General features: G+C 43.1%; 8 protein-coding genes and 1 pseudogene across 18 annotated transcripts; 4 read left to right on the top strand and 5 right to left on the bottom strand.

The window, feature by feature from the left end:
- Positions 1 to 14,145: 14,145 nt before the first annotated feature.
- On the top strand, positions 14,146 to 35,787 carry LOC129869621 (exocyst complex component 1-like). Its single transcript, XM_055944195.1, is given in 20 exon segments — positions 14,146 to 14,309; positions 22,855 to 22,986; positions 23,204 to 23,334; positions 23,526 to 23,685; positions 23,902 to 23,919; positions 24,261 to 24,450; positions 24,452 to 24,551; positions 24,638 to 24,880; positions 27,376 to 27,525; positions 27,741 to 27,852; positions 32,619 to 32,663; positions 33,336 to 33,499; positions 33,657 to 33,688; positions 33,690 to 33,756; positions 33,843 to 33,925; positions 34,123 to 34,351; positions 34,457 to 34,640; positions 34,769 to 34,968; positions 35,199 to 35,393; positions 35,525 to 35,787. Coding segments are annotated over 19 exon segments (2,580 nt in total). The 5' UTR covers positions 14,146 to 14,309; positions 22,855 to 22,862; the 3' UTR covers positions 35,678 to 35,787.
- Positions 35,788 to 55,239: 19,452 nt separating this feature from the next.
- On the top strand, positions 55,240 to 101,039 carry LOC129869616 (capping protein inhibiting regulator of actin dynamics-like). Of its 2 annotated transcripts, none has more exons than XM_055944186.1 (10): positions 55,240 to 55,510; positions 70,650 to 70,784; positions 94,094 to 94,259; positions 94,835 to 94,967; positions 95,244 to 95,399; positions 95,529 to 95,771; positions 95,913 to 98,445; positions 98,615 to 98,808; positions 98,946 to 99,105; positions 99,315 to 101,039. In XM_055944186.1, the coding sequence occupies exons 2-10, from the start codon at positions 70,724 to 70,726 to the stop codon at positions 99,473 to 99,475; spliced, it is 3,807 nt and encodes a 1,268-aa protein (XP_055800161.1). In that variant the 5' UTR covers positions 55,240 to 55,510; positions 70,650 to 70,723; the 3' UTR covers positions 99,476 to 101,039. The 2 variants fall into 2 exon arrangements, with proteins under 2 accessions (XP_055800161.1, XP_055800160.1); XM_055944185.1 differs by having other exon boundaries at positions 70,644 to 70,784.
- Positions 101,040 to 101,067: 28 nt separating this feature from the next.
- Positions 101,068 to 104,091, bottom strand: LOC129811150 (beta-alanine-activating enzyme-like; annotated as a pseudogene).
- A 4,483-nt stretch (positions 104,092 to 108,574) lies between these two features.
- On the top strand, positions 108,575 to 116,548 carry LOC129869618 (uncharacterized). 3 transcript variants are annotated; one of them, XM_055944189.1, is made up of 10 exons: positions 108,575 to 108,874; positions 109,342 to 109,399; positions 109,663 to 109,721; positions 109,843 to 109,951; positions 110,093 to 110,139; positions 111,454 to 111,565; positions 112,880 to 114,552; positions 114,652 to 114,688; positions 114,794 to 114,839; positions 114,950 to 116,548. In XM_055944189.1, the coding sequence occupies exons 1-10, from the start codon at positions 108,737 to 108,739 to the stop codon at positions 114,978 to 114,980; spliced, it is 2,310 nt and encodes a 769-aa protein (XP_055800164.1). In that variant the 5' UTR covers positions 108,575 to 108,736; the 3' UTR covers positions 114,981 to 116,548. The 3 variants fall into 3 exon arrangements, with proteins under 3 accessions (XP_055800164.1, XP_055800165.1, XP_055800166.1); XM_055944190.1 differs by having other exon boundaries at positions 108,576 to 108,874; positions 109,843 to 109,903; XM_055944191.1 differs by having other exon boundaries at positions 108,578 to 108,874; positions 109,843 to 109,876.
- Positions 116,545 to 127,148, bottom strand: LOC129869619 (amidophosphoribosyltransferase-like). Of its 2 annotated transcripts, none has more exons than XM_055944192.1 (11): positions 127,018 to 127,148; positions 122,728 to 122,794; positions 122,148 to 122,354; positions 121,930 to 122,042; positions 121,685 to 121,830; positions 119,782 to 119,854; positions 119,541 to 119,692; positions 119,255 to 119,382; positions 118,920 to 119,141; positions 118,539 to 118,659; positions 116,545 to 118,446 (listed from the first exon to the last, which is right to left on the bottom strand). In XM_055944192.1, the coding sequence occupies exons 1-11, from the start codon at positions 127,146 to 127,148 to the stop codon at positions 118,274 to 118,276; spliced, it is 1,533 nt and encodes a 510-aa protein (XP_055800167.1). In that variant the 3' UTR covers positions 116,545 to 118,273. The 2 variants fall into 2 exon arrangements, with proteins under 2 accessions (XP_055800167.1, XP_055800168.1); XM_055944193.1 differs by lacking the exon at positions 127,018 to 127,148 and adding an exon at positions 126,711 to 126,777.
- Positions 123,190 to 132,530, top strand: LOC129869617 (multifunctional protein ADE2-like). Of its 2 annotated transcripts, XM_055944187.1 has the most exons (15): positions 123,190 to 123,626; positions 123,956 to 124,447; positions 124,561 to 124,614; positions 124,729 to 125,253; positions 125,929 to 126,000; positions 126,458 to 126,606; positions 127,785 to 127,821; positions 128,002 to 128,199; positions 128,863 to 129,041; positions 129,271 to 129,450; positions 129,585 to 129,698; positions 129,848 to 129,931; positions 130,879 to 131,059; positions 131,921 to 132,079; positions 132,193 to 132,530. In XM_055944187.1, exons 1-15 carry the CDS (start codon positions 123,215 to 123,217, stop codon positions 132,357 to 132,359), a joined length of 3,003 nt encoding a protein of 1,000 aa, XP_055800162.1. In that variant the 5' UTR covers positions 123,190 to 123,214; the 3' UTR covers positions 132,360 to 132,530. The 2 variants fall into 2 exon arrangements, with proteins under 2 accessions (XP_055800162.1, XP_055800163.1); XM_055944188.1 differs by lacking the exons at positions 123,190 to 123,626; positions 123,956 to 124,447; positions 124,561 to 124,614; ... (1 more) ...; positions 125,929 to 126,000; positions 126,458 to 126,606 and adding an exon at positions 127,507 to 127,688.
- Positions 132,531 to 143,307: 10,777 nt separating this feature from the next.
- Positions 143,308 to 151,328, bottom strand: LOC129869615 (GTP-binding protein REM 2-like). Of its 4 annotated transcripts, XM_055944180.1 has the most exons (6): positions 151,150 to 151,328; positions 150,979 to 151,032; positions 149,891 to 150,203; positions 149,632 to 149,705; positions 145,782 to 145,959; positions 143,308 to 144,022 (listed from the first exon to the last, which is right to left on the bottom strand). In XM_055944180.1, exons 2-6 carry the CDS (start codon positions 151,030 to 151,032, stop codon positions 143,730 to 143,732), a joined length of 912 nt encoding a protein of 303 aa, XP_055800155.1. In that variant the 5' UTR covers positions 151,150 to 151,328; the 3' UTR covers positions 143,308 to 143,729. The 4 variants fall into 4 exon arrangements, with proteins under 4 accessions (XP_055800155.1, XP_055800157.1, XP_055800156.1 ...); XM_055944182.1 differs by lacking the exon at positions 150,979 to 151,032; XM_055944181.1 differs by lacking the exon at positions 150,979 to 151,032 and having other exon boundaries at positions 151,072 to 151,161.
- A 1,296-nt stretch (positions 151,329 to 152,624) lies between these two features.
- LOC129869614 (transcription factor MafA-like) lies at positions 152,625 to 162,825 on the bottom strand. Its single transcript, XM_055944179.1, has 5 exons — positions 158,805 to 162,825; positions 156,171 to 156,981; positions 155,708 to 155,986; positions 154,460 to 154,678; positions 152,625 to 154,367 (listed from the first exon to the last, which is right to left on the bottom strand). The coding sequence occupies exons 2-5, from the start codon at positions 156,765 to 156,767 to the stop codon at positions 154,221 to 154,223; spliced, it is 1,242 nt and encodes a 413-aa protein (XP_055800154.1). The 5' UTR covers positions 156,768 to 156,981; positions 158,805 to 162,825; the 3' UTR covers positions 152,625 to 154,220.
- Positions 162,826 to 171,936: 9,111 nt separating this feature from the next.
- Positions 171,937 to 213,237, bottom strand: LOC129869613 (capping protein, Arp2/3 and myosin-I linker protein 3-like). Of its 3 annotated transcripts, XM_055944176.1 has the most exons (41): positions 212,956 to 213,237; positions 210,410 to 210,504; positions 207,659 to 207,709; positions 207,501 to 207,560; positions 207,041 to 207,162; positions 206,818 to 206,912; positions 205,458 to 205,528; positions 205,260 to 205,333; positions 205,023 to 205,098; positions 204,834 to 204,922; positions 204,604 to 204,698; positions 204,421 to 204,507; positions 203,680 to 203,789; positions 203,469 to 203,546; positions 203,226 to 203,302; positions 202,589 to 202,693; positions 202,321 to 202,390; positions 201,971 to 202,052; positions 201,733 to 201,829; positions 201,507 to 201,561; positions 199,407 to 199,579; positions 198,962 to 199,030; positions 198,320 to 198,413; positions 197,977 to 198,075; positions 197,714 to 197,833; positions 197,179 to 197,292; positions 196,870 to 197,045; positions 196,597 to 196,684; positions 196,207 to 196,335; positions 196,018 to 196,084; positions 193,953 to 194,149; positions 193,465 to 193,545; positions 182,700 to 182,770; positions 181,596 to 181,769; positions 175,759 to 175,954; positions 174,325 to 175,078; positions 174,118 to 174,218; positions 173,875 to 173,998; positions 173,717 to 173,788; positions 172,975 to 173,082; positions 171,937 to 172,705 (listed from the first exon to the last, which is right to left on the bottom strand). In XM_055944176.1, exons 1-41 carry the CDS (start codon positions 213,011 to 213,013, stop codon positions 172,665 to 172,667), a joined length of 4,695 nt encoding a protein of 1,564 aa, XP_055800151.1. In that variant the 5' UTR covers positions 213,014 to 213,237; the 3' UTR covers positions 171,937 to 172,664. The 3 variants fall into 3 exon arrangements, with proteins under 3 accessions (XP_055800151.1, XP_055800152.1, XP_055800153.1); XM_055944177.1 differs by lacking the exons at positions 207,041 to 207,162; positions 207,501 to 207,560; positions 207,659 to 207,709; XM_055944178.1 differs by lacking the exons at positions 207,041 to 207,162; positions 207,659 to 207,709; positions 210,410 to 210,504; positions 212,956 to 213,237.
- Positions 213,238 to 214,046: the final 809 nt, after the last annotated feature.

The following is a 214,046-nucleotide window of genomic DNA, read 5'->3' as shown; positions in this document are numbered from 1 at the left end:
AAAGGGTGTCTTTCTGGTATGTGGAAGATCCTCGAGTGAGGCAGCACTAGTCCGGAAAGGGTATTATGGAGGCAGGAAATTGCATAATCAGGCGAGTGCCTTTATGTCAAGAGGTCCTATGAAACACCACGACTGCCTGGTATGTGACTGCTGTTTTTCCACCCCACTCATATGGAAGGAAGGGAAATTTTACAGTCTTAATGTCTCAATGTAGTCTGGAATAGAAGATTTGAGGCCCCCAGCCTGCACAGCGGGTCAGCGAATCGAACTTTACCCTAAAATAGAACAATAAGAAGGCAGGCAGTAGAATATCAAACTTGATGTGGATAAACTAATACACATTAGCTCTCACGCACCACCACCCAAGGGTCACCAGGACAGAGTCATGTATTGTAGACTACTGTGAGAAGTTATGGTTGACCTGTATAAGACAACTTTATACAAACAAAAGCCTTATGAGAGATCCTTATGACATAATCAGGCAATGGATAGTATAGAAACAAAGCACACATTGCTTCATACCAAGGTCAGGTTGACATTGTCATCTGAGACTTTTTAATTTATGTCCAGAGCAAGTGTAACTGTTATGTGTAGCCTGTTTCAGAATAAAAATACTGTTGTTCAGTAAACCCATTAGAAAGATTAAACATCTGTTAAACTTCACTATTTATCAAAGTTGTACATAACAAATTAACACCATCACAGATTGGTTCAGCAACCACACAAATGCTGAGCCAGTCAACCATTTTATTCAACTCGTCAGTTCTCTGTTTCCATCTTCTCAAATATACTATTTAAGGAGCATTAGTGTGACCCCAGTTCTCTCAAAGCCAGCCTTTTCTCAGTAAGTTCACACAATTAGACTACGGCAATGTGCATCTGTGTTCTTCAATTGACATCAATAAAACTGTAATCAAGTTTGTCATTACTATCTGTACTAAATGGTCAAAGGTCCATCATGTCAACATCAGTTAACCCATATTCTATGCCTGGTGTGTTGAATATGGCTTCAGCTGAATAGTATACTACACTGTTAAAATGAAGTGCTTTGTAACACTAAATCTAGTGGCAGCTCAGTTGCCATCACCTTAAAGGAGCCAAAACCTTAACTTGGCTGGAGTATTGAAACATGGTTGTGAGGGTATTGGGACAGATTTAAGGTGTACTGAAAAATTCATCCGGAGGTGTTCTGAAACATGACATGGTGTGTTGTAACATCACATAGTCAAGAGTTGTGCAACTCTTGGAAACACTATTATGGTGTTAGAGTCCTGTCTAGTGCAGAATTAGAGCCCTTCTCTTTTGGTGTCGTTTCCTCTCTAAAGCTTCTAAACACTATGATGGCTTTTCAAATCGTGTCTAGTGCAGAATTAGATCCCTTCTTCAGGAGTTTTCAAATACTGTAAATGGGAGTCCCTCCTCTTGTTGTATAATATTCCCTGCTCTTATATGGTGTGTTTATAAACTCATCAATTTGATCATATTACTCCAGTGCTAGCCTCTCTACACTGGTTTCCTGTTAAGGCAAGGGATGATTTCAAGGTTTTACTGCTAACCTACAAAGCATTACATGGGCCCGCTCCTACCTATCTTTCCGATTTGGTCCTGCCGTACATACCTACACGTACGCTACGGTCACAAGACGCAGGCCTCCTAATTGTCCCTAGAATTTCTAAGCAAACAGCTGGAGGCAGGGCTTTCTCCTATAGAGCTCCATTTTTATGGAATGGTCTGCCTATCCATGTGAGAGACGCAGACTCGGTCTCAACCTTTAAGTCTTTATTGAAGACTCATCTCTTCAGTAGGTCCTATGATTGAGTGTAGTCTGACCCAGGAGTGTGAAGGTGAACGGAAAGGCACTGGAACAATGAACCGCCCTTGCTGTCTCGGCCTGGCCGGCTCCCCTCTCTTCACTGGGATTTTCTGCCTCAAACCCTATTACAGGGGCTGAGTCACTGGCTTACTGGTGCTCTTCCATGCCATCCCAAGGAGGGGTGCGTCACTTGAGTGGGTTGAGTAACTGACGTGATCTTCCTGTCCTGGTTGGCACCCCCCCTTGGGTTGTACCGTGGGGGAGATCTTCGTGGGCTATACTCGGCCTTGTCTCAGGATGTTAAGTTGGTGGCTGGAGATATCCCTCTAGTGGTGTGGGAGTTGTGCCTTGGCAAAGTGGGTGGGGTTATATCCTGCCTGTTTGGCCCTGTCCGGGGGTATCGTATGTCACCAGAATAAGACCCTCAATATTTATTGGAAAGGAGCAACAAGCGCATCACCTTGCACTTTCACCACCCTGTGAAGTTCATCATAACTTATTTCATCTGTAGCCTAACGTTGTGTGGAAAGACCACACAACGTGTCATCGCGTGACTCCAAGTTTACTTTGATAGGATGGTTATTATATCAGTGGCGCAGTGGTCTAAGGCACTGCATCGCACTACAGGCTGGCGTTCGATCCCAGGCTGTGTCACAACCAGCCGTGACCCAATTGGGTTAGGGAAGGCTTCCCTTGGCTCATCATGCTCTAGCGACTCCTTGTGGCGGGCCAGCACCTGCAAACTGACTTCGATTGTCAGTGAAATGTGTTTACTCTGGCACATTGGTGCTTCCGGGTTAAGCGAAGCAGCGCAGCTTGGCAGGTCATGTTTCTGAAGACATGTCTTGACCTTCGCCTCACCTGAGCCCGTTGAGGAGTTGAAATGATGAGAAAATATCATAACTAGCAATTGGATATGATGAAATTGAGGAGAAAAATGGGGCAATATTTTTTTATAAATGTGTTTCCACTGACATTTCTCACAATTCATTTTACTGACACAAAAAGATCCCACCTTGTCTTGCGCATTTTGTTTTGTGTTGACATTTGGAAAGTTTACCAATAAATGTTCTGTTTCCATCAGGCCTGTCATGACATTTTTTATCTGACATGTACTTTACTGGAAACCTGGTTATTGAGTGAATTCCTTTTCTGTTTCCTTCTTCAACCTGGTCTCAGAGCATTCCGTATTCTGTATGCAAATCCAAGACACTCCATTCGATATATGTTACGTTTCATATGGTATGTATTCATTTGTGGATGTCCATCACCCATTTCATATGATATGTTACGAATTACAATTTGTATTTTATGTTATAAATTTTCTAAACGTACAATATGTTACGAATTTGCAAAACATATGACATGTTACGAGTTACAGTAGTAGGATCTCTTCTGGATGTTGGGGTCATAGTAGGCTAGAGAAACCTAATGCATATGCGTGTCATATGTAAAGCTAAACCACAACTCATCAATGCTATCCACATTAGCTCTATTGCATAAACATCTCAGGTGACTAATACAAAAATGTGTTGGATGATTCTCTAACCTTTATGTGTGTGTTTTCACTGTTTCACTCCAGTTATACAGTAACTGATGCACATGTGGGAACAATATCTGATACACACAATATGTTCAGCGCCATGGGGAAATATACTTCAAATATCAAATGAATGAATAAATATGAGAAGATCCCTTACAAGAGGGTTATTGCTTGAGCTGTAATTGGTCACATTGATGATATAGTTGTTTAAAGGGAATACAGATTTGCATTTATAACTGATGAGGAAGAGGATAGAGATATTGAGGAAGTTGAATAAGAGGCAGTTAAAGAAAATCAAGGACAAATATGATTAGGATTTATTTATTTATTTTCAACCAATGACTCTTAAAGATCTACCTTCCCCACTGGCATGTAGAAGCACTCAAAACAAAATAGAATTATGCAATCATTCAGCGCTCAAGCCCAGAATTCATATCTATAGAATGTGAATCAAAATGATAGCAATGGCCCTTCTGAGTGTATTACACTGTAATACTTGGATATGCCATTAGATTGTTATAGCATCCATCCAAAAATGTCTCCTCTTTTTGGGTCCAGCTGTTCCATTATCTTTTACCATATTAACCTGAGACCGACCCTTAGCTCAAAGGCGTGGAGGAGTGCAGTAATGAACCACTACTATTTCCTGTCAGTGTTTACACTTGACTCATCCACACCCTTCTGCACTTCCTACGCTAATCTGTAACTGTCTCTCTCTAACTCAAACTCCCTCCTCCTTGCTTGATTACTGTAAGATGGGTTCATCTGTGGAGGTCATTGTGATTGTCATTTTCCTGATAAGTATTACTACCAAATAGTAGCTCATGAAATGCGAAACACAATGGCTGTATCTGAAGACAGTACTAGTTCCAGGGGAGGAGCTTTTGATCCTCTTGTCCAATGCGCTTTGAAAGGGGGTGAGGAATTGGAGGAAACAAGTATAGGAGGAAGCAAGGATTTGATGACTAGATGCAGCTTTTGTGACTCATTAGTACTCGGGGAGATCTCACTTCTCAAGAGTCTTAACTACATTCCCCAATAAACATACAGTACCACTCAGCGGCACAAATTGGGTACGATGAGCATAGCCTTCTTTACACTGTATGTGGTTGTGATATGTACAGTTTTTGTTTCCTTCCAAACCTGACTGCTAAAACCTCTTGTTCATCAATGAAACAGATGCCTTTGGCTGAAATGTGGTGAAATGTCACAACCTTTTGCGAGTTCTAGATCACGCTGCAGTCTGAGTTTGGAGATGGGTAGGAGGTCTAGATTGGCATTTGTATGCACAGCTCTAATTGGCTTGTTTGAGACGGGACCAGAGGTATTGTGAGAAGGTTGCTTTCTCTGTGACATATCACTGGAGTAATTACATTTAGCCATGCTCACCTCAACTTCTCTGATCATAACACTGTTTACCTCAGTACTGTTGAGCCTGTAGAGAAAGTGTCATGGGGTGAATCAATATATTTCCTATCCAGACATGTTGCTTATGTAAGCCTAGCATACATCATGTCTATAAAGGTGATTTTCAATTCAAAGAAAAAACATCCTCTATGATTTTATTTATTTAGGATGATTTTGGATGGAGATTGTTCCATTCTCAAATAATATTTCCTGCCCTATTGTTTACAAACTGCCCAGAAAAATCACTCACAGACATGTGTTGTCTTCCTGTAAATAAATATGATTAACCTTATCAATATGGCAAGTCACTGACAATATTGCAATTATTGGAGAAATCAATGATTAGAAAACAGCTGTACACAGCTCATATACCAGTGTCCTGTGAGTGTCTACAATTATCCTGTGTTTTTCCATCTTTAGTGAGCTGTGGAAAAGCCCCTCTGGAAGCAGTAAATACTGATGTGCAACAATGATAATATAGCGCTCGTTGTGTCTCTGAGAGGAGAAGGCTGTTATCAAGATCCATTTGTCTGGTGAGGAATCTCAATAGAGCGAAGCGAAGACCGGTTGACACTATCATAGAATATGACTGAATATTGTCACTCTAATATGACATCCACACTAGTTCATGTCATATAAATGAAATCACACATTCTAGTTCTGTGGTTTATCCTTTACCCACTGATCTCAATTTGCTAGTTCATCCTACTAACAAGAATGTATACTATAACCTAAATATTATTTTAGCTGTAAGGTTTTCCATCTAGGTAATTCGTGACTCCATGATAGAGAAATCCATGCGCTTGAAATCATGGTCAGACTAATATACTTTACCTTGGTCTCACCTTACATAATGAGTAATTATATTATTATAACAATAATGGTCGGCAGAGCAGCAAAAGTAGCATGCATGTTTTTCAACCCTTAGTCAGGTCAAAAACTGACCACACGAATGTAATTCTGAACATTGAACAGAGGGTTTTGGACCACAAACAAACCCTTACAGAACATTTTGTTTGAGAAGCAACAGTTTCTATATAAACGAGGAGAGGAGTTAAAAGTCCTCTATTATATCTGCCAGAGCACACTACAGAATGTGAAGTGGAGATTAATATAATCAACAAAATCTTAAATCACCTGCTAAGGCCACAGGCACCAATGGTAATTACACTTGCTTTCATATTGTGTAATTATTTTTTAAATCAGATTCCATGCTCAACTAATTGCTTATCATCATCTTTTTGTATTCATTTAAAAAATGTCACACACATACACACCCTACCCCCTCCCTACCACCACCACCACCACCTCAAACTGTTTCTGCTTTGTACCATTTCTCCAAATATTTAAATAACGATTTATTATTATTTCTATTTTTATGGGCAGGTGGGACTGTAGCGTCCCACCTGGCCAACATCCGGTGAAATTGCAGAGTGCGAAATTCAAAAATACCAAATTCAAATATTTAACATTCTTGAAAATATATGTGTTACACATCAACATAAAGCTTAACTTCTTGTTAATCCAGCCGCTGTGTCAGATTTCAAAAAGGCTTTATGGCGAAAGCAATCCATGCGATTATCTGAGGACAGCGCCCTGCATACAAATATGAAAATATTTCAACCAGGCAAGTGCGCCACAAAAGTCAGAAATAGCGATATAATTCATGCCTTACCTTTGAAGATCTTCTTCTGTTGGGACTCCAAAATGTCCCAGAAACATCACAAATGGTCCTTTTGTTTGATAATGTCCTTCTTTATGTCCCCAAAATGTCAATTTATTTGATTCAGAAATACACCGGTTTCAACTCGCCCAACATGCCTACAAAGTATCTAATAAGTTACCTGTAAACTTGGTCCAAACATTTCAAACAACGTTCCTAATCCTACCCTAAAATGTAAATAATCGATACAATTTAAGATGGAATAAACTGTTTCCAATACCGGATAAAAACAACATGAAGCATGTTCCAGTTCATGCGCATCAAAACAAGTGACACTTACTGGAGTGACACTTACCATGAATAGCACTACTTCTTAATTTCTCAAAAGAAAAACATAGAACAATTTCTAAAGACTATTGATATCTAGTGGAAGCCATAGAACTGCAACTAGGTTCCTAATAATAAGGGTATCCCATAGAAAACAAATGGAAAATCCTATGACCTCAAAAGAAATTCCCTGGATGGTTTGTCCTCTGGGTTTCGCCTGCCATATCAGTGCTGTTATACTCATAGACATTATTTTAACAGTTTTAGAAACTTTCGAGTGTTTTCTACCCAAATCTACCAATTATATGCATAGCCTAGCTTCTGGGCCTGAGTAACAGGCAGTTTACTTTGGGCACGCTTTCATCCGGAGGTGAAAATACTGCCCCCTACCCATCCTTGTGCAAGATGCCGAGTTACATGATTAAATATAACACAATCTCACACACCACCTATCATCACAACCGTTGAGCTATACTCATCCAGGACCTCTATATCAGGTGAGGTGAAAGGAAGGTCCGGAAAATCGTTAAAAACTCCAGCCACTCGCCTCCCGAGTGGCGCAGCGGTCTAGGGCACTGCGTCGCAGTGCTTGAGGCATCACTACTGACCCGGGTTCGATCCCAGGCTGTGTGAGGTGACCCGTGAGGTAGCGTACAATTGGCCCAGTGTTGTCCGAGTTAGGGGAAGATTTGGCCGGTCGGGATGTTCTTGTCCCATCACGCTCTAGCGACTCCTTGTGGCGGGCCAGGCGCCTGAAAGCTGACTTTGTTTGCAAGTTGTACGGTATTTCCTCCAAAACAATGGTGTGGCTGGCTTTCGGGTTAAGTGAGCAGTGTGTCAAGAAGCAGTGCGACTTGACAGGGCCGTGTTTCAGAGGACGCATGGCTCTCGACCTTCGCCTCTCCTGAGTCCACATAGTTGCAGCCATAGACTGTTCTCTCTGCTTCCACACTGCAAGTGGTACCGGTGCATCAAATATGGCACCAACAGACTCCTGAACAGCTTCTATCCGCAAGCCATAAGACTGCTAAATGGCTAACAAAATGGCTACAAGGACTATCTGAGTTGATCCATGTATTTTATTTTATAAAAAATGTTGCACTGTCTCTATGCATACTCACAGGGCCCTACACACTCACGCACACTGGCACTCCATAACACACACACAAACACTCACTCCATTATTTGCTCACACTCATATAATATGCACATACATTTATAATGACTCTACACACACGCACACCCACTCACATACGAATCATCATATACACTGCTGCTACTCTGTTTATATCCTAATGCCTAGTAACCTTACCCCTATCATTCCAGTGTCCCTGCACATTGTAAATATGGTACTGGAAATGACTGACTCTGTATATATACTGAACAAAAATATAAACACAACATACAACAATTTCAATGATTTTACTACGTTACAGTTCACATAAAGAAATGACTCAATTGAAATACATTTATTAGGCCCTAATCTTTGGATTTCACATGACTGGGCAGGGGCACAGCCATGGGTGGGTCTAGGAGAGCATAGGCGCAGCCAATCAGAATGAGTTTTTCCCACAAAAGGGCTTTATTACAGACAGAAATACTCCTCAGTTTCATCCGGGTGGCTGGTCTCAGACAATCCCGCAGGTGAAGAAGCCGGATGTGGAGGACCTGGGATGGTGTGGTTACACGTGGTCTACGGTTGTGAGGCTGGTTGGATGTAATTCAAAATTCTCTAAAATTCTCTAAAATGACATTGCCTTTTATTGTCCCCAGCACAAGGTGCACTGTGTAATGTCATGCTGTTTAATCAGCTTCTTGATATGTCACACCTGTCAGGTGAATGGATTATCTTGGCAAAGTAGCAATGCTCACTAACAGGGATGTAAACAAATTTGTACACAAAATTTGAGAGAAATAAGCTTTTTGTGTGTATGGAACATTTCTGGGATCTTTTATTTCAGCTCATGAAACATGTTATGTTTATATTTTGGTTTCAAAATAGCATGCTTAGTTACTTTCTCGTGTTGTTATTTCTTTTTTTTTTCTCTTGTGTTTTTGTTCTACCTTATGTTATTTTTAGTATTACATTGTAACTTATTACTTCATTGTTGGGTTTAGAGCTTGCAAGAAAGACATAGTTGTGCATGTGACATTCAAACTTAACTTGAAACTTGAAAGAGACTACTGCTTAGTAAAATTGCCACAGCTTTTGAGCATACTGTACTTCAGTTGGGAAGACCACCAATATCTTTATGTTTAAGTGCATTTGCTAATGACGACGAGGACTATCCACATAAGATGAGGTTACAAAGTTGGGTATGCAGTCAACAAACCAGTTTCCTGTTGAGATTATGTGAGCCCTAGTGAGCCCTGTTCATGAGAGCTTGGACATAGGGCTCAGTATTACAGGGGAGGCAGATGACACTACTCTGCCACACTGGTTTAGATGACATGTGTGGAGAGGAAGGTCACAACAACAACACAGCAGTAATACACACTTCAACGGTGCAGCGGATACCAACACAAGGTCAATAATATTGGAGGACCCTTGAAAGAAAATAGGGTGCAGGATACTCATACATTTCCTACACAAAAAGTACATGTTTTCAACAACTTTCACATACCAAATTAATATTTTGCTGCTCGCCTTGAACAATTGTATACAATCTTCTTTTAGGTTTGCAGTATAGTAGCCAAGAGTACTCATATTATTCAGTACTATTATCATGAATCATTAATATAATTTGGTTAACTACCCTCTATGTTATTCCTGGCAATAGAACAAGACATGGATGAAACACAGATATGACGATTTGAACATGCTAATACAGAGCCACACAAAATGTTCACCTGATATCAACTCATCATAAAATGCTTATTTAGAGACCTTTCTGATTATTAATCAGAGATAGAAAGGCTGTCAATGTTTTCATCACCAGTGTGAATGTACACACAGATTCCATCAGTCTCCCTCGACGCTGCAGTTCAGGTGTGAAAAGCCCTTTTGTTTGCAGGTCACATCTGCATGTTATTTGCTGTGCATGTCGTAAGGGGTTCCCACAGCACTGTAGTAGGCTACACTCCTGCCAGGTTAATTTACAAGAGACACCTCTTGCATCTAGAGGCGTGGTGGTCGAGCTTAGAAGATGGGAAAAGTGGAGTGACCGGGCAGGTTTTAACACGTCCTAAATTGCATTCACACCTTGCCAAAGGGCTTGCTGGTCATATGCAGTGATTGCAATCAAAGCCGCCTGAGGTTATTGTTTTGTGTCAACACTTCTATCGACAGAATGTCTACGTGGGCACTGACATCTTACTTTGACATTTTCAAAATATATAAATATGTGGACAGTGAGATCAAGCACCAAAATAGCAGGACCAGCGTGTGAATCACGACCACGGCAAGCAGAGCTTGTGGCATAAAATAAATGTGTGGTGGTAAAAGCTAATGGCTGTGTATGTGTGTGGGCTGTCAGAACCACAGGATACACATTAAACATGTTCGGCTAAAACAGGCTCCTTTTCCTCTAATGCACTGAACCAAGCACACGCATCAGCATGTCACATTGAACTACTCAGGACTATTGTGAGAAGCTTTCTGGGAGAAGTCAATGTAAAGTGTCACCACCAAATGAAGAGTTTATTCCAAAACGCTATATATAATTTTACTGAAATGTTGGTAAATTTGAATTTCATTGTTTAAAGAACTTATGAAAGATATTGGTGTGCTTTGTCACCATCTAATCATGGAATGGGGTTCAGTGACAGACATGTATTTGTTTGAAATCTATCACTTAATGGTTTCATTTCAGAGAGACAAATAATCATGTTTTGTTATAAAACGCTATATATCCTCCTCACTCTCAGAGAAATAAGTAGTACGGCTAGGTTTTACACAGTCAAATGTAACAAATAACCATTTTTTAAATGAAGAACTGTACGAATGATGCATTATTTTTAAATGAATCACTACAGTTATACGAGATCTGTATATAAAATATTTACATTTGACATTTTAGTCATCTAGCAGATTCTCTTGATTAAAGAGCATGATCATTACACCTTGTGCTGGGGACAATAAAAGACCACTCTAAAATGTGCAGTTTTGTCACACAACAAACACAATGTCACAGATGACTCAAGTTTTGAGGGAGCGTGCAATTAGCATGCTGACTGCAGGAATGTCCACCAGAGCTGCTGCCAGATAATTGAATGTTAATTTCTCTACCATAAGCCACCTCCAACATTGTTTTTGAGAATTTGGCAGTACGTCCAACCGACCTCACAATCACAGACCACGTGTATGACGTCGTGTGGGCAAGCTGATTGCTGATGTCAACGTTGTGTACAGAGTGCCCCATGGTGGGGGTGGGGTTATGGAATGGGCAGGCATAAACTGCGGACAACAAGCACAATTGCATTGTATGAATGGCAATTTTAATGCACAGAGATAACGTGACAAGATCCTGAAACCCATTGTGAGGCCCATTTTTTTAAGGTATCTGTGACCAACAGATGCATATCTGTATTCCAAGCACAGGAGGTTGGTGACACATTAATTGGGGAGAACGGGCTAGCGGTATTGGCTGGAGTGGAATGGTATCAAATACATGTGTTTGATGCCATTTCATTTGCTCTGTTTCAGCCATTATTATGAGCCGTCCTCCCCTCAGCAGCCTCCACTGATTCCCAGTCATGGGAAATTCATAGATTAGGGTCTAATACATTTATTTAAATTGACTGATTTCCTTATATGAACTGTAATATTTGAAATTGTTGCATGTTGCATTTCTATTTCGTTCAGTATAGCTTCAATGACTGTAATTTTCATCCATATTAAAGGGATCGTTCAAGATTTTGAAAAGGAAGCCTTTTATCTACTTCCCCAGAGTCGGATGAACCGGAACAGCTAGCTTGCTAATTGTTCCTGTAAACTTCCAGTCATTGCGCTAGTTAGCATTGGCTCGTGAAACTACCTCTAACTTCATATTGGACGCAGAGACATGAAATTAGTATCCACAATGGTATTATGTTGTAGCCAGCGATATTCATTAAATAATTTGAAAAAATCCACATTTTTATTTTTTCAGATTGTATATTTTTTTTAATCACAGACCCTTGCAGTACCTCTGAGAACCCCTAGGGAGCCACGGACCCTAGTTTGAAAACCCCTGATTTAAGACACTCCTATTCAGCTCCTCATTTGACGCATTCACAATTCCTTTATGGAATTATTGGCATCTCTTCGACCTTATTAGGAGATTAATTTGGACAATAAATTGTTGTGTACCAGTATTTTATTTAATGTGTCAAATGATAATGCATATAGGCTACTGTATGAACACTGCTCTACTTCACATCTCTAAAAACAAAATGTAATATCACACTAAACATTTATTTTCATATTAAAGCAATAACTGTGTTCAAAGTCTTGATGTGGGATGTGAGAAGCTCAGTACGTCTTAGTGCACTCCTATAATCAGATATCCAACACCGCCAACTCCAACATCCACATCTCAAAGAGCCATGCTTGGCCAGTAGTTCCCCATCATTCTTAAGACTCTAGGAGAGCCATTGGTACCCTTGGGCCCAAACCATGCCAGAGAGCTGAAAATGACTTGGCGAGAGAAACACACAGGCACTAACAACTGCTGCTTAAAGTGTGGTGTACCCTTTAAAACCCCTTACCCCAGAGTCTTGACCTCTTTCACACACTTCTGAATTACTCACCTCATTGAATCTGCTTCAGACCTCTGGGACTATAATCTTGTTATCTCCTATTTCATATTAGTCTCCTATTATCTCCTATTTCATATTAGTCATATTAAACATATCCTTCTGGGTCAACATGTGAGAACTGCAAATAATTAGATCACAGTCAGGGGCTATAAGGACACACATCTATGTTTTGGTTAGGACATGTTCAATTAACCTTTAAAACAATTACTGCGGAAGAGCAAAAAGACACACTAATATCAGCATTACAGCTAATTTCAAAATGATTCCCCCCCCCCCCAAAAAAACTAAATGAACACATTAAACCACCTCGGTTATTGTGAATATTGATAATGGGAACCAATGATACAATTGTAATGATGTGCACTGAGAGTTGGGATGCAAGTTCAGGGAGTGAGTGTTTTAATAAATAACCACAAGTCAAACTAAGAAACACAGACAACGCACAGCCATGACAGAAACAGAAACAGTAATGCCTGGGGAAGGAACCAAAGGGAGTGACATATATAGGGCAGGTAATCAGGGAAGTGATGGAGTCCAGGTGAGTGATGATGCGCAGGTGCGCGTAACGATGGTGACCGGAGTGCGCCATCATGAGCAGCCTGGTGACCTAGAGACCAGAGAGGGAGCACATGTGACAACAATGACAGAGACAAGATACAAATGTGTATTTGTAGAAAACAAAACATAATTGTGGAACCCAACCTCTTTGGACTGCCTCACTATATTATACTATCTCTTATCTGACCAACCCACACAATTGATTGAATCACGAGATGTCTCTGAGGGACTTGTACAGTATGTGGATGGGGTTTACAGATCCTCCCAAAAGTAAAGATGATCTAGAGCACCCACTTAATTTGGTATATTGATGCTCATCTAGTGTATCCAGGATACTGAGACAAAATAATGTGTTTTTGAAAAATTTCAGTATTCTTATCCAGCTATTTGAAATTATAGATAATTAATAAGACAATTGTTATCATAAATAGTTATCTATATGTTACATAAGTAAACAGATGAATGTTGCCACCTGATGTTCTTTGATTGAATTGGGTCCTGGTGTGAGTCTCACCAGAGGTGTAGGCAGAGAGGAGAGAGCGATGTGTTGTGTCATGTTATGTCCACAGGGACTAGCTAGGCTGTAAAAGTGAGAAGTTGTGTCCATTTGGTCCTGAAAAGGTCATTCTAACACTTTCAGCAGAAATCAAACAAGCCAGCACATTGTCCAAGCCAGTCAACAAAATAGAGTCAGGAACAGTCACACACAACCATACTCAGTAAAGGCACACACATGTTGTGCTTTCACTGAGTGACATCAGGGCTACATGTTTGAGTTTGTGCCAATTTAATGTGATTCTTCACTAATAACTTGGAAAAGTAGACAAATCCCACTTATTTACATAAATGAATTACAGTAGGCCTCAATTCGCAATCGGATTAGATATTCTGAGGATTGAGTCTCGCCTTGGTGTCTGTAAACTACATAGGCCTGTGTGTTCAACCTACAGAAAACGTACAGCCTATACACAACAATAACATGTTGACATTTATTCAAAAACTAGCTACGTTTCTTCATGAATGATGGAAAAGTCTTCACCAAGGACCAGACTGAAAGTGGCAGGTTGTGATGTGACTTCAGTAGTTCGTCACGTGACTGGTCCAGCCCATCCCGGAAACAGAAAACAGCAGGGCAGTGGCCGAAGACTGTTTACTATTTTCCTTTAATAGCGATAGGAAAAATAACACATTTAAATGAAAATAAACAGTGATTAAATGCAGAGTCTTGTGCATGACTCTCTATTCACATCCCATTTGAGGTAAGTGTATTAGACTTGGGACGGCAGGTTTTTATTTTATCTTTATTTAACTCGGCAAGCCAGTTAAGAGCAAATTCTTATTTTCAATGACGGCCTATCGGGGAACAGTGGGTTAACTATCTTATTCAGGGGCAGAACGACAGATATTTACTTTGTCAACTCGGGGATTTGAGCTTGCAACCTTTCGGTTACTAGTCCAACTACCTGCCGCCCCGAGGTAGCCTAATGGTTAGGTCGGTTACCGACAACGTAAAAATCTGTCGTTCTGCCCCTGAACAAGGCAGTTAACCCACTGTTCCCCGGTAGGCCGTCATTGTAAATAAGAATTTCTTCTTAACTGACTTGCCTAGTTAAATAATAAGACACCAAGCTAGCGTGGAGCTTGGTGTTCATATGTTTCTAGACAGCTAACGTTATCTGCCTGAAGAAGTGCACTGTCTTCACTTTACAGAACGACATATGTAACTAACATAATTGCACTTGTGTACAAAATCTGTCTGGCCTCGCATCGTGATATGACGCATGTTTAGTAGCTAGACACGCCCAGAACCATGTTAGCTCGCTTTAGAAAACTGTCAAGCTTGCTCATCATCTCCTTTTCTCTATGGTTCTTGAATTGCAGCAGCTCTTTGGCGCGTTTAATGGCTACCACTGACTTTATATTTGAAAAATTCCCATCTACTTCCATGACCCAAGTCTTTTCTTGCAAAAATATCTTTAGCTAATCATTTGATGTTTTCAATGAGAGCAGTATCTTTAAGAAGTGTATTGTTTAATTTCCAATATCCTCGAGTACCTTTTGATTTTTTAGTAGCTTGTAAATTCAGGGAAATCAAGTGATGATCAGAAAAGGGAGCCAACTGATGATCTACATCTATAACAAATTGTAACAAAAAAGGGGAAATTAGGAATAAATCTATTCTAGATTTACGTGACAGTTTTGTTGGTCCAGGTATAACCCTTAGCATCCGGATTGAAATAACGCAAGGCATCCTCAACACAGAGATCCTTGCATAATGTAATGATAATGTTACCATTTTGAGGGTTTTGACTCGTTCTAGGAGGAAAACGATCAGCAGATGCATCAGGTGTTTCATTAAAATCCTCTGAAATAATTAGAAAAGCCTCTGAGTATTTGTTACTTAAATCCTGTACTTTCCTGGTAAATTGGGTAAAAGGGGTCTTATTAGGAGCATGTGAGTTATGTCCGTATACATTACAGATGATGAAAATAGCATTGTCAAGTTTAACAGTTACTATGACCCATCTGCCATCTTGTGAAGATGTGGATTCTAGAATGTCACCTTTAAACTTGTGAATAAGTGTCAAAACACCAGCAGAATGATTTGATCCATGACTGAAATAGGCCATATCTCCCCATTGTGCTTTCCAAAATTTAAAATCCCTTTCACCCGAATGAGTTTCCTGAAGAAGGACAAAATCTGCGTTACTGCGTTTACAGTATAAAAATAAAGCTTTCCTTTTTGTAGGATTTCTCAAACCCCTAGCATTCAGACTAACGACATTGAGTGAATTGAAAACGAACTCCTGCATTAAAAAAGAAAGTACAAATTAGATAACAAGTATTAATGTGAACAATAAAACAAACAGTGAACCTTGAGAGGATTACTCGAAGGAAAACTACGCTCAGCTGAGGTAGCGGTGGTTAACAGAATAACAAATCTATTTACTTCCTTTTCTTTGGCAAGTGTTCATCAGTTGTAGTTCGAACGGTACATTTATTATTGGCAGTACATTAACTGTACTCATGGTAGTACTCACAGTTCCAATTTGGTTAATGTCAACAGAGTTCCCCAGTAATCATTCTTCCTTCGATAAACGTGTGTGGGCCCTTGAACCCCGCCTTCTTTCCCTCTTGAACCCCGCCTTCTGTATAAGCGGCCACAGTTTCTCTCTGGCAGCCTGATCCTGCGGTATCAGAGCTTCTTTGATGCAGAGTTTCTTCTCGTCCAGAAACTTGTTCCCCTTGGCCATTTTCCATATGATGTCCCTGTAATGGCGCATAGTTAAGTGCAAGATGATATTGCGAGGGGGTCCATCAGATCTTTGTTTCCCAAGTCAATGTACCACATCAATCCCGTCTCTTAGCCTGTCTTTGATGCATGGTGCCACTTTTCCCAGGATATTAATGACTACTTCTCTAATATCCTCTCCCTCTACCTCTTTTACACCTTGGATTTTCAGATTCCACCTGCCAGAGTACCGGTGAAGTTCAGTTACATTCTCACACAGCTCATTATTTTTGGATTGCATTTTCTTCAACTCATTCTCTAGGAACGTTATCTTTTCCTTGTTCACACTCACAATTTTGTGTAGTTGATTGACAGTTTGTGTCACGTTCCTGACCTGTTTTCTGTTGTTTTGTATGTGTGTGATGGTCAGGGCGTGAGTTTTGGGTGGGCAGTCTATGTTTTCTGTTTCTATGTTGGTTTTGGGTTGCCTGGTATGGCTCTTAATTAGAGGCAGGTGTTTTGCGTTTTCCTCTAATTGAGAGTCATATTAAGGTAGGTTGTTCTCACTGTTTGTTTGTGGGTGATTGTCGCTGTGTCTGTGTATTTTCCACCACACGGTACTGTCTCGTCTCGTTCGTTCGGTCGTTCCTGTTTATGTGTTCCTCGTTTCATGTAAGTTCATAGTTTAGGTCTGTCTAGTTCGTTTTGTTATTTTGTATATTTAGTCAAGTGTATTTCGTGTCTGTCTTCGTCTTACAATAAAGTATTATGTATTCATCACCCGCTGCGCCTTGGTCTACTAACTGTCCGAAAGACGACCGTTACAGTTTGACAAATTATCGATCTTCTTTGATGTTTCTTCTGTAGCCCGCTCTATGATGGACACTTTGGAGAGCGTGGCGTCTTGTTTAGTAGACAGGGACTGGATTGCAGAGAAAATTTCCGACATGGAAATGTCTTTTACTTTTTTCACCGGTGGATTTTTACTTGGGGTCTGAGGTAAAGAGGTTGCAAGGATTTCATCCTGGTCAGTTTTGTTCTTTCTCTTGCTTGAGTTCGCGGCTTCTTGTGTATCCATGCTGCTCTGGTTCTCGTTGTGGCTAGCTAGCATGTCAGCCGTCTTCTGTGAGACTTGGACATTTCGTCTACTTTTGTCTTTCTGTCGTGTTCTTCCCATTCAAATTGACAAAAACTAACTAAACTTATCCTATGTCCATAAAAAAATGTTAGTTAGTTTCTTTCAATATTAATAGCCAATATTTGACTGTTAACCACCTGTCGTGTCTTTGCTATCATTAAATTGAAGACTTATAGTTTACATCAAAGATTCCTGTAATTAGTTATTACGCGATCAACTGATTAATAACGTAACTAATTAACTATGAATTCGAGGGCACCAGGGAAAGTAGTCAGATTACAAAGTTATAATTTCCCAATATAACCTTTCAGATATTTTCATATCTGATCAATAGTCTTCTGATTAATGATTTATTTATTTTACCTCACGTTAGTCTCATTCCAAACGTCGTAAATTGTTGGTTATCTGCACGAACCCAGTCTTCACTGAGTCATCCATACATCAATTGTCTTAAATCATTTATTTATTACTAACTAAGTAATTCACAGAAATGCATAAACAAACCAACTTAAAATGGTTACATGAAATGATGGGAGAAATATGCCCTAGTGGGCTGAACCGGCATGGCGGCTTGTTAGACAAAGGGAAAATTGGCGTTCGACCAAGAAGTCACTACAGAGTTCATAATTATAACAATTGACATGCTAATCCTTTACACATGAACGCTCACTAATTCGGGAACAATTGCAATCAATATATATATATTTACCCTCAATGTGTCGTCTTGATCGCTGGAGGAAAGTTAGTTTTTGTTGGAGTTTTTTTAAGGATGGATGTTTCGGCGGTTGTCTTTCTTCGCGTTCAATGATACCGAATTCCTAGCTGCAGACTAGTAGTCAATATCAAAGACTTGTTCTTATTCGTCTAAGAGTTTAACCACGTGGTATGGTTAAAGATTCAGCAATGGTACTTAACCTTCATTCTCCTCCTATGGAGAAAAACATGGTCTATTGATAATTTCTCAGAGTAGGGCTTTTATTCGGATAGCAGAAAGGGGCTGTCCCAGGATGTCTGACCCTAACTGGGCTCAGGGGCGGTCCTTGGATTTAGTTCAAATCAAAAGGGATTTGTATTTTTCTTCATTAAACAGTACAAAATCATATTACACAATTATACAAACAGTATCATACTCACTCATTCATTTTATACAACAAACAGATGTAAACCTCATATCTGAGGTTATTATATAAACAGCGGTATGGTAATGTAGCCACCCCGTCTCCCATGAGTTTCCCACATTGGGACAAACGGACATGTTAATAGCTGGACTCTTCACCGATCTTTTATACTTTTTCCGGAACATGAAATCTGTTCGTACCTCAAGTTCTGTGAGGTGGAAGAAACCTCTTTGTCCTGAAAGTTTACCCTCTCTCTAATACTGTTTGGCCATGAGGAGATTCTCAGGAATTTACGACGTCTCTCTGTGATCACAGCATGGGTTGAAGGAGGAAAGGGGGAGGCAGGGAATGGCAGGGAGAGGGGAATGGGCTTTATGTACCTAAACAGGCAACGTCATGACACCTAACCCTCAATATTGCTTTGAAGAGCGAGAAAACACTCCCTCTCACAGCGACGCAAGCTTGACAGTTTTCTAAAGAAAGATAATCTATCTGAAGAAGAGGAGTCTGTGTTCAGGTCTTTACAACTAGAATTAGAACAGACTTACACGGATTTGTAAGGTCAAGAGCAAAATGAATTAAAGAGGGGGAAAGAAACACTAGTTACTTTTTTGCACTTGAAAAGAAAAACTACAAAAGAAAATCTATAACTGCACTCAAAATTAGCAATGTTTTATGCAAAGATCCCATTACAATATCATCATTTGTCAATTCCTTTTATGAAAACCTTTACAGCTCTCAATTTCAGGAAGATGGTTGTGAAAGCTACATTTGCCACATTCAGAATTATGTCCCTGTAATTGAGGATGATTTCCACTCAGTTTGCGATTCACCTGTGTCAATTGGAGAAATTAGAGAGGCTCTAAATTCAATGAAAAAAGGGAAATCACCTGACCCTGATAGCCTGTCAGTTGAATTCTATAGACAGTTTTGGGAGTTGCTAGAAGACCCGATTTTCAATATGTTTCAAGATTGCATTAAAAATGGGGAAATGGTCTCCACTATGAAACAGGGCCTTATTTCATTGATTCCGAACCCTGATAAAGACCCTTCTCTTATTGACAATTAGAGACCAATTATTTTATTAAATGTTGATTACAAATTGATTGCTCTGGTTTATGCCAAAAGATTAAAGAAAGGAATAGATACCATTATAAATGAGACTCAAACAGGATTTATGAAAGGCCGTCACATAAGCTCTAACATTCGTTTAGTCTTGGAACTTATAGATTATTCAGATGCAATTGACTCAGATGCGGTTGTCCCATTTCTGGACTTCTGTAAAGCCTTTGACACAATTGAACATTAATTTCTCTTTAGGTCTCTTTAAACTTTTTGAATTTGTTGAAAATTTTATTAAAGTAATTTGCGTGTTTTACAAAGATATAAATAGTTCTGTGCTACTAAACCTAATACTGCCAAAAGATTTAGTATCAACAGAAGTGTACGACAGGGATGCCCAATTTCGCCGTTTTTATTCATTTTGGTTGTGGAACTTCTATCTCTAGATATTCTGAATAATGCAAATTTGTATGGTTTAACCATTTTTAACAGAGAAATCAATTTCCCAACTGGCTGATGATACTACTCTTTTCTTAAGAGACAAAGACCAGGTCGCACATGCCCTTAATGCTATAACTGCATTTTCTATTGCATCAGGATTAATGCTGAATGTTTCTAAATGTGAAATCTTATGTTTATTTGACTCTGATAAAGACATTTAGAATATTCCTGTAAAAGACTGTGTTAAATATTTAGGAATACATCTGTCAAAAAAAAATCACTTAGTCAGACGACATTTGAATTTCTCTCCTAAAATTAAGAACTAAAAATATATTTAATAATTGGCTACAAAGAGATCTTTCTATACTTGGGAGAGTACTTCTGTCCAAGGCAGAGGGACTGTCTCGATTTGTGTACCCCTCATTATCGTTGTGTGTAAATCCAGCTACTTGTAAAGAGATCAATAAGACCTTTCTTGACTTCATCTGGAAAAATAAGTCTCACAAACTAAAAAAAATCAGTCCTTTCTAACAAAAGAGCTGAAGGCGGTCTAGAAGTGTTGGATTTTGTTGACATAAATAACACTTTCAAGATAAACTGGTTGAAAAAATGTTTGATCGATACTGATTCAATATGGTATTTCATTCCAAATAATGTGTTTAATACATTGGGAGGTCTTCAATTTTTACTGAAATGTAATTATATTCCTGAAAGATTACCTGCTAAATTGGTGTAACGATTCTCCTCTTCGTCTGAGGAGTAGGAGGAAATATCGGACCAATGTGCAGCGTGGTAAGTGTCCATAATTCAATTTTTAATAAATCAACTGAACACAAACAAACAACCAAAACAGTTCTGTATGGTGAGACACAGAAAATAACTACCCACAACCCGTAGTGAGAAAACCGGCTACCTAAGTATGATTCTCAATCAGAGACAACGATCGACAGCTGCCTCTGATTGAGAACCATACCAGGCCACACACAGAAATACAAACATAGAAAAAACAACATAGAATGCCCCCCCCCCCAGCTCACGCCCTGACCAAACACATAGAAATCGACAACCTAGACATAAAACATAGAAACATACAAAGCAAACTATGGTCAGAACGTGACAATTGGCTAGGTTTCACCAACAAGCTTTAATGGCCTGGAAAATATGTTTCCTGCACAATTTTTCCCCTCATAAAGCTCCTTTGTGGAATAATTCAGACATAACTGTAAGGAATAAGTCATTGTTCTACCCCAGCTGGCATGAGAGGAATATTGACTTTGTTCTTGATATTTTCGACAACAAGGGTAATATTCTCACATATGATATTAGCTGATGTACGAAGGGCTATATATATAAAAAATAAACTTGATTGATAAACTTGATTGATGAACAATTTATAACATTGAAAGAGTTTCCAATACCTTTCAGAGAGTTTATTTCTGTGATCAAAGCCGTTCCCAGTGGTCTAACTACACTTAAGAAAAGTCATCTTTATTTTGGGAATGATCACAAAGTTTATCCAGAACTCAGATTGGAAGGCGTGGGCTTACTTGAGAGATCTTGTTGTAATAAATATATAAGACAAATTCTTCATTCACAAAACCAACTTACACCGAGAGGAAAGTTTTTCTGGAACATGCTTATTCCTGACATTGTCTGGAAAAATGCATGGTTAAGGCCTTACAAATACTGTGTACCACACAAAGTTAAGGAAGTGCACTTCAAAATTTTACATAAGATATATCCATGTAATTCTATGATTTCCAAATTTGTGGCTATTGATGATATCTGCGTTTTCTGTGAAAAAGAAGGTGAGAATCTGTCTCACTTGTTCTTTGAATGTAAATTTGTGTCATAATTTACTTATTTACCATTATGAACACTGCCTATATTTTTAACATAAAATATATAATATGTTACTATTGCAATGATAACAAAATCACTGAAATGATTGTTAATTTTTTTATTCTTGTTGCCAAATACTTTATACACAAACAAAGATTCCAAAATTCTATACCAAAATTACCAATTTTTCTGATTGAATTTAATCATCTTATTAAAACATTAACCCTAGTGAATAACAACAAGAATAACATCTTCATGATTCATTATAATAAGGTATTTTCAGAGTGAATATAATTGCACTTAAATTGTTTATTTTTTGTATTTTATTTTTATTGATATTTTTTGTATGTTTGAGTATTGTTAATACCTGTGTTTGGTTTGCTAGACATGTTTGATGTAGCAATGTAAGTTGATTTTTGTATTATGAATTTAAAAAATAATAATAAAATAAAAACATGTTAGCTCCCTTAATAGCTACATGCTAGCCAACCTTTGTTGCTTTAGTTGACTGCACCTGTTGACTGCACCTGTGACGTCAATGGTGCAGACGGTCTTGATAATATATATTTTAGGAATGTCGGAAAATGTTATGGTACAAATCTTGAATATGGTACTTAGCTAGTTGCACTTGTAAATTATAGTGTTATAGGCTGTGCCCCACTGGGAGGAGTACAATGGTATTTTCCTGCAGCAAAAATGTATTATGTTTAACGTTAGTTGCTTTCACATAAAGGTTATGATTGCAGTAATGGTGCGACAATTGGGAACTCAAGGGTAAAAAACGAGGTCAAATCATGACGTCTGTGATCTTCAGGTCGGAACTCTAAAAATAGGCCCGAGTTCCCGACTTGATATTCCATTTTTTACCGAGTTCCCAGTTGCCTTGAACACACTGAAGTCGGAAGTCTGAGATTTCCCAGTTCCCAGCTGTTTTGAAAGCAGCATAAATCTGTTTGATTTATATTTTACAGTCACCACAATGACAGCCATCAAGCACGCCCTCCAGAGGGACATCTTTACGCCAAACGATGAGCGTCTCCTCAGCATTGTCAACGTCTGCAAGGCGGGGAAGAAGAAGAAGAACTGCTTCCTGTGTGCCACAGGTAGAGCATAAATGCTTTTAAAGTCTAACATAAATCAGCTAATTTCACCATATCAGTGTGAAATAATGTACACATTCAAAACATGAAAACCACTATCAGAGATTTAACATCAGAATCAAATGTCTCTGAACAGTGATTTTACTGAAAATACTACTTATAAATGGATCTACAGCTCACTCACACCCCAGTATTATAACTGTTTGATGTGTCTACCCAGTCACCACAGAGAGGCCTGTGCAGGTGAGGGTGGTGAAGGTGAAGAAGTCAGACAAAGGGGATTTCTACAAGCGACAGATGGCCTGGGAACTGAGCGATCTGGCTGAAGTGGATGCAAAAGATGCCAGCAAGGTCAGGGAAAGACTACTTTTTCTCATCTTCCTCTCACTGCCTGAATGTAATTTCTCATAACTTTGTCTTTCTCTCCTCCTCTTCCACTCCCTATGGCCAATGTTATTTGTCTTCCTTTCCTCTTATGCTTTGTCTTCCTGCTAATTTGTTTGATATTGACATTTGGCATCTCTGCTGTTCTTGTCATTCAGGAGAACCCAGAGTTTGACCTCCATTTTGAGAAGGTGTATCGATGGGTGGCCAGCAGCACAGCTGAGAAGAATTCCTTCATCTCCTGCATCTGGAAGCTGAATCAGCGTTACCTGCGGAAGAAGGTGGAGTTTGTGAATGTCAGTTCCCAGCTGCTGGAAGGTATGACGGCTCTCTAACTATGGGGGAGGATGAAAAAGCTTGTGTGTTTTCTAGTGACCCTCGCTGTCCCCTGTGCCTTGCATCGATGAGACTCTTCTTTCTTGCCTGTTCCCAATCTCATGAACTCAACCTGAAGTGTCTATGTAAGATATGAGTTGACCTTGGTGTGGCTTAACACGTCTTTATTCTTACTCTTCTCAAACTCTCGCTGGCCAGAGCTTCCTAAAGCGGAAGGTTGGTAGCACTTAACTTATTTTCCCATTTCCATTGTGATTTCACTGTGATGAGTAACCATTCTCATAGTCGACTCACACATCTTTGAAAGCTGTTGCGATTGTTTGCCGCCTTTGGCTATTAAGTGAGTGGCTGTTGAATGGGTGCTACTGTATGAATAATAATTGTCTGTTCTGCTTTTTGTTTAGTTTGTTGTATTATATAGTGTATATGTGTTTTGATGATATAGTTGAACGAATAGCAGGGGGATGTTTTTTTGCTTGTTTGTTCATGTGTGTGTAATGTGTGTGTACTATGTTAAACCATCCTCTCCAAGAATGAAAACACTAATTTAGGTTTAGAGTCAGTCCCCAGTGGTGAGAGTCAAAGTGTTGCCGGGGGTGATGAGGATGCTCTGGATGACTACCAGGAGCTGAATGCCCGTGAGGAGCAAGATATCGAGGGCATGATGGAGGTGTGCGAGTACGCAATCTCTAACGCTGAGGCCTTCGCTGAGAAACTCTCCAAAGAGCTACAGGTTCTGGATGGGGTGAGTAGACAGCCATGGAGCCCAGATCTCCCAGAGCAACCGCCTCATCCAGATCAGCAACACCAACAACGGCAAGCTCCTGGACGAGATCCAGTTCCTGGTGGTGAGGATGGGGTTGAGGAGGGGTTTCATGTTTCAGTTGGTTTGGTTTTTTGAGATGACGTTGAATGATGAATGCCTGTCTCTCAGAACTACATGGACCTGTCAAAGGGACACATCAGGGCCCTGCGGGAAGGAGACCTTTCCTCCTCCAAAGGCATTGAGGCCTGTATCAATGCCTCTGAGGCTCTACTGCAGTGCATGAACGTGGCACTCAGACCAGGTCATGAGAAACTGATGGCTGTGAAGCAGCAGCAGCACCTGTTCACTGAGCTCAGAGATACCTTTGCCCGGCGCCTCACCAACCACCTCAACAATGTGTTCGTCCACCAGGTAATCTACACACCACGGTAACACTTTGCAATGGTCTCAAGATTTTTATTCTGATTTAAATTAAAAACACAGACACCTGAACAGCATTCATGACTAGATACCAGGCATAACAGTGCACTATATATGTGTTTCTTGTTACAGTATTTTAGTCTTTCCTCGTTTTGGCAGGCAGCTCTTTCTGTCCTCCTCATCCACTTACTGGTTAAGTTCTAACTCCTCTGATCCTCTCTTCCTGTCTCTGTCCTCTTTTCTTCCAGTACTGCTCTGGTCCTCCTATTCTTCACTCTCTGCCTGACTCTAAACCACCCCACTTTGATCTCTCTGCTCTCTGTCCCTGTACTTGTCAGTTCAACCACTTCAGTCACTTCAAAATGACCATCCCTCAGTTCTATAGGTCCTCCTGTATGTCGCTTCCAGTGAGTAGTACCTTCACAGCACCCCCCTTGACCCTCCACTCTAAACTATGGCCTTTCTTACTTATCTACACACATGTGTTTTTTTGTTGCAAAAACGCATTAATGACCGTATGGGTTGTGCTGTTCATGACTACATTGCTAACCTTCCTCTTTTATCTCAATGGGTCTAAAAGCCTCGAAGTGCCTCAGACTTTCTTCCTTCATTGAAGGCCTTGGTTCTTCTTGTACTGACTATCAGTGTGCTGTGCTGGGGTGCTAAGTCATTATACCTCTGCCTGTCTGCTCTGCCTGCATGCTTGGTTGCAGCACCAATAGCAAGTAAATAGACTGAGAATGGTAGAATATGAGGAAACCCACTGATATGGGAATTTTAGCAGCAAATGAAACACGTGTTATTGGCAATGAAGTTATTTGATTTTGAATGCTAAGGTGTGGGATATGGACTTAAGAGTAAACTCAGGACCCTGTTTTTCAAAGATAATTTGTAAAAATCCAAATAACTTCACCGATCTTCATTGTAAAGGGTTTAAACACTGTTTCCCATGCTTGTTCAATGAACCATAAATAATTAATGAGCATGCACCTGTGGAACGGTCGTTAAGACGGTGGGCAATTAAGGTCACAGTTATGAAAACTTAGTACACTAAAGAGGGCCTTTCTACTGACTCGGAAAAACACCCAAAAAAAAGATGCCCAGGGTCCCTGCTCATCTGCGTGAACGTGCCTTAGGCATGCTGCAAGGAGGCATGAGGACTGCAGATGTGGCCAGGGCAATAAATTGCAATGTCCGTACTGTGAGACGCCTAAGACAGCACTACAGGGAGACAGGATGGACAGCTGATCGTCCTCGCAGTGGCAGACCATGTGTAACAACACCTGCACAGGATTGGGTACATCCGAACATCACACCTGCGGGACAGGTACAGGATGGCAACAACAACTGCCTGAGTTACACCAGGAACACACAATCCCTCCATCAGTGCTCAGACTGTCCGCAATAGGCTGAGAGAGGCTGGACTGAGGGCTTGTAGGCCTGTTGTAAGGCATGTCTTCACCAGACATCACCGGCAACAAGGTCGCCTATGGGCACAAACCCACCGTCGCTGGACCAGACAGGACTGGCAAAAAGAGCTTTTCACAGACGAGTCGCGGTTTTGTCTCGCCAGGGGTGATGGTCGGATTCGTGTTTATCGTCAAAGGAATGCGTGTTACACCGAGACCTGTACTCTGGAGCGGGATCGATTTGGAGGTGGAGGGTCCGTCATGGTCTGGGGCGGTGTGTCACAGCATCATCGGACTGAGCTTGTTGTCATTGCAGGCAATCTCAACTCTGTGCGTTACAGGGAAGACATCCTCCTCCCTCATGTGATACCCTTCCTGCAGGCTCATCCTGACATGACCCTCCAGCATGACAATGCCACCAGCCATTCTGCTCGTTCTGTGCGTGATGTCCTGCAAGACAGGAATGTCAGTGTTCTGCCATGGCCAGCGACGAGCCCGGATCTCAATCCCATTGAGCATGTCTGGGACCTGTTGGATCGGCGGGTGAGGGCTAGGGCCATTCCCCCCAGAATTGTCCAGGAACTTGCAGTTGCCTTGGTGGAAGATTGGGGTAACATCTCACAGCAAGAACTGGCAAATCTGGTGCAGTCCATGAAGAGGAGATGCACTGCGGTACTTAATGCAGCTAGTGGCCACACCAGATACTGACTGTTACTTTTGATTTTGACCCCCCCTTTATTTAAGGACACATTATTCAATTTCTGTTAGTCACATGTCTGTGGAACTTGTTCAGTTTATGTCTCAGTTGTTGAATCTTGATATGTTCATACAAATATTTACACATGTTAAGTTTGCTGAAAATTAATGCATTTGACAGTGAGAGGATGTTTATTTTTTTGCTGAGTTTATATTAAATGGTTAATCTTCTACTAACACCAGTCCCCAAGATTGCAGGGGATGTCCCTAAATGGTCCAAGAGGGTCAAAATCAGTCTCTCTCTGCCTGTGTGTGAAACTGAGAGTTTGTGTTTCTCTATTTGTCAAGCCCTTGTTAATTCCCTGTGCTGCCTATGTCCAGGGCCATGACCAAAGCTCTGTGCTGTCCCAGCACATGGCAGAGCTGACCCTGCCTAAACACAGCCCCCTACACAGGGACCTGCTACGTTACGCCAAGCTCATGGAGTGGCTGAAGAACACCCAGAGAGAGAAGTACGAAGGCCTGTCCAGGGTGAGTGGCTTTGTCATCATTATTACCACTATCTGGTATCATCAGTGTCTCTATCAGGTATCATCAGTACCACTATCAGCTATCATCATTATTATGATCAGCACCACTATTACATCTCTATTTATATCATCATCATCACCAGCAGCACAACGATAACGTCTTATTGCATTTCATGACAATTAAACAATATATTTGAATTTTCTCTCCATTTTTAGACTTATGTTGATTACATGACCAGATTATATGAACGAGAAATCAAAGATTTCTTTGAGGTGGCGAAGATCAAAATGGCGGGCACAGCCAAGGAGGGGAAGGGAAATAAGTTTGGTAAGACCATGAGTGTTTTTTTTAAATGTGGGATGTGTGTGTGTGATTGTTTGTCTTTTCTTTTCTCTGTGTAGCCTTGTAGTTTTCTGTGTGGTTTGTTTGAGGTGTTTAGCCAATTAGTTGTTGTTTTTCCCTTGGGTTGTTGCGTATGGTTTGTATTTGTGGTGTGTGTACCGTATGTGGTTTGACTTTCAGGTAAGTGTGTGTGTAATTTTCTTCAATATTTGACCAGCATTTTCTGCATGGTTCATTTCAGCAAACATGTACTTACCTGGTCATACTGCCTCCTGTTTCGTAGCCTTTCACTGCCTAGGAAATGCTCCTGTGTCATGTCATTGTCCTGCTCAGTGTTGCTAGCTGGTGTTTTGCTCAATGTTATTTCCCTATTTGGCTGCTTACTGTATGAAGCCATGACATAAACCAAAGCCTGATATTATCCGTACTACTTATTCTGACTTCAGAGTATGACTTCACTATTTGAGTGTTTTAAGACCAACTGGAGATCCTAAACATTACAAGAAGAATGAAAACATTAATTTATGTTTTCCTGTAAAGTAAACTGATATGCAGTATATTAAAGTAAGGGCTCGAGTCAATCCCTAGCGTGGAAGATCTGCGATGTAGCACGGTTGAAATTTCTATGTAATTTCTGTTTGAGCCGACATATGCAGCGTTTGCCGTGAATGCAGTCTCCACGAACGCGGAAACATTGCCTTTAAATGTCAATCACGCTATAACACAAATGTTTTGCAATACGAATTGAATCTGCACTCAATCAATTTACAGTGCCTTGCAAAAGTATTCAGCCCCCTTGGCGTTTGTCCTATTTTGTTGCATTACAACCTGTAATTTAAATTGATATTTATTTGGAATTCATGTAATGTACATAAACAAAATAGTCCAAATTTGGTGAAGTGAAACAAAAAAAATTACTTGTTTCAAAAAATTCTAAAATATAAAAAACGTAAAAGTGGTGCGTGCGTATGTATTCACCCCCTTTGCTATGAAGCCCCTAAATAAGATCTGGTACAACCAATTACCTTCAGAAGTCACATAATTTGTTAAATAAAGTCCACCTGTGTGCAATCTGTGTCACATGATCTGTCACGTGTATATACAGTGGGGAGAACAAGTATTTGATACACTGCCGATTTGCAGGTTTTCCTACTTACAAAGCATGTAAAGGTCTAATTGTTTATCATAGGGACAGTGTAGTGTATCATAGTGTATCAAATACTTATTCTCCCCACTGTATACAGTCGTGGCCAAAAGTTTTGAGAATGACACAACTATTAATTTCAACAAAGTTTGCTGCTTCAGTGTCTTTAGATATTTTTGTCAGATGTTACTATGGAATATTGAAGTATAATTACAAGCATTTCATAAGTGTCAAAGGCTTTGATTGACAATTACATGAAGTTAATGCAAAGAGTCAATATTTGCAGTGTTGACCCTTTTTCAAGACCTTTGCAATCCGCCCTGGCATGCTGTCAATTAACTTCTGGGCCACATCCTGACTGATGGCAGCCCATTCTTGCATAATCAATGCTTGGAGTTTGTCAGAATTTGTGGGTTTTTGTTTGTCCACCTGCCTCTTGAGGATTGACCACAAGTTCTCAATGGGATTAAGGTCTGGGGAGTTTCCTGGCCATGGACCCAAAATATCAACGTTTTGTTCCCCGAGCCACTTAGTTATCACTTTTGCCTTATGGCAAGGTGCTCCATCATGCTGTAAAAGGCATTGTTCGTCACCAAACTGTTCCTGGATGGTTGGGAGAAGTTGCTCTCGGAGGATGTGTTGGTACCATTCTTTATTCATGGCTGTGTTCTTAGGCAAAATTGTGAGTAAACCCACTCCCTTGGCTGAGAAGCAACCCCACACATGAATGGTCTCAGGATGCTTTACTGTTGGCATGACACAGGACTGATGGTAGCGCTCACCTTGTCTTCTCCGGACAAGCTTTTTTCTGGATGCCCCAAACAATCTGAAAGGGGATTCATCAGAGAAAATTACTTTACCCCAGTCCTCAGCAGTCCAATCTCTGTTCCTTTTGCAGAATATCAGTCTGTCCCTGATGTTTTTCCTGGAGAGAAGTGGCTTCTTTGCTGCCCTTCTTGACACCAGGCCATCCTCCAAAAGCAGCTGAATCAACTTTAGGAGACGGTCCTGGCGCTTGCTGGACTTTCTTGGGCGCCCTGAAGCCTTCTTCACAACAATTGAACCGCTCTCCTTGAAGTTTTTGATGATCCGATAAATGGTTGATTTAGGTGCAATCTTACTGGCAGCAATATCCTTGCCTGTGAAGCCCTTTTTGTGCAAAGCAATGATGATGGCACGTGTTTCCTTGCAGGTAACCATGGTTGACAGAGGAAGAACAATGATTCCAAGCACCACCCTCCTTTTTGAAGCTTCCAGTCTGTTCGAACTCAATCAGCATGACAGAGTGATCTCCAGCCTTGTCCTCGTCAACACTCACACCTGTGTTAACGAGAGAATCACTGACATGATGTCAGCTGGTATTTTTGTAGCAGGGCTGAAATGCAGTGGAAATGTTTTTGGTGGATTCAGTTCATTTGCATGGCAAAGAGGGACTTTGCAATTCATCTGATCACTCTTCATAACATTCTGGAGTATATGCAAATTGCCATCATACAAACTGAGGCAGCAGACTTTGTGAAAATTCATATTTGTGCCATTCTCAAAACATTTGGCCACGACTGTACACCTGTTCTGAAAGACCCTAGATTTTTATTTTTTTTATTTTTACCATTATTTTACCAGGTAAGTTGACTGAGAACACATTCTCATTTGCAGCAACGACCTGGGGAATAGTTACAGGGGAGAGGAGGGGGATGAATGAGCCAATTGTAAACTGGGGATTATTAGGTGACCATGATGGTTTGAGGGCCAGATTGGGAATTTAGCCAGGACACCAGGGTTAACACCCCTACTCTTACGATAAGTGCATGGGATCTTTAATGACCTCAGAGAGTCAGGACACCCGTTTAACGTCCCATCCGAAAGACGGCACCCTACACAGGGCAGTGTCCCCAATCACTGCCCTGGGGCATTGGAATATTTTTTTCTTTTAGACCAGAGGAAAGAGTGCCTCCTACTGGCCCTCCAACACCACTTCCAGCAGCATCTGGTCTCCCATCCAGGGACTGACCAGGACCAACCCTGCTTAGCTTCAGAAGCAAGCCAGCAGTGGTATGCAGGGTGGTATGCTGCTGGATTCTGCAACACCACTAAGCAAGGGGCACCACCAAGCAAGCAGCACCATGAAGATCAAGGAGCTCTCCAAACAGGTCAGGGACAAAGTTGTGGAGAAGTAAAGATCAGAGTTGGGTTATAAAAAATATCTGAAACTTTGAACATCCCACAGAGCACCATTTTATATCCATTATTAAAAAATGGAAAGAAATGGCACCACAACAAACCTGCCAAGAGAGGGCTGCCCACCAAAACTCACAGACCAGGAAAGGAAGGCATTAATCAGAGGCAACAAAGAGACCAAAGATAACCCTGAAGGAGCTGCAAAGCTCCGCAGCGGAGATTGGTGTATCTTTCCATAGGACCACTTTAAGCCGCACACTCAGAGCTGGGCTTTACGGAAGTGTCCAGAAAAAAGGCTATTGCTAAAAGAAAAAAATATCGCCAAAGGCATGTGGGCGACTCCCCAAACATATGGAAGAAGGTACTCTGGTCAGATGAGACTAAAATGTAGCTTTTTGGCCATCAAGGAAAACGCTATGTCTGGTGCAAACCCTACACCTCTCATCACCCCGAGAACACCATTCCCACAGTGAAGCATGGCGGTGGCAGCATCATGCTGTGGGGATGTTTTTCATTGGCAAGGACTGGTAAACTGGTCAGAATTGAAGGAAAGATGGGTGGCGCTAAATACAGGGAAATTCTTGAGGGAAACCTGTTTCAGTCTTCCAGAGATCTGCGACTGGGACGGAGGTTCACCTTCCAGCAGGACAATGACCCCTAAACATACTGCTAAAGCTACACTTGAGTGATTTAAAGGGAAATATTTAAATATCTTGGAATGGCATAGTCAAAGCCCAGATGTCAATCCAAATGAGAATCTGTGGTATGACTTAAAGATTGCTGCACAACAGCGGAACCCATCCAACTTGAAGGAGCTGGAGCAGTTTTGCCTTGAAGAATGGGCAGAAATCCCAGTGGATAGATTTGCCAAGCTTATAGAGACATACCCCAAGAGACTTGCAGCTGTAATTGCTGAAAAAGGTGACTCTACAAAGTACTGACTTTGGGGGGTGAATAGTTATGCACGCTCAAGTTCAGTTTTTTTGTCTTATTTCTTGTTTGTTTCACACCAAAAAATATTTTGCATCTTCAAAGTGGTAGAGATGTTGTGTAAATCAAATGATACAAACCCCCAACAAAATCCATTTTAATCCAGGTTGTAAGGCAACAAAATAGGAAATATGCCAAGGGGGTGAATACTTTCGCAAGCCACTGTATTCATATTTCAACGCTCTGAAAAACAACCTTTTCATTTAGAGAGCTTTGGTTTGGTAGGAGTACAAGGCTCTGCTTTCCAAATTCAGAATTTCAGTTTTTTCTTCTACAGAACAAAATGAACAAAATGTTTGTTTTCCAAAAGGATGTCTTCAGGGCAATTACAGATTTTGTAGCGCATGTCAGTCTGTTACCTTTGACCTCTTAACGTGCTGCATGTCATGAGCCTAACATGTCTCTGTCTCTGATGCCTGCCGTTCTAACCGTTTGCCAGCCACGCTTCCGCGGAAAGAGAGTGCTCTCAAACAGGAAACGGAAAGTAAGTATCCCATGTGGGTCACGCAGTCCCACATCTGTAACCTGCCCACACCACTACCCACCTGCTCCCCACTACTATGTCCCTGAAACTGCAGCACAGCCAGAACCCCCTTCCCCCTGCTTAGAACCCTCCTCCCCTACAGACTTCTTCTGCCTAGAGTACACCCAACCTTCCATTTATAGAGCACATAAATTAACATCTATCAGACATACAATAAGCATGCACATTCTGTATTTGTGGCATAGGATACTACTCATTCCCAATACAAAAGGATACATTGGGGTCAACATATCCAGCAAGTTTCTCTGACAATGAATGTCCAACATCCATAATAAGATGAATTTGAACTCTTACAAATGGTCTTTATTACCAAGCACACATTTGAATGTTTCATATTTTCTTCTCTCTCAATTGTCTTCAGCTGTTCATGTTATGTGTAATTACTGCTAAACAAACATGTTTTAAAGATGCATATTCACATGTGCTTTGTGGCACACTTTTTCAGATGCCACAAAGTTATTTATTTTCAACAGCACAGTTGCTCTGCTTTGAAAATAAGTCAATGTGAATGCAGCTTTGGTCTCAGGGGCAATAGATAGGGCAGTGTTCCAGAGACTAGTATTTATCCTGTGGTTTGAACATGTTTCAACTGTTACCTTTCTCGTGCCCCAGGCCTGCATGGCAGCTCCGGGAAGCTTACAGGCTCCACCTCCAGTCTGAATAAGCTGGCAGTGCAGGGCTCCAGCAGCAGGCGCTCCCAGTCCTCCTCACTGCTGGACATGGGAAACATGTCTGCCTCAGACCTGGATGTGGCCGACAGGAACAAGTTTGACAAGGTGATAGTCACTGAGAGGACCATAGCCACCATACTACAGTCTTTATCGTGCAGATACTACCTGTGGGTTTTTGTTCATCTCTTTCTAGATAAGTAATTTGTTTTGTGTGTTTTTTATTTATATTGATCAATTGATTTAGGTGTCTCTCTCTTTGTAGATCTTTGAGCAGGTTCTTAGTGAGCTGGAGCCTCTGTCTAGCAGAACAAGACTTCATCAGCAAGTTCTTCAAGCTACAGCAGCACCCCACCCTGGCTCAGGTAAATTACATGCTAATCTGACTGGCTGAGTGTTTGCAAGTGAGATTATGAACAACTTTCAATTAACCACAGTTTTTTTCTATCAGGGAGAAGTGGAGGAATCGGATGGGGGGGTGCCCTCCAGACAGCCACCTCCAGGGGAGTACAGACACTTCATATCATCGACTGAGTGAGTAGCTAGCTTCTCATTTCTTACTGACATTTACTGTATGCTCTTAATGTCCATCAATAGTACTAGGGGCACTAAACATGCAACAAATATGACAAATCCATATGTCATCTTTCATGGTCCACCTCTCTGCTATCGTCTTCACTTTTCCCATATTCTCTTTCTTTCTGTCTTATCACTTATCTGGGCCTCCTCAGGAAGGACATGGTGCGGTTGATGATGAACAAGGTCTTCCAGAGCATTGAGACAGAACTTAACAGCCTCATCGCGCTGGGAGACAAGATTGACAGCTTCCACTCCCTGTACATGTTGGTGAAGATGAGTCATCATGTGTGGACGGCAGAGAATGTGGACCCCGCCTCCTACCTCAGCACCACCCTCGGCAACGTGCTGGTCACCGTCAAAAGGAACTTTGACAAGTGCATTGTGAGTAGCGCTCACGTCAACAGTTGTTAAAGGAATCTGTTGATCTGTGTATCTAGTGCTGTTAGACTATTAGCTGTGTGTGAACCAGTTCTTTTTCCGTCTCAGTCGGGTCAGATCAGACAGATGGAGGAGGTTAAGATCTCTAAGAAGAGCAAGGTGGGCATCCTGCCCTTTGTCGCTGGGTTTGAGGAGTTTGCTGAGCTGGCTGAAACCATCTTCCGTAATGCAGAGCGCAGAGGAGATCTGGACAAGGCATATGTCAAACTCATCAGAGCTGTCTTCATGAATGGTGGGCCTAATATTTGCTCATGATTTGGTGGACAAGTTAAATAGAGTCATGTGGTTGGCTTCTAATCTGTGTGATGGTTGGGAAGCAGTGCTCTGATTGGTGTTGGTCTTGCTGTGGGGTGTTTCCAGTGGAGAAAGTGGCCAATGAGAGTCAGAAGACGCCCTGTGACGTGGTGATGATGGAGAACTTCCACCACATCTTCTCCACACTGTCCCACCTTAAGATCTCCTGCCTGGAGACAGAGAGGCGAGAGGCCAAACACAAATACACAGACCACCTGCAGTCCTATGTCATCAACTCCCTGGGACAGCCCCTAGAGAAACTCAATGTGAGAGAGAGGGTTTATACTTGGCAATGTTAAAGTGTTTTGAGGGAGTGCGGCATGGGTGTAGAAACTGAATTGAATTTGTTTCATGTTTGTATTTAATCTATACATTGTATGATAAATATAACTCATTAGAACTATCAGATATTTCAGACATACTCAAGACGTATGTGAAACATAAAGAATCAAACAATACACACAGCTAATCAGTTATGCCCCTCTATGCTTTGCAGCACTTCTTTGAGGGAGTGGAGGCACGTGTGGCCCAGGGCGTACGTGAGGATGAGGTGAGCTACCAGCTGGCGTTCAACAAACAGGAGCTGCGCAAAGTAATCAAGGAGTACCCCGGCAAGGAGGTAAAGAAGGGACTGGACAACCTGTACAAGAAGGTGGACAAGCATCTATGTGAGGAGGAGAGCCTGCTACAGGTGACAGACAATCTAGCAGTTTATAATACAAATATTCTGTTCAGTTTAACAGCTGGAATGTAAATGTGTTGTAATGGTTGATCCAAGTTCTTTGTACAACAGTTGAATGAATTCCCCATTTTCTCCACTAGGTGGTGTGGCATTCCATGCAGGATGAGTTCATCTGTCAGTACAAGCACTTTGAAGGCTTGATTGGCCGTTGCTACCCTGGGTCTGGAATTACCATGGAGTTTACCATTGGAGACATGTTGGAGTACTTCTCAAGCATTGCACAATCACATTAATTGTGTGTGTGTGTACTGAACAAAAATATAAATGCAACAATTTCAAAGACTTTACTGAGTTAGTTCATATTAGGAAATCATTCAATTTAAATAAATAAATTAGGCCCTAATCTATGGATTCCATATGACTGGGAATACAAATATGCATCTGTTGGTTAGATACCTTTAATAAAAAAAAGTAGGGGCGTAGACCAGAAAACCAGTCTGGTGTGACAACCATGTGTCTCATGCAGCGCGACACACCTCCTGTGCATAGAGTTGATCAGGTTGTTGATTGTGGCCTGTGGAAGGTTGTCCAACTCCTCTTCAATTGCTGTGCGAAGTTGCTGGAACACGCTGTCGTAGACGTTGATCCAGAGCATCCCAAACATGCTCAATGGGTGACATGTCTGGTGAGTATTCAGGCCATGGAAGAACTGGGACATTTTCAGCTTCCAGGAATTCTGTACAGAGGGGCAACATGGGGCTGTGCATTATCATGCTGAAACATGATGTGATGGCGGCGGATGAATGGCACGGCCATGCGCCTCAGGATCTTGTCACGATATCTCTGCATTGATATTGCCATCGATAAAATGCAATTGTGTTCGTTGTACGCAGCTTATGCCTACCCATACCATAAACCCACCGCCACCATGGGGCACTCTGTTCACAACGTTGACATCAGCAAACTGCTCGTCCACACCGCTGCCATCTGCCCGGTAGTTGAAACCGGGATTAATCTGGAGAGCACACTTCTCCAGCGTGCCAATGGCCATCAAAGGTGAGCATTTGCCCACTGAAGTTGGTTACAACACCTAACTATAGTCAGGTTAAGACCCTGGTGAGGACAACGAGCATGCAGATGGTACCACAGGTGAAGAAGCCGGATGTGGAGGTCCTGGGCTGGTGTGGTTACACGTGGTTTGGGAAGCCAGTTGAACGTACTGCAAAATGCTTTAAAACAATGTTGGAGGTGGCTTATGGTAGAAAAATTAACATTCAATTTCTTGCAACAGCTCTAGTGGACAGTCCTGCAGTCAGCATGCAAATTGCACACTCCCTCAAAACTTGAGACATCTGTGGCATTGTGTTGTGTGACAAAACTGCACATTTAAAAGTGGCCTTATTGTCCTCAAGCACAAGGTATGTAATGATCATTCTGTTTAAACAGCTTCTTGATATGCTACACCTGTCAGCTGGATGGATTATCTTGGCAAAGGAGAAATGCTCACTAACGGGGATGTAAACAAATGTGTGCACTTTAGAGAAGTAAGCTTTTTATGCATATGGAACATTTCTGGGATCTTTTATTTCAGCTCATGAAACATAGGAACAGCCCTTTACATGTTGCATTTATGTTTGTCCGGTATAACATTACACATGCTCTTTATTGCGTCATAGCGCCTCACACAAAATAAATATTATTTACTGGAATCAATCCGGCATTGCTGTGTGTGTGGCCAATATAAAGTAGATTGAATGAAACTGATTTAACCGCACTTGAAATTGTCAGGAAGGGAATGAATGAATGAACACTTGTTAAAAGGTAGTGTGTGTGTGCACGTCTGTCAGGTAGCCTAGTGGCTAAGAGCATTGGGCCAGTAACTGAAAGGTTGCTGGTTCAAATCCCAGAGCCAACTAGGAGAAAAAACTGCCGATGTCCCTTGAGCAAGGCACTTTAATTGTGCCTGTAAGTCGCTCTGGATAAGTGTTTACTAAATGACTAAAGTGTCTGTGTGTGTTCATATTTGCACATACAATAATGTTACTGATTTCTCATTAAATTGTAATTGTGTGATTTTTCTTCCTTTTGTTATAACACTAATCACCTATACACAACAAACTCTTCAAAATTAATAGGTTAAAATGTTGGCTTGTAGAGTTGTAGAGAACTTGTAGAACTTTGTAGAGAGTCACAGAATATCAGTCATCTACTGGAATCTTCATCCCAAATGTGACTTAACAGAATGCCATATTGCCTAAAACATTTATTTTTTATGTCCATTTTTTTAACTTTTATTTTATACTTGATGATACTACTACAGCCTATGAATAATATAGACAGTCACAGTTGTCCTTGTCTTGTTTTGCACGCTTTGTACAAAATAATAAAATGCAGCACTACAGGATATTTCTTAACGTAGCTCTTTATTAGCTAGCTATAACTGGCATGTTCACGTATCGCCAACCAGGATCAAACTGACCTTGACCTAACCATTTGGGTGGTCTTAACCAATCAGAGCACAGTATGATATGGTGGTAAAATGCATACAATTACAATTCAGTATGTTTACACATATGAATATTACATCCCCCTTCTTTTAAAACAAAAGAAAAATGTTTACATATTCTAAGCGTTTCATTTGAATACGTGCTCTGTAGTTTGAACTCAAGGTAAGTAACCATTTATATTGCATACTATACCAACTGACTCAACATAGACTCTGAAACAATAATCCAACATACTGTTACTTTTCAAACAAGGGATTCTCAGCAACTCAGCTTTCACTGTAGAAATAACATCTTAACATTTCAAACAAATACAATACCAAAGCATTTCAAGTGAACTTTCAATAACAAGTTTACAGTCTGGAACTTTTTTAGGGCAGCGATCCGCCTACACCCTTTGACATTTCACAGGTCTAGAACAGCTCTGGGCTTGACCTCTCTTCCTGACCTTGTGCGATATGATGCTGAGCATGCTTCTGTGTCAGTCAACAGTTCTTGTGGTGTTGCAGGTAAGTATGGTGTATGTTGTGCTGTGTGTGTTTAGTCCATCACGTTCTCTTTCAGGGGAACAGTTCATCTGGCCCTCCCCCCTTTCGGAAAAGCTGAACACGACTCCATTTTGTTGATTCCAGCCTACAAACAGAAATTAAAACAACAAGCTCCCGCACTCAGGTCTGTTCAACGCTGGTCCGACCAATCTGATTCCACGCTTCAAGACTGCTTCGATCACGCGGATTGGAATATGTTCCGCATTGCGTCCAACAACAACATTGAAGAATATGCTGATTCGGTGAGCGAGTTCATTAGGAAGTGCATTGACGATGTCGTACCCACAGCAACGATTAAAACATTCCCAAACCAGAAACCGTGGATTGACGGCAGCATTCGCGTGAAACTGAAAGCGCGAACCACTGCTTTTAACCAGGGCAAGGTGACCGGAAACATGACCGAATACACACAGTGTAGCTATTCTCTCCGCAAGGCTATCAAACAGGCAAAGTCCCAGTACAGAGACAAAATAGAATCGCAATTCAACAGCTCAGACACAAGAGGTATGTGGCAGGGTCTACAGTCTATCACGGATTACAAAAAGAAAACCAGCCCCGTCGCGGACCAGGATGTCTTGCTCCCAGACAGGCTAAATATCTTTTTTGCCCGCTTTGAGGACAATACAGTGCCACTGACACGGCCCGCTACCAAAACCTGCGGGCTCTCCTTCACTGCAGCCGAGGTGAGTAAAACATTTAAACGTGTTAACCCTCGCAAGGCTGCAAGCCCAGACGGCATTCCCAGCCGCGTCCTCAGAGCATGCGCAGACCAGCTGGCTGGTGTGTTTACGGACATATTCAATCAATCCTTATCCCAGTCTGCTGTTCCCACATGCTTCAAGAGGGCCACCATTGTTCCTGTTCCCAAGAAAGCTAAGGTAACTGAGCTAAACGACTACCGCCCCGTAGCACTCACTTCCGTCATCATGAAGTGCTTTGAGAGACTAGTCAAGGACCATATCACCTCCACCCTACCGGACACCCTAGACCCACTCCAATTTGCTTACCGACCCAATAGGTCCACAGACGACGCAATCGCAACCACACTGCACACTGCCCTAACCCATCTGGACAAGAGGAATACCTATGTGAGAATGCTGTTCATCGACTACAGCTCAGCATTTAACACCATAGTACCCTCCAAACTCGTCATCAAGCTCAAGACCCTGGGTCTCGACCCCGCCCTGTGCAACTGGGTCCTGGACTTCCTGACGGGCCGCCCCCAGGTGGTGAGGGTAGGTAACAACATCTCCACCCCGCTGATCCTCAACACTGGGGCCCCACAAGGGTGCGTTCTGAGCCCTCTCCTGTACTCCCTGTTCACCCACGACTGCGTGGCCATGCACGCCTCCAACTCAATCATCAAGTTTGCGGACGACACTACAGTGGTAGGCTTGATTACCAACAACGACGAGACGGCCTACAGGGAGGAGGTGAGGGCCCTCGGAGTGTGGTGTCAGGAAAATAACCTCACACTCAACGTCAACAAAACAAAGGAGATGATTGTGGACTTCAGGAAACAGCAGAGGGAGCACCCCCCTATCCACATCGACGGGTCAGTAGTGGAGAAGGTGGAAAGTTTTAAGTTCCTCGGTGTACACATCACGGACAAACTAAATTGGTCCACCCACACAGACAGCGTTGTGAAGAAGGCGCAGCAGCGCCTCTTCAACCTCAGGAGGCTGAAGAAATTTGGCTTGTCACCAAAAGCACTCACAAACTTCTACAGATGCACAATCGAGAGCATCCTGTCGGGCTGTATCACCGCCTGGTACGGCAACTGCTCCGCCCACAACCGTAAGGCTCTCCAGAGGGTAGTGAGGTCTGCAGAACGCATCACCCGGGGCAAACTACCTGCCCTCCAGGACACCTACACCACCCGATGTCACAGGAAGGCCATAAAGATCATCAAGGACAACAACCACCCAAGCCACTGCCTGTTCACCCCGCTATCATCCAGAAGGCAGGTGCATCAATGCAGGGACCGAGAGACTGAAAAACAGCTTCTATCTCAAGGCCATCAGACTGTTAAACAGCCACCACTAACATTTAGCGGCCGCTGCCAACATACTGACTCAACTCCAGCCACTTTAAAAATGGGAATTGATGGAAATTATGTAAAAACGTACCACCAGCCACTTTAAACAATGCCACCTAATATAATGTTTACATACCCTACATTACACATCTCTTATGTATATGTATATACTGTACTCTATATCATCTACTGCATCTTGCCATCTTATGTAATACATGGACCACTAGCCACTTTATACTATGCCACTTTATGTTTACATACCCTACAGTACTCATCTCATAGGTATATACCGTACTCTATACCATGTACTGCATCTTGCCTATGCCGTTCTGTACCATCACTCATTCATATATCTTTATGTACATATTCTTTATCCCTTTACACTTGCGTGTATAAGGTAGTAGTTGTGGAATTGTTAGGTTAGATTACTTGTTGTTATTACTGCATTGTCGGAACTAGAAGCACAAGCATTTCGCTACACTCGCATTAACATCTGCTAACCATGTGTATGTGACTAATAAAATTTGATTTGATTTGACCAGTTCATCTCATCAGTGTGTTGTTCTTTTGTGTTCAGTAGGTGACGGCGATTGCGGCGGTACACCGCTCCTTCTGCGGTGCGGACGTGATATGAACGTTCAGTGTCAGCTGGCTGGATGACGACTGCTGGCTTCCAGAGGCCATGCTCTTGGATTCTAACTGACTCTCCGTCGATCAGTGGTCTAGCTGACCTGTCGTAGTATCGCTTTTGTTGTTGTCTCTGTGCACGTTTTCCATGCATTTCCTTGTAGCTGACGACCTCAGGTTGCAGCTGCTGGTTGGTGTTGGGAAGGATTGAGCGAAGTCTGCGGCTCATCAACAGCTGGGCTGGTGATTTGAAGTTGTCAACTGGATTGTTGCGGTATTCAAGGAGACTGAGGTAGGGGTCTCTCTTGTCTGCTTTTGTTTTATCCATGAGTGATTTAGCAATCTGCACTGATTTTCCAGCAATGCCATTATTTTGAGGGTAATGCGGACTTGTGGTGACATGTGTGACCTGCCAGGGTCGGTCTGGAATACAGTGAGGTAACATTGGCTCTTTGGTGTTTGAGGGGCGTCGTTCAAGACAGGTGGCGCATTTACCAACAATGTCCTCCATTTGTTTGCACATTCCGGGCCAAAACAAAATGTCCCGACCTCTCTGTTTGCACTTTTCCATGCCCATGTGTCCACCATGGATCTTTGTCAAAATCTCTTCTCTGAGACTGGTAGGAATAATGATTTTCTCTCCTTTGAAAATTATTCCGTTGATCTGTGATAGTTCATCACGATGGTTCCAGAATTCTGAGACGCTCTGAGGGCATTTTCTCCTCTCCTCAGGCCATCCATCCTGTATGACTTTCCTCAGCTGTGCGAGTTGTGAGTCCTTTTCTGTTTCTGCTTGGATCTCCTTCAGTTTTGTGTCACTAACTGGTAAGTTGCTGTACACAGTGTGCACTTGCATGGCCATGCCTTCAATGAGGCTGCTGTCCTTATAGGTAAGAAACTTCCTGGAGAGTGTGTCTGCGACAGGGATGTTGTGCAAAGTATAGCTTGTGTTGAGAAGTTGTTATAACAAGTTTCCAGTATCTATTACAATTTCTTACACCATCTCATCCTTGTTTGCATAATCACAGTCTTTCACAAGCAGACGCAGTTCTGTCACAAACTGTTCAAAAGACTCGCTAGCTCCCTGTACTTTCTCAATGGAATTTGTACCTAGCGAAAATCGTATTGGTCTTTGGCACAACATATGCTTCAAAACGATCGTAGTATGTTTTCAGTACCTTTTGATTCAGCCTCGGTAAGTGTCCATGTGTTGTAAATCTCTCCCTTTTTCACCGATCCAGAGGAGCAAGTAGCTGCATTTTCCCTCTTCTCCTTTGTTCTTCAGAGGACCTGTGAACATTAGCTCAACATGCTGTTTGTACTTACGCCATGCATCGGGTAAGTTTGTAGACTCCCAGTCCATTCGAGGTGAAGGAACTCCAGAAAAATCCATCTTTTAAGACCTTTTACTCTGACACCATGTCTTGTTTTGTACGCTTTGTACAAAATAATAACATGCAGTACTACGGGATATTTCTTAACGTAGCTCTTTATTAGCTAGCTATAACTGGCATGTTCACGTATCGCCAACCAGGATCAAACTGACCATGACCTAACCATTTGGGTGGTCTTAACCAATCATAGCACAGTATGATATGGCAGTAAAATGCATCCAATTACAATTCAGTATGTTTACACATATGAATATTACAGTCCTCTTTTGTAAAAGAGGATAAGGACAGATTAGATTTGGCATTAGCCCTGAGCTCATTCACGTTCTAAAATAAGAGTTCACAATTTGTTGGAGCTTTTCACTTGCGCAAGTTCGGGGGTCCGTGCTATCCGGGATCTTTACCTTGGTCCTTGGGACAAAGATTTGTATAACTAAACCATTATTGTTCGATCTGTACTTGGGACGTCCCTAACCCATTGAAGTTAACATAATGGTAAAATGTCGTGTTAGTGTTAAGGCAGGGACGTCCCAATGATACTATGAAGTACTGACCAATGTTCACGTGGCTCGTTTCCATGGATAAAGTAAAGAGAAGTGGGCTGTGTGTGCTTCGGCGCCATTTTCAAACTACTTTACCGTGGACAAAGTCAAACAAAAAGCTATTTCAGGTCAGAACGAGTCGAATGAGATCTTTGCATTCATGATAAAATCCATGTACTGACCACAAAAGAGACCACCATCGCAAACCCCTTAAAGGCATTCCACATACGCGAAAGAGTCTCAGTCTTGTGCAATCTATTCAGCCTTGTTGGTTCGACAACTTTCTATAGCTACAGAAGTCATGTCAAGAATCACAGGCTGACGAGCTAACGCTAGCTATCTAACAGTAGCTAACCGTGCTGTGGATTTCAGACTACAGTAAAACTTACTAGTTAAAGTTTACTGGCAAGAATATATAGCTATTCTGATGTTATATAGCTAGACTGTGTCAGTGAAATCCTGTTTTCCCTGTTGCCTCAACTTTACCTGGCCTGAACAAGCTAACTTATCTAGCCATGCTACAGTAGCTAGCACCAGCTTGACAGGTTGTAACTACTTGCTCTGGTCCAATAGTAGGCCATTTCATTGACTGTCAGTGCATTAACAGCCCATATTGGGCTAAACCAATAGTATTGGGTGTTTATTGCAGGCTAGCTATCTAGTCAATAAACAATAGTCAGCTAACAAACTAGTTATAACCACAGATATATATATACAGTACCAGTCAAAGTTGACACATCTGCTCATTCATTATAGAATAATAGTGAAGACATCAAAACTATGAAAAAACACATATGGAATCATGTAACGTAAACTCGTACATCGCCTTGGTCCGTACAATTGCCCTTATTTTAGCGCCCCAAAAACGTAATACTTCCAGATAAGCTGTAATGTCAACACCATTGTAAAGCACAATTTCTCCCCTTTCCAACAGAATCAATTACATGACCTAAACGCTGCCCGTTTCGGCATAATTCAAGCAGGCAATGAGCCCCGTCGGGTCTTTTTAAAAATGGCGGGTGGGGAAGCGAAACTAATGCGTTATAGTGAGAAGGGATGTTGTGTGGGGAAAAAAAAAAAAATCACTTGATCTGTCCAACTTATCACCTTATCGCCTCTAAAATGTAAATAAAACACTATAAAGAGTTTATATAATGTGTCATTACATACATATTTGAATCGGGTTTTTAGGGCGGTGCTAAAGTGATCTTAGAAGTAAACAGCGGCTTTGAGAATGATGATCGCATGCAATGATGACGCAAAAAAATGACTAGGTATGCCCCCTTACCCCTGTCACTGTCCATTTCTTGTTTTTAAACGATGAGAGAAGTGCTTCACCTGGTGGAGAGAGATTGTAAGACAGAAATAGTTGCTTTATGCGTGCTGTACTTTGCGACATTACACGTCACGATGTAACGGAGGGTCCGTTTTATCAACTTTTCTCCAATACAATAGAGCCATTACCATGTCGATCAACGCTTGAATAGAAACCTAGTTCACACCCCCGATTTTGAAGGCAACACAGTCGCTACAGTCCCATTAGTTTTCTTTGTAGCCTCGTTTGAATGTTGCGGTTGCGCATATTTGTACAGAATGGGGTGAGTTTACGTTAGTAACAAAAGTGTTAAACAAATCAAAATAGATTTTATATTGAGATTCTTCAAAATAGCCACCCTTTGCCTTGATGACAGCCACCCTTTCTTTCAACCAGCTTCATGAGGTAGTCACCTGGAATGCATTTCAATTAACAGGTGTGCTTTGTTAAAAGTTGGAATTTCTTTCCTTTTTAATGCGTTTGAGCCATTCAGTTGTGTTGTGACATGGTAGGGGTGGTATACAGAATGTAGTCCTATTTGGTAAAAGACCAAGTCCATATTATGGCAAGAACAGCTCAAATATACAAAGAGAAATGACAGTCCATCATTACTTTAAGACATGAAGGGCAGTCAATCCGTAAAATCTCAAGAACTTTGAAAGTTTCTTCAAGTGCAGTCGCAAAAACCATCAAGTGCTATGATGAAACTGGCTCTTCTGAGGACCGCCACAGGAAAGGAAGACCCAGAGTTACCTCTGCTGCAGAGGATAAGTTCATTAGAGTTACCATCCTCAGAAATTGCAGCCCAAATAAATGCTTCACAGAGTTCAAGTAACAGACACATCTCAACTTCAACTGTTCAGAGGAGACTGCGCGAATCAGGCCTTCATGGCCAAATTGCTGCAAAGAAACCACTACTGTACTAAAGGACAAAAATAAGAAGAGACTTGTGCTTGGGCCGTCATTAGACCGGTGGAAATCTGTCCTTTGGTCTGGAGTCCAAATCTGAGATTTTTGGTTCCAACCACGTGTCACTGTGAGACGCAGAGTAGGTGAACGGATGAACTCCGCATGTGTGGTTCCCACCGAGAAGCACGGAGGAAGAGGTGTGGGGGTGTTTTGCTGGTGACACTGGGTGATTTATTTAGAATACAAGGCACATTTAACTAGCATGGCTACCACAGCATTCTGCAGTGATACGCCATTCCATCTGGTTTGTGCTTAGTGGGACTATCATTTGTTTTTCAACAGAACAATGACCCAACACACCTCCAGGTTGTGTAAGGGCTATTTGACCAAGAAGGAGAGTGATGGAATGCTGCATCAGACGACCTGGCCTCCATAATCACAGGACCTCAACCCAATTGAGATGGTTTGGGATGAGTTGGACTGCAGCTTGAAGGAAAAGCAGCCAACAAGTGCTCAGCATATGTTGGAACTCCTTCAAGACTGTTAGTTTAGCTGGTTGAGAGAATGCCAAGAGTGTGCAAAGCTGTCATCAATGCAAAGAGTTGCTACTTTGAAGAATCTCAAATATAAAATATATTTTGATTTGTTTAACATTTTTTGGTTACTACATGATTCCATGTGTTATTTCATAGTTCTGGTGTCTTCACTACTATTCTACAATGTAGAAAAGAGTAAATTAAAAATTAAATTAAAAACCCTTAAATGAGTAGGTGTGTCCAAACCTTTGACTGTTACACATACATGCATACATATATATATATATATATATATATACACTACCGTTCAAAGGTTTAGGGTCACTTAGACATGTCCTTGTTTTTGAAAGAAAAAGCAAAAAAATTTTACCATTCAAATAATATCAAATTGATCAGAAATACAGTGTAGACATTGTTAATGTCGTAAATGACTATTGTAGCTGGAAACGTCTCATTTTTAATGGAATATCTACATAGGCGTACAGAGGCCCATTATCAGAAACCATCACTCCTATGTTGCAATGGCACTGTTGCAATGTATAAGCTAATCCATGTTGATCACTTTAAAAGGCTAATTGATCATTAGAAAACCCTTTTGATATTATGTTAGCACAGCTGAAAACTGTGGCACTGATTAAAGAAGCAATAAAACTGTCCTTCTTTAGGTATCTGGAGCATGCCCTGTTTTTCTTACATGTATACATCGAGCCTGTATACTGTATAACCACATACCAACATGTCTTAGTGCTGTTTGTTGCAGTTGACTAGGTTAACATTCCCATGAATATTCCATTATGATTTGACAGGAGGGAAAAAGCACAGCATTACTTTCAGACGTCAGCTAATGCAGATTGATGAGCTCATCCCTCCCTCCTCTGGCCCCACTCAAACTGTGGTGCAGCCTGATGACCCGTACATCACAGATCTTCTAACTGATACATTTTACCCTAGGATCCAGGAGCTGCAGCAGGACATAACAAAACTGAAATTAGACCTTGAAAGAGCTCAGGGCGGTATCAAACACCTGAACATACATGTTGAAGAGCGAGACAAAGAGATTGAGCATCTTATTCGAGCACTTGACGGAGGACGTCCTCATGATGTCATCTCCCTAGAGGCTCAGACCATCAGCAATGAAAAACTGATTTTCTACCTTAACCTGCAGGAAAGAACCAAACCCTGACCCATTCAAGCAATGGGCGTTACCCCACCCATTGAAATTATCTCTATAACCTACCCCTTTTAAACTGAAACTGACCACACTTGACTTACTGACGACACCAGCAACTATAAACCTAAAGTTAGGCTCACCAGAGTCCTTTGTGCACTGACACATTGACCTCTGAGTATTGTGTTCCCAGGTAGAGTACCTGCAGGAGACTAACAGTACTCTGGAGCAGAATGCTCAGGGGCTGCAGCAGAGGAAGCAGGATGCCCCCACCGAGGTGGCGGACCTCCGTGCCAAGAACCAGGAGCTGTGTCAGGAGCTCACCCAATTAGACCACCTGGCCAAGCATCTGGAGAAGGACAAGGACCTGGTGCTGGAGACTGATAATCTGTAACTACAGGAGGCCAAGGTGAGGAGAGGGAGGGAGATGATAAATGAGAACTGGAGGAATACTGTATACAGACAGGCAGAGAGAGGGTTCTATATGAGGTAAATGTTTTTGATAAGATATCTGTGGCCTGTTTTTCTCGTCAGAAAAGAATCCAAAGGCAACACTGAGCCTTGGAGGACTTGGAATATGTAATCATAAAGTTAAGGGTATGACTTATTGTGCGTATCATGGCTTACAGCCTACACTTTCCTGTTGTAAAAACATAATGTCTAAACAACTAGAGAATGTCATCATCTGTCACCACATTCTTGTCTTACCAGTTAGTTGTTAAAGAGCAACTGAATCTGTGCAGCATTTTACTGACTATTTCATAGCTGTATCTGACTCCTCTGAATGGGTGTTTTAGGACCAGGCTGAGGGAGACCATGAGAAGAACCATCTGAGGGACCAGCTGGGGAAGCTCAGGGAGCAGAATGAGAAGATGGAGACACTGATAAACATCCTGGAGGAAGAGAAGAGAAGAGGAGACTGGGGACAAACTAGAGAAAATGACTGATGCTGGTGAGTAGCAGTTTCTCTCCTGACCCACTAAATTTTGGACTCAATAGCCAGTCTCTCATTGATTATAGTTTGCGCAAGCACCACTGACTCCCTGGTTGCTGTCCTTAGATAAAGAGCTGGTTCTGGACTTAGAGAGCATGAGGTCTAAACATGGTGTATGTGGGAAGGACCACTCCCCATCTCGCCTGGATGTGTTTTTCAGGAGCCTGGAATAGGAGAGGGACTATTACCGACAGGAAGCTGAGCGCTACCACAGGGCCAAGAGACCAGGGGACATGGACCACGGCCCCACCTGCAGCAGCCAAGGCAGGAGCCCCAGGGGGAGAGCAGGCTGGCATGGCACGGTGGGAGAGCCAGCCAGTCCACAAATGCAAAGAATACATAGTTATGTTCTCATTTACTGTGTATACATACATAAACGTACTGTATAAGTCTTATGTTCATTATATTCGTTAGCATGTGCCCCTGTGACAACAATTTTAGACCCCCTTGTGGCCCTCCTAAATGTGGAGTATGAAATAATTTTCACATAACTTTTGCTCTTGTTCTTTTTTTACATCCGTTATTAGACGGAAAATGCAAATAAATAGTTGAATGATTATGAACATGGTCTTTTGCCTGCTAATGCCTGCAATCAAGTGAAGAAAACGATATGACAACAATAACGTTTAACTGGCCCCTCTAACAGTACAACTGGCCCCAGCTTGGCCCCCCCAGTTGAAATGGTCTAGAACCGCCACTGCATGTATGGTAAAGGATTTATTTTTTGTGTGCTGTTTAGGGGGGCCGTGTAGATTTAGAGCTCTCCTGGACAGTGAAGGAGAGGGATGAGCTCCAGGCTGCACTGCTGGGCTTTGAAAGACACATAGAAGACATCCAGACCAGTGTGAAGGCCCTGACTCCTGAGAGACCAGCTCAGTGAACAATGCCAATAGCTTGGGGGGCGCTAGAGAGCGTGCTATGGAGTATACGGGTTTTGCTAGAGCTCCACTCAATTTTGAAACAAATGAATATTTATCTTAACCTCTCACAACCTATAACTTCAAACATTGTCTGGCAATATGTCAAATGGAAAAGGCACCAAAAAAGGGGGAGCTAAACAAGATAATTTGAATGAGACAACAAACCAATTCGAACATCGCCGACCCACGAAGATTTAACTGAAGATGCTAGCTCCCAAGAGTTCCCCACAGAACCTACTCAAAGTGACCTCCTGGCAGCCATAAACTCATTAAGCAAGAAGGTGGACACAAGGTTGTCTGATATCTCAAAGAGTATTGGGACTTTGACTGAAACTGTGAAGGCATCAAAGGTAGGGTGACCAGACGTCCCTGTTTTCCGGGGACAGTCCCCGTTTTTGGTGGCCTGTCCCTGGCTGGAGCTGTCCCCGGAAATGTCCCCGTTTTTAACTGTGTCCCCGTTTAACTGTTCATTCACTCTTCTTCTAACTACTTGCTCGCGCTAGTTTTAGAGAAAACTGCTGTGGAAAACTCATAAGAAAACTCAGGCCAGAAGCTAGCAAGTGTCAAGTGAATCCACAACATCACCACAAACAAACAAAGTTACACTTGTTTGAGATACTAGCTAATGATGTTATAATGTCACAATTTATTATATAGAAAGATGCTCTGCTTTATAAGGTTTTAAATAGCTAATGTTAGCTAGCATAACCTATGTCGACTAAGTTATCTAGCTAGGTTAGCCAGCTACTGTCATGGTAGCTAGGTTGAAAAACGTTCACATGTAAACAAGCAGTGGACCGGCTATTTTGAAAATATGATTAATTGAAATTAATGCACAAGTAATTATGAGAATATTTATTCGTAGATTACAATGTTAATGGTTTGGCATTATAAGTAGTGTGAAAATATATTTAGACATTTTCATGGATAACATTAGCATAATGTTTTCTGTTAGTGTCACATTCGTCGTATGGAGGAAGAGAGAAGGACCAAGGCGCAGCGTGATAGTAATACATTCTTCTATTTATTTACCGAAACGAAAAGTGCAGACACAGGCAACTTACACATAGGCAATAACCCACGAAATCCCTAAAGAATATGGCTGCCTAAATATGGTTCCCAATCAGAGAGAATGATAAACAGCTGCCTCTAATTGAGAACCAATCTAGGCAACCATAGACATACAAACACCTAGACTAGAAAACACCCCATAAACATGCAAAACCCCTAGACAAGACAAAAACACATAAATCCCCCATGTCACACCCTGACCTAACCTAAATAATAAAGAAAACAAAGATAACTAAGGCCAGGGCGTGACAGTTAGAGAGTGGAGAAGAGGAAGACTGGATAGGAAGAAGAGTGAGAGAGGAGGAAAGGTAAAGATATGATTACAGAGACTGCCAATTTATTATTCCAAACCATTTTTTTTAGATAAAATATAAAAATGAGGCAAGCAATGGGAATCTGTTAACCAAAGTATTTTATCTAATAGTGTGCTATTTATTATTAAAGATTGGAGGAGAAGGAAAAATTAAGGGAGTAAAAAGAGTGTGGAAGAGTGAGGTGGAAAGGTAAAGAGAAGGAAAGGAAGAAAGAGCAGGAAGACGAGTGGAGAAAGATTGGAGGAGAAGAAAAAGTTAAGACAGTAAGAAGAGTGACACAAGGAGAGTGAAGAAGAGCAGACAGAGGAGGTACAATGGCTCTTTCCAAGAAACGGAAATGCCATTTTAATGTCAACATGAGAGAATTTCCATTTATACGCTCAGGTCAAGACGATAGAATGGTTAACTGCACCCTTTGTAATTACTCTTTTTCAATTGGCTCGCTTTGCTCGCTTTGAGGACAACACAGTGCCACTAACACGGCCCGCCACCAAAACCTGTGGGCCGACACCAGTGGTGAGGGTTGGAAACAACATCTCCTCCCCGCTGATCCTCAACACTGGGGCCCCACAAGGGTGCGTTCTCAGCCTTCTCCTGTACTCCCTGTTCACCCATGACTGCGTGGCCATGCACGCCTACAAGTCAATCATCAAGTTTGCAGACGACACTACAGTAGTAGGCTTGATTACCAACAACGACGAGACGGCCTACAGGGAGGAGGTGAGGGCTCTCGGAGTGTGGTGTCAGGAAAATAACCTCACACTCAACGTCAACAAAACAAAGGAGATGATTGTGGACTTCAGGAAACAGCAGAGGGAGCAGCCCCCTATCCACATCGACGGGACAGTAGTGGAGAAGGTGGAAAGTTAAGTTCCTCTGCGTACACATCACAGATAAACTGAAATGGTCCACCCACACAGACAGCGTGGTGAAGAAGGTGCAGCAGCGCCTCTTCAACCTCAGGAGGCTGAAGAAATTTGGCTTGTTGTCACCAAAAACACTCACAAACTTTTACAGATGCACAATCGAGAGCTTCCTGTCGGGCTGTATCACCGCCTGGTACGCCAACTGCTCCGCCCACAACCGTAAGGCTCTCCAGAGGGTAGTGAGGTGAGGTGCACAACGCATCACCTGGGGCAAACTACCTGCCCTCCAGGACACCTACACCACCCGATGTCACAAGGCCAAAATGATCATCAAGGACAACAACCACCCGAACCACTGCCTGTTCACCCCGCTATCATCCAGAAGGCGAGGTCAGTACAGGTGCATCAAAGCTGGGACTGAGAAACTGAAAAACAGCAAGACACCCCCAATAGCAAGACACCCCCAATAAAGGAATGGTTCTGCAGGTGGTGACCACAGACCACTTCTCAGTTCCTATGCTTCCTGGCTGATGTTTTGGTCACTTTTGAATGCTGGCGGTGCTTTCACTCTAGTGGTAGCATGAGACGGAGTCTACAACCCACACTAGTGGCTCAGGTAGTGCAGCTCATCCAGGATGGCACATCAATGCGAGCTGTGGCAAGAAGGTTTGCTGTGTCTGTCAGCGTAGTGTCCAGAGCATGGAGGCGCTACCAGGAGACAGGCCAGTACATCAGGAGATGTGGAGGAGGTCATAGGAGGGCAACAACCCAGCAGCAGGACCGCTACTTCCGCCTTTGTGCAAAGAGGAGCAGGAGGAGCACTGCCAGAGCCCTGCAAAATGACCTCCAGCAGGCCACAAATGTGCATGTGTCTGCTCAAACGGTCAGAAACAGACTCCATGAGGGTGGTATGAGGGCCCGACGTCCACAGGTGGGGGTTGTGCTTACAGCCCAACACCGTGCAGGACGTTTGGCATTTGCCAGAGAACACCAAGATTGGCAAATTCGCCACTGGCGACCTGTGCTCTTCACAGATGAAAGCAGGTTCACACTGAGCACGTGACCGACGTGACAGAGTCTGGAGACGCCGTGGAGAACGTTCTGCTGCCTGCAACATCCTCCAGCATGACCGGTTTGGCAGTGGGTCAGTCATGGTGTGGGGTGGCATTTCTTTGGGTGGCCGCACAGCCCTCCATGTGCTCGCCAGAGGTAGCCTGACTGCCATTAGGTACCGAGATGAGATCCTCAGACCCCTTGTGAGACCATATGCTGGTGCGGTTGGCCCTGGGTTCCTCCTAATGCAAGACAATGTTAGACCTCATGTGGCTGGAGTGTGTCAGCAGTTCCTGCAATAGGAAGGCATTGATGCTATGGACTGGCCCGCCCGTTCCCCAGACCTGAATCCAATTGAGCACATCTGGGACATCATGTCTCGCTCCATCCACCAACGCCACGTTGCAACACAGACTATCCAGGAGTTGGCGGATGCTTTAGTCAAGGTCTGGGAGGAGATCCCTCAGGAGACCATCCGCCACCTCATCAGGAGCATGCCCAGGCGTTGTAGGGAGGTCATACAGGCACGTGGAGGCCACACACACTACTGAGCCTTATTTTGACTTGTTGGATCAGCCTGTAGTGTGGATCAGCCTGTAGTGTGGTTTTCCACATTGATTTTGAGTGTGACTCCAAATCCAGACCTCCATGGGTTGATACATTTGATTTCCATTGATAATTTGTTTGTGATTCTGTTGTCAGCACATTCAACTATGTAAAGAAAAAAGTATTTAATAAGAATATTTCATTCATTCAGATCTAGGATGTGTTATTTTAGTGTTCCCTTTATTTTTTTGAGCAGTGTATATTTCGGCAGGGATGCTCTTTCAAATAGTTGTTGGCTCAATGGCTGGAAGTATATGGGAACAGCTAGCATGTCAATTCACGGACACTGGAAGCAATGCCCCCCCCCCCCCCCTTACCCCTGCCACCACTGCTGAAAAATATACTAGGGGAACCACTGAGTGACCTTTCGGGTACTGGCTCAACTCTCTTAACCACTAGAATGGTCCACACACACCAACACAACAGTCATGAAGAGGGCTTGACAATGCATCTTTCCCCTCAGGAGGCTGAAAAGATTTAGCATGGGCCCTCAGATCCTAAAAAGTTACACAGCTGCACCATTGAGAGCATCTTGACTGGTTGCATCACCACTTGGTATGGCAACTGCATCTGACCACAAAGCACTACAGAAGGTAGTGCGTACGACCTAGTACATCACTGGAGCCAAGCTCCCTGCCATCCAGGACCTCTATACCAGGCAGTGTCAGAGGAGGGCCCTAAAAATTGTAGAAGACTACAGCCACCCAAGTCATAGAATGTTCTCTCTGCTACCCCCAAGCCATAAGACTGCTAAATAGTTAGTCCGGGTAGCTATTGGTTAACTATTTAACTATCTGCATTGACCCTTTTTTGCACTAACTCTTTTGACTTATCACATACGCTGCTGTTGCTGCTTATTATCTCTCCTGTTGCCTAGTCACTTTATCCCTACCTATACAGTATGTACATATCTACCTCAATTACCTCGTACCCCTGCAAATCGACTCAGTACTGGTACTCCGTGTATATAGCCAAGTTATTGTTACTCATTTTGTATTTATTCCTCATGTTATTTTTTAAAATTATTTATCTTTTTTTCCTCTGCATTGTTGGGAAGGGCAGAAAGTAAACATTTCACTGTTAGTCTACTCCTGTTTACAAAGCATGTGACGAAAACAATTTGATTTGATTTAGATTAGTTTATTAGTCACATGCACAGCGTACGCAGATGTAATCCCAGGGTACAAAAATAGAGAAGTCAATGAGAAAATAATTTACAAAAATAATAATATACACATTTACAACTGTAGCAATAATAAATGTCCATTGGGGGGTGGGGGCAGAGGAAGTGTCTGTTGGGGAGGGGTGTAGAATGCCCATAGGGGGAGCAGCCTGGGGGAGAAGTGTGAAGTCAATGAGACAATAATGCAAATTATAATAATATACACATTTACAACTGTAACAATGTCCATTGGGGGGTGTGGGCAGGGTAAATGTTTGTTGAGGGGTAGGAAGTCCCGGGGGCAGGAGGGAGACAGGGGTAGCAGATAGCTGCCTAGTGGCTATTCAGCAGCTTGATGGCCTGGGGATAGAAGCTATTGGCCAGTCTGACAGATTTTGCCATGATACTCCTGTACGGCCCAGGTCTGAGTGATGGAAGCAGGGAGAACAGGCCGTGGCTACCTGCCACCGAGGGAGGGCCCTCTGACCTTCTCATCCAATGGGTTTTGAGAAGAAGGCGAGGAGAGAGGACATGAGGAATCAAGGAAAATTATTGATATTCTCACTGAGTCTGGGAGCTGACAGAGGAAGTGAAGGACTTGTGTATATATAAATTATTGATCCTATACTGACTCCTACTGGAAGACCAGCCTACCTACAGCTGCAAGCAGCTATTTTCAGTTTCTGACTGCATTAGTTTATGAATGCCTTTCCAGCAGCATTTTTGCACATTGATTGATCTGATGAAAGGTTGCCTACATTTTTGTTCTTGACTTTAAGCCTAGAACTATCAGGGTGGTGTTAAATCACTGAAATGGTACCAAACTATGGAGGCCTTTATGCTTTGGGAATTATTAAAGCACCCACTCCCATTGCAAGTAAAAATGGTAATTCATCTGGTTCCTTTTGCCAGGGTTGGCTCAAGATGCACAGTACAAAGAAGTCAGTCATGCCAGTCTTGATCAGAGAACAATAACGGTGTGAATACGTTATGCCTCATGAATTAATTGAGAAAGCGCACATTCTTCACATATCATTTTTTTCCTAATATTTTGAGATCCAATGCAGGGCGGCTGACGGAAGTGAAATTTTGATTAGTGTAATACTAATTATACAAGACAGAAATATGATAGCCACTTCACCGTGACAGACTGAGAAGACTGTCAATGACAAACAAGCGCCTCCACTCCGAATAAAATACTAGGCCTATCCATACATTAGGCCTATACAAGATCAATAGCCAAAGCTATTTGTGTGAATATATGCTATATACAGGCAACCATTTTCGACCAACAGATGAGCGGCATCGCAGCGGAGATCGGTTGTGGACTTTGGGTGATGTTTGTGCCAAGCACATCCTCCGCCAGCCACACCCTCCCGCCTCATGTGCTTGCAGGACTCGGTTTCTGTGCGGTTGTCTGTGCACTTTGCCGTGCGTGCGTGTCGGTGCGAGCACCCGCAGCATCAGTAACACAAAGAGGGTCGAAGAGCTGTGGATGGGAGATACAAGGCGCGGTGGGCAACTTCAAGACCGATTTGCGGGCAAACAAGATCACTTATAAGGTGGTGGGAGCTTGTCCTTTACTCTTGCATATTTTCTTAGTCATAAATTGTGTCTTTATTTTCAATAAGCTGCTGACCTTGTCACAGCCTTTCATTTTCATTGACCTGCTGACGATTGCTCCATCGTTCAGAGATGTGTGTGCACTGGAAAAGGACAGTGTCGTTTCATTTGATTATAAACGCGTAAATATATTTGGCATGGCTCGAATTGTGGAGATAATTGGCTATTTGGCATTTTCATTATATTATTGCATTTGGAACACGTTCACCCTACAGCTTTCGTTTATGTTGGCTGTCTCAATTTACAGAAGGCATATTTGTGATAAAATATGAAATAAACGATATATGCTTTGTTCTCCATATGCTTAAGTCAGCCTTTTATATCAATGTATAACCAGGATTGCAGCTCCTACGTTATATTATAAACCCTTATTATGATTTATCCTTGCATCTCTTTGTAGGCTACCTGTGCTGTGCCATATCCTATTGTGTCATGGACCAGAGAGATGGCATTATGCTTTTCACGCAATATTGTTTCGACCCCTATCCCCAGATGTCAGGTGGAATGTCTAAAAACAGAAATCATTGTCTCAAACGTTGTAACACGGAAGGCGCGTAAAAGCGGGTTTGTTGAGTTTCAGCCAATGGTTTTGGCCTAGTTTTCTTCAATGCAGCATGTACCGTTATAAATTGCAATGTTCATTTGACCTTAATATAGAGAACATGAATAATTGAATTTAGCCAGAAATTGACATTCAGAGCTGTTATCTGCAGTAAATACACTGTATCTCGGTTGTGTTCATATCAGTTATAGTTGGCTTCTTTTGAGTATCTCATTAGCTTACACATTGCAGAGTAAGCAATATGATGATCCAGTAAGGCCCCATACCTTTATGTGTGATGTAGCCTGTAGAAAAACATAATTTTAAATGGCCAGCCATGTTTATGTCTCCAAGCCAGGAAGGGGAACATTGTTGACATTAGGCCTCTGAGAGAGTTTCATATCTTATAGCACACATACTACCGTTCAAAAGTTTGGGGTCACTTAGAAATGTCCTTGTTTTTGAAAGAAAAGCACATTTTTTGTCCATTAAAATAACATAAAATTGATCAGAAATGCAGTGTAGACATTGTTAATGTTAATGTTGTAAATTACTATTGTAGCTGGAAACGGCTGTTTTTTTATGGAATGTCTACATACAGTTGAAGTCGGAGGTTTACATACACTTAGGTTGGAGTCATTAAAACACGTTTCTCAACCACTCCACAAAGTTCTTGTTAACAAACTATCGTTTTGGCAAGTCGGTTAGGACATCTACTTTGTGCATGACACAAGTCATTTTTCCAACAATTATTTACAGACAGATTATTTCACTTATAACTCACTGTATCACAATTCCAGTTCCACAGAAGTTTACATACACTAAGTTGACTGTGCCTTTAAACAGCTTGGAAAATCCCAGAAAATTATGTAATGGCTTTAGGAGCTTCTGATAGGCCAACTGACATAATTTGAGTCAATTGGAGGTGTATCTGTGGATGTATTTCAAGGCCTACCTTCAAACTCAGTGCCTCTGCTTGACATCATGGGAAAATCAAAAGAAATCACCCAAGTCCTCAGAAAAAAAATTGTAGACCTCCACAAGTCTGGTTCATCCTTGCGAGCAATTTCCAGACGCCTGAAGGTACCACGTTCATCTGTACAAACAATAGTACGCAAGTATAAACACCATGGTGTAACGCCCGGGGTGTAGTGGGGAAGAAGTCAGGCGCAGGAAGCAGAGAATTCAGGGTAGCGTACTTTTATTCCACCACAATAGTGAACAGACGCTGACCAAAACAAATGCCCCAAACACGGTGGGACTTAAAACAGTCCAGCAAAATACAAGGACAACAGTGACAAACAGCCGTGTACAACATGTACATCGAAAATAATCCCGCACAACCAGCAGGCGGGCCGGCTGGTAAATAAAGCCCAACCAATCAACCTAAATTACACACAGGTGAAACCAATAAACATACAAGGGGAAAAAGGGATCAGTGGCAGGTAGAAGAATAGACTGCCTAGAAGGCCAGCATCCCGGAGTCGCGGCTTCACTGTTGACGTTGAGACTGGTGTTTTGCGGGTACTATTTAATGAAGCTGCCAGTTGAGGACTTGTGAGGCATCTGTTTCTCAAACTAGACATTCTAATTTACTTGTCCTCTTGCTCAGCTGTGCACCGGGGCCTCCCACTCCTCTTTCTATTCTGGTTAGAGACAGTTTGCTCTGTTCTGTGAAGGGAGTAGTGCACAGCGTTGTACAAGATCTTCAGTTTCTTAGCAATTTCTTGCATGGAATAGCCATAATTTCTCAGAACAAGAATAGACTGACGAGTTTCAGAAGAAAGTTATTTGTTTCTGGCCATTTTGAGCCTGTAATCGAACCCACAAATGCTGATGCTCCAGATACTCAACTAGTCTAAAGGCCAGTTGTATTGCTTCTTTAATCAGAACAACAGTTTTCAGATGTGCTAACATAATTGTAAAAGGATTTTCTAATGATCAATTAGCCTTTTAAAATGATAAACTTGGATTAGCTAACACAATGTGCCATTGGAACACAGGAGTGATGGTTGCTGATAATGGGCCTCTGTACGCCTATGTAGATATTCCATTAAAAATAGTCATTTACAACATTAACATTGTTTACACTGTATTTTTTTATCAATTTAATGTTATTTTAATGGACAAAAAATGTGCTTTTCTTTCAAAAACAAGGGCATTTCTAAGTGACCCCAAACTTTTGAACGGTAGTGTACATCGAACCCTAAATGAGCTTAGGACCATGTCTTAAATAAGACCAAAGTGCTTTGGCGAGAATAATTATATCCCTGCTAGGATGGATGGTTGGGTAGGTAGTTGATAAATTGTGTTTGTATTTATTATGGATCCCCAGCAGCTACTCTTTCTGTGGTCCAGCAAAATTAAGGCAGTTTATACAATTTTAAAACATTATAATAGATTCACAGATTTCACAACACACTATGTGCCCTCAGGCCCATACTCCACCACTACCACATATCTACAGTGCTAAATTCATGTGTATGTATAGTGCGTATGTTATCGTGTGTGTGTGTGTGTGGTGTGTGTGTGTGTGTGTGTGTGTGTGTGTGTGTGTGTGTGTGTGTGTGTGTGTGTGTGTGTGTGTGTGTGTGTGTGTGTGTGTGTGCCAATGTCAAATTTTACTGCTTGTGTCAGTTACTTGATGTGGAATAGAGTTCCATGTTGTCATGGCTCTATGTAGTACTGTGTGCCTCCCATAGTCTGTTCTGGACTTGGGGACTGTGAAGAGACCTCTGGTGGCACGTACAGGTATTGTGGGGTATGCATGGGTGTCCGAGCTGTGTGCCAATAGTTTAGACAGACAGCTCGGTGCATTCAACAAGTCAAACAATACCTCTCATAAATAAAAGTAGTGATGAAGTCATTCTCTTCTCCACTTTGAGCCAGGAGAGATTGACATGCATATTATTAATATTAGCTCTTTGTGTACATCCAAGGGCCAGCCGTGCTGCCCTGTTCTGAGCCAATTGCAATTTTCCTAAGTCCTTTTTTGTGGCACCTGACCACACGACAGTAGTCAAGGTGCGACAAAACTAGGGCCTGTAGGACCTGCCTCGTTGATAGTGTTGTTAAGAAGGCAGAGCATTGCTTTATTATAGACAGACTTCTCCCCAGCTTAGCTACTACTGCATCAATATGTTTTGACCATGACAGTTTACAATCTAGAGTTACTCCAAGCAGTTTAGTAATCTCAATTTGCTCAATTTCCACATTATTTATTACAAGATTTAGTTGAAGTTTAGGGTTTAGTGAGTGTTTTGTTCCAAATACAATTAGTTAGCTTTTAGTTTTAGAAATATTTAGGGCTAACTTATTCCTTGCCACCCACTCTGAAACTAACTGCAGATCTTTGTTGAGTGTTGCAGTCATTTCAGTCGCTGTAGTAGCTGACGTGTATAGTGTTGAGTCATCCCCATAGATAGACACTCTGGCTTTACTCAAAGTCAGTGGCATGTAAGTTAGTAAAAATTGAATAAAGCAAGGGGCCTAAGCTACCCTGGGGAATTCCTGATTCTAACTGGATTATATTTGATAGGCTTCCATTAAAGAACACACTCTGACAAGTATCTCTTTATCCACATTATAGCAGGGGGTGTAAAGCTATAACACATAAGTTTTTCCAGCAGCAGACAATGATCAATAATGTCAAAAGCTGCACTGAAGTCTAAAAAGACAGCCTCCACAATAATTTTATCATCAATTTCTCTCAGCCAATCATCAGTCATTTGTGTAAGTGCTGTGATTTTTGAGTGTCCTTCCCTATAAGCATGCTGAAAATCTGTTTTCAATTTGTTTACTGTAAAATAGCATTGTATCTGGTCAAACACATTTTTTCCCCAGAAGTTTACTAAGGGTTGGTAACAGGCTGATTGGTCGGCTAGTTGAGCCAGTAAAGGGGTCTTTACTATTCTTGGGTAGCGGAATGACTTTAGCTTCCCTCCAGGCCTGAGGGCACACACTCTCTAGTAGGCTTAAATTGAAGATGTGGCAAATAGGTTTGGCAATACTGTTTACTATTATCCTCAGTAATTTTCCATCTAGATTGTCATTGTTGATAGACAACAATAATTGTTTCACCTCTTCCACACTGACTTTACGGAATTCAAAAGTACAATTCTTGTCTTCATAATTTGGTCCGATATACTTGGATGTGTAGTGTCAGCGTTTGTTGCTGGCATGTCATCCCTAAGTTTGCTTATCTGGCCAATGAAAAAGTAATTAAAGTATTTGGCAATATCATTGGGCTTTGTGATGAATGAGCCATCTGATTCAATAAATGAAGGAGCCGAGTTGGCCCCAAAGCTTTTTACTATCATTCTTTGTATAATTTATCTTTGTTTCATAGTGTAGTTTATTTTTATTTAGTTTAGTCACATGATTTCTTAATTTGCAGTACGTTTGCCAAGTTGAGCTGCCAGACTTATTTGCCATTACTTTTGCCTCATCCCTCTCAACCATACACTTTTTCAATTCCTCATCAATCCAAGGGGATTTAACAGTTTTTACAGTAATTTTCTTAATGGGTGCATGCTTATTAGTAACTGGAATAAGTAGTTTCATAAATGCGTCAAGTGCAGCGTCTGGTTGCTCCTCATTACACACCAAAGACCAGCAAATATTCTTTACATCATCAACATATGAATCACTACAAACTTCTTGTATGACCTCTTACACACTATATTAGGCCCAGTCTTTGGAACTTTGGTTTTCCTAGATTTGGCTATTATATTGTGATCACTACATCCTATGGATTTGGCTCCTGCTTTAAAGCAAATATCTAGGAAAACCAAAGTTCCAGTAACTACCTTGCGAAGGTGTAAGGTCCTCAGCCTTTGACCAAAGTGCTTGTTGTTTCTCAGATTGTACAGTCAAGTCGTCTCTTGCTAGACAGAAACATAATTTGTCAAAGACACAGTATTGCTATGTTGTTTGTTTATACATTTGGGTCTGTAACCCTTGGCATCTATGGTGAGGCAGGCTACATGTAGCAAATAGTGTTAAATAGTGTTATTGATATACTGTAAGAAAATACAAATGGAAATGAGCTCGGTATATTTAAAATAGCATATTGAGGGTATGTCAGAAAACGATATCTCTGTTATTTGTTATTTGTTCATAACTGACTTGCCTAGTTAAATAAAAGTATAATATTACGTTTTGACCAATTTGGTTCAACCTAAAATAGCAGTCATAGAGAATTCTCTGAATAAATGGAATGAATTGACATGCATCCTATTTTCCCAGCATTGCCTACAAACTACTCTATGGAGTTTTTTACATTTTTATATATACATTCAGTACTGGCTCCCTCTTCCATAAGTGGATCTGAGCCCTTCCTATGATAGATTTTATTTGTTTTTTTCACTCAAGTTTGATCCATGAGCCTCTTGCAATGGCATCTGATCCAATCACACTATTCAAACACGACAAAATTCCTGTAGTACCATAGACTTAAATCCATCAGGACATTCCTGAATTGGACCAGCTTATCATAACGCATCATCTGACAGGCCAATCATACTGGAGGAATTCCAATAATTACACATTTGCATTCAAATTAAAAGCCACACTTATGATCCCTGAATGAATTAATGCCTTACGATATAAGAAAAAAAGTCTGCAACTGTATGACTGAGAATCACCGCTACAGGCTGTTGATCTTGGCCTGTAAACCTCCCAGCTCATGTAATGTTGAATGATTTAGACTTATTCCCCTCTCATTCCCCTTCTGTGTTTTGTGGGAGTTTCTATGAATTAAGCCAGTCAGAGAACAGTGAGTCTATGATGTGTTGTTATGCTGCTGTAATGTCAGCCAGGCTCCAGGCTGGTAAAGCCCCATCATTACTACTGTACTGTATATCCCTATGAGGCTGTAGTGTGATACTACTGCCAATTCCCTCCTGTAACACGACACTGTTCCAACCCCATTATGATGCTGGAGGAAACCGTTACAACTGTGAAATGATTATGGGTGACTTGTAGTCTGCTAGCTAAATAAGATGATTTGTTATCTGTTGAGGTTACTGTAAATTACCTCAGATTACAACAAAACATATTACTCGATGGAACTCGTGTAGCTTTACCCTATAATGGCATTTGGTGTTAAGTCCAATAAAGCATCGTCAGTCTATGATCATCCTGTGACATCTCTTTAGATCTAATGAGTTCTAACCCACTCAGAATTTTATAATCCTATGAAATATCATGTTACTGTTAGAACCCTTTGACAACATGATTCCACCAGCATATTCTCAGTGAAGGAGTCCACAAAGGCTCTGAATTCCTCAAGACTGCAAGGCAGGTCTCTTGACATTAGAGAAGTTCTATGAGAGACTGCAATAACATTATGAGACCCACTGTAGCATGCCGACTATAATGAGCACAGATACAGTTACACACACATTTACAGTTAATTCACAATGATTGGCTGTGTGTGCGTGCGCGTCAGCCAGTTGAAATTATGAATGCCACTTTGTTCTCACCCTGCACTGGCTGATCTGGCTAAGAAACAAAGTATCACTTTGTGCCTCCTCAGCAACAGACACAGCAGAACACCCGGCTTCTAGCCTATCACAGGCCAAAAGACCACCCCCCCCTCTCCTCAGAGACACTTTCTCCTGCCCACTAACACATTTACAGTACCTTCAGAAAGTATTCACACCCCTTAACCTATTCCACATTTTGTTGTGTTGCAACCTGAATTCAACATGGATTAAATCATTTTTTTCTCTCACATGTCTACACCCAACACCCCATAATGACAAAGTGAAAACATGTTTTTAGAAATGTTAGCAAATTTATTGAAAATTAAACACAGAAATATCTAATTTACATAAGTATTCAAACCCCTGAGTCAGTACTTTGTAGATGCAGCTTTGAACGCGATTACAGCTTTGAGTCGTCTTGGGTATGACTGTATCAGATTTGCACATCTGGATTTGGGGATTTTCTCCCATTCTTCCTTGCAGATATTCTCAAGCAGCTGTTAAGTTAGATGGGGAGCTGCAGTGAGCAGCAATCTTCAAGTCTTTCAACAGATTTTCAATGGGATTCAAGTCTGGGCTTTGGCTGTGCCACTCAAGGACTTTCACATTCTTGTTCTGAAGTCATTCCAGCATTGCTTTGGCAGTATGCTCTGGGGTCATTTTACTGTTCGAACGTAAATCTTCACCCTAGTCTAAGTTTTTTTGCACTCTGAAGCTGGTTTTCATCAAGGATTTGCCTGTATTTGGCCCCATTCATTGTTCCCTCTATCCTTACCTGTCTCCCAGTCCCTGCCGCTGAAAAGCATACCCATAGCCTGATGCTGCCACCACCATGCTCCATGGTAGGGATGGTGTTACTGTGACACAGCAGGAGGGTGGAACAGCCACACTTACACACCACTCACATAGAGATATCTTTGCACACAGATACGACAGCAGCAAGGTAAGACTGCATTCTTATACACAGAAACTAACATTATTGCTCTTTAAACATCATTCAAGATCAAATCTAACATTGATGTATGCACAGTACACAATGATAGAAGCACTGTTAGCTTGCTCTTGACTCTAATCAACAAATAGCAGGATCGTATAATGCTCTCAACACAAAAACATTCAATCATATTTTAACAAAACTGCATTTTACATTTATTCCTGGTAAATAGATAATGTAATACTCTATTCTCCAAGTTCATAGGATGAAAATAATTTACCAGATAAATTGACAGAGAACACATTCTCATTTACAGCAACGACCTGGGGAATAGTTACAGGGGATGAATGAAACAATTAGAAGCTGGGGATGATTAGGTGGCCATGATGGTATGACAGCCAGCTGGGGAATTTAGCCAGAACACCGGGTTTAACACTCCTACTCTTACGATATGTGCCATGGGATCTTTAGTGACCACAGAGAATCAGAACACCCGTTTAATGTCCCATCCGAAAGACAGCACCCGACACAGGGCAACATCTCCAATCACTGCCCTGGGGCATTGGGATATTTTTTAGACCAGAGCAAAGAGTGCCTACTACTGGTCGTCCAACACCACGTTCAGCATCATCTGGTGTCCCATCCAGGGACCAACCGGCCTTAACTCCAGAGGCAAGCCAGCAGTAGATTGCAGGGTGGTATGCTGCAGTAGGTAACATGAAAAACGGTTTGCACATGAAGTGTCAGCCTCACATCACTGTGCCATTGTGAGATGTCCAGTGAGAGAAAAAAGCCTATTTGTTTGTTTTCGTTGTCATAGCATGGCACACGATGGAAGCCTATTACCTCACTAGTGGTCAGTAGGGTAACTATAACCCTGCTGGTCATGTGACTGCTGTGTTGTGTGTCTCACGCTCTGTCCCACCATCTCTCTTCTGCTACTCTTCACATCTAGACTTCAACTTCATGTTATTTTTTCATCCCTTCTATCTTTCTTTCTCTAGCCTATCCTTTCATCTTTTTCACTCCAACTGTTATATTAAAGCTGATGTTGTCGCTCTCGGTTTTATAGATCATATATACTTGCACATGGTAAGACTTGCAGTATGGTGACAGACAGCATCATTTGGCCATCATACTTCTGTGTATGTACACTACCGTTCAAAAGTTTGGGGTCACTTAGAAATGTCCTTGTTTTTGAAAGAAAAGCACATTTTTTGTCCATTTAAATAACATCAAATTGATCAGAAATACAGTGTAGACATTGTTAATGTTGTAAATGACTATTGTAGTTGGAAACGGCTGGTTTTTAATGGAATATCTACATAGGCGTACAGAGGCCCATTATCAGAAACCATCACTCCTGTGTTCCAATGGCACGTTGTGTTAGCTAATCCAAGTTTATAATTTTAAAAGGCTAATTGATCTTTAGAAAACCCTTTTACAATTATGTTAGCACAGCTGACAACTGTTGTTCTGATTATCATTATCATTAGTCCATCCAAGACGGCGTAGCAGTGTAGACGTCTTTGTCCTGTCGTGTCCCGTGTCCCTTGTATATATCTTTTTACATCTTTTTCTTCGCATATCTTTTAAAAATACTTTCTTAAACCTCAACTTCTAAATACTCAACTGCAACCCGCCTCACCCAATGTGGCGTGGATCTGCTTTTTTCTAAAGTATTTCTATTTACTTCTGATCTGGAATCCATCTACTGAAGATAGCCAGCTAACTGCCTACCAGCTATCAGTTAGCAAACCATTGCTAGCGGTCATCAGCTAACCTTTAGCTCGGAAAGCTCTCGCTAGTTCGAACAACGTGACTAAAACCAGAGCATAACGGACCTATTTCTCTCCATATCCCCGGATTCCTACTGCAAACTCTGAACATTTTCATCTGGATCTTCGCAACTAGCTAACCACAATCCCGGATGACCACTCCTGGCTAGCGTCTCCATCCCGGAGCAGCCTGAAGCTAATTAGCCTGAAGCTAGGGCTCCTGTGCTACCACTGAAGCCCACTCCTGGGCTACAAGACCCGGACCCATTTACTGCCGGTACGGAGCACGGAACCCCGCCTATCCTCTACGACTGGAATACCGACATAATCTGCCCGGGGACTCCAACAGGCCCCTCAGGCGTGACGCCTGCTGAAGGCCCATTCTGCTAACCTACTAGGCCTGTTAGCTGCCTAGAGCTACCTGGAACCCTACTAATTCCACGACTGGTCTATCGACGTCACCGCACGAAGAGGCAAAAACAGACTTCCCCCCCATCGCGACGTCCCCCAAAGGCTAACTTGCCTGCCCCGGTCTGCTAACTGCTAGCTTATCTTGCAGCTAGCGCAGCCAGGAAGCTAGCACCAGTTAGCAAACACAATTCTACAATTCACAACCTCTCTTTCGCCATCGCTATCCGGCCTGGATTCTCTGTCGACACGACCACGTCTGGTTTGCAGACGGCCCTCAACCGGCCTCCGTCTGAGCAGACCCCCTCCGTCTGAGCAGACCACCCCCCCGGGCTACTAACTTTAAACGCGTGCTAGCTTAGTGGAGGCCTCACTACTCCATCTACGGCTGCCCCCTGGACACTATGATCACTTGGCTACATAGCTGATGCCTGCTTGACTGTCCATTAATTCACGGTACTCCATTCTGTTTATTTGTGTTTTATCTGTCGGCTCTGTGCCTTAACTCAGGATCTGTGTGTAGTTAATCCGACCCTCTCTGCCCAGTCGTCGCCATTTTTACCTTCTGTTGCTGTGTTAGCTGACTAGCTGCTGTTATTTCACCTGCTGTTTTAGTTAGCTCCCCCAATCATGACCTGCAATCACTTTATGCCTTATTGTATGTCTCTCTCTAATATCAATATGCCTTACATACTGTTGTTCAGGCTAGTTATCATTGTTTTGGTTTGCAATGGACCCCGTAGTTCCACTCTCCGTACCTCTGATACCTCCTTTGTCCCACCCCCCACACATGCGGTGACCTCACCCATTGAGACCAGCATGTCCAGAGATACAACCTCTCTTATCATCACCCAGTGCCTGGGCTTGCCTCCGCTGTACCCGTGCCCCACCATACCCTGGTCTGCACATTATGCCCAGAATCTATTCTACCACGCCCATAAATCTGCTCCTTTTATTCCTTGTCCCCAACGCTCTAGGCGACCAGTTTTGATAGCCTTTAGCCGCACCCTCATCCTACTACTCCTCTGTTCCTCGGGTGATGTGGAGGTAAACCCAGGCCCTGCATGTCCCCAGTCACCCTCATTTGTTGACTTCTGTGATCGAAAAAGCCTTGGCCTCATGCATGTCAACATCAGAAGCCTCCTCCCCAAGTTTGCCTTACTCACCGCTTTAGCACACTCTGCCAACCCTGATGTCCTTGCCGTGTCTGAATCCTGGCTTAGGAAGGCCACCAAAAACTCTGAGATTTCCATACCCAACTATAACACTTTCCGTCAAGATAGAACTGCCAAAGGGGGAGGAGTTGCAATCTACTGCAGAGATAGCCTGCAAAGTTCTGTCATAGTTTCCAAGTCTATGCCCAAACAGTTCGAACTTCTAATTTTAAAAATTAATCTCTCCAGAAATAAGTCTCTCACTGTTGCCGCCTGCTACCGACCCCCCTCAGCTCACAGCTGTGCCCTGGACACCATCTGTGAATTGATCGCTCCCCATCTAGCTTCAGAGTTTGTTCTGTTAGGTGACCTAAACTGGGATATGCTTAACACCCCGGCAGTCCTACAATCTAAGCTTGATGCCCTCAATCTCACACAAATCATCAAGGAACCCACCAGGTACAACCCTAAATCCGTAAACATGGGCACCCTAATAGACATTATCCTGACCAACTTGCCCTCCAAATACACCTCTGCTGTCTTCAATCAAGATCTCAGCGATCACTGCCTCATTGCCTGTATCCGCCACGGGTCCACGGTCAAACGACCACCCCTCATCACTGTCAAACGCTCCCTGAAACACTTCTGCGAGCAGGCCTTTCTAATCGACCTGGCCCGGGTACCCTGGAAGGATATTGACCTCATCCCGTCAGTTGAGGATGCCTGGTCATTCTTTAAAAGTTACTTCCTCACCATATTAGACAAGCACGCTCTGTTCAAAAAACGCAGAACCAAGAACAGATATAGCCCTTGGTTCACTCCAGACCTGACTGCCCTCGACCAGCACAAAAACATCCTGTGGCGAACTGCAATAGCATCGAAGAGCCCCCGTGATATGCAACTGTTCAGGGAAGTCAGGAACCAATACACGCAGTCAGTCAGGAAAGCAAAGGCCAGCTTTTTCAAGCAGAAATTTGCATCCTGTAGCTCTAACTCCAAAAAGTTCTGGGATACTGTAAAGTCCATGGAAAACAAGAGCACCTCCTCCCAGCTGCCCACTGCACTGAGGCTAGATAACACGGTCACCACTGATAAGTCCGTGATAATCGAAAACTTCAACAAACATTTCTCAATGGCTGGCCATGCCTTCCACCTGGCGACTCCAACCTTGGCCAACAGCCCCGCCCCCCCCCGCTGCTACTTGCCCAAGCCTCCCCAGCTTCTCCTTTACCCATATCCAGATAGCAGATGTTCTGAAAGAGCTGGAAAACCTGGACCCATACAAATCAGCTGGGCTTGACAATCTGGGCCCCCTATTTCTGAAACTGTCCGCTGCCATTGTCGCACCCCCTATTACCAGCCTGTTCAACCTCTCCTTCGTATCATCTGAGATCCCCAAGGATTGGAAAGCTGCCGCTGTCATCCCCCTCTTCAAAGGGGGAGACACCCTGGACCCAAACTGTTACAGACCTATATCCATCCTGCCCTGCCTAGCTAAGGTCTTCGAAAGCCAAGTCAACAAACAGATCACTGACCATCTCGAATCCCACCGTACCTTCTCCGCTGTGCAATCCGGTTTCCGAGCCGGTCACGGGTGCACCTCAGCCACGCTCAAGGTACTAAACGATATCATAACCGCCATCGATAAAAGACATTACTGTGCAGCCGTCTTCATCGACCTGGCCAAGGCTTTCGACTCTGTCAATCACCATATTCTTATCGGCAGACTCAATAGCCTCGGTTTTTCTAATGACTGCCTTGCCTGGTTCACCAACTACTTTGCAGACAGAGTTCAATGTGTCAAATCGGAGGGCATGTTGTCCGGTCCTCTGGCAGTCTCTATGGGGGTACCACAGGGTTCAATTCTCGGGCCGACTCTTTTCTCTGTATACATCAATGATGTTGCTCTTGCTGCGGGCGATTCCCTGATCCACCTCTACGCAGACGACACCATTCTGTATACTTCCGGCCCTTCCCTGGACACTGTGCTCTCTAACCTCCAAACGAGCTTCAATGCCATACAACACTCCTTCCGTGGCCTCCAACTGCTCTTAAACGCTAGTAAAACCAAATGCATGCTTTTCAACCGTTCGCTGCCTGCACCCGCACGCCCGACTAGCATCACCACCCTGGACGGTTCCGACCTAGAATATGTGGACATCTATAAGTACCTAGGTGTCTGGCTAGACTGCAAACTCTCCTTCCAGACTCATATCAAACATCTCCAATCCAAAATCAAATCTAGAGTCGGCTTTCTATTCCGGAACAAAGCCTCCTTCACTCACGCCGCCAAACTTACCCTAGTAAAACTGACTATCCTACCGATCCTCGACTTCGGAGATGTCATCTACAAAATAGCTTCCAATACTCTACTCAGCAAACTGGATGCAGTTTATCACAGTGCCATCCGTTTTGTTACTAAAGCACCTTATACGACCCACCACTGCGACCTGTATGCCCTAGTCGGCTGGCCCTCGCTACATGTTCGTCGTCAGACCCACTGGCTCCAGGTCATCTACAAGGCTATGCTAGGCAAAGTGCCGCATTATCTCAGTTCACTGGTCACGATGGCTACACCCACCCGTAGCACGCGCTCCAGCAGGTGTATCTCACTGATCATCCCTAAAGCCAAAACCTCATTTGGACGCCTTTCCTTCCAGTTCTCTGCTGCCTGCGACTGGAACGAATTGCAAAAATCTCTGAAGTTGGAGACTTTTATCTCCCTCAACAACTTTAAAAATCTGCTATCCGAGCAGCTAACCGATCGCTGCAGCTGTACATAGTCCATCTGTAAACTACCCACCCAATTTACCTACCTCACCCCCATACTGCTTTTATTTATTTACTTTTCTGCTCTTTTGCACACCAGTATCTCTTCTTGCACATGATCGTCTGATGATTTATCACTCCAGTGTTAATCTGCTAAATTGTAATTATTCGATTTATTGCCTACCTCATGCCTTTTGCACACATTGTATATAGATTCTCTTTTTTCTACCATGTTATTGACTTGTCTATTGTTTACTCCATGTGTAACTCTGTGTTGTTGTCTGTTCACACTGCTATGCTTTATCTTGGCCAGGTCGCAGTTGCAAATGAGAACTTGTTCTCAACTAGCCTACCTGGTTAAATAAAGGTGAAATAAATAAAAAAAATAAAAAAATTAAAGAAGCAATAAAACTGGTCTTCTTTAGACTAGTTGAGTATCTGGAGCATCAGCATTTGTGGGTTCGATTACAAGCTCAAAATGGCGAGGAACAAAGAACTTTCTTCTGAAACTCGTCTGGACAAGCCTCTTGATCTCTTTGGTGTCTCTTTCGTTAATGATTTGCCAAGAAGCTTTTGCCATGGGAACCGGAGGTTGCTAAACTTCAGATATTTTTTATCAGTGTATGGATAAAAGAGAGGGGTAAATGTTACACTAACAACCCTGTTATAATGTATTGTGAAGCATAGCAGACATTATTGGCACTTTAGTCAATAACAACTGATATTCTGTAACCAAGAAGAGGCCCTTACCTGAATCTATGGATTCTATGTCCCTCTTGTCCTCCGCTCCCACCATGCTACAGTACATGTAGTACTACTGACTAGGACTTCTTCCTCATCCATACCTTCAATTACTTTAGTTGCCTTGATGTCATACCTTATCTCCATCCTATATCCCTAACTCTCAATAGAGCGCCTTAAGCAACCCTAATAACTTTAATAACAACCCCAAAGCTGCTGTTTACCTTTCTGTTTGTATTTCCCTTTGTTTCTCCCAAAGCCCCAGAGAGAGGAGGCAACAGCAGCGCCGCTGGTCTGGTCTGGGTAAAAGAGACAGACATTGTGCAGAAGGCCAGATCGATGTTCCCTAAGATTTTACTGCAGTGGTGCGCAGCCCTGTCGAGTTGTGCCGTTGAAATAGGTAAAAGGTTACACTGCTGCATCGCATCCATGCTCTTCGACAATGACAACAAGCTGTTTACGCTGAAAAGCTATACGGCACTTTAGCCAACACATTGCGCTATCATGGCACTGAGTTATGCTATTGAGCTATGGCAGTTAGCTGTTAGCTGTCCCACTATGCTTATGGCTATAACCAGTGCTATGAAGCCATGGTGCAGGGCTGTGTCACAGAGGAGGGATGTGGAGCTGTTGGCTGGCTACACAGCAGCACTGCAATACAGCAGTGTGATGCTATGCCATTCCCACTCTGTGTTGCAGCTGTACCCTTGTCAAAGGCATCTCTCTCTCTCTCTGCTTCTGCAGAGCACATAGCCGCTCCTCGTGCTTCTCTCATCTTATCTGCAGTTCTGCTATCAAGTCTGTCTACTGCGTGCCAACTCACGCACACACGCACACACAGACACACACACACACAGACACACACACGCATGCACACACTCACATACACGCACACACACACAGACACACACACACAGACAAATGCACGCATACACACACACAGACACACACACACACACGCAGACAAACACACACACACACACACACACGCATGCACATACTCACATACACGCACACACACACAGACACACACACGCAGACAAACGCACGCACACACAGAGACACACACGCACTCACAGACACACACACTGTCTCATTGCCATGCAGACACCTGCTCAACATACACTCTCATGTGGTCAGTTCAGCTAAAGCTATTGTACTCACACACCACATATATGTCCATATCCACACACATACTGTACACACACATACTGTACACAAACATACTGAACACACACATACTGAACACACACATACTGAACACACACATACTGAACACAAACATAATGTACACACACATACTGTACACACACATACTGAACACAAACATACTGAACACACACATACTGAACACAATCATACTGTACACACACATACTGTACACACACATACTGAACACACACATACTGTACACAAACATACTGAACACACACATACTGTACACACGCATACTGTACACAAACATACTGAACACACACATACTGTACACACTCATACTGAACACACATACACGCTTTCACACCATTCCCATATACAGTATACAGTACAGTAACACACTTCCTCTCAAGTCTGTCTACTGCGTGCGCACGCACGCACACAGACACACACGCGCATGCACACACTCACATACACGCACACACACACACACGCAGACAAACGCACGCACACACACACACACACACACACAGAAACACACGCACGCGCACTCACTCACTCACACACACACACACACACACACACACACACACACACACACACACACACACACACACACACACACACACACACACACACACCTGCTCAACATACACTCTCATGTGGTCAGTTCAGCTAAAGCTATTGTACTCACACACCACATATACGTCCATATCCACACACATACTGTACACACACATACTGTACACACATATACTGTACACACACATACTGAACACACATACACCCTTTCACACCATTCACATACATATACAATACACTAACACACTTCCTTACAATCAATAACACAATCTCTCTCACACACATCAATACACACAGTATACTCCAACACATTCCCTCTCTTACATCTCCACATACATCTCCTTGTTCTGTGCTAACTAGAGTCAGTCAGGACAAAGAGCCATTCTGGGTGAGACATTTCTGAGAGGCTCTGTCACCCTCAGGAAGGAGAAGAATTGAGCAGAGGGAGTACAGCACGCTGCTGATCCCTCTGGGGACGGGATCATTTTCTCTGTCTATCTCTCTCTCTCCTTCTCTATGTCTCTATCCCTCTCTTTACCTCTCTCTATCCCTCTCTCTCTCTCTCTCTCTCTCTCTCCCTCTACCATCCCCTCTCTCTGTCTTCCCCTCTACCCCCCTCGCTCTCTGTCTCTCCCTCTACCCCCTCTCTTTCTGTCTTCCCCTCTACCCCTCTCTCTCTGTCTTCCCCTCTACCCCCCTCTCTCACTGTCTTCCCCTCTACCCCCCCTCTCTCTGTCTCTCCCTCTACCCCCCCTCTCTGTCTCTCCCTCTACCCCCCCTCTCTCTGTCTTCCCCTCTACCCCCTCTCTCTGTCTTCCCCTCTACCCCCCTCTCTCTCTGTCTTTCCCTCTACCCCCCCCCTCTCTCTATCTCTGTCTCCCCCCCTCTCTCTATCTCTGTCTCCCCCCCTCTCTCTTTCTCAATACTGTCTCACACATGCCAGGCTTCCGGCCCAAGTGATTGGGATTTACACACCATGTGTTTCCACTGTACATGTGAAAGCCGGTGGCTCAAAAAAGTGCAGAGACTGATAAGAGGTGTTGCAGCCAACAAAGTGCAGAGACTGATGAGAGGTGTTGCAGCCAACAAAGTGCAGAGACTGATAAGAGGTGTTGCAGCCAACAAAGTGCAGAGACTGATAAGAGGTGTTGCAGCCAACAAAGTGCAGAGACTGATAAGAGGTGTTGCAGCCAACAAAGTGCAGAGACTGATAAGAGGTGTTGCAGCCAACAAAGTGCAGAGACTGATGAGAGGTGTTGCAGCCAACAAAGTGCAGAGACTGATAAGAGGTGTTGCAGCCAACAAAGTGCAGAGACTGATGAGAGGTGTTGCAGCCAACAAAGTGCAGAGACTGATGAGAGGTGTTGCAGCCAACAAAGTGCAGAGACTGATAAGAGGTGTTGCAGCCAACAAAGTGCAGAGAATAATAAGAGGTGTTGCAGCCAACAAAGTGCAGAGACTGATAAGAGGAGTTGCAGCCAACAAAGTGCAGAGACTGATAAGAGGTGTTGCAGCCAACAAAGTGCAGAGACTGATAAGAGGTGTTGCAGCCAACAAAGTGCAGAGACTGATAAGAGGTGTTGCAGCCAACAAAGTGCAGAGACTAATAAGAGGTGTTGCATCCAACAAAGTGCAGAGACTGATAAGAGGTGTTGCAGCCAACAAAGTGCAGAGACTGATGAGAGGTGTTGCAGCCAACAAAGTGCAGAGACTGATAAGAGGTGTTGCAGCCAACAAAGTGCAGAGACTAATAAGAGGTGTTGCAGCCAACAAAGTGCAGAGACTGATGAGAGGTGTTGCAGCCAACAAAGTGCAGAGACTGATAAGAGGTGTTGCAGCCAACAAAGTGCAGAGACTGATGAGAGGTGTTGCAGCCAACAAAGTGCAGAGACTGATGAGAGGTGTTGCAGCCAGAGAGCTGTGTGTGTGATTGAGGTGTTGATACAATAGTTTGGTGAGATAAAAACAGCATCTTTCATTTGAATCTATTTTTTGCAATATTATGTTTTTTAAATTGCCTCTGTTAGAAGTGGTGAACCATGTGGTTTTGTTCAGAAGTTGCACTGCAGTCATGTGTGATGGGTGTTATTCACGTTGTGATTAGGTGGAGGATCTCTAATCGAATGCAGGTCTGGAGGAACAAAGGACTTCCCTGCTGGGCTAACATGTTATCCACAGCTGCAGTGAGAGAAGGAGATAGTTGAGAGAGGGAAGTAGAGAGAGCACTGTGAGTGTCCTGTGATTTGCTCAGTTAGGATTATCTTGATTTGAAAGATGTGTAATTCTCATTAACACTTTAATTTAATTGCAACCCTTTTCTGAGCTATGTAAGGTGTTTGTTTGGCTATCTAAGCAATAATTTTGTACACAAACTGTGTGTAGAACAGTGGCCTCAGAGGAGTTATGTATATATATTATTTTTTGTTACCTTTATTTAACTAGACAAGTCAGTTAAGAACAAATTCTTATTTACAATGACAGCCAAACCCGGACAATGCTGGGCCAATTGTGCGCCGCCCTATGGGACTCCCAATCACAACCGGATGTGATACAGCCTGAAATCGAACCAGGGCCTATAGTGACGCCTCGTGCACTGAGATGCCGTTCCTTAGACCGCTGCACCACTCGGGAGCCCTATACCATTAACAAGCTAGTCACCAAGGGACCCTTGGAGAGAGGGGAGAGAAGGTCATTGCCAGGTAGATGATAAGAGGGCTAGGGAGAGAGAGGAGGGCAAGGGACCCTTGGAGAGAGGGGAGAGAAGGTCATTGCCAGGTAGATGATAAGAGGGCTAGGGAGAGAGAGGAGGGCAAGGGACCCTTGGAGAGAGGGGAGAGAAGGCCATTGCCAGGTAGATGATAAGAGGGCTAGGGAGAGAGAGGAGGGCAAGGGACCCTTGGAGAGAGGGGAGAGAAGGTCATTGCCAGGTAGATAAGAAGGCTAGGGAGAGAGAGGAGGGCAAGGGACCCTTGGAGAGAGGGGAGAGAAGGTCATTGCCAGGTAGATGATAAGAGAATACAAGGAGGCCTTTGTTGGCTTATATTTATACCTCTTTTTAACTGTCTCTTTAAGAAATGCATGGTGTGGTGATGCAGTGATGGGTTGTACAGTAACTGATATCAAAAGCTTACAGGGCTTATTTTAGACTTGTGTGATGGTATAAGGCCTCTGTGTGACCCTGTGTGTGATTTCTGCACTCTGTACCTACTTTTATCACCTATTGATATCTACTTTCCTATGGGGAATTAATACATTCAGAAAGGATGTAATTGAAAGGACAGAAACTAAAGGAAATAAAACAACGTATCAGGACAGCGAGCAGTGTAGATTATTGATTATCCAAGCTACAGTAAATAACTGAAATTGATCAGTGGAATAGTTTTAGTTGACAACTCTGAATATGGACCTACATAAATCAATACACAGCCTGAGCCCATAACTCTTCACTCTAGGCTTAGGCTTGAAGCATTTCCTTTCTGCATTTACAGACAGCCCGATGTGATGTTAGGCTATAGTTCAAAATATAGGTTTGTGTTGATAGTAGAAAGTAATAGTAGCTTTACTATGTAGTCGATTATGTTTCATGCTGACCATTCAGACTTAACCCTAAAGTAGATGTGTGGAATGCTACTGGGTGTTCTACTCTGCTGAAAACATGTCCTTTCTGGTTGTAACGGTCCTGACCTGTTTTATGTTGTTTTTGTATGTGTTTATGGTCAGGGCGTGTGTTTTGGGTGGGCAGTCTAGGTTTTGTATTTCTAGGTTGGTTTTTGTGTTCGGCCTGGTATGATTCTCAATTAGAGACAGGTGTGTATCGTTTGTCTCTAATTGAGAGTCATACTAAGGCAGCCAGGGTTTCACTGGGGTTTTGTGGGTGTTTGTTCCTGTGTCCACACAGGACGGTTGAAGGTTAGTCACATTTGTTGTTTTGTAGTTTTGTAGTGTCTTGTTTGCTGTTGTCATTAAAAGATGGCTTATTTCCCTCAATCCGCATCTTGGTCCTATCCATGCTCCTCCTCGTCTGAGGGGGAGAACAACAATGACTACCTTTACAGAAACACCCACCATAACAGGACCAAGCGGATTGAGGAGAGAGAAAAGGAACTAAAGCACTGGACACAGGAGGAATGGTCTTGGGAGATCATGGACGGAAAGGGACCCTGGGGAAGGGTTGGAGAGAATCGCCACTCTCGGGAGGAGAGGAAGGCAGCCACAGCCCAGGAGCGCTGGTATGAGGAGGCAGCACATAGGAGAGGCTGGAAGCCCGAGAGGCTCACCCAAAAATTTCTTAGGGGGGGGCTAAAGGGGAGTGTGGCGAAGCCGGGTTGGATACCTGAGCCAACTCCCCGGGCTTGCCGTGGAGTAAGAGGGCGTCGTACTGGTCAGACACCGTGTTATGCGGTAAAGCGCACGGTGTCCCCAGTACGCGTGCTTAGCCCAGTGCGGGCTATTCCACCTTGCCGCACTGGGAGGGCTAGGTTGGGCATCGAGCCGAGTGCCATGAAGCCGGCCCAACGTATCTGGTCTCCAGTACGTCTCCTCGGGCCGGCGTACATGGCACCAGCCTTACAGGTGGTGTCCCCGGTTCGCCTGCATAGCCCAGTGTGGGCTATTCCACCTCGCCGCACTGGCAGGGCTACGGGGACCATTCAACCTGGTAAGGTTGGGGAGGCTCGGTGCTCAAGAGCACGTGTCCTCCTTCACGGTCCGGTATATCCGGCGCCACCTTCCCACCCCAGCTCAGTACCACCAGTGCCTACACCACGCACCAGGCTTCCAGTGCATCTCCAGAGCCCTGTTCCTCTTCCACGCACTCTCCCTATGGTGCGTGTCTCCAGCCCGGTACCTCCAGTTCCGGTACCACGCACCAGGCCTAGAGTGCGCCACGAGAGTCCAGTGTGCCCAGTTCCTGTTCCCCGCACTCGCCCTGAGGTGCGTGCCCTCAGCCCGGTACCTCCAGTTCCGGTACCACGCACCAGGCCTATAGTGCGTCTCAGTCAGCCAGAGCCGTCCTGCCATGACCAGCCAGAGCCGTCCTGCCATGACCAGCCGGAGCCGTCCTGCCATGACCAGCCGGAGCCGTCCTGCCATGACCAGCCGGAGCCGTCCTGCCATGACCAGCCGGAGCCGTCCTGCCATGACCAGCCGGAGCCGTCCTGCCAGGACCTGCCGGAGCCGTCCAGCCAGGACCTGCCGGAGCCGTCCAGCCAGGACCTGCCGGAGTCCCTCAGCCCGGACCTGCCGGAGTCCCTCAGCCCGGACCTGCCGGAGTCCCTCAGCCCGGACCTGCCGGAGTCCCTCAGCCCGGACCTGCCGGAGTCCCTCAGCCCGGACCTGCCGGAGTCCCTCAGCCCGGACCTGCCGGAGTCCCTCAGCCCGGACCTGCCGGAGTCCCTCAGCCCGGACCTGCCGGAGTCCCTCAGCCCGGACCTGCCGGAGTCCCTCAGCCCGGACCTGCCGGAGTCCCTCAGCCCGGACCTGCCGGAGTCCCTCAGCCCGGACCTGCCGGAGTCCCTCAGCCCGGACCTGCCGGAGTCCCTCAGCCCGGACCTGCCGGAGTCCCTCAGCCCGGACCTGCCGGAGTCCCTCAGCCAGGACCTGCCGGAGTCCCTCAGCCAGGACCTGCCGGAGTCCCTCAGCCAGGACCTGCCGGAGTCCCTCAGCCAGGACCTGCCGGAGTCCCTCAGCCAGGACCTGCCGGAGTCCCTCAGCCAGGACCTGCCGGAGTCCCTCAGCCAGGACCTGCCGGAGTCCCTCAGCCAGGACCTGCCGGAGTCCCTCAGCCAGGACCTGCCGGAGTCCCTCAGCCAGGACCTGCCGGAGTCCCTCAGCCAGGACCTGCCGGAGTCCCTCAGCCAGGACCTGCCGGAGTCCCTCAGCCAGGACCTGCCGGAGTCCCTCAGCCAGGACCTGCCGGAGTCCCTCAGCCAGGACCTGCCGGAGTCCCTCAGCCAGGACCTGCCGGAGTCCCTCAGCCAGGACCTGCCGGAGTCCCTCAGCCAGGACCTGCCGCCCCTTATCCCGGTGCCGCCCCTTATCCCGGTGCCGCCCCTTATCCCGGTGCCGCCCCTTATCCCGGTGCTGCCCCTTCATTTAGGTGGTGTTAGTGGGAGGGTGGTCATTGGGAGGGGGATAAAGAAGCGGGGATTGATTATGGTGGGGTGGGGACCTCGCCCTCAGCCTGAGCCACCACCGTGGTCAACTGCCCACCCAGACCCTCCCCTGGACTTTGTGCTGGTGCGCCCGGCGTTCGCACCTTGGGGGGGGGGTTCTGTAACGGTCCTGACCTGTTTTATGTTGTTTTTGTATGTGTTTATGGTCAGGGCGTGTGTTTTGGGTGGGCAGTCTAGGTTTTGTATTTCTAGGTTGGTTTTTGTGTTCGGCCTGGTATGATTCTCAATTAGAGACAGGTGTGTATCGTTTGTCTCTAATTGAGAGTCATACTAAGGCAGCCAGGGTTTCACTGGGGTTTTGTGGGTGTTTGTTCCTGTGTCCACACAGGACGGTTGAAGGTTAGTCACATTTGTTGTTTTGTAGTTTTGTAGTGTCTTGTTTGCTGTTGTCATTAAAAGATGGCTTATTTCCCTCAATCCGCATCTTGGTCCTATCCATGCTCCTCCTCGTCTGAGGGGGAGAACAACAATGACTACCTTTACACTGGTTTCATTTTTTAACCTTTATTTAACTAGGCAAGTCAGTTAAGAACACATTCTTAATTACAATGACAGCCTAGGAACAGTGGGTTAACTGCCTTGTTCAGGGGCAGAACAACAGATTTTTACCTTTTCAGCTTGGGGATTCGATCTAGCAACCTTTTGGTTACAGGCCCAACGCTCTAACCACTAGTCTATGTGCTGCCCCATGCATGAGTGTGTGAGCACGCCAGGGGCAGTGAGTGCAGTATTGGCTGGCCAGCGAAACAGAGTAGAAGCAGTGCAGGACAGGCCCTAATGCTGGTAAAAATAGGACATCATCCACAGTACAACGCTCAGTACTTCCCCAGAAGGAGAAACAGTCTGACAGACAGAGAGAAATAGGCTGGAGCAGCTCATCAGTTTGCTCAATAACACACTAAGATACAGAGGCTGAACCCAGTAGTCTCTCAGAGTTGGCTCAGTCAGCAGTCTGGGTCAACAGACTGGCACACTGTTGACACCCTGTTGGTAAACTGCCGGTACACTGTTCTGTTGAAGCCTTTGTTTCTCTAAATTGCACCATTGTTAATAAATGATTAGGTAACACACATGATTGAATTATACCACAGATGATATGGTAGTTTGGATGAGTACAGATTATGATTTGGCTGAGGTCTTGGTAGATGGGATTGATGGCTATTGAACATTTAATATGATTTACATGGTCAGGAGTTAGTCGACCTACAGGATAGTATTTTAATCACGAAGGTTAGATGGATTCAGATGCAACTTTTTAACACTACTGACTCAAACTCACACAGCTCAGAGAGATTGTGTTTGTGACCAGAGAGTAGAAATGAGTTTGTTGTATAATTTTCCACAATGCCCCTGTGCAGCAACACACACAGAGTGAAATCATACACTGGTTGCTACTTATAGCCCTGAAAGGGATACCCAGAGAAAGCAGAAAACATCTGTCTTCACAGTGGTGCAGAGTAGCCTGGTAACCTCTCCCACTTCAGTTCATCCACAGGATCTCCCACTAACTTTGCTCCTATGGCCTATTTATTGCCTACCTCCTCATGCCTTTTGCACACATTGTATATAGATTCTCTTTTTTTCCCCTAGTATGTTATTGACTTGTTTATTGTTTACTCCATGTGTAACTCTGTTGTCTGTTCACACTGCTATACTTTATCTTGGCCAGGTTGCAGTTGCAAATGAGAACTTGTTCTCAACTAGCCTACCTGGTTAAATAAAGGTGAAATAAAAAAACATTCAGACACACACAAACACTGACATAGATATATTTCAAACATCTGATCATACAGATACTCATATGAACATATAAAGTAATCCTGGAAAACACTGACTTAGAGCACATACAGTGCATTCGGAAAGTATTCAGACTCCTTGACTTTTTCCACATTTTGTTACGTAAAAATTTACAATTTACATACAATACCCCATAATGACAAAGCAAAAACTGTTTTTTAGAACTTTTTGCAAATGTATTAAAAATAAAAAACAGATACCTTATTTACATAATTATTCAGACCCTTTGCTGTGAGGCTCGAAATTAAGCTCAGGTGCATTCTGTTTCCATTGATCATCCTTGAGATGTTTATACAACTTAATTGGAGTCCACCTGTGGTAAATTCAATTGATTAGATATGATTTGGAAAGGCACACACCTGTCTATATAAGGTTCCACAGTTGACAGTGCATGTCAGAGCAAAAACCAAGCCATGAGGTTGCAGGAATTGTCTGTAGGGCTCTGAGACAGGATTGTGTTGAGGCACAGATCTGGGGAAGGGTGACAAAACATTTCTACAACATTGAAGGTCCCCAAGAACACAGTGGCCTCCATCACTCTTAAATGGAAGAAGTAGGGAACCACCAAGACTCTTCCTAGAGCCGACTGCCCGGCCAAACTGAGCAATTGGGGGAAGGGCCTTGGTCAGGGAGGTGAACAAGACCCAATGGTCACTCTGACAGAGCTCCAGAGTTCCTCTGTGGAGATGGAAGAACATTCCAGAAGGACAACCATCTCTGCAGCACTCCACCAATCAAGCCTTTATAGTAGAGTGGCCAGACAGAAGCCACTCCTCAGTAAAAGGAACATGACAGCCCGCTTGGAGTTTGCCAAAAGGAACCTAAAGACTCTCAGACCATGGGAAACAAGATGTTCTGGTCTGATGAAACCAAGATTGAACTCTTTGGCCTGAATGCCAAGATTCACATCTGGAGGAAATTTGGCACCATCCCTACGGTGAAGCATGGTGATGGCAGCATCATGCTGTGGGAAAGTTTTTAGCCGCAGGGACTGGGAGACTAGTCAGGATCGAAGGAAAGATGAACAGAGCAAAGTACAGAGAGATCCTTGATGAAAACCTGCTCCAGAGCACTCAGGACTTCAGACTGGGGTGAAGGTTCACCTTCAAACAGGACAACGACCCTAAGCACACAGCCAAGACAACGCAGGAGTGGCTTTGGGACAAGTCTCTAAATGTTCTTGAGTGGCTCAGCCAGAGCCCTGACTTGGACCCAATCGAAGAACTCTGGAGAGACCTGAAAAAAGCTGTGAAGTGACACTCCTTGTCCAACCTGACAGAGCTTGAGAGGATCTGCAGAGAAGAATGGGAAAACTCCCCAAATACAGGTGTGCCAAGCTTGTAGCATCATACTTTATATTTATATTTATTATGGATCCCCATTAGCTGGGGTCCAGCAACATTAAGGAAGTTTATACAATTTTTTTTTTTCAATTTAAAGTTTTATTAAGTTTTCAATCAACCAACCAAACACATTCCACATTCACAGATGTGACTTAAAAAAAATATATATAATAATAATAATAATAAAAAATTGTTTTATATATGTATGTATATATATATATATATACACACATATGTATATATATATATATATATATATATACATACACACACACACACACACACAAATAATAATTATAACAAAATTTAAATTATAGAACTTGCAGCAGTACTATCAAGGTTCTTATTAGCTATTTCCAGCCTTAGCTGAGATGACGAGCCAATAATTAGTTTTTAGATTTTACAGCACCTTACACAACACGCATCTGCTCATCTCCCTGATTCCCCCATTCACTCCGTCCAATTTGAAATATAGTTGAGTAGTGGAGACCAGAGTCTATCAAACTTGGGCTGTCTCTTGTGGAGGTCATAAGTGAGCTTTTCAAGAGGGAGAAAGTCAACAATCTGGTCAATCCACATTTTAAATGTAGGAGAAGTATTAGAGGCCCACAATAGAATAATACATTTCTTAGCAAAGTATGTAATGGTCATGAGCAAATTTTCTCTGTCAGGATCAAGAACAAAGTCCTGCTGGGCATTAAGAAGATAGAGACACGGGGTCATATCAAACTGTACATCTAGTATTTTCTGTGCAGCAGTATGTATAGATTGCCAAAATCTGGCAATCTCTCTACAGCTCCAAAATACATGCATATAGGTTCCACTTTCAGAGGTACATCTATTACAGTTAGGAGAAATGTCTGTTTTCATTTTATGGAGTCTCGGGGGAGTGTAATAAAATTTGTACAAAAATTTGTAATTAGATTCTTTCATTTTTACATTAGTAGAGGAGCAGTATACCCTGTCGCAAACCTCCGCCCATAACTCATCACTGATAGTCAGACCAAGGTCCTTTTCCCATAATTATTTTCAAAGGAGTAAAGGAGGATCCTCCTTTCTCAGAAAGGAGTCTATAGATATAGGATATTTTGCCTTTAAGGGATTGTGCTGTGACAAGAAGGGTTTCAACTTTATTCAACTGAGTTCTAAACCTCCTCTTGGAAGTAAATGAGGAGATGACATGTCTAATTTGTAGATATTTTAAAAAATGGGATCTTGGCACATTGAATTTATTGCAGAGCTCTTGAAAGGATTTCAGTGTAGTGGTCTTCTGATGAAATAGGTCTGAAAAGGTCCTGATTCCTAGAGTATGTTAAAGATTAAAGTTGGCATCTCTCAGGGCTTTTGGCAAGTCTGGGTTGCCTACTATAGGCGAGTGAGAACATATTTGGGAGGAGATGCCCAGGTATTTCTTACAGTCCCTCCACGCTCGTAGGGTACTGTAAATCACAAATGTTTTGGCTATGTTGCCCACTCCACTAAAGTTATCAATGAATATAGTTGAGCTTAGTGGCAATGAACCACAAGATTGGGCTTCTATCTGGCTCCACGTTGACTCTTGTCTGTTTGTGATCCATGTTAGCATGTTGCGGATTTGGGCAGACCAGTAGTACAATTGAAGGGAGGGAAGGGCAAGACCACCCTTAGATTCAGGTTTCGATAGAGTGGAAAGCTTGATCCTAGGTTTTTTATTGCCCCATATAAATTTGGTGATGTTTTGGTTAATTGTTTTGAAAAAGGAAGCTGGGAGATCGCATGGGAGCATCTGAAATAAATAGTTCAGTCTAGGGAGGATGTTCATACGGATTACATTAATTCTTCCTACTAAGCTAATTGGGAGGGAGATCCAGGTTTGGAGGTTGTTCTTGATTTGATCCAGGAGTGGAAGATAATTCTCTTTGAAAAGCCTATTCAGATCTGGTGTTATGAATATCCCAAGGTATTGAAACCCCTGTGTCTTCCATTGGAATGGGCATAGTGTCTTCATAGAACTGGTGAGTGTAATATTGAGAGGGCAGACAGTGGATTTGTTAAAATTAATCTTATAACCTGAAAACGTGCCATACTGAGCAATTGTATCTAAAATGGGAGGAAGGGATTTCTCAGGGTTGGATATGTAGAGCAAGACATCATCCGCGTAAAGCGAAATCTTGTGCTGCAGGCCGCCTGCAGGAACACCCATAATACTTGGATTGCTCCTTATCAACTCTGCCAGAGGCTCCGCCCCCAACAAGTAGAGCAGGGGGGACAGCGAGCACCCTTGTCTTGTGCCCCGTCCCAAAGGGAATCTGTCAGAGTTCAATCCGTTAGTAGTCACCATGGCATTTGGATGAGAGTATAGTGATTTGATCCATTTAATAAAGTTTGGGCCCATGTTGAACTTCTCTAAGACTGAGAACAGAAAGCTCCACTCCATCCTGTCGAACGCCTTCTCAGCATCCAGTGAAGCCAGCAGGACAGGGGTCTTCTGTGCGTTTACTTGATCAATAATATCAAAAAGACGGCGAATGTTATCAGAAGAGTATCTGTCTCTAATAAATCCCGTCTGGTCCGCTTTTATTATTTTGGGAAGAAGAGTGTTTAGTCTTTTGGCGAGCAATTTGGTAATTATTTTGTAGTCGAAATCCAACAAGCTTATGGGCCGGAAGGAGGAGCAGGATAGGGGGTCCTTGTCTTTTTTGAGCAACACTGTAATGCGAGCTGTGTGCATTGAGTCTGGGAGAACTCCGTTTTTGCAAAAATCCTCCAGCATTGGCATGAAAATAGGGCTAAGCTGGGGCCAAAAAGCTTTGTAGAACTCTCTGGGGAATCCATCTGGGCCTGGGGACTTGTTAGGTGGCATGGAGGTAATTGCCTCCAGGATCTCCTCAGGAGTGAAGGGGGAGTTGAGATCTTCTTGGTCGGTCTCTGATAGTTTAGGTAGCGAGATTCCCTCTAGGAAGGAGTGGAGTTCTGCCTCCGTGTGTTTTCTCTCAGAGGTATATAGTTTGCAGTAAAAATCATGAAAAGTTAAATTGATCTTTTTTGGATCATATGTGACCTCATCCTCTGCTGTTCGGATAGCCATAATTGTACGCTCTGACTGCTCTTTTTTCAATTGATAAGCAAGCAATCTACTAGGCCTATTGCTATACTCATGGTATTTCTGTTTAGTAAAGAAAACTTTTTTTTTATCTCCCGAGTATAGTCCAAATTCAGTTTGGCTTTGGCTGCTTTAAGTTGACTCCAGGAGGTGCTGTCTGGGGATTGTTTATGTACTTTTTCACAGCGTTCCAGCTCCCTCTCCAGATCTAGCCTGTGTGCTTCCATTGCTTTTTTCTTAGAGGAAGCATATGCAATTAGATGACCTCTTAGTGTGGCTTTAGCAGCGTCCCACATTGTGGCCGGAGAAACAGGATAATCTTTGTTGTCTTGTGTGTAGTTGTCTATCCATGTAGTTACCAATGTATGGAATGCTTCGTTTGATAGCATGGAGGTGTTGAATTTCCAGCTCTTTGATCTCGGGATGTTTTTGCAGAGGTCAAAGCGGAGGTGGACAAAGGCGTGATCCGAAAGCGCTATGGGTCCGATTGTACACGTGGCTGAATTTATGAAACTCTTTGGGATAAAAATGTAATCTATACGGGAGTAGGTGTTATGGACATTAGAGTAGTATGTATAGTCCATAGCTGAGCTATTAGTCTCTCTCCAGATATCTATCAGTCCCATCTCTTTAGTAAGAGAGTTCAACATCTTTGCAGATCTAGGATTTGTGGTGGTGGCTTGAGATGATTTGTCTAGGGTTGGGTTCAGGGTACAATTAAAATCTCCGGCCAACACTCCAAAGGAAACACAATGCTCATTGAACAGAGTTATCATTTTCGACATAAAAGCAGGAGTATCTGTGTTAGGGGCGTATATGTTTAAGATAGTAATTGGTTGCCCATACAGTGACCCAGTTATCAAAATAAATCTCCCCTCCGGATCAGATATGTTTTTGTCAATTATGAATGGAACATTCTTATGGATAAGTATTGCTGTACCTCTACTGTTGGATTTGAAAGATGAGAAATACACCTGTCCCACCCAAGCTCTGCGGAGTTTGGCATGTTCAGCATCACAGAGGTGTGTCTCTTGCAATAGCGCGATGTCTGCTTTTTCTTTTTTTAGAGCACATAGTATCTTTTTCCGTTTTATTGCATGGCCTAGACCGTGGCAGTTCCATGTCAATAGATTTAAGGTACTAGTCATCGTCATCGAACAGTAATCGAACTTTAGTGCAAGTCATCTCTGGGTAAAGGTGGATAGTAGTTACAGCTGCGTTCACATAAAAGGAAAATAAATAGTTTACATAAAATAACAATCTCTGAACACCCCAGCCGAGTTCCCAAACAACTCGACATATCCCGTTGGATCTATTACCTCCCCGCTCAGTCACAATTCTGTGTTCCAACAAAAAAAAAGAACGGGAACAGTTAGCAACGCACAACGTCTCCCCCTCCCCACCAAAGAAATGCCTCATCCTCTCCGCCCGCATTGAGTAACTGCCAACGTAGCCCCGTCCAGACCACATTAAAAAAGGGAGAAAATAAAATCAATAGCCCAGCCTACATACAGTAGGCCTAGGTTATAATATGGGGCCTATCCCTCTCAGCTAAAGGAACATAAATATAGATTGGACGGCTATAATGAAATTTAGCAGGGCGGTGGGTCTTTGGATATCGGCTATATGTTGTCTTACCTCCTTTAGTAATAACAGTAATCGCATTTAGTCAATGGTCCATTTCTCATTGACCGGGGTTGTCTTTCAAAAAACGTTTTGCCTCTTCGGGAGTTTTGAAATGTCGCAGGGCTCCTTGGTGAAGAATCCTGAGCTCGTTTGGGTATTTGAATCCCCTAAAGATGCCTCGGTCAATGGAGCATTTCTTCACCTCGTCAAACTCTCGGCGCTTTCGGCGTATTCCAGCTGACAGGTCCTGGAGTAAGATGAGTTTGGCGTTTCCCACTGTAATGGTGTTGGTTTTCACCGCCTGTAGGACTCGTTCCTTGTCGGTGAATCTCAGGAAACGTATGGTGATTGGGCGCGGTGGTTGTCTGGCTGCTGGTGGGGGCCTCAGTGCTCGGTGAGCTCTCTCGAGTTCTATGGGCCTGTCGGTGGACAGGTGGAGCCACTCGGGAAGTTTGTCTTGCAGGTAGCGGATCAGTGGCATGTTTCCCTCTTCTTTTTCGCCCAGATTTAATAGAACACAATTATTCCTTCGCCCCCTGTTTTCCAGGTCCTCTGTTTTCTCTTCCAGCTGCTCTATTTTTTTTTTAGCATATGCTATTGTTTCCATGGCATCTGTCAATAAGTTTTCCGTGGATAGGATTCGCCCCTCTGCCTCGTCCAGGCGCCCCGCGTTTATGGTTATCTTGTTGTTTATGTCAGGCAAAGCATTTTCCAGGATTGTCACCTTGCCCCCTATCGCACTGAGCTGAGCGTTAATGGCATCTAGTTTAGTGTTGAGTTCTGTACGTTGGGATCTCAGCTCAGAAAAGATGTCTTCGACAGAGTGCGAGGTTGGTATTCGTTGGGCCTCGGGGGGGGACGGGTCCTCTTTCTCCTGGCTAATGGCGCTAGCTTTTTCTGAAGCTAGCTGCTTCTTGGAGGCTTTTTCCGTTGCTAGTACTCGAGTCCGGGTAAAAATGTCACCTGTAGTGTTGCCTTTTGAAGCTGCCATGACTTTTTGACTAAAGCTAAATGAGTTTAAACTTGAAGTGGAGGTAAGATTAGGAATTGGAAACTACTTGTGCGGAGCTCCTAGTTCATGCGGCCATCTCGTTCAAGGGTCACGTCAGTTTATACAATTTTAAAAACATTGCAATACATTCACAGATTTCACAGCACACTGTGTGCCCTCAGGCCCCTACTCCACCACTACCACATATCTACAGTATTAAATCCATGTGTGTGTGTGTGTGTGTGTGTGTGTGTGTGTGTATGATTTGTCTGTGTCTATGTATGTGTTGCTTCACAGTCCCCGCTGCTTGATAAGTTATTTTTTAAATCTCACTTTACTGCTTGTGTCAGTTACTTGATGTGGAATAGAGTTCCATGTTGTCATAGTTCTATGTAGTACTGTGTGCCTCCCATAGTCTGTTCTGAACTTGGGGACTGTGAAAGACCTCTGGTGGTATGTATTATGGGGTGTGCATGGGTGTCCGAGCTGTGTGCCAGTAGTTTAGACAGACAGCTCGGTGCATTCAACATGTCAATACCTCTCATAAATACAAGTAGTAAAGAAGTGAATCTCTTCTCCATTTTGAGCCAGGAGAGATTCACATACATATTATTAATATTAGCTCTCTGTGTACATCCAAGGGCCAGCCGTGCTGCCCTGTTCTGAGCCAATTGCAATTTTCCTAAGTCCTTTTTTGTGGCACCTGACCACACGACTGAACAGTAGTCAAGGTGCGACAAAACTAGGGCCTGTAGGACCTGCCTTGTTGATAGTGTTGTGAAGAAGGCAGAGCATCGCTTTATTATGGACAGACTTCTCCCCATCTTAGCTACTACTGTATCAATATGTTTTGACCATGACAGTTCACAATCTAGTTACTCCAAGCAGTTTAGTAATCTCAATTTGCTCAATTTCCACATTATTTATTACAAGATTTTGTTGAGGTTAAGTGAATGTTTTGTCCCAAATACAATGCTTTTAGTTTTAGAAATATTTAGGGCTAACTTATTCCTTGCCATCCACTCTGAAACTAACTGCAGATCTTTGTTGAGTGTTGCAGTCATTTCAGTCGTTGTAGTAGCTGACGTGTATAGTGTTGAGTCATCCGCATAGATAGACACTCTGGCTTTACTCAAAGTCAGTGGTATGTCGTTAGTAAAAGTGGAATAAAGCAAGGGGCCTAAACAGCTACCCTGGGGAATTCCTGATTCTACCTGGGTTATGTTTGAAAGGTGTCTATTAAAGAACACCCTCTGTTCTGTTAGACAAGTAACTCTTTATCCACGTTGTAGCAGAGGGTGTAAAGCTATAACACATACGTTTTTCCAGCAGCAGACTATGATCGATAATGTCAAAAGCTGCACTGAAGTCTAACAAGACAGCCCTCACAATCATTTTATCATCAATTTCTCTCAGCCAATCATCAGTCATTTGTGTAAGTGCTGTGCTTGTTGAGTGTCCTTTCCTATAAGCATGCTGAAAATCTGTTGTCACTTTGTTTATTGTAAAATAGCATTGTATCTGGTCGAACACAATTTTTTCCAGAAGTTTACTAAGGGTTGGTAACAGGCTGATTGGTCGGCTATTTGAGGCAGTATATGGGGCTTTACTATTCTTGGGTAGCGGAATGACTTTAGATTCCCTCCAGGCCTGATGGCACACACTCTCTAGTAGGCTTAAATTGAAGATTTATGTAATGTTCCATCCAGATTGTCAGACCCCGGTGGCTTGTCATTACTGATAGACAACAATTATTTTTTCACCTCTTCCATACCGACTTTACGGAATTCAGAAGTACAATTCGTGTCTTTCAAAATTTGGTCCGATATACTTGGATGTGTAAGACTCAAGACTGTAATCGCTGCCAAAGGTGCTACAACAAAGTACTGAGTAAAGTGTCTGAAGACTTATGTAAACGTCATTTTATTTTTTTGTTATAAATTTGCAAACAAATCTAAACCTGTTTTTGCTTTGTCATTATGGGGTATTGTGTGTAGATTGATGAAGTGGGAAAAACAATTTAATCAATTTTAGAGTAAGGCTGTAACGTAACAAAATGTGGAAAAAGTCAAGGGTTCTGAATACTTTCCGAATGCACTGTACATGTATTGAGCACGTGTTGAAACACACCTCTCATACTGGCAGGCAAAGGTATGCAATTACCGGTATGCACTAGTCTAGTGTAAAATAACTTTTGATTGAATTTTCTTAATTTACCTTGGCATGTCAAATAGTTTAACCAGGACAATCAGTGAGGATAGAAAAGCATTTTAGTGGGAGAAGTGATAAACTCCTTCCCAGTTCTTGATTTGGATGGAAATAAGGGCCGGTACTCATTTTGGGTACCGGTACTGCTTATATTTAGGTGCAGAAGCTCCACAATACTTTTGAGCCAATATTCCAAAAGAGGAACAGGAGGTCAAGCAGTAGAACATTTGAGGTGTACTCAGCACCAGTGAGCTCCTGCCCAAGTCAAGCACTGCTCCTTCCACTCTTGAGATACAGTAACAATATAATATCTATGGATAGCATATCTACACTGATTTCCCCATCATGTCAACAGCAGTCAGGAGATCCCTGAGAGACAACTGTCAGACGTTTTATTTTTGACACGGATATGTGTATCTAATATGACTGGGAGTGTATAACTGACTGGCAAGGAAAGCTAATGAGGAAATAAAGATAGGAAGCAAAGGTCCTCTTATCTTCAGTTCAGCTCTGTGTCATGGAAACTGCTTGGTTATCAAGACTCAATCACTGCCAACTGAAATCATGCCCTGTCAGTGTCTGCTAGTGAAGGGGGCCAGGGTTGCATCGGCCAGGGTTGTGTAGCAGGTAGCTATGACTTATGTTTTTGACAGTAATTTACTGATACAATATTTCACACCTGGTTATTGGTCAATAAATCACATAGCCAATACTAACAGAATTATATTTTGCTCTTGTAATGTAATCGTTATGTTATAGTAGCAGTAAGAAACCACCTTGTAGATAAACTAACAGCAAGCTTCCTTCATAAGAGCTGTAACTGAAATAGCAGTAAGATTTGTGCAATATAAGGTTAATATCTCTGAGAGTGTGGTTTTTAAATTAATTTGTAGAGAATAGAAACTATATGGACTGATGTGTCCTTGTGCACATTGTCATTGTCATTTCCAGAGATAAACTTCTTTACTCAGGGAACCGCATCTTATACTCTAATAAACAGGAAAATAATCTTAATATAATTTCCTGTGTGGTAGAGCTTCACTCTATATTATTACAGGGGATTCTGTAGATATATTGGTTTGTTTTGTTTGTGGGCTACCTGGTGTGCTAGCATTCTACATGGCAGCTCTGAAATGCTCTGTGAACCAAGGTTATTATAGTAAACGAAAACAAATCATGAAAAGTAAATGAAAATAAACTAAAACTATACTGACAATATTATATTTGACTCCAAAACAAACTAAAATAATAACCATAATGAATTATGTTCAGTTTGAGTTTTTTTTCTAAACTTTGGGCAAAAATCTAATGGGGTTTCAAGCTACTGAATCTGGAGGGTAAATGCTGCTAGTATATAGCCATGTTTTAAATAGTCCTAGCGTGTGCATCACTATCACGGAAAAATGTGTAGTTATGTAACAGTATAACTTTAAACCGTCCCCTCGCCCCGACACGGGCGCGAACCAGGGACCCTCTGCACACAACAACTGACACCCACGAAGCGTCGTTACCCATCGCTCCACAAAAGCCACGGCCCTTGCAGAGAAAGGGGCAACACTACATCTAGGTTTCAGAGCAAGTGACATCACTGATTGAAACGCTAGTAGCGCGTACCCGCTAACTAGCTAGCCATTTCACATCCGTTACACTCACCCCCTTTTCAACCTCCTCCTTTTCCGCAGCAACCAGTGATCCGGGTCAACAGCATCAATGTAACAGTATAAAATTTACGGCGTCCCCTCGCCCCGACACGGGCGCGAACCAGGGACCCTCTGCACACATCAACAACGGTCGCCCACGAAGCATCGTTACCCATCGCTCCACAAAGTCCACGGCCCTTGCAGAGCAAGGGGCAACACTACATCTAGGTTTCAGAGCAAGTGACATCACTGATTGAAACGCTAGTAGCGCGTACCCGCTAACTAGCTAGCCATTTCACATCCGTTACAGTTAGTTAAGTAGTACATGTAAGAAGAATCAAGTTAAGTAAAAAAAAAAATCCTTCCACCATATTGGCGCGCGATTTCTATTAAATCCAAGTCACAGATAATGACTTAAAGATTTGAATCTAACCTTAGCCCTTGAGAACCAAACTTACGCAAGGCCACACAGCCATATGGTTCTCATTTGAACTGACCACAGCGGGGCCAATGTGTACAACTGTCACGGTCGTCGTAAGAAGTGGACCAAAGCGCAGCGTGGTTTGAATACATTCTTCTAAGTTTAATGAAGAACACTTACACAAAAACAACCAAATGAATAAGACGAACGTGACCGCTAAATAAACACTGTGCAAACATGCAACATAACATAGACAATAACCCACAATACAAAACAGGCTACCTAAATATGGTTCCCAATCAGAGACAATGCAAAACACCCGTCTCTGATTGAGAACCATATCAGGCCAAACACATAGAAATATACAAACCAGACATACAACATATTATGCCCACACAGATCACACCCTGACCAACCAAAACATAAAACATACAAAGCAAACTCTGGTCAGGGCGTGACAACAACAGTCCCGACACTCAGTCTAACCGATAATCACTGCGTGCAATACAGTTTTAGAAAACTCAGAAATTCTTTCATATCACCAAAATTATTTTACAAATACAAAGATACACTTACTGTGCACCGTTTTAACACAGATGTGTTTTGTGTTGCACTTCCTGAGCTAATGGAAACTCGGGAGGGAACAAAAAAACCTGTCGAGTCAAAACTGTGTTACACAAAACAAAAAAACAAAAAATCTGTAGTAAAACAGCAAGTGTATCTTTTGTATTTGTAAAGTTATTTTGAATTATAATTAAGTTGAGTGTTCAAGGTTTCCAAAACCGTATAGTAATCAAGGATCAATTGTTTCTAGATAGAGCGTTTCACACTTGACAAAATCACCTCAGCTAATCAAATGGGACGTGGAATTCTCCAATATAGCATTGGAGTCATGAGAAGGGCTAACCTAACCTATGACTTGACCCATCACCTTATCAAAGATGGTGGATAAATAAGATAGTTTACTCAGTCCATTTACCATTTAAATGTTTTTTCAAGGTTCCGTCTGTGTAAGTGGGCGTTCCCTCTCTCGCGTGAGCATGCTTTCCCGCATGAGCTCATGATATCATGACACAAGGCGAGACCCAGATGCAGACACAGGAGGCAGATGGTTGGGGTCTTACAATATTAACTAATCCAATACGATAAGGCATGAGAATGGTCGTGGACAGGCAAAAGAGTCAAAACCAGTTCAGAGTCAGGCAGGGGTCAAAACCGGGAAGACTATCAAAAAGAGAACAGGAAAAACACGCTGGTTTACTTGACTAATGTACAAGACGAACTGGCACAGAGAGACAGGAAACACAGGGATAAATACACTGGGGAGAATAAGCGACACCTGGAGGGGGTGGAGACAATCAGGTGAAACAGATCAGAGCATGACACACAGTTCCTCCATAATATCGGGCATGCTCACAGGAGAGAGGGAACAGCTGGCGCTGGTCTACTTTGTGTCCTCTCCCTGGTTGCCATACCTGCCCGACCAGAAAATAATGTGCCGGTGAGATGTCTTGCTTTCTCTTCTGTCTTTGACCTTATGTGCAGTTGCATAAAGTAACAACCCAAAAACAAACAAAAAACAATATAACCCAAATGCCTCCTAGGCTCCCACGCATGCTTTCTGTCCCTAACACTAAACCTAAAACTGAAACTAAATAATATAAAAACGAAGTTAAACTAAATAAAAACTAGCAAATCAGAACTGAAAACTCACTGAAACTAAACTGATTTGAAAACAAAAACAAAAAAACGAATGGAAATAAAAACACAAAAATAGAATAACCTTACTGTTGACATTAGGAGCTCCCCACACTTTAATAAGAGATCTGTTGGTCAGCTAAGTTGCTGCTCAGATGAAACACCATCTGACAAGGTCATGGAGACAGGACGAGGAGGCAGTCATGATAAGCAGGCAATCATGATGAGCTTCACCGCCATTGTTTCATGCATTTGTAGTAAACTTCTGGTTATGCGATTACATAGCTGGGATTTTCAAGGTTGATTTGGAAGGAGTAATTGTGGTGGTGAATACTCAGCTCCATACCACCCAGCTGTTGGTATAGTGAAGTTTGTATAATAACTATCCCTGGGGACAATTTATGAATCAATTTGGCACATGCTACGATAGAAGAGTATTTATGTGATGAAGGAGCATGTGCAAACGTCAGTGATAAATCACATCTATGTGGAATTAGACTACCTGGAACCTCAAAGGTCCACAGCACACCATGCTGTGTTGATAAAATGAACAGTATTGAACTGTCTAAAGTTGCTTTGGATAAGAGTATCTGTGTAGCCTTGAGTATCTGTTCAAGTGAAACAAATGTATGTTTGCATATGAGAAAGAGAGACAGTCGTTCAATGAGTGATTGATTTCCTGAATGACTCCCAATGGTCCAGTCAGGTCAGAATGATTCAGCCTTTTTATGATTCGAATTTTGGTTTTCCTCCATGTCCTTCTGACTATTCCTACTTTATTTAGCACATTCTGTTATTCAAGGTAAGTATTATCAACCGATCCAAGGTTTTCTCTTCACCTCATCTGCTGTGGAGTTCTTTTGTATACATTCACACACACTCACACTACGGGCCACTCATTTAGATGTAATTATACAGTCCACGGATGTGAAAATAAAGAGCGATAAGGTGATAGTGTGTGGCTTTGGTTATCATTTCTCTTTCTGCCTGCAGAGAGGCGACGACAGGGCAAATTCCAGCCGTTCAGACGCCTGTTTGGGAAGAGGAAGAAGAAGGCAGAAGAGCGGGACTTCGATACAGCAGAGCTGAAAACTAGCTTCACCACAGGGGAAGTGTCTAACGGAGTCATCTCAGATGATGAGACCAATCAACATCTGAGGTAAACAGGACATCTATGCATTCTGTTTGATATCATGAGAAATACTCCAGTAGTCCAGGTTGCATTTATACACTGTTCATAATGTTGTCATGAGGTCATGCAATGCAGTTGAGTTGGCTCTACATTGCCGTTTTCCCCCTATTGCTTGTACATGTCCCACCTCAAAATGAAACAAGCTCTGAACACAGGTCTTATCTTATCAATAACTTAGACTGCATGGACTTGAGCCACACCCATACCACAGAGAAAGCCTATAATACTATTTCCACTAAGACCCAACGTGGATCCCACATATATTATCATGTGGTTTCTCGTTTGGCATGCAATGTTATCTATTTTTGAGTCGGCAGATTCGACTAAATCTGTCTGGTGAGAAAGGGGTGCAGTTTAGTTGAAATGTGGTCTATAAACTGCTTGACTGACTTTTAGATTTTAATTGGTGAAGTTTAGAGTGTGTGAAATGGTTTCTGTTTGTGCAAATTAATTTGCTCAGGGATACTACATCTTGTCAGGAATTAATGAGTGACTGACTGTAATAGCATGCTATAACTGTAGCTCCCATTATGTCTTTGCAGGGAGCTGAACCCCATTGGGTCTCAAGCCCTCTCCCACAACAGTGTGTTTATCCCAGAGGAAGCAGTACAGGAGCTCAGCCCAGAACAAACCATGTCCCAGGAAAACGTCTCCGATAAAGTCAGGAACTTGCAGGTGGGCCTTAAACACACGGGCACACATTCAGATGTATGTTCACAGTCTTGGTTGATGACTCAAATTACCATGTCCTCGTAAGTCAGCTGTTGCTCCCAGATAACAGACACTTTAACGTTACTGCTGTCTTCAATATCTAACACCAAACCCAAAGTGTGTGTGTGTGTGTGTGTGTGTGTGTGTGTGTGTGTGTGTGTGTGTGTGTGTGTGTGTGTGTGTGTGTGTGTGTGTGTGTGTGTGTGTGTGTGTGTGTGTGTGTGTGTGTGGAAAATGCAGCGGCAGATAGCACAGAATATCAAGTTTGGCCAGAAGCCCCCCTCTCTGAGGAAGAGTGAGGGAGATGAGGGCAGCTCGGATGAAGAGGAGGTGCCCAGTAGCCCTCTGAGGGTCTTAGCCCAGGTGGAAGCTGAGCCAGTGGACATAGAGCCAAAGGTAATAGCGGATCAATAATTGCATAATCTTTGGTTCACTGTTAGCTTATAATGATACAGTATTAACTCAAAGTATTTGTGTTGGAAATATAGGAAGAGAATGAAAATGTTATGTTTCTATGACAACCAGGGGGCCAGTCGGGACCAAGAGGCCAGTGAGAGCCATGGAGCTCCCCAGGCTGAAGCCCCCAGCACTCCAGTGAAATCTCCCATGTCCAAACAAGTTCTTCCAGCCATCGGCACCATTGAGTCCATCGACCTGGATGGAGTCACACAGTCTGTCCCTCGCCTGGACAACACCGCTGCCAAGCATAAGCTGTCTGTCAAACCCAAAAACCAGAGGATCTCCCGCAAGCACCACCGGTATACACAGGTGAGAGGGGGTCATGGTCCTTACAGTTGGTGGTCTTTCTTTGGTTTGAATGTGCATACATAGAATTGTCATGTAGACTGAAAATAGTGAGATAAAGCTCAACAATAGAAAATCTAAATCAAAATACATAATTTTTTTCAGGATCTGCAAGAGGTGGATATCCCTGGCGTACAGCAGGAGGAGAAAGATGCAGCAGACAGCCAACACAGGAACGCTGAGGAGGAGACACCCCCAGAGAAAACCAAGAAGCAGAAACTGCAGGAGGAGGAGAGATGGGAGTCCAGGAGAAAGAGAGAACTGGCGGAACAGAGGCACAGAGAGGAAGAGGAAGATAGGAAGAAGAAAGCAGAGGAGTGGCGGCTGTGTGAGTTAGAGGAGGAGCGATGTTGCAAACAAGAGGGACGTATACTTAAAAAGGAGGAGGAAAGGAGGCAGAGAGAGGAGATGGAGAGGAGGATGAAAGAAGAAGAGGAGAGGAGGCAGAGAGAGGAGATGGAGAGGAGGATGAAAGAAGAAGAGGAGAGGAGGCAGAGAGAGGAGATGGAGAGGATGAAAGAAGAAGAGGAGAGGAGGCAGAGAGAGGAGATGGAGAGGAGGATGAAAGAAGAAGAGGAGAGGAGGCAGAGAGAGGAGATGGAGAGGAGGATGAAAGAAGAAGAGGAGAGGAGGCAGAGAGAGGAGATGGAGAGGAGGATGAAAGAAGAAGAGGAGAGGATAGAGAAAGAAGAAGAAAGAAGGATGAGAGAAGATTTGGAGCTTATGCAACGAGAGGAGAAGGAGAGGACACTGGAGGAAGAGGAAAAGAAGAAAGAGGAAGAGGAAAGAAGTAGGAAAGAAGAAGAGAAGAGGAAGCAGTGTGAACTGGAGGCAGAGCGTCTTCGTGTAGATGAGGAAAAGAGACTAAAAGAGGCAGAAGAGGAGGAAGAGAGAATGAAAAAGCAGTTGAAGAAAAAGAGAAAACTGCTTACAGAGGAGGAGAGGAAGAAAAATGAGGAGGAGGAGGAGGAGGAGGAGAAGAGGCTGTGTGCAGAAGCGGCTGCGAGCAGCTCTGACCCTGAGAGGAAGAGGAGGGCAGAGGAGGTGCGCTGGAGAGAGATGGAGAAGAGACAGAGGCCGTTCACTGTCAAAGGGTCCTCTGGGGAGAAGCAGATCCTGTTCCAGAAGGTCAACCTAACGCCTGTTATACCGGCCTCCAGTCAGCAGGGGAGCGCTGTGACTGAACACAGAGAGAGAGCCAAGGCCTCATTGCTTGGAGGAGCTGACTCGCCCACCCTCCTGTCCTCTCAGTATGTCTGCCACACAGCCATCCTGGTGACAGGTGCCCAGCTTTGTGGGACTGCTGTCAACCTGGACCATATCAAAGAAATCGCTCGTAAGTCTCTCCTGGGTCTGACAGATGAAAAGAAAGCTACCATGGAAACCCCACCACCAACCAAGAGCAATACCCCACCAGTACGCAAGTCTGGAAAAACCAAATCCCTCAGTGAGTCCACAGACCAGTCCAGTGCAGCCGTTCTTGCAGAGTGGGCCAGTATCCGCTGCAAGATATTTAAGGGGGCGGAGGAGGGGAAGTATGAGGAATACCCAGACCCCCATAGCCAAAGCCGACCCAGCAGTGAGGACCAGAGTCCGTTTCCCCATACCAACCTCAGGAAGACCATGTCCGCCAGCGCCAAGTTCTCTATCACTCCGGCCAGGAAGAAGTTTGCCGACTCCAGCAGGAACTCTGAGGTGTTGAATCCGGAAGAGAAGGAAGGAGGAAGCCCAGCCTCTGCTCTCTCCAACATCTCCCCCAGCACCGCTGTTCCCCCTGCAGCCTCACCAGCCCCAGGCAGCAAAGCCCAGAGCAGTTGTGGTAAGACCGTCCGGATCGCAGCCAGAAAAGGGGAGTGCATGTTTGCCAAAGACCTCCCATCGTTCATAGTCCCCAGGTCTTCCCAGTGGTCCCCCAGACCTGAGGGGTCAGTGACAGACGCTGTGAGCCTGGGAGGAGAATCAGAGGACTCTGACGGCCGGGAGGAAGGGAGGGAGCAGGGCCAGCCCTCTCCTTTTGGGATCAAGCTGAGGAGGACCAACTACTCCCTCCGCTTTCACAGTGATCAGTCGACAGACAAGAGGAAGAAGAGGTACAGTGCCGGTGACAGCTTCAATGGTGTCCCCCCACCTCTGACCCCCATTGACCTTGACTCTGACACCTCAGTGTTCTCTGATAGATCCAGCCCTGCGTCTCCACTCAGAGAGAGCATTCCTGGGGAAAATCCTGGACATATGGTTGTATGTCTTCCAAAGCCCCGTGTCCAAGCAGGCAAGTCTCCCACCCCTTCCATGCACAGCAAGGAGGAGAAGCCATCCAAGCCCTCACTCTACCAAAGACCGAGCACATCCCCTAAACCTGCCACCCCTCCCCCCTCTCCACTCCCCAAGGTGGGCAGAGGGAGTTCAAGCGATGCAGTGGTCCAGAGGACGAGGGTGGGGGCTGATTCAGCTGGCCATGAGGGGCGAGATGAGAGGAGGGAAAAAACCTCAGCTGTGGCCCAGCTCCACAGGAACGGCCAGGGACAGGGCCAGGGGGGTCAGGGGGAGGAGGAGCCCAAGGAGAAGAGGTCCTTCTTCCCCTCCATCAGTATGCCCTGGAGGGAGAAGGCTGACAGGAAAACGGAGCTCATCAGGAAAGGTTAGTGTCACCTTGGAAAGCGCATGTGCTGCTAGTGCTCCAATCTCCATGACAGAGATTTTATGGATTTTTTAAGCGAGTAGGGATGTCACACCTGCATTTTAATTACTTGAGTGATTTGGTGTGTATGATGTTAAGTATGATGGTTGTCTCATCTCACCACTTACAGAAGGGAAGCCATCGCTGCAGAGCAGGCACTCGTTAGACAGCGTACGGGTCCAGGACAAGGAGGCGGGGCCTCCGTGGATCACGCTGGCGCTGCAGAAACAGAAGGGCTTCAAGGAACACCAGCAGAGCCAAGACGAGCGCCACAGCAATAGAGAGGCCAAACTGCCTGATAAACAGGCCAAAGACAAAGACAGCGTATGTTACTGCACTTTAACACACATTACTGTCCTTACCTTCATACCATTATGATTATGCTTATGCAGAGAGAGAAATGCATTCAGGGCAGTAGGATAGACTGGGACAGTCTGCTAAAAGGTACATGTGTTTCACAGTGTGTGTTGGTTAGTCCTTCAGAGGGTAAGGGGAGTGGAAACACCAGCCCTCCCAAATCACAGACAGCGGAGGAAGCCAAGAGACCAGACACCCTCCTGGGCTGCTTTGAGCTCCGGGACCACCTGAAGAAAGCCAACACTCTGCCCAGCACAGTCACAGGTAAGAGCTTTCATATTCACAACTGTTTATCATCACACTTTCCCAAGATCACATCAAACATTTAGGATATCTCACATATGAAACATGATTCTATTACATCTGGATCATCATAATCAAACAAATCTGTTATCAAACTTGTGTGGATTATACACTTTTATGGTGTCCTCAGCATGCATTATAACCCTGTCTCTCTGGGTCTTGTGTTACAGTTGATATTGCAGACTCCACACCATCGCCCCCTGCAGTGAAGGAGGTGACCAAGCGCTTCCCGTCCACTGACTCTCCCCAGGTGTCCACTGAGCCGGCCTGGTTAGCTCTGGCCAAGCGCAAGGCCAAGGCCTGGAGTGACTGCCCTCAGATTATCAAATAACCTCCTCTCTAACCTCTACACTGCATCAGTACTGTACACACACTGCCCATGAACTTTGACCCCTGTCCCAAACCATCCCGACCTCTCCTCTCTGCCCCTGATCTGCCCCTGCACTCTAACCTCAACCCAAGCCTCCCCCCATAACCATGTACTTGTATGATTAAAAGTGTGTTTCACATTCATAATATAAACACAGTCACACATTTACAAACACGAACACTCCGTACAAGCATGCACTTATACAAACACCTGAAAACACAAACTTTAAGATTACCTGGCTGTATGTTATCAACTATATGATATCTTCCAACAAGTCAAAAGATCCTACAGTAGCCAATCATGGCCACTGCTGGCCATTGCAATAGCCAATCCCAACCCTTACTTCCCAACAGTAGCCAATCAAAGCACCACGGCTGTAAATAGATCATGCACTTAACATAATACAAGAAAAAAAAGCTTATGTATTGAAAAGATCAATCCCACAGGTCTGAAAAAGGATATAGATTCTTCATTCAAGGGTACTTTGGGAACAGTGTTTTAAGGGCTACCAGTAACCAATAAACCAACATGACAGATGTTGTATCACCCAGTTGTATCACCCTTAGAACAACAATATTTCTGTTACCTTTTCTCGTGGGTATTATTTCAAGCACTGATTTTAACAGTGATGAAACAATATATTTGTAATCTCTGAGCCTTGTCTGTGATGTACAAAAGCTTATTTTTTTAAACTTGTATTCAAAAGCAGTACTTAGTATAACTATTCTCACTGTGCCCGTGATGACTGTGACAGCTGTCTAAGATACTATATTGCAAAAAAAAACTAAAAAAAATCCCTTAACAAAGTTGTTTGAAAATCACCGCAGTTTGTAAAATAACACTAAAATCTGTCATAATCAAATGTCGACTGCACTGAAACACAGCACTAAAGACCAAGGTTCAGGTGGTTGTGAATTGCACAGTATTCTCAGCATTCTAATGTGTCATGGATTTTGCTTTGCTATGGAAAGAGACTACCTGCCTGCTGTAACATCCCATGTGCTCAAGTCACCACTAGTGTGATGATCCATAAGGCCTTTACAATGTCCTCCAGCATTTGGAAAGTCACATTCTCTGAATCCCATCATTAGACAAGTTAAACTATATCACATCCTCTTAATTTACCTCAATGTGATCTGAACCAATCAGCCCTGCTGTGAGAACCTCTGCTGGGCTGTCTGTTGGTGACTGACAGCAAATGGATATTTCTTCCATCATTATCTTCCTCTCACTACTCAATGTAATGATCTGTATGTATGGATGTAAGTATGGATGTATGTTAGAGGCGGTTTTACCAGGACATTGGTCAGAAAGAAGCCCGTAAGGCTCAGTCAGTCACTTTGTCATTTATTCACCTATTTTTTACCTTTGGTCGTATGCAATAGTGTAGTGTACACAGTGTTGTATGAAAAAGAAATTGGGGTAATAATTGCACTTTTTTGTCCCACTTAAAAAAGGTATTCATGAAAACATCTTTAAAGTGATGCAAATGTTATGAATTATAAATGAAATACTGATGTCTGAACTCAAAGCCTCAAGTCATATTCCTCCAACAAATTAGTATCAATACTTTGCATTTGTTTCCTATATTATTCTTTAATATTATAACATAGTACAAAAATACATGATGTCATACATGTCATCTCAGGAAACTATTTGAGCTCATCTGTCGGCTCCACACAGTACACAAAGTCATTGCGTCATTCGACCACCAGGAGCGCTGCCACACCACAGGAGAGGAGCTCCCTGGGCAAAGAGAGGCTCTCAGAGTTCCATTCTCTCCATCCAGAACACACAGGGTCCCATCTGTGGAGGCCAGGCCCACCAATGTACCTTCCATACCTCAGGGTGACCCCTCAAACACACAGGGTCCCATCTGTGGAGGCCAGGCCCACCAATGTACCTTCCATACCTCAGGGTGACCCCTCAAACACACAGGGTCCCATCTGTGGAGGCCAGGCCCACCAATGTACCTTCCATACCTCAGGGTGACCCCTCAAACACACAGGGTCCCATCTGTGGAGGCCAGGCCCACCAATGTACCTTCCATACCTCAGGGTGACCCCTCAAACACACAGGGTCCCATCTGTGGAGGCCAGGCCCACCAATGTACCTTCCATACCTCAGGGTGACCCCTCAAACACACAGGGTCCCATCTGTGGAGGCCAGGCCCACCAATGTACCTTCCATACCTCAGGGTGACCCTTCAAACACACAGGGTCCCATCTGTGGAGGCCAGGCCCACCAATGTACCTTCCATACCTCAGGGTGACCCCTCAAACACACAGGGGCTGGAGTACACCCTCTGGTAACGCCACATCAATGAGCCGTCAGCACAGTTCAGACAGTACACACACCCGTCATGTGACCCACACACAATGCTCTGCTTGTCTGGTATGATGTATAGCGATGAGAAGATGAGAAGACTGCCCTTGGTCACATACTGCCACAGCTGCAGAAAACACAGTATTAAAGATGAAACACATAAGTGAACAATATCAATAGTTACTTGGTGAAAATGAAGATGTTAAAGAGAAAGACTAAAGATTGACATTATCTTGGTGCCAGTTCTTCCTCTCACCATTTTCCCTGTGTGGGTGAGGCAGCAGATGTTTCCATCCACAGAGCCGATGATTAGGTTTCCAATGAAGCAGCTTGGGATGGAGAAAAATGTAGTCTTCCTGGAATACATCTACAGGACAATACCAGTGTCCTGAAACAGAAAAAGAGTTTGAATCTTTTTTCCTTCACACACAAGCATCTGTGATTTTTGCAGGCAAGAAGGCATGGACACTCACAGGATGGAGACAGAGGAAGTTTCCACCAAGGGTGGCGACACACTGCTGTCAGAGAGGGATCGAGACAGGGTGAGGAGAACACATCTCCACTCCCACAGTGGTGCGTCCACACACACAAAAACACAATTATACAGTACTGAGCATGTGATGCAAGATTTACACTTGAAAGAAAGGTATGCGCGCACACACACACACACACACACACACACACACACACACACACACACACGCACACACACACACACACACACACACACACACACACACACACACACACACACACACACACACACACACACACACACACACACACCTGTGGGTCAAGGGCATAGACGTGGCCATCCTGCGACCCCACCATCACCAAGCCTGCGAGGGGGTCCACAGTAGGACAGCTCTTCACAGCATCTCCAGTCTCAAACAGCCACTGTCTCCCCAGACTCCACACACAGTTAACACACACAACCATCATAGCACCCTGAGATTAAACACAGATAACACACAGCATAGACCCTCAATATACACTGTAGAATAGACATAGAATAGAAGACTAAATTAAACATAACCAAAAAAACAGATGCTTTATGTGGATGCTCACCAACCACGATGAGTCTTCCACATCGGGACACAGCAGCAGAGGACTCGATCCTGTCCTGAGACCCTCTATAACACAACAGCCCACCAGTGACAGGTCCAGGGCCTGCATCCTGTGGGAATGGGAACCAATGAACACTGTGGCCCTGGGGCCTCCTCTCTGGACCAGCAGGACTGGAGAGGCATCCACACACCTCTCTGTCTGACTGCAAGCTCACCCTCATAGGAATGGTTGTGTTCTGTCCTCTTATTGGACCCAAATGTCTGGGAGTGGCTGGATTCTGTGCTCTCTTTTTTCCTGTGTGAGTGTATTTCTTGTTCTTATGATTGGTCCCTCTGAGTCTGAGTTTACATTGGTCCTCAAAGGGTCTGAATGACCCATCTCTACAACCTCCTCTGGTCTCCTTACCACAGTACATCTTAAAGCCCTCTTCACAGAATAAATGACAACTCCCAGTGGCGTCTCTGCAGGGTCTGTATGCGGTCTCTTGGGCTGTGCTGAGGAGACAGGGTCTGCTGGATCTTTCTTTTCCACAGGATGGGACGTCCAGCTGTGCTCTAACTGGAGAGTCAGTGTTTCTGTGGCAACATGGTACAGGACGTCTGAGAAGGATCCGTCCAGTATAACCTCCAGAAGCCCAGATGAAGTCACTCCTATGGTGGTGGTGATGTCATCACAGAGATGCAGTGCTTGCAGTGAGTCGCCTCCACTAAACAGGAAGTTGGAGTCCTCCTGGATGGTTTCATCCTTCAGCCTGACCTAAAGTCTCCTGACATACACAAATATGCATGTACAAATATGTAAACTCTTGATGTAAAAGGGATACTGACTTGTATGTGACAATAATACAACCTAATGACTTGTACCCTCTACAGAGACTGGAGTCTTTCTCTCAGTGCAGATCTCTTAGGGCTCCCGAGTGGTGCAGCGGTCTGAGGCACTACATCTCAGCGCTTGAGGCGTCACTACAGACACCCTGGTTTGAATCCAGGCTATAACACATCCGGATGTGTTTGGGAGGCCCAGGGCAGCACACAATTGACCCAGTTTGGCCGGTGTAGGCCGTCATTGTGAATTTGATCTTAACTGACTTGCCTAGGTAAATAAAGGTTAAAAATGAAAACATGTGCACTATGGGACACTGAACCTGCTCTTTGCCTCTGGTAGATCTTCATAAATTCCCCCATAGACACTTTCCCTGAAGAAACACACTTCATTTACACCAGAAAAATAGCCACCCACTGGAAAAAAATATATATATATTTTTTTAAATGCTACTTTTTTTCATGGAACTCAGACAGGCCTTCAACTTACAATTGAAAGTTGTAATAGTGAAATGCACAAGATGAAACTTCGAAATTGGGTAGTGCAGCACCAGTTTTCCTTGTCATGTTAGTTATTGCATACCTTAGAGCTATTTATAACTTGCCAGAAATGTCCAGATCAACTAGCCCATGTCAGCTAACGTTTTATAGCTATTTTTGCCCATTTATAAGTAATGTTTGAGTCACTTAAATATCACCTGAATACATATTATAAACTCAGCAAAAAAATAAACGTCCTCTCACTGTCAACTGCGTTTATTTCAGCAAACCTAACATTTGTAAATATTTGTATTAACATAAGATTCAACAACTGAGACATAAACTGAACAAGTTCCACAGACATGTGACTAACAGAAATTGAATAATGTGTCCCTAAACAAAGGCGGGGTCAAAATCAAAAGTAACAGTCAGTATCTGGTGTGGCCACCAGCTGCATTAAGTACTGCAGCGCATCTCTTCCTCGTGGACTGCACCAGATTTGCCAGTTCTTGCTGTGAGATGTTATCAAACTCTTCCACCAAGGCACCTGCAAGTTCCCGGACATTTCTGGGGGGAATAGCCCTAGCCCTCACCATCCAATCCAACAGGTCCCAGACGTGCTCAATGGGATTGAGATCCGGGCATTTCGCTGGCCATGGCAGAACACTGACATTCCTGTCTTGCAGGAAATCACGCACAGAACGAGCTGTATGGCTGGTGGCATTGTCATGCTGGAGGGTCATGTCAGGATGAGCCTGCAGGAAGGGTACCACATGAGGGAAGAGGATGTCTTCCCTGTAACGCACAGTGTTGAGATTGACTGCAATGACAACAAGCTCAGTCCGATGATGCTGTGACACCGCCCCAGACCATGACGGACCCTTCACCTCCAAATCGATCCCGCTCCAGAGTACAGGCCTCGGTGTAACGCTCATTCCTTCGACGATAAACGCAAATCCGACCATCACCCCTGGTGAGACAAAACCGCGACTCGTCATGAAGAGCACTTTTTGCCAGTCCTGTCTGGTCCAGCGACGGTGGGTTTGTGCCTATAGGCGACCTTGTTACCGGTGATGTCTGGTGAAGACCTGCCTTACAACAGGCCTACAAGCCCTCAGTCCCACCTCCCTCGGCCTATAGTTGACAGTTTGAGCACTGATCGAGGGATTGTGCATTCCTGGTGTAACTCAGGCAGGTGTTGTTGCCATCCTATACCTGTCCCGCAGGTGTGATGTTCGGATGTACCGATCCTGTGCAGGTGTTGTTACACGTGGTCTGCCACTGCGAGGACGATCAGCTGTCCGTCCTGTCTCCCTGTAGCACTGTCTTGGGCGTCTCACAGTACGCACATTGCAATTTATTGCCCTGGCCACATCTGCAGTCCTCATGCCTCCTTGCAGCATGCCTAAGGCACATTCACGCAGATGAGCAGGGACCCTGGGCATCTTTATTTTGGTGTTTTTCAGAGTCAGTAGAAAGGCCTCTTTAGTGTCCTTCCTTTTCATAACTGTGACCTTAATTGCCTACCGTCTGTAAGCTGTTAGTGTCTTAATGACCGTTCCACAGGTGCATGCTCATTAATTGCTTATGGTTCATTGAACAAGCATGGGAAACCGTGTTTAAACACTTTACAATGAAGATCTGTGAAGCTATTTGGATTTTTACGAATTATCTGTGAAAGACAGGGTCCTGAAAAAGGGACGTTTCTTTTTTTGCTGAGTTTACATGGCAAATTGTATAGAATTGCAAAAACAGAATGCTATAAAACTGCTACATGTGCTCTGCACCCCATGACAAAATGTGTAGAATTGCAGGAGATAAGCTTTAAACCTAAAAATATATCTCCTCCAACAAGACGGGAGTGAACAGTGCTTGTGCCCATATAAATAGACATGGGTTAGGAGATGTTCCCCAGCGCTAGAAGGGAGCCAGGAGTCAAAAAGTTTGGGAACCCCTGGTCTAGAAGATACACCCTATCCATCCCACCTATAAACACCTGTTCTTCCTCCTGAGTAACAACAGCCATCCTCATCTCTTACTTCAACTGTGGTCTCCATCAGAGGAGGACCAAGCTGCGCAGAGCATTCAGTCCTGTGAGGCGAGCACAAGAACTACATTATGCAAGAACAATTGGATAAATTGAGTAAAAGGTACCTCTGTACTCATATCACTGAAACAGAAGAGCTAGTGCTATAACTACATGATCAGGGTTCAGGGCTGACTTACATCAGTAGACTGCAGGAGGCTCTCTGGGAAGTGCTAGCAGCAGGCCCAGCAGAACACCTCAGTGATGCCATAGATGTTGTGAGTCCATTTCCCATGCTGCCTCCAGCTACGGAACAGGGCTGGGGAGGGACAGGCCTCGCCCCCAGGGCTAACACACACAGAGAAAAGCCAGCAGAGAGGATCTCTTCCTGCAGGACAAGCCTGACAAAACATCCAAGCAGGGTGGGAGTCACCAGAGACAAGACACAAAATTACCACATGCAACAACAAAAAGCAACAAAAGGCTTGATAAGTTACTCTCATCCCACTGTCATATTTACCTATTTTTTCACCTTTATTTAACCAGGTAGGCAAGTTGAGAACAAGTTCTTATTTACAATTGCGACCTGGCCAAGATAAAGCAAAGCAGTTCGACACATACAACAACACAGAGTTACACATGGAGTAAAACAAACATACAGTCAATAATACAGTAGAAAAATAAGTCTATATACAATGTGAGCAAATGAGGTGAGATAAGGGAGGTAAAGGCAAAAAAAAGGCCATGGTGGCAAAGTAAATACAATATAGCAAGTAAAACACTGGAATGGTAGATTTGCAGTGGAAGAATGTGCAAAGTATAGATAGAAATAATGGGGTGCAAAGGAGCAAAATAAATAAATACAGTAGGGGGAGAGGTAGTTGATTGGGCTAAATTATAGATGGGCTATGTACAGGTGCAGTAATCTGTGAGCTGCTCTGACAGCTGGTGCTTAAAGCTAGTGAGGGAGATAAGTGTTCCCAGTTTCAAAGATTTTTGTAGTTCGTTCCAGTCATTGGCAGCAGAGAACTGGAAGGAGAGGCAGCCAAAGGGAGAATTGGTTTTGGGGATGACCAGAGAGATATACCTGCTGGAGCGCGTGCTACAGGTGGGTGCTGCTATGGTGACCAGCGAGCTGAGATAAGGGGGGACTTTACCTAGCAGGGTCTTGTAGATGACCTGGAGCCAGTGGGTTTGGCGACGAGTATGAAGCGAGGGCCAGCCAACGAGAGCGTACAAGTCGCAGTGGTGGGTAGTATATGGGGCTTTGGTGACAAAACGGATGGCACTGTGATAGACTGCCTCCAATTTATTGAGTAGGGTATTGGAGGCTATTTTGTAAATGACATCGTCAAAGTCGAGGATCGGTAGGATGGTCAGTTTTACAAGGGTATGTTTGGCAGCATGAGTGAAGGATGCTTTGTTGCGAAATAGGAAGCCAATTCTAGATTTAACTTTGGAGACCGTTGTCTTGTGTTTCTTAAATAGCACAAGCCACTCAGTTGGGAATTTTCTTAATTACCGTGGGGCACTGGTGGAAAAAGTACTACATTTTCATACCTGAGTAAAAGTAAAGATACCTTAATAGAAAATGACTCAAGTAAAAGTGAAAGTCACCCAGTAAAATACTACTTGAGTAAAAGTCTAAAAGTACTTGGTTTAAAATATACTTAAGTATCAAAAGTAAATGTAGTTGCTAAAATATACTTAAGTATCAAAAGTAAAAGTACAAATGATTTAAAATTCCATATATTAAACAAACAAGACCACAATATTATTATTTTTTACCGTTAACCAGGGTCACACTCCAACACTAGTGAGTCCGCCAGATCAGAGGCAGTAGGGATGACCATGGATGTTCTCTTGATAAGTATATACATTTGAGCATTTTCTGTCCTGCTAAGTATTCAAATTTAACAAGTTTTGGGTGTCAGAGAAAATTTATGGAGTAAAGAGTATGTACTTTTCTTTAGGAATATAGTGAAGTAAAAGTAAAAGTTGTCAAAAATATAAATAGTAAAGTACAGATACCCCAAAAAACAACTTAAGTAGTATTTTAAAGTATTTTGGGGCGTTCCTATAAGACTTAGAGTCGCAAGCTAGCGCGAGGTCGCGCTCTTTGAAAGGAGGGAGTAGGAGGGAGTAGTGTAACGACCCTGGGTGTATAAGCGCGTATATCGACTATTCCGCTTGAGCATGCTCTTGGGGAAAAATCGATAGCGCGCTGGACTTCGGGCTAGAAGGTCGAGGGTTGAGACGCGCACCCTGCCTGCTTCATTACAGTACGTTTTGTCGCGTGAAGATGACAGCGTGTAGAAAATATTGCGTCACATCGTGAAGTATCCAATCATAATTGAGTATTTTATTGCGGCAAATTTGAACTTTTTTCACGTTGCAGTCGACGTCCGTTAATCTCGAAAACTCGACCCTTGTTACCTACGTCGGGTTTTCGAGACTAACGTAAGACGTCCGTCGGCTTTGGACCCGAAGAGAACCAAACGAATGAGGGGGAAAAAGTGCTTGAATTGTAATGTTAAATTGATAAAAACGTTGTCTGACGACATGGATGACGTGGTCAAAAATAAGCTTAAGAGCAATGCCAAGATTTACAGTAACACTTTGGAGCGAATAGTTCAAAAGGTATGTGGAACATGTGCCGATAGTTACCTAAATAATTAACGTTAACCGTGGTAGCCAGATGCCTGCTAGCATTGTAGTTAGCTAGCTAGTGTTCTTCTGACGATGTGGTTAGATAATCAAACATATTAGCAAAGACACCCTATTGATGTTCTCTAACCCAGCTAGCGTTAGCCAACAAGTAGTAGTAGCACAGAGCAGGGGCACATTTTTGAAATCGTATTATTGTAACTAGCTAGTAACTAGTCTCTCTCACCAACTAGCCTTCTTTTACTGTCCCCCTTGAGGCCAAGGGACGAAATGCACAAGCAATGCACCCTCTCATCAAATGTTATTTGTCACATACATGTGTTTAGTAGATCTTAGTGCGGGTGTAGCGAAATGCTTGTAAGCAATGTCACTGTACTACTAGGCCTGTAACAGATGAAACATCAGAATGTGCCAGTATTTACACTTTTCCTTGACAACAGTATTCAAAGCTGCATGACAATGGGACTGAGGTGAACCTGGAGGACATAACAGCCCAAGGTAAACAACAGTCTGTTTATGGTTACACTAGTTAGCTAAGAATACTTAAACTCCAGTGTCCATGTTATGTCCATGGACACGAGTTAATTATCCTTATCTATGGTTACACACATGATCTGCTTCTCAGTACTTGAATAATTGTTTAGCCTTGTCAACAACGATATACAGTAGCTAGTTTTATATTAATGGGTACAAATTCTGCACTCAACCGAATTGGCTCAATGTTCTGATGTTTTCATGTGTCTTGTCATTGGATGGAGAAGAGGTGATAGTATGCATGGTCAAGTCAGAGTTGGAGCTATCAAAGCTGGGATTGTCAAAGGTTTGTAAGATATGACATTATGTACTGTAGCTAATTATTTTAGACCCACTTGGTACTTTTTCTGAGGAATCTCTTACGTTTCTGGATCACACTCACACTTCTTACTCCACCTCCTCTTTAGAGTGAAGTTGACCTGGCAGAGCTGTCACTCGGAGGTGGGAACTACAACACGTTGTTTCTCTGTGAGATTTGCACTGAAGCGTTACAGATTCTGCAATATAAATGTAAAGGTACTTTCCGCTAAAGTGGGAACATTGCCTTTACATTTCAATCACACTGTAAAGCTGAGCTTCCGCGATGTGGATTGAATATAGCCCTTAATTGTTAAATTGATCTGAAGGTATATTTGTCATATATTTTTGTTATTTCAGACATTTCTGAAATACACAGGCCACAGAACACCATTGGAGACTTCCAGGTACATATGGCGACAACTGATTGTGGGCAGAACAGATCTGTCTTTTTGGAGACTTGTCTAACCAGATGTTAACACCCCACAATACTATAGCCATGGTTGGGGAGTAACGGATTACATGCATTACATGTTTTTTTAGTTTTTTTTTTGGTAACTGTAATCCATTACATTACCAGCAAAACTATTGTAATCAGATTACAGATACTTTTGAAAAACTAGATGATTACTTCGAGGATTACTTTTAAATTTAGAAAGGATGTTTGGGGGAAAAAAAATATTTTGCCACTTCTCAATGACATTCAAATCAGCATTAAAAAAAGGTGCAAGTTTTAAGTTTGTTCCACCTGAGCAAGTCTGACCACAAGTCAGAGACCACTATGATGACACACCAAATGTGTTTGATGGATCACAGGAAAAGAGCAGGAAAAGGCTTTTGTAGGCTACAGTCCAAGCCATGTCTTCCAATGGCGCGACTGCTTTTGGCATCCAAAAATTATCCAACTTGAATAAATGCTTGGAGGTAAGGATGATAGCAGTGGTGTAGTCTACGGCGATACGGATTTCACTTATTATTGATATCTACATAGCGCATTGATGTAAATTGCACGGCTACTCTCTGATTTAGCTATTTGCGCCTTACAGATTGTGGTTGTTATGGATGGCTGTTCACAAATCTAAATGTGTATTTGAACCCAATAATGGTTGAATTCAAGAAGTTTAAGCTGCCTATCAATCATTGTTTAAGAAGCCAGGGTAAAATGCACTCTTGCAACAGCTGCATAGTGCGGATCCCAGCCTATGGAATAAAAATTGGGCTTTTATCGTTCAGTCTAATTCATGCTGATTAAAAAAAGTAAATCCATAGGCGTAATGGACACACGCTCAAACTCGCACACTTTTTATAGACTTAAAGGAGCAATCTGTAGTTGCTACATCCATTTTTGGACTTATAAATCATATATTAATATAAACATATAATTTAATGTAGTAGAAAGCGATGGGTTAGATTGAAGAAGCCTACATAACCAACCCATAAAGTAAAATTGAGCATCCATATATGGCCAGCTATGTAAACTTTAACATTGATTTATCCTGCAATAGATGTCATTCAATTAGAAACACATATTTTTGTCTTCTTCTAATGCCTCTTAAGGGGAAAGTAATCTAAAAGTAACTGAATGTAATCAGCTTATGTTACTGAGTTTGTAATCCAAACATTACCGATTACAATTTTGGACAGGCAACTGTAACGGATTACATTTGGAAAGTAACATCCCCAACTCTGACTGTAGCTTATGTACTTATGTTTTTCAACAGGTGGACATCTCATACCACCAGGATGATCACAACAATGATTGTGTAGATGAGGGTGCTGTCACTGTCAACAGTAATGATTCTGTTATGCAGCAGGCTGCAGAGAACAGCCACTGTAAGTAAATGATTTGAGCATTAACCATAGTGACTTATGTACACTACCGTTCAAAAGTTTGGGGTCACTTAGAAATGTCCTTGTTTTTGAAAGAAAAGCAACATTGTTGTCCATTAAAATAACATCAAATTGATCAGAAATACAGTGTAGACATTGTTAATGTTGTAAATGACTATTGTAGCTGGAAACGGCTCATTTTTAATGGAATATCTACATAGGTGTACAGGGGCCCATTAACAGCAACCATCACTCCTGTGTCCCAATGGCATGTTGTGTTAGCTAATCCAAGTTTATCATTTTAAAAGGATAATTGGTCATAAGAAAACCCTTTTGCAATTATGTTAGCACATCTGAAAACTGTTCTGATTTTAAAGAAGCAATAAAACTTGCTTTCTTTTAACCAGAATAGAAAGAGTGGGAGGCCCCTGTGCACAATTGAGCAACAGGACAAGCCTAGGAGGCCAGCATCCCGGAGTCGTCTCCACTGTTGACGTTGAGACTGGATGTTTCGCGGGTACTATTTAATGAAGCTGCCAGTTGAGGACTTGTGAAGCGTCTGTTTCTCAAACTAGACACTAATGTACTTGTCCTCTTGCTCAGTTGTGCAACGGGGCCTCCCACTCTTTCTATTCTGGTTAGAGCCAGTTTGCGCTGTTCTGTGAAGGAAGTAGTACACAGCATTGTACGAGATCTTCAGTCTCTTAGCAATTTCTCGCATGGAATAGCCTTCATTTCTCAGAACAAGAATAGAATGGCGAGTTTCAGAAGAAAGATTGTTTCTGGTCTTTGTTTCTGGTCATTTTGAGCCTGTAATCGAACCCACAAATGCTGATGCTCCAGATACTCAATTAGTCTAAAGATGGCCAGTTTTATTGCTTCTTTAAATCAGGACAACAGTTTTCAGCTATGCTAAGATAATTGCAAAAGGGTTTTCTTATGATCAATTAGCCTTTTAAAATTATAAACTTGGATTAGCTAACACAATGTGCCATTGGGACACAGGAGTGATGGTTGCTGATAATGGGCCTATGTAGATAATCCATAAAAAATCTGCCGTTTCCAGCTACAAAAGTCATTTACAACATTAACAATGTCTACACTGTATTTCTGATCAATTTGATGTTATTTTAATGGACAAAAAACTTGCTTTTCTTTCAAAAACAAGGACATTTCTAAGTGACCCCAAACTTTTGAACGATAGCGTATGAATTGAGCATGTCAAAGTAAACATATAAAATACAGTTACAACAGCATTTTTCATGTTCATTTACACATTTCTGATTTAATAAAATGTCTTTATATTGCCTCCATCAGTGGTGGATAATTCCAAACTGAATGGGACTAGGAGTAGCCTGTGGGGCGCGCCAGAGGAGCTGGAGCGCTCTCTGAGCAGTCAACGTAGCACTCTACTGGACCTGTATCCCAGCATGGTCAGCCAGGTAGGAGAGGCCTGGCGGCGCCAACATATGTCCGACGTGGCTGTAGGGGTTTTGAGGAGGTACCACAGGCTCAGGTGGTTCTCTAACAGAAACCTCAATAACCGCAACTTCAACATCAGACCTGCTCACAGAAAGACTACCCTCAACATTGGCCAATCCTTTCTCCAAACATCTCAGAACACCATACTGAATGTGAGTAACCCCAAGAGTCCAAAGTTGAACCTCAAAATGACAACCCACACCCATCCTCCTCCACAGACCAAGGTCAACCTCCAGGAATGGCCAGCAGAGAGGCTGTCCCACAGGAAGGGTACAGGTTCAGGGAACGGACAACCGCCCCACCCTGTTCTAGTGATGGACTTCTCCTCTCGCCCCTCTGCAGCCCCTTCCCTTCTCTCTGCTCCCTCCTCTGCAGACTCCTCTCCTCCCTCCTCTGCAGCCTCCCTTCCCTCTTCTCTCTCCTCTGCAGACTCCTCCCTACAGGAGAGCCCTGAGCCAGAGGAGCCCCCCTTAAACCAAACCTTCATGGTGTCCATGCCCTCTTCCCCATCCTCCAGGGTTAGACACACTACCCTGGTCTTCAGTCCTGCCAGATCTGAAGACACCTTCACAGCAGGAGGGTTGAGCAGTCCATCTCTAAGGAAGTGTGCCCTCCCCACACTTCCCCATCAGAGGTTTTTCACAGCGGTATGCCCTGTGGTCAGTATGGAGATGTCTTCAGACTACCGCTCCCAAGTAGCACCGAGTCCCTACAGAGCCAGACTGCTGATCTGGGACGGCCAGCGTGCAGCATCTAACGCCCACCATAGAAGCCCCAAGTCGGGCTTTGCTGGATATCATCAAAGAAACACTGTGGAGCCCAGCTCTTCCCCTTCGTCTTCACCCTCCTCTCTTCATAGGCCTCTGATGTCACACAGGAAGCCCCACCACCTGGACTCCTGCAGTCCCTCCCAGCTGAAACTCCAATCGTCTAGATCATCATCTGATCATGAGTCTAGGGCAGGCCAGCCAAGGCTCCGGCGACACTATTCCCTGGATTCCTTCTCCCCATCTGTCAGTCTCTTACAAAACTCTGCTAAGCAGATTGACAAGGACTTCCAGAAGCTCTACCACAAGCTTGTCTGTCAGGGCAAATCCTCCTCCTGCCGTATGTGTGAGAGGAGAGCAGAGACCACCAGAGGAACCTCCTCTGCTCTGGCCGCCCTGGCCCTGTCTCCTCACCACTCTATCATGAGGAAGCGTCGCAGGGAGCTGGTCCAAGAACAGTCCCCAGAGTCCAAACGTTTCAGGGATAGCTCCTTTGTGTACTCCCCGGGATCTCTCCGCCAGAGGGTAGAAATGTTCAGGTGCCAGAACCGCTCAGACAGCCATTTGTCCTCCAACCAGTGGGACATCTCCTGTGACTCCCACAACTGGAGCCCCCGCAAGGCCAGTCTGGCTCATACACACCACAGCCCCCATCACCAACATCACTCATCAGATGCAGCAGTCAGGAAAGCTGAAGGCTCCTGGTCTGGCCTGCATGTTGATCAGCACTCTCCTGCTTGGGTAAGGGTCTTCCAGAGAAACAATGTACATGCAGTCCAAGAAAAATTATAATGTATGTCTTATTTTCTAACATTGCTTTCGTCTCTGTCTGCTGTCTAGAGAGAGAAATACAGACGATTTGTTGGAATTCATCAAGGTTTGTTTCTGCTTTGTTTAGTCTCAGGGAAAAAATCTACTTGTCTAATCTTTGATTGACCACTTTGGATTCAGTTCTGATGATAATTTATTCCTCCCATCTCAGGAAAGTCAATTGTCAAGGCAGAGTGCCAATGTGGCTGTTCGCCAAGGTAACCATGACCTTATTCAGAAAGTAGTATGTTCTGCATTGTTGTTTAAATCTTTAATAGATGCATTTCATTGTTTGTCATGTTAACCAGCCTCCCTTCTTTCTTCCCAGTTTCTCTAAGAGACAGCTTCTGTATAAATGATGTCAACCCACAGAAAGGCTGTCCTGTCCTGCACCTCTACCTGAGTTTTTTATATGCCAGAGTTGAAAACATCTCTGCTGTTTATCTGCATTTGAAAACATACTTAGGATGTCCCAATAACCATGAACTAATTTGTTATAATGGAATGTTTATGCAATGTATTTTTATATACAGTACAAGTCAAAAGTTTGGACACACCCACTCATTCAAGGTTTTTATTTTTTACTATTTTCTACATTGTAGAATAATAGTGAAGACATCAAAACTATGAAATAACACATACAGTACCAGTCAACGGTTTGGACAAACCTACTCATTCAGTGGTTTTTCTGTATTTTTACATTGTAGAATAATAGTGGAGATTTTTCAAAACTAAGAAATAACACATGGAATCATGTAGTAACCAAAAAAGTTAAATAAATCAAAATATATTTTAGATTCTTCAAAGTAGCCACCCTTTGCCTTGACAGCTTTGTGCACTCTTGGCATTCTCTCAACCAGCTTCACCTGGAATGCTTTTCCAACCGTCTTGGAGTTCCCACATGTACTGAGAGCTTCTTGACTGGTTTTCCTTCACTCTGCGGTTCAACTCATCCCAAACCATCTCAATTGGGTTGAGGTTGGGTGATTGTGGAGGCCAGGTCATCTGATGTAGCACTCCATCACTCTCCTTCTTGGTCAAATAGCCCTTACACACCCTGGAGGTGTGTTGGGTCATTGTCCTGTTGAAAAACAAATGATAGTCCCACTAAGCGCAAACCAGATTGGTGTCTTATTGTTGTCCATTAGTAGTGGTTACTTTGCAGCAATTTGACCATGAAGGCCTGATTCACGCAGTCTACTCTGAACAGTTGAGATGTCTGTTACTTGAACTCTGAAGCATTTATTTGGGCTGCAATTTCTGAGGCTGATAACTAATGAACTTATCCTCTGCAGAGGTAACTCTGGTTCTTCCTTTCCTGTGGGGGTCCTCAGGAGAGACAGTTTCATCATAGCGCTGGATAGTTTTTGCGACTGCACTTGAAGAAACTTTCAAAGTTCTTAATTTTTTCTATATTGACTGACCATGTCTTAAAGTAATGATGGAATGTTGTTTCTCTGCTTATTTGAGCTGTTCTTGCCATAATATGGACTTGGTATTTTATCAAATAGGGCTATTTTCTGTATACCACCCTTCTCACAACACAACTGACTGGCTCAAACACATTAAGGAAAGGAATTACACTAATTAAGTTAAGGCACACCTGTTAATTGAAATGCATTCCAGGTGACTACCTCATGAGGCTGGTTGAGAGAATGCAAAGCTGTCATCAAGGCAAAGTGTGGCTACTTTAATATAAAATATTTTTATTTAACACTTTTGGTTAATACATGATTCGAAATGTGTTATTTCATAGTTTGGATGTCTTCACTATTCTCCAATTGTAGAAAATAGTAAAAAAATAAAACCCAGGAATGAGTGGTGTCCAAACGTTTGGTACTGTATATATATTGAATTTCCTATAGATGCTATTACTACCATGGGGGTGTTTCATAACTGAGTGCATAATAAATACTGAATGACTCAATTGTATTTTTTATTTATACAAGGTTTTCAGAAAAGTATTTTATATTAATTCATTGCTTTTTTTCTTACATGTTTATCACGATGGGGAAAATGAAAGCACAATGAACTAATTAAATGTTCAAAGTCTTTCAGTCTACATGGAACAAAAATATAAATGCAACATGTAAAGTGTTGTTCCCATGTTTTATGAGGTGAAATAAAAGATCCCAAAAATTGAATGTTAATTTCTCTACCGTAAGCTGCCTCCAGCGGTTTAGAGCATTTGGCAGTAAGGCCAACTGCAGACCACGTGTAACCATGCCAGCCCAGGACCTCCACATCTGGCTTCTTCACCTGCAGGATGGTCTGCGATGAGCCACCAGGACAGCTGATGTAACTGGGTTTGCACAACTGAAAAACTTCCTCACAAACGGTCAGAAACCATTTCAGGGAAGCTCATCTGCATGCGCGTCCTGACCAGGGTCTTGACGTGACTGCAGTTCGGCATCGTAACTGGCTTCCGTGGGAAATCCTCACTTTCAATGGCCACTGGTATGCTGGAGAAGTGTGCTCTTCACGGATGAATCCTGGTTTCAAATGTACCGGGCAGATGGGCGAACGGTTTGCGGATGTCAACGTTGTGAACAAAGTTCCCCATGGTTGGGGTTATGGTATGGGTAGGCATAAGCTACTGGAAACGAAAATGATTGCATTTTATCGATGGCAATTTGAATGAGATCCCGATGCCCATTGTGCCATTCATCCGCTGCCATTAACCCATGTTTCAGCATGATAATGCACAGTCCAATGTCGCAAGGATCTGTACACAACCAGACAAGTCACCCATTGAGCATGTTTGGGATACTCTGGATCGACGTGTACGACGGCGTGTTCCCGTCAATTTCCATCAACTTTGCAGTCATTAATGTGGGACAACATTCCCCAGGCATCAAAAAACAGCCTGATCACCTCTATGCAAAGGATAGGTATCTGTGACCAACAGTTTCATATCTGTATTCCCAGTCATGTGAAATCCATAGATTAGGGCCTAATGATTTTATTCCAATTGAGGATTTCCTTATGAACTCTAACTCAGTAAAATATTTGAAATTGTTGCATTTATATTTGTTCAGTGTAGTATGCACTTTAAGGGAGGGACAGTAATTAGTCTGAAAGTAGGGAAACAGGATTCAACCACATTGTATACAGGATATAAGCAAAATACAGTTGCAGGTCTATTTAGTAGAGGATTTAGGCTAAATTAAATGGAAGCAAGTTGTTTTCACATAAAAATTTTGGTTTTAAGTTGTGCATCTTACAGCTGGATAAGGCCACTTGTAACTAATCTCTCCAATGAGAGAAAGGGGTCAGAATGCTAGTTTTTAATAACAATGGAATATTATGTGGAATGAAAAGGCTGGGTTGAAACGTAATACATTGACGTGCATAAGGTTATTGTGTTGCCAGAGTGGAAGCATCAAGGCCCAAAGGTTTCAGACCAAAGCAGGCCAGGCACCACTCAAACAGTAACAGCTTTCAGGAACAATTTAGTAGCTACAGCAATTCTGTGTTTACTTGTCAAGGTGAGGCCATGCCCCAGGCACCCATACTGTGACCAAGTAGGCTCCAAGAGGCACTTCCTTGGTTAGAGTAGGGTTAAGGTTCACACTTTAGACATTAGGTTAAGTACAATAACAGCAGTAGTGTGGTCAAGATAGTGGTTGTGGTTTGAGGTTGGGGTCAGCGGTCACCACTCCAGTTCCACAGGGTATTTGCCTGTGAGGCAGGCGGTGCAGTGGCCCACTATCCTGCTGGCCTTGGTGTTGGTGCTGATCCGCTCATCCTTCTGGAGGGTGGGGATTCCCCCCTGCACCGCTGACACCAGGCCCTCCACTGACAGATACTGCACGCTGGTGGCACCTACATTACAGAACAACATCACCGTTTTAAAATCTGGACCACACACACATCGAATAATAAGTACATCGAATAATAAGTATCCCAAATCTCACCAATATAGCCAGCAATGTCCTTAAACTCTGGCCTGTTAGCAATGAGCTCCTCTTTTGTGGGGATGTTGATGCCCATGTAGCAGGGGAACCTGATGGGTGGGGAGGCAACGCGGATGTGGACCTATGGGAGGGGAGGTCAGCAACCAAAATGAGTGGTCATTACAGACAATGTGAGACCCGATGTAGTCTTTCATTGTCGAGAAGGAACCTGCAAGTAAGCATTTCATTGGACGATGTATACCATGCGTATCACATACATGCGACTTATAAAACTTTACTGAAACTTGAGTAATCAACCATTATAAACAGGAGAGAGACTAACATGCAGTGTAATTGATATTAAGCGGAGGACTGATAATAATACAGCTCTGGGCCACTCACCTCTGTGGCTCCTGCTTCCTTCAACAGCTTGATTATGGGGGCGATGGTGTTGCCCCTGACGATGGAATCATCAACAAGCACCACCCGCTTGCCTGCAAAGTTGTCTGTCAGCGCACCAAACTTCTTGGCCACCCCCAACTGCCTGAGACGTGTGTTTGGTTGAATAAATGTCCTCCCAACATAGCGATTCTTACACAGAACCTCTACGTACGGCAGTCCCGACTGTAGAGATGGAACAGAAGAGTACAAACTGAAGCCTAGAATATTGTATGAATATGCACGAGTCAGAATATGCACCCTATTGCTATCAACATTCAATAGGTGCCACGACTCACCTGTTCCGCGTATCCCAGTGCAGCAGGAGTAGCAGACTCAGGCACAGTGCTGACCACGTCTGCCTCTGTAGGGGCCTCAATGGCTAGTTGCCGTCCACAGCGCTGCCTGACTGTGTACACCATCTGACCTGCAACACCAGGTGGAAACACTGAGGAAACTATAGCTACTCTGGCATCAGCTAAAAAGCAAGTAATGTGCTGTAACCTCCCAGCCAAACTATTTACTACTCTCACAACTTAAAACGTTTTTGTGTTATTAGCCAGGACAACTACTATCTATGCCTACCTTCAAATATGGAGTCTGGTCTGGCAAAGTAAACATATTCAAAGATGCAAAAGGCAGGGAGGTCTCCCTCGGGGCGAGGGACGATGCTTAGGGACTTCACACCGTGTTTGGAGATCTGGACTATCTCTCCAGGCATCACCTCTCTGTAGTATCTAAGGAACAGACAGAGAGAAGCTTGTGAGCCACAGGACCACATGTTGCCATGGCAATAAGAGGTTGGTCACTGGTGATGAGAGCTCACTTGGCACCGATTGACTGGAAGCTGCAGGACTCTGATGACACCACCCAGCCCTCTGTGTCTCCCTCGCCAGCACCTGACAGAGGACACAATATGGCCTTGTCAATCATCCATCCTCTCAATTATATATACAGTACCAGCCAAAAGTTTGGACACACCTACCCATTCAAGGGTTTTTCTTTATTTGTATTATATTCTATATTGTGGAATATTAGTGAAGACATCAAAACTACGAAATAACACATATAGAAGAATCATGTAGTAACCAAAAAAAAGTGTTAAACAAATAAAAACATTTCACATGAGATTCTTCAAAGTAGCCACCCTTTGCCTTGATGACAGCTTTGCACACTCTTGGCATTCTATCAACCAGCTTCAAGAGGTTGGAATGCATTTCAATTAACATTGGTTTTTCCAGCAGGAAAATGCTTCCAGCAGGACAATGCTCCAAGCCACACAGCCAGGTCAGTCAAGGTGTGGATGGAGGACCACCAGATCAAGACTCTATCATGGCCAGCCCAACCTCCAGACCTGAACCCCATTGAAAACCTCTGGAATGTGATCAAGAGGAAGATGGATGGTCACAAGCCATCAAAGCTGAGCTGCTTGAATTTTTGCGCCAGGCGTGGCATAAAGTCACCAAACATCAATGTGAAAGACTGTTGGAGGGCATGCTAAGACGCATGAAAGCTGTGATTGAAAATCAGGGTTATGGGGCCTCCCGGGTGTCTGGGTTTGAGCCCAGGCTCTGTCGCAGTCGGCCGCGACCGGGAGGCCCATGGGGCGGCGCACAATTGGCCAATTAGCGTCGTCCGGGTTAGGGAGGGTTTGGCCGGCAGGGATATCCTTGTCTCATCGCGCACTAGCGACTCCTGCACGCTGACCCGGTCGCTAGGTGTACGGTGTTTCCTCTGACACATTGGTGCGGCTGGCTTCCGGGTTGGATGCGCGCTGTGTTAAAAAGCAGTGCGGCTTGGTTGGGTTGTGTTTCGGAGGACGCATGGCTCTCGACCTTCGCCTCTCCCGAGTCCGTGCGGGAGTTGTAGCGATGAGACCTGACAGTAACTACTAACAATTGGATACCATGAAAATTGGGGAGAAAAAGGGGGTTAAAAAAATATCAGGGTTATTCCACCAAATGTTGATTTCTGAACTCTTCCTAAGTTAAAACATTAGTATATTGTTGTTTAAAAATGAATATGAACTAATTTTCTTTGCATTATTCGAGGTCTGACAACACTACATATTTTTTGTTATTCTGACCAGTTGTCATTTTCTGCAAATGAATGCTCTAAATTACAATATTTTTATTTGGGAGAAATGTTGTCCGTAGTTTATAGAATAAAACAAAAATGTTAATTTTACCCAAACACATACCTATAAATAGTAAAACCAGAGAAACTGATAATTTTGCAGTGGTCTATTCATTTTTTCCAGAGCTGTATATAGTTGCGGTCAAATATATTGGCAGACTTGCACGACTCACTATTTCTTCTAAAATAATATGACTTATTTATATATTTTTTGACTTTGTGTTCACAGAAGTATTTGTTTGATTTACAAATTGCACAGGACCAAAAAATACAATTTAGAATTTTCACTTTAGTCAAAAAAATGCCTGAATAATAATTTGGTTGGAGGCAAGTGATTCTAATTTATGTGTAATTTATCTTACCTGTGGTAAGTTGCAAGTCCCTACTGGGTAAAAATAGCCATTCAACCAGTTTAGAAAAGAGAAAAACAGATCATTCTGCACCATTGCACTCCATTATAAAGTGCAAGTATGCCAATATATTTGACTAATTTTACATTGATTAGTAACTCTGAGCGTAGATTAGTTAAATCGAAAATACACATGACAAAGATACACAAATACCATGCAGCGCTAAGGAAGGACCAAAAACACCTGCAGTGTGGAGTTTGGAAATGGGGACGAGGCGTCCGATGCTGAGCGGTCTGTTTCCGTACGGGTCACGGATAGCATAGATCACATCTGTGTACATCACCAGCAGTGAGTAGGAAGTAGGGGTCTCATGCATCAGGTTCTTTATCCTGCAATAGAGAATAAACAATCAATCAAGATGATGATCTTCACAGGGGGTAAAAGAAATGGGATATTATTGGAATGGATTAGAAGGCCATAGAATGGACCTGGCCACCCAGTCAGGGGCATCCAGTTCCTCCATGGGCGGAGTCAGAGCCAGCAGCTGGGTGATGAGCTCACTGTCTGAGCTGGTGGAGAGACCCACGCCGTGACGCATCACCTGCCATACACACACAGTTATGTATGCTTATACACAAATACACAATAATCAACTACAATATAAACAAATGCACACACAGTCATTGCATATGACAGCATGGCCCACCTTCTTACGCAGTGCGGCTGCATTGACCAGCTCCCCGTTGTGTGCCACAGCGATCTTGCCGTGCAGTGTGTCCACCACAAAGGGCTGGCAGTTCTGCAGCTCAGAGATGCCCGTGGTGGAGTAGCGTGTGTGCCCGATGCCCAGGTTACCATAGCGCAGCTTCAGAAGGTCCTCAGGTGGAAAGGCATTGTTCACTAACCCCATCCCCTGTGAAGGGAAGCGGCATACCAAATCAGAACAATAACACATGCAGACATCTTGGACACACATACTGAACATTGACTCCTAAGATCTTGTGCATTCATAAAAATAAATACAAATTGTAGCCAAAATGTGATTAGTAAAGCTTTAACGTGATGACATAACTGTTGTCTTATTTCTGTACAGCAGGTCCCCTCCCCGTCTGAGACTTTAGTTGACGTGTTAATGTGTTTTGGGGGAAAGGTGGTGGTATTGTGCTTAGTTTGAGGACACTGAAAGGATGTTGAGTAGTCATCATTATCTGGAATGAGTGTGATTATAGCCATGTTTCTCGTTCATGTTTTCGTACTGAATGGTTCTGTATGTCACACATTTGTACCTTGAGGGTGTTGTACGTTGGTGGGTTGACTCCATTACTTGTGACGATTCCAGCACTTTCCTGACCCCTAAATAAACAAAGACAAATAAATTGCTTGAATAACATTTAGGTTCTAGTCTTCAGACAATTTGCTTGATGCAACATGTTTGAGGCTAGCTTTCTGTATGTATACTGTCTTAGGGCAGACTTAACCGGTTTGGTAAAGGAGAAGTGTTTTGGAACAGGGAAAATGATGGGCTATGTGTATCTGCAGTGGAGTTGCCTTATATGGAGTGGCCTTGCACTGCAGCCTCAGCCAATTTGCCAAGCTGCTTCTCGGATTACAGTCCATCCGTCCCTCCCCCACACCACACAGCTTAAGCCAGTAGTGAGGCTGCTTTGATTCGGTGGGCGTTCCTCTCGGCTTAACCGCCTGGTTGCCTTGGGAACCAGGCACCAGAGGAAGGGGGGCTGGGAGAGAAATAAGCATTTCCAGGTCAGCTCAAACATGGAGAAAGGAGCAGGGAGACAAAGAGCAGGTGAAGAGGAGGAGATTCTAGAGGTGGAAGAGACAGGTGCAGCAGGGCAGTGGAGGGAAGCGGAGGTGCTGGCTCTTCTGTCAGTGTGGGGGGAGCTGGGAGCAGCTCAGCATTCAGGTGTATGCAGTAGAGCCACATTTGAATGCATCTCAGTGCAGCTGAAAGGGCTGAGCGTGCTGCGTGGCTGGAGGGAGTGCCAGGCCCAGTGCAGGAGGCTGGGACTGCAGGACAGGAAGGCTGAACAGCCAGGCACATCCACCAACTACAGCCAGGGGGAAGCAGCCGTGACGGACACCCAAATGAACCAAAGTGACTGGGAGGAAAAGGAGGATCTGACCAGTGAGAAAGAGGCTCACTCTTCCCCAGTCATAATACAGGAAGGTAACTGGAACAGTGTACTGGCTCAGAAAAAATATTATAATGCTGACACACTGGACTTTTATAGACTAATTTACAATAGAATAAAATCGGAAGATGTTTAGTATACACAGCAGTAGTCTAATTAGCATAATCTTTGAGGTATCCCTCATTTAGATTAGAGGCCGCTTCATGACAAAAATGTTGACTCAGACATAACTGGAGTCACATACCATTAGCCTAGAAAAGGGTTACACTGAATCTAAATAAACCAGAGTATCAGTAACAGACAATATCAAAAATGGATCCCCCGATTGACATTCCTTTAAAAATGTATGTGTGTGTTTGTTTAGGAGGCCTGTGTCAGATTCTTCACGAGGCTCTCCCTTATGCCCAATACGTGGGCCCTGAGGGGGGTCGCCATTGGACAGATGAGGAGGTGCGAGCTCTGCTTTGTGTCTGGTCTGACCGCCACATCCGCCAACGCCTCAAAGGAACACTACGCAACAAGGCCATCTTCCAGGAGATGGCCCGCTGCATGCAGAGGGGCTTCGGAGTGGTGCGCAACTGGAAACAATGCCGCACTAAATACAAGAACCTCAAGTATGAGTACAAGACAGCCAAGAGCGCCCATGACGCTGCAGGCAGCAGTGGAAGTGGCCCAGGAAGGTACATGAAGTTCTTTGATGAGGTAGAGGCCATAGTGCTGGACAGGGGATTTGATGGGGACCAGGATATGCAGAGAGGACCTGAAGGGGACCAGGGAGCTGGGAGGCTGGGCCCTCTGGAAGGCAAGACACAGTCTAAAGAACCTGAAGGAGACCTGGTTATTGAAATAGACGATGGTGAGATTTTAACAAAAAAAATAATACTCCAAGTTTACAGATGGTGATGAGATACTGAATGAATACATTGCTTAGACCTACTTTTAACATTTCTAGAACAATGCATCTTTCAGATGACAACAGTGACGATTATGAGCAAGACACAGACCAAAACCAAAGGGAATCAGGTATGTGTAATCAAATAACCTATAGCAGAGAAGCCTTCTGAAATGCTGTGCAGTACATGGGCTTGGCATAATTGCTTATGCTCACTCTATTCTGAATTCTGTCTCCCATCCTAGGAGGCCATCTATCACCATTGGATCAATCTAGCTCCGAGCAGTTCCACGTGGTAACGGTGTCTGACACAGGCCGGAACTGGAGTGACCAGGAGGTGCGTGCTCTGATCCAGGTGTGGTCTGAGGAGGGTGTGTGCAGGCAGCTGGAGAGCTCCACCAGGAAGAGGGATATCTTTGTGCAGATCTCCTGCCGGCTACTGCAGCAGGGGGTGGAGCGCGACTGGAAGCAGTGTCACACCAAATACAAGAACCTCAAGTACCTGTATCGCTCCCTACAGAGAGGCAGGGCTGACAGCACAGACCCACGCCGTCTCATGAGGTTCTATGACGAGGTGGATGCCATTTTGACCAGGTCGGATAGTGGACCTGCCATGGGATATGAGGAACAAGCGGAGGCTGGCGCCATTTTGGCTGGGGCCATGGTGGGGTATGAGAATGACACAGATGCCATGACTTCTCCAGTTAACTCTTACACAGCTCAAAGCTATGAGGTTATCCCAAAGAATGAGGACAAACAAACACACACAGGTAAGAAAGTGACTCCTTTGTAGATCAACCTAAGAACACAACACAATCATTTAGTGGTGACAATATAAAAGTCACCACTAAATGCATTTGTCCACAGGCTAGAATGCAAACAAACAGCTATGATTAGTGAGTGTTCTGTCTGTAACTGACCACATTGGGTATCCAGGTCATGTTGCATTCCTGTATTTTGACCTTGAAATCACAGTAGTCCATTATTAAACACTCCCTGTTCAGAAATGACTCTATATCACAACAATTTAAAAAGAAATGGGGGTAACTACATCCAATGTGTCCCTCATGATGTAAGCTAAACCGTGGAAATGAATTCCTTGTGACTCGGAACATGCTTCTATTAATCAAACAGAACGTGACCCAACACAGCACCCTTTCATCTAAGACAATGGCTTCCCTGATTGACTGATAATTGGCTTCCTTCATAGCTGTAGTTTTGTGGTGACTATATTAAAAAAATAGCAGACACTCCAACGCAAGCCATCACATCTTCAGACATATCCCACATATTTTGTTACCTATAACAACCTAAACTATAACATTAAAAAATAAACCCCATCGGCCCCAATGCTGGTAGTTGGAGCCAGTAGAACCTGGTTGAGGAAAATAAGTTATGAAATTGTGCATTAACAGTGATGTTGCATGCCTCTGTGTTCCTTCCAGACAATTCTGATACCGATAAAAGACAGGATCTGACTGCAAAAAGAGGACTGAAAAGGAAAGCGTTGATTCAAGGTTTGAAATTGTACCTCCTCCATCCACAATTATGTCTCATCTCATTTTAAAATCCACTCGAGACCAAAGGCTCAGTAACAGACTAATGATGGACGGTGTGACTGTGTGAGTCAGTCCTGTGACTTACCAATAAGACTCCTAATCTAATCATGGGAGAGTGGGCTGGTGAGAGGAGACCGAAAACTGCTGAGAATGTGCAAAAACACTAGCCTTCTTTCCAAAACTGCAATTTGAATTCTGTGTATCCATGTGCTCAAAACGCAGAACAATAAGATTGCAATCTGCACATTCCTTAGTATATATTTTGAAATGTTTTCTCAGCACAATCAACTTGAGAGGACCAAGGTCAAGAATCAGACTTCTACACAAAAGTGATTGATGAATCAATGATGAAGGCATTTCACCCCTCAACTCAATCTCTGATGTATTAGCCCTCTTGAATCCTTGTTTTCTTTAGATACCTGTAGAATTGTGAAGAAAAATGATACTGGGAGCAGCTGTGCTGAGAGTATTGCTTTCCAGTGCAAATTGGAGGAGGACCAATACATTCCCATTATAGAGATCAACTCAGTCTACTCAATGGCAGCCTCTGTCCGACAAAAACAGGTAGGCCTAATCACGTCCGAATGTTACAAATGATGTTAACATCATTGTAACCAGTTGACTGTTGTATACAATAGGAGTCGTCTGAAAGTTGTGGCACACAATACCTTTCCCGAAAGATATTGAGTGAAGTCTGCATTGGAAAAATTTAGCAGTCTGGACTCCAAGGAAGTCCAGAGATCGCCATACTTTAACGGAAAACAATGTAACACAATGTACAAAGTTGCAAAGCAATGTGGGACGTTGACGTCACACCACGTTGTTTTGAGACATTGCCCACTACAATGCATTTTTTAAAGTGATGAAAGTTGTAACCATTATAGCAGTGTGGCTAATCAATTATGGGCAAGATAGTGGGAATTTGTAATTAGCGGATGGCTATACAAAAGTGCTCGCTAGAAAACATCAACTCACCTATGTTGTAGCGCTACAAGTCCCAAAGTTAACACTTGGGCAACTTCTAGTTGTGTTGGCCATTCTCCTGCTGCAACACAGCCGAAAACGCCGCACTCTTCTCCGATGCCAGATTCTTCGAACTCACTCATTCTTAAATTCCTGCGCCTCCGGAGCTTGTCTACTTCACACAGCGTGTATCTCCACGCTCAAACACTGGACACGTGTTGACAACAGAGCTACGGCTACACGAACGGGCTCAACCTACAGGGATACAAAATGGGGAACTTCATTGACATTCCCTGACAACAGACGGAGTACTCCGTGTCAAATTGCGAAAGTAATTTTGACTGAGACTGAGAACCGATATAACTTTGACTGAGAACCGATATGCAGTCATTCACCCTGTGTTTTTTTGGTGATAAAGTTATTAGATTTATTTGAAAGTATTCAATAGATACTAAGTAAAAATTCAAAGACACTTATTTTACAACTATGTCAGTGTTTGGGATGATCTGATATGTTGGGGTGAGCAGCGGAAAAAAAGTTTTCCCCACGTGGTGAGGCCTACATTACTATAATTGGTTATTCCCGAATCGATACTAAATTGTAATTGGCTTTTCTGGATTCAGAAAATCAGTCGTGACTCCTGCAGCACATTTCTCTTTCTGCGCTGAAGCCACGAGTTGCAGGTAAAGTGGCGAGAATTATAGATGAAAGTAAGATATTTTTGGTGTACATTTCCCACACTGTTGATTTAATTTAACTTTACTTGCTTTATTTTTCAGGTTTCCAGATTATCTACCAACATGGCACCTGCATCAGGTATGGTTTCATGTAAAATAAAACTTGTACAACATATTTTTCTTCAGTTGCAAACAGCATCAAGTCAGATTGATAGTCGGAGTGACAATATAATTGGATGTCCACTGTAAACCCGTGTTTCCCGTAAATAAGTTGTTCAGCGTCGATTTCGTACTGATGTTTTTCTGCTTTCTGTTAAAGTGCTGAAACTTGGACAGAAACTAAATGAGGGAAAGACCAAGCAGATATTCGAGCTCGTGGATGAGCCAGGCCATGTTCTGGTCCAGTCCAAGGACCAAATCACGGCCGGGAATGCGGTGAGGAAGGACCAGATGGAGGGCAAGGCCGCGATAGCAAACAGAACCACGAGCTGTGTTTTCAAGCTACTGCAGGAAGCGGGTGAGTCTTCAGGCTACAGTGTTTTCCATTACCATTCATGATTGTAGTTCGTTAATGCTAATGATTAGTTTGGTTATGTGTCGGTGAGTGTGATAACTAGTTTAGATGTGCCCTCCATATATTCATAACACTCTGTAATCAATTTTAAAGCTTTATGGTAATGTGAGAAAAATATATTGTCTGGGTCAGTAAAGTGTGCCAACGTTCAAGAATGCATTTGTCCACAGGCTAGAATGCAAACAAACAGCTATGATTAGTGAGTGTTCTGTCTGTAACTGACCACATTGGGCAGCTAGCTGTCCTGGGTATCCAGGTCATGTTGCATTCCTGTATTTTGACCTTGAGATCACAGTAGTCCATTATTAAACACTCCCTGTTCAGAAATTACTCTCTATATCACAACAATTTTTAAAGAAATGGGGGTAATTGCATTCAATGTGTCCCTCATGATGTAAGCTAAAGTATGGAAATGAATTCCTTGATTCGGAACATGCGTCTTTTAATCAAACAGAACGTGACACACCCCAGCCCCCTTTCCTCCCCTTCATCGAAGACAATGGCTTCCCTGATTGACTGATAATTGGCTTCCTTCACAGCTGTAGTGGTGCTGTTTATTCACCAATGGCTGAAATAAGTCCTCATGGTGTTCTTTTTATACCTCAGGCATCAAGACAGCCTTTGTAAGGCAGCAGTCGGAGACTGCGTTTGTGGCGGCCCACTGTGAGATGATCCCCATCGAGTGGGTCTGTCGGCGGGTGGCTACTGGATCCTTCCTGAAGAGGAACCCAGGCGTCAAGGAGGGCTACAGGTTCTCGCCTCTGAAAATGGAGATGTTCTTCAAGGTGTTTGTGTGTATTTGTATCTGTCCAATCATGCCCAGCAGAGAAATGATCAGAGAAAGTCTCTCTGCCAATCCAATCTCCCTGCTTAATTTGCACACATTCATTTTCCGCTCAAGTGAAAACATTTCAAGTTAGGTGCTTCGTCCATCATCAGCCTTCATACAAATATTGCCGTGTTCTACAGTTTACATCATTATCTGAAATCTTGGTCACTATTTGTTTGTCTTAGGATGATGCCAACAATGACCCTCAGTGGTCGGAGGAGCAGCTGCTGGAGACTAAGTTCTCTCTGGCTGGGCTCAACATCGGCCGCTGTGAGGTGGACATCATGAACCGCAGCACTGTTGCCATCTTTGAGGTTCTGGAGAGGGCCTGGGCCACCCAGAACTGCACACTGGTGGACATGAAGGTATGTGGCTCAGCACCACCCTCAGATGGTATGGGGAGGTAATGAAGTGCACCATTGTTTTGCTCTTAGTTAGTTCTGGAAGTTTTGAATTGAATGTCTTCCCGTTAACATGCATTTCTCTGACTGTTTGACAGATTGAGTTTGGTGTGAATGTGCGCACCAAAGAGATTGTGCTTGCTGACGTGATTGACAATGATTCCTGGAGGCTGTGGCCTGCGGGAGATCGGAGTCAGCAGAAAGACAAACAGGTGAGATGGTCTGCTGCATAGCTCTGTCCAATGCTGCTATCCTGCCTTCCCTTTATGGAAAAATGCTAATGTTGCCATAATTTAACCACCTCAGATTTTGAGTTACACCATGTTAGCTGTAGTATAAACCTGTGTCCTCTTCTCTGCAGGTGTACCGGGACCTGAAGGAGGTGACTCCTGAGGCTATGCAGATGGTGAAGAAAAACTTTGAGTGGGTCTCTGAAAGAGTGAAGGTAGGCTAGCTTTGTGTATCCCACTAGTCCGGTGCCCTTTAGCCTAAAATAACAGGAGCTGACTAGCTGTATCTCTTATCAGGACAACAGCCACTAGTTTGTTTTGAATCAACATACCATAATGATAGAGGATCAGGGCCCAGATTTACAAAACACTTCTTACGCAAAATCTTTAAGGTTCTTAAGAAGAAGAAGAAGAAAAAATAAGAACTTCGTAAGTGCAATTCCTCAACAATATTTTAAGAATCAATGATTTTCATACAAACTTCTTAAATGTCTTAAAGATGTGTGTTGCTATGCAACTATTTTAGCTAGCAATGGCAATCATGTTATTTTATTTCTTACTGAGATTACTGTTCTGAAACATGTTCTTGGGTTTAAAATAATCAATACTGAAACTTTCAAATTCAGTTTGTGAATTAAACAATTGCTTTCATGAGCTTTTTATCTCACTGCCCTGAGTTTAAGACGAGGGTTTAGGAATTAACAACATTTCCAATAACTGTATTTTCAATACTCTAATTTCTTAAGGTGACATGTAAATACATAAGAACCTTTTTGAAGAATAGTAACTTAAATCTATAGTTAAGGAAAAAATGGCGGGTAAGAAATTTCTTCTTAAGAAGGTTTTGTGAATCTGGGCCCAGATAGTTTAACATTAACTTGTCTGTTTAATTGAGGTCCATTCCAGTGTTATAACCTAGACATTATGGGATTCTCACGTGAATCCCAGCACTTAAAATAGCTCAACCTTTTTGTGACCAGTCTTTGATCAACCCGAGTAATCTCAGATTTGCATACTCCCTCACAACCTCTTGTCAATTTAACCCAGTTTGTTTTAATCTGTCACATGATGCACACAGAGACATGATACAAGTACAGCCCATAGTGAAATAGTTTAGGTCTGGCATTCAGTAGAGACTGATGGGGTGTCTGTGTGTCCCTAGCTTCTGCTGGAGCCCAAGGCCTGTGGCAGAGTGGTGGTTCTGATGGGCTCCACCTCTGACCTAGCCCACTGTGAGAAGATCAGGAAGGCCTGTGGCTCCTACGGAATCCACTGTGTTCTCCGAGTCACCTCTGCACACAAAGGACCAGACGAAACTCTTCGCATCAAAGCTGAATACGAAGGTGGGCTGAGCTCAGCATTATAGCCCTAACCTTACTGGCAACCCCTAACATGCTGACCATACCACTTGTGTTGCATGTGCGAGCGTTGCAAAATAAATGTAAACATACATGATATTCAATCATTGCACACACACTGCTTGCGCGCGCCAACAAGCATTTGCATTGCCAGGCGCTAAAATAGAAGTTAGTTCTATTTGTGACGCTCAATGTGCTCCAAGTCATGCTTCTCCCATCTCCTCATTGGATTTTAGTAGCATAGACACGTGGGTGATTGAAAGATTAACTGAGGTCGGTTGTGGTAATGCACCTTATTAAAGTTGGTTGCCAATCGCCATATAAAGTCCAAAGAAGAAAAAGAAGCCTGAAGTAAGGAGGGGAGATGATGAGAAATTAATTCAATTGACCATTTTATCTGTGGATTAATTGTCAGAGTAGAGAACCTTGTGCATTTCAGGTCAAATAACAATATCCCAGGACAAATTAGCTAGTTTATCTAAATAGGACAAATTAGCTAGCAACCGCAGCTAGCTAAATTGCCGTAAATGTTTAATGCCTTTTGACCTGTCCCCAAATGAATATAATTGGTTCTGAGTTGGTTTTGATATTTCAACCTGCGTGTCCTGATTGCATTTGGTGTGGGTGGACAAAAAAAGAACATAGCTACCCCTCTACATAGATTGTACAAGCCGTTGCCTGCTTATGGTTATTGAAAGTGGAAGATTGTGGTACATACATTTTGAATAATGGCTCGGTATGTGGAGTAACTGTGCAGTATACTGGCTAAAATAATGCCTATTTAAAATAAAACATTATACATTTTACTCTTCTGTATGGATGGGCTAATGTGCAGTATTTTCCCAGGAGACGGAGTACCGACTGTGTTTGTGGCTGTGGCGGGCAGAAGCAATGGCCTTGGTCCAGTGATGTCAGGAAACACCGCCTACCCAGTCATCAATTGCCCTCCTATCACCCCTGACTGGGGGGCACAGGACATCTGGTCATCCCTTCGCATGCCCAGCGGTGAGTATATCCCTCCGTGTGGTCTGTCTTGCTGTGTGTGTACAGTAATGTATGGTTATTCTCCTGGAAATGAATCTGTGTTTACCCTAACCCTGACTGCTTCTCTCCCAAAGGTCTTGGCTGCTCCACAGTCCTCTCCCCTGACGCTGCAGCTCAGTTTGCAGCTCAGATCTTTGGGCTCAGTGACCACCTGGTGTGGTCCAAACTGCGGGCCTCCATGCTCAACACCTGGGTGTCTCTGAAGCAGGCTGACAAGAAGCTGCAGGCCTGCAGCCTGTAAGGAGCCCCCTGTACTGTACCATTCCAAACCCTGCCAGAGCTCTCTAAGATGGGAATTGTGAAGCTTGGCTGTGTGTCATGTCTAATGAAATGTTTACCATGTAAAATCAGCCCTACAACACATTTCTCTAATCATTCCCTAAATAAAGTGATTCATATGTATAAACATCTATTTTAGATTACTATGTTTTTCTATTTCATATACAGTATACACTACATGACCAAAAGTATGTGGACACCTGCTCGTCGAACATCTCATTCCAAAATCATGGGCATTGGTTCATGGAGTTGGTTCCCCCCCTTTCTGCTATAACAGCCTCCATTCTTCTGGGAATGCTTTCCACTAGATGTTGGAACATTGCTGCAGGGACTTGCTTCCACTCAGCCGAAAGAGCATTAGTGAGGCTGGTCACTGATGTTGGCCGGTTAGGCCTGGCTTGCAGTTGGTGTTCCAATTCATCACAAAGGTGTTCGATTGCGTTGAGGTCAGGGCTCTGCAGGCCAGTCAAGTTCTTCTACACCAATCTCGACAAACCACTTCTGTGTGGACCTCGCTTTGTGCACGGGGCATTGACATGCTTAAACAGGAAAGGGCCTTCCCCAAACTTTTGCCACTATGTTGGAAGCACATTATCGTCTAGAATTTCACAGCCACAGACTATTTGTCCTCCACCAAACTTTACAGTTGGCACTATGCACTGTGGCAGGTAGTGTTCTCCTGTAATCTGCCAAACCCAGATTTGTCCATCGGACTGCCAGATGCTGAAGAGTGATTCATCACTCCAGAGAACGCATTTTGTCCAATGTCGGAGAGCTTTACACCACTCCAGCTGACGCTTGGCGACCTTAGGCTTGTGGGGCTGCTTGGCCATGGAAACCCAATTCATGAATCTCCAGACTAACATTTATTTTGCTCACGTTGCTTCCAGAGGCAGTTTGGATCTCGGTAGTGAGTGTTGCAACTGAGGATGGATGATTTTTTTACTCTCTTCAGCAGTCCCATTCTGAGCTTGTGTGGCCTACCACTTCGTGGCTGAGCTGTTGCTCCAAGACGTTTCCACTTCACAATAAAATTAGTTAGTTGACCTGGGCAGCTCTAGCAGGACAGAAATTTGATGAACTGACTTGTTGGAAAGGTGGCATCCTATGGCGGTGCCATGTTGAAAGTCACTGAGCTCTTCAGTAAAGCCAGTCTACTGCCAATGTTTGTCTATGGGGATTGCATCGCTGTGTGCTCAATTTTACTATACCTGTCAGCAACGGGTGTGGCTGGTATAGCCGACTCCAATCATTTGAAGGGCTGTCCACATGCGTTTGTGTGTGTATATATGGTAAGTATTTTGAAAATGTAATGTTTAGCAATATATTTTCTGTTGTGTTACTCATAATGTCCAATCTAAGTTTTTTTTTGAATGGCACAGTAATGTTTCCTTATATATATATAAAAAAAACACTTATTAGCCAGAATTTCAAGCAGTGATATCAGACTATCAAGAATGCATGATCATCTTGATAGTGTTAAGCATATATTGTCCCAAATTACACAGGCTACTGAAAAATATATTTCCCAAATGTTTAAGAATTTAGGCCTTGGGGCAAATCTGGCTTGGATTCCAGAATATATATTATTGTAGTGACCCGCACAGACAGCTGTGTGTTGTGTTAGGCTGGTAGGTGGTTGTGTTGTACTTACCGGTACCCAGTGTTCGCGGGGTCCGACATGCCAGTCAACCTGCTATCTGCCAATCACGGGAATGCCTGGAATGTTCTGATGCCGGGCATCCTGGCGGTTGGCGGAGTGGCGTGGAGGGGTGTTGGGCAGGGGGATGGAGCATTGGAAGTTAAGACCAGGTTTAGCTTTTGTTCTCTCTCTTACGTCTGGCCTTCACAAGAGAAGGTCACGGATGGCGTGTGGTTATCTTTCATTTATTTGGCGTGGGCTACGGCCAAACAGTAGCCTGTGTAAAGTTGGGTTAATAAACCGTCAATTCGTAAACTCAATCCCCTGTCTGGACAATTGTTCCTTTATGATCTAGTCAGGTCATTACATTATGTTAGTGTAACGGATGTGAAATGGCTAGCTAGTTAGCGGGTACGCGCTAGTAGCATTTCAATCAGTTACGTCACTTGCTCTGAGACTTAAGTAGTGTTGCCCCTTGCTTTGCAAGGGCCGTGGCTTTTGTGGAGCGATGGGTAACGCTGCTTCGTGGGTGACTGTTGTCGATGTGTGCAGAGGGTCCCTGGTTCGCGCCCGTGTCGGGGCGAGGGGACGGTTTAAAGTTATACTGTTACATTGATGCTGTTGACCCGGATCACTGGTTGCTGCGGAAAAGGAGGAGGTTGAAAGGGGGGTGAGTGTAACGGATGTGAAATGGCTAGCTAGTTAGCGGGTACGCGCTAGTAGCATTTCAATCAGTTACGTCACTTGCTCTGAGACTTAAGTAGTGTTGCCCCTTGCTTTGCAAGGGCCGTGGCTTTTGTGGAGCGATGGGTAACGCTGCTTCGTGGGTGACTGTTGTCGATGTGTGCAGAGGGTCCCTGGTTCGCGCCCGTGTCGGGGCGAGGGGACGGTTTAAAGTTATACTGTTACATTAGGATTACCTTAAAGTAGTATTTATTCAGATTACATTTTGTTAATTTTATTTACAAGAATCGTTAAGGGTGCCAATAATTTTGACATCTTTTGGAGATATTTTTTTTAAACTTGTTAAATAAAATATTTTTCTCTGAGCAATTGTTTAACTATAAAATAATAGAAAGCCCCCCAAAAAATAAAATCTATACAAAAGGCTTAAAGCTCAGTATTTTTTGCTCATCTTCATCAAGGGTGCCAATAATTTCAGATGTGACTACATGCTGCAGATATGCATGCTGCTACCTCCATTGTGTTCAATCTTGATGTAGTTTATCATGTGTGCTTTTATTACTAATGCTAAGTGTTACACCCCCTATTGTGTCGTACACCAGAGTGTAGGCTGGACCTCACTAAACCAGAAGAATGTTACAGCACTGGTATCTGGCCATTTGTCAGAAGCTTCCACCATACCACCCTTCTTATGAAATTTAGCAGCTCGTTCATGATTGGTTACTTATTAAAATCTCATATCCATGCACAGACATTCGAAAAACCAGTGTTTTGATTTTACGGGCTGTGGTTCTGGAATAACCTACAGGATTAGTTGAGACTGGACAGTATGAATTCAGGGCCTTGATTCAGACCATGGTCACTGAGTTTCTAAACTCAGAGATGCAACATCGCAAGACTTCCGGGAACGCTAGCGGAGCAGACTTAGCAGATCAGGCAGGCCGGGGTTTGAGAAGTCAATAAGAGAAGTGAAAAATTCTTTAGTTAATTTTCTCGAAATCTAAAGGTACAACCTAGATTCGAGCTAATGTCTTAAGAACTGAAGAGGTGGTTCGGAGTGTGGTCAGGAGCAATATCTACCTAGACACATCACTAGGTTTATAGAGATCACATTCTACCTCCTTAACTCTTTCTATCAGTTTCTTGAAAAATAAGTCCTGATAAGGATTAAATGGTCTGTTCTTCATTATCATTTGACTCTGTGATGAAAAACAAGTTTCCAAAGTTTCAGAACTTGATTGCTGTACATTAGGGTTACATATTCAATCTAACTCGGTTGTTTCCTACGTGGGGTGGTCCATTTGAGATAAAAAATACATTTGGAAGTGGAAATCACTTAAATTATAAGATGTGAGTGAAATTTGACATTTATCTGAGTTGACCAAGGTTTATGACAACTGAGCAGTTATTTTAGGTTATGTGGGCAGTAACTTTTTTTGTCAAGTGACTGCATTTCTTGCTTGAAGACTTGGTTAGACAATGGAGAAACTAAAAGTCCAACTTATTTTTGTTATTTTTTTTTGTGGGGGGGGGGGGGGGGGTCTTGGTTCTCATATTAAATTAGGTAGAGGGGAGATTGAGCAACACTTGGACAATGGAATTAAATCAAAAATCGTATTGCCAAAAGTAGAACCAACGCAGCATTGACCCTTCCCCAGTATTACATTGAGAAAATGTGTACAAGACACCTTCCAACCCATAATTAACTATGGCAATGTACTGTACAGAACTCCAAAATGATTGGCACCCTTGATAAAGATCAGCAACAAAATACTGTATCAAATAGTTAATACTAACTAACTTCCGCGACGCATATAAGGCCCTCCCCCGCCCTCCTTTCGGAAAAGCTGACCACGACTCAATTTTGTTGCTTCCAGCCTACAAACAGAAACTAAAACAAGAAGCTCCAGCGCTCAGGTCTGTTCATCGCTGGTCCGACCAATCTGATTCCACGCTTCAAGACTGCTTCGATCACGTGGATTGGGATATGTTCCGCATTGCGTCCAACAACAACATTGACGAATTCGCTGATTCAGTGAGCGAGTTCATTAGAAAGTGCATCGGCGACGTAATACCCACAGCAACAATTAAAACATTCCCAAACCAGAAACCGTGGATTGATGGCAGCATTCGCGCAAAACTGAAAGCGTGAACCACTGCTTTTAATCAGGGCAAGGTGACCGGAAACATGACCGAATACAAACAGTATAGCTATTCCCTCCGCAAGGCAATCAAACAAGCTAAGTGCCAGTATAGAGACAAAGTAGAGTCGCAATTCAACAGCTCAGACACAAGAGGTATGTGGCAGGGTCTACAGTCAATCACGGATTACAAAATAAAACCAGCCCCGTCGCGGACCAGGATGTCTTGCTCCCAGACAGACTAAATAACTTTTTTGCTCGCTTTGAGGACAATACAGTGCCACTGACACGGCCTGCTACCAAAACCTGCGGGCTCTCCTTCACTGCAGCCGAGGTGAGTAAAACATTTAAACGTGTTAACCCTCGCAAGGCTGCAAGCCCAGACGGCATTCGCAGCCGCGTCCTCAGAGCATGCGCAGAACAGCTGGCTGGTGTGTTTACGGACATATTCAATCAATCCTTATCCCAGTCTACTGTTCCCACATGCTTCAAGAGGGCCACCATTGTTCCTGTTCCCAAGAAAGCTAAGGTAACTGAGCTAAACGACTACCGCCCCGTAGCACTCACTTCCGTCATCATGAAGTGCTTTGAGAGACTAGTCAAGGACCATATCACCTCCACCCTACCTGACACCCTAGACCCATTCCAATTTGCTTACCGACCCAATAGGTCCACAGACGACGCAATCTCAATCACACTGCCCTAACCCATCTGGACAAGAGGAATACCTATGTGAGAATGCTGTTCATCGACTACAGCTCAGCATTTAACACCATAGTACCATCCAAACTCGTCATCAAGCTCGAGACCCTGGGTCTCGACCCCGCCCTGTGCAACTGGGTACTGGACTTCCTGATGGGCCGCCCCCAGGTGGTGAGGGTAGGTAACAACATCTCCACCCCGCTGATCCTCAACACTGGGGCCCCACAAGGGTGCGTTCTGAGCCCTCTCCTGTACTCCCTGTTCACCCACGACTGCGTGGCCATGTACGCCTCCAACTCAATCATCAAGTTTGCGGAGGACACTACAGTGGTAGGCTTGATTACCAACAACGACGAGACGGCCTACAGGGAGGAGGTGAGGGCCCTCGGAGTGTGGTGTCAGGAAAATAACCTCACACTCAACGTCAACAAAACAAAGGAGATGATTGTGGACTTCAGGAAACAGCAGAGGGAGCACCCCCCTATCCACATCGACGGGACAGTAGTGGAGAGGGTAGTAAGTTTTAAGTTCCTCGGTATACACATCACGGACAAACTGAATTGGTCCACCCACACAGACAGCGTTGTGAAGAAGGCGCAGCAGCGCCTCTTCAACCTCAGGAGGCTGAAGAAATTCGGCTTGTCACCAAAAGCACTCACAAACTTCTACAGATGCACAATCGAGAGCATCCTGTTGGGCTGTATCACCGCCTGGTACGGCAACTGCTCTGCCCACAACCGTAAGGCTCTCCAGAGGGTAGTGGGTCTGCACAACGCATCACCAGGGGCAAACTACGTGCCCTCCAGGACACCTACACCACCCGATGTCACAGGAAGGCCATAAAGATCATCAAGGACAACAACCACCCGAGCCACTGCCTGTTTACCCCGCTATCATCCAGAAGGCGAGGTCAGTACAGGTGCATCAAAGCAGGGACCGAGAGACTGAAAAACAGCTTCTATCTCAAGGCCATCAGACTGTTAAACAGCCACCACTAACATTTAGTGGTCGCTGCCAACATACTGACTCAACTCCAGCCACTTTAATAATGGGAATTGATGGAAATGTATGTAAAAATGTATCACTAGACACTTTAAACAATGCCACTTAATATGTTTACATACCCTACATTACTCATGTATATGTATATACTGTACTCTATATCATCTACTGCATCTTGCCATCTTTATGTAATACATGTATCACTAGCCACTTTAAACTATGACACTTTATGTTTATATACCCTACATTACTCATCTCATATGTATATACTGTACTCTATACCATCTACTGCATCTTGCCTATGCCGTTCTGTACCATCCTTCATTCATATATCTTTATGTACATATTCTTTATCCCTTTACACTTGTGTATAACGTAGTAGTTGTGGAATTGTTAGGTTAGATTACTTGTTGGTTATTACTGCATTGTCGGAACTAGAAGCACAAGCATTTCGCTACACTCGCATTAACATCTGCTAACCATGTGTATGTGACAAATACATTTGATTTGATTTTGATTTGATTTGAATACAAATACTGATCTATACACAGACACACTTGGTTCACCACTGTTCACCAAGTTCACCACTGTTCCAGTGGTTTTAATTGTTGCCATAATAGTGTGTAATTGGCATTTTTGTCTCTTAATTTTCTGAGTTCTTTGCCATTCCCCATGGTGATGGATGACAAATGGATTTGACATGTGTTACCTCATTTTTATACCTCAGTGAAACAGAAAGCCATGAAAGGCCACAATACAGTTCCTTAAACTGAGATTAATTTTTAAAAGTAGAATGTTAATGCAGAGTACATTTTTGTTAATTGTTTTTATAAGAAACGTTAGGGTTGACAAATCATTTTGACACCTATCTGTTTTTTTGGCTTGTTAAATAAAGCTTTTCTCTGAGCAATTGTTACACTATAAAATAATAGAATTTCCCCACAACAAAATTGCATTCAAAACGACTATAGCTCAGTTTTTTTTTGCTCATCTTTATCATGGGTGCCAATAATATCCGATGTGACTGTATGTATGCATGCTGCTACCTCCACATTATGTGTTCAATCTTGACGTAGTTTATCATGTGCTCTTTTATTGCTAATGCTAAGTGTCTCACCCACCATTGTGTCAAACACCAGAGTATAGGCTGGACCTCACTAAACCAGAAGAAGTTTACAGCACTGGTATCTGGCAATTCATCAGAAACTTCCACCATACCGCCCTTCCTTATAAAATTTAGTATCTCGTTCACGGAATTGGCTACTTTCAAAATCTCGTATCCATGCACAGACATTGGAAAACCAGTGTTTTGTTTTTACGGGCTATGGTCCTGGTGTTTGAGAAGTGAAGTATTCTTTAGTTGTTTATTCTCTTGAATTCTAAAGGTACAACTTAGATTCGAGCCAATGTCTTCAGAACTGAAGAGGTGGTTTGGAAGTGTGGCTCAGGAGCAATACCTACCTAGACACATCACTTGGTTTATATAGAACAATGGCGCCGGAGTAGATGGCTACCGTTTTATGGCCTCCTAACCAATTGTGCTATTGTGTGTTTTTTTCGCATTATTTGTAACTTATTTTGAACATAATGTTTCTGCCACTGTCTCTTATGACCGTAAAGGACAGCGATTACTCACCTCGTAATGGACCAATTTTTTTTTTTGACGGCATCAAGCTTAGATTGTAGGATGGCTGGGGTGTTAAGCATGTTCCAGTTACTTCAGACACCCGACAAGGCCCAAATCCCCGTCATTCGCATGAGAAAGAGACAGAGATATCGGCGACGTAGGTCGGGGTGCCTTGTAAGGATCCGACGGCGAATGGGTAATCTGCCTCTACCATCAGTCCTATTAGCCAATGTACAATCATTGGATAATGAAATAGACTAGCTACGATCACAAATATCCTACCAACGGGACATAAAAAACTGTAGTATGTTATGTTTCACCGAGTCGTGGCTGAACGACGACATGGATAATATACAACTGGCGATGTTTACGCTGCATCGGCAAGATAGAACAGCTGCCTCCAGTAAGACAAGGATTTGCGGTCTTTGTATATTTGTAAACAACAGCTGGTGCACAAAATCTAATATAAAGGAAGTATCTCATGATAAGCTGTAGACCACACTATTTACCTAGATAGTTTTCATCTATATTTTTTGTAGCTGTCTATTTACCCCCACAAACCGATGCTGTCACTAAGACTGCACTCAATGAGCTGTATAAGGCCATAAGCAAACAAGAAAACGCTCATCCAGAGGCGGCGCTCCAAGTGCCCAGGGACTTAAATGCAGGGAAACTTAAATCTGTTTTACCTAATTTCTACCAGCATGTTAAATGTGCAACCAGAAGAAAAAAACTCCAGACCACCTTTACTCCACACACAGAGAAGCGTACAAAGCTCTCCCTTGCCCTCCATTTGGCAAATCTGACCATAATTCTATTCTCCTGATTCCTGCTTACAAGCAAAAACTAAAACAGGAAGCACCAGTGACTCGTCAACAAATAAGTGGACAGATGACACAGATGCTAAGCTCCAGGACTGGTTTGCTAGCACAGACTGGAATATGTTCCGGGATTCTTCGGATGGCATTGAGGAGTACACCACATCAGTCACTGGCTTCATCAATATGTGCATCGATGACGTTGTCCCCACAGTGACCGTACGTACATACCCCAACCAGAAGCCATGGATTACAGGCAACATCTACACTGAGCTAAAGGGTAGAGCTGCCGCTTTCAAGGAACGGGACGCTAACCCGGACCCTTATAAGAAATCCCGCAATGCCCTCAGACAAACCACCAAAACAAGCAAAAGATCAATACAGGACTAAGATTGAATTGTACTATACCGGCTCCGACGCTCGTAGGATGTGGCAGGGCTTGCAAACTATTACAGACTAGAAAGAGAAGCACAGCCATGAGCTACCCAGTGACACGAGCCAACCAGACGAGCTAAATTACTTCTATGCCTGCTACGAGGCAAGCAACACTGAAACATGCATGAGAGCATCAGCTGTGCTGGACGACTGTGTGATCACGCTCTCCATAGCCAATTAAACAGGTCAACATTCACAAGGCCGCAGGCCAGACGGATTACCAGGATGTGTACTCTGAGCATGCGCTGACCAACTGGCAAGTGACTTTACTGACATTTTCGACCTGTCTCTGACTGAGTATGGAATACCAACAGGTTTCAAGCAGACCACCATAGTCCCTGTGCCCAAGAACACTAAGGTAATCTGCCTAAATGACGACCAACCCGTAGCGCTCATGTCTGTAGCCATGAAGTGCTTTGAAAGGCTGGTCATGGCTCACATCAACACCATCATCCCAGAAACGCTAGACCCACTCCAATTTGCATTCCGCCCCAACAGATCCACGGATGATGCAATCTCTATTGCACTCCACACTGCCTTTTCCCACTTGGACAAAAGGAACACCTACATGAGAATGCTATTCATTGACTACAGCTCAGCCGACGTTGCAGGCGGCTGCTGACTGACTGATCTACAAATCACCTTGCATCAACTACTCATTATTTGTCGATCCGTCAGTGAGTCACAATTTACCCATGATATATTACGGTTTTGATGCTCTCAAACACGACCATTAAGTGTGACACCCCTCTCGCTCACTTTTTTCTAATCAGGGAGGGGACACTCTGGACTACTTATTGTCAAAAAAAATCAATGGTAAATGGCAGATTAAGGTTAGGAAAAGGGTTAAGGTTAGCTGAAATGCAAAAAAGTAATTAGTTAATTTGACAACAGCTGGATCCCCATCGTTATCCACCATCTTTGCTTTTGTTTGCCCTTAAAATTGGATGTGGGAACTCCGCTCAGGCATTTATTTTACACCTGCTTAGTCTTGAGTAGAAAAGCTATTCTAAGACAAGACAGTATGCTGGTTCAGTGTGCTATCTAACCACAGGGGGGAGCCTGTTGCCTGTTTCAGGTATCCAGTATCTAGTATCCACCCCCATTGCTCCCAGCCAGGGGTTTGGAGCCAAGGGAATGAGTCACAAAGAAAATATGATTTCATGGCACCATTTAAAGGTGGTGATTTTTCCAACTCTGTTTCTTCCTGATTACAGAAGTGTTCTCCCATTCTCTTTGATGAAGTCCATGACAATGATATGAAGACCCATGATGATATACTCTATTTCTATGCTTGCTCTTCAATAGTGTGGGTGTGAGTGGGATTGAATGAAGAGTGGAACTAAGGGTAGTAGTGTGATGCTGTGTGATACTGATATCTGACAAAGTGCCATCTGGCACTCCTCCTCCCCAAAATAAACACATTCTGAAATCGAATTAATTCCCCCCAAAGTGTACCCTAATTTTGTAAGGGAAATGTTGAACACAAAATTCATATGGCACAAAGATTCTTTGTCTCCTTGACAACAGTAACCTGGCAATGATCACTCTACATACAATAAATCCTGGCTCCATTCTCCATCGCCTCAATCCTTCTATCTTATGCCTTTTCTAAGTTTAGTCTCTGTCTCTCTCTCTGGCCCTTTCTCTACCCCCTCTCTGTATCCCCATGGATACAAGATTGTCTGGATACTAAAAAAAGCAAGTGAATCGTCAAAATCTGAATCACTGTGAAAACCATGTTATACCAGGGCTGCTACTGTGATTGCTCTCTTGCACTTGCAAAAAGCATGCAATTAAGTTTCTGGGCTTTGAAGTATCACAACACAGAGACACATAACCAGATAAAAAAGAGTCACTTTCCTTTCTCATGACTTCTCAGAGTATTTTATTTGGCCCTCAATGAAATCACATGGGAATGGAGATGGAGAATCAGTCAAACTACTGCAGTATGATGCTTAGGATTGTATTTACAGGGGTTCAACAGCTAATTCACTCTTCTCTATGGTTCTCTACAACAACATTTCTACCTGAATCAACCCAGATACGTCCATCATTTCTTTAATGCCATTCTCTCTTCCTGGTCTTCTCTGCTTCATTCATGTGTCATCCCCATTACTGTATCCTCCACTCATCACTCACTTTTCTCTTCACCATAATTTACCTCTTTGAATCCCTCTCTATTTTGCAATTGCTTACATGCTATTTCCCTCTTGCTCGCTCTCTAGCCACCCCTCTCTCTTTCTATACATCCCTCATTCTATCCTTCCCTCATCCCTGATCACAGGGCTCCCAGGTCATGGCAGGAGCGGGACTTCTGTCTGAAGAACTTGCCCCCGTCTCGTTCCCTCTCACGGGGGTAGCGTGGGACCAGGCTAGTGAGGAAACGCTTGGCCCGGTGGGTGATGCTCTCCAGGCCGCCAGCCATGTCGTGCCCATAGGCCCCTGGGGGCACTGGACTGAGGCCTCTGGCTAACCTCACAGTAGACTCCAGGAGCTCCACTGTGCGGTGGTCCAGAGAGGTTGACATTTCCACATACAGACAGTCAAACAGAGTAGCACTGGTGAAGGCCTCTGAGAGAGAGAGAGCGAGAGAGAATAAGCACAGTTGTCAGTGGTAAACGCATTACCCATTTAGGATGAGGGCATTTCGGATGAGATTGGGTACACGGTGATGTGCTGTTGTCACAGGTTCATCCATATTAGTTACATGTTGAAGCACCTCTTATTATCTTATTGTGCTGTGACTCAGCCCAGCTCCCCTCTGGTTGACCTCAGAAACACTACAATATAAACATCCCTGCCTCTCTGGATTTTTTGTGTCATTACAGACTACTATCCCTAGGACAAATACAAACACACACACATAATTGAACGCATTTATTCAAAAGATGGAAAAAGCACATATTAAAGATAGAGTGCAACACAGAAATCACAGGGAATGAGAAGCCAGATGATGAAAGATGATGAGAAGCAATTGCCCAAATTAGTCTTAATTAAAATCGTATTTATTAATTAGAGAGATAAAATCATCCCTGACAGCAGAGGAAGAGAGAACCAATATAGTTAATGTTTTTTCTTCTGTGCACGCTCGTTCAGCTATATTATAAAGCGAGAAGGAAGGCAGTTTTCACCCAGTTCCTGTGAAAGTAATTATGCAGAAAGCCTTGCTCTGCTCTCTGCCTCATAATAAGTCAAAGGCCACATGGTTCTGAGGTTACACAACACTCATAACATGATCCCAAAAACAGCCAGGTCTGAGGAGCTGCAGTCTGAAGCAACACACATCACATAGACAGGTGGGGGTGAAAGAGAGTTTTGTGTTCATGTGTGTTATAGGTTGTGGTGACCATACAGCCAAGCTCAGGTACGTCTTCTTAACACACCACACAGCCATATCCTCAGTTGATATGTACATCTAGATGAAAAGATTAATGCGTATTTTTATTTATTTTAATTTTATATCACCTTTATTTAACCAGGTAGGCCAGTTGAGAACAAGTTCTCATTAACAACTGCGACCTGGCCAAGATAAAGCAAAGCAGTGCGACAAAAACAACAACACAGAGTTACACATGGGATAAACAAACGTACAGTCAATAACACAATATAAAAATATGTATACAGTGTGTGCAAAATGAAGTAAGGAGGTAAGGCAATAAAAGACCAATAGTGAAGAAGTAATTACAATTTACACTGGAGTGATATATGTGCAGCGATCGGTAAGCTGCCCTGACAGCTAAAAGCTTAAAGTTAGTGAAGAAGATATAAGTCTCCAACTTCAGTGATTTTTGCAATTCGTTCCAGTCATTGGCAGCAGAGAACTGGAAGGAAAGGCGTCCAAAGGAGGTGTTGGCTTTGGGGATGACCAGTGAAATATACCTGCTGGAGCGTGTGCTACGGGTGGGTGTTGTTATGGTGACCAGTGAGCTGAGATAAGGCGGAGCTTTACCTAGCAAAGATTTATAGATGATCTGGATCCAGTGGGTATGTTCTTAGTATCTCATGCACAGTTCTCAGCATGCACAGTCCCTTCCTCCCATACTCCCACACTGCACTGCAGCTGAAATGCTGTGCCACTTTCTGTCTATATTCCTATATTTCTCCCTTCACCGCAGTACCCTGCAGAGATACAGCATAAAACTCAACCTGTCGACACACTGGGTGGAGATGGCAGGCAGAGACAAGGCAATGAGAAAAGAGAGCATCTATAGGAATAGATAATCTGTAGGAAAAGGTATACACTATGGAATACTGCAGGTTGAGGTTGCAGCGACAAAGGGCGACCACTCTACCACTGTGCTGTAACAAAGAGAGGGTCAATCTGCCTCACCTTGAGTGCTGACCTCGCGCGAACGGACCAGGTCACTCTTGTTGCCCACGAGGATGATGGGAGTTTGTGGCTGCGTCTCCCTGAGGAGGAGGCGAAGTTGGGCGGTGCGGTGGAAACTACGCCTGTCCGTGACAGAGAACACCAGGACACACACCTCACACTGCAGAGCAGACAGGTCCTGAGAGAGAGAGGGAGGGAGAGAGATCACCACAACCATACCGCTTTATCTTTCATTTAGTCATAGGAATTTTAATGAGAATAAACTTCTATGTATCATATGCCTAATTTATAGCTGGCTCTAACATGGGTCCTGTGTCCTGATCTTGTCCACATTCTGATTGTGCCCACATTTTCAGAAATGTGTATTCTCATGGTATTAAAACGTGTCTCTTATCCGTCCACTGTGTCTGCATTGTGACCAGATTTCCCTTTAAGAAAATGATTTCACTGCTATATTTTCCAAACAATCTTTAATTATTTATTTGAAGACACATATTGATGGCATATGTAAAAAGTTCCGCCTGTCAATGATTTTAGAGGGTGGGATAATGATGATTTAAATGGTTTCACTGTCCAGATCGGTCTACACTTGTACATCCAGACACAATGCGTGTCTGACTACCTCAAGAGGTGGTCAAGAAGATCTGATCACAATCAGATCACAGTGCCTGTTTAATTGTCTACACCTATCAAAAAACGTGGGCACAATCAGAATATGGACAAGATCATGCCAAAGGACGCATGTTCAAACCAGGTAGAAACTCAGGCTGGGAATTGCCAGGGACCTCATGATACAAAATTATCACGATACTTAGGTGCCGATACGATACATATTGCTATTCTCACGATTCTATAAGTATTGCGATTCGATACTGTGATTTTATTCCGATTCGATGTTCCAAACATATTGCTCACCATATGTCCACTGCAGAGGGACAAAAGAGAGCCATGAGAAAATTAGTTTTGATCAAGGAAATTAAAGTGCTGAACAGAAATTGGCTCCCTATGTAAAAAGAAGATGAGAACAACTTATGAAGGAAAAATTCTGGAATTTTAGTGCAGGTACAGCCAACTAGCGCAATAATAATATTGAGATATTGTCAAAACAATATATCGTCAAAAAGAATATCCCGATACGTAAATGGATCGACCCCCCCCCCCATTACAATGGGTCTACATAAGTCACCAAGTGAAGAGGTAGAGGGAGGCAGCTCTTCCCTCCCTAAAAATCTTTCTTTATGTGGTTTGTGTCCACATTTTCCGACTGCTGTGCTGAGAGCCTTGTAAATGACAGTCAGTAAGAACATGTAATTATAACTCTGGCATGATGAGTGCTCTATGACAGACAGAGTCATATCAAAGAGTGTGTGTACTTGTGTTTTTCAACATTTCAAACGAATGATTGTTCTAGTGGTATACAGTGAAAGCCTGCTGCCTGCACCAGTCAAGAGTGAAAGCAAAGCCCTGTGCTCTTTCATTCTATGATTCCCTGCTGCCTAGAGACAAATTACCATACCACACCAACTGGGAACCACGTCAATTACTGATGACACACACAGAGAATACAATGAGACACACACACAAACACACACACTGGAAGCCCTTTGAGTGAATCCTTCATAAGTCACTGAAAACGCTTCAGGGACACTGTGTGAGCAAAGCTACATTTGATTTCTAAAATCGGAATTTAAGATTTCCCTCTTGAGACTGCATCAAAAGGTTAACTCAAACTCTTCTGAACAGATGAGACAGCGCAGCATCACCAAGATCAGTATCTCCTAAAAGACAACCAAAGAACGTCAGTGATCCACTTACAGATGTAGGATCTACTGTTTTTTTCAATCACTGCACATTGTATATTTCCAAAGCTCTTAAGTAAAAAACTCTAAACGGATAGCACTTGTAATCCCCCTATCTTATAGGACCTTAGATATAGGACACATCTTTCACCCCTGAGTCATTCATGGAAAATCTACGTTTTCCGTGAAATACCATGAGAACATTTTGCTTAGTCACCCATACTGTACATCAGATAATGATAGGCTCCATTTAGTCATTTTAACTACCATTTAATCCAATAGCAAGAAAGAATATTAGCGGGTAAATATAATTTTCCATACAGTATTTGACTAAAACTTGACATGCACAATTATTTTATCATTTGTATCCAATGGCAGGTTGTGAGAATGTTGAGAAATATGTCAGTCAAACTATATATGTTAACTAGGCACTACATGGTTAAGTGATAGATAATTGTATTGTTAAAAAATTCAGGAAAATCATACAAAAGTAAAGTGAATATTGAAAAGCAGATACTTAGATTGAAAATGCATCTGAATTGAAAGAGAGATTTGGTGCAGTGAACAAGTGAACAAGTGACTGTGAATTTATTTGTTGTACTCAGTAAATTGAAATGTGCTTAGAGTTTTGAAACATGAGCCATTTTGATGATCTGTTTTGATGTTCATGCTTAGAGTTATGAAAATGTACCACATACTTGTGAAAATTGCACCAAAGTGATAAAAAACACTGTAATTTGATCACCCTGTGGTTGCAGGAACTCCGAACTTGTAGTGTAATCAAGGTTGAAAAAGGCTTCTAAAGTTTGTAATCATTTGCCCTAACAAAAAATGTATCAACCCCTTCAAAAATGTCCATTAATTATAATCCACACAATAATTCACATTTTGCTGATTAAGGTAAACGAAAAGGAAAAATACAACTTCACAAGCTCTTGTGATTCCAGACTGGAGACCTCCTACAGAGAGATAATTTTGCAATACCCAACCTCCAGCTGAGTCAGAACAAGCAGAAGGATAAAAATGTCCCCAGTACGTCTGCTCAGTGAGCAGTTCCCTCCCTCACCAGTGGTGGAAAAAGTACCCAATTGTCATGCTTGAGTAAAAGTAAAGATACCTTAACAGGAAATTACTCAAGTAAAAGTGAAAGTCACTCAGTAAAATACTACTTGAGTAAAATTCTAAAAGTATTTGGTTTTAAATATACATAAGTAACAAAAGTAAATGTCATTGCAAAAATGTACTTAAGTATCAAAAGTACAATTAAAGTATAAATAATTTAAAATTCCTTATATTAAGCAAACCAGATGGCACAATTGTTTGTGTTTTTTTACATTTATGGATAGCCATAGGCATATCCAACACTCAGACATCATTCAGAAACAAAGCATTTGTGTTAAGTGAGTCAGTCAGATCAGAGGCAGTAGAGATTACCAGGGATGTGCTCTTGATAAGTGCCTGAATTGGACAATTTCTGTCCTGCTAAGCATTCAAAATGTAACAAGTACTTTTGGGTGTCTGGGAAAATGTAAGGAGTAAAAAGTACATCATTTTCTTTTGGAATGTAGTGAAGTAAAGGTAAAATTTTTCCAAAATATAAATATTTGTAAGTCGCTCTGGATAAGAGCGTCTGCTAAATGACTTAAATGTAAATGTAATAAATAGTAAAGTACAGATACCCCCAAAAAACTACTTAAGTAGTACTTTAAAGTATTTTTACTTAAATACTTTACACCACTGTCCCTCACACATCCATGAACGCATGTGTTTGAAGCACGCTCAGGATAAACAGAGGTAATCCTGTGGGAAATAACCTGATAATAGGCTTCCTATCCAGCCAATCACAGACTCCCACATGGGAATGTCATATTTCCACTGCTTGATCAAAGACAGGGAGATCGGGCAACACTTCATGACTAAACATCGAGAAAAACTACACCAAAACCCCCACATTAAAAGTTAACCCATGAGATAAGACAGGCGAGGAGTGGAAAGGAGTGGAAAGAGAAGGCTGGGGTAGAGTGGGGCCACAGAGATGTAGTATGGCTCACCTGCCTCCAGTTGTCATAGATAAGGATGGTGCAGTCCTCGTTGTCCACGGTAACAGTACGTATATAGCCCTCTCCTGAGGGAGAGACACAGCAGGCAAGTCTCAGGTGGGAGATGAGGGGAAGAAGGGTTTTAGCTTATGTTTATTTACAAGACATACACATTGCTGGGATGTTATTCATTGCACACGCTCTACCTGTTAGCATCATAGGCATATTTTTGTTGAAACACTGTCCAACATCCAAACACCAATCAATGTACCTTCAGAATCCACAGAAGCAGTTCTATCCAAATCCCCAGCCAAGGCGATAGCAAGGCTTGACTTGCCCACCCCATTTTGCCCCAGCAGGGCAATTCGAAAGGGCCCTTCAGAGGGGGGTCTCCCCTCTGCCGCTGAGGCGATGGTCTCATCCTTCGCCGGGCTGAAACTGATTGGAGGAGAAGGTCCAGCCAACCCTGATGTCCAATCACAATCATCATGGACTGCTTCCTCTCGTCTGAGCTGGTGTTTGATTGGCACAGGGGTACTTCCTCTGCGTAAAGGTGGGGCACTGGACAGAGTCATACTGTCACACTAAAAGAGAGACAAATAAATAAATATACACATTACATTCACATACAACATGGACCAACAAGATTCTGACTTTGTGTTCACATTTCCATCAACATTCCACACTCTGTAGCAGTTTTCCACACACACAGAAATGGTCAATTGTCTAGAAAGCAGGGAAGGTTATGTGGCGTCAGCAGGGAAGGTTATGTGGCGTCCTGTGCTTCCTAATGAACTACCTTAACCTCATCTGTCTCCAGGAAGACGTGACACCAATTGGACTGTTATAGGGAGTGGGCTAGTCACTCTGTACCTGACATGTTATCACTTTCTGTGTGATCCTGAAATAGAACGCTCTTACATTACTGTATCCCGCTTTGTATCTATGACCCTCATTAACACCTGCACTGTCTCTGCCTGCCTCCCCCTCTCTATCTTGCCAGCTCCCTTTGTATTTTAACCTCTCTATTTCTGTCTGTCTCAAGCTTCACACACACACACACACACACACACACACACACACACACACACACACATTAAGAGATGCAGAGAACCACTCAAGAACTAAATGGTCTCATGCCCATGACAAATTTGATGTTAGTGAAATCTAAAGCTCAAAAATAAACAAATAATCAAAACCCTTCTATTATGTCACCAGCACCTTCCACGTCGTGTCACTCACAGATGGCAGATGTCTTGTGAGGCAACCGTTAGGCAAACTATGACATATTTGCATCGATATAAACAGTTAAAAAGCTATGTGCTGCCCGGCACATTGTGTTTAAACATCCCCGCCTACCTTAGCCAGTGTTTCCTCGATATTGATAATGTCTATGAGCGCATCTGTCTGCATCTGCAATGTGAAATACACCGGTCAGAAATCGACTTTTACCTACTCCCGAGCGTTTTCCCGCCCTCCCACTCTTCTCACTCCCGCGCGCTCTACCTCAAAGCCACAGGATGATCTCACCTGGCACAAGACTCGCAGCACCAACAAAGTAAAAACGGTTCTCTCTCTCTTTTCCACTTTCTCTCTCTCTCTCTCTCTATTTCATGCGCGCTCAGAAACAAACATCACACGCACAGACTCAGAGGCTACATAGACAACACACTTCTCTCTCCCCCACAGCGTGCTTTCGTACAGTAAATTCGGTCCTCCTGCAGTGTCTCTTCTGCATCATGACTCACTTACATGACGTGTAAATAAATGATCGTTGCCAGCTTTTTATTTTCTTAGTCAAAATTGATTTAGGCTATTGAATGTAAAGCTGCGTCGACTGGATTTTCCCTGTAGAGAAAATGTCATGTGGAGTCCATCTCTATAAAATGTTTGAATGCAGGAGCTACATGGGTCAGATAAAGCATAAATCATCATCTGCTGATAAGATGCTCATTTCACTCCACTCTAATTTCTTTTTTGGATGCTGCAGATACTTGGAATAATAGGTGTACTTTCGGCACTAGGGCGCAGCAGAGTACAGTTTTGTCTTCCAGCACCTCTACCATGTATTGCCCTTTTGAGTGTGTGTGTGTGTGTGTGTGTGTGTGTGTGTGTGTGTGTGTGTGTGTGTGTGTGTGTGTGTGTGTGTGTGTGTGTGTGTGTGTGTGTGTGTGTGTGTGTGTGTGTGACATGTCTGTGTCTTTGGGCATTCAAAGTACTGTACATGTGTTCATACACGTGTGCGTTTCTGCGGTCACTTTATCCCCTGGGAAGTAACCTCTAACATACTCTCTGTCGTTCGCTCTCTCTCTTTCTCTCTCGCTCTCTGTCTGCCTTTCTCCTATCATATTAGGCCTTCTTAGGCTATCTAAATCTTAGCATTGGTTTCCTGTTGTTGGTGTTTCTTGTCTCTCTCTATCACGCTCTCTGTAAATATTATTTTACACTGGGGGGGAAAAGGGTGCAATTTTTCACCTCTGATATTTTCAAGCTGAGATTGTATGAATGTAAATTCATTTAAGCATCACTGTAAAGTATGTGTATTTCAACATATGTCGTGTTGTAAGTGAATGTAAGTGTGAGTGGCTGTGTGTAACAGCGTGAGTAGGGTGAGTGTTCATGTTACTCTGTGTACGTCCTCTGCACACAATGCTACAATGGACTCCGGCAGTGAGCAGTCAGGGCGCTATTATAGCCCTAATCCTGTCCCTATTATGCAGGCCAGAGAGAGCGAGAGACACAGAGAGGGAGGCAGGGCCGAGGGTGAGGTCATCCCAAACAGCGCTCTGCCAGGGTCACTGCCTCTCTATAGAGGGACACAGAATGACAGAGAGATGGAGGGAGAGAGAAATGGAAGAGGTTTGGTAAAGAGAACAGGTCTACAGGAGATTGGAAAAGTGGGAGGGACAGAGAAGGGATAGAGAGCGATTACTAGGTGTTTAAAGTACATGTGACAAAGAGAGAAATTCAGAAAAAGATTGGAACATTTACAAAACTGCCAAGGATGATAAAAATATTGTCTTTATTTCATAGGAAACCACACTACAGTAGGAGCATCAACCATGATGGCAATAATGATTGTAGTCATACTATTGAAAATAATCAAAAAGATAATTAAAATATTGATTCATCCTGCTTGAAAATAAAAGTACACACTAAGCTTGTAGATTAAATTGTAAACCAGTAAAATAATAATAATTGGTACATAAATAAACAATGAATAAATACTGTGAATAAATAAGTGAATAAATAAAACAGATAAATCAATTAATTAACCTACACCTAGCCAAAACAATTAGCTCTAATGTAGCTACCCTGGTAACATTTCATGAGCTGGTTTTAAGAGAGGTGTCTTGGAATGTCCACATTTTCTTGCATTTCACCCCACTTTTTAAGAATCCACAGTGTCCAGCTCTGTGGTGCTTGTTGCATTATGGTTGTCGCTCTCTTACAAAAGTGTTTTCAGCACAACCTAGATTGTATTATAAAAGCTTGAAGACAAAACACAGCAACCCAGTCCATTTAGCACTCTGTTGCCTTTGGGGGGGGATGTTCTTTGTACAGACCTATTTGACTACAACAACTGCAGCAACCACAGTTTCTTGTTTCACATGTTAGAGTCAACTGATTGATTGTGGAAATCCTACAGTACAGGATGACAGAAGAAGTCTCTTGGAGGTTTGTTCACGAATCACAGATAGCACACTGCAATTATTCTTCATAGTCATTATGACAAAAAGTGAAGTTATTTTCAACAAGCAAAGTATGGATTTGTTTTAATTTTTCTTTTTTTATGTATCTACTTTATACATGAGTGTTTATGTCAATTTTTCATTTAGCACAACCACAGGAATTCTATCAGAAAAAGGATCCTTGTACATTATTTTTTTATGATTATTCATCTTAAAAATGTGATAGTGGGTAACAAATCTTGGTGAGCAAAAACACCTTGGTAGGCAACTGTGAAATATTCGCTGGTGAGTACAACTGCATGCCATGGACACTTGAAGATCATACACCACCACACATCCAATACCACAGCACTACTCAGACCAGTCAACCTACACCATCACAGTGTGCATGTCAGGGGCTGGATTCAACCCAACCATTGTTTGGATATCAGTTCATCTTTTAATTTGTTCTGCTTGAAATAAATGTGCATAGATAGGTTGATAGTGTTAAGGTTGATGAATGATACGATGGTGTTTGTTCAGTTTGAGGATGACCTGTGACCTTCCATGCCCTGATTTCACCAGTGCAGGATGCATGCTGAAGATGTTTCATTGAGTCTTTGTGCTACTATGAACGTCACTGTGATATCAAAACTAAAATCTTCACCATTAGTCCTGTTTATGAAGGCTCGATTCGAACCCTAAGTTAACAGTGAAGTGCCAGCTCAGCGGGTTGATTTCACAGTCATGTATGGCCTAGTCCTAACCCCACTACTCGCCTGACAACCTCCACAACCTCCACACACGAACACACACCCCCAACCCTTCCTCCAAAAGTCTGATTCCCCTGTGCTGGCCTTATTTAGGCTGACCTGCTCTTTCACCCCACTCTCATCCCTCACTTTTTATGTCCTCTCCTCTGGTATGTCCTCAGAGGAAGTAGTTAGGGGGTGGTGAGGGGGGGTTGTTGGCGTGGGTAGGTGGAGCCTCGTTTGTACTGACAAGCTTTTCGTAGCGAGCCTTGTAGGCGTCCCTCTCCCTCAGGACCCGAGATAGCTCACACTGCAACTGTTCCAACTGAGGAGAGAGACGGACAGGAGAGAGTTATTAGAGCTTTTATTTTGTAGTTGTTGGCAGTGGTGTGTTTTTGCTGTGTGTGTGTGTCCTACCTGTTGTGTGAGGACGTGTTTCTCGGACTCCAGTGCGTGGCGGTGCTGCAAGCGTTTGTAGCGACAGGACTGGGCATAGCCTCGATTCTTTAGCGTACGACGTTTCTGCTTGAGACGCACCACCTCATCCTTACTGACGCCACGCAGGTGTCTGTTCAGCTCCCGCACCGATAGGCTCACCAGCTGTTCGTCTGAGAAACGCTCATCCACCCCACCACACTGCACACAGACACAGGGAGAGGTGGTTACTTCCAAACGTTGACATGAATTACGGTTATACAGAATAGATAGGACTTAAAACATTTTGACTGACTTTCAATATATTTAGTAGGAAATATGATGGAGCTAGTGTATAGTGGACTAGTTATAAGTAGGCCTACAATACTGACACGAGACTTCAATCTGTTATTCTATCTCAAAATGATACTGTGATCATGTGTGTGTGTGTGTGTGTCTGAGTTGTGCATGTGTGGTTCTGTGCGTGATGTGAGAGTGTGCCTAGCTGTGTGTGTCAGGGGGCACATGTTGGTATCACGTCCATAATCTGTCAGATAATCTGACTGATTGTGAGTGACAGTAATCAGGGTTATACACCTCAATAATAGCAGATATTATCATAAGCTCACACTCTGCTCCACATACTGTACAGAGATTCTCTCAGACACCTGGTTGGAGAATGCAGCTATAGAACAGTACTGAACATTCCACACAATAGCATTACCAGCCCCACACATTGCTCCTTCAACTCTAGAACAGCTAGAGGAAAATCAAAATCAAATCAATTCAGAACCCTGGAGTTATTGATGTGGCCTAGTAAGTATTAGCTTTAACACAGTTAATATATCAATGTTGATGTAGTACAATTACTTGTATCTATTAAAAGGAGAATTATTGCAACCTTTATTACATTTAATCCAATATTCTGTACTTGCCTGCAGGACAAACAATGCATTTTAGAACAAGGAATGTCTACAGATAAACTCATTGTCATCTCAGAGTAGAGGCATGTTTTCTATACTTATGGCAGGTACACGGCAAGCACACTTAATCATGTTCTAATGTTCTAATCCCAATCCTTTACAGCATGATCCCTCTATCACATCTCCCTCCCCTCTCCCATATGCTCCTGCTCCATCCAGTAATGGCGCTGTTGTTGCTAGCCTGTTACTAGCCTTCTCGTTTCGCTTATCTCAGTTATTCTACTATATTTTGTTTCATACTGTCGTGCCCCCTGACCCCATTAATTACTTGGAGGTGATGATGATGATGATGATGATGGCCATGGATGGGGTGGTGCGGGTGGTGATGATGATGATGATGTGGATGGTGAAGTCGGTCAGAGGGGCTCTGGGGTTGTGGGTAGGATGCTGAAGAGGGGTTGGTGTTGGGGAGCAATTGAGGGCCAGAGGAGAGGTAGAGGAGTGGGCGATGACACATATCTGTCCCATTGGCGCAAGAAATGTCACCTCCACTGTCACTACCCGAATCCCCCAGGTTACTGCTGGAACTCTGGGAAAGCACTGGGAACTGAGAGCGAGAATACACAGTGGATGATTGGAAAGAGGGAGAGAAAGGGAGAGAAAGAGGGAGAGAAAAAGAGAAATACAAACATTGATTATAGTCTATCTATGTCATTACGAGCCCACTATCAAAAGTGAATAACAACATATCATTTACAGACATCACAGACAATATAGACAGTGTTACATACCTGTGAGTTTACAGCTGCTGCAGCTGAGTTCAGTAGAGCCTCCACAGCGTCCTCACAGCCCAGGAAGCTGCCGACCGACCCTCTTTCTCTGTCTCCCCGCTCTGGCCCGCCTCCCAGCAGGGACGCAGGTCCCCCCGCCTCCCCTCCAAACTGCTGCTGCAGCGCTGCGAGCCAGATCAGGTCCTCCAAAGAGGCAGGGTTAGGACCCTGGGCACCCCCATGGAAGGGGCTACCCTCCATGTTCCCCTGAGATCCAGAACTGATGCCAGAGGTGTAGCTGTTTGAGATGGACAGAGGGAAGGAGATGGAGGAGGAGGAGGAAGGGGAGAGGGAGGAAGAGGCTGAGGGAGGTGGGTGGGCATCGCTCAGCGTTGGAGAAGGGGGCAGGGAGTTGTATGGGCTGGAGCTGAGGCTGGTGTAGGGACCAGGGGAACTGGAGGGGTCGTGGGGTAGGCTAGACTTGGGGAATGTGCAGGGGGGAGGGAGAGGAGGAGTGTCAGGCTTCACCTCAAACTTAAGGAGGTCAAAGTCATTGAGGTACTCCATGGCCAGTGGACTGGGGGGGAGGGAGGGCATGGGGAGAGAAGGAGATGACATGGCCACGGCTTTGGGAGCAGACTGAGTTTGTCCGTGTGTCAGGGTTGTGTGTTAATCCACCTCTCTGTCTTAGTGCAGCAGCAGTCCATACACAACAACAGGCTTGATGCCTCCAGACTCTCAGACAGCCCTGGTGTCCAATAATGGACTGACTGGCGACTGTCCTCTGTGGAAAAAACAGTCTTCCTGTGTCCGTGTGTGTTTCTTCTTGGTCCTGTCAGAGGGAGAGAAAATGGCATAGGTGATTGTTCTCAAAGCTGATGTAAAGTCATTAAAACAACATCTCTATGTGTTAGGTAGACAGGAACTGAGGTCAAGATAACATCTCTAATGAAGACAGAGAAGAGGAGAGAGAAGAGGACAGGATGTGGGAAACAACACAAGAACAACAATCTGGCCATAGACGGAAGAAGCTCTTTACCAGACCTCTCTCTCTATGGCTTACAATTTGTCTGAGTATGTACAAGTAATGAACTAGATCCAAAACAATTACTGCAACTTTCTAGAAAGTAGAGAAATCAGGACTCTCACCCTGTGCACCCAATCAAGTGAATTTACACTTGTGAGGTAGTGTTCTTCTCCATTGTGAGTATGTGTCCAACTGTCTGTTAGTATGTTGAAGTATTAAGTGACTAATCCTCATTAGATCCCCATTGCCCCCCACAAACACACACATTTACACACATGTACACACACACAAATAAACATGATTTGGATATTCCTACATCGACCTCAACCCACTAATAGCAATTATATTTGTATAGACATTTGTCAGCTTGCATTCTTGTTGTACTATATAACTTAGACTGCTGTTATAAACCGGTAGTAAACATGCTGTTATGCAGCAAAGACTAATGTCTGATGTGGCATAATCAAACAAGAGAGATATGTATACCCATATTATACACCTAATACTTTCGTCAACTTTTTTGACACAATCTGTGACATCATATGACTGGAATGGTGTGATGTTGATATAATTGACTATGGGGTGAATTTGGTCATCATCAAGTCCAACTAAACTTTTTTGCTGTCTAAAATTTCAAAGCTATCTGAATTTCAGGGACAAATCAGTAAGCAATGCAATAGGATAGAACTTCTACCCATCTCATAGCTTCAGTATTTTCTTAATGGAATGACATTCATTCATTTGATAACATAACAGGTCAAAGCACATTTCAGTAATTCGAAAAGCATTCACTTTTCATAATCTCCATAACAGAAGAGACTTCCAAGCCCAAATTTCAAAAACTATTTCAAAGCTAAGGTTGTGACTGAATGAAGACCTATAACTTTTCTCTGCTGTTTTATTCCTCAAGGGTCATTTAATGAAGAAACACTTGTACAGAGAAGATAATCTAACTGAATATTTTATAAATAGATATTAATGACAGAAAAACATAGACTTCAAATACATTCTCCAACATGCACTGAACATGTCAAAAGATATTAAATTCAAAGAAAATTCTCAGTCTTTCTAGTATTCTTGTTTTATGTTAGAACACTTTGAAACTTAAACTTTGGGCTAATTACCACACAAGAATTACATAAACAAACTGAAAATCTGTCTGATCATGTACAAGAGCACATTTCGAAATATAGTACTATAGTTCTTCTTGAAAATAAAACATTTGAAATCGGAACAACAACCTCAAAATTGGTAGTACAACATCCCAAACTATTTCTACAACGAATACTTAATCAGTATCAGCACTTACTATACTGATGATAATCATCATATTTACTTGTAAAAATAATAATAATGACAACCCATGTCAGACAGATGGTTCTACACATTAATTGTAGCCCCTGATGTCCACTATGGCCCATGACAGAGAGGGAAAACTGTGGGGCGCCACAGAGGCCTCAACCTGGCTTCAGCCCAGAGTAGGTGGAGAGAGAACCAACAGAAAGACAGAGAGACATGGGGAAAGAGAGAGAAAAAAGTAGAATGACACTAGGAGAGATAAAGGCCTGAAAGAGAGAGGAATGAGAGGGAAGGAGAAGAGGAGGTGTAGTTGAAAAAAAAGTTCTTACCGTAGGTCATAGATAGGATGATTGATTTGGATGTCCTCTCACCATTTCCCCCCCCAAAAGTGACTATACTGACTGACGGATTTACCGACACATGTTCACAGAGAGAGACAAAAAAGAGAGGGTGTGTGCACATGTGAGTGCATATGACACTCTGTCACTGAGTGTCACTGCCCCCTCTCTTTCTCTCCTCTCTGTTGCAAATCCCTGTCTCCCTCTTCATCACACTCCCCTCTTCTCTCTCACCCCAATATCCCTCTCTAGAGCCACGGCTCTCTGTAATCATGGTTCAAATCTCTCTCTCTCTCTCTGTCTCTCTCTCTCTCTCTCTCTCTCTCTCTCTCTCTCATTCTGTCCCCCCGACTCCACTAGCCCCCACATTTTTGTCATTGCCAAAAATACCATTAACTCTGTTTAAAATGTCATATTTTTTGCATCAACATACACCCATGCACTTACAGCCATCCCCCAAACAAACTCTCCACACACACATGCAAACCCATCAGTAGTCACATGTCAGATCATATTATAAACCATGTTAAGCGTGTGGTGGTAACACCACAAGGAGCGTGCTCATCCGGGCATGTCATGATGTCACCTTATCAATGCTTCATGACATATACTTGCTTCCCATTTGCTGCTACAGTGAACTGCGACTGCTACACACATGTTTATGAAGATAGCCATGTTGACAGCTTATCAAAAGTGATCTTGTAATAGAAAGACTAAGAGAGACTTCTTAGTGCTTTTACAAAGGTTGTATTGAAACTTGATTGATGGGCTCTCTACCTCCACACAGTGGACACTGATTCAGAGGCATTGGGTTTAATGCAGAAGACCAATTTCGGTTGAATGTATCCAGTTGGGCAACTGACTACAGTGCCTTCAGGAAATATTCACACCCCTGGAGTTTTTTCACATTTTGTTGTGTTAAAGCCTGAATTTAAAATTAGATTTTTTTGTCACTAGCCTGGACTCAATACCCCCATAATGTCAAAGTGGAATCATGCTTTTAGACTTTTTTACAAATTAATACAAAATGAAAAGCTGAAATGTCTTGAGTCAATAATTATTCAACTCCTTTGTTATGGCAAGCCTTAATAAGGTAAGGAGTAAACATAATAAGTCACATAATAAGACTCACTCTGTGTGAAATAATAGTGTTTAACATGATTTTTGAATGACTATCTCATCTCTGTATCACACACATACAATTATCTGTAAGGTTCCTCAGTCGATCATTGAATTTCAAACACAGATTCAACCACAAAGACCAGGGAGGTTTTCCAATGCCTCGCAAAGAAGGGCACCTATGGTTGATGGGTAAAATAAAAAGCAGACATTGAATATCCTTTTGAGTATGGTGAAGTTATTAATTACACTTTGGATGGTGCATCAATTCACCCAGCCACTACAAAGATACAGGTGTTCTTCCTAACTCAGTTGCCTGATAGGGAGGAAACCGCTCAGGGATTTCACCATGGGGCCAATGTTGACTTTAAAACAGTTACAGAGTTTAGTGGCTGTGATAGGAGAAAACTGAGGATGGATCAACAACATTGTAATTACTCATAAATGACAGAGTGAAAAGAAGGAAGCCTGTACAAAAAATATTCCAAAACATGCATCCTGTTTGCAACAAGGCACTAAAGTAAAACTGCAAAAAATGTGGCAAAGAAATTAACTTTGTCCTGAAAACAAAGCGTGATGTTTGGGGCAAATCCAACAACACATCACTGAGTATCACTCTTCATATTTTCAAGCATGGTGGTGGCTGCATCATGTTATGGGAATGCTTGTCATCGGCATGGACTAGGGAGTTTTTTAGGATTAAAAGAAACGGATGGAGCTAAGCATAGGCAAAATCCTAGAGGAAAACCTGGTTCAGTTTACTTTCCTACAGACACTGGGGGACATATTCAACTTTCAGCAGGAGAATAACCTAAAACAGAAGGCCAACTATACACTGGAGTTGCTTACTAAGATGACATTGAATGTTCCTGAACAGCCTATTTACAGTTTTGATGTAAATCGACTTGAAAATCTCTGTCTAGCAATGATCAACAACCAACTTGACAGAGCTTGAAGAATTTTTTTATGAATAATGTACAAATATTGTACAATCCAGGCATGCAACGCTCTTAGACACTAATCCAGAAATACTCACAGCTGTAATCACTTTCAAATGGGATTCTAACATGTATTGACTCAGGGGTGTGAATATGTAAAATAGATATTTCTGTATTTCATTTTCAATACATTTGCAAAAATTTCTAACATGTTTTCACTTTGTCATTATGAGGTATTGTGGGTAGATGGGTGAGGTAAAAAAATATATTTAATAGATTTTGAAATCAGATTGTAACACAACAAAATGTGGAATAAGTCAAGGGGTATGAATACCTTCTGAAGGCACTGTAGGTATCCCGCTCTCCCCTTTCCCACTTACCGCTACTGAAACACTATGATGACCTATAAAAAAGAAATGCGTAATAATGATGTAATGACAGAAATCAAGACGATAAATACATGATAATGTTTTGAAGCGCTACAGTGTCATTTAAGTGAGTCATTCTCATTCAAAATGTAACATTCTTATTTTGTATCTGATATCTGGGGAAGGGACTAGAAAGCTATTTTGTGGAGCAAATGAATCAAGCGAAATAAAGCCAATTCACTTCAAATCATTATTTGACTTTCCACATTAAATAATAAACTCAAAATTGCCACAGGCACTGGCAAGAGATATTAAAATATCTGGCCATGGTCCATGTCTCTGTTCTTCGCCTGTCCCCCCAAAATACCAGACCCCATGTCCCCTCACACCATGTTGTCTCTTGGAGTTAGCCTTTAGAAACAGTATAATCTCTGTTTTTTCACCCCTTTGAAATTCATCAAGCTGAGAGAAGCATAACAAGCACTTTTTAATGATCCTCAAAAGCTAAACTTGTTAATCCGGAGTCTCTTTGTGTCTTAATAACGTCTCGTTAAGGAATCAGTGAGTTAATATTGTCTGCCCAAATCTGATCTGGAGGGTAAACAAAACCAATAACATACCGAGACAGGCACACACACACAGACAACCACACATACAAAAAAAAAGACGCACAGAGATTTTTTAAAATCTAGGCCATGTTATTTAACTCTGTCCATCACAAAACATTTAATTATGTTGTCGATTTATCAATCAGATATTCAGCCTTGGGGTGTAAGAACAACACAGTCAAGCAGACAGAGGTACAGCCACCAGAGACCATCCTACTGTTTCTAGAACTGCAAAAACAATTACCCCCCTTTCCTCTACCTCTATCTCTCCATCACTATCTCCTGTCATGTTTCCGGGGGAAAGCTTAACGTTTAAACCAACTGGGCCTACCGTGAGTCTGAGGGACAAAGAAAGAGAGGGAGATATAGAGGAACTTACCTCATACTTCATGCCAAATGCATTACCACCCCTAGCGCACACAACAGCTCCAACATTCCTCCTCACCTCACCTCTCATCATTCAGGAGCCACATCTCAAACACTATTTTCATATAATCATCAACATAACTCAGACACCTCACATACTGTATGATACCACAAATCACAATCCCCAAAGCTCACTCTGTTTCAGTCCATATCCAACCTACATGTATCTTTCTCTCCTTTGTAATATCCCTTGTTCTGAGCACTTGCTCCTGAACAGTAATACTTGCATCACCTCTCTGAAATAATACGAGCAGCATTTGTTTTAGGGACTACTGTGGCATTAAACAATGGATCAGTCTGTCTTCCTAGCTGTTATCCACACGTGTTACTGTAATAATCACTCTATTTGGCATATGCATTTTTGATTAGTGTAATATGTGTAGTAACAGTTTCACAGCTCCTTGTGTCATGGAGTTGAGCAGAGGGCTTTGGCCTAGGGCAATGGTTAGCCACGGAGCCAGTGACACCCAACCCCTCAGCACAGCGCTGACCCCACAGTCACCCCGGTTTGTTTACCCTAATACCTTAAAACAGCTCCTGTCCTGGGTCAAAGTGTCAAAAGGATAGTAGAGAAAGAGGAGAATGGAGGAGAGGGACCTGAGCAATGTCCCTCTAAGCTGCGCGGGTGTGCGGCCACGCACCGCCTCCAAGAATGCCGCACAAAAGAAATGTCAGGCCACACAGAGACGCAAGAGATTGAACTTCACTGAGTTCGCCCTATTACTTTGCACTATACAGATCAACACTTTTTCTGTGATCGAATGAACATTATATCAGGCTCTTTTCAATGCAACAAACCAAAACAAATCTAACTTGCAAGATTGAGTCTGTGATTTTGTTGTAGGCAGAGCCAGAGAGCAATGATGTAGAATTCTATTGGTTAGGGTAGCCCATGAGCCCCGAGTGAATGCGCTTTTCAGATCAGTTCAGCATGTGCACATTTGTTGATATTCTTTGCTAGTTAGCGAGTTATTAGCCCTGTTATAGATAAGTATAGGTCAACAATGGGGAGTTACTGCTTCCTACAAGAGCACAAAATGTGTAAACCACATTTATTTGAAAAGCCAGTCAGGTAAAAAGCTTATGTTAAGAGGTAGTGTTGTATTTTGAGACAGGCTTGAATATGCAAACAAGCCAATAGGCAGAGGGGTAGCCAACCTTGTCTAATTCTCAATATGGTAATAATGATTTACTTTTATTTAGTAAATTGGTTTCTTGCATCATAAAACAAAGTACAATGCAATTTACAGTCACCTATTAGGCCAATAATGTTACAGACCAAGTTGAAATAAATAATAATTAATCTCAAGTACTTCATAATGTAAAAAAAAACGTTTTAAAAGTCTCATGCGATGTGGGCCACCATTGAACACCACATATAGGCTACTGTGGGCTATAGCATAGAAATCAAAAGCTATACTATATATACAAAAGTATGTGTTGCTGACAAAAATGTAGCACACCGCCATGCAATCTCCAAAGACAAACATTGGCAGTAGAATGGCCTTACTGAAGAGCTCAGTGACTTTCAACGTGGCACCGTCATAGGATGCCACCTTTCCAACAAGTCAGTTTGTGAAATTTCTGCCCTGCTAGAGTTGCCGGTCAATTGTAAGTGCTGTTATTGTGAAGTGTAAACGAGACCGCCGAGTGCTGAAGCACATAGCACGTAAAAATTGTCTGTTCCCTGTTGCAACACTCACTACCGAGTTCCACACGGCCTCTGGAAGAAACATCAGCACAAGAACTGTCAGCACAAGAACTGTTCGTCGGGAGCTTCATGAAATGGGTTTCCATGGCCGAGCAGCTGCACACAAGCCTAAGATCACCATGCGCAATGAACCCTGACCTCAACCTCACCGAACACCTTTGGGATGAATTGGAACGCCGACTGCAAACCAGGCCTAATCGCCCAACATCAGTGCCCAACCTCACTAATGCTTTTGTGGCTGAATGGAAGCAAGTCCCCACAGCAATGTTCCAACATCTAGCGGAAAGCCTTCCCAGAAGAGTGGAGGCTGTTATAGCAGCAAAGGGGGGACCAACTCCATATTAATACCCATGAATTTGGAATGAGATGTTCGCAGGTGTCCACATACTTTTGGTCATGTAGTGAATTTCAATGTGAAAATGTTATGGGATTTGGTCCATTGGTTTTGTTGGTAGTCCTGCATTATGCTCAAATAGCCACAATAGCCTATTGGCTTCTGTCTAAAACTGTAAGGCTATTCTCACAAATTCTCACAACTTTCAAATTTCCACTCACAAGACCTAAAATTTGCTCAGTGCCCCAAAATATTAGAGGGAACATTGGACATGAGGGATTAAAAGTGCAACATGGCCTGTTTTCTGACTGAGACAGATGGTGTGAGGCTGTGGTCTGGAGGTTCCCTCTAACTCCCTCTGATCCCACAGATACATGTCCTTATCCTGGCTAACTCTGTTACAAGCAGCAGGCTTACACATCTCACCTCATAAGGGGGCCCCCTCCCTCGCAGGATCTGTCTCCTTCACTCTCTATCTCACCTCCCATGCACCCAGTAAAGCCTGCCGTGCCCGTATTCTTCTGCTTTAGACATGAAATTACTGATTTTGTCCAAGCCTCTCCTACTATATATCCTGTGCCTATAACAATATCAAATAAAACATTGTACTGTAAAAAACACACAAGAAACACAAGTAACCGTCAGGTAAAGAGTCAGATAATGTTCTACTACAAATAATTCATGGTTTCACCCTTTAGTTGTTGCAATTTGTTCTCCTCTTATAGTTATTTATTTCCCCAAATCAATCTCCGTTATTCACTGTTGCAACAGTTGTTTATCGTCTATCTCCCTCCCTCCCTCCACCCTCCCTCCCTCCACCCTCCCTCCCTCCACCCTCCTTCCATCCCCTGTGTGTCTGTGTCTGTCAATCTCCTTATTATTGTAAAAGGGATCTAATCCACCACTTCAACTGTTAAACCCTACTGTATCTAGCCCATTTAAGTCTCCCTCCTTCACTCCCCACCCCTCCCTCCCCTTTCCTCACAGACATGGTGCATGTTTTCATATCATCTGTCAAAAACAGTAGTTCTTTGGCATGAATTTATAAAACTACTGTATTACAATATTACTGGTAGATTCCACATTTGATTAATCGATTTCACCCCACTTCATGGCCATGAGAGTTACCAATGAAAAGAAAACTAGTACTAGTTATAGTACTATGACTGAGCTGTCTGGCATCGGTTTGTATAGTATGTATGTTGTTTGTCTTTGTGTGTGTCTGTGTATGTGTGTCCACTTGTTGAGTATTGTTGTGAGTGGGATTATCAGGCTAGTCAAGGGATTAGAGAGCTGATTCTGCTTCTGTAACTGGTGTCAGATTAACAGATACCCGCACTTTAATAAACCATCTGTAATGTAGACAAAAGCTGTCAATAGTCCGCCCCCCCCCCCCCCCCCCCCACCCCCCCGAAGTGTCTATACCCCACACAGATCAATGGTACTAAGTTATTTACCACAATCGAATGTTAATCACGATCACGGTACATGTTTTAATACGTGTTTCTATTAGATGTGTAGGCGCTTAACTTCAGTCATCTTGATTCTATAACTTCCCTACAATTATTTCCCAAATATCCGTACCTGTTCCATGTCGGGTATTCCTCACAGACTGTGATACTATGTGCTGCAACTCACCTTTGCCACTTTTTGCCATAGCAACGACTCTTCATTTTAATTTGGATACTTGCAGATAACAGCTGTACCACTAAATCACCATTAGATCCACCTGAATAGATGGAAAAAAACAGACACACAAAGAAAAGACGGAAAGACAGACACACAGACAGACAGACAGACAGACAGACAGACAGACAGACAGACAGACAGACAGACAGACAGGAAAACATGGAGTAGACAGAGATGAGGAGGAAGAAAAGGATGAAGGGATTAAGGTGGTCGATAAATTGGATCCTGTCCCAGACTGAGAGATGACACTAAATCTGTTAATTCTCTCTCCTCACTATTCCTCCTCCCTCCCTCCTCGATCTCTCCACCCTTCCCTTCATCGTTCATCTATCCCTCCCATCACTCTTCTACTGGTCTATATTCATGCTACTCTGTAGTCTTTCAACATTCAAAATCTAATTTAATACCAACATTATGGTCTTGTAATGCAATGCTAGGGAGATAGTTTTGTTAATTCTGTATAGCTATATTTCAATCTTTAAAATACCTTTAAGACAATCACATAATACTGTACAACACTCAACGCACAGTTTTGACAAATCGATTGAGAAAAAGTTTTAAAAGATAGAAAAGGTCATCTTAAATGCTTGGCACTACATGTGGGGTTGAAGGTAATACTGTATATACACAGAGGGACAGGAGCTCAATAGTAACTGCAGAGAATTGTAATAGCAGTATTTAAAGCCTGATAATGATTGTGATTACCGGTAGTCTTTTCAGCTGAGAGGGCGTCAGGTCTGTGTGGAGTGAGACAACACATGTGCGACCTGTCAGACTCCGACAGCGGGGGCACGGGCGGCACTCAGACACACACTATAATGTCTACTGTAAATTATTGATCACAATTAATCACATACATCCGTCACAGGCTGCCATTTCTCTTTACTATGGGTGTATAGAGCCCTATTATGAAAAAAACACACAGGTACAAAGATAGAATTGGGGAGGGTTTTTCAAACCCAAGTCTTCTCTGCCAAACTGTCTGTCATTGTTTGGATGTAATACCCAGCTACACTACCACCAAACACAAGGAATCCCTGAGGCCCTCATGGAGTAACAACACAGTGGAAGTTACAGTAAGCCGTGGACAGATCTAAAAGAGGCTGCTGTTTGGGCTCTGATGTAGCCCTGAAGGCAGTCATGCCTGTCATTAGGGTGACAGTTCCTATGACAACGGGGTGAACAGCTCACTCCTGACCTTTAGCAGACATGGTTATAATTACATTAAACTACATCTTGTCATATAATCCCTGAGCTTTCATAAACTGTTAGCCAGGGAACCAATTCAAACCTTTTCATTGTCATGTTTCTTATTATTGACTACCACTTAGCGGTGACAGACACTGTACTGTCAGAAAGTATGAGTGAGGAACTTGAACCTGAACTAGGTTGCCTTTTTGTTCAAACCCAAAGCTCTCTAAAAACAAGCCAAGTGCCAACACTGCAAAAAGTGAAATCTAAGCATACCTAAATATCTTATATTGAGTGATAATTCTTTTAAACAGTTTTTTCTACTTTTTTTACCACAATAAATTGTCTAACGTCTTTGCCAGATCATTTAGCTTATTTTATCCTTAAAAAAAGATTCATACAAGTGAATGAAGGCACAGATCAAAATTAAATGAAGTGTCTGTCAGGACCCGGTGCGAGAAACAGTCACTAATAAAATCAGCAGAACCCAGAAGATGAGGCAGACACAGCAGTACTAAAGATGGTGGTTTAATAAAAGAACAAGGTCTTCAGGCAAAGAATATAAATCCACAATGTCCAAAATAAAGCCAAGAGGCAAAAATGGATATCTTCAAAAATACAAAGAAAATCCACAAAGTGGTAAGAACAGCAAGGGAAAAAACAAACCTCAAAAGACTAATCCAAAAAACACAAGAACAAAACCAGAGAACCTCTGGAAAATCCAACAAGAGAAAATATATGTTCACAACAAGGCTTGGGCTGGGGCTGGGTGCTAACATACAAACACTGAGCAAAGAACTGAGGAACACACAGGGTTTAAATACTAACAAGGGAACGACATACAGGTGCAAACAATAATTAGAGCAAGAAAAAAAACAAAAGGTTCAAAACAAGTGCAATGGGGACATCTACTGACCAAAACCAGAACAGTCCTGGCCAAAACCTGACAGTGTCTCAACAGCACTGAGTTCATCTTCAGAGTCAGATAATTGAATTCCATCTTTCTATGGGCTGTCAAACAAACTCCAAAGTAGAGCACAAAAACAGAAGTTATTTATGAAACCAGTCCAGAAAGACTGTGTCATACTGCGAGTGCCTGGAATTTCAGAAAACAACACCCACCACCACGGTCGGCCTGTTTACTAGGCTGGATTATGAGCGGGCGTTTTCTGAGCTAAACTGACCAAGACGCACCTCCAACAACAACACATAAAACCTCACATAATTCTGCCCCACAGCAATGACAATTTCTCTCAACCAGTGGAATATGGGGTTTTTAGGTACGCGATGATGCCGCCCTTTGATAAGCAGTTCCCACTTTATCAAAGGCAGGGGCGCAAAAAAATATTTGTTTTTGTCCATTCCCAGCGCGCCTTTGCAGCGCTCCACTAACGTTCTGTCCCCCCCCCCAAAAAAATCGGACATAAATCATGTAGCAGATATAGGATATGGTAGAAAGAGTATGTGTCCTTTTCTGTAGTCTACAGAATGGAGATAACATGTATGACAATGTAATGAGAAGGACATTTTTTCCATCATTCAGGTTTCTCCGATCAAATAGTCTAACCTAAATTGTGCTCAATCAAATAAAATATCGCTGCTATGTTAACAAACAGCATATCCTAAAATCAGGACAGGTCAAAGTAAAATGGACAATACGGAATAGACAATCACAACTGTTGTCCAGGAGTTTCACCCCATTGTCATGATCAGTGGTTTCAAGTTTGTATCCTTAATTTTTTGACAAGCTGATCAATGCGAAAAATCAAATCTTCTGCCTTTCCCGCTGTGTAAACACATTGCAAATAGCCTCGCGATAACTACTGATACATTTGGGTAACTGATATTCAGAGCGTAAATAGCCAAATTGATTAGTCACTGGAATCAGGACTAATAAAGTCAATGTAATGGCCTGTTTTACAAACGGTGAGCCTACAACATGGATTGGCATTCATACATTTCCATCGCGGGTCTACATGGTAGGCTACACTCCAGCAAGCACGAGCCGACGTCTTTTGGACATCGTTTTTCGGTGTTTTACAAATGGAACGCTTACCACATAGATGAGCATTCATAAAATGTAATTTCAGGCAACACTGAAGGCTACACCTCAGTAAGCACTTACCGAAGGCGACGCCTTTTGGAAATCTTTTTTTGGTGCAGTTCCAGACTGGCCTTGATTTCCACATCCACAGACATTGGTTTTTGGTCTGGTCCAGACCAAATCTGAACAAATTATAGACATCTATGTTTGAACCTCACCAAATTTGAACTAATGATAAATGTCTATGTTAGGTTCAGATTTGGTGAGGTCCAGACCGGCCTTGATTTCAACGTCCACGGACATAGATTTTTGGCCCAGTCCAGACCAAATCTGAACCAATCATAGATGTCTATGTACGGTTCAGATTTTGTCCGGTCTGGACCAGCCTTGATTTGGCCCAAACATAAACATTTAAGGACTCCTGAGTGGCGCAGCAGTCTAAGGCACTGCGTCTCAGTGCTAGAGGCGCCATTACAGACACCCTGGTTCGAATCCAGGCTGTATCACAACCGGTTGTGATTGGGAGTCCCGTAGGGCAGTGCTCAATTGGCCTAGCATCTCGGTTTGGCCGGTGTAGGCTGTCATTGAATTTGTTCTTAACTGACTTGCCAAGTTAAATAAAGGTTACACTTTAAAAAATCTATGAATGACTTATTTTCAACTTTCATTCAGAACCAAACATTTGCCTGATTTCAACATCTGGGAAATTACATATTTTGAATATCCAGAAAATGAGTGTTTTCAACTTTAATTCAGAGCCGAAAATGAATTTGATTTAAACTTCTGGATAATTCGTATTTTCCAACGTCCTGAAAAGATGCCTTTTCAACGTCCTGGAAAATATGTATTTTAAACAAATGTAAAATATATTTTCACCTTTCATTCAAAACCTAAATTGAACTTAACTTCAATGTCTGGAAAATACGTATTTCAACGTTATTTTGCTAACTGGGACTGTTCTAGTTTTGCAGGGGGTGCATTTTTTTGTTTCGCCTATGGCGGCAGAACGACAAGGACCTGCCCTGCCCACCACAATATATGATTTGATGGTATACTCCTAGAACTATGGGAGAGCCTGAACCATTTAGAACATTCTAGCCCTACCTAGTCACTTTTTGTCTATGGTTATGTGTGTACAGTAGAGGTACAGATAAAATGTACTGTATGTACTGTATATTATTCCCCTGCATATGTCAGTGTTTCTGAATACATATCTCTGTTTTGGTGTCTATCAAATTTCTACAACATTCTTTGTGTTGTCTGTGTCTCTCATAAACTTGGTGTAATATACAGTACAGAATCCATTACCCTAATGTGTCTGTGGGTCTGTCCCTTTGTCTATCCTGTTTATTCACACAGATCCCTCCTCAAGCTATACAGTACAGGGGCGAAAATGGGTTAAAGATGTTTAGATGCTGCACAGTGTGCACATTGCTCTGCTTTCATCGCTTTTATTTCCATGCTTCTCCCTTTGCTCTACCTACACATGCTCTCTCCCTTTCCCAGTACTCTGTATGATATGTGATTATGTTGCTTAATAACGGTAAAGTAATAATTCTGGGTAGGATTGATACAGGCTTCTCCTGTTATGGATGATGTGTCTTCCCAACAACTGGAAGAGGGAAGCACAAACACACAACAGATACTCTCGAATACATTCTTCATCATCCTGACTCAACATGATCAAGTTATTGTTGGTACCAAACCTGTCCTGATAACCTGCCTTACACTGGCTGTATTTAATTTGGAACTACAACGTTTTTTGGTATAAGCTGTTAGTAATAAAAATGAAGGTAAATGTAGCCTAATACAATACTTCCCTTCATATTGAGAGATGGTTGAACAGTGAGCCCAGACAGTCAAATTAAGTCAATATGTCCAAAACAGGATATTAAAGTAAGTGTTAATGTCTCTAATCACGATGATTAACTGCCAAGTGCATGAAAGCCAATGATAAAAGAGATCAATTTAAGATCCAGTGTCTTTTCTCAGTCGGCTCCCCGCCCACCCATTCATTCCAACCTCAATATAAGAAGTTAGGCAGGGTGGGAGATTTATGAGAAGCATCTTTCAAGTTTTAGTTACAGTTTATAGAAGCAGCTTATTAATTTCCATATGCATAGATCGTTAGTATGTCTCATGGCATCACAGCGTACTTAGCACACCAGCCAGCCAAAGCCAATATTTGACTCATTCCACCATCTTTAGAAATAAGGCCATGACATGGTTGCTAATGGCAACCAGCAAGACTTCTCAGCAGCTCATGTGTTTGGTGTTCAATAGGCTGCATTTTCACAGGCAGCTCAATTCTGATATTTTTTCCACTTATTGGTCTTTTGACCAATCACATCAGATCGTTTCACATCCGATCTTTTTCAGAGCTGTTCTGATTGGTCAAAAGACCAACTAGTGAAAAAAAGATCAGAATTGGGCTGCCTATGTGAACACAGCCTATGAGTCTTTCTGTCACTGTGTGGTCCTCCTCTCATTCGTTGGGGTTGGTCGCCACCTGCTGTTAGAGAGAATTACAGGAGACTTACTGTAGATGCCACTCTGCTGGTTGAGATAATATAACCCAGTGTGGTATTACTGTGGTTAAGGCATAATGCATGCAGCTTGGAAGGTAGAATTCATTTACCTGTTCATTATCCTATTACGAACCAAACCATAAAAAATATAACATTTTCAATGTGTCTTCCAGTACAGCATTTTTATTAATTCATACAGTATACTCACACATAATTTTTCAATTGAATTGTTCTATAAAATATATTACCTTTCAGTCCGTGACAGCAGAACTAAATAGAAATAATCAGGTTTCATTTAATAATAAGCAACAACTAATTTTTAAGTTTCAAACATGGCAATCAATGTTCACAGCAGTCAAAATGCATAACATTCCAATAAAGTCAAATGCCTTTCTTTAGTCCAGCTTAGCCACATAGCTTAGTTCATATGAATAATACAAAATAAAGTGCAACTCTGAATGATGAGAATAACAACGTTCCAAAGTTTGGCCCCTTCGCATTATAGCAGTTTTGGCAATTCTTTAAGTGCAGACAACAATGAATTTGATGTTCAAAAGTAGTAACTACCATTTCGAATAGCTGCAAAACAGTTCCGCAGGTTTCCATTGAGATGACAGGAAAACAGACAGTGAAGGCAAGGTACAGACAGAGACAGACTAGTAATAGGCCGTGTGTGTTCCAATAATAATGCAGTAGGTAAGTGATGGTTGGCGATGTCCTTATCATTTAGCACTCTCAGCCATTTATCTTTCCCTCCCCCTCTATCTGGGTCCCCTCTCTCTCTAGTCTAGATTTTCCCTCCTGTCTCTCTCCTCTTCACATTGGACAAAATGCTGCCCAGTTGTCATGACAACCCTCTGGTTGGTCAGTCGGAAGCAGCTGAATTCCATCGCCATCACAACAGCTTGCTGTTACCAGACGCTAAGTTGACACTGTCTGGAATAGAACCGAACGAGAGACATTCCTGATTAATCTCATAAAACACGATTTGTTAAGATAATTAACAACAACGAAGTCATGTTTGAATTCTATTCCGACTGAAGGTGATTGAAAGCGTTGCTTAGTTTTAGTCTGAAACAAAAACGCATGCACACACACACACGCACACACAAACTTAGCTGTATCCCAAGAAATGTAGCTGTTTTTATGCATAATGTATGAGAGGAAACACATACTCACACACACATAAAGAGAGAATGACATACCAGGATAGTCCAAGGATTTGTTTCTGTTCTGGGGTAGTCTAGGTTTTTTCACAGGGGGTTTGCGATTTAGGGGCTTCTCAAGATTATTAGGGCTATCCCTGTCAGTGCCTGGGGTAAATGAAAACAGGAAATACAAGGTAACAGTCATACAGGGTGTGATCATGAGACACATTAATCCACACACACACACACACACACACACACACACAGTCAGTGTATAGTCAGTGTATATACATAGCTCTTCTGCTTTACATCTCCCCTTCGCTACTCATCTCTCTCTCTGTCTCTTCCTCTATCTTTCTACATTGACTTCCCTCTTTCTTTAGCGTTCTCTCTGTCTAAGATTGGTTGAACAGATAACCATGGGATGCTCACACACACACACACACACACACACACACACACACACACACGTCTCCTGTAGTAATCTGTGTGATTCTCCAGATGGAAGCTGTCTGTCTCCTGTAGCAACATCCTGGTCAGCTCCCACATTCTGTTTACACATACACACACACAAACACACACACACACACACACACACACACACACACACACACACACACACACACACACACACACACACACACACACACACACACACACACACACACACACACACACACACACACACACACACACACACACACACACACACACACACACACACACACACACACACACACACACACACACACACACACACTATTGGACAATAGACAGACAGGCTGATAGACAGGTGTACCTGTGTCACAAGACATAGCCTTTCTGTTCCTCTGGGGTTTCACGGGGGCTTGAGGCCTCACTGCTTCCTCACCTGCACACCATAGACCACAGTCAATTGTACACTGTCATACTCTTTGACTATAATGACAAAATTATATTGGCTTAATTTGTTAATACCTTGGCTGACAGCCCTGTAGGCCAATCCCAGCAATGGCTTTCTGAATGCAGATGGTGCAGAAGGCAGGATCGGCCTTTCATTGGCATACTCGTTTGGAGAAGACACATAGGATGATGTCTTTGGCTGAAAATAAATGGGGCACAAAACCAATAAAATGATAAATTCAAATCTACACATATCCACCAGTATACTAATGTATTCACATAAACAAGACAGCCAGATGAATATGAAAAGACAGACACCTTTTCAGGAATGGGAGGAGGCTGTCCCTCTGCATCTCTGTCTCTCTCTCTCTCTTTCCTTTCCATTCTTCCACAATCCCTCTCTCCGCCTGCTTCCTCCTCTGCACCAGCAGATAAAGATGGAGCAATAATATCACATTCTACAATATTATAAATAATGAAACAGATACATTAAATCAACACGTGTGTAAGAGAAGGGTGCAGTACCAGAGCTCTCCTGTAGATGTCTCTGTCTCAGTTTGGACAGGTTGGGTTTGCTGCTCTGGGAAGGAGGGTCTGGTTTAGATGCACTCGTAGAAACCCGTCCAGGGGGAACCCCTCCTCCATCCCTCCACCCTTCCACCTGTCCTACAGCAGTGTCTGAGCGCAGGTGCCTGTCCGTCTGTGTGTCAGAGTACTTCTGTCTGTCCATGTTTTTCTGAGAGTCAGTCTCACTTTTAGGTGATGGAGTCCTGTCTGATGGGTAAGGGGGCAGAGGTCTCTGAGCCAGATGTTGTCCCTGGGCTTGTCTGTCATTCTGTCTGCCTGACTGCCTGCTGTCTATCCACTGTCTGTCTATCTGTATGTCTTTCGGTCGACCCTCTGCCCACGTTCTGTCTGTCTGTTGTCTGCTCACCGTCCACTGTCTATCTCGATCAAACTGTCTGTCGATCTGTCTCGGTGTGTGTCTGTCAACTGTCCACTGTCTTTCCATGTGTCTATCTGTATGCCTGCTCTCCGTCCAATATCTGTCCATCTGTCTTTCTGCCGTTCTTCCCTCTGTCCATGTTTTGTCTGACAGTCTGTCCTCTGGCCAGTGCCGTTCAGCCTGTCTGTCAGCCGGTCTTATTAATGTTCTCTCTCTGTCTGTGTGATTCCCCTCTGTCCACTGTCTGTCCACCCATCTGTCTTCTGTCCACTGTCTGTCCACCTGTCTGTCTGTATCTGCAGGTTGCTCGTGCTTTGTTTCTAGCTCTGATTGCTGTAAAAAAACACAGAGGAAAGATGGGAAGAGATATTATAATCATGAATTCATCAACCAGTACGAGTTCAAGTTTTAATGCCACATGCACAAGTACAGTGAAATGCCTTTCTTGCAAACTCAAAACCCAACAATGCAATAATCAATAACACTGTAACAATGAAAAAAAACATGAGAAATAAGAATAGGAAATACACAATAAAATAAGTAAGTAAGTAAGCAAGCATACATGTGCAGGGATACTGGAGTGATGGAAGTAGATATGTATTTTGGGGGAGTGGGGGGGTAAGGGGACCAGGCAAACAGAGTAGCAGCAGCTTATATGTGAGTGTGTGTGCGGGTGTGTAGAGTCAGTATAAATGTATGTGCATATTGTGTGAGAGAGAAAACGATGGAGTGAGTGTGTGTTGGATTGACAGTGTATATGGGTGTGTAGGGCGCTGTGAGTGTGCATAGAGGCAGTGCAAAAATTTAGATAAAAAGTCAATAAAGATACAAGGTTAACTCAGATAGTCCGTGTAGCTATTTTGTTATCTATTTATCAGTCGTATTGGTTGGGGATAGAAGCTGTTCAAGAGCCTGTTGGTGTCAGACCTGATGCACCGGTACCTCTTGCCGTGCAGGAGCAGAGAAAATAGGGGGAGTGTTTTGTACCACAAGTGATACAGCATATACTGTACCTGGCTGAGTGAGTAGAAGGGGTGTCTTCTACCTGGCATGCCAGGCTGTGGTGGTATGCTCTGCACTGGCTGCAGGCTCAGGCCCACTGGCTCCTCCAACCTCTGGTCCTCCACATCACCCCCCTCACCAGGAGAGCCTGCCCTGGCAGCAGAGAGAGGGGGCTGCAGCAGTGTGTAGACATTCTCAGTGGCTGTCCTGAGAGAGAAGAGGACAGTCAGAGAAACAATGACAGAGTCAACCAAGAATTTGCTCTGTGGCCCCTGGATTGTATTTGATTAAGTCTGGACAACTCATACTTGAGTAAACCAAAGATACCTTAATTTAATAGAAAATTAAAGTAAAGTAAAAGTGAAAGTCACCCAGTAAAATCCTACTTGAGTAAAAGTAAAAAAAGTATTTGGTTTTAAATATACTTAAGTATCAAATGTAAATGCTAAAATATACTTAAGTATCAAAAGTAAAAGTATAAATAATTTCTAATTCCTTATATTAAGCAAACCAGACATCACGATTGTCTTGTTAAAAAAAAAATACAGATAGCCAGGTGCACACTACAACACTCAGACATAATTTACAAACAAAGAATTTGTTTAGTGAGTCCGCCAGATCAGATACAGTAGGGATGTCCAGGGATTCTCTTTAAAAGACGTGAATTTTACCATTTTCCTGTGCTGCTATGCATTCAAAATGTAACAAGAACTTTTGGGTGTCAGGGAAAATGTATGGAGTAGAAAGTACATTATTTTCTTAAAAGTAAAAGTAAAAGTTTCCAAAAATATAAATGTATGGAGTAGAAAGTACATTATTTTCTTAACCGTAAAAGTAAAAGTTTCCAAAAATATAAATAGTAAAGTACAGATTCCCCAAAACACTACTTAAGTAGTACTTTAAAGTATTTTTACCTAAGTACTTTACACCACTGAATATTGGGATAGAACACACACAAAAGGACAGCAGATGACACCAGTGTGTGTACACAGATGAAGATGACAGCTGTTGCCCTTCTATCACTCAGATTATGAGATGCAACAGAATGGTGATGGCGATATATCAATACATACACACAAAATATCTAGGTCAAATAGGGGAGAGGAGTTGTGCCATGAGATATTGCTTTATCTGTTTTTTGAAACCAGGTCTGCTGTTTATTTGACCAATATGAGATGAGGAGTTCCACGCAATAATGGCTCGATATAATAGTGTATGATTTCTTACATTTGTTCTGGACCTGGGGACTATGCTGGGGTAAGTGTGTGTGGCAGAGCTGTGTGAAAGTTGACTATGCAAACAATTTGGAATTTTCAACACATTGTTTCTTATAAAAAGAAGAAGTGATGCAGTCAGTCTCTCCTCAACTCATAGCCAAGAAAGACTGGCATGCATAGTATTTATATTAGCCCTCTGATTACAATGAAGGGCAAGACATGCTGCTCTGTTCTGGGTCAGCTGCAGCTTAACTAGGTCTTTCTTAGCCGCACTTGACCACATGGCTGGACAGTAATCAAGATATGACAAGACTAGAGCCAGCAGGACTTGCTTTGTGGAGTGTGGTGTCAAAAAAGCAGAACATACAATGAGAAGAAAAAGTATGTGAACCCTTTAGAATTACCTGGATTTATGCATACATTGGTCATAACATTTTATCTGATCTTCATCTAAGTCACAACAATAGACAACATAGTCTGCTTAAACTAATAACACACAAACAATTATAATTTTCCATGTCTTTATTGAACACACTGTGTAAACATTCACAGTGCAGGTTGGGAAAAGTTTGTGAACCCTTGGATTTAATAACAGGTTGACCCTCCTTTGGCAGCAATAACCTCAACCAAACATTTTCTGTAGTTGCAGATCAGACCTGCACAACGTTCAGGAAGAATTTGGGACCATTGCTCTTTACAAAACTGTTTCAGTTCCACAATATTCTTGGGATGTCTGGTGTGAACCGCTCTCGAGGTCATGCCACAGCATCTCAATTTGGTTGAGGTCAGGACTGACTGTGCAACTCCAGAAGGTGTATTTTCTTCTGTTCAAGCCATTCTGTTGTTGATTTACTTCTGTCTTTTGTGTTGTTGTCCTGTTGCGTCACCTAACTTCTGTTGAGCTTCAAATTGGCAGACAGATAGCCTTATATTCTCCTGCAAAATGTCTTGATAAACTTGGGAATTCCTTTTTCCGGCAATGATAGCAAGCTGTCCAGGCCCTGAGGCAGCCCCAAACCATAATGCTCCTTCCACCATACTTTACAGTTGGGATGAGGTTTTGATGTTGGTGTGCTGTGCCTTTTTTTCTCCACACATAGTGTTGTGTTCTCCTTCCAAACAACACAACTTGAGTTTCATCTGTCCACAGAATATTTTGCCAGTAGCGCTGTGTAAGAACATCCAGGTGCTCTTTTGCGATCTTCAGACACGCAGCAATGTTTTTTTGTGGACAGCAGTGGCTTCTTCCATGGTGTCCTCCCATGAACACCATTCTTGTTTAGTGTTTTACGCATTGTAGACTCGTCAACATAGATATTAGCATCTTCCAGAGATTTCTTTAAGTCTTTAGCTGACACTGGGATTATTCTTAACCTCATTCAGCATTCTTCTCTGTGCTCTTGCAGTCATCTTGGCAGGACGGCCACTCCTAGGGAGAGTAGCAACAGTGCTGAAATTTCTCCATTCATAGACAATTTGTCGTACCGTGGACTGACTTTTAGAGATACCTTTGTAACCATTTCCAGCTTTATGCAAAGAAACAATTCTTAATCTTAGGTCTTCTGAGATCTCTTTTGCTCAAGGCATGGTTCACATCAGGCAATGCTTCTTGTGAAAAGCAAACTCGAATTTTGTGAGTGTTTTTTTTAATGGGGCAGGGCAGCTCTAACCAAAATCTCCAATCTCGTCTCATTGATTCGACTCCAGGTTAGTTGACTCCTGACTCCAAATAGCTTTTGGAGAAGTCATTAGCCTAGGGGTTCACATACTTTTTTCAACCTACACTGTGAATGTTAAATTATGTATTCAATATAGACAAGAAAAATACAATAATTTGTGTGTTATTAGTTTAAGCAAACTGTTTGTCTATTGTTGTGACTTAGATGAAGATCAGATCAAATTTTATGTTAAATGTATGCAGAAATCCAGGTAATTCCAAACGGTTCACATACTTTTTCTTGCCACTGTATATTACGGACAGACCTCTCCCCATCTTCACAAGCATTGCATCTATATGTTTTGACCATGACAGTTTACAATCTAAGGTAAAACCAAGTCTCCTCAACTCTCTTCAACAGCCACACCATTTATTACCAGATTCAGCTGACGTCTAGAGCTTAGGGAGTGATTTGTACCAAATACAATGCTCTTACTTTTAGAGATGTTCAAGACAAGTTTATTACTGGCCACCCATTCCAAAACTGACCGTAAGTCCTTGTTAAGTGTTTGTTACCTCATTTGCTGTGGTTGCTGACACTTATATAGTTGAGTCATCAGCATACATGGCCACAAAGGCTTTGTTAAATGCCACTGGCATGTCATTGGTAAAAATAGAAAAAGGTAGAGGGCCTAGAGAACTGCCCTGCAGTACACCACACCCTACATGTGAAAATGGGTGTAGTGTATCAAAAACACGTGTTTTGACTTTAAATTTCCTGTGAAATCATGTGATTTTCTACATGTAAAATCATGTGTTTTTTCTGTAAGGGTGTGCTCTCCGGCAGCATGCCCATTCCTCATGTCAACACAGAGCTGCATCCCAGCACTGATTTAGACTAGTAGCACACAGGGCCCACAGAGCATGCACTTAATGCCCATCATACGAGCAGATGGACAGAGAGAGAAAGAGAGAGTGAATGAGATATATACATTCATAAAGTGGTGGGTGATATGTAATAAAGTGACTGAAGATGCAGCAACACTGACATATACAGTTGAAGTCGGAAGTTTACATACACCTTAACCAAATACATTTAAACTCAGTTTTTCACAATTCCTGACATTAAATCATAGTAATAATTCCCTGTCTTAGGTTAGTTAGGATCACCACTTTATTTTAAGAAGGTGAAATGTCAGAATAATAGTAGAAAGAATTATTTATTTCAGCTTTTATTTCTTTCATCACATTCCCAGTGGGTCAGAAGTTTACATACACTCAATTAGTATTTGGTAGCATTGCCTTTAAATTGTTTAACTTGGGTCAAACGTTTCGGGTAGCCTTCCACAAGCTTCTCACAATAAGTTGGGTGAATTTTGGCCCATTCCTCCTGACAGAGCTGGTGTAACTGAGTCAGGTTTGTAGGCCTCTTTGCTCGCACACACCTTTTCAGTTCTGCCCACAAATTGTCGATAGGATTGAGGTCAGGGCTTTGTGATGGCCACTCCAATACCTTGACTTTGTTGTCCTTAAAACATTTTGCCACAACTTTGGAAGTATGCTTGGGTCATTGTCCATTTGCGACCAAGTTTTAACTTCCTGACTGATGTCTTGAGATGTTGCTTCAATATATCCACATAGTGTCACGTTCCTGACCTGTTTTCTGTTGTTTTGTATGTGTTTAGTTGGTCAGGACGTGAGCTGGGTGGGAATTCTATGTTGTGTGTCTAGTTTGTCTGTTTCTATGTCAGCCTAGTGTAGGTTCTCAATCAGAGGCAGATGGTAATCGTTGTCTCTGATTGAGAATCATATATAGGAGGCTTGTTTTGTGTTGGGAGTTTGTGGGTGTTTGTTTCCTGTCTCTGTGATTGTCTGCACCAGATAGGTCTGTGTCGGGTTTTGCACATTTGTTATTTTGTATTGTTGTTTGTAGTGTTTTACTTGTTCTTAATTAAACATGTTTAACACTAGCCGCGCTGCACTTTGGTCCTCTCCTTCACCCCTGGAAGAAAACCGTTACACATAGTTGTCCTCCCTCATGATGCCATCTATTTTGTGAAGTGCACCAGTCCCTCCTGCAGCAAAGCACCCCCACAACATGATGCTGCCACCCCCGTGCTTCACTGTTGGGATGGTGTTCTTCGGCTTGCAAGCTTCCCCCTTTTTCCTCCAAACATAACAATGGTCATTATGGCCAAACAGTTCTATTTTTGTTTCATCAGACCAGAGGACATTTCTCCAAAAAGTGTGATCTTTGTCCCCATGTGCAGTTGCAAACCGTAGTTTGGCTTTTTTATGCTGGTTTTGGAGCAGTGGCTTCTTCCTTGCTGAGCGGCCTTTCAGGTTATGTCGATATAGGACTCGTTTTGCTGTAGATACTTTTGTACCTGTTTCCTCCAGCATCTTCACAAGGTCCTTTGCTGTTGTTCTGGGATTGATTTGCACTTTTTGCACCAAAGTACATTCATCTCTAGGAGACAGAACACGTCTCCTTCCTGAGCGGTATGACGGCTGCGTGGTCCCATGGTGTTTATACTTGATTACTATTGTTTGTACAGATGAACGTGGTACCTTCAGGCGTTTGGACATTGCTCCCAAGGATGAACCAGACTTGTGGAGCTCTAAAAAACGTTTTCTGAGGTCTTGGCTGATTTCTTTTGATTTTCCCATGATGTCAAGCAAGGAGGCACTGAGTTTGAAGGTAGGCCTTGAAATACATCCACAGGTACACCTCCAATTGGCTAAAATTATGTCAACTAGCCTATCAGAAAATTCTAAAGCCATGACATAATTTTCTGGAATATAGTTTGTTAACAAGACATTTGTGGAATGGTTGAAAAATGAGTTTTAATGACTCCAACCTAAGTGTATGTAAACTTCCGACTTCAACTGTATATCATACTGTGCAGATTGCAGCTGCATATATCATACTACATGGGAGAGTGTGTATGTATGATAATGAGGATTCACAAACCCTGTGGGTGCCATGGTGACAGTGCGACACTCTTCCCCACATCCGTCTCCGCCAGAATCTGGCCCCTGATTGGAGAGCGTTGAGTTGCGGTTCCTACGGAAACCAAAGATGGCCAGCATATTGCGTCTCTTCTTTCGTCTGAGGGAGTGGGCTTTATGGAGAGAGGACAACTGACTGGTGTAGGGAAATAGAGATGGAGAGGGTAAAGAGAGATGAGGGGAGCGAAACAGGAAAAAGAGAAAGGGTAAAGACAAAAAGCAGATGTTATGAGAGACAAACTGACCATAGCTATGCTGTAAAAATACAGTTTGTCTATCATTTTTAAGATACATATCTGTTCAGTTTGTCCCTAGTCAGCACCTGCACTTTTTATTATTCTCTCTATCATCAGACCCCCAAACACTCTTAGAAAAAAGGTGCCATCTAGAATCTAAAAGGGTTCTTCAGCTGTCCCCATAGGATAAACATTTGAAGAAGCCTTTTTGGTTCCAGGTAGAACCCTTTTGGTTCCAGGTAGAAAGCTTTTGGATTCCATGTAGAGCACTTTCTACATATGGTTCAACATGAAACCCAAAAGGGTTCTGCCTGGAACCAAAAAGGTTTATGGGGACAGCCAAAAAAGAGTGCATGTTTCTCTGGGCTGCTGCCTCACTGAAACTTAATAACACTTCCCAGCAGCAAGGGATGTTGCTAGGATACCACTCCTGGCACACAATGCTTTATCCAGAGTGCATTACTTTAGAAATATGTTTAACAGTAAATGTAATAATACTAAAAGCATAAACTTAACAAGATGATCTGTTGTGTGGGTGTACTTTAGCATGGACCAGCATTACTCTGCCAGCCTGTGACAGGCGGAGAGGATACTCTCTAAAACTATTACTAAAGGCAGAGCTCACCTACTGTAAAGTCCTTCTCCTGAAAGCAGTCAATGGACTGATGGAAAGTAGAGCCTATGCTAAATGACTTAGGTTGTAGTTTCTTTGGGGGATTCATGTAATTTAGATCATGCATATGGTGTGCTATTCACTCCAATTGCCTTTAGTCATTGAGAGAGAGAGGTGTGTAGGAGAAAGAGAGAGAAAGTGAGAGGGGGAGATCTACCTATCAGGGAGCACTCTCTTGGTGTAGAAATCTGGGAGTCCATGATCAATAGGGGTGACAGCTCCATTTTGCTGGGGACAGAGAAAAACACCCATATTTTAGATTGACCATACAGATAGATGTAGGATCTTAATTTCACCAGTTTCTCACAGCAGACAGTTTTCTTGCAGCAACATGAAATGTTAATTATTAGGTGGATTATAATTAATGGACATTTTTGTAGGGGTTGATACATTTTATGTAAGGGAAAATCAAGTCTGAAATTGAAAAGTGGACATTAAACTTCAGGAGCCTTTTTAAACATCAAAGTACTTTTTTTGGGGGGGGGTACAGTTTAATTTTTAAAGTGTTCTGTTGGTAATAATACAAATGGATTATACTACAGAGCTTTGGAGAGATGACTTAACCCAATTGGAGTAATTCACTTAGTATAGACAACCCTGGACACAATCCAAATCATCCTGAAAATAGAGCAGCATGCTGCCACTGCCGGGAGCTGGGAGGGCCCAGTATTTGGGAATATGCTATACGGTGGGACTTAAGCATGAGTCATAAATTCATTCAATTAAAAGTTTTTGTATTATCATTATGTTAATTACAGGAATAATTGCTCTAATGCAGGTATTCCCAAACTGGGGTACATTTTGTTGAACAATTTTTTCTTCACATTTTCAAACAGTCCATTTATATTTTCCAACGAGGCTAAACATTTGGGAGAGTTTTTTTCTCTCTCGCCTGAGTAGCCTCGTTTCACTGCCAAAAATTAAATTAAACCATCTAGTGTTCAGCGAAATAACAACACAATGTCATATACAGGTAGGCTAGTCAAATAATTAACATCCAATCACATTAACCATTACTCTCTCGTGGGAATTCCACTAACGGTCCGTATGTAGCCAAAAGTAGCTGCTGCTCATGTTGGTATCTGTACTGATGGCGCAAAAGCCATGACAGAGACATAGTGGAGTGGTAATGCGCGTCCAAGCAGTTGCTCCCGACACCACTTGGGTACACTGCAGCATCCACCGGGAGGCTCTTGATGCCAAGGGAATGCCTGACAGTTTGAAAGACGTTTTGGACACTACAGTGAAAATGGTTAACTTTGTTAAAGCAAGGCCCCTGAACTCTCGTGTATTTTCTCCATCATTGTATGATTTTTTGTGTGCAAATTAACTCAAGCTTACGGACAATGTCAAATGTGATATAGCGAAGCACCTGAGTGAGTTGGGTGCGCAATTACGCAGGTACTTTCCCAAAACGGATTACACAAACAACTGGATTCGTTATCCCTTTCATGCCCTGCCTCCAGTCTACTTACCAATATCTGAACAAGAGAGCCTCATCAAAATTGCAACAAGCAGTTATGTGAAAATTTAATTTAAAATCAGAAGCCACTGTCAGATTTCTGGATAGGGCTGCACTCAGCGTATCCTGCCGTAGAAAATCAAGGTGTTAAGACACTGATGCCCTTTGCAACCACGCACCTATGTGAGAGTGGATTCTCAGCCCTCAGTCGCATGAAAACTTAATACAGGCACAGACTGTGTGTGGAAAATTGTTTAAGACTGAGACTCTCTCCAATACAACCTAACATTGCAGAGTTACAGTGGAGCAAAAAAGTATTTAGTCAGCCACCAATTGTGCAAGTTCTCCCACTTAAAAAGATGAGAGAGGCCTGTAATTTTCATCATAGGTACACTTCAACTATGACAGACAAAATGAGAAAAAAAAATCCAGAAAATCACATTGTAGGATTTTTTATGAATTTATTTGCAAATTATGGTGGAAAATAAATATTTGGTCAATAACAAAAGTTTATCTCAATACTTTGTTATATACCCTTTGTTGGCAATGACAGAGGTCAAACGTTTTCTGTAAGTCTTCACAAGGTTTTCACACACTGTTGCTGGTATTTTGGCCCATTCCTCCATGCAGATCTCCTCTAGAGCAGTGATGTTTTGGGGCTGTTGCTGGGCAACACGGACTCAACTCCCTCCAAAGATTGTCTATGGGGTTGAGATCTGGAGACTGGCTAGGCCACCCCAGGACCTTGAAATGCTTCTTACGAAGCAACTCCTTCGTTGCCCGGGCGGTGTGTTTGGGAGCATTGTCATGTTGAAAGACCCAGCCATGTTTCATCTTCAATGCCCTTGCTGATGGAAGGAGGTTTTCACTCAAAATCTCACGATACATGACCCCATTCATTCTTTCCTTTACACGGATCAGTCGTCCTGGTCCCTTTGCAGAAAAACAGCCCCAAAGCATGATGTTTCCACCCCCATGCTTCACAGTAGGTATGGTGTTCTTTGGATGCATTCTTTGTCCTCCAAACACGACGAGTTGAGTTTTTACAAAAAAGTTATATTTTGGTTTCATCTGACTATATGACATTCTCCCAATCTTCTTCTGGATCATCCAAATGCTCTCTAGCAAACTTCAGATGGGCCTGGACATGTACTGGCTTAAGCAGGGGGACACGTCTGGCACTGCAGGATTTGAGTCCCTGGCGGCGTAGTGTGTTACTGATGGTAGGCTTTGCTACTTTGGTCCCAGCTCTCTGCAGGTCATTCACTAGGTCCCTCCGTGTGGTTCTGGGATTTTTGCTCACCGTTCTTGTGATCATTTTGACCCCACGGGGTGAGATCTTGCGTGGAGCCCCAGATCGAGGGAGATTATCAGTGGTCTTGTATGTCTTCCATTTCCTAATAATTGCTCCCACAGTTGATTTCTTCAAACCAAGCTGCTTACCTATTGCAGATTCAGTCTTCCCAGCCTGGTGCAGGTCTACAATTTTGTTTCTGGTGTCCTTTGACAGCTCTTTGGTCTTGGCCATAGTGGACTTTGGAGTGTGACTGTTTGAGGTTGTGGACAGGTGTCTTTTATACTGATAACAAGTTCAAACAGGTGCCATTATTACAGGTAACGAGTGGAGGACAGAGGAGCCTCTTAAAGAAGAAGTTACAGGTCTGTGAGAGCCAGAAATCTTGCTTGTTTGTAGGTGACCAAATACTTATTTTCCACCATAATGTACAAATAAATTCATTAAAAATCCTACAATGTGATTTTCTGGATTTTTTTTCTAATTTTGTCTGTCATAGTTGAAGTGTACCTATGATGAAAATTACAGGCCTCTCTCATCTTTTTAAGTGGGAGAACTTGCACAATTGGTGGCTGACTAAATACTTTTTTCCCCCACTATGTGCATCCTTTCAAACACACCCTTCTCATTAACCTGTGGTGAGTTAGTCACCATTTTCAATTAACAAATAAGGTTTTATATGTACATTTACATTTAAGTCATTTAGCAGACGCTCTTATCCAGAGCGACTTACAAATTGGTGCATTCACCTTATGACATCCATATGTAAGATGGTTAAATAAAGAACCAAAATAATGATTATTTTTTATATTATTATTTGTGCCCTGTGTCGTGAAAAATTGCGAGATTATGTTATAGTGCTTGTAAGATTATATTATAATCTTTGTATTGCATTTGAATGGTTGTTTTATTCGACAGAATAGAATCTGTCGACTATTGTGTGTTCAGTGTTCCACTGAGGATGGGCCTCTATAAGATAGCACTGACAGAGGAGATTTACGATGTCTTTGGCCAATAAAGCCTAAAGAGCATTCCAGATAGTGAGGTAATGTTTTTGTACTATGAAGTACCAGGAACGAGATTAGAACCTCGTTTTAGAGACCAAACTGAGCGATAATTTATAGTGAATGCAATCTGGCTAAGGGATACTCCTTTCTCAAGTAAAAGGCCCTTTGTGAAGAGTTCCTATTATCTGTGGTTTGTCATGTCGACTAGGGTGGTGTATCTTGGCTATAAAATATCTTGGTATTCTTTTATAGGGACTCTCAGAATTCATTATAGACACTGAATTGATCTGAGAGTCAAAGGGCTATAGTAAAGCTCACACATTATTAAAGATGAAGTTTGTAACTCTCCTCATTTGGTAATACAGGAATTTTTTTTTTTTTTTTTTTTTTTTTTTTTTTTTTTTTTTTTTTTTTTTTTTTTTTTTTGATTGTTGTTCAAATATTTTTATTGAACACACACAGGAATGGTGTATAGGTATGAAAGGCAGGTATACAATTTTTAACTAAACATAAAAGAGCAGACAGAAATAAAAAGATCCAGAGTTCTGGGTACAAAACAATTATTACAAAACAAGACATACAAAACAAGGACAGGTAGAAAGAAAGAGGGTGGGTGTCACCCCCCCTTATTCCCCCCCTTTACCCCCCCCCCCCCTTATCCCTTCCCCTTATACCCCTCCCCGCTGCTCGGGTGGCGGTGCCAGCACGTGCTGCCCAGAGGTGGATTAAAATATTACAATGGAGAGTGCGTTAAAAAGTACAAATTCACAGCGCCGAATGGTCCAAGTAAGAGAGGAAAGGCTGCCAGATCTGATCAAATGTTAATAATTTATTGTTCAGAATATATCTAATCCTTTCTAAGTGTACAGTGTTTGCCAATTCGCTGAGCCATAATTTGGTAGTGGGCGCTTCCCTCTTTTTCCAGAACAACAAGATTAGTTTTTTTGCCGAAATGAGACTGTAAGAGATGAGTTGTTTTTGGGGGTTGGTTAGTCCGATTAGGGAATCAGACACTCCCAGGATTATCAGAAGCGGGTCTGGGTCAATTGAAGTCTCCAGAACTTCAGAGAGGATCCTAAAAATTCCACACCAGTAACCATGCAAGCTAGAGCATAGGGCAAAGCAGTGGAGAAGTGTACCCTGTGCAGCCTGACATTTATCACACAAAGGGGATGTATCAGGAAATATCCTATGCAGTTTGGTTTTGGAATAGTGTAATCTGTGTAATACCTTGAATTGTATGAGCCGATGTCTGGAGTTAATGGAGCAGGTGTGGATATACTCCAAGCTATCTTCCCAGTCTGCCATCGAAATGTCAGTCCCTAGTTCTTCCTCCCATTTTGCCTTAATGGCCTCTGTAGAGGGTGTGCTAACCGATTGAAAAGAGTCATATAAACGAGATATCAGTTTGTCTGAGGTGGGGGATGTTTTTATGCATCCGTCAAACATGGAAGGCTTAGCGTTCCCAAATGTTGGGAGGTGTTTCCTAACATAGTCTCTGATTTGTAGGTATCTGAAAAAGTTATTTCTGGGAAGATTATAAGTTTCCCTCAGCAACTCAAAGGAAGCAAAGGTCCCTTCTATATATAAATCCCCTATGGTACTTATCCCCAACTCTCCCCATTGCTCAAAGGTGTTATCAAGGTTGGAGGGGGCAAAGGAGGGGTTCCTGGCAACAGGGAGCATGAATGACATTGGTCTAAGCTCAAAGTGGGTTTTAATTTGCTTCCAGATTCGGACTGTGCTATGTATAATAGGATTGTTACGATAAAGTGACCTCTCCAGATTGACAGGCGACAAAATCACAGCACCAATAGAGAAGGGGTGACACTCCTCACGCTCCATACTAAGCCAGGTGGGTGACGGACGTGCGTCATCCAGCAAAAACGTAACCGCACGGAGGTTAGCGGCCCAATAATAAAATATAAAATTTGGGAGAGACAGTCCTCCTTCCATCTTGGATTTGCAGAGGTGTTTTTTACCTATCCTGTGTGTTTTATAATCCCAGATGAAAGGATTGATAATTGAGTCCAGTTGTTTATGAAAGGATTTAGGTATGAATACTGGGATGTTCTGGTATAGGTAGAGCAGTTGTGGGAGGAAGACCATTTTAATGGCATTAATTCTTCCGAGCAGAGAAATTGGGAGAGTTCTCCAAAATTGTATGTTTGTTTTTAGTTTTTGCATCAGCGAGGGGAAATTCTCTTTAAATAGTAAGGAATATTGTTTGGTAACTACAATTCCTAGATAGGTAAATTTTTCTGAAGATAACTTAAGTGGAAGATGTTCTAGCCAGGAGGTGTTTTGTAACCGTATGGGCATTAATTCACTCTTGTTCCAATTTATTCTGTATCCCGAGAAGGTACCAAACAAATTAATCACATCAAGAATAGCTGGAATACTAGCTTGGGGTTCTGTTACATAGAGGAGAATGTCATCTGCGTATAGGGAAATCTTATTTAGAGTATCTTTAGTATTATAGCCGTGTATTGCTGCATCAGATCTAATCGTCTGAGCGAGAGGTTCAATGATTAGGGCGAAGAGCATCGGCGACAGCGCACAACCCTGCCTTGTCCCTCTGTAGAGGTTAAATCGGGGCGACAATGATTGGTTAGTGAGTATTCTCGCACAGGGGTTCCTATATAAAAGCTGGATCCAATTTATGAACCCATCTCCAATATTAAATTTATGTAGGACTTTGAATAGATAGGACCACTCAACTTGGTCAAAAGCCTTCTCGGCGTCAAGAGATATAACGGCAAGGTCCATGTTTGGTAACCTCTGAGAATACATAATGTTGAAGAGGCGCCTGAGATTGAAGAATGAGTTTCTGTTCGGGATAAAGCCGGTCTGGTCCGAATGGACCAGTTTGCCAATTAAAGTGCTAAGCCTGTTAGCCAGGGTTTTTGCTAAAATCTTTTGGTCTGTATTGAGGAGGGATATTGGTCTGTATGACCCTACCTCTTCCGGATCTTTACCCTTCTTATGTATAACTGTAATGAATGCTTCCTCCAAAGTAGATGGAAGAGCTCCATCCTCTCTGGACTGAACCAACATTTTGTGCAGGTAGGGAGAGAGCATGTTGCTGAATGTTTTATAGAATTCACCCGGGTATCCATCTGGGCCCGGGGTCTTGCCACTCTTTAGAGTTTTGATTGTTTCTCGAATTTCTTCAAGAGATATTTCCTTATTCAGGAAGTTAGAATCTTCCTGGCTCAGGGCAGGAAGATTACAGTCATCCAAAAAGTTTTGCATAATTAAGGGGTTAGAATCGGCTTTAGATGTATATAGAGTCTCATAAAACTGACGGAATCTGTCATTGATGTCTTTGGGGGAAGAGAGTAATTCCCCAGATGCAGACTTAACTTTGTGAATCATTCGGTCACTCACAATTTTTCGAAGTTGTCTGGCGAGTAATTTGTGTGGTTTGTCACCAAACTCAAAATATTTTTGCTTGGCGTAGAGAAAAGATTTAGCAATTTTAGCTGAGAGAGTCTGATTATATTCAAATTTTAAAGAGGTAATTTTTTTATGTTTCTCCATAGATGGATGTCTAGCATTCTCCCTATCCAGTAAGTGAATTTGTCCCTCCAGTACTACCAATTTTCCCTTGTTTTGCCTACTCCTGGCAGTCTGATAGGAGATGATACAGCCTCTCAAATAAACCTTAAGTGTTTCCCACAGTAATGCTGGGGAAGTCTCTGTGTTGTCGTTGGTATCAAAGAAAAATGTTATTTGGTCTTTAAGATGTTCACAGAATGTTGGTTCTGTGAGGAGCTGAGGATTTAACCTCCAGACCCTCTCGTTTGGTACCATGTCACCCAATCTCAGGGAGAAGGTGAGTGGACTGTGGTCCGAGATTATAATATCATGATACTTCACATTACAGGTATAGGGGAGTAGTTTAGCATCAACCAAAAAGTAGTCAATTCGAGTATAAACATTGTGAACATGAGAGTGAAAGGAGTATTCCCTGCCCGTAGGGTTAGTGATCCTCCATATATCAAATAAGTTAGAATTCTTTATGTAGGTATTCAAGAATTCACTTGAATAGGAGGTGGGGGTTCGCCGGGTAGAGGATCTGTCCAAATATTGGTCTAGCACGCAGTTAAGGTCCCCTCCAATGATCAGGTTAGTATGGGAGATATCTGGAATCAGGGCAAGGACTCTTTTGAAAAAAGAGGGGTTATCAATGTTTGGCCCATAGATATTTAGTAGAGTTACAGAAGTAGAGTGGATCTCTCCTATTACGATCACATAACGACCCTCTTTATCCACAATAGTGGTTTTATGTAGAAAGGGAATTCCTTTCCGTACCAGAATCGCTGTGCCTCTCGTTTTGGCAGAGAAGTTAGAGTGATACACTTGCCCCACCCACCTACATTTAAGTCTGCTGTGAGCATTATTTTTCAGATGGGTTTCTTGCAAAAATATAATATCAGACGAGAGTGCTTTCAAGTGGGCTAGGACCTTGCCTCTCTTAATTGGTTCGTTTAAGCCCCTGACATTCCAGGAAGTGAATGTGAGCCCCGCCCCCCTCTCATTTGTAGTTCCTATGGTGGCCTGCATAACTTGTAACTCAATAAAAAGGTAAGAAAGCGCACCAAACCATCACGATCAGCATATGTAGCAGCTACACCCGAGCAGTATCCAACCAGCCCCTCCCCCCCTGCAAGCCCCTTTACTTCCCACCCTGTTCCCCTACTTTCCCCACTATTTACCCCCCCGCCCAACCCACCTTTAACAGGCATACACAAATAGGAGAGAAAATAAAATAAAAATAAAAATAATAAACACATTGTCTGGCCGATGCCAAAAAAGCACGGCGCGACCTCGAACAAGAGGTGAAACAGAAATAAAATCCCAACTGTACGTTCACCTCTCACTATCCTAGAACTTCTACTAACATATGAACTGAGGAGGCTCCCGCGAATAAAGTGTCCAATTAGCATCTAATAAACCTAAAGAGAATAAGTTTCAACCTAAACATATTGCGCACTTAAGCGTCATCTTGGGTCTATCTATCCCTGAGATAAGCAAGATATAGCATCACAAGATTATTTTGCTAAGCACTGCCGGTCTAAACATGAACCATCAGCAACCAACTTAGACAGCCGTACATTTACATATTGTGGGTTAGATCGGAAACAAGAATTTTTCTAAATTAAACGTATCCCCCAGTCAGAAAATAAATAAATAAAAAGGTTATATATATACATGTATACATACACACACATACACATACTTACCCATATACATATATATATAAATATACATATACATACATACATACATATACACACATATATATACATACATACACATACACACATACAAACACATACACACACACATCCCCAAAAAATACATATAAAGGTATATATTTAAAAATATACATATACACACACACACCCATACATATCTACATATGCGCATATACACATACATACCCATACATACAGAAACATTCATGCCCCAGAGTAATAATCTACACTAATTTAAAATATACACATACATAATAGTAACATGCTAAGAGAAAATAATTATAAAGTACAAATAATAATTATATGTACGCACACCTACCTAGACACTACAGAGGGCTGGTAGGGATCTAATCGGGAGAGCGGCCCTCGGCTATATCAAAGGCAGAACGGCACAAAACATCCACCTGCTATCCAGGTGTCTGTGTCTGCCCCTTCCCCACCATCACCCCCAGTCCCCTGCAAGCTTTAAATAAATGGTATTGTAATAACAATAAATGTAAGAATTAAAAAATAAATAACGAAACAAAAAAAAATGGGGGTAATAAGTATATTCATCCGAAAGTGACAATGATCAAACCTGGAAGGCATCCTAAATAGGCATCGCTCTGAACACAGCCAGAATGAAAGTGACTTTAAATGAGAGCCAAGACCGCCCTCCACAGCATCTTGCATGTTCGGTAGCCCTTGTTGAGACCGTTCAATACGGTTTCACCCGTTATGGTTTAGTATGGATTCGATTCCATGAGCAGACCCTAACACACAATGACAAGGCACTCTAACCTGTACGGGGGATTGGCGTATGTTCCCGGATAAACTTCTCTGCGTCCAAAACCGAGGAGAGCCACATCTTCTCACCAGAGGGCGGGGTAATTCTTAGTCTTGCAGGGAAGAGCAAGGCTGGGCGAAGATGGAGTTTGTAGAGTTTGGCCATGACATCTCTGTAGCCGCCACGGTCCTTTGCCACATCGGGCGCATAATCATCATAGACACGGAAGGGGTGCCCTTTATGTAACAGGTTGCCCCTCATTCGGGCCTCGCGCAGGATAAGATCCTTGGTCTTGAAACTGTGACAACAGATGATTACTGGGCGAGGGCGTTGACCCGGTCCAGGCACTGGGACAGGGGCGCGATGTGCACGGTCCAGCTGGGGGTCCGAACCCAAAACGTCCGATCCCATTGCATCCTTCAATAGCTTGGCGAAGAAGTCGGTGGGGCGAGAGCCCGCCTCTACCCCCTCTGCCAGACCAACAACGCGAAGGTTATTACGTCTGGAACGGCCCTCCAGGTCGACCACTTTCACAGAAAGCCTCTGCACAGTACCCTGTAGTGACGAGCACAGCTTCTCTAACTCGTCGATCCTACCAGCGCTGAATTCAGAAGCCCTCTCAAGGTCCACAATACTCTGGCCCTGCGAAGCGACCGCTCGAATGGTGCCCTCGATTTTGGTGTCCAGTTCAGCAATAGTAGCCTTAAGATCCTCAGCTAAAGCAACACGTAGTTCTCCCAAAGCCTGGGTAAGTTCTTTAAGTGTCACGTTGTTGCCTGTGCCTTCCGCCATGTCTGTCTCGTTGTTTGGTGTGGAGTAGGCCTCCGATGTGGATTTATTGTCCTTTGGTCGCTTATTACTCGGCATTTTTACACAGAAAGTTACGATGTTGTATTAGAAAGAAACGTTTGTTGTAAAAAGTATCATAAAGTAGGGTAAGTTAGATTATTTCGCAAAAAAGTTGCAGGAGCCTCTCACACGCAGCCGTTCACTCCAACATGCTAGCTCCGCCGTGTAATACAGGAAATTGCCACGACACCTGGTTCTATAAGAGCTCTTTGTCAGTTCCCACGAGCCGGGTTGTGACAAAAACTCACACTCATTCTTATGTTTAATAAAATGTGCTGACCCTGGTGCTAGAGGGGGTACGCAGCTGGAGGTTGGATGTTTGAAGGGGTACGGGACTATAAGCAGTTTGGGAACCACTGCTCTAATGGAATAGAATATGCGCATGAGCACACACACACACACACACACACACACACACACACACACACACACACATATGAACAGCAGAGAGTTAGAAACCTGTATCAATATTCATATCTGGTTTATTTAATAAGCAAATTAATATGGCCACAAGTTATAAATGATGCATGTATCATAATGGAATATTATCTTTTTAGTTGTCATTATCTATGCTAATAACATCTGTATCCTGTGTTATTAATATGCAAGTATCTCTATGTTACTCAGAGTTTTTAAAGTTCACATATAAGTTATTATAGATCCTGTATTTCCATATTCACAGGCAAGTATTACAAACATTCTGAGCAGTTCAGTAGCAACATTATATACTCCATATGGGGTGAGATGCTGAGGTCAGCTTCCTCTTACTGTGTCAGAGGGGGCATGTCCTGCTCGGTGCCTCCGTGGGGGCCTCGGCCTAACCCGCGTCACATGATGGAGAGGTGCACCTTGGGTAGGGAGCTCAGACAGCCCCTCCCAGGACGTAGAGCGAGAGAAGGCCGAGAAAGAAGAGAAAGAAGAGGATGCAGAGGGGGGTGGGGAGGAGCTGGAGTCATCACACTGACCTGAAAGAGAGAGAAAAAAGATGAAAAGAGGACGAGATAAATGGAGAAGGAAGTGGCGAGGGGCTAGAAGTTCCCATAGGAGTCATGTGGCGCTGTCAACGGTGCTTCAAAGACATACTGTTTAAAAACTACAACAATTAGCAGCTGCACTCAAATTCAGTGTATTTGGAAAGTATTCAGACCAGTTCACTTTTTCCACATTTTGTTATGTTGCAGCCTTACTCTAAATGGATTTTAAAAAATTAAAAATCCTCAATCTACATCCAATACCCCATAATGACAAAGTGAAAACAGGTTTTTAGAATGTTTGCAAATGTATTAAAAATAAAAAATACAGAAATACCTTATTTTACACCCTTTGCTTTGATACTCAGAATAGAGCTCAGGTGCATCCTGTTTCCATTGATCATCCTTGAGATGTTTCTACAATTTGGAGTCCACCTGTGGTAATTTAAATTGATTGGACATGATTTGGAAAGGCACACACCTGTCTATATAAGATCCCACAGTTGACAGTGCATATCAGAGCAAAAACCAAACCATGAAGTTGAAGGAATTGTCTGTATAGCTCAGAGACAGGATTGTGTTGAGGCACAGATCTGGGAAAGGTAACAGAGCATTTCTGCAGCATTGAAGGTCTCCAAGAACACAGTGGCCTCCATCATTCTTAAATGGAAGAAGTTTGGAACCACCAAGACTCTTCCTAGAGCTGGCTGCCTGGCCAAACTGAGCAATCGGGAGAAAAGGGCCTTGGTCAGGGAGTTGACTAAGAACCCGGTAGTCACTCTGACAGAGCTCCAGAGTTCCTCTGTGGAGATGGGAGAACCTTCCAGAAGGACAACCATCTCTGCAGCACTCCACCAATCAGGCCTTTATGGTAGTGGCCAGACGGAGGCCACTCCTGAGTTAACGGCACATGACAGCCTGCTTGGAGTTTGCCAAAAGGCACCTAAAAGAGTCTCAGATCTTGAAAAACATGATTCTTTGGTCTGATGAAAGCAAGATTGAACTCTTTGGCCTGAATGCCAAGCATCATGTCTGGAGGAAACCTGGCACCATCCCTACGGTGAAGCATGGTGGTGGCTGCATCATGCTGTGGGGATGTTTTTCCATCGGCAGGGACTGGGAGATTAGTCAGGATCGAGGGAAAGATGAACGAAAGTATGAGATCCTTGATGAAAACCTGCTCTAGAGCGCTCAGGACCTCAGACTGGGGCAAAGGTTCACCTTCCAACAGGACAAGCACACAGCAAAGACAACGCAGAAGCGGATTCGGGACAAGTCTCTGAATGTCCTTGAGTGGCCCAGCCAGAGCCCGGACTTGAACCCGATCGAACATCTCTGGAGAGACCTGAAAATAGCTGTGCAGCGACGCTCCCCATCCAACCTGACAGAGATTGAGAGGATCTTTTTATACATTTCAATACAATTGCCAAAATTTCTAAAAACCTGTTTTCACTTTGTCATTACGGGATATTGTATGTAGATTGAGGGAAAGCATTTTTAAATCAATTTTAGAATAAGACTGTAACGTAAAACAATGTGGAATAAGTCAAGGCATCTGAATACTCTCTGAATGCACTGTATGTTGATGCAGGAATGGGCTTAGGCTGGCATGCACATCAGCCATAAATGGCTCTCTCAGAGAGAGAGAGGAAAGGAGAAAGGGAAGGAGAGGAAAGGAGAGAGAGGGAGAGGAAAGGAGAGAGAGGGAGAGGAAAGGAGAGAGAGGGAGAGGAAAGGAGAGAGAGGGAGAGGAAAGGAGAAAGGGAGAGCGGGAGAGGAAAACAGACAGTCACTAATGACGTCTAAAAGAGAGCAGGTAGGAAGAGAAGGATAGAGAGATAGTGGTACGGAGACATACTCACTCAGCCTGGTAGAGACAGGTCGAATACGTCTAGTTCTAGAGCTATGCTTCTTAATGGCAATTGTGTCCTAGAGAAGGCAGAGAAAGACGTAGAAGCAAAAACAAACAAACACATCCCAAACAGACAATCACAAAACACATACGCTCACACATACCATACACACACCCTAAGCAGACAATCCCAACACACAATGCTCACTATACTGGTGCCCATCTCATCATCTGTGAGGTCCAGAGAGTCTCTGTGTCTGTGTGACCTCAGACCTGTTCCTCCGTCACATGTTACCTCCCAGCGCTTCACCTGGGACACACGACGCGTCTGGGACAGGGATCAGACAATACACTTCAATAAATGTACTATGAAGTTTGTTATGAATAATACTGCAACACTCATAAATGTGTTCTGACTGGTTTAATAAAGGTGTTATGAATGTTTCTATGAATGATACTGCAAAAGTGTTATGGTGTTATGAATGCCTGTATACCCCTTTCAAGTAAATCTTTACCAATAATTGTAAGCAAAAGGTGACAAGCCCATATAGATAGACAGAGACACAGACAGATGGCAGCGTGTCTATACCAGAGTCTTGTGAGTGGCGTAGAGCTCCTGCAAGATCTGATCCACGATGGAGTTGGTGAGATAGGTGACCACTGAGAGCTTCACCTCCCTGAGAGAGGGGGAGAGAGACAAAAAGTGTGGGGAGGAAAGGGAGAGGGAGGACAGGGCAGAGAGGAGGGAGAAGAGAGTATGGTAGAATAAGTTCACAGATACCCACACTGATTCAATTGAACAAAGAAGGCTGCATTGCTTATCTTCCTCCCTCAGCTCCCCCTCTCTCTCCCTCCCCCTTACTCCAGCGCTCGGTGAATGTCCTGTGATGCTCTCTCCATCAAGGCTGTGCGGATGGCGGCGCGAGGGATGGAGACGCGCTCCGAGACAGACGAGAGCGGAGGACTTAATCTCTCCGCTGCAGAGGACGACAGCGGGCACAACTCACGACAGAGAGACACCATGGAATCAACAATCACCTGTCAATCAGTGAATCAAACAACCAATTAAACAAACAAATAAACAACTATGTCTATGTTTGATTAAGAAATGGTGAAGGAGTAAGTAAACAGATGATGTTGAATGAGTGATGTACAGTATTGAGCAGTATACCTGTAGTTCCTTGTCAGCTGCTTTGGTCAGTTCCCCTGCCAGTTGGTCCAGTCTCTGTCTGACTGGCCCGTCTACTGACAGCACATGAGCTAGCTCACAGAGAGAGGGGTACAGCTGAGAGAGAAAAAAAAATACATAAAAAGGGCGAGAGATAAACCAGTGAAGAACAAACACCATTGTAAATACAACCTATATTTAATTTCCCTTTTGTACTTTAACTATTTGCACATCATTACAACATTGTACATAGACATAATATGTCTTTTGAAATGTCTTTATTCTCATGGAACTTTTGTGTAATGTTTATTGTTCATTTCTTATAGTTTATTTCAATTTTGTTATTATCTATTTCACTTGCTTTGGCAATGTAAACATATGTTTCCCATACCAATAAAGCCCTTAAATTGAAATTGAATTTGAATTGAGAGAGACGTTTGGGGGGTAATATGAATAAACAAAGACATACAATTAACACTTTAAACTCACCTACACTCCAGATGTTAGAGAAATGATTCAGGCATGTACACACACTCACCGCACGGGAGTTTCTGGCCTCCTTCAGCACCTGTTTAGCAGCTTGAATCTCCTCCATCTCCCCTACTCCACGCAGCACACACACCTGCTGCTGCACACACACACTCAGACGCTCCATCACCTGGGAAACAGAGAACAGACAAGCAGGAGGAACGTCAGTAAAAGACATACAGGTTTACAATACACACATATTGCTCTCGTGATGGCTCAACTCACTCTCTCTCAATCACACACACATGAATAATATACATATGCTGTATGTACCTGTTCAGCAGTGCTGGTGACCAGGCCCTGGTGCAGCCGTAGAGCCTGTCTCTGAGAGAAGCGCTGAGTCTGGTTGTTCCGCAGCAGAGCACGCTGGATCTGATGACCACAGATAAAAACCATTCACTCACACTGGCAATATGGTCATGTGTGGTAATCTCAATGAAGCAGTGTAATTTGAAATGGAAAAAGCAGGAAAGGGTTGGTGATGCTAGATCCCCTGTAGAGAAAAGAAGCAGGGGAGGAAAGGACAAAGCAGATTAGATGAGAGGATGGTTAACATAGGAATGGAGGGAGGAATTGAGATGGGTGCAGATGAACTCGGGTAGCATCAGAAGCCCACCTTGGTCAGTGCCTGCTCTGTCCTCTCCGAGGTACTACGGTACGCCTGGCTGATGTCACTGAGGGGGAGGGGCATGTACTGCAAGGTGAAGTTACTGAGAGAAAACCCACCGGCAGAGTTAAAAGAAAGAGAAGAGGTTTGAGTTAGAGGAGACAGAGGTTTGAGTTAGAGGAGACAGAAAGGAAGGAAATAGAAAAAGAGCGGCAGAAAAACAGTTAGAGACCCAAGCCTTAATATCCCCAGTGGACAGAACTCCCAGAATTCCCCCACATTATGCTGGACTATGGCACTGTGATAGGATGAGTAATGCTTTGATTATTGCAGCCTGATTAAGGGGAAGTCAAAGCTCTCTGGCTGACCCTCACAAGTACGTGTTTAGTCCTGTGTGTGCAAAGTAAGCTAGGTTTGGTTCCTGTGTACCTGAGTTTATATATTAGCCAGCTAATTCAGAAAATACTCAGAACAACAGTGAATGTAAATTAGACAGAACTTCAGGTACCCCAATGTCTCCCGGATCCTATTTAAATCAAATGTCTTGCTTAGAAGTCTGTGTGGGTGTGTGTGTGTCTGTGTCTGTGTGTGTGTGTGTGTGTGTGTGTGTGTGTGTGTGTGTGTGTGTGTTTGAAGCACAAACAGTCTCACTGTTCAAGGGCTCGAGCCACATCCAGGAATCCTGTAGCTGAGGTGTTGTTACGATCCCACGTCACACTCCTGTCAGGACAGGGGAGAACCAGTGTCAAACACAACCACAACCATCCAACCAAGTCACTCCTGTCAGGACAGGGGAGAACCAGTGTCAAACACAACCACAACCATCCAACCAAGTCACTCCTGTCAGGACAGGGGAGAACCAGTGTCAAACACAACCACAACCATCCAACCAAGTCACTCCTGTCAGGACAGGGGAGAACCAGTGTCAAACACAACCACAACCATCCAACCAAGTCACTCCTGTCAGGACAGGGGAGAACCAGTGTCAAACACAACCACAACCATCCAACCAAGTCACTCCTGTCAGGACAGGGAGAACCAGTGTCAAACACCACCATACCTTCTATCTCTTTCCCTCCCTGTCTCTGTCTCTTGCCTGAGTGTGGTGTTGATCTGTAGGGCTTTGCTCAGCATCTTGGCTCCAATGTCCTCCAGGCTGTTCCCACTCAGGTCCACCTTTCGCAGACAGGTGTTGCTGCCCAGAGCGTTTACCAGCACTGTGCCCCGAGAACGCAGCCGCGAGTCAGCCAGGGAGAGGGACTGGAGGGCCTGGGGAGGGACAGGGAAGAGGGGAGCGAGAGGGTGAGGATGGAGGGAGATGGGATAGGTTGGAGAGCAGTAGAGAGGTAAAGCAGAAGAAAAGGGTAGGACAGAACAGATGACAGGAAAATAAAGGAGAAGGAGATGACAGTGGAGAGAGATGGTTAAATACGGCTAGGAACAGGTGGCAGCAGTGCTGAGGAGGAACTGAGGAATGTAGCATTTGTAATAGAGTGATGTGTCAGTTTTGTACAGAAAGGAAATAATTCAGAGGGCACAATATGTTACAGCCCACAGTAAGAGGTCCATGGAGTGATATACAAATTAATAAAAATAAAAAAACTGAAATTCCTTATTTACATAAGTTTTCAGACCCTTTGCTATGAGACTCGAAATTAAGCTCAGGTACATCCTTTTTCCATTGATCATCCTTGAGATGTTTCTACAACTTGATTGGAGTCCACCTGTGGTAAATCCAATTGATTAGACATGATTTGGAAAGGCACACACCTGTCTATATAAGGTTCCACAGTTGACAGTGCATGTCAGAGCAAAAACCAAGCCATGAGGTCAAAGGAATTGTCCATAGAGCTTCGAGACAGGATTACGTCAAACACATAATCTGGGAAGAGTATAAAAAAATGTCTGCAGCATTGAAGGTCCCCAAGAACACAGTGGCCTTCATCATTCTTAAATGGAAGAAGTTTAGAACCACCAAGACTCTTCATAGAGCTGGCTGCCCAGCCAAACTGAGCAATCGGGGGAGAAGGGCCTTGGTCAGGGAGGTAACTAAGAACACGGTGGTCACTCTGACAGAGCTCCAGAGTTCCTCTGTAGAGATGGGAGAACCTTCCAGAAGGACAACCATCTCTGCAGCACTCCACCAATCAGGCCATTATGGTATTGAGAGGCCAGACAGAAGCCACTCCTCAGTAAAAGTCACATGACAGTCCGCTTGGAGTTTGCCAAAAGGCACCTAAAGACTCTCAGACCATGAGAAACAAGATTCTCTGGTCTGATGAAACCAAGATTGAACTCTTTGCTCGCCTGAATGCCAAGCATCACGTCTGGAGGTAACCTGGCACCATCCCTACAGTGAAGCATGGTGGTGGCAGCATCATACTGTGGGGCTGTTTTTAGGCGGCAGGGACTGGGAGACTAGTCAGGATCGAGGCAAAGATGAACAGAGCAAAGTACAGAGAGATCCTTGCTGAAAATCTGCTCCAGAGCGCTCAGAACCTCGGAAGGTGAAACTTCGCCAGAGTCTAACAGGTCAGCGACCTGAAGCACACAGTCAAGACAAAGCAGGAGTGGCTTCGGGACAAGTCTCTGAATGTTCTTGAGTGGCCCAGCCAGACCCCGGACTTGAACCCGATCCAACAGCTCTGAAGAGACCTGAAAATAGCTGTGACTCTCCCCATCCAACCTGACAGAGCTTGAGACGATCTACAGAGAAGAATGGGAGAACTCAGGTGTGCTAAGCTTGTAGCTTCATACCCAAGAAGCCTCACGGCTGTAATCGCTGCCAAAGATGCTTCAACAGAGAACTGAGTAAAGGGTCTGAATACTTACGTAAATGTGATATTTCTCCCTCCCCCACAAAAATAAATTAACTTAGAAAAATAATTCAAAAAAACTGTTTTGCTTTGTCATTATGGGGTAATGTGTGTAGATTGATGAGGAATAAAAAAAAAAACATGTTTAGACTAAGGATGTATCCTAACCAAAGGTGGAAAAAGTCAAAGGGTCTGAATACAAGGTACTCGAAGGGAAACACTATACTGTAGAAAATAAAGAGTATATACGTATGAGAGAATATCATGTACATGTGTGTGGAGAATATCAGTATTTCACAATGTGTTTCCGTACAATCAGTGAATATTCAATTGTGTGTAATGTGTGAATGATGTGTGAATTGTGACGCATTCTCACTCACACACTCCTCCTCCTGTATGAGTTGGACCAGCTTGTGTAGGATTTCATCCAGCACCCTGTACATAGATCCATGGGGAGAGAGGCAGTTCAGGCTACACTCAGCAGGAGCTCTGGCACTAGTCATTTCCTGCTGCTATCGTAATCATCCTAGTCTGCCTGAGGAAAATCAAGCTCTGATGCAAACTGACACACACACACACACACAGAGTGCCTCTGTAGTACTGTACCTGCTCTTGATGTTGAAGTTCTTGCCCAGATACAGGTGCTTTAGGGAGGTGTGTCTGGAGAGAGCTGGTAGAACTGAGAGAAGGTCTGCATCCAGCCCTGTAAACACAACTACATCAAGCACACACCCTCCCCTCATACAAAACAAGCTCAAACAGACAACCCCCTCACACAAACTAGCTTGAGTGGTGCAGAGTATCACAACTGTGCCATAGTGGTGCAGTCTGTCATTCTGCTCACCGTTGTCCGAGATGTCCAGAGTGGCGATGGAGGAGAGCCTAGGGAACAGCTCCTGGATCACAGAAGCTCCTGCAGATTTCAGCTGAGACCAGACCAGACAAGACAAGACCAGACCAGACAAGACCAGACAAGACAAGACAAGACCAGACAGACAGGACAGAGAGCATGTGTGAGAGGAGGAGGACATTCAAAGCACAATAACAGGAGACCTTGACATAGTTTTCATCTATAGCTACTGCTCAGTAAGTCCTTATTGGAAACATAAGCAATGAATGCCAGAGAGATAGACATGGTCAATTATATAAAGGCCAGCAGGAATTGAATGTTGTGTACGAGTGACAGACTTGTACCTCACAGCCACTAATGTCCAGGTGTAGGTCATTGATGTGAGGGTTTGTGGTCAGACCGATGAAGAGAGACCTAAAGAAAGAGAGAGGGACAAATAAACATAAGGGGAAAAGGTGTTTACAACAAAGACCTTTTAGCTTCTTTCTCTTTCTGGAAATTCACACCCTTTAACGTAGTGTCATTTGTCATGGTGACCAGCTAGCCTGGCCCCAGTCACTCCAGTGAGATGCAGGTGTGAGAGAGAGACCAGGGGAGAATAGGGGAACTGACCTCAGGGCCTCAGGGGGCAGCTTCATAGAGGCCAGGCTGACATGGGTGAGACTGAAGGCCGAGCTGAAGAACTGACGGAACAACGGCAGGGTCTCCTTCACTTTCCTGGGAGAGGAGCGAGGTCAGAGTGAGATGAATGAGAGAGGAGAGGAAGAAGTAGAGATGGAGTGGGAGGGAAAAGCGATAGAAGGTGAGTGGTAAATTGTTGATAGTCTGGGTAAATAAGAGACTGGTATGAAGTGGAGAGCGTATTCAGATGGAATGAGACAGAGACAATGGAGCTGGTCAAAGAGGAGGAGGCAAGTGGGGTCAGATGATAAATAGCTCTGCTTCATATTCATGAGTCTTATCTATGCAGACAGCTCTAGGAGTTTAAAACCACAGACACAACTACAGAAAGGAACACAATGTTCCAGTGATTCCCACAAAGCATATTTTTGATTTCACATTGAAGAGAACGACAGAGATAAGACAGATAAGATTGAAAAGTAAAAGAGAGCGAAAGATCAAGCCTGAGGATTTTAAGAAAAAAAAGATCCCTTGCTAAAAATTAGCCTTCCATCCTCACGCCGAGCCTCAAAGCGGTTTTCTGCCACATCACACCAAAGAAATAGTTCATCTCAAGGATGTGACTAACCTGTGGGAGAAGGTATTTTTGGAGAGATTCAAGTAGGAGAGATCGGCACAACAACCCTTCAGCAGAGCCCCAAATAGCTACGTGAGAGAAGCGAGAGTTGTGTTGTGCAGTTTAGTGGGAGAGAGAAAAAGACAGCGGTTGGGGATTATAGAGGAAGAAAAAGACAGAAGTTGCAGACAAACTCTTTAAAATGCTTAATTCTATAAGTGTGCAATCAAATTCTCAGAGACACTAGATTCTCACCGAGTCAACAGAACAGTCAGTGCCAGACAGGTCCAAATGGACCAGACAATTAGGCTGGGACAGGAACAGGCACAGATTCTAAAGAAAGAAAGAGGAAATATGGTTAACTGAGAAACTGACTCATAAGGCATCAGCAGTGCATTTACTATACTGTTGGTTTGTTTACAGAGTAAGAGTGTATGTATAAGTGTATGTGTGTGTGTTTTCTAACCGAGGCATCCTCCCCAGACAGGAACCCAGGGTTCTTGCTCAGGTCCAGGTGCAGCAGAGAGTTAGAATACTCATCACTGGAGCACAGAGCCTGAGACAGAGACACCACACCTGAAACACACAGAGGGAGGGGGAAGCCATGAGAGATGCATTCAGCTAGCTAATGCAAATGTACACAGTTTACACAACAACGAAAATCCAGTTTCAGAATATTTTTAGTCATGTGATTCTCATCCGTACCTGTGTGAAGTATAATTCTTAATTCAATATTCAGTATTCCAATTCAAAATATTTTAAAAGTGGGGGAGTAACACAGAGCAATCTACCTGAAGGATGGTTACCGTGGGGGCATATCATGACTCTTGAAGCTTTGTAGAGTAGACAAAACATTACGTTAACACACAGAGATGTTGGTGGGGGAATTACAGGAGGTACAGAGGTTTATATCACCTCAACTAGAAAAGTAGCATGCATGCATAGCTTAGTGGCATGTTCCATCAGCTATTGCTGCTTCGTCAAACCCAAACACAGTTGGAGGTGTTCATTAACTGATTCTCCAGCTGACTGTCCCTGCTTGCTGAATTACTGCCTTGTATTAACGTCAGGGGACACTGAGATGTAGAGGAGGATGCTTATAAAACATGGAGTAGGACAGGGGGGTGGGGCCGTCTCTCCGGGTGTGGAAAGTAGAGAGATGGAGAGATTGAGCAATGGAAGGATGGAGAGGTGAAGCAGTCTAAACCTTTGGAGTTGATGAAGGTCTTGGAGAGGTTGAGGAGACGCAGTCCTTTGCTGAGGCGACACACTTGCTGGATGAGGTTAGCCACACCTACACCAGAGGAGGAGAGATGTCACTAAAACAAACATAATGTGGATGTCAAATTAGTGTGGAAGTCAAACAGGAAGTTAGGCATCTGCTTGGTACCTTGGTTGTCCAGTGTGTTGTGGGCCAGATTCAGAGAGTGGATGACAGAAGCAGGATTCTCTGAGAGCGCAACTGACAGCTTCTGAGGAAAGTCACTGCAACATACACAATATACAGTACACACATTTGGACATTTGACACACACAAACACTTTTCAGTTTAAGGTTCTAACACAATTCTTATTATTTTTTAAAGTATGGGTGAGAAGTGTGAAGCAAGGGAAAACTCACAATTTGAGCCCAGCATTCTCCAGAGTGATTTCTTCCAGACTGGAGGACTTACTGAGGGTGTGCAGAACCTGCTCAGTGACCTCTGACCCCTGAAATTAGAAACGATCTAATTTCATTGCACGCATAATAACTTGAATAATATCAATTACCATTTAAAGCACAAGGAGAGACAGACAGAAGGATACTTACTATGCGTATGTCCTTACAGTATAGTTTGGTGAACCAGGTATTGTACGCCATTGATGCCACAATAACTGCCAAGTCCCTGTCATAAACACACAACAATTACTGCACTGAAACAGGTACATTTCATAATACCTTTAATATATATTTAGCAACTGGATTTATTAAGGCTGCAGCAGCATCAACTTGATAGAGTTATGCCCTCTTTCTTTCTGTCTTTCTTTCCCTCTCCCCTTCTCTCACCTGCTTTCCAGGTGGCTGAAGTCCACTAGATTAAACTCCCTGTTGTCTTGGGAGTGATAGATAGTGTCCACATCCTAGGAACAAGATTACCCATGAGTCCACTTGCTATAGTATATGGCCCCCTCAATTGAAAGTACAGTGTTGTATATAACTCTCCTGTGCACTCACACACAACCGGCCCACTCCCATTGCGCTTACCCACTGCACTTCCTCCTTGCAGCTGATTCCATTATAGTCACACAGGGCAGCGTAGGTCTCCGAAAACCCTCCTGAGACAGACAGTGAGGAAGAAAAATAGCGGATGGTGAGTGTTTAAATAGCACTTGGTTATTTCAGAGAGGGAAAGAGGGAAAAGAAAGAAGGGAAGAGAGAGACAACAAGCAGTGCAATTACTCTACAATGTCTGTGTAAAAATATAGTTGTGAACCCAGCTATCTTAAGATGAATCTACTAACTGTGCGTTGCTCTGGATAAGAGTGTCTGCTAAATGACTAAAATGTCCACTGTAAATGTGCTATACACTGTATGTAGTGCAGTGGGTTTCTCTATCCATTTGTCTCTTAATCAAATTACTCAACAATTTCCTATGACTGTCTATCATCTTCCTGAATCTGTCTCATATGCAGAGGTACGTGAAGAGACCTTTCAAGGGGCATGTGCTCAAAATGCCCGCACCCCTTCACAATTCATATCTCCAAATGTATAACATTGTTGACCATGGACCTATTTATTTCTGCAACAACACACTCAGTCATCATCACACATAAGCAAGCTAAATACAGTGCCTCGTGATTGACATCTGGAAAAGAGGGTGGGCTTTCAGCTGATCATTTAGCTAGCTCGATTTATTTGACTGACTGTGATTTATCTTCAATGCTCGAATCAAATAATAAGTTCATAATATAATATTCATAATCGCCTAACTCATAATGTACGGCTAGCTAGCGGCTTGTGTGGATATTTTTGTATATGATGGTTAGCTAGAGTCTAGACTACCTGCGCTGCTGCTGCCCTGACACACGTGCATAACCTGACTGAAGGAGGGATGGAGTTCAGTCAGAGGCCGATGATGCAGTCGCTCCTGTCTTTCTGCCTCTCTCTGCTGAGCGTATCAGCCAACCAGACTGAATAGTGATGATGATGTAGGCTGAATCAAGTGTTCATCAAATGTTACGCTACAGTGGCAGTACTGTTGATATTTAAAAAAGGTAGCTAGCCACACACACACGAACACACACATGACCAGTGACCGCATCTCTCAAGCCATGCATGTTCGGATACCAGGTGCGCACAATCTCCGTACAGGGCAGACTGGGAAACAGGCACAACCAGGCGCACGCGATGACTGCTGAACAACAATGACAAAATATTTATTAGAAAATTATAATTTTGGGGGAAATTATACCACCACCCAAAAGGGCACTTTGGAGACTGGAAAGGCAAAGGGGCATGTGCTCTGCACAGGTAGAGCCCTATCTGTGCACATGCCTGCTTATGCTGTGTGTATGTCTGTCTGTCTGTCTTTGTATGCCTGCCTTCCTGCCTGTGAGTCTCTTACCACAGGCCCTCTGGGTTTCCATAGACGTCTCTGAGCTGGGGGAGTACTTCCTGCTTCCCTCAGAAAGTTCACTGTCTGAATGACAGATGGAGGGACTGAAAGAGAGAGAGAGGACAAAAGGAGGTTTAAGTTAGAAGGGACAAATTAGCTAACGTTACTTATTTGTCTGGGTTTCAACACTGTCTGGTAAAGGAGTCTGTGCTGTCTGAGAATGGACACTTACGCAAACACAGAGTTGTTAAATATTCTGGACAGGGCAAAGTTAACATGGCTGACCACATGACTGAGGTGGTCACGTGACTGTAGCCACAAGGAATAAGTGGACTTGTCCGTGTCTATGACGACCTGTACAGAAACAGCATAGTTTCAATGACTGTTGAGTGATACAGGCACCACAGTGATTTTGATGGCATAGTGCTGAAGTTTGAAATGGATAACTGACAGTTAACTGCAGGATATATATGGTTACAGTAGCTCTACTTACAGGAATGAAGATCCTCATATCCCCATTATGCCAAATAATGAGATTAACTGATTTCAAATAATTACTCAGATGTTGAGATGATTGACACTCCATAATAAATTTGTTTAGACAACTAATCAGTTGTAATGAAGAGGCCACAGGGACAATGCACTAACATGGCCATTCAAAACCTCAGTTCACCTGGCATTATGTTACTCACTTGATGCTCTGGGTGACTGTTCATGGCTCGGATCTCCAAGAAGTTAAATGTCACCTCTATCTGCAATGAACGCCACATTTTGCACCTATTTGTTAACATGCTGATAATTATGTGCATGGTATGTGGTAAATACTGTACATACGGATCATGTGCACTACCTTTGTTGGAACCTTGGCAACCAGGAGATAGAGTCTCCATGTAGTGAGAACCTGAGACAGCCAGAGAAACAGGAACAAATTAAATCCATCCTGAGCAAAAGTTCACTGCACACTCAAGACTCGCTAAGGGCATCAGATTCTCTGATGGGTTGCCATGGTAATGCCAAGTGAAATGTGGAGTCCTCTCTATATTCATCTATTGATCTGGGTAGGAATATTTTTTCCATAACATCATGCTATGGATGGGCTGCACTGTACCCTGGGGAGGATTGCATTCGCAGGCTGTGCATTAAGATGCTCTATAGAAATTATTACAACAATAATAGTTACATAGGGAAGTCATTCAAATAAATCACACATACACACACACCCACACACAGATGTACTGTAAATGTACGCTCACACATTAAATCCCCTTGAGCTACAAACACAATCTCTATGCCCTAGTCTCATGCTCCTTCTGTCCATATTTTTGGGGAGAATGAAGAATCTTTAGTAAATATTGTTCAAGCACAGTGTAACATTTTCATCAGATAAAAAAACATATTTATCAGATGTTCTCTCCCTTCCTCTCTCAGACTCTCGTCCTTCACTCCTGATCATTTCCCCCTTCCTCTCTGATTCCCCTTTAAAACAGCTCTCTGAGAAGAAGCTGAGGAGGGATGGAGGAACATTTTCTCCTCTGCATTTCTCTTTGTGGCTATCACTCTCATTTGTTCTCTCCCCAGTAACACTAGTACACAGTATGCCCTCTTACTGAAAAGCTGTAATTAAATGATGGCTCCCCCTCTCTATTGCATTTTGAGAGAGAGGTGCTTGACTCTACCCATCAGAGTCAAACACTTGCCGGCAGCCACAACACACACACACCCCCCACAACATCAACCCCCCCCCCCCCCCCACACACACACAACATCAAGCCCCCCACAACGAGGGGAGAGTCTCCTGCATTTCCAACAAGTCACTTCAAAGACACTGTGTCTGAAGGAGTTGATTAAAACGTGCAGATAGTATCACATTAACGTGATGAGTTGGGGGGAGGTATCCTGGGTAGGGGGTGGAGACAGTGTGTGCGTACTGTACCATATGAGTTTATACAAGTAAATCATGCTGGAGAGAAGGGTGGGGAGACAGTCCCCCCAAGAGAGAAGGGTGGGGAGACAGTTGCCCCAGGAGAGAAGGGTGGGGAGACAGTTCCCCCAGGAGAGTCCTCATCAAAGTCTTCCAGATCAAAGGGACATACCACACTTATCGTGGAATATCATTATGCATGTGTCTGTTTTTGGAGCAGAGATGCCTGTCTTTTCTTATTGGACTGATAAAGGGGAGAGGCGACTGTTATACACAAACAAGTACTGGAAGTATCCTGGTTAAATAATTCACAATCAAGGAAACCAAAGCCTCATTTACAGTACATTGACCATGACATGAAATAAAAACAATGGCTCTAGCCCCATCCTGAACCTGCTATAAAATATTAACCCTAGCCCAAGCCTAATAGCAAGCAAGCATTTCACATTTCCCGTTCCCTTGACACCTTAAATCCTAACCCTCTCCTCAGCCTCAGCCCCACAGAGACTACAATTACAGACAGTTCAGAGTAAAAAAAAAGGAACAGTTTAGCAGAGAGAGATTGGACAGCGGGGACTGAAGAGATAACATAGTCCCGACAGATAGACAGACATACCAAAGACACTGAATTGCAAAGGGTACATGCAAAACTCTTCCAACTCGCACCATAATGAATCATTAAGCAGTCATCAAGGGAATGACTCTCTGCCAAGGCCTGCCTGCCCTGCTGGGGGTTCAGCCCATTGCCTCATCAGGGAGTTAAGGGGAAGGCTTGTGGTAGTTTTTGGGGAGCACAAAAACATGAAAACATTTCAATGCAGTTTTATGTGGAGTTGCTACAATCATAGAAAAAAGGGTTCCAAAGGGGTTCTGCGGCAGTCCCCATAGGAGAAACCCGTTTGGGTTCCACCTGGAACCAAAAGCTTTTTTTCAAAGGATTCTTCTATGGGGACAGCCGCAGAACCCTTTTAGGTTCTAGATAGCACCTTTCTTTCTAAAAGTGTTGAGCAGCTTTTGTTATTTGGTCGGTCTGTTTCTCATACTTCTCCCTATTTGCTGTACTCACACAGGTTGTGATCTATACTAAAAGAGCTCACTGGCCCAGATTTAGTTCTGTGAGCTGGCAAGGCTGCAGCTCCACAAATGGAGATTTCACATCTTTGCCCCACATACTCTGATGAAAGCACCCAGAATCAAAGGCAGTGGTCCGCCCGTGCCCGGCATTGCCTCAGAGAGACAGAGCCTCCCCAAGCTGCTGCTATTACAGACCTCTCTGTCCTACATTGTTCCAATACAGAGCCCAGGCACAGCCAGGGATGGGGAAGCAGAAACCTATCAACTTAATATATTCATGGCATGTGGCCAGTCTGGCCATAGCTTGCGCTCAGTATGTAATTGACCATAGCAATTAATTGCACTTCAATACTGCCTATGTTGCATCATGTCTCTCATAGACCACCCATCAGGTTTCCATCCAATGTGTTATGTAGTATCCATCCACTGTATCAGACTTGTTTTTTGGCGTAGTGAGGGGTGGAATAGTACTGTGTGTGGATGGTCTGGAGAGCTCTTCTATATCAAAAGCTCAACAATCATCTGTGGGAATACCACCCACTCAGTCAGCATATCAATACAGCACCTGCTGTTTTTACCAGTGTAAGTTATTCAGACACTACTCACCAGTATCCTATCCTCTGATTTGCCATTTTTGGTTTCAAGCTTAATGCCGCGTATAAACTTGGTTGAGGACTTGTCAATAATCTTCCTGATACTCTCTGTAAATAGAAAAACATCCAAGGTCAGATACACACGAATGCACACAGCAAACATTTCACACAAATCAACCAAGTATACGGCACATCAGAAAAGTGAGAGAGACAAGCTTGACCTTCAAGTGGACAGCCCTTTCGCCAACCGACTGAAGGCGCACCAACCTTTTCATTTAAAACTGACATACTGGAATTTTATAAACAGGGAGATAATCAGAGGCTGCACAGAAACACAGTCACTGTCTATTTTGTAGAATATGACCCTGCTTCTGGTATCTTAAACTATGCTATTGATTGAGAAAACCCTTGAGTCTCCAAAACGAATTGTATTTTTCATTAAAACGTGAAAGACAGCAATATTTTCAATGGCAGGCACACAAAAATTTCCCCGTAAAACGAAGATATGTGAGAGAGGACAGAATGAAGCCATAAAATAGAGAGCATTTTAATAGAATATGGAAACCAGAGATGAAATACAGTACTTGGTGAGAGTGGATGGAGACAAAACACTTCCTGTATTTTCTCTCCAGTTTTTCCATTTCTTGTTGTATTTTTTCCATTATCACCTGTTAATTGCATTGTATTATGCAAACTAAAAGAGCTTTTGTAATTTCATTATCTTATCATGCAAATAAACCAAAAAACATCTTATTATTAATTGTGTGTTTCAAAGGCGAAAACCTGCAATCTCATTCATTCTGTTATTAATGAGATTCAAAATACAATGCCAGACAATTTATTCCCACACAAACTCCAACCTTATGTGAACAATATGACTACTACCAACAACCACATGGCTCCTCTCTGCTCCAGTGTGTCACATATAATCCCAGTCAGATGTGTGACCCCGCCCCCCCCACTCCTGCAGATAACCTGGCTGGGCCTCAGGACATCCCTTCACAGACAGACAGGCACACTGACAGAGAGGCACCATCAGAGAGACAGGGGCAAGACCAGTGAGGAGGACAGGAGGAGAGAGTGACATGGTGAAAGGTATTAGATTATGGATAACAAACCAAGGCACTGAATATACTGTACTTCACCTGTGACTAATGCACTGTCAAATGAAAGAATGCTGCTGATTCTTCTGACAGGATAGTTAGAGTAATGTTCTGATTATTAAGATGATGACCTGAACATCATGATGACTGTTTAAACAGAGGTGGTCTTTTGTCTCCATACAGATGATGACCTGAACATCATGATGACTGTTTAAACAGAGGTGGTCTTTTGTCTCCATACAGATGATGACCTGAACATCATGATGACTGTTTAAACAGAGGTGGTCTTTTGTCTCCATACAGATGATGACCTGAACATCATGATGACTGTTTAAACAGAGGTGGTCTTTTGTCTCCATACAGATGATGACCTTGTGCTGGCCAGGGCAGAAGACCACCTGGGGTCTAATGCTCTGTAGCTGTCTAACTCTCTGAGGCAGATGGGGGTGGCTGGCTGGCAGGTGGGTGGATTGCGAGGCAGGGATTCCACTGGAATAATTATCACAGTGTGGTTAATAGAGCCATTAGGAGTAATTAATTCAGAACCTCCCTGCTAATGTGAGCATGTGTGTGTGGTGTAGGTGAGTGAAAGTGTGATTAAGTCCTGATGGTGTAAATTTGTGAGATGTAAGCTGGTGTCAATTCAATGGCAGCCTTGTCATCTGTATAGAACAGTGTTCCCCAACCCTGTTTCCTTGAGTACCCCCAACAGTACACCTTTACGCTGTAGCCCTTGATGAACACACCTCATTCAACTCTTTGTTGGCTTGATGATTAGTTGAATCAGGTGTGCTTGTCCAGGGTTACAATACAAATGTGTACTGTTGGGGGTACTCGAGGAGCATGGTTGGGATACACTGGTATAAAATCATACTCTGAAAGAGCAGTGTAGGTTAGTGGCCATGTCTGTCTCATTCAATAAAGAAAAGGAAAGCAAAGAATACATACAAATTGTTGCCAAGAAAAGGCATACTGCTCCCCCTCTATCTTTCACACACAAACTGCAGATAAAAAAGAGCAAGCTTACTGCCAACACGCTGAGACGGTAACAATTCCTATTCTTAAAAGCTGGCATGAATTTATGAATGCAGATAGCATTATGAGTGAGTAAATCCATGCGTGATGCACACACGATGATTTTCACAACGCCTCTTTTCCTATGGGCTAGAGATTTGACATGATCAGTCGGCTGGGCTTTTATCCTGAGTCCTGACGAAGCAGGATGTCTTTGCTTTACACAACTTTCTAACTTTGTGATCAAATTAATGCAATGCGCGTGTAGCTTAAAATACAAAAACATTTCACAACACTTGTTGGCAGATATGAAAGCAGTATTTTTCATAAACCTCCAAAGCCTTTGTCCAGTCGCAGACCACCACATACACGGCAATGGTCAAAGACAGAATCGGTGCATCATACATATGATAATAATGGTGATAGGAATGGTGATTCCTACCTGTAATATCCCTGCTCACACTGACAAAACAAGAGGCAGTTATCTCTTTAGAAGCCATGTCTCTTCATGTATCACCGCCCCTTTCTCTTTTTCAATAGTGACCGGAACGGATTGCTTGTCTCGCAAGCATCCCACCAAGCATCCGACTGCTCCACCAGAGCATACGACTGCTGCTACCAACCCGCACTGTGAGAAGTAGCATAACGTGAGAGAGCGCTCGGCGGTGGAAGAAGGGAAGGTGGAGGGAGATCATTGAAATAATAGGAGACAGTGGGCTTGCATATTTGGTGGACTCAGATATTACTGGAAGCAACCGTGAAACTAATACTATTTGTCAATTGAATTGATCAATATATGATATTGGTCGAAATAGTGGCGACCCCCAACACAATTCAAAGGCTATGGATGGAAAACTGGAGTGTGCAAAACATCACACTAGGCTACTTTTCTGTTTTCAGCCAGACTCGATGCGAGTCAATTGGACTGGCCTACAGTCTGAGGTAGCCTAGCGGTTGGAGAGGGTTGCCACTTCGAACCAATATCACCAATATCATATATTGATCAATTCAATTGACAAATAGTATTAGTTTCACGGTTGCTTCCAGTAATATCTGAGTCCACCAAATATGCTAGCCCACTGTCTCCTATTATTTCAATGATCTCCCTCCACCTTCCCTTCTTCCGGGCCTGACAGGAAAAAGCTGTAGGTAATGAGCTGGCTGGGTTCAAATCCTAAATGCTATTGCCTGCCGTTATGCACTTGAACAATGCACTTAAACCCCCACTACAACGTCAGATCTTCAACGTTTTGTCCACTATAAAACAAATATTTTTTTTAAATAGGCTGGGCAGTTGATCTACAGCTATTGATTTGGTCTCCCATCGAGAGTTTTAACCAAGCCTGCTTAGCTTTTATATTTGTCCCTTACTCAATGATTACTACCAATGTGCTATCTATCGTGAGAATGATTATTGAGCGATGTCTTAATAACGACATATATTCACTGTTGCTATCGAAGTCATTCCAAAGGGTAGGTTTAAGAGAGCAAATGAAATGATATGACTTATAAAGTACTGTTACATCAGTGATA

Source organism: Salvelinus fontinalis, chromosome 14 (genome assembly GCF_029448725.1).
Source record: "Salvelinus fontinalis isolate EN_2023a chromosome 14, ASM2944872v1, whole genome shotgun sequence".
Classification (NCBI taxonomy): domain Eukaryota; kingdom Metazoa; phylum Chordata; class Actinopteri; order Salmoniformes; family Salmonidae; genus Salvelinus; species Salvelinus fontinalis.
The sequence above is the reverse complement of the archived record's forward strand: the minus strand, read 5'-3'. Positions and strand labels throughout refer to the sequence as shown.

Excerpts from the sequence above, each read along its gene's own strand:
- LOC129869616 (XM_055944186.1), top strand. The coding sequence starts at position 70,724 with ATGTTCCCTAAGATTTTACTGCAGTGGTGCGCAGCCCTGTCGAGTTGT. Across the intron at positions 98,446-98,614 it reads AACGGAGCTCATCAGGAAAG|AAGGGAAGCCATCGCTGCAG; the intron begins GTTAGTGTCACC and ends CACCACTTACAG. Across the intron at positions 99,106-99,314 it reads TCTGCCCAGCACAGTCACAG|TTGATATTGCAGACTCCACA; the intron begins GTAAGAGCTTTC and ends CTTGTGTTACAG.
- LOC129869618 (XM_055944189.1), top strand. The coding sequence starts at position 108,737 with ATGAGGGGGAAAAAGTGCTTGAATTGTAATGTTAAATTGATAAAAACG. Across the intron at positions 111,566-112,879 it reads GGCTGCAGAGAACAGCCACT|TGGTGGATAATTCCAAACTG; the intron begins GTAAGTAAATGA and ends TGCCTCCATCAG. Across the intron at positions 114,840-114,949 it reads CAATGTGGCTGTTCGCCAAG|TTTCTCTAAGAGACAGCTTC; the intron begins GTAACCATGACC and ends CTTTCTTCCCAG.
- LOC129869617 (XM_055944187.1), top strand. The coding sequence starts at position 123,215 with ATGGAGAAAGGAGCAGGGAGACAAAGAGCAGGTGAAGAGGAGGAGATT. Across the intron at positions 123,627-123,955 it reads CCCAGTCATAATACAGGAAG|GAGGCCTGTGTCAGATTCTT; the intron begins GTAACTGGAACA and ends GTGTTTGTTTAG. Across the intron at positions 129,699-129,847 it reads GTCAGCAGAAAGACAAACAG|GTGTACCGGGACCTGAAGGA; the intron begins GTGAGATGGTCT and ends TCTTCTCTGCAG.
- LOC129869619 (XM_055944192.1), bottom strand. The coding sequence starts at position 127,148 with ATGAGTGAGTTCGAAGAATCTGGCATCGGAGAAGAGTGCGGCGTTTTC. Across the intron at positions 119,142-119,254 it reads CACTGGGATACGCGGAACAG|TCGGGACTGCCGTACGTAGA; the intron begins GTGAGTCGTGGC and ends CCATCTCTACAG. Across the intron at positions 118,660-118,919 it reads AGGAAGCAGGAGCCACAGAG|GTCCACATCCGCGTTGCCTC; the intron begins GTGAGTGGCCCA and ends CCCCTCCCATAG.
- LOC129869615 (XM_055944180.1), bottom strand. The coding sequence starts at position 151,032 with ATGCAGACAGATGCGCTCATAGACATTATCAATATCGAGGAAACACTG. Across the intron at positions 145,960-149,631 it reads TCTATGACAACTGGAGGCAG|GACCTGTCTGCTCTGCAGTG; the intron begins GTGAGCCATACT and ends TCTCTCTCTCAG. Across the intron at positions 144,023-145,781 it reads GCGCGAGGTCAGCACTCAAG|AGGCCTTCACCAGTGCTACT; the intron begins GTGAGGCAGATT and ends TCTCTCTCTCAG.
- LOC129869614 (XM_055944179.1), bottom strand. The coding sequence starts at position 156,767 with ATGTCATCTCCTTCTCTCCCCATGCCCTCCCTCCCCCCCAGTCCACTG. Across the intron at positions 154,679-155,707 it reads ATCATCATCATCACCTCCAA|TGTGGTGGGGTGGATGAGCG; the intron begins GTAATTAATGGG and ends GTCTGTGTGCAG. Across the intron at positions 154,368-154,459 it reads AACACGTCCTCACACAACAG|TTGGAACAGTTGCAGTGTGA; the intron begins GTAGGACACACA and ends CTCTCTCCTCAG.
- LOC129869613 (XM_055944176.1), bottom strand. The coding sequence starts at position 213,013 with ATGGCTTCTAAAGAGATAACTGCCTCTTGTTTTGTCAGTGTGAGCAGG. Across the intron at positions 174,219-174,324 it reads ACATCTACAGGAGAGCTCTG|AGGAGGAAGCAGGCGGAGAG; the intron begins GTACTGCACCCT and ends CTGCTGGTGCAG. Across the intron at positions 173,789-173,874 it reads CTACAGGGCTGTCAGCCAAG|GTGAGGAAGCAGTGAGGCCT; the intron begins GTATTAACAAAT and ends TATGGTGTGCAG.